This window comes from Bubalus bubalis, chromosome 12 (assembly GCF_019923935.1).
Source record: "Bubalus bubalis isolate 160015118507 breed Murrah chromosome 12, NDDB_SH_1, whole genome shotgun sequence".
Lineage (NCBI taxonomy): Eukaryota > Metazoa > Chordata > Mammalia > Artiodactyla > Bovidae > Bubalus > Bubalus bubalis.
This window is the reverse complement of record NC_059168.1, coordinates 66,104,011-66,392,368: the sequence shown is the minus strand read 5'-3', so window position 1 is coordinate 66,392,368 and position 288,358 is coordinate 66,104,011. Positions and strand designations below refer to the sequence as shown.

General features: G+C 40.0%; 4 protein-coding genes and 1 long non-coding RNA gene across 13 annotated transcripts; 2 read left to right on the top strand and 3 right to left on the bottom strand.

Annotated features, from left to right (window-relative positions):
• Positions 1-11,582: 11,582 nt before the first annotated feature.
• PLEK (pleckstrin) lies at positions 11,583-38,853 on the bottom strand. Of its 2 annotated transcripts, XM_006077646.4 has the most exons (9): positions 38,697-38,853; positions 27,435-27,590; positions 27,012-27,193; positions 25,096-25,187; positions 22,958-23,142; positions 21,198-21,302; positions 15,565-15,648; positions 14,668-14,737; positions 11,583-13,335 (listed from the first exon to the last, which is right to left on the bottom strand). In XM_006077646.4, exons 1-9 carry the CDS (start codon positions 38,736-38,738, stop codon positions 13,199-13,201), a joined length of 1,053 nt encoding a protein of 350 aa, XP_006077708.2. In that variant the 5' UTR covers positions 38,739-38,853; the 3' UTR covers positions 11,583-13,198. The 2 variants fall into 2 exon arrangements, with proteins under 2 accessions (XP_006077708.2, XP_025117044.2); XM_025261259.3 differs by lacking the exon at positions 27,435-27,590 and having other exon boundaries at positions 38,697-38,814.
• A 55,826-nt stretch (positions 38,854-94,679) lies between these two features.
• PPP3R1 (protein phosphatase 3 regulatory subunit B, alpha) lies at positions 94,680-218,327 on the top strand. 5 transcript variants are annotated; one of them, XM_044926072.2, is made up of 7 exons: positions 94,680-95,254; positions 97,326-97,476; positions 192,729-192,768; positions 209,061-209,237; positions 210,298-210,357; positions 211,706-211,890; positions 217,283-218,327. In XM_044926072.2, the coding sequence occupies exons 1-7, from the start codon at positions 95,076-95,078 to the stop codon at positions 217,310-217,312; spliced, it is 822 nt and encodes a 273-aa protein (XP_044782007.1). In that variant the 5' UTR covers positions 94,680-95,075; the 3' UTR covers positions 217,313-218,327. The 5 variants fall into 5 exon arrangements, with proteins under 5 accessions (XP_044782007.1, XP_044782006.1, XP_006077707.1 ...); XM_044926071.2 differs by having other exon boundaries at positions 94,686-95,254; positions 216,584-218,327; XM_044926073.2 differs by lacking the exon at positions 94,680-95,254 and adding an exon at positions 95,319-95,681 and having other exon boundaries at positions 216,584-218,327.
• On the bottom strand, positions 118,742-155,746 carry LOC102407521. 4 transcript variants are annotated; one of them, XR_006543454.1, is made up of 4 exons: positions 139,600-139,742; positions 130,074-130,272; positions 119,702-119,796; positions 118,742-118,890 (listed from the first exon to the last, which is right to left on the bottom strand). It is a non-coding gene; the product is annotated as an uncharacterized LOC102407521 (long non-coding RNA). The 4 variants fall into 4 exon arrangements; XR_006543455.1 differs by having other exon boundaries at positions 118,742-118,882; XR_329236.3 differs by lacking the exons at positions 118,742-118,890; positions 139,600-139,742 and adding exons at positions 119,311-119,483; positions 155,615-155,746.
• Positions 218,328-223,786: 5,459 nt separating the features above from the next.
• PNO1 (partner of NOB1 homolog) lies at positions 223,787-233,288 on the bottom strand. The gene is made up of 7 exons (XM_006077642.3): positions 232,974-233,288; positions 232,597-232,746; positions 230,329-230,412; positions 230,078-230,138; positions 229,721-229,838; positions 225,229-225,299; positions 223,787-224,338 (listed from the first exon to the last, which is right to left on the bottom strand). The coding sequence occupies exons 1-7, from the start codon at positions 233,178-233,180 to the stop codon at positions 224,271-224,273; spliced, it is 759 nt and encodes a 252-aa protein (XP_006077704.2). The 5' UTR covers positions 233,181-233,288; the 3' UTR covers positions 223,787-224,270.
• A 300-nt stretch (positions 233,289-233,588) lies between these two features.
• DNAAF10 (dynein axonemal assembly factor 10) lies at positions 233,589-262,486 on the top strand. Its single transcript, XM_006077641.3, has 8 exons — positions 233,589-233,886; positions 246,915-247,015; positions 249,360-249,490; positions 252,011-252,112; positions 254,238-254,353; positions 255,058-255,192; positions 258,342-258,439; positions 261,543-262,486. The coding sequence occupies exons 1-8, from the start codon at positions 233,704-233,706 to the stop codon at positions 261,748-261,750; spliced, it is 1,074 nt and encodes a 357-aa protein (XP_006077703.1). The 5' UTR covers positions 233,589-233,703; the 3' UTR covers positions 261,751-262,486.
• The last annotated feature ends 25,872 nt before the right edge of the window (positions 262,487-288,358 follow it).

Sequence of the window (288,358 nt, the reverse complement as noted above, 5' to 3'; positions counted from 1 at the left end):
AGCAGAAGTCTTCTGTGCCCATGTGCAAAACAGAAGAATCAGAAAATGCATAGATGTAAATGAATTAATTACAATCATTAATAAAGGTTATTGAAATCTCTGCACGTTTAACAATATTAACAACTATGTGTACAATCAATTAAAATTTTTAAGTTATATTCTCTCACTGGCAAAAAAATTTTTTCAAGTGTAGGTTATATTCAACTTTTCAACTCCATAAAGTCTATCTCATCCTTAAAGAGTGTTCTCTTGGTTTTCTATCCCATCCCTAATTATCAGCATTTATCTATTTCTCTACACTATCAAGAATCTTGAAAGAAGAGTCTAAACTCTTGTTTGTCATTAAAACACTGACCCAGATTGATCTCACAGTTCTTCAGTTACCACACAGTGGGCACACAGTAAATGTTGAATATATGAGTGAATGAATACATGGACTCATGTTCTCCCTTATTACTACAGCTTCAAATGCCCACAGACAAGTTCATGACTCCAAAACCTCAAACTCCATTTTGACCCTTCTTCTTTGCTCCAGTCCTGTAGATTCCTAACTCCTACTGAGCAGTCACTCCTAGATTCCTAACTAGGACTTTAAATTCAATATTTTTCCATCTAAATGCAATATCCTTTCCAGGAACTAGGCTGCAGATTTTTGTATTTCTTACACTCATCAACAAAATGGTCATCAGAATTCCAGGTTGCTATGTCAGAAACTGGAAATCATATTAGATTTCTTAATGAAAAGATTGATACTTTCTCCTAAAAGGATCTGTCAAATCTGTCTCCTACACTCTTTGCCTTAGTAAATCTTATCCATCTTTCAAGGTTTCACTCAGTTATCACCACCTCCAGGAATTCTACCCTAAACAGCCCATTTTCCCTTCTTAATCTGCCCATCAGAACACTCAGCAGTCACAGGGTATTGAAATCATCAGTTTATGAGCTCTTTGAGGGCAGAGAGTAAGGTGTAGGTACTTCTCTTTCTAGCACAGATCCAGACATAAGATGCACCTTCCATAGATATTTCTTCAACTGTTGACTGAAATGGACTCTCACCTGCCTCACCCTGATGGCTGTGAGTCTGTTACCTTTCACCTGGATTATAGTAACGAGCTTCACTGCCACTATTCTCCCAAAGATGCTCAGTCAGCTCCAGATACTCACACTGTGGTCAGAATGACCTTATAAAATGCTAATGCAAACCATTCACAGAGAGGCCTAGAGAACCAGAGGAACAGGAAGGAAGGCATAACAGAAAGAGCAACTGTTTATCCAACTGGATCACTCACTGTGGCAGGAAGCAAGTGACCAAACTGGGTCACTTGTCTTCCATTTTTATGTTGACTCATTTACTAACCCAAAGACAACTGGAAAGTCATCTTCCCGTGTGTCAAGATACTGCCAAAAAAGGAAAATCCACAGTGATGTTGGATCTGCTATTCTCCTTTTGAATGACTACTAGAACAAAACATAATGCAGTTTGCTGTACAGCAGAAATTAACACAACACTGTAAATCAACTATTCTTCAATAAAATAAATTTTAAAAAACATAAAGCAAGTTGTACGTACATTTAAAATTTTCTCATAGTCATATTTTAAATAGTAAAAAGAAACAGATGAGATTAAGAATGTTTTCATTCAACCCACTGCATTCAAAATAGTATCTTTTCAACAAGTAATAAATGTAAGAATTATTAGTGAGATATTTACAAGGATTGGGGAGTACTAAGTCCTTGAAATCTGATGTGTCTTTTACACTAACACCTCAGTTTAGCCTGGCCACTTTTGAGTGCTCATGGGCTCCATGTGACTACACAGTGGCTACAGGGTGGATCTGGACACTGATAAGAGAAAAGAGAACCCTTAAAAGGCTTATACCACATTGAAATGCTTAACCCAGAACCTGCCACATGACAACACGCAACTCTGAGGGACTGAGAAGTACAGTCCTTCCAGGTTTCCGGAAGAGAGAGAGTTGAACCGATAGAGTGAGCAGCCTTCAGGACTGCCACATATGCCTTCCAGGAATAACGTCTTCCTGTCATAACCATAGCTACTGTAACCATTATGTTGGAAAGCTGGTCTCCTAGGAGGCAATCATGATAAGCCCCAGTCCCATAACCCATTTAAATCAGTTCTCTGGGACTACATCTTTCTCCACTCTTGATGGACTATCAGGCAGATTCCATCATATTTTCAGTCTCCAGGGTAATGAAAAATCCTCCAGATACTTCAAGTCACAAAACCATCTCAACTGGGTAATTAAAATGCAGGGTTCCATACAGTACTCCAAAACTCATCTCGAGGTAAGGAGGCTGCCTTCACAGATCAGTCCTGGGGGGTTGAGAACTCTGCAGGAGAAAGGGTGATGGTGGGTGAAGTCCTCTCCCTTTCCTTGCCCTGTACCCCTGCCCCTGCTTCCTCCAGCTCCTCCAGAAGTAAAAAGGGTTGGGGGAGGTAGGAAGCAAGGGAAGGAAAGGTTTCGCATTCTAGTTACCAATCTTATCTTGTGTTACTCTCCTCTCAGCTTGTACAAGTTCAAAGCTGCCTCTTCAGGGAGGTTTTGGTGGGTTCCCAAAGACACTGCCCTCATAGACACCCCCAGTAACATTAAGATGAACTTTTCATGAGGCCTGCCACGTGTGTTCCCATGGCTATCTGCCTATATTTCTCCTTTTGCCCATGAGAATCCGATGGCCTATTCCAATTGTTGAGGTCATGTTCTTTCCATTCAGGCAGTCCTCTCTGGCAGAATTTTATAAAGCTCCACATGGCCTTCTCCTACCTGTGGCCCACACTGGGACAGTTCAGTTCAGTTCAGTTCAGTCGCTCAGTCGTGTAAAACTCTTTGCTACCCCATGAATCCCAGCACGCCAGGCCTCCCTGTCCATCACCAACTCCCGGAGTTCACTCAGACTCACGTCCATCGAGTCAGTGATGCCATCCTGCCATCTCATCCTCTGTCGTCCCCTTCTCCTCCTGCCCCCAATCCCTCCCAGCATCAGAGTCTTTTCCAATGAGTCAATTCTTCTCATGAGGTGGCCAAAGTACTGGAGTTTCAGCTTTAGCATCATTCCTTCCAAAGAAATCCCAGGGCTGATCTCCTTCAGAATGGACTGGTTGGATCTCCTTGCACACTGGGACACACTCATTCAAATAGCCAGTGCCCCAGCAATCCAGGAGCAGAGCCCAATTCCAGTGTAACCTTTGCTCCTTGCTCCTGCCACCAGGACACACCAGTCATAGCTTCTGGCCTTAGGCTATTTCCAGGTGTGATCTGCCATCAACTTCTGGGCTACACAGATTCCACCAGCTTCAGGTCAAGGTGAGAGTCTTCTTAAAGCCTTTCACGGTCTACTTGGGGTGAAGGGAAGTACCCTCATGGAGTGAAAAAGAAAAGTTCCATTGCATTGCAAGTGCTTTCCCCAAAGAAACAGTCTCCCTGATTTCCAAATGATATTTTAAAATTCTTCCTATTTAGATCTCTTAGATGGGAGAAGGACAAAGAGTCCTATATCTGGCTTTTGTCAACCTTTTGCAAGTCTAGCGTTGTTCTGACATGGGAGTACAATACCAGGACATTTTAAGGGCATCACCCAAATAGAAAAAAAAGGATCCTATTTTAACATGTTGCTAAACTACTATATATTGACCATCCATGCCCACATAAGTCATTTCACTTCCATGATCTTATTTAATTGTCATGTGAATGGTGCAATGCCAGTGTCAACCTCTCCACATTACAGATGTATATGCAAGGCTCAGAGAGGTTAGCATTTCGTGAAGGAAGTCTGGCATTTGATCTGCCTACTGACTATGGGTAAAATCCCTTTTTGTAGTAGGGGTAGAAAAATTCACAATTATTTAAAATTATTCAACTTCAGTGGGTTGATCTATTAGACGTGTGCTGTTGGGAGGAACTTCAGGCTTCCTTGTCTGATCATGAAGCCAAACACACTTCAATTTTAATGTGTGCTTACCAGCTAACTCAACTTTTCTCTGTCATTCTGGCCTTTCTTGGAAGTGTGTTCAGCTTCAAGATTTGTGTACATCAGACAATCTATTTCCTCTGAACTGCCATTCAAAGGGAACTTGATTATTGAAATTACAGGAAACATTTGACTGAACAAAACCCAACTGACCAGAACTTCAAAATAACAGGAACTCTCTTCTATATTCCAATCTAAAATAAAGCAGCAAGCCACAAGACAGCAGGTCAATGTGAGAGATTGGGTGCAGAGCAGGGGCATGGGGTACTTAAGAGAGTTTCCTAGTAGTTGCAGGGTGCGGGCTTTTCATTGCCGTGGCTCCTACTGTAGCAGAGTACAGGCTGTAAGTGCACAGGCTTCAGCAGTTGTAGCACGCAAGCTCAGAAGGAGTAGCTCATGGGCCCTAAAGTGTGTGGGCTTCAGTAGTTGCATCACAAGGGCTCAGTAGTTGTGGCTCATGGGCTTAGTTGCTCCACAGCATGTGGAATCTTCCCAGACGAGGGCTTGAGCCTGTGTCCCCTGCATTGGTAGGTGAGTTCCTAACCACTGGACCACCAGAGGAGTCCAGTAGGTACACTTTTTTGTCTGGCTTTTTTCACTCACCACAATTTATTTTGACATTCACCCCATGTTGAATGTCATGGCTTCCCTCATAGCTCAGTCAATAAAGAATCTGCCTGCAATGCAGGATACCTGGGTTCAATTCCTGGGTCAGGAAGAATCCCCTGGAGAAGGAAATGGAAACCCACTCCAGTATTCTTGCCTGGAGAATCCCATGGACAGAGGAGTCTGGCAGGCTACAGTCCTTGGGGTCACAAGAGTCAGACACACTTAGCAACTAAATCAACACCACCATGTTGAATATTCATTTCTTTTTATTGCTGAGTAATATTCCCTGGTATGCTGCTGCTGCTGCTGCTAAGTCGCTTCAGTCGTGTCTGACTCTGTGCAACCCCATGGACTGCAGCCTACCAGGCTTCTCCTTCCATGGGATTCTCCAGGCAAGAACACTGGAGTGGGTTGCCATTTCCTTCTCCAATGCATGAAAGTGGAAAGTGAAAGTGAAGTCGCTCAGTTGTGTCTGACTCTTAGCGACCCCATGGACTGCAGCCTACCAGGCTCCTCCATCCATGGGATTTTCCAGGAAAGAGTTCTGGAGTGGGGTGCCATTGCCTTCTCCCATTCCCTGGTATAAGTATACATAATTTGTCTCTCTATGAACCTTTTATTGTGTATTTGGGTTGTTTCCAGTTTTCGATTATTACAAGTAAAGCTGTTATGAACATTCATATATAAATTTTATATAGACATATGCGTTCATTTCTCTTAAAATATATCCAGGAGTGGAATGGCTGGTGCATGTTCAAGTTTTTTTAGGAGCTCTCAAACTGTTCTCCAAAGTGGTTGTAATAATTTTACTATCCCACCAGCAGCATATGAGAGTTTCAGTTCCTCTGCACTTTGCACACACTTGGAGTGATCAGTCTTTGTAATTCTGGACTTTCTACTAGAAATGCCTTGGCATCTCATTGCAGTTTTAATTTGCATTTCCCTAATAATGGTAAGCATCTTTTCATGTGCTTATTTGCCAACCATACATCTTCAGCACAATGTCCCCCCTTTTATTATATTTTGAAACTGAAAGTCACTCAGTCGTGTCCAACTCTTTCCGACCCCATGGACTATACAGTCCCTGGAATTCTCTGGGCCAGAATACTGGAGTGGGTAGCCCTTCCCTTCTCCAGGGGATCTTCCCAACCCAGGGATAGAACACAGGGCTCCCATATTGCAGGCAGATTCCTTACTCGCTGAGCCACAAGGGAAACCCAAGAACTGGAGTGACTAGCCTATCCCTTCTTCAGTGGATCTTCCGGACCCAGGAATCAAACTGGGGTCTCCTGCACTGTAGGCAGATTCTTTATCAACTGAGTTATGTTTTAGTTTCTTATTATTGGCAAAACATGGCTTTTGACCACATAGCAATTTTTCATGTGCATCCACCCAGTGATATCAGTAGTTAGGTTTAAAAACTTTAAATAGGCGCATAAGCATACAAATAAATATATATACTGCATATGTGTCCATATATAGGCACATACACAGTAATCAACTAGGGAAATGTTTTGCCACATGTAACATTAAGAATACAGTCCTCAAAAGCCTCAAAACCAGTATCAGGAGGGCAGAGCTATTTGCATAGCTGTAGCTAACTGTAGAGGTTTTCCTTAAGAAAAGCCTAGAAGGTAGCCGTGGCCTGACAGGAAACGTGGGCTGCAGCTGATAGGGCAGGCGGGTGGGTGGAGTAAGCCAGGTGTTCCCTTGACAACAAGATAAAGAGCCGAAAGGCAGTGAGAGCGAGATCTATCCACTACAGAACAGAGCACTTAAGCACGGGGATTCAGAAGCCAGGCTGATCTGTGTTTGAATCTCCTTGGGCGACCAGCTTGGGGCCCTTCCCCAGTATGACTAAACTCATTTCCTTCATTTGCAAACTGGGGACGAACCCAATAAATACCTAACCCATTTCCAATCATCCCTGCACTCTGTGCCACAGGGAACACTTCTAGACCATGCAACTTCTCTCTTCTTTTCGAAGTAATGTCTTCCCTTACTTGTAGATTGAGTATAAAGAAGCTCATTTTTTTTGAGAGCTTATCAGAGCAGTTTGAAAAAGATGATGCAAAATAGCATTCACTTAGAAAAAGGCAGACAGGGAGTCACAACATGCTTGGGTTAATTCAAAGTGTGGCCATTCTACCATAAACTGCTATTAACTACAGTGAAATGATGCAAGTTAAAATCAAAACCTGGACTCAGATATATCTCCGAATTTTAGAAAAAATAAATTGTACAAATAAAGTGGAAAACTCGTGTGGTATGTAACCAAGTTCCTAGCATTCATAGCACTAATTAAACTCCAGCTCTTATGAAGGGGAAATTAAAAGTAGGGGTTAAAAGCATGAACTCTGGGGTCAGCCCAACCTGGCTAGAATTTCAACTTGGACAATTCCTAGCTGTGTGTCCTTGGACAATCTCGTCACCATTCCAGGCACAATTTTCTCATCCATAAAATGGGAATAATATGAGATAAACCTCCTAGATTTATTATGAATATCAGCTGAGTTCATGTCTGCAAAGTGCTTAGAAAGGCAGTAGCAAACAGGAAACATTGGCTGTTACAGCTGCAGTGATCTCTCTAAGCTCAAGACGGTGTATCTGGAGCCTCCTGATTGTGACTAGTAACTCATTCATTCACATTACTTAACTAACAGCTATTTATAGTGCACCTTCTACACAAGTGTTAGGAAGGATTGAAAGAGTTGTAAGACACAGATACTTTCTCTGACCCCAAAGAACGCAAACCCTAAAACAGGAAGCAGAGTTGGTAACTTCAGCCAGCACAGTATGCAACCGTTCATAAATGCCTGATGCAAGCAGATAATGGAGAAGTTCAGAGGTGTAAGGTCAACCACAGCTGTGGGGAGAGGAATATGAGAGAAGGGTGAGGCGCTAAGGAATCCAGTTGGACCCTGAAGGATGAAGAAGAATGAGAGGGCCAAAGAGATAGGGAGCAAAGAGTGTTCTGGGCCTCAAGGGTCCCATGGTGGTGCTGGTCTCTCAGAATCAGAGAGAGGGCAGGTGTCCGGAGTTGGGGGCAAAGGAGCAATTACTTAGGAAAGGTACAGGGGGCCAGCTCTTGAAAAGTCTTGAAAAGTCTTTAGTCTAAAAAGTCTTTAAAGCTAGCTACACTAGAAGCAGCGGGGATTCAAGCACTTTATTGCTAGTTTTTAACTTTAATGTTTATTAAAATTACCAGTCTTGTTTTTGTTAAAAAGCAGAAATGCAAACCTATAGATCCCACTGCACACTTAAGAAATCAGAATTCCTGACACAGAGGCTCAGGGAAAGAATTCCGCAGGCTATTTTGATATAAACCAGAAGTTGAAATCCATTGCTACAAAGCCTTAAAAACTTGGATTATCATGACAACTTCTCTGGCAGAGCGGTCAGGAGGAAGAAAACTAGGATTTGCTGAGAGCCCACACGTGCCAGGGGACTGACAGGCATTTTTCCATTGAGTCCTAACAACAGTCCAGTGGGGAGGTACTTTCTGATTCTCATGTTAGGGATAAAGAAGTCAATACTCAGATGTGTAAGTTACAGAAGTGAAGTGAAAGTCGCTCAGTCGTGTCTGACTCTTTGCTAACCCATGAACTATACAGTCCATGGAGTTCTCCAGGCCAGAAAACTGGAGTGGGTAGCCATTCCCTTCTCCAGGGGATCTTCCCAACCCAGAGGTGGAACCCAGGTCTCCCACATTGCAGGCAGATTTTTTACCAGCTGAGCCACAAGGGAAACCTGTAAGTCACAATGAGGGTTTTCAAAGTCAAGTCCCAGGAGTCAGAATGACTATACTTTGTACCATATCACCTTATTGCCCCAGAAACACCCGTACATCTTTCCCCTGTATCTTAGTGCAGTTCAAAGTCCAGTAGCAAAAGTGGCATCATAATCACTCACCCCCATCCCCATTTCTCTCCTCCAGTGAAATCTGAGTTTACCTTCCCTTTGCCCTGAAGCTGAGCCAAAATCACTGAGGGCCAGCATTTCAAGTGGAGTTTATTCTTATAGAAGAGAGAGAAGTCACTCAGTTGTGTCCAACTCTTTGTGACCCCATAGACTGTAGCCCACCAGGCTCTGTGGTCCATGGGATTTTCCAGGCGTGAATACTGGAGTGGGTTGCCATTTCTATAATCAAGCTTATTCCAACTTTCTTTTTCTTCCACCCTCTTCTCTGTGACACCTCCTAATCTATTCTATGCAGTTCTGTTTTGTAAAGTTTCTGGTGTACAGCGTTATAGTTCAACATCTATATACACTACAGAATAACCACCATGAATCTAGTTAACCATCCATTACCATCCAGCTGACCCTCTTCACCCATTTTATGCAACCCATGACCCACTTCCCCTGTGGTGACCACTAATCTGACCTCTGTATGTAAGAGATTTTGTTGTATTTTTCTTTTTTTATTTTAGATTCCATATAGGAGTAAAATCAGACTGTATTTGTCTTTCTCTGACTTATTTCAATCAGTGTAATACCCTTAATGTCTATCCATGTTATTGCAAATGACAAGATTTCACTCCTTTTTATGACAGAGTAGCATTTCATTGTACATATACATCATATCCTCTTTATCTATTCATCAATCAGTGGACACTGAGGTTGCTTCCAGATCTTGGTTTTTGTAAATAATACTGCAGTGTACATGGGAAAGCACCCTATGCAGTCATGAAACTTCTTATTCAGAGCAAGACACAAATGGAACATGAAATCTTAAATAATTCTTTTCGTGGTTTTCTTTTTACCCCAAGGGTAACATGGGTGGTAGCTGGGGATCGGAGGGGGTTTGTCCAGAGGGGACTTCACCTGAAATCCACAGGAAATGATATGGATGTGCTGTTTAGCTCTCTCACATGTCTACCAGCAAGCACTGGGAAACTGGTTGTTATTTTAATCTAAGCCTGTTCCTCATTCTGCTTTTGAAAGACATCTCCCGTTGGTAGGATTTTAGCCACTCTGTGTGTGCCTATGTGTCTGCAAGAGACACTTAACATCCCTCCTTAAATTAGTCTTGGGTTTTCCACCTGCATATAAGATTCTCAGCTCACAAACTAAAAGTCTCTCAGTTGCGTCAGACTCTTTGTGACCCCACGGACTGTAGCCTGCCAGGCTCCTCTGTCTGTGGAATTCTCCAGGCAAGAATACTGGAGTGGGTAAGCTGTTCCCTTCTCCAGGGGACCTTCCCAACCCAGGGACTGAACCCAGGTCTCCTGAATTGCTGGAAGATTCTTTACCAGCTGAGCCACCAGGGAAGCCCAAGAATACAGGAGTGGGTAGCCTATCCTTTCTCCAGGGGATCTTCTGACCCAGCAATCAAACTGGGGTGTCCTGCATTGCAGGCAAATTCTTTACCAGCTGAGCCACCAGGGAAGCCCTCACCTTACAAGTTCTCCTTCTATTTTTGTTTCCCAGAAGGGTGTTAGATTTAACAGACTTAATGTTTTATTTTTCTGACTTGCTGTCAGTTACATGATGTAAGAATCCATTTTCCCCCTTTATATATATTCTCCTAATTCTCTTATAAATTATTCTTTTCTGATTTTTTTTTCTCCCCACTCTAAATTGGAATCCTTGGTAAATGCTGAGCAGCTCTTTCCCAGCTTCTAATGTCCTTCAAATGGAATGACAGGTAGTACACTCCTTCACCCACATCACTGAGGGCAATATTCATCACTGGGGCTCTGCCCTGTGTTGCTTGCTTATTTCTGCACTGAAAGGCCGATTGTTCACTAGTAGTGAAGAATATGTCTGCCAATGCAAGAGATGCAAGAGACTCAGGTTGGATCCCTGGGTCTCTACTCCAGGGATCAGGAAGATCCCCTGGAGTAGGAAATGGCAACTCTCTCCAGTATTCTTGTCTGGAAAGTTCCATGGACAGAGGAGCCTGGCAGGCTACAGTTCATGGGATTACAAAGAGTCAGACACAACTGAGCCACTAAGCATGCTCACATAGATGATTTCTAAGCCAAAGCAATTCAGACATAATATCTATGCATGCTCAGTCACTCAGTTGTGTCTGACTCTTTGCAACCCCATGGGCTGTCGCCCACCAGGCTCCTCTGTCCATGGGATTTCCCAGTCAAGGATACTGGAGTGGATTGCCATTTCCTACTCTGGGATAATATCTATACCTATACTCTAAATATCTACTTTGGCAAGTGATACCTTCATTCCAGTTGCCCCCATTAGGAAGCCATAATGATGCTTTGAATTCTTTGCAGACCACAATATTCAAACATGTAATGCAAATTGTGTAATGCAGATCCCAAGGGATGACAATCGCCTGGACTACAGAGTGAACAAGGCCCCCTGAAGTTGAGCAGTGCACATCCTGCTCAACCATACTGAGCAGCCTTTCAGTGAGAAACTTCTTTTCCCCTAATGTAAGCAGTTTTCAGCATTCTTAATAGGTAATGGCCATGTATGGACTCTTTTGCTTGCCTAAACATTATAAGTTCTCATAAGTTAAAAATTACTGGGACTTTGCTAGTGGTCCTGTGGTTAAGAATCTGCCTTGCCATGCAGGGGACATTTGTTCAATCCCTGGTTGGGGAACTAAAATCCTACATGCTGAGCAGCAACTAAGGCCACAGCTAGAGTCTGAGTGCTACAATGAAAGATCCTGTGTGATGCAACGAAGATCCCACATGGCCACAACTAAGACCCGATGCAGCCAAATAAAGAAAAAAAGAAAAGAAAAAAGCGTATAATGCAAGTAACTCATTTTTTTAATCACCGATAAAGGTTTAGGGAACAGAAAGTCATGCTGTCCATATATCTTTCTATTTCTAAGCCTTATCTTTATTTTCCCTATAATCTTGCTCCTTAGAATACACTGACTTTGTTTTTAAAACAATTTTAAAACCCTTGGTTGACAGATGGTGTGGAAATCAGTAAGGGAATGCAGGTGGTAGAAAAGGAGAGTCACTAGCGACAGGCAAAAGGTCAGAGTCATCACACCAAGATGACACACAACATGGTAACATTTATTTCAAAACTTAAAAGTCACTCCACGTTAATAAATACTTCCAACACTGAATGTAGAAAAAGTACTGTGCATGTTCTAATACAGTTTACTAAAGAATCACAGAAAAGTAGTCTTTCACCTCTCGGCCAATGAGAAAACAATCTGGGGGTAAGAGTAGCCTCAAGGATATTGTGCGGAATTTGGGGAGGGGAAAGGAGCTGCTAAAATCAAGAAGAACTTTCTACTCTTCTTTTCTCACTAGGGCCTTAAAATTAAAAATCGAAAGTTGGAAAATACACCTTCGCAAACATATTTAATTTCTTTCTCAATTTTGGTTTAGAATCATTAGTTGGCAGACAGGATAAAAAAAAAAAAAAAACTGGAAACAGGTACACAATCTGGATCTAGATCAGACCCCTCTGAATGATGATGGGCCCATGAGGCCCCTTGTTGGCCAAGCAGGAGATCGGACAGCTTGTGCTTAGAGCACATGGTTTAAGGTGTGACGACAATCTCAACAACTCGAGCACTGAAGGCATGGTGTGATGTGACCACACATTTGCAAGCTACATCCATTTGCAAGCTAAACGTTAATCCTTTCAAAGCTGTCTTTGTATAAACTTATCATCCCATCAGCTGGCCTGTGATCTAAGTCCTCCACTCTCTGGAGCTGGGGTGGGGGGTGGGGGAGGGGACATTTGAATCAGGCAGCTGTCCAGCCCCCTCACCCAAGCAGAGACCCCAGAGAGAAAACCCCTCTGGCCACTTTTCTCTGTAAACACTCAAATGAAACAGAATCTCACAAATTTGGAGTTCCTGCTCCTAATTAGAAATGCTCTCTGGAAAGAGGCAAAGATAGCTTCTTAAAAAAAAAAAAAAAAAAGATAGCTTCTTGTCTGACCAGCCCCCAGTAGAGTGCAACACGCCTGCTCTGGGAGGCCTCGGGGAGAGGAGAGGACCCTCAGCTACCCCTGGCTTCCTCGGGTCTTTTTCTCAGAAGACAAAACTTTTCAGACTGAAGTCACAAGGCTTCAAGCTAAAAACCACGACTGCAGTATACTAGCTGTCAGGAAGTTTCTGGGGAGGGCAAAGAAGGAAGAAGAGGGTTCTCCTTGGTGTTGATACATGAACTTGTGCCAAGAGCAGGGGAAGGCAGCAAAGGGGAACAAAAGAGGTTTGTGCTAGCGCTCTTAGTACAGATGGGCAATGGCTTTAACGGGAAAAGTTGTCTCAGGTTCTGAAGGCCAAGACCTGGTCATGGAGGGACTCCAGCTGCCCTGCCATGGGTATTGGATTGGCAGGCTTTTGAAGCTAGGGAGGACAGGCCTCCCCTAGTTCAACTCCTTCATTTTCCAGAAGAGGAACCTGAGGCCTGAGAGGGTAAGCAACCTCCCCAGGCCACACAGCTTGGCATATCTGCCCAGGGGACACAGAGAGTGGCAGAGAGGCTTCAGCAACTGATGTGGTCAGTGTGGGCGAACATCACGCAGCATGCGGTTAGTTACATTCAGGACCCCCGAGGATGACAATATCCCACCCCTGGGCCTTCTGTTGCAGAAGTGGCCAGGCCCTGGACTGAGTTTATCCATGTGGTTCCCTCAGAAGGGAGTGTCTTCACTTCCCCGTCCGGGAGGCCACCTGGATGGCTTTGATCCACTCAATGCGCTCCTTGGGGGTGGCTGCTTGCAGGAAATAGTGAACTTCATCAGCCGTGATGATCTCAAAGAGGTTCTCTTCTTCAGTCTTCTTGCCTGGTGAGAGAGAAATTGATGACAGTGAGCATGGGCACCAGAAAGGCCACCTAGCTTGCCCTCCTTCTGCAAGCAATTTGTTCTAAGGAAATTAAATGCGATTTTCAAACTTATCATTATTGTATGCTTATACATTTATATATGTATGATTAATATGTGTATATATATATATATAGTACTTATACAGACAGGTATGCAGTATGATTGTGTTTGTGTGTTTAAGAAGTAAGTAAAACACTCAAGGAAAAACATTTTCTTTTATAAGCAAACTAAATTTCTCATTTTTGCACACAGTGTATAATGAGTAATCTGTAATAGTGTCCAGTGAGCGAAAGGTACTCCACTCACAATATAAATCAAAAGCTGGCCTCAATATTAGTTTTCTTAAAAAAGAAATTAGAAAAAAAAGGATGTGCCCCCGGTACCATCAGTGCAGTCTAAACTAGTTTTTATCAAGCGCTAAGTGAGCGTCTCCACTGAAAGATCAGAAGGCAGAAAACTGGCCAATACAGTGACAAGGCGCAAAACACATCCATCACGGATCAAAAAGAAGCACACTGCCCACCCTGACAGTGAAGGATGACTCTAAGGGGAGAGGGGAGGGAGCAGATCCAGGAATAGTTAAAATCTAGGCACTTGAAGCTGCAGCATTTCCAGTCCACCTCTATAGCATCACTAGCCCAAAACGACAAGAGAAACCAGGGTCTGGGGGTCTGACCCGCATCTTCCTGCTGACACTACTCACTCATTCCTACACCTGAGAAGACGGTCATTTCATCACCGAATCATAGACTTGTGATCAGGACCCAAGGGTCAGCTGGTAGGACTCCATCATTCTCAGAGAAGGAACCAAAACCCAGGTTAGGCAACTCACTCAAAGTTGTGCCCCTAACTAAGTAACCTAGACCTAACATAACCCCACAGCACTTCCTGTTCCCCACACTGCCTCCCGGCACAAATGTTCCTCTTGTTGTGGGACATTTCCTATTTTGTAAAGGTGCACTTTGAGGAATGTTGGGCTCCATCACAGGCATCAGGAGGTAAAAAGTCTCCCCACCCATGCCAGTTCTGAGGTGACGGGTTTTTCTCAGCATTGTGCTAGGATGTATTCAAGGCAACCACAAAACCACTACAGCTCCCCAAGACCCAGAGAGCCAGGACAGCAGTTGAGAGAGAACAGCTTTGGGTCTCTCTGAAGTTTTCAGACAGTGAACTCATTCATGCCTGAGTAAGGGAGTAAGTGAGGGAGTGGTTGCTGTTGGCTCAGGGTGCACAGGTGTGGGAAGGGAGCCCAGGGAGACACACCTCTCTCCCCCCAAAATTCATTCTTACCATCTGGGTGGCTCTCCACTGAGGTCACCACACAGCCTCTCAAGCGAACCGCTCCCAAGGGATCTTCCCCCTAAAGGAGAAAGGAGTCCTTCATTATGTTTCCAAAGTAAAATATAGGCGTACACTTGATGCTCTTGGTGCAGAAGCCACACAGACTCACTGTGGTTTAGAGAAGAGCGGAAGGAGATTAAAGGGAACCCGTTCTGGATCCTCCACCCCTCTTCCCACTTCACACAGCGGGGAAGCGGGGAGCTGGACGAGGAGACGCAAGTCAACCTGAGCTTTACATCTTGAGGAAAGTGACAACTGGGAGAGGTAGGGAGGCCGAATCATCTCCCCGCGGGAGAATGGCCAGGTGTTTCCAGAGTCCTTTGGCCTCAAGCAACAGACAAAGTAGTAGAACCCTCATAGGAAGGAATCAAGAGAGCCCTGTAGAAGCTGAGGACCCAACCCAGATAGACATAACTTATTAAGGAAAAAGCCCTCTTCTGAATAGCCAACAGCCTAAACGGTTGGGCTCAAAAGATGCTCTCATTGAAATAGGCCTAGAAGAGGGATTATCACTTTTTTGCACTTTAAACCAAGAGCACAGTGCTAGGTTGGTTGAGTTCCTCTGAAAATATCAGCTTGGGATAAATAATAAAAAGTTGTGTTGTGTTGATCAAATAAATGACCATATAATGATATTTTCTCCCATCCCCTGAGATTCTGCTGGCCTCAAAGCCTAAGGTCTCAGATCTTTGCAATAAGAAGGGGTTGGAAAAGGTAGAGGAGGGTGAGGAAAAAGAAGAGGGAGGGTGAAGATGAAGGGAGCAGAGCAGGAAGGACCCGGGCAGCCCCGTGATTAGGAGCAGCGCAAGCTTCTACTGGGAGGGTTTATGGAGCACAGTTTCTCACCCCAGCAGGGTCGTAGTAGTGCAAATAGGCAGGGTCTTCTCTCAGAATGAACTTCCTCACTTTCCAGTTCTTCCGCCTATGGCCCTATATCCAGGATGAACATAGAAAAAGGAAGGATGAGTTTTTAGTCTCACTCAGTACACATAGTCCCTACAGGATAAGTCTTGTTGAACTGAAAGAAGAAAAAAATAAAGATGATATTCTAGCTCCAGGAGAATCCAGGCCACAACCCAGGCCTTGTCAGAGATAGCACTAGAACCAATGAAAAATTTAGATGTTATTAAATTGTGGGTTAAATTATTTCTAAGATCATCTTCCAACTTTAGCATCATATAAGACAGCACTTTGTATAACATACTATGTTAGGTAATGTGGGGCTATCAAGAGATTTAAGACATGGCCCTGCTCTTCAAAGAGTTTATAATCTATGTGGAAATATAAAATAGCAAATGTCCAAATCAAATAATCTCTATAGATAAGAGTTTTTCAAAGGATTTTTCATTTTATTTTACATATGGTAGTGTAAATTTCCATAGTACCCTCTCCATACATCTCACCCTCTCTTCCCCTCTCCCCATGTCCATAAGTCTATTTTCTATGTCTGTTTCTCCACTGCTGCCCTGCAAATAAACTCTTCAGTACCATTTTTCTAGATTCCATATATACAGATTCAAAGGATTTTTTTTAGTTTACTATTTATTATTTGGAAACTTCATTTGAGGTTTTTTTTTCATTGAAATATAGTTGATTTACAGTGTTGTGTTAGTTTCCAGTATACAGCAAAGTGATTCAGTTATACACACACACATGTATATTATTCTTTTTTAGATACTTTTCCATTATAGGTTATTACAAGATATTGAGTATAGTTCCCTATGTATTGAGTATAGTTCCCTGTGCTATTCAGTAGGTCCTAGTTTCAAAGGATTGGCATGTCAAAGAGAGCCTCATAAAAACCTTCACTTATCCATGTGGGACACACAGGAGTTAGACGGGTGAGAAAGAGGTGGGTGGGAAGACCATTGACAACAAAAAAACCGTGGTATATTCATATTCAGACCCTGATGAATAAGACCATCAGGCTAGAAGGCAGGTATAGCAGAGGCAAGTTTGGAAAAGTGGAAGGAGACAGTAAAAATAAGACCCAGGGGTTGTTATCACTGACAGCTTTTGAGTTGGAAGCAAAAAGATTACTGTAACACTTTAGGAAGATTAATATGGTGACAACATACAGGATGGATCAGCTAGGGATTAAAGATAAAGCCAGGGGAAATATAATAAGGTAGAAAGAAGACCATCAAGAAATGATTACAACAATCCCAGCATAAAATTAGTAGGGACTACCAACAGGGAGCCAGAGAAGGCAATGGCAACCCACTCCAGTACTCTTGCCTGGAAAATCCCATGGACGGAGGAGCCTGGTGGGCTGCCGTCTATGGGGTCGCACAGAGTCGGACACGACTGAAGTGACAGCAGCAGCAGAAGCAACAACAGGGAGCAGCAATGGAAACTGGAAGCAGTAGTGGTGTGACAGACACGATGAGGGAGAACAGGACTTGGCCCTTCCCTAGAGAACCATTGACTCTTCCAATGTCACACACTGCCATTGTCTAGACTGTGGGTTTTGAGGTAGGATTTGTGTCTGTTTCTCTTTGTTCCTCCCAAGCCCAGCACTGCGCCTGGCATGTGGGAGCCACTTCGCATGTTTGTAATTGCCTTGAATTGCCCAGTTATTTCAATTAGCTGATAGTAGTTGTTTAAAATGTTGTGCTAAACCTGATTCTATGACTTCCTACAGTAAATTCAAGTGACTTTTAACTCCAGAAGTTAAAAAACTTAGATTAGAAAATATATAGTTTCCATGTCGCCAACATGAAGAATATTATGTGTTATTTCTGAAGCAGCATGTATTAAGAGGCACATACAGAAAGCTTCCAAAGTTTTTCTCTGTGTTTGTATAGAAAGCAATGGAACATCTGCGATTTTAGCAAACGATGTCTCCTTCATAATGCCAGGTCAGAGCACTTTCAAGAATGGGTTTAAGTTATTTGGCAGAGCATTTGGTCAAGGAGCTCATCTCCAAAGAACGCTTTACTTGCCTGAAGGATGGAGCCAAGAACACTGCAGAGTCATATTGGAGAAAACAGAATATTTCTATCTGCAATATTATATGACTTTTGTAAAGCATCAACTTCTAAAATTCTTGTCATGAGTCCCTGTTCTTTGCCTTAATTGACGTTACCCATAGGCTAACAGGACTTCCCTGGTGGCTCAGACGGTAAATTGTCTATCTACAATGCGAGAGACCTGGGTTCGATCCCTGGGTTGGGAAGGTTCCCTGCAGAAGGAAACGGCAACCCACTCCAGTACTCTTGCCTTGAAAATCCCACGGATGGAGGAGCCTGGTGCAGGCTACTGTCCATGGGGTCGCAAAGGGCGCTGCCCCACACCATTTTCTCCAGATCTACAGGCACACAAATCATGTTCTCGTACACAATCAGTGGGTGAGTATCAAGTACTCAGGAGTCAGTGGAAGAGGAAGGCACAGGAGGCTGTGAAATCAGCCAGCCCTGGCCAACTACCACATTGTCTTGAGGTCCTCACTGGCACACGATGTGAGGCGCTAAAGAGTTGTCTTTCATTGAATGAGTGTTTCCTGAGGCACTTTAAGGAATGCACGCACAGCTGGGGTTTCCAAGAATTGTTGCTGCTCTGTCAACATCTATGTGCTACATCATTTTATATAAGGGATTTGAGCATCCATAGATTTTGGTATCCATAGCAGGTCCTAGAACCACTCCTCTGTGGGTACTGAGGAATGGGTGTACCTACATTCAACTTAATTCACTCTAAAAATGTTTATCGTCTATTACAGACTAAGAAGGATGCTGGACTCTGCAGCAGATACAAGAAAAATACGTATAACACATTGTCCTTTCTCATCAAAGAATCTACATGTGGTTGAGAAATGAGGTATTTTATTCATCATAGTCACGGAGAAGGCAATGGCACCCCACTCCAGTACTCTTGCCTGGAAAATCCCATGGACGGAGGAGCCTGGTAGGCTACAGTCCATGGGGTCGCTAAGAGGCAGACACGACTGAGCGACTTCACTTTCACTTTCCACTTTCATGCATTGGAGAAGGAAATGGCAACCCACTCCAGTGTTCTTGCCTGGAGCATCCCAGGGACGGGGGAGCCTGGTGGGCTGCCGTCTACGGAATCGCACAGAGTCAGACACGACTGATGTGACCAGGCAGCAGCAGCAGCAGGAGTCACAGAATGAATTGTATAAAAAGGATTATGCTGAATATAATCCAGTATCATTCATCCTCAAACTGGCTATGTCCCCCAAACAGAATTAATGCCTCTGGAACCAGTGAATGGGGTAGAATGAGGGTAGGGACTGACCCCCAAGTGGATCCATCTACTTCCCACCTATAAAGTGTGGAGCACAGGTACCCTTTTTTGAGATAAGGCTTCTGCCAGGTAACCCGGGCTAACTCACAACAGAAGACATAGGGTTGATTAGTTTTTTTGGTACTTAAAAAGATTTTCAAAAATCTCTCAGATGATCCTGCTATGAGCTAGGATTATACACCACTGAGATAAGGGACGGGAAACATTAAAGGGGGACTATCAATTCAAGTAGAAGAGGTTTTTCTTCCCTCTCCCTCCCCTAAAAATTAGAGATGGGGGGAATATTAAAAAAGAACAAAATTCCTGAATGAAAAAAAATTGTTTTCTTCATGTTAAAAGGAGGTTTATGACTATTTAAACAGTGATATTTTGATAATAGGATAAACTAACTTTTAAGAAAATGGTTAGCTCTGTAATTCTTTACATTGGCCACATACCAGAATCTCTTGGGGACCTGTAACATACAGAGACTCTGATTTAACTGGCCTGGGGTGCAATTTTAACAGATCCCTGGAGGGTTCAAATGTACACCACCTGAGCTATTTAAGGCTGACCTGTACCTATCAAAGGCCACGTAAAGAAGATGAAGAAAAATGGAAGGGGAAGCCTACATCTAGGCCCACTACTTTCAACACACACTCACACCACAACCCTCAGCCAACTTTTGAACATCCAGCATCTCCATTGCATCCTTTGCCCAGACCTCACTCCAGTCCAGCCTGGACTTCATCTATCCCTATTCAACCTTCATGTTCAGTTTTCTCAGGGCTCCACTCTAAATTAAGGCTTGTCAGATCAACTCACTCAAGAAAAGTCATTCATGGCTGATAGTAACATAGAATTATAGAAGATATCATAAGGAAATAATGAAACTCCTTTCCAAGTGACTCCTGCCTTAACAGCCTATGATCAGAGCCATATACATACAAACATTTGCCAGAACCAAAGAGGAAGCAGGTGATGAGCAAACTCTGCCTGTGGGCAACCTCCAGAACCTACCCTGTGTAAGGCTGAGCCTGCTCCTTTGCTCATTCTTTAATCTAGTCAGTGGGCGTACAAGTTATTAGAATAGTCTGGAATTCTTTCTAAACTACGCCTTTTTTATTTCTTAGGACCCTGTTCTCTCAAAATATAATGGGAAGGTAAGTTTTCCGCATTAATGCTCTACTTCTAATGAAACTAAAAAATGTCTATCTATACTTAGTCAACCCAAAGTTCTCCTTTTTAAATGTAAATATATGCTCAACTTTGGTTCTTCCCTCTTTACCCAGAAGTTCATGCTTCTATCATGAGATAAGTCAAATCTCTCAGTCCCATGAAATCTATATACAATGCACAGAAATCTTGCAGCAGCCAGATCCTCTCTTTTCTTAACAGGTACAGAGCAGTGCTTTTGAGACAGCTCATGATACAATCACAAGGGGCAAGACCTTGGCCTCATAAAGCAGCTTAGGCTTCTATATCAACATATACTAGCATCAGTTGTTTCACTCTGAATATTCCTGTTTTCCAATTGCTTATTCTCTACCAGGTGCTGACCCTGGCCTCCTCACTCAGCTCCAGCCATTGGGTTCTCTTACCTCTTGGTGTCCCATGCCTTTGTACTTGGTAACTGACCAGAGCTCTTCAGCTCACCCCAGCCCGTCTCCCAGACTGACAGTGGCTGGTACCTGATGATACCTGATAATGACTGAGTCTATGCCCTCTGACCGGATTTGACCTTCATCTGTTGCTGCTCCTGCAGAGCTGGCCTGGGTATGGTCTCATTGTGACCTACCCACAGTCTGCAATGGTACTTCCTTGCTCTCAATGGTTTATGATGCTCCTCTTCTGGGTGCAGCTTGTTTCTATTTCCTGGGTACTTTGTAGGGAGGAAGGATAGGCCAATGGAAGAACTTTCATTGTGAAACATCTCTGTCTTTTGGATGGCATCTCTTTGCCAACTGATATCCTCCAACTAATGAAAAGTTCAGCATTTTCCTGAAACACTGATAGAAATTTCCCTATTTTTAGGTGCTTCTGCCCTGCCTGCCTCAGTCCTCCTGACCTAATGCCACTTTGATCATCTACTTAACTATTTGTCTCTCTTTCACTAGGTCAGTTTCATTCTCTAGTTGACGATTCACCAAACAAACAAAACACCGTTTGATTGTATAGAATACAAAGGGCCTGGTTAGGGAGAAAGCCTAGGGTAGAATATAGTGACCACTCACCTGCTTCAGTAAACATCCTTGCTTGATAATGACTCCTCTGAATTCTTCTTTTAAAATCACATCATCATCACTGGAATTCTCTTCACAGAAGAACCCACTGTCTGGCTGTTAGGGAACCAAAGAACCAGTTTATTTTTCCAGTCTTAGGCACAGTGCTAATTATACCACCTTCCTCTCCCCTCTTCCCTCTAGCCACTCCTTCTCCCTGTGATTCGCATCCCAGCCTGAACGTTGAAGGTTATCCTTGGTTAGCTTGTTTCCCCTCCCCACTTTTATTGTTTCTAGATGCTTATTTCTTCTTCTTTTTTTGTTTTGTTTTGGCTGCACCATGCAGCATGTGGGATCTTAGTTTCCCGACAAGGGATCAAACCAGAACCCCCTGCAGTGGAAGCATAGAGTCTTGACCACTGGACCACCAGGGAAGTCCCATCTAGATGTTTATTGCTTGTTGCTAGATGCTCCCTTGTCTCCATGCAATTATGATCTTGTCCATATACTTCATTTTCCTGGGTTCCCCAAGCTGTATTGGATGTCTAGCTCAGCACATCTCTCCCTTCAAAGCCTTCCTTCTCTAGGGACCTCATGGCCACATTGCTGAAAGCGAGCTGGCTGGTTTATAAGACACTGTCCATACAACATAACCTCCATATGCCCCCTGCCACTCGGCTCCCCCACTTTAAGAAACCAAGAGCCCAGGTCCAGCCACATCCTTTGAGTTCAGGCAGGAACTGGGCCTTGCTCAGCTAAACGAGACTAGTGAATCACACAAGCCACTGTGCTCGGTATTTTTAGACCTACATTTTTTTTTAGAGTCCTACATTTAAATAGCTATAAACAACCAGGTTGAAATTCTGAAAAGAAAAAAATATTCTGATAGAGGAATTTCCCCAAAGTGAAATGAAACTCTCTTAGGTACATTCACTTCATTTTTATAAGTAGCTTCCTTACTTTTGTGTTCTGACCCCAAATAGAAACAAAATTGCCAGAATCCCCCTAGAAATACACTGTTGCCAGATGTTCATGTGACCCAAGATTTAAGTCCATGTTGTACCATACAGTGTTTCCCAGCCTGTGGGAAGCATGCCACTGGAGGTACCCATGATGACAGGGGGAAGGGATAAGGATGAACATACTTTGTATTGAGTCACATATTTCAATGTATATTTGGACTCCCGGGGGCCATAATTTTGCCGGTTATTTTTCCTTCCACTACTGGATCTACTTTGACTAAATGGGTGCCTGGCATGTGCTCAGTCCCTAAGTCACATCCAACTCTTCGTGACCCCATGGACTGTAGCTTGCCAGGCTCCTCTGTCCTTGGGATTTCCCAGGCAAGAATACTGGAGTGGGTTGCCATTTCCTTCTCCAGGGGATCTTCTCAACCCAGGGATGAACCCTCATCTCCTGCATTGGCAGGCAGATTCTTTACCACTGAGCCACCAGGGAAGCCCCACCTGGCATGTACTGGGGCCTAATAAGCTTTTACAAAAGAAATTCTTGCTTAAAATAGAAATAAATATAGCAAATTTTTAAACAAAAATAAAGAAAACTATTCAAGTAAACAGTATCTTCCTTTAGACTAACTTACTGGATGTGATAGGCATTATGGAGAGGGACAGCTGTCAAGTCAAGGACATGGACCAAAGTCGTAGGGATAGGTGCTTTCTTTCACATCAGCAGATATTAACTGAAATCAACCTAGAATGCACCCAGGTCAACCCCCATGCTCGGAGGAGTAGATGGGTAGCTCCCTTACTCACAAAGTAATAGAAGGCATCAGGGTTGTCCAAGAAAGGGTTTTCAGCAGTTCCATCCACCGCGTTCTTGGAGAGGTCTCCAGCGGGCTGCAGGTACCCTTCGTTGAGCAAGGAGGAGGCGATCACGAGGCCTTCCTGGCGGTTCCGAACAGACTTATTGGAAACAAGCCAGTCAATGACACAGTTACCTGGATGGGACCATCAGAAAGAAGGTTAATTCTCTTTTTCAAAGAACAAGGCACAGACAGTTGCCCCTAGAGAGCTGCAGAGCACCCAGCTTTCTTACTTGTTTCATCTTCCCTGTTACTCCAAGAAGGAAAAATGAAATTATTGAGATAGATACCTGGAAACAAAAGGAACCATGTAAATGGTTTTAAAAAACATCTACATGCTCCTTAAGCAGCAATGCATGAGTCTTCCATTAATGACCCAGAACTTCTGCTGAGAACTTCAGTAATGGCTATTAGGGAGGCCCCCCGGGGGGAGTCTAAAAGGAAGATCTGGGTAATGAGTAAGTGTTGTAACAAGTGCCTTGCTGTGGGGTCAGCACAGTGGAGCTGCTGGGTCAAATCTGCAGGAAGGCGTGGAGGGGTGGCTGGGGCAATGGGTACTGTTTCACAGAGGAAGTGACAATGTTTATCAAGCATTTGCCTAGGCAGAGGCCGAGGGAGAAGCAGGAGCCGAGGGAGCAGCAGTGTGAACAGACTCAAACAGGCATGAGGGATCCCTTCTGGGTGCTGATGGGAGAGGGGCCGGTGAAAAGAAGACAAAAGAAGACAAGAGAGAGAGGAAGACATGGGGTGGGTGGGGAGAGCTTTGATGGTACATTAAGAATTTGGCAATGAGGAGCTGTTGCAAGTTTTTAAGCAGAAAACAACATGTGCTAGTATGTGTATGTCCTAATTTAGAATTTTATGCCATCCCTTACATCGAATGTCACACCTTTGCAGGGTCTAGCAGGGACCTTGAGAAGTCATTCAATCAGCCTTCTGAATCAAGGGAAATTTGTGAGGAGAATAAAATGAAATTGACCCACCAACTGGGTTATTAGCAGGCTACAATGAAGCTCTGTATTAAAAATATTTTGTACAACCAACAAGGACCTATTGTATAGCACAGGGGACTATACTCAGTATTTTGTAAAAATGTATAAGGGAAAAGAATCTGAAAAAGAATATATATATGTATGTGTGTGTATGTATAACTGAATCACTGCGCTATACACCTAAAATTAACACAATATTGTAAATCAACCATACTTCAATAAAAGTAAATAAAACAAATTTCTTTCAAACATTTATATATATGTATAAATTTATGTTATTAAATATACTTATACATTATTACAAAATACTGAGTATAGTTCCCTGTGCTCTACAATATATACTATACAAATATAGCCAACCAAAGAGCCAACTTAACAGGCCCCAGGTCATCAAAGCAGTAAGGTATACCATCTTTGAAACAAGAGTGAAGGCAGTTAGTTGATAAGAGCACCTTTCATGAATTTCATATACAAAAGGCTTTGCCCAGTTTTCTTTCTCTGGAAGGAAAAACTAATTAATACTGCATTTCTGCTTTTAATCCTTGCAGTGATCCTGTAAAAGAGGTAGGGAGGTAAGTACAGACCTCTTTTAAGAATGACTAAATGGACATGAATTTGAGTGAACTCTGGGAGATAGTGAAGGACAGGGGAGACTGGCAAGGACAGGGGACCTCATGTGACCATGGGGTCACAGAGAGTCAGACACAACTTAGTAACTGAACAACAACAAAACACTATGCAGCCTCAGACACCCCTAATTTGTCACTTAAGTCTAACATTAGGTGTCTTGATTCTTATTTATCATCTTGCTCAACTCTGTGTCTATTTCAACATTCTGCCATTTTCTGGCAAAAAAATGACCCTTTATTGATATAGCTACAACTTCTAAGATTTTACCTTGAACCACAAAGTATGGGCCTACCTTTCTTTCTCTTTCCATGCTGGGGAAGTCCAACGATCATGTCCATCGGTCTGTGTTCCATGACACCAAACCCCCCCACCTCGCTCCACATCCCCCTACACACACTCAAGGCTGAGCGAGACCTCCATAATGCCTGCCCCAGGAGCCCCACATCAGACCCACAAGGCCTTTTACCTGTGAAGCAGTGATTGAAAATCTTCTTGTCCTTCTCTAGGTTCAGTTCTTTTACTCCTTTCTCAGTGTCTTTCATGGACAAATACAAGGCACTGCACAGATGAAAACACATGGATGAGCAGGAGCGGTTCAGTATAGCCCGTCCTCTCTGGAACTTGCCAGCTTGGAGGGGCTGGCCCTGAGCACAAGCTTCCCCCTCCCCAGGTGAAACCTGAGCCTAATCTCTCCACTGGATCATAAGTAGGTCATTAGAAGGCAGAGCTCATACTTGAACTCTGCGGCCTGCACAGCATTCAGCAAAATGTACTGGGAAGGTATTTAATAGCTCTTAAATTCACTAAATTTTGTTGATTTAACTTTTAGTATCTGAGATGGAGAGTTATCCCCAGTTAGGTGTCAAAAGATTAAAGGTTCTCAGGCCTCAATACTCATGTCCCAGTTCTTTGTGCCCTTTAAGAGACCATCTGGTGTAGACATTTGACTCCAAGAAAGTGAATGTGTTTTGGTGGGGTGGGCTGCCGTCTATGGGGTCGCACAGAGTCGGACACAACTGAAGCGACTTAGCAGCAGCAGCAGCAGCAGGGGGGAGTTGCAAGGGGTTAGAGTTTTTTGGTTTGTTTTTTTTAATGTGGACCATTTTTAAAGTCTTTATTGAATTTCTTACAATATTGCTTCTTTTTTTAACATTTTGGTTTTTTGGCTGCAAGGCATGTGGCATCTTAGCTCCACAACCAGGGATCAAACTCGCACCCCTGATATTGGAAGGTGAAGTCTTAACCACCAGGCCATCACAGAAGTCCCAAGAAAGTGAATGTTTTGACTAAATTTATCCTTTATCCTAAAATTTATAAGAGATAAAACAAAATAGTGAGATATTCTCATTTTTACCCTTGAATAATAAAGATAGCCTTATCAGAAAAATTGCAAGCAGCAATTTTGTGTGTCTTGTGGCTCCGTGTAGCACAAACATCATTCCCACTTAGCTCTGACAGTTGTGGCCAGAAATGCAGTCACTGGACCACCCACCCAGCAGCTACAGCTGGACTAGACAACTCCTCTTGGGTCTTTACCAGAAAGCTTTCTTAACGAGAAAAAGCGCTCATTCTCTGTAAGCTCAATGTGCAAACTTCATCAAACTCCTATGACCTGCCAAATCCTGCATTAGGTGTGCATGGGGCTTTTTCTATTCTCTTCCTAGGGACTTCCTGCATTTGGTAAACAGAATCCTGGATAGATGCTGTAAGTAGTCAACATGAAATTCTTACTGGTAGAGCTCCTGTTACAGGGTATGTGCCACATAAAAGCAAAAACCAGTAAAAAATAAAGACACTCCTAAAGAAAGGGACTTAAGTGATATCAATCTTTAGGCAACAACTGTCACCTGTCAACTATCACCAGTCAACATTAGAGGTCACTAAGCTAGGTCGGGGCACAAATTGTTTCTGCCTAGGAGAGATATTCACTCTTGCTGAATATGTGAACTTGAACTTGAAAACCCTTACCTGCATGATAGTTCCTATCTTTTCCTACCTATGTATAGATCCCAAAGCTTTCTATTAAGAGTAATTTACTATAGCTACTTTATAAATGCAATGATGTATTATCTCTTTCTCTCTTCCCTGCTTTTTCTCTATATCTCCTTCTCCCTGTCCATCCCTCTGCAAAGATTACGCAGACATGAGGGAACTCCCATGCCTCCTCTCCTCAGCTGTTAGGCTTTGGAGATGCCATGATCACTCCTTCAGAGCCAGGTAAACATCTTAGTACATCAAGTGAAAGTACTAAGGACTGGTAAGGGTGTGTACAGCCTTCAGAGGTGCCCAAAGCAGGCCTTGGAGTCGGGTCTGCTGTGGGATTGCCTCAAGGAGTGGGGTGGAAGGAAGGAAGAGTGAAGGAAAGTAGACATAGAAAGTCACCTTAAGTCAATCGTTTCCGGCAGTCGAATGGACCTCCTGGTGGATTTTCTTGCAAACTTCTGGCCTCCTTCAATGCATTTAGTGGCCTTCTTGATGTCCCGAACCCAGGCATCTCTCTCCTCCAGGAAGGCTGCCTGGAAGAAGTGGTCCTGCTGTTTGGTTGTAGTGATCTTAAACACAAACTGAAATCAAAACACATCCCATTAGGAATGACTCCTTTCAAGGGGGTGAGGGCTTTTATGAAGCACAGGAGTTGAGTCAACCTTGTTCTGGAAATGCTTAGCCAAGAAAGACCCAAATGCCCAGGGTTCAGGATGAGTGGTGGGCAGAGGGACTGGCCCAGGGAGCTCCATTCACATTAGTAGGCTATGCAAAGGTCAGCACCTGACAAGGTCTTCATCGCAGTTAATGACATCAACTCACCATCCTTTTTCCAAAGTCCTGACAAGGGCTAGTCAGAGTGCTTCCTTTCAAGGGAATCATTCCTTTCGGGCTGTTGTCACTCTTCTTCTTATAGAATTCAATTCCGTCTTCTAACAATACAACCCACATGGGTTTCCAAGAGTTGAACATGCTCCCCTGTGATGCCAACAGAAAGATCCGGGTAAGGATGTTTTCTAAAGCTCTTCTGTAGATGCCACAGGGCTCGGTAAACAGCCTAACTTTGGCCAGTGTGGATGCAGGCGACCCACATTTGTGTGACCAGGGGAGAAGGGGAATGCCATTCTTCTGGAACTTCTTTAAAAATTTTAATATAAAATGTATACACATCTATCATTAGCCCATAAGCCTCTCCTGGGCCATTACCAAGGGAATATGGTATGGATCTCAACTCTCCTTCTTTTGCATTTCAGACTGACTTTCTGCAGCATATTTTCTGCTCCTAACCCTGCCCATTGTTTTCAGTTCAACTTAAGGATGGCAAAAGAATCTACCTCAAGTGCCAACTCAGACTGCATAGTAGCTGGTGCTTGAAGCTGGACTCACTGGAAAAATGCCATTAATGGCAGCATGGAAGCTCCACTTACTTCCATCCTTTGGTCTAATCAGATTTTATCTGGGTATGAATGTCAAGAAGAGACTCAGAGCACAGCCTTGTGTATAGGCATGGCTAGGAGGGATGAAAATCACTTTCAGAATGGTCTCTGATGCCAGCATGGTGCTATCATGTCAATTCTTACTTTAAAAGTTTTCAGTTTGGGTTGATGCCAACTGCGCCTTTAGTGACAGATAACCATTCTGACTAGGAAGTCTCTCTTTCTTGTCTGTACTTTATGAGGACTTTGGAAAAAGAAGAGAATAGGGTTCTTTGCCTCTCATCTTTGAACTCCTGATTGTCACCCTGTCATGACTACCACAAAAATGGAATTATCAACCAGTTCCTAGAAGATCCTTCTGCTTATCTTAAAATACCAAGAGCCTCTATATAAAGGTCCAGTTGCCCAAAAGGAAGACTATTTATGCAATGAAGATAAATACTCATGGAACTATCATTTTGCTGGTCCAAGTGCTTCCTTTGTTTTAGTTACTGAAAAAAAAAGTTTCTAATTAAAACACACTATCTCTTTTCTGTACAGGCAGAATAACCATTCATGCTAACACTGGATTATTTCCCTTTTTTAAAAAAAATGGGCAAGGTCGGACACTATGCCAACACATGAAATAATTTCAATCAAATGTCTTTCTGTTTTACATCTACTCAGAATATAAAACACTCCTGCAAATCAATAAGAAAAAATACAAATTATCTATTTTTTTAACGGGCAAAAAACTGGAAGAGGCGTTTCATTAGAGATGGTATCCAAAAAGACTCTGAAAATATGTTCAATATCACAATCCATCAGGGAAACTCAGATTAAAACCACAATGAAATACCTCTGCACACACACTAGAGCAGCTAAAATTCTGAAAGATTGAGAAAAGCAAGACTTCACAAAGATGGTAACTGGAACTCCCATACATGGCTGGCAGGAGAGCAATATGGTACATTCAATTAGGAAAACTGTGGAGAATGTTCTAATTCTTAGAATATATATATGTTGATACACTTAGACACAAGGGAGCAAGATGTCTGAAACTTATTGTCAAATATCTCAGCAAAAAAATATGTGTATATATTTATATAGGAATATGGAGTGATAAGGCAAATGTAGCCATGCATTAACAATTAATAAATCTAGGGAAAGAGTATATAGCTAATTGCACTATTTTTTCCAGTTCTCTATGAGTTTGAAATTTTTCTAAATAATTGGGGAAAAGTAATAAATAAATTAACAATATGACACTAATTAAAACACACTATCTCTTTTCTGTACAGGCAGAATAACTATTCATGCTAACACTGGATTATTTCCCTTTTTTAAAAAAAATGAGCAAGGTCAGACACTACATATTAAAATTTGGGATGTACTTTTAGGAAATATACAGACAAGTCTAAAAAAATCAAGTATCTGAAACTAGTAAAAGATCTACTCACAGAGCTAGGAGTAGAAGCTGGACCAGATGACTGCTGAAATGCCTGTCAAGGCTCAAATTTTAGATTCTACTTCATGCCTATCAAAGATTTATAAATGCCAGAGTCACTCAGGGCTTTTGACCTTCAAACTGGCATAAAATGAGAAGTCAGCCAACACTGCATTCCGTCTGTAGACAGTTTAAATAAAACTACTATGCGGCCAACTGTTCAAAATGAGCTTGTGCTCTCCTAATTCAAGTGTAGCCTCAGGGTCTGTCTGCTCACTCAGAGGAGGGTGTCATTTGGGATTCGGGACCTTTGTGTTCATTGAGGAGGCTGATATTGGTAAAAGCAAGAGAAATCCCGAGAGCTTATAAAGTGGGGACTTTCTTCCAGGCTTGGTGGTGGTTAGTTAGGTTGCTGCTGCTGCTGCTGCTAAGTCGCTTCAGTCGTGTCCGACTCTGTGCAACCCCTGAGACGGCAGCCCACCAGGCTCCCCCGTCCCTGGGATTCTCCAGGCAAGAACACTGTTAGTTAGGTTAGGATGATGGAATTCTGGGTCATCACTCTGGGCATCTGCCAGCTTCTCCCTGGAGTAACCTGACAGCACCTCCCCTCCACGATCCCTGTATTTACCCTTCTCTGTCCTTAACTCTCTTGGTGCTCACACAAGAGCAAACCCTGAAGTGTGATCACAGAGTGTCCATGCCAGAAAGACATTTAGTATCATCTACCATCACCCTCATCACACAAGTAAGAAAGTTAAAGCTCGTTTAAGTAACTGGGCCTAGTATACTCGACCAGTTAATGTGAAACCAAAATTAGAACCCAGGTCTACTGATACCCAACTTTATGTTCTTTCTACTTCCTCTTAGATGCCATCTCCATTCTGGGTCTCACATAAATTTCAGTCATATTGGAATCTAAATCAATTTTTAGGTCACTTAGCCAGCTATATATATATGTGTGTATGTGTATAAAATCTTGTGTGTGTGTGTACTTAGTTATGTCTGACTCTTTATGACTCCATCAATCATAAAACATATCTAAATCATAAATCACGTCATAGCATGATCATATATAAAAGGTATGTTCTATGATACTGTACACATATAAGGTTTATACATATAAATAAATATATATGTGGCACATGTCTGCTTTCTTCCATTATAGGCCAAAATCTATACAATTACGTGTCAGAACCAGCAAGTTTTAGGTGCTAAATCAAATTTAAAGTTTCCAAGTGAGTCACTATATATCACCATGGAAACAGCTAGTTTTGTGCATAGAAGTCTGACACTGAATGACACGAAAAGAAGACAACTTAAAGGTCAAGATACTCCACCATATAAAAAAATTGAATTTCTGTACAGTAAGAAAGCAAATGAACAAACAGCAACAATAACAACAAAAACGCTGAACAACTGAAAAACAAATTAAAAGGTGTGGATATTTATAACAAATTATCATATAATTAAAGATTAATATCCTTAATATATTTTTAACCCTTTAGAATCAATAAGATATATACAAACCCTATCAATATTTTTAGATGGGCAACCGATATAAGCAGGCAATTTTCAAGAGAAGAAACATCTGGGTCCAATAAATGTAAAAATGCACTGCTTCAACAGCATTCAAACAAATGCAAATTAAATAAAATATAGTCTTGTTCTTTAATATGTTTTTTTAAAAGATTTATAAAATATATGAAGATTTGGGGAAATTGGCATGTGGAGGACAAAAAGGAAGCTCTATGAGTCAGCACTTTGATATGGGATGTCAAAATGAGTGAAGTCATTTGTGGGCTATATAAATAGAAGCATAGGAAAGTAAGAAAGGTTCTAACTTTAAATGGAGCCTAACCAGTAGTGATCATGGAGATAGGTGGCCCAAACTCAAATCCCAGCTCTGCCAAATTCTAGGAATGTGACCTTGAGGAATGTTTAAACCTCATTTGCTACATCTGGCAAATGCAAATAATGCTACTACATATTTCTTAGGATGATTGGGAGATTAACTAAAATAATCCATGTAAATTGCTAAGGGCAATATCCAGAACATAATAAGCACCCAATAAAACCTACCTAGTCTCTGTAATTCTGTGTTTATAGATATACCAATAAAACCTACCTAGTCTCTGTAATTCTGTGTTTTTAGATATACTTCAGGGCTTTCCTGATGGCTCAGTGGGTAAAGAATTCACCTGCAGTGCAGGAGACATTAGAGACACTAGTTCGAACCCTGGGTTGGGAAGATCCCCTGGAGAAGGAAATAGCAACTCACTCTAGTATTCTTGCTTAGGAAATCCTATGGACAGAGGAGCCTGGAGAGCTACAGTCCATGGGGTCACAAAAGAGTCGGACACGACTGATTGACTGACCATATAGATATAACTGGAGAATGAAACTGAGTTCAGGAAGCCTCGAAGTTGCAGATGAAGTGAAGCCTGTTCTATACTCCAATGAAAATTTTTTTTAAAAGAGAGAAAAAATGGCATCTCTCTTGGGAAATTATTGGAACTCACAAGTTTGGGCTCAAAAGGGGACAGACAGAGTAGATGAGGGCTGTCTTCAGAGGTGTGAAACAATGAATTGTTTTGAAGTCCCAGCAGGTGAAAGTTTCAGGAAAAAAAAAAACAGTTTGTTGCATAACTTACGGGAGAAAGTCAAGTTAGTGAGTTCCCTGGCACAAGAGGTCTTCTAGCATGTTTGTGAACAGATTAGTAAAAGAAATGCAGGCCACAGATGAGAAGTTCAATTAAATACTTATCAAAATACTTCACATTCCTTTCAATCCTCAGATTCTACACATCTGTTCCAAAAACATGTTGTCCCTATTGTGCCTTTAGTCTTCTAATTCCTTATCCTCATCTGAACACTTGGCCCTCATCTGCAAGAAAAACAATAAAAAAACAACCCCCACAAAACCCACAAAAACCTGCTTAACATGAATGTCTAAAAATGACTTCATTAGAAATTTTTTAAGTTACTATAATATGAACTCCTGACATTTTGGTTTCTCTACAGTTTAGTTCAGTTCAGTCACTCAGTCATGCCCTGTTCTTTGTGACCCCATGGACTTCAGCACACCAGCCTTCCCTGTCCATCCCCAACTCCCAGATGGACATGTCCATTGGGTTGGTGATGCCATCCAACCATCTCATCCTCTGTCGTCCCCTTCTCCTGCCTTCAATCTTTCCCAGCATCAGGCTCTTTTGAAAATGAGTCAGTTCTTCTCATCAGCTGGCCAAAGTATCAGAGTTTCAGCTTCAGCCATCAGTCCTTCCAATGAATACTCAGGATTGATTTCCTTTAAGATGGACGGGTTGGATGTCCTTGCTGTCCAAGGAATTCCCAAGAGTCTTTTCCAACACCGCAGTTCAAAACATCAATTCTTCAGGGCTCAGCTTTCTTTATAGTCCAACTCTCACATCCATACATGACTACTGGAAAAATCATAGCTTTAACTAGACTGACCTTTGTTGGCAAAGTAATGTCTCTGCTTTTTCACATGCTGTCTAGGTTGGTCATAACTTTTCTTCCAAGAAGCAAGCGTTTTTCAATTTCATGGCTGCAGGCACCATCTGCAATGATTTTGGCGGCCAAAAAAATAAAGTCTGCCATTGTTTCCATTGTTTCCCCATCTATTTGCCATGAAGTGATGGGACCAGATGCCATGATCTTCGTTTTCTGAATGTTGAATTTTAAGCCAGCTTTTCAATCTCCTCTTTCACTTTCATCAAGAGGCTCTTTAGTTCTTCTTTGCTTTCTGCCCCAATTCCTAGTCCCAACTATTTTTCTCCAGATGTTGGCGGGTGTTGACAATCTGATTTCTGGTTCCTCTGCCTTTTCTAAATCCAGCTTGAACTTCTGGAAGTTTATGGTTCACGTCCTGTTGAAGCCTAACTTAGAGAATTTTGAGCATTACTTTGCTAGCATGTGAGATGAGTGCAATTGTGCAGTAGTTTGAGCATTGTTTGGCATTGCCTTTCTTAAGGATTGGAATGAAAACTGACCTTTTCCAGTCCTGTGGCCACTGCTGAGTTTTCCAAATTTGCTGACATATTGAGTGCAACACTTTCACAGCATCATCTTTTAGGATTTGAAATAGCTCAACTGGAATTCCATCACCTCCACTAGCTTTGCTCGTAGTGATGTTTCCTAGGGCCCACTTGACTTCACATTCCAAGATGTCTGGTTCTAGGTGAGTGATCACACCATCGTAATTATCTGGGTCATGAAGATCTTTTTTATATAGTTCTTCTGTGTATTCTTGCCACATCTTCTTAATATCTTCTGCTTCTGTTAGGTTCATACAATTTCTGCCCTTTATTGAGGCTATCTTTGCATGAAATGTTCCCTTGGTATCTCTAATTTTCTTGAAGCGATCTCTAGTCTTCCCATTCTATTGTTTCCTCTATTTCTTTGCATTGATCACTGAGGAAGGCTTTCTTATCTCTCCTTGCTATTCTTTGGAACTCTGCATTCAAATGGGTTTATCTTTCCTTTTCTCCTTTGCCTTTCCCTTCTCTTCTATTCAATTTGAGCTGGTGGCTCAGAGGTTAAAGCATCTGCCTGCAATCCGGGAGACCTGGGTTCAATCCCTAGGTTGGGAAGATCCCCTGGAGAAGGAAATGGCAACCCATTCCAGTATTCTTGCCTGGAGAATCCCATGGATAGAGGAGTCTGGTGGACTACAGTCCATGGGGTCTCAAAGAGTCGGACACGACTGAGCAACTTCACTTTCACTTTCTCTTCTATTCACAGCTATTTGTAAGGCCTCCTCAGACAACCATTTTGCCTTTTGCATTTCTTTTTCTTGGGCGTGGTCTTGATCCCTGCCTCCTATACAATGTCATGAACCTCTATCCATAGTTCTTCAGGCACTTTGTCTATCAGATCTAGTCCCTTGAATCTATTTGTTACTTCCACTATATAATCATAAGGGATTTGATTTAGGTCATACCTGAATGGTCTAGAGGTTTTCCCTACTTTCTTCACTTTAAGTCTGAATTTGGCAAGAAGGAGTTCATGATCTGAGCCACAGTCAGCTCCCAGTCTTGTTTTTGCTACTGTATAGAGCTTCTCCATCTTTGGCTGCAAAGAATATAATCAATCTGATTTCGGTATTGACCATCTGGTGATGTCCATGTGTAGCATCTTTTCTTGTGTTGTTGGAAGAGGGTGTTTACTATGACCAGTGTATTCTCTTGGCAAAACTCTATTAGCCTTTGCCCTGCTAATTGGTTTCTCTACAAATGATGATAAAGCAGCCTGCACATTTCAGACATTTGCTTTTGTACTGCGGTAAAAAAATAAACAAAATGCTATCTTTACTCTCAAAATGCTCATAGTCTAACCGGGGAGAGAGTGACCTTGACCTGCAACTCCAGGTCAGTGTGATAATGCACAAACTGAGAGAGGCCTTCCTACATATGGGCAGTTTTACAGAAAGAAGTCATGACTCATTGCTGAAGGTGGAGAAGCTTGATTTTGTGTGGAACCCCCTCCCAGACACCTCCCTTCACTTCTCCTTTTCCTCAAACTTCTCTTTTCCCATGTTGACATACAGCTAGAATTCAAAGGAAAACTATTTGATGGTCAAAACTATGTATTGAACTAAAGCAGAACTGTGAGTCGGTATCATCTACTCTCCCATGCTCGTGGGAAATGTTATTTTAAGTTTGGTGTTACAGTCAATGAAGTCCTTATTTCTGCTACATCATAGATTGCATCATTTAGTCATCCAGTCTGATCCATGACATCACGGGTATAACATCCCAGATCAATGGTCATTTTGTTCCTGTGTGAATACTTTGAAGGCAAGGAAACTAATTTGTTCAGCAGTGTATTTTTTTATATAAATATAAACTTTTCCAGGTTGGACAATTTCTCAATGAAAACATATTATGTTAGCAATAGAGAGATGACACAAATGTTTAACAGCATGGTTTCTGGGGTCTTAGGGATTTAGGTTCAAATTTCAAGTTTGTCTCTTCCGGGTTACATGACCATAGGCAAGTTACTTCATTTTTTCCAAACCTTAGTCTCCTCACTTGTAAAATGAAAATAATATAGTACCAATTTCCCATTACTACAAAGATTAAATGAGATAATACACTTAAAGGGCTGATAACTTACATCTAGCTTATAGTAGATGCTCAAAAAATGGTAACCATATGGGCAGATAAGATAGCACAGTTTTGTAGGCAATACTTTGAAGTCATTCTGGCCTAAGGTTCTCCTGGGTACCACCCATCACAACAACAGCACTTTGGAAAAGAAAAATCACTGCAGTCTGAGCCCATGAGGGCCACATAAAACATGGTTAGGCATGGCTTTCTGTGACACTGGGATCACACTGCTGGGTTCCAGTCCAGCTCTGCCACTTAATAGTTGTGTGACCTTAGGCAAGGCCCTTTACCTCTCTGTACCTTACTTTCTGGTGGCTCAGTGGTAATGAATCTGCCTGTTTATGCAGAAGATGTGGGTTCAATTCCTGGATCAGGAAGATCCCCTGGAGAAGGAAATGGCAACCCACTCCGGTATTCTTGCCTGGGAAATCTCATGAACAGAGGAGCGTGGCGGGCTACAATCCATGAAAGTCAGATCTTACTTTCCTCTTCCATAAAGTAAAGGTAATAGTTGTACCCATTATATGTACATAAAGTGCATTAAATGGTTAGATCTTTTCCTGCTACAAGGTAAGGGCCACATATGCTGGCTACTCTGACAATGATAATTCAATGGGTGCATATCATAGGCGATTATTTCATGGCATCTGGAAGACAAGGTTTGGAAGAATTGTTGGGCAGAGACCACTGAGTCCTGCTCTCTGTTTTGCCCCAGGCTTTTCTACTTCTGCTTCCGTCTTTTGCAGCCATTTTCTTTCCTTAAAAATCCCTTGTCCTCTCTCTCACCACTCCTATTCCTGTGCTTTCCCCAGCCTCACAGGCCACCTAAATTCCTAATACACTCTTTAGATCAGTCCTGCCATTCAACATGATGGCAGAATGGTTGTCATAGAAACAACAGTTGATTCCATAAATTGTGTAGAAATGAGGTTAGTTTGGGAGGTGACTTGGTGGAGTCTAAGTTATTGGTTGCATATAACCTGCTCCTCTCTCTTCTTTTAAGCTATTATTACAAACATATTCAAATCAGTGGTATGCTTTCAAGGACCTCCAAAATATGTTTATGCTTATTGTCTGAAGTAACCCCCTAATCAGAGACAAAGAGAGGTTGAGGTCACTGCACACACTCTTGCCCACAGTCCAGTTTGTCCAGACCCCACTCTGGCTCTGCGAAGTTCATCTCACCTTCCTTTAGCTGGCTGGGGAAACCTGCCTTTCAGAAGGCTGCCTGGGATCAACGAGATGGTGGTAGGCTTTGCAGTTAGGCAAGCCTGGGTTTTAATCCCAGGTTGTCCTCTTATCAGTTGTTGGATATGGGCAAGTCACTTATTCTCTCTGAGAAACTAATTTATAGAGCTAAAAATACAAGTATACAATATAAGAGCAATTTTAATTACAAGATGTTTAAATTGTTTTTAAAACAAACAGAAAACCTTTGCAGAAAATGTTTCCATTCACCTGCTCTTGCAGGATACTAGCCTAAGCAAGCAGGAAAGAAATAGCAACATTAATTATTACTGGTTCTCAAAGAGATTATTAGGGCCTACTGCAAAGTATCTACATACACCTCTGTGTGTATATGTGCATCTTTTCCAAAGGATGTTTCAAAATATGGCTAATGAAACAGAAGACCCGCTGAGGGCTCATTTGTTCTCTGGCACCTACTTGTAACTCTCACAACCACAGACACATTGCTGCTGCTGCTGCTAAGTCGCTTTAGTCGTGGCCGACTCTGTGCGACCCCACAGACGGCAGCCCACCAGGCTCCCCGTCCCTGGGATTCTCCAGGCAAGAACACTGGAGTGGGTTGCCATTTCCTTCTCCAATGCATGAAAGTGAAAAGTCAAAGTGAAGTCGCTCAGTCGTGTCCGACTCTTAGCGACCCCATGGACTGCAGCCTACCAGGCTCCTCCGTCCATGGGATTTTCCAGGCAAGAGTACTGGAGTGGGGTGCCATTACACATTACAAACCCTAATTTAGGGTTTACTCTGAAAATCCCAGTGTACTGGAGACAGGCAGTGCCAGGAGACAGGGAGTAAGTTTCTGATCCCAACACTGTCGCAGCCATGTGACTTTGAGCAGTCACCAGCTTCTGGGTCTCAGCTTACTCTTGTGGAAATGAGGGAATGAGGTCAGATGGTCTAAGGTCCCTTCTAGATTTAAATCAAAACAGAATCAGGCAGCAACGTGAGCAGTTTGACCCCCTCTTAGTAGAACACTTCAGGCTAAAATTCAGGTTAAACCATGAATGGCCTAAACAAAGTCCCACTATGCACTCCATCAATTAAAAAACTGGGCCTCTAAAGGAATGTACTGAATCCAGTTCACTTCTAACACCCTGAGCTCACTTTGGTCAGTGTGAGTTACTTGCTCATAAAAGTGTTGTCCACAGGATGCTAACAAGCCTATGTGAGAACTCACCCTCCTGGGAAGATTCACAGTGGTGCGGCACACACCCACCATCAGAAGATAAACCAGCAGCGCTAATGAAATTCAGTTTCCTGATGCCTAACCAGTGAAACTGAGCTTTTTTGAGTAAACTCCTGTCTCTATTTTCTAACCTTTAAAATGGTGTATCTACCTACCATCTTAACAGTATGTTATACAAATTCACTAAGAACTACAAATAAAGACATTTCAGTCCAATAAAAAAAGATAAATAAGCTACCATTACCATATCACTATATCAGCTCATCTTTAATCATTTGCTTCTTCTTCCTTTCCAAAAAAGTAAACGGGGAGGAAGAATTTAACTAACAAATGAGTAGTTTCTCCTAATAACCTCTATAACAGGAGTGTGAGTCTTCTGGCATAACACACATGCATACTCTGGAAAAGGATGCTCTAAATCATGAAGGATTTCTAGACCCTGCATTCTGGAATTCTCAGTCCCACATAACCAAGCTATACTGACACCTGGGGTGGAACCTTCCACCTTTAAGAACCAGAAGGCAGTGGAATGCATACTGGCTTCTCCCCACAACCTTCCACAGCCTGCAGTACTCTATTTCAGCGGTAGAGAGTGCAAAGCTGGACCCCAATCCTCCCCCACCCTATGCCCAGGGTCACCGACGCAGGTGACTCTTTGCTTACCTTCTTCACTAGATAGCCCTCCCTGATCCGTTTTGGTTCCATGTCGGATGGACAGACAGCCGGGTGCCCTCACAGATGAGTCGTCTCAGAAGCTCACCCTCCTCTGAGAGCTGGGGCAGTTGTGGGCTGCTTTTCTAGAGTGAGGTCTCTTTCACAATTTCCCCTCTGCGGGCAATCTCGTGATCACATCCTCTTCTCCTCACTGGGGTGGAAGATCAGAATAAGGAACTGCAACTTGAAACAACCCATTCTTTGCTAATGTTGGAGACTTACCATAAGTACAGTTGGCTTGAATATTTACCTGAGGGTCAATTTTTATTACCAAAAACAAAAGCGTTCTCCTAAAGGGAGAAAAATAGGGAAAGGAAGGCGAAAGTGAAAAAGAAAACCCTACTTATGGAAATTGTCCTGGATTAGGAATTATTCCTGAGAGCCTCAAAATGCTTAATAAAAATGCCAAGAAATTCAAAACTGGTGAACATAAAGGCAACCACTACTAAGTGAAGGTCTGTCCCAGGTATTCTCCTAGGTGTGTTTCTGCCGGCCTCATTTAATGTAGCTGTTACAAGAAACCCATAGGGGACAGTATACTGTTCCTTCTGTAAAACTCAAGACGTAAGGACACTTGTGCTCAGAGAAGAAAAGTGTTGTCTTGAGGATACACAGCAGGTAAGGGCCAGAAGAGTAGGGAGCGTCCTTACCAAGTGCTGGGTCGTCTATCTGGCGCGAGATGCATGTGTCACGCAGAACGTTAATCCCACAGTAAAAAGAAGCCAGTATTCAAACATGTCTGTGAAGCTGTACAAATTAAAGACCCCCCCCGATACACACACACCCGCAAGTACTACAGCCAAGAATCCTACTGTCATGGAATTTAAAATGTGTTTTTCAAATTCTTTTTTTTTTTTCTTTTGACCACAAAATTCTTTTTTGAGCAATTTCTATCAACATTCTTGTTATAAGTTGAATTGAAAAAAAAACCTCAAAAACATATTTAACATGAATATCTAAAAATGACCCTCAACCGCAAAAAAAAAAGTCCTAACCCCCAGTACTTTAGAATGCGACCTTATTTGGCAATAGTGTTATTGAAGATGTAATTGGTTAGGATGAGGTCATACTGGAGTAGGTTGGCCCTTAATCCAATATGACTGGTTCCCTTGAATGAGAAGAGTAAGGGGACTTCCCAGGTCACCCAGTGATTAAGACTTCACCCTCCAATGCAGTGGGTGCAGTTTTGATCTCTGGTCAGGAAGCTAAGTTCCCACATGCCTTGTGGCCAAAAAACCAAAACATAAAACAGAATATTGTTACAAATTCAATAAAGACTCTTAAAATAGCCACATCAAAAAAAAAAAAAAATAAAGAAAGAGGAGTGAGACACACAGAAAGAAAGCAGTTACGTGAGAGCAAAGGCAGAATTGGAGTGATATCTCTACATGCCAAAGAATGTCAAGGAGTGTCAGCAAATACCAGAAGCTGGAAGAGGCAGGCAAGTTTCTCTTCTACAGCAGTCATAGAGAACATGGCCCTGCCAGTTGATTTCAGACTTCTAACCTCCAGGATTGTGAAATGATCAATCTCTGATGTTTTATGTCTGCTGCAGCCAGCAGAGCAGGTAGGGATCAAAAGTGGTTGACGCACAGTTTGGGAAAAAGAAACTAGAGACAGAATTAAAGCTTTAAAGATGGGACCGGGAGACTCAAGACCTCTTGAGTCAAGAGCCCCGTTCCTCAGAGCCACATCATTTTTACCGAGTGTCTTGGCAAGCAGAAAGTATCTGTTGTGCTACAATGAAGTCATCAGCCTCCTGTGTCCCCGGTCACGTCTCCGATTTTATTGATTACTTTAAACCATCTTTGTTATTTTCTTGTACATAGACCTGCATATGCCTTGGGAAAACATCTTAGGGTGTGCACAAGCAGTGTTCTGAACTTATGCTGACCTGGCATTCTGAGGTCCTCACTATGTTTTTCCTTAGCTTAACAGGGCATGACAACCCCAACTGATGAACCCAATGTACTTTTATTTGGGTTATGTTGTATTGCTATATTTTGCTTTTATTCTTTTCCCATGGTGATTTTCTCATGGCTTGGCCAGAACAACAGGTGGCTTGACTATTAACCCCTGCATATACCCTTTTTTGTTTTTGTAGCGGAAGATATGTTGCTCTTGCAATTTTTTTCTTCATTAGTTCTCAGAGGGATTTTTGCATGTATCTGAGGACTAAACAGAAGATTATGGCTAAAACAACAAACAGCAAAACATAGCTAGTGTTTCAGTGAGACCACCTCCAATGCCTTTGATCCATTGAGAGGACTCAATGAATTAAGGCTCTCTGCTATTCCTTGAAGTTTACCTATACCTGTTAATAGTCTAAGAGAACCAATATCTAGAGGAAGGTTGTCATCTGTATGGCCCTGCAAGTGCCATCTAATTTTTTCCCAGGAGTGTTCAGATTGGTTATATTCCTGGGGGGTTACACAAAAAGTAGTAATGTTCCAATCACACTTTAAATGTATTTATAATTTATGACATCGTACTTCATCTTCTAAGAGTAGCATTGCATTTTTTTAAATCCACCAACCTGTGGTTAATCTCATCTATCTGAGTTTGGGCTCCCCAGTATACTCTGAGATTTTTGTATATGTCTGGAGACAGTCTTTTTTACCTTGATGAGGCTGTTCAGAACTCATGTGTATTCAATTTCTGGAGGGATGAGGCAGAGAGAAAAGAAAAATGTTTTAATTTTACCCACAGGTTTAAATCACTAAATTGTTTTAAACCATCAGCGACTTGAGGAGAAAAGATTTTTATATCTGAAAACAAAGATTAGAAGCCAGTAGTGCGTCAGACAAAAAGTCATGAAAATTGTATTCATATTTAGCAGTCTGTTTAATCTCATGTAACCAGTTCCTTTGTTCTGTGGTCCTTGCCTGACAACAAAGGACATCAGTGAAAGTGATAGTCTCCAAGAAGCTCATGAAATTTTTGCCAGTGTCGTATGACCTGACCAGCAAAGTGGGTGCTCTGATCACTGGAGATTGCAGAAAATGTATTTTAACCATTTTTTTTTTCATTGTGAGATTATTAACCCCACACCCAGGAAAGGCTTCATCCTATCAAATAAAAGTAAGGTTGTTCAGGGAGCAGGGAAAAGCCAAGCAGCCATCTTGGATTTCCCATAGCCCTGACTGTTCGGTTTATAGCCATTGTTTATCCGTTTTAAATTTCCTGATGAGGGGTTAATTTTGTAGAAGCAGAATGAGCTTTGTCTATGCGTGTCACAGTCTTCATAGATCATTGTGAAATAACACTCATTCACTTTATCAAAGTAACAAAAGATTTTAAAAGCAAATATGAATCACTTAAAGACAAATTTACATAGTCTGTTATCAAAAGCCATATTCCAAGAAGACTTTGTTTTTTTTAACAAGAAAAGAAAATCAAATTCCAGATTGGTACCAGCTTAAATTCATTGTGAAACAATAGTTATTCATTTAGTCAAAGTAACAGTAAAAGATTTCAAAGGCAGTTTAATGTCTTAAGAAACTTGTATCATGCACAAAACTCTCTTTCACACACCTTTTTTACACTTCTATATTCATCACTCTATTTGCCCATTCAGAAAACAGCCACCTGCAAGTTCAGATGTACTTCCTTTTTCGTTAATAGAATGTAATTTCATTCCTTATACCTTTTTATTAAAAACACAGCTTACTTTCCTTTAGCAACCATGAACTGTACCTTATATCATCATTCTGTAGATTGGTAAATGTAAACCACTCAAAGCTATGTCATTTGCAAAAGTATCCTCACAGAGTCAATAAATAAACATTAATACCAGGTATCAAATCAATAGTGAATATTTCCCAGTTTACACAAGTCTGAAATTCATTTTAGTTTAATTTTTTTGAATTTACAATTGATTCATAAGCACTTATTTCTCTTTAGGCCAATTAAATAGAGCTCATTGACCAATCAGCCTTTAGCAATTTTGTCCAAGGACAAAGACACACACTGAGACACATAAATTTTGATAGCCATATAGACAGAGATCTCATAGTTTTCTTCTTGATATTTAAAATGTCTCTTTTTCCTATTTGATATTTAAAATGTCTCTTTGCCCCTTCTCTTTTTCTTGGTTTGAGTTCTACCAATTTGTTCATGGCTGGAGTCCCAGATAGAGTGGGCTGTGCATCCCAAGCACATGATAAGACTTAACTCTAAGTTTTTGCCTAGGCCTGTTTTTGTTTCTCAGGTAGAATTTGAGCTCCAAAAAAGTATTTTAACAAGCCAACATTTTTATTTTAATTACATGTGCAAGAAGAACCAGTTTTGCAATTTCAAAAAGACTTTATTTTAACCCGTTTTCTCTGGAGTCTAAAGAATATCATGGCCATTCAGTATCAAAAATGTCATCTTTCTTTTTGTAGTCATAGTTTCATAGTTAAAAATTACACCAGAGAATGTTCAAATTGGCTCTGATGACAGGACTGGACAGACTAATATGAAGTTGTCCCAGCAGAGATTGTCTCTCTGGGCAGATGAGGTTTTCTCTTAAAGTAAAGAAAGTCTGTCCTTTAACCTCTATTTTCTCCCAGGCTCTTATGCAGTATCACCTCACCTGTTCTATAGCCTGATGTTCCAAAAGCACTTGATCTTGAGTTTCCCCCCAATTTCCACTGCCTATCAATCGATCTAAAGTGATGGGGATTAGCAAGAAAACAAACTTTAAATGATACAATGGACCAATCAGACCTAATTGATATCTAAAGGACATTTCACCCCAAAACAATGAATTTCACCTTTTTCTCAAGTGCACACAGAACATTCTCCAGGATAGATCACATCCTGTGCCATAAATCTAGCTTTGGTAAAGTCAAAAACATTGAAATCATTTCAAGCATCTTTTCTGATCACACTGCAGTAAGATTATATGTCAACTACAGGGAAAGAAACTATCAAAAATACAAACATATGGAGGCTAAGCAACACGCCTCTGAATAACCAACAAATCACAGAAGAAATAAAAAAAAGAAATCAAAATATGTATAGAAACAAATTAAAATGAAAACAAGACAACCCAAAACCTATGGGATTCAGTAAAAGTAGTACTAAGGGGAAGATTCCTGGCAATACAAGCTTACCTCAAGAAACAAGAGAAAAATCAAATAAATAATCTAACTTTACACCTAAAGCAACTAGAAAAAGAAGAAATGAAGAACCCCAGGGTTAGTAGAAGGAAAGAAATCATAAAAATTAGGGCAGAAATAAATGAAAAAGAAACAAAGGAGACTATAGCAAAAATCAACAAAACTAAAAGCTGGTTCTTTGAGAAGATAAATAAAATAGACAAACCATTAGCCAGACTCATCAAATAAAAAAGGGAGAAGAATCAAATCAACAAAATTAGAAATGAAAACAGAAAAATCACAACAGACAACACAGAAATACAAAGAATCATAAGAGACTATTATCAACAACTATATGACAATAAAATGGACAACTTGAAAGAAATGGACGAATTCTTAGAAATGTATAACCTTCCAAAACTGAGCCAGGAAGAAACAGAAAATCTTAACAGACTCATCACAAGCACAGAAATTGAAACTGTAATCAAAAATCTTCCAACAAACAAAAGCCCAGGACCAGGTGGCTTCACAGCTGAATTCTACTGAAAATTTAGAGAAGAGCTAACGGAAGCAACAGTTAGAACTGGACATGGAACAACAGACTGGTTCCAAATAGGAAAAGGAGTCCGTCAAGGCTGTATATTGTCACCCTGCTTATTTAACTTCTATGCAGAGTACATCATGAGAAACACTGGGCTGGAAGAAGCACGATCTGGAATCAAGACTGCCGGGAGAAATATCAATAACCTCAGATATGCAGATGACACCATACTAAAGTGAAGAGGAACTGAAGAGCCTCTTGACGAAAGTGAAAGAGGAGAGTGAGAGAGTTGGCTTAAAGCTCAACATTCAGAAAACGAAGATTATGGCATCTGGTCCCATCACTTCATGTTGAAACAGTGTCAGACTTTTTTTGGCCTCCAAAATCACTGCAGATGGTGATTGCAGCCATGAAATTTAAAGACACTTACTCCTTGGAAGGAAAGTTATGACCAACCTAGACAGCATATTCAAAAGCAGGGACATGACTTTGCCAACAAAGGTCCGTCTAGTCAAGGCTATGGTTTTTCCAGTGGTCATGTATGGATGTGAGAGTTGGACTGTGAAGAAAGCTGAGCGCAGAAGAATTGATGCTTTTGAATTGTGGTGTTGGAGAAGACTCTTGAGAGTCCCTTGGACTGCAAGGAGATCCAACCAGTCCATTCTAAAGGAGATCAGTCCAGGTGTTCTTTGGAAGGAATGATGCTAAAGCTGAAACTCCAGTACTTTGGCCACCTCATGCAAAGAGTTGACTCATTGGAAAAGACTCTGATGCTGAGAGGGATTGAGGGCAGGAGGAGAAGGGAACGACAGAGGATGAGATGGCTGGATGGCATCACTGACTCGATGGACGTGAGTCTGAGTGAACTCCGGGAGTTGGTGATGGACAGGGAGGCCTGGCGTGCTGCAATTCATAGGGTCGCAAAGAGTCGGACATGACTGAGTGACTGAACTGAACTGAACTGAATGCACATCCTACTCAAACTCTTCCAGAAAATTGCAGAGGAAGGTAAACTGCCAAACTCATTTTATGAGGCCACCATCACCCTAATACCAAAACCAGACAAAGATGCCACAAAAAAAGAAAGCTACAGACCAATATCACTGATGAACATAGATGCAAAAATCCTCAACAAAATTCTAGCAAACAGAATTCAACAACATATTAAAAAGATCATACATCATGATCAAGTGGGCTTTATCCCAGGGATGCAAGGATTCTTCAATATTTGTAAATCAATGTGATATACCACATTAACAAATTTAAAGATAAAAACCATATGATTATCTCAATAGATGCAGAGAAAGCCTTTGACAAAATTCAACATCCATTTATAATAAAAACCCTCCAGAAAGCAGGAATAGAAGGAACATACCTCAACATAATAAAAGCCACATATGATAAACCCACAGCAACATTATCCTCAATGGTGAAAAACTGAAAACACTTCCCCTAAAGTCAGGAACAAGGGTGCTCACTCTCACCACTACTATTCAACATAGTTTTGGAAGTTTTAGCCACAGCAATCAGAGAAGAACAAGAAATAAAAGGAATCCAGATTGGAAAAGAAGAAGTAAAACTCTCACTGTTTGCAGATGACATGATCCTCTATACAGAAAACCCTAAAGACTCCACCAGAAAATTACTAGAGCTAATCAATGAATATAGCAAAGTTGCAGGATATAAAATTAACACACAGAAATCCCTTGCAGTCCTATACACTGAGAAAACAGAAAGGGAAATTAAGGAAACAATTCCATTCACCACTGCAATGAAAAGAATAAAATACTTAGGAATAAATCTACCTAAAGAAACAAAAGACCTATATATAGAAAACTATAAAACACTGATGAAAGAAATCAAAGAGGACACAAATAGATGGAGAAATATACCATGTTCATGGATTGGAAGAATCAGTATAGTGAAAATAAGTATACTACCCAAAGCAATCTATAGATTCAATGCAATCCCTATCAAGCTACCAACGGTCTTTTTCACAGAACTAGAACAAATAATTTCACAATTTGTATAGAAATACAAAAAACCTCGACTAGCCAAAGCAATCTTGAGAAAGAAGAATGGAATTGGAGGACTCGATCTGCCTAGCTTCAGACTATACTACAAAGCTACAGTCATCAAAACAGTATGGTACTGGCACAAAGACAGAAATATAGATCAATGGAACAAAATAGCCCAGAGATAAATCCATGCACCTACGGACACCTTATTTTTGACAAAGGGGGCAAGAATATGCAATGGAGAAAAGACAATCTCTTTAACAAGTGGTGCTGGGAAAACTGGTCAACCACTTGTAAAAGAATGAAACTAGAACACTTTCTAACACCATACATAAAAATAAACTTGAAATGGATTAAAGATCTAAATGTAAGACCAGAAACTATAAAACTCCTAGAGGAAAACACAGGCAAAACACTCTCTGACATAAATCACAGCAGGATCCCCTATGACCCATCTCCCAGAATAATGGAAATAAAAGCAAAAATAAACAAATAGGACCTAATTAAACTTAAAAGCTTTTGCACAATGAAGGAAACTATAAGCAAGGTGAAAAGACAGCCTTCAGAATGGGAGAAAATAATAGCGAATGAAGCAACTTACAGAGAATTAATCTCAAAAATATACAAGCAGATCATACAGCTCAATACTAGAAAAATAAATGACCCAATCAAAAAATGGGCCAAAGAACTAAACAGACATTTCTCCAAAGAAGACGTACAGATGGCTAACAAACACATGAAAAGATATTCAACATCACTCATTATTAGAGAAATGCAAATCAAAACCACAATGAAGTACCATCTCATGCCAGTCAATGGCTGCTATCAAAAAGTCTACAAACAATAAATGCTAGAGAGGGTGCAGAGAAAAGGGAACCCTTTTACACTGTTGGTTGGAATGCAAACTAATTCAGCTACTATAGAGAACAGTGTGGAGATTCCTTTAAAAACTGGAAATAGAACTGCCATATGTCCCAGCAATCCCACTGCTGGGCATACACACCAAGGAAACCAGAATTGAAAGAGACACGTGTACCCCAATATTCATCACAGCACTGTTTTCAACAGCTAGGACATGGAAGCAACCTAGATGTCCATTGGCAGACAAATGGATTAGAAAGTTGTGGTACATATACACAATGGAATTTAGTTCAGTTCAGTCGCTCAGTAGTGTCTGACTCTGAGACCCCATGAACAGCAGCATGCCAAGCCTCCCTATCCATCACCAACTGCCGTAGTCTACCCAAACCCATGTCCATTGAGTCGGTGATGCCATCCAACCATCTCATCCTCTGTCGTCCCCTTCTCCTCTTGCCCTCAATCTTTCCCAGCATCAGGGTCTTTTACTCAGCTATTAAAAAGAACGCATTTGAATCAGTTCTAAAGAGGTGGGTAAAACTGGAGCCTATTATAGAGTGAAGTAAGTCAGAAAGAAAAACACCAATAAAGTATATTAATGCATATACATGGAATTTAGAAAGATGGTAACAATGACCCTATATGCGAGACAGCAAAAGAGACACAGAGATAAAGAACAGATTTTTGGACTCTGTGGGAGAAGGCGAGGGTGGGATGATATGAGAGAATAGCATTGAAACATGTATATTACCATATGTGAAGTAGATCACCAGTACATGTTCAGTCATGAGACAGGGAGCTCAGGGCCAGTGCACTGGGACGACACTGAAGGATGGGATCGGGAAGGAGGTGGGAGGGGGGTTCAGGATAGGGGACACGTGTACACCCGTGGCTGATTCATGTCGATGTAAGGCAAAAGCCACTACAACATTATAAAGTAATTAGCCTCCAATTAAAATAAATTAATTTTTTAAAAACCAAAAAAAAATTAAAAGAGATGGGAATCTGTCTGGCTTGGTCATGAGCCACCATAATCAAATGGGAACCCTCAGCTAGTCCCTGCACTATTTCCAAGGTAAAAGGAAAATTTACTCCATAATTTTGAACAGCTTTCTTAAGTTCCTTTAGTATTTTGAAGGGAATCTGTTTATGTACAGCCTAATACACTCCATTAGGATTATTAGGATCTTTCTCAGGAGCTATCTGTTCATGTATTGTCACTAGAAATGCCATAGACATAGCGGCCAAGTCACCCTCACGTCGAGCCCACCAAATACCTTTCTGGAGGGGTGACAGAAAGAAGGGTCTGTGGCAAGGAAGGAAAAGTGTGAGTCACTCCAGAAGTTAAGACAGGAAGGGGAGGAAGAAGAAGTAAAGGAAATTCATCCTCCCCGAACAAATGTGCAGAAGGAACTGTAGCCTTAAGAGCCTCCTGCGTTTTTTCTTCTATCCCCTCGGCCTTCGCATTTTCAGATTCTCCCTTTGATGGGTTTTCACCATCATCCTCCCTTCCTTCTGAGCTTTCTGGGGTCTGAAGAGGTTCTAAAATAGATTTTATCAGTGTCCAAATTGACCAGCTAGATACAGGCAAGGGCACTCCCTTGTAAAGAAGTTTCTCTAATTCGTTATCTACCTTCTCCCACGTTCCTAAATCTAAAGTAAGGAGAGAAGGGAACCATGAGCAATGTTTCTCAATGGTTTGTAAAAGCTCCAATAGCCGGCGCTCACTTATTTTTGTTCACCCTGCTTTCACTGCCTTAAGAGGCTTATTGAACTGAACTGAACTGAAGTGAAGAGGCATATATATGGTCAGGGTTGTTCCCAGCTCTCTGAATTTCCCATATTTAACTTCACTTTCACTTTTCACTTTCATGCATTGGAGAAGGAAATGGCAACCCACTCCAGTGTTCTTGTCTGGAGAATCCCAGGGACGGGGGAGCCTGGTGGGCTGCCGTCTATGGGGTGGCACAGAGTCGGACACAACTGAAGCGACTTAGCAGCAGCAGCAACTCCGGTTTCAGTGCTGAGAGAGGGTTATTTACCGCAAAGGAGGATTTCCAGAGGCCTCACCCCACTCTTCCTCAGGGTCATGCACGGATATTTCAACTTCAGTTTTGTTCTCCTTCACTTTCGAGCCCCACGTTGGGTGCCACGTGCTGCGGCCAGCACAGCAGGTAGGGATCGAATGTGGTCAATGCACAGTTTGGGAAAAAGAAACTAGAGACAGAATTAAAGTTTTAAAGATGGGACCGGGGCACTCAAGACCTCTTGGATCAAGAGCCCTGTTCCTCAGAACCACATCACTTTTATTTAGTGTCTTGGCAAGCAGAAAGGATCTGTTGTATTACGATGAAGTCAGCCTCCTGTGTCCCCAGTCTCCCATTTTATTGATTACTTTAAACTATATTTGTTATTTTCTTGTACAAGGGCTAGCACCTAGCTGGAGGTCATAGACCCGCATATGCCTTGGGAAAGCATCTCAGTGTGTGCATAAGCAGTGCGCTTGTGCGGACTGGGCGTTCCAAGGTCTACCCCTGTGTTTTTCCTTAGCTTAGCAGGGCATGACTCAACTGACCGACCCAGTGTACTTTTATTTGGGTTATGCTGTATTGCTACATTTTGCATTTATTCTTTTCCCATGGTGATTTTCTCATGGCTTAGCTAGAGCGACAGGCGGCTGACTGTTAACCCCTGCATATGTCTCCTTGTTTCTGGTGTTTTGTTTCAGTGCCCTAGGAAACTAATACACTCTGGAAAACTAATATTCTATAAAACAAACTTTGAGAATGTTAATCTGGCTATGTGAAAATGACCACATTGGATTAATCACCTATGCCTCAGTTTTGTCATGTGTAAGATGGGAATAATAACATTTATTCAATGGGACCATTCTTATGTAAGCATTCTTTTTTTAATCTAAGTATTCTTAAATAAGAATACTTGTAAATGATTAGAAAAGTGTCTGAAACATAATAGGTGCCCATAAATGTTAGCAATGCCTCATTTTCAAGGAGTCTCCATTTCTTTACGGCTAGTCCTTTTCAATGATAAATTCAGCTGAGATTATAGAAGTAACACAGGACTACATTTTTGACTTGTTCACTTTCCCTATTATATCAGTTAGCATTTTTTGGCTGCAGTCACACAGAAACCAACTCTGGCTTATACAGGCAAATAGGAACTTTCTAGAAGAGTGTGGAGTGGCTCATGGACTTGAAGAAATAAAGACTCCAGTCTTTGAAAGGACAGAAAACTGGACAGCTGTGAGATTCTAAGAAGCAAGAGGTAATGGGACAGTCTCTTTGAACCACAAAACTGAAAGAACTTGTGGTTTCAGGCTCTGCAAGAATTTCCAGGGCCCCTCACCCTTGGTTGGCCTAGCTTGACTTGGTGCTGACCCTTCAGTCATCTGAGCAGCTCCATCAGGACAGTGCCTTGGGAGAGGGACTCATCCCCAGGGTAAAATCAATATTAACCTACTATTAACAGTAGAAGAGTGAAGGGCCCCTAGGCAGGCAAATCTGATAAATGTCCACAGAAGGCGTGTGAGGAGCCAGCAAAGTGAAGGGCAGGAAGAAGATCTGTTCTTGGGGTTTCCTAAGGGCTTCCTGATTCCCTCTTCTCCTCACCAGCAGTCATTGTTCCTCTAACTTTTCACTTTTCATTTTATCCTAATCAGTTCCCTAAAATTATAGGTGACTTGCCATCAGTTTCTCACTGCACCAAAATTAGTTTAAAAAAAACATTAGTAGAAAGGTTTTATGGGGAGATAGGAGAGGAAGAGTTGGCATTTGATGACATCTAAGCAAAACAGAAACAAATAAAAGGATGACTTGCCACATCTGCATTGAAACAAGTATTTTGCTGCTTAGGTGTTTATACAGGCAACACATCATAGATTTATCAAGTCGAATTTCATGGCTAAATATATCTATTTTTGCTTAATTAACCCACTGATATCTAATTTATAATGTTTTCTCTCTTTGTCCTAATATCACCAGAGGTCTTAAAGAATCCTTTCTCCAAAATCTGTCTCTTGAATGCCTACAGTGTAAAAACATCCCCTGCACTCCAAGTAATTCCTTTAAAGGACTATGTATTGAATGCTTACCATGTGTGCCAGGCCCTGAACTAGGTAAAACTGTCTTGCCACCAAGGAGCATCCCAAGCTTGTTCATCAGCTGAACATTACCAGGCTGTATTAGATACCACCACCCTGGCTTCTCCTCCTCCTGCCAGGGGTCCTTATGCTTGCTTAGCTACCCCTAGTGGTCAATAGGGTGAACTGTCTGGATCAATGACATCCTAGGACTTCTCTTGCCAGAATATTTAGCAAATCTTCTATTCTGGTAATTCTTGCCTAGAGAATCCCATGGACAGAGGAGCCCGGCGGGCTACAGTCCATGGGGTCACAAAGAGTCAGACACGACTGAAGTGACTTAGCACGCACATGCCGGCTACTCTGTAGATGCCATTCCCAGATCACACGATTAGAACCTTTTCTATTAATATATTTTTTATGTGTATGTGTCTAGACTTACTTTTAAGTCTCTTCCTGTATTCTTTTTGGACTTCCCCTGTGGCAAAGTGGTAAAAAAAAAAAAACCTGCCTGCAATGCAGGAGATATGGGTTCAATCCCAGGGTTGGGAAGTTCCCCTTGAAGAGGGTATAGCAACCCACCCCAGTATTCTTGTCTGGAGAATCCCAAGGACAGAGGAGCCTGGCAGGCTACAGTCCATAGGATCACACAGAGTCAGACATGAGTGAACCATATTCCTTTTAATTCTCCCACAGTGGATCAGTACCTTGGAAACAATTCTTCTAGTATATTTTATTGGTGTAAAGAAATTTTAAGACTTTGGAATAAACAAAAAAGATTATTGTGTGTCTCCACTGGAAAACTAGGCATCATTTACGGCACAACTTTGCAGAATTCTCTAATTCTAATGAAGTTTGTACTTTTCCTTGTATTTGAATTATTTCACAGCCCTATAAATTGTGGATAACTGATAGCAATGCAAACAATTCTTGTCTATGAACATGCAAATGAATTGTGATGGAGTTTCAACCCCACTCCACTCCCCAGGGAAAAAGCCAACTTTCTGTCCATTTGTAAATTGACTTTCCCTCCTTTCCTCAGTATGAATTTGTCTCTGACTTCTTCTTTGAGCCAGTTGTGATATCTGGCTGGTTCCCACTTTAATTCATGAGCTAAATAAAGTTTTCACTTTATTACATGTGAGTCATGATTTCACCTTGATATTTTATTTTTTTTAATTTAAATTTCTAATAACTTATTCTTCAGCATGGGTAACTCCAAAAAAGCCTTACATGTGGCTGAGAAGTATCAGAATACTGCTAGTACTCAACCTAAATGGAGGTGTCAAAACCAGGGAAGAGTCTGAGGTTTACCTACGTGCGAGTTTACAAGTTTGTCTCCACAGTTTGGTGGAAGCTGACATCAGATACCAGACTTTCAGACCTTAGGATGGAACAAAGGATGTTATTACTCACAGCACAGCAGGAAGGATAAGCTTCGTGTCTGTGTTGTTCTTCTTACCCCTGTGAGGACTGTGAGGGGTGAGGCAAGGACTGTGAGGCAAGGTGGAGTGGCCCAAATGGATGCTGCACATGCAGGAGGTTTGCATCACAGCTGAGAACTCAAGCTTAGAGAACCCGAATCTTTGATCACGGGCTGCAAGCAAACCTGCCCAAACATTGCCTCAGAGGGAGACATTGTCTTTATTATTGCTATTGTTGTTGTTCAGTTGCTAAGTCGGGGCTGACTCTTTGCAATCCCATGAACTGCAGCACGCCAGGCTTCCCTGTCCTTCACTATCAACTGGAGTTTGCTCAAATTCAAGTCCATTGAGTCAGTGATGCCATCCGATGATCTCAACCTCTGTCACCCCCTTCTCCCCCTGCCTTCGATCTTTCCCAGCTTCAGGGTCTTTTCCATGAGTAGGCTCTTTACATCAGGTGGTCAGACTATTGGCGCTTCAGCTTCAGCATCAGTCCTCCCAATGAATAGTCAGGGTCAATTTCCTTTAGGATTGATTGGTTTGATCTCCTTTATGTCCAAGGGACCCTCAAGAGTCTTCTCCAACACCACAGTTCGAAAGCATCAATTCTTCAGTGCTCAGTCTTCTTTATGGGCCGACTCTCACATCCATACCTGACTACTTGAAAAACAATTTTGACTAGACAGACCTTTGTTGGAAAAGTGATGTCTCTGCTTTTTAAATACACTGTCTAGGTTTGTCATAGCCTTTCTTCGAAGGAGCAGCATCTTTTAATTTCATTTCTGTAGTCACCATCCACAGTGATTTTGGAGCCCAAGAAAATAAAACCTGTCACTGTTTCCATTCCCACCCCCCCATCTACTTGCTATGAAGTGATGGGACCAGATGCCATGATCTTTGTTTTTTGAATGTTGAGTTTTAAGCCATCTTTCTCACTCTCTTCTTTCACCCTCCTCAAGAGGTTCTTTAGTCCCTCTTTGCTTTCTGCCATTAGAATGGTATCATCTGCATATCTGGGGTTGTTAATATTTCTCCTACCAATCTTAATTCCAGCTTGTGCTTCATCCAACATGGCGTTTCACATGAGGTACTCTGTATATAAGCTAAATAAGCAGAATGATAATATACAGCCTTGACTTAATCTTTTCCCAATTTTGAACCAGTCTGTTGTTCCAAGTCTGGTTCTAACTGTTGCTCCTTGGCCTGCAGACAATTTTCTCAGGAGGCAAATTTTCTCAGGAGACAAAGTGGTCTGGTGTTCTCATCTCTTTAAGAATTTTCCACAGTTTTTGTGATCCACACAGTCAAAGGCTTTAGTGTTGTCAATGAAGCAGAAGTAGAGGTTTTTCTGGAATTCCTTCACTTTTTCTATGCTCCAGTAGATGTTGGCAATTTGATCTCTGATTCCTCTGTGTTTTCTAAATCCAGCTTGTACATCTGGAAGTTCTTGGTTCACATACTGTTGAAGCCTAGCTTGAAGGACACTGAACATTACCTTGCTAGCATGTGAAATGATATTGGACAGTAAAACAAATCTGCCCTTGCTCTGGAGAGACACCCTCTCTCTACCTTCCAAGGTTGTTTTTCACTATACAAACATCCATGAAAAGACAGTGCCTCTGCTTGCAAATTGTAGAGAAACACAAGAGATCCATGGAGAAGTATCTCCCAACAAAAGGAAAGCTTTAAATTATTAATTTATTTAAACCCATTAGAGAATATCTAGTCTCTGCCCAGTGGGCCTCCAGTGCAAAATATGTAACCAAGCACCCTTCAGTTCAGTTCAGTTGCTCAGTCATGTCTTACTCTTTGTGATCCCATGGACTGCAGCACACCAGGCTTCCTTTTCCATCACCAACTCCTGGAGCTTGCTCAAACTCATGCCCATCAAGTTGGTGATGCCATCCAACCATCTTATCCTCTGTCATCCCTTTCTCCTCCTGCCTTCAATCTTCCCCAGAATCAGGGTGTTTTCCAATGAGTCAGTTCCAATGAACCACGTATGTGTATTAAACAGCAATTCCTCCCAACAGGAGTTGGTGATGGACAGGGAAGCCTGGTGTGCTGCAGTCCATGGGGTCGCAAAGAGTTGGACATGACTGAGCAACTGAACTGAACTGAACCTCCCAACAGACACAGAGACACAAAATTCATGTGGAAATGATCAAGGAAATATAAAAGTTATCTATGCATATACCCATTTCCTTCAATGAAAGCATTTCCACACATATATCTTCTAGCTTTGTTAGCTGAGGGCCCAGAAGCAACAACACCCTGGTAGCAACAGCCACAATACTATGGACTTTATGTTTATGTCCCTCCAAAATTCATATGTCAAAATTCTAACCCCCAATGTGATGGTATTAGAAGATGGAGCCTTTGGAAGGTAATTAGGCCATGAGGGTGGAGCCCACATGAATGGGATTAGTGCCCTAATACAAAGACACAAGATAGCTTGCTTTCTCTCTCTCTGCTTTTTTGCTACATGGGGAAACCACAGGAAGACAGCAGTCTGCAGTGGAGAAGAAAGCCCTTACCAGAACCCAAATATACTGGCACCCTGATCTTGGATATCTAGGTTCCAGGACTGTAAAAAATAAATTTTTGTTGTTTATCAGACAGTCTATGGTAGTTTGTCATAGCAGCCTTCCCAGGGCTTCTCTGGTGGCTCAGACAGTAAAGAATCAGCCTGTAATGCAGGAGACCCAGGCTTGAACCCTGGTGTCAGGAAGATCCCCTGGAGAAGGGAATGGTTACCCACTCCAGTATTCTTGCCTGGAGAATTCCATGGACAGAGGAGCCTGGCGGGCTACAGTCTATGGGGTTGCAAAGAGTAGGACACAACTGAGTAACTAACACACACACACACTGTGGTAGTTTGTCACAGCAGCCTAAACTGACTAAGACACACACGCCACTACTGCCCAGATCTTGATGCACTATCTCCAATAAAAGAAATGAGGGCTCCATGGAGAAATAGATGATTCTAGGACTACGACACGAAACACACAAGATGAGCCTGGAGCATCTTGTAGTGTCAGAAAGTAAGGAAGTGCTAAAAATTGTTAAAATAAGTAAAACTGCAATGATGGGTTATGTCAAAGGGACACAGGAGCCAACTGAAAGAAATCCCAATGGCCAGAGCTGGAACAATTTGAACTACAAAATACATAAAGCAGTACTGGACTATAGTCCAAAGAATAAGATAGATAAACAAATTATTGAATTAAATAATTAAACAAATGAGAGGACAGGCAAATCTATTCCAAGAATTCCAACTAATTTGAGTAAATACTCCACCCTCAAAAACATGGAGCAGAAATCCCACTCCTTAGTCGTGTGTTGTTTGTAGTAACTTTCTTTCAAAGAGTATAGTATAGGAAGGAAAAAAGAATATGCCTATGGTGGAGAAAACAGACAAATCTTAGCCTGGTGATCAAGGTCAATACCAACAGTGAGAGCTCAGGTTAAAAGTATGTACTCTTCATGCCTAATCATGAGAAAAATGTTAGACAAGTCTCAACTGAAGAACATTCTCCCAAATACTTGACTGGTACTCAAAGTCATCAAAAACAAAGAAGTTCCAAGAAACCACCACAGCTAAGAGGAGCCTAAGGAGATGTGATGACTGTAACATGGGATGGGATCCAGGATAAAGGACATTAAGGGAAATCTAAGTAAATCTAAAGAAGGTATCAACTTTAGTTAATAATAATGTATCGATATCGGTGAACTAATAATGGCAAATAGGTCATACTAATGTAAAAATCTGTACACAGGTCAATAAGCAACAGTTAGAACTGGACATGGAACAACAGACTGGTTCCACATTGGGAAAGGAGTACGTCAAGGCTGCATGTTGTCACCCTGCTTATTTAACTTCTATGCAGAGTACATCATGCGAAATGCCAGGCTGGATGAAGCACAAACTGGAATCAAGATTGCCGGGAGAAATATCAATAAACTCAGATACACAGATGACACCATCCTTATGGCAGAAAGTGAAGAGGAACTGAGGAGCCTCTTGACGAAAGTGAAAGAGGAGAGTGAAAAAGCTGGCTTAAAACTCAATATTCAAAAAATTAAAATCATGGCATCCAGTCCCATCACTTCATGGCAAATAGATGGGGAAACAATGGAAACAGTGACAAACTTTATTTTCTTGGGCACCAAAATCATTGCAGATGGTGACTGTAGCCATGAAATTAAAAGACGCTTGCTCCTTGGAAAAAAGCTATGACCAACCTAGACAGCATATTAAAAAGCAGAGACATTACTTTGCCAACAAATGTCCATCTAGTCAGAGCTATCGTTTTTCCAGTAGTCATGTATGGATGTGAGAATTGGACTACAAAGAAAGCTGAGCACTGAAAAGTTGATGGTTTTGAACTGTGATGTTGGAGAAGACTCTTGAGAGTCCCGTGGACTGCAATGAGAGAGATCCAACCTGTCACTCCTAAAGGAAATCAGTCCTGAATTTTCATTGGAAGGACTGATGCTGAAGCTGAAACTCCAATACTTTGGCCACCTGATGGGAAGAACTGACTCATTGGAAAAGATCATGATGCTGGAAAAGATTGAGGGCAGGAGGAAAAGGGAACAACAGAAGATGAGGTGGTTAGATGGCATCACCAACTCGATGGACATGAGTTTGAGTAAGCTCCAGGTGTTGGTAATGGACAGGGAAGCCAGGCGTGCTGCAGTCCATGGGATCGCAAAGAGTCGGACACGACTGAGTGGGTGAACTGGACTGAATGTAAAAATAGAGGAAACTGGGTAGAGGGCATATAGTACCTCTCCCTACTATATAATTTTTTTTTTGTAAATCTAAAACTATTCTAAAATATAGTCAATATTTAGTAAAAAAAAAAAAAAAAGCATTTCCAATTCATCTTCTTAACTTCTGTGCAGATGGAGATTCTGATGTAACCATTTCCATATTGTTATGTTCACATCCTATTTGTTCAGAAAGGCTTTAAATTGAACCAGGACTCTTTTGCAATGGAAAATTTATTTCATCAGTTCTTCCTCTCCCTCTAAACATTTTGAAGGTAAAGAACACCGCTTTTTAAAAGAGTGCACCTTTGTTAAGTTCAAGATTTTAATGCAGTCACAAGTCTCGTTGTCTAAAGATGTGTTTAGTTGCTAAGTCGTGTCTGACTCTTTGTTACCCCTACGGACTACAGCATGCCTCAGTCCTCCACTGTCTCCTGGAGTTGGCTCAAACTCATGTCCACTGAGTCAGAGAAATTTCAGATTTTTAAAGATGCTATTTTTTAAAAAGGCCTTACACCATCACCACCAACAAGCAAAAACTAAGAGGATGGATAACCAGAGGAATCCCACTAATATGGACAAACTGAAAGGACGAACTTTCGGAAGTATGGTCTGCTGAAGTTTGATGCCAATCAAATCCTAGTCTTGTTAGAACATTTGGAGAAGTGCAGGAAACCAAGAACCGTGGAATAGTGCTGCTCGGCACTTACTGTCAGCCCACTCTTGGTGCAGTGAGTGGATCTGAAGGAAAAGTGCAGTGCTCCTATAGACCATGGGGACTGTTGGATGAAAGGGTGGGGCTAGCGGGAGCTTCAGGCTCACAGAACACATGCGCAGTTTGCCATGGCCGCAATGAGAGGCTGAGATCCAAGCTGTGTCTGACAAGACCCCCAGTATTGCTGCTCTGGGGAAGGGGCACTTTTTTTTTGTATGCAACAGTACCCTCCTCCAGTTAAGCACTGTGGTCATGAGGTTGTTTTGCCCAGGTAGGTGCCTTTGGCCGTGAAAAGACCTTCACAGGCTGGCTGCAGCCCTGGGGAATTTCCCAAACAACTGCCAAGCTGCAACTCAAACAGAACCTTGGAGAAGCTCCTCACTTCCATATTCTGGCCACCATCCCAATCAATTAGGCTTCTGGTTTTTTAAAAACAAAACAATAGTTACTCTAAAATTTTCTCTACTTCCTTCAGTAGAGAAGTTCTATCCTCGCTTGAAATAGAACTCATCTCAACTCTGACACTGAAATATATAGATCCTTCTCCTAAAGGACAACAAGCAAACCCAAAAATCAGCAAATATGAAAAGATTTGATAGTGCCAACTGTACCGTGTTCCCGAGGGAGCTGGACCCAGTAAGGTACAATCACAAAGCACCTATTCTTTTCCTTGGTGTTCCTCCCTCTGACAAACAGTTCCTTCTCAGTACGTTGGATAAGATCTTGGACAGTTTCCACATATTTCCTAAGAACTCTTAGCTTTAAAAACAAACAATCCAAATCAGTCGAACAATCATATTAACTATAGTCCTGGATAATAGTAAACACTACAGACATTTTTGTTTAATTTATAGCATTTCCTCATCCTCAGTTTGAAACCTGGAGTGAAGAGTGAAGTTTCTTATCAGCTTCTTTACACTGTCCTAGCTCCCTTTCCTGACCTGCCTCTTGAGAAACTTGTATGCAGGTCAGGAAGCAACAGCTAGAACTGGACACGGAATAACAGACTGGTTCCAAATAGGAAAAGGAGTACGTCAAGGCTGTATATCGTCACCCTACTTATTTAACTTATATGCAGAGTACATCATGAGAAACGCTGGGCTGAATGAAACACAAGCTGGAATCAAGATTGCCGGGAGAAATATCAATAACCTCAGATATGCAGATGACACCACCCTTATGGCAGAAAGCGAAGAAGAACTAAAGAGCCTCTTGATGAAAGCGAAAGAGGAGAGTGAAAAAGTTGGCTTAAAGCTCAATATTCAGAAAACTAAGATCATGGCATATGGTCCCATCACTTCATGGCAGATAGATGGGGAAACAGTGGAAACAATGGCTGACTTTATTTCTGGGGGGTCAAAAATCACTGCAGATGGTGATTGCAGCCCTGAAATTAGAAGATGCTTACTCCTTGGAAGGAAAGTTATGAGCAACCTAGAGAGCATATTAAAAAGCAGAGACATTACTTTGCCAACAAAGGTCTGTCTAGTCAAGGCTATGGTTTTTCCAGTAGTCATGTATGGATGTGAGAGTTGGACTGTGAAGAAAGCTGAGCACCGAAGAATTGATGCGTTTGAACTGTGGTGTTGGAGAAGACTCTTGCGAGTCCCTTGGACTGCAAGGCGATCCAACCAGTCCGTCCTAAAGGAGATCAGTCCTGGGTGTTCATTGGAAGGACTGATGTTGAAGCTGAAACTCCAATACTTTGGCCACCTGATGTGAAGAGCTGACTCATTGGAAAAGACCCTGATGCTGGGAAAGACTGAGGGTGGGAGGAGAAAGGGACAACAGAAGATGAGATGGTTGGGTGACATCATTGACTTGATGGACATGGGTTTGGATAGACTCTGGGAGTTGGTGATGGACAGGGAGGCCTGGCGTGCTGCGGTTCATGGGGTCTCAAAGAGTTGGACACAACTGAGTGACTGAACTGAACTGAACTGGACTGCAGCACACCAGGCCTCCCTGTCCATCACCAACTCCCAGAGTCTATCCAAACCCATGTCCATCAAGTCAATGATGTCACCCAACCATCTCATCTTCTGTTGTCCCTTTCTCCTCCCACCCTCAGTCTTTCCCAGCATCAGGGTCTTTTCCAATGAGTCAGCTCTTCATATCAGGTGGCCAAAGTATTGGAGTTTCAGCTTCAACATCAGTCCTTCCAATGAACACCCAGGACTGATCTCCTTTAGGACGGACTGGTTGGATCGCCTTGCAGTCCAAGGGACTCGCAAGAGTCTTCTCCAACACCACAGTTCAAACGCATCAATTCTTCGGTGCTCAGCTTTCTTCACAGTCCAACTCTCACATCCATACATGACTACTGGAAAAACCATAGCCTTGACTAGACAGACCTTTGTTGGCAAAGTAATGTCTCTGCTTTTTAATATGCTCTCTAGGTTGCTCATAACTTTCCTTCCAAGGAGTAAGCATCTTCTAATTTCAGGGCTGCAATCACCATCTGCAGTGATTTTTGACCCCCCAGAAATAAAGTCAGCCATTGTTTCCACTGTTTCCCCATCTATCTGCCATGAAGTGATGGGACCATATGCCATGATCTTAGTTTTCTGAATATTGAGCTTTAAGCCAACTTTTTCACTCTCCTCTTTCGCTTTCATCAAGAGGCTCTTTAGTTCTTCTTCGCTTTCTGCCATAAGGGTGGTGTCATCTGCATATCTGAGGTTATTGATATTTCTCCCGGCAATCTTGATTCCAGCTTGTGTTTCATTCAGCCCAGCGTTTCTCATGATGTACTCTGCATATAAGTTAAATAAGTAGGGTGATGATATATAGCCTTGACGTACTCCTTTTCCTATTTGGAACCAGTCTGTTGTTCCATGTTCATTTCTAACTGCTGCTTCCTGATCTGCATACAGATTTCTCAAGAAGCAGGTCATATATTTGTATGTATTTCACCTGTTAGTAGACATTTAGTTATTTCTAATTTGTTATTTTTACAAATAATGATCCTATGAATGCTAGAAATTTATCTTCTCAATATCTATGTGCACTTGTTTATATTGGGAATATATCAAAGACTGTAGCTACTAGAGCATATTTTCCACAATAACACCAAATTGTTTAGCAAAGACCAAATTAGCAAAATTGACAAATTCATTCTCTCATGAGTAGAATTTTGGTTTTTCCATGTTTTTGTCAACAATCAATAGTATCAGACTTTAAAATTTTTGCCAATCTGGTGGATATAAAACAGTATCTTGTGGTTTTATTTGTATTTTATCAACATAATTGAGTGTATTTTTATATGCTCATTAGCAATCTTAGCATAAAGGTAGCTACTTACAAAATAAAACAGAGGCTTCAACAAGATACATTTATTCCTCTCTCATACGGTGAACTGAATCTAAACAACCCAGTACCACAATACTCTGAAGTGTCAGGATCCGGACCGCTCTGATCTGGTTGTTCTATCTCCTTGACATATGATTTCCATCCCACATCCTAACATGTCTACCCTGGCTTCCACCACAAGGTGAATGTTCTTGAAGGCTGCTGAAAATACAGACTCTGAAATCTCCTTTCACACAGATGGTATATTCAAGCACCACCACCCCCACTCATGTCAATTTCTGTTTCCAAGGACAAGAGTGGGTAGGAGGCAGGATGTGGTCCAGAACAAGGAGAAAGGGATATTGGGAGATACAAGTGTCCTACAGACTCAAGGATCCCATTAGAGACCGACCAGCACATTAATGCCATATCCCACTATGTTGTACCAGCAAATTTAAGATGGAGGAAGGGAGTTTTCTAAACAAGCACAGTCTGAAAACTAGGCGGGGCTTAAAGGAGCAGGCAGGGCAGTGGCCTTAATACAAAGCTCTGTGACTAGCAAGGTCTTCCCAGCCCTTCTGAGCTCAGGCAACCCTTCTGAGAGCTCCCCCTTTTGAGAGAATTCTTCAAAACGGGAGATGCTGGGAAACTGTAGATGAGAAAAAACATGGACTTTGGAGACAAATTCACATTCAAAGCCTAGCTCTCTCTCTCACCTTGGGCAAATGCCTTGACCTCTCTTGACCTGGCTGAGCCTCCATTTTCTCATCTGTAAGATGCAGATAGCTACAGTACCCACCTCTAGGACTGTTGTAAAGATGACAGGAGATATTGAGTGATGCCTGCAAAGAAGATTATGTGAAAGAGAGGTGAAGATCATGGCACCAGACCAAGCTGCCTGGGTTCTAATCCTAGCTGCACTATCCTAGCCATGTGACCTTAGACCACTTACTTGGCTTCCCTCTGACTCTGTTTCTTTGTTTGTAACACTAGGGTAATAATAGTCCCCACCTCAGCATATGCAAACTATTATATATACAGTGGATAAACAGCAAGGCCCTATTGTATAGCACAGCAAACCATATTCAGTATCCTGTGATAAACAACAGTGGAAAAGAATATGAAAAAGAATGTATTTGTATGGATAAATGGATCACTTTACTGCACAGCAGAAATGAACATGACATTGTAAATCAACTATATTTCAATAAAATAAATTTAAAATAAATAAATGATAGTCCACACCTCATAAACTTGCTATGGGACGTAAATGAAGTAATGTATGCACAGCTCTTAGGTGAGTATCTGCTATGTATAATCGTAAGTGCTTAGTAAATTTTTTTAAGTTAAAGCATAAATAACAGCCTGGCAAAATATTTGAAATAAGTATGAAATATAGTGGTGCTTGTGGTAAAGAATTCCGCCTGCCAATAAAGCAGACTCAAGAGATGCAGGTTCGATCCCTGGGTCAGAAAGATCCTCTGGAGAAGGAAATGGCAACTTACTCCGGTATTCTTGTCTGAAAAATTACATGGACAGAGGAGCCTGGTGGACTACACTACAATCCGTGGGGTCGCAAAGAGTCAGACGCAACACAAGCACAAAAGTTATTCTTCATAATATAAAAAGGTCTCCCACCAGTTGGGTAGGAAAAAAGTCCAAGAGGAAAAAATGGGCAAAAGATATTTAAAAAGCATTTCACAAAATAAATAAAAATGACCAATAAGAATGAAAAACTAATCACCTCAGTAGTAATTTGTAAAATGCAACTTAAGAAACAACAAAGTTTTGCTATATAGCACAGGGAACTATATTCAATATCTTAAAACTATACTTGAAAAAAATCAGAAAAATAAAAAAGAATATAGATACATATATACATATAACCAAATCACTTTGCTGAACACCTCAGGGTAACACAATATTGTAAATCAACTATGCTAAGTGCTAAGTCGCTTCAGTCGTGTCCGACTCTTTGCAACGCCCTGGACTGTAGCCCGCTAGGCTCTGCTGTCCATGGGATTTTCTAGGCAAGAATACTGGAGTGGATTGCCATTTCCTCCTCCAGATCTTCCCCACCCAGGGATCGAATGTGTGTCTCCTGCATTAACAGGCGGGCTCTTTACCACTAGCACCATCTGGGAAGCCCCCAAATCAACTATACTTCAATTAAAATACAAAACGCAACTTAAAACAATTAGAATGTGCCATTTTTTGCCCATCAGACTTAAATATTTTTCATATTGGTGAAATCATGAGTGCACTTTCATATACTGTTAAGTGAAAATATAAATTAGTAGAAATTTCCTTGAAGAACAATGTGCTTGGTATCTCTCAAAATTTAAACACATGCTGTGAGGGTAACTAACTGTTTACCCCAACTTGTGTATCCCATAAAGGACCATTGCTCCTTCTAAGAAAAGCGTCCTCTACTTGCCAAGATTTCACTTGTGGTCTGCACTGAAGATTCTCTGATTTCTTTCTAAAATCACTTGTATTTAATTTTTCTTAATATCTATACATTTTATTCTTCGACTGAATCCTTCCTTTTTAAATTGAAATACTGTTTGTCATTCATCTCTAAATTAATAAACAGCTTTGTTCTCTTCAGTTCAGTTCAGTTCAGTTCAGTCACTCAGTCGTGTCCAACTCTTTGCGACCCCATGAACGGCAGCATGCCAGGCCTCCCTGTCTATCACCAACTCCCGGAGTCCACCCAAACCCATGTCTATTGAGTTGGTGATGCCATCAAACCATCTCATCTTCTGTCGTCCCTTTCTCCTCCCACCCTCAATCTTTCCCAGCATCAGGGTCTTTTCCAATGAGTCAGCTCTTCGCATCAGGTGGCCAAAGTATTGGAGGTTCAGCTTCAACATCAGTCCTTCCAATGAACACCCAGGACTGATCTCCTTTAGGACGGACTGGTTGGATCTCCTTGCAGTCCAAGGGACTCGCAAGAGTCTTCTCCAACACCACAGTTCAAACGCATCAATTCTTCTGCGCTCAGCTTTCTTTATAGTCCAACTCTCACATCCATACATGACTACTGGAAAAACCATAGCCTTGACTAGACAGACCTTTGTTGGCAAAGTAATGTCTCTGCTTTTTAATATGCTCTCTAGGTTGCTCATAACTTTCCTTCCAAGGAGTAAGCATCTTCTAATTTCAGGGCTGCAATCACCATCTGCAGTGATTTTTGGGCCCAGAAAAATAAAGTCAGCCACAGTTTCCACTGTTTCCCCATCTATCTGCCATGAAGTGATGGGACCGGATGCCATGATCTTAGTTTTCTGAATGTTGAGCTTTAAGCCAACCCTTTCACTCTCCTCTTTCACTTTCATCAAGAGGCTCTTTAGTTCTTCTTCGCTTTCTGCCACAAGGGTGGTGTCATCTGCATATCTCTCCCGGCAATCTTGATTTCAGCTTGTGTTTCGTTCAGCCCAGCGTTTCTCATGATGTACTCTTGCATATAAGTTAAATAAGCAGGGTGACAATATACAGCCTTGACGTTCTCTTAGTAGTGAAATTTCATTGATTTTCACATTTGAAAATGTAAATCAGGGCTTGATACACTTTTTCTGTAGAAGGCCAGAGAGTAAATATTGGATTCACCAAAAATTTCATTCAAATTTTTCCGTAAGATTTTATTAAAAAAAAAAAAACCAGAATGAATTTTTTGGGCAGCCCAGTATTTCAGGTGATAAGAGCCATATGGTCTCTGTTACAACTACTCAACTCTCCTTCGTAGTACAAAAGCCACCACTGACAATACATGAATGAATGTGTGTAGCTGTGTGCCAATAAAATTTTCTTTTAAAAAAAATTTTATTTGTTTATTTATTTTTGGCTGTTCTGGGTCTTCCTTGCTGTGAGGGCTTTCTCTAGTTGCAGTGAGTGGGGTCTACTCTCTAGTCGCAGTGCAAGGGCTACAACTACTGAGCCCATGCCATAACTACTGAAGCCCATGTGCCCTAGAGCCTGTGCTCCACAAGAGAAGCCACGACAATGAGAAGCCCTCGCACCGCACCGCAACTCCCTGGATCTAGAGCACAGGCTCATTAATGGTGGCCCAGGGGCTTAGTTGATCTGCAGCATGTAGGATCTTTCCAGATCAGGGATCAAACCCATGTTTCCTGCATTGGCAGGTGGATTCTTAACCACTGAGTCACCAGGGAAGTCCTGTGCCAATACAATTTTCTATGTGAACTCTGAAATTGTATTTCACATCTTGTTCTTGTCTCACTAAATATTACCAGCGTGCTAAGTTGCTTCAGTCATGTCCGACTCTTTGCAACCCCATATACTGTAGCCTGCCAGGCTCCTCTGACCATAGGATTCTCCAAGCAAGAATACTGGAGTGGGTTGACATGCCCTCCTCCAGGGGATCGTCCTGACCCAGGGATCCAACCCATGTCTCAGGTATCTCCTGCATTGACAGGCAGGTTGTTTTACCACCAGAGCCACCAGAGAAGCCCATCATTAAATATTAATCTTTTTTATTTTACTATAAAAAAATGTAAAAGACATTATTAGCTCACAGTCCATTTAAAACCAGGTGACAATTTAGATCATGTGCCATTTGTCCACCCCTAATCTTAGGGATGGAACTCCTTTTTCCAGATTAGAGAAACAAGCTACAATATGGTCTTTTGTCCTTAACTCTAGATAGTAACAGAAAAATTCTCAACTAAATTTCTAACAGTTTTCTCAGCACTCTGTAATATGCATACATTACAAAAATATAATAAATTTCTTTTTTATAGTTTTGGGTGACATCCCTTAACAGTCATGCTGTTTCTAACATATGTGTGAATAAACTCAGGGATTGATTGCATTATCAAATAGTACAAACCAGGGACTTCACTGGTGGTCCAGTGGTTAAGAATCCACTTTGCAATGCGTGGGACATGGGTTCAGTCCTTGGTGGGGGAACTAAGATCCCACATGCCTTAGAGAAAACAAGCCCATGAGCCGCAACTAGGAAGCCTGAGCAGTGCATGGAAGACACTGAATGCTGCTACTAAGACCTGATCTGCTGTATGCTTAGTTGCTCAGTTGTGTCCAACTTTTTGTGAGCCATAGACTGTAGCCTGCCAGGCTACTCTGTCTTTGGGAATCTCCAGGCAAGAATACTAGAGTGGATTGCCATTTCCTTCTCCAGGGGATCTTTCTGACCCAGGGATTGAACCCAGGTCTCCTGCATTGCAGTCAAACTCTTTATCAACTGAGCTACAAGGGAAGCCCTAAATAAATAATTTTTAAAAAATTATACAAACCAGTAGACACTTCAGACAGTACAGAAAGGAATGAGATAAATATAGAATGAAAGAGGGTGAATTAATGTTTTAAGTGTTTTCCATTAAAAGCAGGGATTTTATATTAATATTTCAACAGAGTTGTTTTCATCACATCAGAGAAGGTAGATGCTAAAATCTCAGAACTGTCTTCTTGCAGGTGCACTGGTCAGGAAAGCAGAAGGAAACACACAAAACTGTTAAAACATTGGGAATTGTTTGGTGGGCCAGTGGTTAGTACTCCTCACTTTCACAGCGAAGAGCCTGGTTAACATAATCCAAAGTGTTTTAGGAAATCAGGGAAATTACACTTTAATCACTGCTTTATCATTTGAACTTGTTATGAAGTGCATATATTCCTGCTTATGCATTAATCCAATAAACATTTATTTTAATGATCTTTAAGGTGTTGTCAAGAGCATGGTAGGAGTGTAAATCAGTCCCACCACTGGAGAGGGAAACTAGATCATGTGTTGCAGAAGCCTGAAAAAAACAAACTCCTTTGACTCAGGGCTTCCCAGGTGGCACTAGTGGTAAAGAATCTGCCTGCCAGTGCACGAGATGTAAGAGATGCAGGTTTGATCCCTGGGTCAGGAAGATGCCCTGGAGGAGGGTATGGCAACCCATGCACAGAAGAGCCTGGCAGGCTACAATCCATAGGGTCGCAAAGAATCAGACATGACTGAAGCAACTTAGCATGCATTAGCACATGGGGGGAAATATAACTATGAGGATGTTCTTTGCAGCATGGTTTATAATATGGCCCTCTATATCCACAGAGTCCAAATTTAAGGATTCAATCAACTGCAGATAAAAAAAATACTCAGAAAAAAAATTCCAGAAAGTTCTAAAAAGTAAAAGTTGAATTTGCTAAGCACTGGCAACTATTTACATAGCATTTACAATGTATTAGGTATTATAAGTAATCAGTTCAGTTCAGTTCAGTCACTCAGTTGTGTCCGACTCTTTGCGACCCCATGAATCGCAGCACGCCAGGCCTCCCTGTCCATCACCAACTCCCGGAGTTCACCAAGACTCACGTCCATCGAGTCAGTGATGCCATCCAGCCATCTCATCCTCTGTCATCCCCTTCTCCTCCTGCCCCCAATCCCTCCCAGCATCAGAGTCTTTTCCAATGAGTCAACTCTTCGCATGAGGTGGCCAAAGTTCTGGAGTTTCAGCTTTAGTATCATTCCTTCCAAAAAAATCCCAGGGCTGATCTCCTTCAGAATGGACTGGTTGGATCTCCTTGCAGTCCAAGGGACTCTCAGGAGTCTTCTCTAACACCACAGTTCAGAGATGATTAAAGCAATGGCACCCCACTCCAGTACTCTTGCCTGGAAAATCCCATGGACGGAGGGGCCTGGTGGGCTGCAGTCCATGGGGTCGCGAAGAGTCGGACACGACTGAGCGACTTCACTTTCACATTTCACTTTCATGCATTGGAGAAGGAAATGGCAACCCACTCCAGTGTTCTTGCCTGGAGAATCCCAGGGACGGGGGAACCTGGTGGGATGCCGTCCATTGGGTCGCACAGAGTCGGACACAACTGAAGCGACTTAGCAGCAGCAGCAGCAGAGATGATTAAAGTATTCAGGAAGATATGCATAGGCTGTATGCAAATAATGCTGCTGCTAAGTTGCTTCAGTCGTGTCCGACTCTGTGCGACCCCACAGACGGCAGCCCACCAGGCTCCCCCGTCCCTGGGATTCTCCAGGCAAGAACACTGGAGTGGGTTGCCATTTCCCCCTCCAATGCAGGAAAGTGAAAAGTGAAAGTGGAGTCACTCAGTCGTGTCCGACCCTCAGCGACCCCATGGATTGCAGCCCTCCAGGCTCCTCCATCCATGGGATTTTCCAGGCAAGAGTACTGGAGTGGGGTGCCATTGCCTTCTCCGATGCAAATACTATGCCATTTTATATAAGGAACTTGAGCTTCTGCCAATTTTGGTATCTGAAGTGTGGTCCTGGAAGCAATCCCCATGGATACCAGGGGACGACTGGAATGAAAAATTAGGGCAAAATCTAAATTTGCAAGAATAAAAGGTTGGTTGAATGAATTATGAAGCCCGGACAGACTGAATAAAGGTATTCAACAGAAATAAGTGGAAAAAACAGGATATAAACCAGTTCAAAACTTTATGTGATAATTTTTCACAACAAACTTGGAACTTTAATTAGGCTGAAAAGTGTTGAGTTCTGTGATGATCTAGGTGCTATGGAATCAACTGTTTCATTTTTAATAAAAGCACATTTAATAATGGTCCATAAGAATTTCATTAGTAACAGGTACAGAGTGCTGGAGATTTGGGGGTATAGCTTTGGTGTCCAATTAACAGATGAATAGGATTAACAAATGTCAGAATGCCCTCTGCTTTGGGGTTGCTTCAGCTACACCAAAGGCTCCAGAAGACCAAGCACAGCTTTTAAGGGACTGGCAGCAGCAGCCTCTGCAAGTGGGGAACACGCTCTCAGTGCAGATGTCAGCATCCTTGGCATTACACATCCCTGGCCTGGATGGATGCAACAGACCTAGGCAGGCATCACCTGCTGCAGTGGCAGCATGAACTGCAGGAGACAATGGTAAGAAGGGCCAACAGGGGAAACCCATGGTAACTGATAGGGCTGTCCATGAGTCCATGTGAGTCAACTGCACAATTTCCAAAATACACAGGGGACCCAGGGAAGGGAGCCAGAGCTCGCATCACTGAAAGTATGTGCAGAGCTCGAGAAATACTACGTACAACTGTTGTTGGGTAGCTTCATTTTCCCCAGGCTTGCAGGGCTGGAGCTATACAAGTTCTATATCTGCATCACAGTCACTGGATACCAAGGGTATCTTCCATCTTCAACTTGTTCAGACAAGTTCTTTCCTAAAACGGGCTTCTGAAGACACAGCTGCTTGGAATTGCAGCTGTCACCCATCCTTCTTACATTTCTTGCCTGTGTCCAGATGAGCTAAGAGGCACTAAGTGTAGCTGAGGTCACTGAAAAGATTTTTAAATAAGCTATTTTAAAAGTTACTGACATCATCAGCTCAGAGCTGTTATTTCTGGGTCAGCAAAATGTCTTCTCTGCAGCAATGCTGATCACTGCCTGATTGCACAGGACCACAGTAGGTACCAGATCTCAGTGGGTGCCAAGAACACAGTGAGATCACAGGCCTTCTAGAAGCTAACCTTCCATAAAAGATAGAGGAAACTATTTCCCAACAGAATTTAAACCAAGTGTTATATCAGATTATGGCTTGGTCCTGAAAATATTTGACACTTTAGAAATAGTAAGTATATATTTCATTCTGATTCAAACTGACTTCTCATTTCTTTAAAAGATGCCTTAGTCTCATAGGGAAAAAAGTTAAAATTGAGGTTTATTTAAATATTTAGTGAATAACTCTGGGAAGGAAAACTGGACCAGATAACATCCAAATTGTTTTTTGACACCTAGATTCTGTAATGATTCACCCACATTTGCTTTGTTTAACTTTTTCAAGTCCCCATTTTCTGATGTTAAGGCTGATAGCAAAAGAGAAATAATTCATCTCTTCCTGGGAAGGACAGAGGTCAACGCATCTAAGACTTGTATTAACCTTCCAAATGCTATAAACCATTTTTTAAATGGCAAACTTCTAAACATTTGATCAACTTGAATCAATAACAATAATAATAAGCTAAGTTTTATAGAATGCTTACTATGTTTTGGCATTGTGCTAAAGCCTTCATTTATTTTAATCTCGTCTAATCCTCCCAATCTAACAAGGCAAATGTGATTATTATTCCCCCGCTTACAGATGAGGCAGCCAGCACAGAGATGTTAAATGACTTGCCCAAGGACCTACAGATTGTCATATTAAGTGAAGTAAATCAGACAAAGACAAATATAATATGACATTACTTATATGTAGAATCTTATCTGGAGTAGGAAACGGCAATCTACTCCAGTATTCTTGCCATGGACAGAGGAGCCCTATCACTTCATGGCAAATAGATGGGGAAACAGTGGAAATAGTGTCAGACTTTATTTTGGGGGGCTCCAAAATCACTGCAGATGGTGATTGCAGCCATGAAATTAAAAGACGCTTACTCCTTGGAAGGAAAGTTATGACCAACCTAGGCAGCATATTAAAAAGCAGAGACATTACTTTGCCAACAAAGGTCCGTTTAGTCAAGGCTATGGTTTCTCCAGTGGTCATGTATGGATGTGAGAGTTGAACTATAAAGAAATCTGAGCGCCAAAGAATTGATGCTTTTGAACTGTGGTGTTGGAGAAGACTCTTGAGAGTCCCTTGGACTGCAAGGAGATCCAACCAGTCCATCCTAAAGGAGATCAGTCCTGGGTGTTCATTGGAAGGACTGATGTTGAAGCTGAAACTCCAATACTTTGGCCACCTGATGTGAAGAGCGGACTCATTGGAAAAGACCCTGATGCTGGGAAAGATTGAGGGTGGGAGAAGGGGACAACAGAGGATGAGATGGTTGGATGGCATCACCAACTCAATGGACATGGGTTTGGGTAGACGCCGGGAGTTGGTGATGGACAGGGAGTCCTGGCATGCTGCCATTCATGGGGTCGCAAAGAATCAGACACGACTGAGCAACCGAACTGAAATGAACTGAATGGGCTATAGTCCATGGGGTCGAAAAGAGTCAGACACAACTGAGTGACTAACACACATACTAACACATATATATAATATAAAAAAAGATACAAATGACTATTTACAAAACAGGAATAGACATACAGACACAGAAAACAACTTACAGTTACCAAAGGGGAAAGAAGGGAGAGGGATAAATTAGAAATTCAGGATTAACAGATACATACAATTATATGTAAAATACATAAGCAACAAGGTCCGACTGTAGACTATAGGGAACTATATTCAATATCTAGTATTAGCCTATAATGAAAAAAATGCATATATAACTGAATCACTTTGCTGTACACCTGAAGCATTGTAAGTCAAATATACATCAATAAAAATACTTAAAGGACAAACATTATTCATAAAAATAAATGAGAAAATACATACATACATACATACACAAATACATGGCTTGCCCAAGGCAGCTCAGCTCATAAGAATGATGGGCTGAGATTTGATCCAGGTCTACCTCTTTCTAGGGCCTAAAGCTCCATACAACACCTGGCATACAGTCACCTTAAGCTCTGGTGCTTGGCAGCCAAGAGAAATCAAGCATTAAATTCACATCAGCCTCCAAAAAGAGCCACCATTTCCATAGAAGGAAAAAAACTTAATTGATTCTTTATTTTTAAAAAATGCTTACTGTGTATTTTTCTATCAGTTCAGTTCAGTCACTCACATAAGTCCAACTCTTTGTGACCCCATGGACTGCAGCACGCCAGGCCTCCCTGTCCATCACCAACTCCCGGAGTCTACTCAAACACATGTCCATAGAGTCACTGATGCCATCCAACCATCTCATCCTCTGTCATCCCCTTCTCCTTCTGCCTTCCATCTTTCCCAGCATCAGGGTCTTTTCCCATGAGTCAGTTCTTCGCATCAGGTGGCCAAAGTATTGGAGTTTCAGCTTCAGCATCAGTCCTTCTGATGAATATTCAGGACTGTTTTCCTTTAGGATGGACTGGTTGGATCTCCTTGCTGTCCAAGGGACTCTCAAGAGAATTGGAGAACCAGTACCACAGTTCAAAAGCATCAATTCTTCGGCACTCACCTTTCTTTATATAGAAGTCCCTGAATAAAATATCCCTACAATAAATGCAATCTTATGTTCTGGATAGCAATTTCTTAAAATTTCTCAACAAATATGAGGTACAGAAATACTCACCTTCAAAAAGGTGTTAAAACAGTAGGAGTTATATATAAAGCTCTCTGCCATAATCCAGAAATAACACTTGAAAACACACACATGCACACACACACATATAAAATCTGAAAGGAATATCTTCTAAGCAATTGTGCATGTAAATCATCTTTCATTAAAGTGCTTAAGATAAAAATTTGAGATTTTAGTCTTTGGCAAAGTACTTAGTGTATATATTCTAGTTGGTCAATTAGGAGCAGATGTATAAGCAGAAATAAGTCATTATTCAATAAATTAAAGTGGTGATAGCCATATAGAAAAAAACAGATACATTTATATTCTACATTTCACACCTTATATCCCAATGACTTCCAGATGGATCAAAAATATAAATATTAAAAATGATATCAAGAAAGTCTGATCAGAAAGCACAAGATAAAATTATTTTTATCATCCTAGAGTGGTGATGCCATAAGAGATTGATGGATTTAATTACATAAAAGTTTTTAAAAACTATGTGTGAGAAAAGCATCACATACAAAGCAAAAAGATGTGTCAAGTCAAAAAACATTGTACTAAACATCCCAGACAAAAGACTTATTTCCTTCACACAAAGAAATAAAATATAGAGACCACAGAAAATGGGCAGAGAACATAAAGAGGAAAGGGAGTTCAAATGATTTCCTAAACTTATGAAAAATGTGTGAACCCATAAAAGGAATCAACAAAAAGAGATGAGATGTTATTCTTTACCTATCAGATGGCTCAGAGTCAAAACTTAGATAGCACCTTGTGTTGACGAAGGTGTGGGGAAATAGGCACATGGCTGGTAGGAGTGTAAAGGAGAGCAAACTCCACAGAAGGAAATTCAGCTATATTTATGAAAATTCCCCAAAGCATATACTCTTTGACCCAGCAAATCTGTTTCTGAGCAAAAATCCTATGGATATATTTCAGTTCAGTTCAGTCGCTCAGTTATATCCGACTCTTTGCGACCCCATGAACCGTAGCACACCAGGCCTCCCTGTCCATCACCAACTCCCGGAGTTCACCCAAATCCATGTGCATTGAGTCGGTGATGCCTCCAGTCGTCTCATCCTCTGTCGTCCCCTTCTCCTCCTGCCCCCAATCCCTCCCAGCATCGGGGTCTTTTCCAATGAGTCAACTCTTCACATGAGGTGGCCAAAGTATTGGAGTTTCAACCTCAGCATCAGTCCTTCCAATGAACACCCAGGACTGATCTCCTTTAGGATGGACTGTTTGGATCTCCTTGAAGTCCAAGGGACTCGCAAGAGTCTTCTCCAGCGCCATGGTTCAAAAGCATCAATTCTTCGGTGCTCAGCTTTCTTCACAGTCCAACTCTCACATCCATACATGACCACCAGAAAAACCATAGCGTTGACCAGACGGACCTTTGTTGGCAAAGTAATGTCTCTGCTTTTGAATATGCTATCTAGGTTGGTCATAACTTTCCTTCCAAGGAGTAAGTGTCTTTTAATTTCATGGCTGCAATTACCATCTGCAGTGATTCTGGAGCCCCCAGAAATAAAAGTCTGACAGTATTTCCACTGTTTCCCCATCTATTTGCCATGAAGTGATGGGACCAGATGCCATGATCTTAGTTTTCTGAATGTTGAGCTTTAAGCCAACTTTTTCACTCTCCTCTTTCACTTTCATCAAGAGGCTCTTTAGTTCTTTTTTGCTTTCTGCCATAAGGGTGGTGTCATCTGCATATCTGAGGTTATTGATATTTCTCCCAGAAATCTTGATTCTGGCTTGTGCTTCCTCCAGCCCAGCATTTCTCATTATGTACTCTGCATAGAAGTTAAATAAGCAGGGTGACAATATACAGCCTTGACGTACTCCTTTTCCTATCTGGAACCAGTCTGTTGTTCCATGTCCAGTTCTAACTGTTGCTTCCTGATCTGCATATAGGTTTCTTAAGAGGCAGGTCAGGTGGTCTGGTATTCCCATCTCTTTCAGAATTTTCCACAGTTTATTGTGATCCACACGGTCAAAGGCTTTGGCATAGTCAATAAAGCAGAAAGAGATGTTTTTCTGGAACTCTCTTGCCTGTATGCAAATAAGAAGTATGCAAGGACTCTGCTCATTGAAGTATAAAGTAGCACCTTGCATCATTCTCTTTCTTTCTCCTTCTTGGTCATCATAACACTTAGTAATACTGTTCTTACAATAATCTGTTTTGTGTGTCTCCCCCTCAAGTGTGTGCATGTGAAGAAAGGGTGACCAGCAGGCTTGCTTGAGGAAGTGATTCTGGGTTTGCTTTCTCATAGTGCTACTTCCTTTCATAAACGTGGACTATTACATACTACGTTTTTGTTTTCTGTCTTGTTTACTGAGAGAGAAGCAGGCACTCAAGCCTTGGACTGACATATCCAGAATCATATAGAGAGACAGGAGGGGAACTAGAGCATAAAAATTTCTGTTTCAGGATGAATCACAGATCTCCTGACGTTGTTCATGGAAACTGTTTGCACTCCCTGTTGGATTACTGATGAACCCGAAGATGCTTTTCATGTTGCTTTCCATGACCTGTCTCTATGGACAGAGTAAGCTTAACACTGGACTCAGTCCCATTGAGTCTAGCCAGTTGGATTGCCAGTCTGAACCTGGAGCTTCTCCTGGTAGAAGGACAAAGCACCAAAAAGCAGGCTGTGAGCCCAGCATCTAGAACAGCACCTGGCACATATTAAAGTTCTATAAATAGTACTTATAGAATAAATGAATAGATGGATGGATATACTGGTAAGTGAAAAAGGGCAGGGTACACAATGGTGACACTGCATGCTGTCCTTTGTACAAAAAAATTATATTGCTCCCATCTGCACAGGCTGCTGCTGCTGCTGCTGCGTCACTTCAGTCGTGTCCGACTCTGTGCGATCCCAGAGATGGCAGCTCACCAGGCTCCCCGCTCCCTGGGATTCTCCAGGCAAGAACACTGGAGTGGGTTGCCACTTCCTTCTCCAACGCATGAAAGTGAGAAGTGAAAGTGAAGTCGCTCAGTCGTGTCCGACTCTTAGTGACACCATGGACTGCAGCCCACCAGGCTCCTCCGTCCATGGGATTTTCCAGGCAAGAGTACTGGAGTGGAATGCTATTGCCTTCTCTGTCTGCACAGGCTAGCTTCTGCATTTGGTGGTTGCAGAATATTTTAATGTCAGGACAGAGATTCTTCTTGGAAAACAGTTGTCAGTCTATTCTTCCAAATATACAAATATGTAAATGACTAATCAAAGTTGTGTATCAGAAGCAATAATGATTTTTAACTAGAAAAGTCTCAAAGCGGATATTACTAGGATAGCTCTGTGATTTGCTTTCAGGAGTATAGTGTTCTAGTTCTCTGAGGGCATGAACATGCCACAGAAAGAAAAATTTTAAAGGGCTCTGAACAAAGCTGGGAGTGGGATGCAGTAGATAGGCAGATATGTAACAACATAAAGTCACAGTGATCCCACCAAGACAGCAGGTTGGAAAGTAATATACCAAAAGTGACTAATTATATTGGTCTTCTCTAAGAAATTGTTGAATGTCAATCAATAAGTTTTGAGGGAAGGGACGCTGACAAAAAGTAATTGCTTTTAAGGAGCTTGTATTAAGCTTTCTGATCATAGAGAACAAAAATCACTGCTATTTCTTAACAACTAAAAGTATATCTATTGAAGCAGGGAAATATTTTTTTTCTATTTCCTACATAACAAATGGGATAGATGAGGAGAAACTTACAGATGATCCAAGAGTTGTGAGAAAATCATTGAGAAATAAACTTAAAAGATAGAGTTAGAGCATTGCCTATCTTTTTATCACTCAGAAAGATCATGTGACTTGATAGGTTCCTGCTGCTAAGTTGCTTCAGTCGTGTCCAACTCTGTGCGACTCCATAGACGGCAGCCCACCAGGCTCCCCCATCCCTGGGATTCTCCAGGCAAGAACACTGGAGTGGGTTGCCATTTCCTTCTCCAATGCATGAAAGTGAAAAGTGAAAGCGAAGTTGCTCAGTCGTGTCCGACTCTTAGCAACCCCATGGACTGCAGTCTACCAGGCTCCTCGGTCCATGGGATTTTCCAGGCAAGAGTACTGGAGTGGGGTGCCATTGCCTTCTCCGATAGGTTCCTACTAACTGGTTATCATAGGATGAGTTCTTTAATCAGGCTCTAAATCAGACAATGCTTGTCTATACAAGTTTTCTATAGACTTTGGCCCATTAACTGCTTGCTTCCACAAAATCAAAGGTAAAGTCCAACAAAAAAAAAGCAGCAAATATTACAAGGTTCTTTTAATCTGGCTGGTAGCAGTGCAAACCACTCCCGCACCCCCGCACCCCCGCACCCCTACCCCCACCACCACCCTTGACCTCCAGGAATTATTCAGCCTTCTGCTTTCTGGTGGTTCTGTCCTAGTCTCATGGGATTTCACTCCACACAGATCAGTCATCAGCCAAAGATTCTCGAGGACTGCCCTGCAGATATCCAGAGTATTCTCTCTCACTCTCTCCCCAAACCTCTCCTCACTGATATTCTGTACTGTAAATTCTAGCCAGTTTTCACTAATTCTGATCTCTGCTCCTCAGTCCCACTGGAGGCCACTAAGCACTCTTTCCATTCTCCTTCCAGCTCCATGGCCTGGAAGTGGCTGTAGACAGCAAGCTGGGACAGCCGTTGAGCTTACCCTGTGTGTATTTCACAGTCCTATGCTACCTGCAATCCACCGTCTGGAAACAGTGTCATATATTTTGTTTAATTTTCTACCTTTTTTTCATTACAGGAGCAAAATTCTTGTTTCAGTTAAATCTCCTTGAGAGGAAGTACAAGTCAACTTTATTCTTCATAAAGTAGAAAGATACTCCAAGAGTATCTACTAGATCAATTTACATGATATAATGATATTGTGGTTATGTTTTATACACATAGACACACCATTTCTTATCTTTTAGGGCTTCTGACTAAGTGATATAATTTCTAGGATTCATTTCAAAAATATGGGTGAAAGTGAAATTGCAATGGGGTGAACACTGACTATGAATGGATAATTATTGAAGTTGGGTGAAAAGTATGTAGTGTCTACTTTTTAATGCTTAAAATTTTCCATAATAAAAAGTTTTCTGAGATCAATTATAAGAACCTCTATGCTTAAGGCCCACTTCACGACTTCTACTATGTCAGCTGAGTAAGAACAAAGGAGCTGAGAGCAGGCCTTTATGGTAGAAAAGGGCAGAACACAAAGGAATGTGGGGTGAAAAAAAAAGAAACCGAAGGATAAAGAAACAAGCTAATGGCGATCTTCAACTGCTGTATCTTATCAGCTCAGAAGAAACCCCTCCTGAAAGGGTATAAATGAACTTATCTACAGAAAAGAAGTAGAGTTACAGATGTAGAGAAGAAATTTATGGTAACCAGGGGATAACGGAGTAGGGAGGGATAAATTGAGAACTGGCATATACACACTACTATATATAAAATGTGGGCTTCCCTTGTGGCTCAGATGGTAAAGCGCCTGCCTACAATGCGGGAGACCCAGGTTCGATCCCTGGGTCGGGAAGTTCCCCTGGACAAGGAAATGGCTACCCACTCCAGTATTCTTGCCTGGAAAATCCCATGGACAGAGGAGTCCGGTAGGCTACAGTCCATGAGGTCGCAAAGAGTCAGACACAACTGAGCGACTTCACTTCATATATAAAATGGGCTTCCCTGGGAGCTCAGCTGGTAAAGAATCCACCTGCAATGTAGGAGATCTTGGTTCAATTCCTGGGTCAGGAAGATCTCCTGGAGAAGAGATAGGCTGCCCACTCCAGTATTCTTGGGCTTCCCTGGTGACTTAGCTGGCAAAGAATCTGCCTGTAATGCGGAAGATCAGGGCTCGATCCCTGGGTTGGGAAGATCCCCTGGAGGAGGGGACAGCTACCCACTCCAGTATTCTTGCCTGGAAAGGAGCTTGGCAGGCTACATATATCTACACATATCTATATATGTATATATCTATACATGCTGCTGCTGATGCTAAGTCACTTCAGTTGTGTCTGACTCTGTGCGACCCCATAGGCAGCCCACCAGGCTCCTCTGTCCACGGGATTCTCTAAGCTAGGGAGTGGGTTGCCATTTCCTTCTCCATATATCTATACATATCTATATATAAATTATATATATATATATATAAAAGATAATTAGTAAGAACCTACTAATACTCTGTAATGGCCTATAAGGGAAAAAAAATATCTAAAGAAGAGTGAACATTTGTATAACTAAATCACTTTGCTTTGTAGCAGAAACTACCACAACATTGTAAATCAACTGTACTCCAATAAAAACTTAAAAAACAAACAGAAGACAGCCCCTCCTGATCAACCCAGACATCCAGGACCTGGCACTAAGCCAGGCTGACAATAGCTTCCCCACTTTATGTGTGACTGGGAGGTCGCAGAAGCTCTACCCCACACCTTGTTGTTACTGCTGCCGCCACTGCCTGGTCCTTAATTTAGAGAGTGAGATTTCACAAATCACAAAACCAATCTGTCCTGTTACAAACTCTGGCTAAATAGAACCTGGATCACCATGGTAACAGCAAAAGCAGGCGAGGGGGTGGAGAAGGGACATTACTTCATTACAGAGACAAAAAGGCTGGTGAAAAGCAAAAGTCAGAGAGAGCATCCCATCCATGCCTGAGGATCCATCCCAGAATTCTGCCCCCCTTTCAACCCTCCATGGCCTCCCTTATATAACTAGGTTTATAAAGAGCCTAGTCCATGTACCCGGGAAGCTATCATTATCTCCATTTTGCAGAAAGGAAAACTGAGGCTCAGTAAGACCAAGAAATTCTCTAAAGGCTATTAGGCGCCAAAGTTAGGACTGAAGCCCAGATCTATCTAGTGCCAGGACTTATGTTATCCCATCCTGACCCTGTAGCATTTAGCACTTGAGACTGTCCATTTTGAAATTATCCATATAAACCTATAAGTCACCCCTTATTAAAAAAATACACAATGGAAAACAAAAAAAAAGGCAAAAAGTAGACATAAAAATAATTCTTAAGCATTTAAAGGTCCAGAGTGTTTTCAGAACTCGTATTTCATTTCCTTGCTCTCCCAAATTTCAACCATATAAGAACGAAATATTAGAGTATAATAATAAGAGGAAAGTCTCTTTCCATCATAGAAACCTGAGAAGAGACACAGAAACAAAGGGCTGAATTAAGGGTTGGCCAAACAAGAAATATTCTAAGACATTGAACTGTATTTAAAAATCATTGGGATAAATAAAAATTATACTGTTCAGTTCAGGTCTTCTCATATAACTCCTCAAACAAAGAGCACAATGTAAGTTAGTCTTATTCTTATTCAGGGTCTATAATAAATCCTTTATTTAAACATTTGAAAAAGTGGTAGAGAAAAGAATATTTATCACCACAAACTGGTTTCTACAGAAGGTATTTGTATTTGTTGTTGATGTTATTTTGGGAAATTGTTTGCTTGTGGATTTTTATGTTTTGTTGAGCACAAATACAATTTTTATCTTCAGTATAGTTGCCTTGTCATACATGAAGAGAGAAATCTAGGTGTTCCAGGAGGAATTCCATGGCCAAGAGGCTGCTAATATAGAACATCCAACACCAACCACTTGTACAGCTGATGAATTCTCATCATGTTTTAGTCTTTGCATCATCCATTCTAGATTTAAATCTAGAAAAGTTTTATTTTTTTGTTTATTTTACTGCAGTGTAGTTGCTTCACAATGTTGTGTTAATTTCTGTACAGCAAAATGATTCAGTTATACATATATATATATATTCTTTTTCATATTCTTTTCCATTATGGCTTCTCACAGGATATTGAATATAGTTCCCTGTACTATACAGTAGGGCCTTGTCCTTCCATCCTATATGTAATAGTGTGCATCTGATAACCCCAAACTCCCACTCCATCCCTTCCCCATCCCCGCTCCCTTGGCAACCACAAGTCTGTGGTCTCTATGTCTGTGACTCTGTTTGTTTCCTAGATAAGTTCATTTGTGTCATATTTTAGATTCCACATATAAGTGATACCATTTGGTTAAATCTTGAAAAAAATTAAGACCTATCCCTCACACTTTTCATAAAAAGTAACTGAAAATAGATAACAGCTCTAAACGTGAAGCCTATGGACAGGAAAGCCTGGCATGCTGCAGTCCATGGAGTCACAGTCAGACACGACTGAGCGACTGAACTGAACTGAACTGAAAACTAAAAAACTTGCAGAAGAAAAATAGGAAAAAACATTTTGAGACCTTAGATTAGGCAAAGATTTCTTAAATATGGCAGCAAATCATGATCCGTAAGAAAAACAGATTGGAATTCTTCTAAATTAGCAACTCTCCTCCTCAAAAAACACCGTTAAGAAAATGAAAAGACAAAGCTCATAACAGAAGAAAATATTTGCAGAGCACATTTCTGTATTAAGTCTAAAACATACGAAGAACTCTCAAAACTTAATAACAAATGCAAAATTTGTCCCAAAAAATTTAATCACTTTGCAGTAGGCTAAACAATGGCTTCCCAAAGATGCCCACATTCTAATCCCTAGAGTTTGTGAATATGATACTGTTATCTTGCATGGCAAAAGACACCCTGCAAGAATATTTAAATTAAGGATTTTGAGATGGGAGATTATCCTGGATTATTCAGCTGGGCCCAATGTAACTACAGGAGTCCTTGTAAAAGGGAGGCAAGAAAAAGCGATGTGACAACAAAAGCAGACATTGGAAGATGCTAGGCTGCTGGTTGGGAAGATAGATATTGTGTCCACGAGCCAAGAGTGCAGGCAGCCTCTAGAAGGTGGAAAAGGCAGGGAAATGGATCACTCAGAGCCATCAGAAGAAACACAATCCTGCCAACACCTTATTTCAGACTTTTGACCTCTAAAGTGAAAGGCCATAAATTTATATTGTTTAAAGCCACTAACTTGCTGTAATTGGCTACAGCAGGAAAAGGCAGTAAACACATATGTATACATATATATACGTACACGCATATACATGTATACACACATTCATTTCATAATTTTTCTTTAAACTGTTTATATGTATTATTCACCATTCTTTGTGGTAATATACACATATGTATGTATATATGTATACACACATTTTAAAGAAAAACATTAAAACGTTTGTATATGTATGAGTAAAATATATAAACAGTTTAGAGAAAAGTTACAAAGTGAATATGTATGTAATCATCACTCACGTCTAGAAAAAGAAGATCGCCAGCAGCCTAGAAATTGCATACACTCCTCCCTATGGTACACTTCTCCTCCTCCCAGAGATTATCATTATCTTGACTGCTTGATAATAATTGTGTTTTCCTTTGTATTTCCTTATATGCGCATATAAATTCACATAGAACTGCATCTCTAACTAGTACAGTAATTTTGCTTGTCTTGTAAAATTTTTTAAAATATAGGTAAAATACACTGTTACATTGTAAAATACACATAACATAAAATGTTCCATCTTAACCGTTTCTAAGTGTACATCACTGTACAACAGAGCTCCTGAATGTTTCATCTTGCTAAATGGAAACTTTATACCTGTTAAACAAGGACTCTCATTCTCCCTTCCCCCTAATCTTGGTAAACCACTGTACTTTGTTTCTGTGATTTTGACCACTTTAAATACTTCATATAAGTGAAATGATACAGTATTTGTTTTTTTGTGGCTAGCTTATTTCACAAATCGTAACACCCTCAAGGTTCATCCATGTTCAATATGTCAGAATTTTCTACCTTTATAAGTCCAAACAATATTCCATTGTATGTCTACACCACATTTTGTTTATCTGATTATCTGTCAACAGGGCATTTGAGTTGCTTTCACCTTATGGTTATCATGAATAATGTTACTATGAACATGGTTGTACAATTATCCCTTCAATACCCTGCTTTTAGTTCCTTTGGATACATACCTGTATTGTGGGGCTACATGGTAATTCCAATTTTTTGAGAAACACCATATAAGATGTATGATTTACAAATATTTTCTCCCATTCTATGGGTTGCCTTTTCACTTTATTGTCCTTTGACACAGGGAAGTTTTTAATTTTGATGTAGTCAAATTAATCTATTTTTACTTTAATTGTCCATGCTTTTGGTATTATAGTCAAGAAATCATTGTCAAATCCAGTGTCATAGAAATTTTCCCTTATGCTTTGTTCTACCAGTTCTATAGTTTTAAGCCTTACACTTAAATCTTTGACCCATTTTTGGTTAATTTTTTATGGCTTTAGTTAAGAGCCCAGCTTCTTTCTTTTGGATGTAGAAAGCCAGTTTTCCCAACACCATTTGTTGAAAAGACTATTCTTTGCCCCACTGAAAATCATTTGAGCATGTATGCAAAGGTTTATTTCTGGGCTCACTATTCTATTCCATCTGTCTGTATGTTTGTCTTTATGCCAGTACCACATGGTTTTGATTACTGTAGTTTAATTTGGCTTGTTTTAGAACTATATGGAATCTTATTATTTGTATTCTTGAGGAGCTTGTTTCTTTGATTTGGCATTGAGAGATGGATTTGTATTACTGCTACAGTTCTAGTTTTTATTGAAGTATGGTATTCTATTCTCTGAAATGTATCCATTCTATTGCTGGTGAGTGATTCTTTTCCCAATTTTTTTTTTTTTTTTTTTTTTTTTGGCAATGGATTGCTGCTGCTTGGTCTCAGTGAGTTTTAAATTCTTTTTCATTGCCACTTGAGTCTATTTTGTAGCAGTCTCTTTTGACCTACCACATCAATGTCATTTTATCTTTTTGTTTCTTTAAGCATTTCATCCATAGCTATTTTATAGTTCCTGTCTGGTGTTCTAAAATCTGCAGTTCTTGGTGGTCTAAACTTGTTTATTGTTTGTGTGGAATCTCGTTCTTTTTTCATTTTTCTATGTGATTTTGGTGATGTTTGATTGTAAGCTGACATTTGGTTGATACTTATCTGCTTGAAATCTGTGGCTCAAGTTGAGGATGCTTCCTCCAGATATGGTTTTTATTCATGTCTTCCAGGAGGCTGGGACTGCTGCACACCTGCAAGCATTTCTAACCCGTATTTAGAGCATCAGGAGTCGTAGACATCCCTGCCTTTCCATCCCTCCTCCATCGTGTCGCTGAGCCAGCAGCTTGGTTTCTAGATTGTAGGACAGATCCTGTCCTTTCATTTGCCTTCTCAGAGGCATGAGATTCATTGAGCTGTTGTTTTTTCCTTTGGAAAGTTCTCTATTTGCTGTGACACAAGCAATATAACAAAACTGTGTTTTCTGTAAATTCTAGGTGTTTTGTAAGAGATTATCTGGTCCACTGCCACGTCAAAAGCAGAAGACTTCCAGGTCTCATTTCTTGATTGGTAAGGCACTAGGGTTGTGCTTGAGAACAATAAATGGAAATCATTAGACTAACCAAACTAGGCTAATTTTTTTTTTAATAAAATAGACAAGAGCTGGCTTGTTCTCAGCTGAGGAAAAAAGCTAAACCTGGAAAACAGAGAGGATTTATAGTAATTTGGGGAAGAAAAGAAGAAAAAGGGGTAACTGGAAAGAGAAACAAACAAATCAGATGAGTCTGATTTAAGCTTTTGCTGTTTGGTAAGAGATGTGACTCATAAACCAACTGCAAATACGTCTATGTTTTACAATAATGTGAATTCGTATCAACTTTGGAAAAAGCAATGAAATTCTGAATTTGGCTCTGAGGTAGGTGAGAGTGAGAGTCACGGTCTATTACCTACGTTTGATCATATCTGGAGAATGAAACTTACCTTGATCTTCTTATTTTGGTCTCTTGCAGAAATGTCTTCACTATATTAAGATGTAATATAAGTCTCATAGTTTTTACAGCAGACTAATATAAAAGTTCATTTGAAGAATATTCTGTCTTTTACAAAAACACATTTTAAGATATCTATTAAATTACTCAGTGTACCTTAAACAGGAACCCACACATACAAAATTTTGCCTCAAATTCAGTGCCAGGAAAAACTTTGCCTTGTTAGAAAAATAAGTTTGCTTCTTCTTATCAGACTAAATAACCCATATGTTTCCTGTCTCAATTCATTTTCCTTAACTCCCAAAAAAGTCAGATCTAAACTAAGCTCACTTGGGTGCCTGGCCCATCTCTGTCTCTGATCCTGCTTGTGTTAAAAGTAGCTTGATTCATATTAAATCATAAGAGTAACACATATTCATTGTTCACTGTAGAGAATATAGACACAAAATGAAAAACAAAAAACAATTGCTACTTTTGAAACCTCACTGTAGATTCTCTGGTTATACCATCCCTGCCCCCACCATCCCTGCCCCCATCCCAACTTTATTATTATTATTTGATGGCCAGAAGGAAAAACTGACTTGGACTTATGCAGGGGAAGGAATTTTTCTTTTTCTTCTACCCACTTAGGTTCACTGGCTGGGACCCTGCAAATTAGACTGACAAAAGATAAGTTAACAAGGGAAAACAAACAACGGCATATTAACAAGTACATCACAGACTTGGGAGAACCCGGTGAGATTATAAAATATCTTAGCAAAGAACAATAATTTTGTAGAGAAGTGACAAGATCAAACGACTTTTAGTTTCTGGGGGCAACAGATTACAGGAAGGCAAACAGATGGGGAAATGAATGGTGGATAAGAGTTCATTTCAGCCAGGTTCAGTATAGAGGTACCTCTGGTGCCTTCTCTGGGCTGATAAGGGTCTACAATGGCCGCGGTGATTAACTTCTGACCTTCCTCATAGAGAGGAGTGGGGGTACATATTTACAAATTTACATCCTGCATTTAGGCAAATAGGGGAGGACAGAGAGCTTTTCTTATATCTGCTCTTTTCAGATGCCTTCAGCTCAAGTTAATCTTTATGCCAAAGTAGCATATTTGGGGGTGGCAAATCCTGCTACCATTCAATTATTTAAACAATAAAAGGTATTTATTAGAAAGATCTGGTAAGCACCCAGAGTTCAAGTGGAACACTCAGGCCTCAGAATGTACAGGAACCATGGTAGTCTTCAGAAAATGGAAATCACAGACAATCTCCCTGGGACTCATCTCCAGACTGCCTGTCAGCCAGCACGGAGCACTGTGTTTGCAATCCCACCAAGACTGTAGGGAATCAGGCAGGGACTAAGAGCCCGTGCAAATGAGTGTGGGGTGCTTCTGCTACCACCAAAGTGAACTGGATAAAAAGGAGTGCTTTTGAACCACCTGTTTTTCCTCCTTTCTGTGGGGTCACAGCCAAGTGTTCATGAATTTATGTTGCCCCACACCTACCACCACTCCTTGTGAGAAAGAAACCCTGGGCTCTCTCTCATTCTGGTGGGTTTCTGAACGGATATCAGTGACTGAGGACTGTGGTTTTCTGCTGCCTCCAGGCTCCTCCTACCCTTTATCCTGCCAAAGACACCTGGGTGATGAGAGGAGTGAGAAGAGAAAGTCCACACTGGACTGGAGGGTGTAGTCCCTGTAAGTACATTACACATATGCATGCTAAGTCGCTTCAGTTGTGTCCAACTCTTTATGACCTCATGGACTGTAGCCTACCTGGTCCTCTGTCTGTGGGATTCTCCAGGCAAGAATTCTGGAGTGGGTTTCCATGCCCTCCTCCAGGGGATCTTTCCGACCCCGGGATCAAACCCACGTCTGTTATGTCTCCTGCATTGGCAGGCAGGTTCTTTACCACTAGCGCCACCTGGGAAGCCCATATTACACATAATTAAAGCAAAATAAAAGTTGATTCTATTTATTTTAAAAATTATTAGGTGATCGGAGTCTATTCTACACTCTCAACAAATGAGAAATGAAAGGCAATATCCTCAGATGTGCATCTAAAGCAGTACTTTGCAATAGTTATGGGCACATTCATTTATAGAATGCTAGTACACTTGGTGATATTAATATTAATTTTGAGGAAAGAGTTTTGGCAGTCAACTACATTTGGGAAACATTGCATACTATGTTATATTTTTGGATATGCAAAGTGCCCTGTATCAAACTAAAAGCTCTAGGAAATTCTAGAATTTCTTTGCTGTCTCTCTAATATATAAATATATACACTAAAATTATACAGTGATTATATTCCACAGGGTAAGTAAAACTGTAGACATTTTTCTTTGTTTTGCTTTTCCTTTTATTCTGATTTTGATATTATATTCCAATTTTGATATTACATTCTGATTTTTATGTAACACATATATTTTAAAAGTTAACAATTTATATAAAATATATGACGATTTAAAGATTATTTTAAAACTAAAGATTAAATAGCTGTTAAATACAACAAATAAGGAGAATTTATTCTCATCAAACACCAAAAGTGTTTGATAATGTCTCCCATTATCTATTAAAATATAGCACACTGTCCATTAAATATTTGAATTGGATATGTGCTGAATGAGCATAGCAATATCATAATGTCTATAAGATTAATGTACTATCCCTATATCGTTACACAAATACTCATCCATAAGATATACTGCATTATCAATTTAAAAGGTCTTCATATTCTTTTACCATTATGAGTAACAAGGACATTATTTTAAATATCCTTTGAAACCAGCAATTGGCAAATTTTTTATATAAAGAGTCATATGGTAAATCTTTTAGGATTTGCAGGCTAGAGAGTTGGACTGTAAAGAAGGCTGAGCGCCGAAGAATTGATGCTTTTGAACTGTGGTGTTGGAGAAGACTCTTGAGAATCCCTTGGACTGCAAGGAGATTCAACCAGTCCATTCTAAAGGAGATCAGCCCTAGGTATTCTTTGGAAGGAATGATGCTAAAGCTGAAACTCCAGTACTTTGGCCACCTCATGCAAAGAGTTGACTCATTGGAAAAGACTCTGATGCTGGGAGGGATTGGAGGCAGGAGGAGAAGGGGACGACAGAGGATGAGATGGCTGGATGGCATCGATGACTCGATGGATGTGAGTCTCAGTGAACTCCGGGAGTTGGTGCTGGACAGGGAGGCCTGGCATGCTGTGATTCATGGGGTCGCAAAGAGTCGGACACGACTGAGCAACTGATCTGATCTGATCTGAACTGATAGTCTCAGTTGCAGGGCTTCCCAGGTGGTTCAGTGGTTAAGAATCTGTCTGCTAAAGTAGGAGACACAGGAGATGTGAGTTCCCATTCCTGGGTCAGGAAGATCCCCTGGAGCAGGAAATGGCAACCCACTCCAGTATTCTTGCCTGGGAAATCCCATGGACAGAGGAGCCTGGTGAGCTACAGCTCATGGGGTCACAGAGAGTCGGACACGACTGAGCATGCATGCTCTACCACAATCTCAGTTGCAATTACTCAACTCTGCTGTCTCAGTTAAGTGCAGTCACAGACAATACCTAAACAAGTGTGTACAGGTGTGTTCCAGGAAAGCATATTGATGGACACTAAAATTTGAATCATTTTCTTTTCATATGTTATTAAGTATAATGACATTTTAATTTTTTCCCAATCATTTGAAAATGTAAAACCATTCTTACTTCATGGGCCATGTGTAGTCCCCTCCCATATCACAGTAGCATATGGGAGAAGTGATGCTACATAATGTCTAAGATGTGGTTATAAGGACCATACATTTCTGTCTTGGATGCATGCTCTCTCTCAGGTCTCTGCCATGTCGTGTGGTGAGGCCCACAAGGCAAGGAGCCAAAGCCACTACCCAATGTTCAGAGATGAACCGAGGCCTCCTGACAACACACATGAGAGTAAGTTTGGAGGCAGATCTTCCTCTTCCAGTCGAGCCTTTAGATGACTGCAGCCTTGGCTAACAGCTTGCACACAACCCCATGGGAGATTCTTCAATAAAATCACCCCACTAACTCTCCTAGAATTCTAACATCACAGAAACTGTAAAACTGTGTATTGGGCTTCCCTGGTGGCTCAGTGGTAAAGAATCCACCTGCCAAAGCAGGAGACACGGGTTTGATCTCTGGTCTGGGAAGACCCCACCTGCCACAGAGCAACTAAGCCCGTGCACCACAACTACTAAGCCTGTGCTCCAGAGCCCGGAAGCCCTGACCACTGGAGCCCATGCACTCCAGAGCCTGTGGTCTGCAACAAGAGGAGCCACCGTAACGAGAAGCCCCAGTGCCACAACATGAGTAGCCCCTGCTTGCCGCAGCTAGAGAGAAGCCCGCACAGCAATGAAGATCCCGCACAGCCGAAGAAACATACAAACAAACAAAAAGTGTGTATTCTTTGTAGCTGCTAAGCTTGGGGGTAATTTTTTATGATTCATAAATTAATACAGCACCTATATTCGACCAAGGTCTGTTGGGCTCCTAACACTAACCCTTCACATATCGCTGCTGTCAAGAACACTCTGCTCTGACTCAAACCCAACAGCTGTGTGGGTGCCCGGTCTATGAACCTTGCTGTACTAAGACACTCCCTGAAACCAAGCCTTAACTCCAGCCTTCGGAATGTCTGTGTGTTACATGTGGAAGTAGAAAAAGAAGAGGGGGGAAATGTTCCTACACATTATTTTCCGTAAAACACTGGTCAGATTTTCTGAATCTTGTGGTTTAAAGTATCCTTCCCTCTCAAGAAAAAAACAAGAAATTTAGTCACTGCTTCTTAACCTGCTATATAAATCTCCAGCTCTCCTCAATCACCCTTTTCAGTATCTTTGCACACAATAAATTTTGTCTTTGAGAATTGTGCTTTATTTTTTGATCAGTCACCTGATTTTCCTTTATAATGCACAATCGATTCCACTGTTTATTGCTTCTTACTTGTCAGTATTAAAGGTCCTGTGATTGTTCAAGATGACATTTTGTAAAACATAAGGCAGGAAAAGCAAGAAAATAATACTCACTCTGCCAAGTCAATCACATGATCCTGACAGAAGCTTGGAGCCAGGCCCGTCGTCATTAGCAGGAAATCATCCTATTGTATTTTGTGGTTTCAGTGCAGTGGAATGTTCATAAACCCCTTCTATACATTTAGAAAGTGATTGGGATTGTGCATTCTGTTTCATTGTGAAGGGGTTTGTTAGTCCTGAGCATGTGGGCACGTGTATGCAGGAGGCAACAAGAGACAAAGAGTAGGAAGTGGGAAATACCCAGTTGTTCTAACTTCCCTTGTTCAACGTGTTTCTTAATTAATCAGAGAACTCTAAATTCAGAACAAACATCAAGAGGTCTTTAAGAGGGCTTCCCTGGAGGTTCAATGGTTAAGAATCTACCTGCCAATGCAGGGGACATGGTTTGATCCCTGGTCTGGGAAGATCTCGCATCTCAGGGGGTGGGGGATGGCTGAGGCAACTAAGCCCATGCAAGGCAACTAGTGAGCCCTCACACCCTAGAGCCTGTGCTCCGCAACAGAAGGCACTACAATGATAAGTCTGTGCAGTACCTTCACTGGTCCTTCTTTGGGAAACAGCACCCTTTATTGGGGGAAATGATTCTCTCTCCAAGCATTCAGTTTTAAAAATTCTAGTTCCAATGATTCCTGAGGTTCAGCTGAGCCTCTCCCTTTGCTACATATGGCTTCATTCACTCTTCATTTTGTTACATAATATACCCAGCTTTCCCTAAACTGGTTAGAATAGAGTTACTTTACTTGCAACCACTTACTAATGAATCCCAACTAATTCAGGTGTTGTGTTGTGATATAAATAAAAGAATAAGAAACACAAGGCATATTAAAAAGAAAAAAGTAGCGAATTGTGTAAGAGAGTGTATAAATATAATTACCTGCTGGTGCATCATGTGGTTTTCAGCTAAAGTGAATTTGAAAAAACAGTATTATATTTGTGACAAAAATTATTAAAATTGCCATAACACCTGCATGCTAAAAGACATCTATTAGTAAGTAAAATATGCCCAGCACTAAACCTCTTACCAATCAGATACAACCTATAATTCTGTGTTACAGCCAGATATTTTGCTATTGTTCTGTGCATTCACAGAGTAAGAAAGTTTGAACTGGGGATGATGAAAACATTCTGGAGATGGATGTGGGTGATGGTTGCACGAACAATGAATGTGTTTAATGCCACAGAACTATATATGTTATTGTTAGTTTAGTTATTGTTGTTGTTTAGTTGCTAAGTAGTGTTCGATTCTTTGCGACCCCATGGACCATAGCCCAACAGGCTCCTGTTTATCAGTTTCCAAAAAAAATGGTAATAATGGTTGCCTTGTTGATTAACAACATTTAAGGTCATCAGTTCGCGGTAATAATACCAGACAACTTAAAACTATAGTTTTGTTTCAAACAACAACAAAAAAATAGCTACAATGTATTGAGTTTCTATACATGACTGATACTCTTGTGGGTTTTATATATTCTCACTTGATTCTATCATTGAACAAATGATTTTTAAAAATAAGGGGGTTCTGATAGGCTAAATACCTTAGTTTGTTCAAGGTCAGCCAGCTTGTAATCAGCAGAACTGAGATACAAACACATCCATTAAACTCCATTCCCACCTTCTTTGCAAATTTATATCAATGACAAGAAATTTTCCTATTACTTTGACATTTATTAATTCTATCTTAAGAAGTTGCATTTTATTGTTCCACAAATGTTATTCCTAATGCAAGTTGCCCAGCATTTGTAAAACCTCATATTTGGAAAGTAATTTATTTTTTCAAATGCTTTCCCTTTTCTCATTTAATTTTTATGACATTGGGAAGGAAGTGTTTTAATTCCCATCTTGCAAAAAATGAAAAATGAAATGCAAAGATTGAAGTGCCTTGTGTAAAAGAAACCAATTAGTGACTGAGCCAGGATTCAAACTGAACTACTCTTACTCCATGTTCAACACCGTCTTCAATATCTAGATGGAAACTGGCTAGAGACTGTGGGGCTGTTGAACAAAAAATTAAGAAAAAAAGTGAAATTTTAAAAAGACTTTCAAACAATTCCAAAAAGTTATCATCTTCTTCCCAGCCCCATCCACCAAAGTAACTAACATTAAGTTTGCTGTATACCCTCTAATTCTTTAATATGCTAATAAAAGCATATATAAATTTATTTGTGGTTTTATTAGTGTTTTTAAATACTATCATACTATAGATGTTATTTGAAATTATATATTTTTTCTCTTTATTATTCTACATAAATCATATGTATATAACTACTTTTCAAGATATGGAAAAAATATATAAGGACATGTTTAAAATAAGACAGAAATTCAATTCAACAAATACTTACAGAGTACCTACAATGAGCCAGGCACTGTTCTGTGCATTCTGGGGATACAACAAAGAACTTAGCTTAGTCACTCAGTTGTGTCCAACTCTTTGCAAGCCCATGGACTGTAGCCCACCAGGCTCCTCTGTCCATGGAATTTTCCAGGCAAGAATACTGGAATGGGTTGCCATTTCCTTCTCCAGGGGATCTTCCTGACCCAGGGATCGAACCTACATCTCCTCGGTCTCCGGTGTCTTCTGCATTGCAGGAGGATTCTTTACCACTAGTGCCACCTGGGAAGCCCCAGATAAAAATGCATGCCCACAGGCTTCCACAGTTTGCCACTGTGTAGCTGCCCCATCTTTATCATTAATAGTTTAAAACATATGTTTGCCAATACAACAAGCAATTTATTATTTTAACAGTGGCATAAATTCTATAGTATGGATATATGAGAAGCTTTTTCAGCCATTTATTCATTGGTTAACATTCAATTTATGCTTGGTTTTGATTTTCACAATCAGAACTGCAATAAGCACCCATAACACAACAACAACAACAACTACATATATCCAATTATATACAATGATGCCTTTATTTCTTCTGAAGGATAGGTTTTTTAAAGTAGGATTTCTAACTCTATATATACATATATATATAGTTTAATAAAGTTAGAATAAATTAATCAGATTACTACTAGGAGGCCTGATTTCCCCACATCTTTACCAACACTGAATTTAAAAGCCTTTTAAAATTTTTCCTACTGATAGGCCAAATAGTTTGATATTACTGATTCAATCTGCGTTTTTCTGACTCTTCTACTAGAGATGGTGAGCATCCTTGGGTGTGTGTTAGTTCCTCAGTCATGTCTGACTCTTTGCGACCCCAAGGACTGTAGCCCACCAGGCTCATCTGTCCATGGAGTTCTCCAAGCAAGAATACTGGAGTGGTTTGCCATACCCTTCTTCAGGGGACCTTCCCGAACCAGGGATTGAACCAGGATCTCCAGCACTGCAGACAGATTCTTTACTGTTTGAGCTACCCAGGAAGCCCAAATAGTGCCTATTTGCATTTCCACCTAATAATAGTTGTTAATATTAGATTCAGCACTGGAATGTGCATTATCTCATTTGATCCTTACAACACCCATATCAAAGAGATAGCATCTACTTCCGCCTCCCTCATTTTACAGATGAGAAAACCATTTCCAAGAGGTAGTGAAACTTACACAAGTTTACACAACTAGCAAAGTGGTTGAGGGTGGATTTTATGAAGTCTGATTGTAGTCATTCTGGGCTTAATCACTGCACCAACTGCTTCTGCTGCCAGGAACATTTTCAAGCCATTTCCTCCAGCATTACTCACTCCCTTCTAGTGAAGTCTGAACAAGTTGGTTAAATTAGCAAAAACTTGAAGAGTCCTTTTGCCAAAGACAGTATGGTAGACGCTATTGGGAAATCTGAAGAGGCAAAGATCCTGTGCCAAAATCTTCTTAGGGAACCAAAATACACTACATATAAGAAGCATATGGGTTCCCTGGTTCCTCAGACGGTAAAGAATCTGCCTGCAATGCAGCAGATCTGGTTCAATCCCTGGGAGGGGAAGATCCCCTAGAGAAGGGAATGGCTACTCACTCCAGTATTCTTGCCTTCTAGGCTCCTCTGGGCATGGGGTCACAGTCAGAGACGACTGAGGGACTAACACTTTCATTTTCACTTTTTTAAACAAATTAATATATATATGGATATATATCAGTATTTTTAGAAGGAAAATAACAGTAATGTTAGTAACTGTGGTGTGGTGGGCAAATCTATCCAATGTCAGGGAAACAAATGGCCATACCCAATTCTGCAGCTCTACAGAATTTAATACCCTTCAAAGAGTAGTGTGGGGAATATTGCAGACCATCCTGAAATGAGAATTAAAGCTGATTTATTTTTTTTAGATGACCAGGTTTTGATCCTTTTAAAAAACAAAACAAAAAAGCTGATTTATATTTGTAGAATGTAGGAAACAAATCACCTTCGAGATGGAGCTATTTCTAAAGAAAATATTACTACCGTGTGTGAGCAAAAACCACCGAACGGACTCATCCCGCCCCTTCGCCTCACTAACCTGCTTCTCCATTACCCAGGTGTGCTCCGCGGCCCTGGTACTATCCACGAAGTGGTGCTGAAGCAGGTGATCATTCCTGGCTATCTGAAGCCATTCCCAGTGGAGCCATAACACCCTTGGTCTCCCCTTGGCTCCAAAATCTCGAGCTGTCAACCGACTTATGCATGCTTAATATGCAAACCTGACCTCTGCGGGTGTCGCACCAGATGCCCTGCCAACAATTTTTTTACTGATCCCTCCTCTTGGCCACTGTCACCATGCCTTAGACCCATGCCAATTCCTTTGACAGGGTTATAATAGCTCATCCTACAAGATCAGTGAAAATGTATGTGATTCATTATACGGTTTCATTCTTGAGACAAGGATATGCATAATGGAAATACACACCCAAGAGAAGATGTAGCTCCTTGAATATGTATTGGTTATTTTCTTTTTCTTTCTTTTTTTTTTTCTTTTGCGCGCATTACTAATCCAGGATGGTTTGCAATCCACATTAGATGGAATTGCGCGTATCCTCAGCCTTGTCCCCTAAGCTTTGGAAAAACATGTTTCCTGAGATTAAAATCACTAGCTAACGGTTTCCTGCCCCGCTTTGGCCCCTCAGCCTCCTCCTGCCTGGCTGGGGCCAGATCCGCGAGCAACGGTGTCCACAGCTCTTCGCTGTGCGAGGGGATATCCAGATCCCGAAGTCTTGCGGCTGCCTCTTAAACCCAGGATCTACCCCGTCCCTCCCCATCCTCCCCTCCGCCCGCCCCGCGCTGCCCTAGGAGGAGCCTAAATGTCCGCTTCCCCCGCTGAAGGGGATTGTAATGCGTAAACAGGATTAACTCTCTCTCCTCCAGCTGCGCGGATCGGCCCGCGGCCTGCGGGCCGGAGTGAGCCCCCTGGGTGCGCGGAGCGCGCGGCTCGGGGAGTGGGGGATGTGGAAGCACCGGACCTCGGAGCTGTCCCTGGGGCCCGCTTCTTCGCCGAGGGGGGCTGGGGACCACAGCCTGCGGAGCTGCTCCTGGGAAGCCGGGGCTGACGGCCGCGACGGCTCGGGCTCCTAGCGGCAGCCTCCGCTCCGCCACCTCCCTCTCTCTCCCCGCGCTTCCTCTCCGCCCACCGCGCTCCAGCCGCCCGGTCGCCGCCGGCTCAGTCCTCCGCCCCCCTGGAGCCGCCGCGCCCGCCCGCCCCAGCCATGGGAGACCTGCCGGGCCTCGTGCGCCTCTCCATCGCCCTGCGCATCCAGCCGAACGACGGCCCGGTTTTCTACAAAGTGGACGGGCAGCGCTTCGGCCAGAACCGCACCATCAAGCTGCTCACGGGCTCCTCCTACAAGGTGGAGGTGAAGATTAAGCCCACCACGCTGCAGGTCGAGTGAGTGCGGGTGCGCGCCGCGGCTAACCGGCCCGGCTCGGGATACGCTGGGTGGAACGAGGCCCCCGGGACAGCCAGAGCCTCTCCCGGGCACCTCTTGCCTCTCACCTCGCCCGGAGGGCCCAGGAGGTTTTGTTGGGGGGAGGTATGAGGTCAGCTGTCTGCTCCCTAGGTCATCTCCTTCGCTATTCTCGCTTCCCTCCACGCCTGAAGGGTGAGGTGTTTAAAACTGCAACTGGAAGCCAGGGGATTGGGGGTTTTTTCTTGTAAATTTCTCATCCCTTCTGTCCAGCCATTGATGCGGACCCTCAGGCGGCCGGGGTGGGGCGGAGGGGAGAAGCTTGCCCTGGGCTTCACCTACCGCAATTCCGGTTCATCTCCGCCGAGTTCTGCGAGACTGAAGGAGGGAGAGAGGCTGAGTTAAGAGGTATAAAATTGGGGGTGGCTGATTACTGGGGCTTCTTAAGGATGCTCGCCACTCATCCATCAGCCATTATGAGCCTGGAATCCCGGGGCTGGAAGAGCAAGACGGAGGGCAGCCTTCCCCACTTAGGCCTAGTTTTCTTTGCCTGGTTTATTTCTTCTCCTGAATTGTCTGTTTCAGCCTGATGATGGGATTAGCAGCATCCTTACAACAAAAGGATGGTGGGGTGTGTGTGTGTGTGTGTGTGTGTGTGTGTGTGTGTGTGTGTGGCAGAAACTATCTCGTCTCTGCTATAAGAGGTTGATGTATCCAGTAAACCTTGGGCTAGAAAGTCAGTGTAGAAGAGTGCAGGAACGGGGAAGTATCCTTTACCATAAGAGGTGGAGTCCTTTACCTCTCAGCTTCTGCCTAAGCATGGTGGAAAGAGGAAAGAAACCACCCCGTATTGTATCTACTACCATTTGCTGAGCTCAGAAGGTGGGGTGGAGAGAGAGGGCTGATAGGTTAAGTCTCCCCCAGTACACCTTAATTCAACAAAGTTGTATCGGCCAGTAGACTTTAATTCAACAAAGTTGTATCCACCTTCTAGGTGCCAGGCTCCAGTTGAAAGACCTAGAATCAAACCTGGGTTGATTCTGATGCTCTTGGTCTATTTACTTGTCAGCATCCCCAGCAGCTCCAAGCATCCATTATCCTCACATTTCCCAGTGTTCTGTGCATCTAGATATGATCTAGACTTTTCCTTTCCCTTTTTTCCTGGCAAACTCTTCTACCAAGTTACCTGGTCTAGTTCCCTCAGGATAGTTCTCTATTTTTCAAGTTAATCTAAAAACAAATTTGTGTTAATGATAAAACTTTTTTTTCCTGTTATACTTTAATTTTTTTCAAAGTGCTTCAATGCCCTAACTAGTGGTTCTCAAACCTGAGTGTACATGAGAATCACCTGGAGGGCTCTTTAAAACACAGATGACTGAACCTCACCTTAAGTAGATGTAGTAAACTCTAGCACTACAGTGGAGCTTAAGAATTTGCTTTCTAATAGGTTGGCAGGTGATACTGACATTGCTGGTCCAGGGATGACACTTCAAGAACCATTACCCTAACATGAGGAAATGATGCAGTGAGAATTTTTGGTATATGCCTGGCTTGAGGAAGTGTACCCCCAAAATCATGGACCCCTAATGTTCTATTGTTGCAACAGAAAAAAAATTATTAGAGAACTTGTTCAGTGGTTCTGAATTCTACCTGTGCATTAGAATCACCTCTGCAATGTTAAAATAAATTTACAAATGCCCAAACCACACCCCAAGCCAAGTGTTTGAAATAGGCTGGGTATAGCTAGATTTTTAAAAGTTCCACGGATGAGAAACTAAAGAGGAAGACCATTGACAGAATCTGACTTAGCCTTGTACAAGTATTCTGGATGAGAATACTCATGTCAATCCAGAGAGATTAAGCAGTTGATCTAGGTTCACATGACTGGTTAGTTGGGAAAGACAAGCTCCCTAAAGTTTCAGAACTTTCTATCACACCACAGTGTCTCTGTTAGCCAATCCTGTATGGTTTCTGCCCAGGGTTATGGTCCAGACCAGGACAGGGTGCCTGAGCTAATTTCTACCATATATGATCAACTCAAGTCCATTGCAGGAACATTTCCATTGGTGGTGTGGTTGTCCCACTGGAACTGAAGTCTAAAGAGCCCGATGGGGACAGAATCGTATATACAGGAACATATGACACAGAAGGTGTGGCCCCAACCAAGAGTGGAGAACGGCAGCCCATCCAGATCACCATGCCGGTAAGGTCTACTTGGGAGTGTTGGGGTATGATGCCAAAGCAAATGGAAACCATGTAAAGGAAAATAATCACTATTTTCCCTTAAGAAAGGATATAAAATCAAATATTATGAAATGTTATATCAGCTCATAGTTTCATATATTTGTTCATAATGTACCAGTTGTTGTTCTAGTCTCTAAGTCATGTCCAATTTTTTGTGACCCCATGGACTCTAGTCTGCCAGGTTCCTCTGTCTATGGGATTTCCCAGACAAGAATACTTCCCAACCCAAGGATCAAACCCACATCTCCTGCATTGGCAGGCAGATTCTTTACCACTGAGCCACCTGGGAAGCCCAGTGTCTCAGTACAGTTAATTAAATAATCCATGCTTCTCCAATGATCAGTTTTATAGTAATTTCTTTGTGGCAAAAAATTAATTCTCTCGCTACATTTTTGTTATCTGTTCCATTGATCTGCCTATACTTATGCCACTGCTGCATTGTTTTTACAGTACATGTTTGTGTATTTTATAATTGGCCACCTTACTGAACTTGCTTACTAAAATTCTTCATTCAGTGATCTTGGATTTTTCAGGTAGACAGTCACAATCTATTAATTCATATCATAGTGTCATTTTCTGGTTTTTTTATTCCTGCCCTTATTGCATTGGCTAGTGTTTCTAGAATAATGTTTTCTACTAATAGTGGTAATCCTTATCTCCAACATTTCACTATTAGATATACTCTTGGTTTCAAATATTTATATTGTTAAAGCATCCTTTTCTGGTTCATTAAGAGATAATTGGGAGATGTGTTGAATTTCATTTCATTCCTTTACCCATCTATGGAAATAATTTAGAATACTAAACTTCTCATTTCTTCAAAGAAACCCTACTTAATGTCACTTATCATTTTTAATATGTTGTTACATTGAAAATGCTAATATTTAAGGGTTTTAATTTTATTATTTTTTTTGTTTGGCTGATTTATCAGCAAATATGTAAAGACTTCCTCTATATATCAGGCATTGGGAGAAGAGTGGTGAACAGAATAGATTTCCCTGGCTTCATAGGGCTTCTAATCTAGAGGAGGAAAACATACTTTATACAAGATTATCAGTAATAAAGTAAATAATTATTATTGTACAAAATGTACTAAAAAAGTGGTGGTACCCTTGGGACATATACCAGGGGTCTTAGTCTAGCCCAAGATTTAAGGGATGGCTTTGTTAAGAGCTGACAGAAGAGGGAACACTTGAGGAAAAAGGAGCTACAAAGATCAACAGCTGGAGGACAGCAAAATGTGTTTCAAGGAATGAGTAGCCCAGCAGACAGTGAGGTAGAGACTGACTTAAGATTAAGATGGATTTAACCCAACATTGTCGGAGAAGGCGATGGCAACCCACTCCAGTACTCTTGTCTGGCAAATCCCATGGACGGAGGAGCCTGGTAGGCTGCAGTCCATGGGGTCGCTAGGAGTTGGACACAACTTAGCGACTTCACTTTCACGTTTCCCTTTCATGCATTGGAGAAGGAAATGGCAACCCACTCCAGTGTTCTTGCCTGGAGAATCCCAGGGACGGGGGAGCCTGGTGGGCTTCCGTCTCTGGGGTCGCACAGAGTCAGACACGATTGAAGGGACTTAGCAGCAGCAGCAACCCAACATTGTAAATCAACTATATTCCAATAAAAATTTTTTTAAAAAAATATTAAACTGGAGAGGTAAATAGAGCTTAGATGTTACAGGGCCTGCTTATTGAATTTATCTTCATGCCTCTGGGAATCCATTGAAAGTTTATAAGTCAACTTTGGTATGCAATTTACATACAAATTGTATGTAAATATATTCACCAGGCTAGATTACTGGAGTGGGTAGCCTTTGCCTTCTCCAGGGGATCTTCCCAACCCAGGGATCAAACCCAGGTCTCCCGCATTGCAGGCAGATTCTTTACCAGCTGAGCCACAAGGGAAGCGTAAATATATTAATACACCAATTTAAACTGTACAGTAACATAGATTTTGACTAGTGTATAATCACCACCCCAATAAAAATATAGAACATTTCTGGTCATCCTGAAAATTTCCTCCATGCCTATCTGTAGTCAGTGCCCCCAGTCTTAGCCACTCTGAGCTTTTTGTCTCAATAACAGTTCTAATGGTTCTAGAATTTCATGTAAATAGAATCATGGCATTGTGGCTGATTTCTTTCACTTAGCATTATGTTGTAGTATAATGTTTTTGTTTAAATAGTTGGTTCCTTTTGTTATGAGTAGTATTTCATGGTAAGGATATATAAGAGTTTATTTATCCCTTTACCAATAAATGAACAGCTGGGTTGTTTGCAGCCTTTGGAGTTATAAATAAAATTGCTATGAATATTTGAGTATGAGTCTTAAAGTGAACATGTTTTCATTTCTCTTGAGTAAACACCTAAGAGGAGATTTAACAAATCACATGGTAAGTATACATTTAACCATATAAGAAATATCCTGATTGTTGTACCATTTCATATTTTTACCAGCAATGTATAAGAATTCTAGTTACTTTACATAGTTAATTATATCAGTCTTTTAAGTTTGGAAATGCAAAAGACCTACAAGAGCTAAAACATTTTATTTCATGATCTATATTTTAGTCTTTAAATTGGATAGCCTAAATCTTTCAGCTTTGTTTATTCAAAGTCATTTTGACTATTCTAGGCCCTTGGCATTGTTATATAGATTTTAGCATGAACTTACCAGTTCATTCTCCAATTCTCCAAGAACTGGAATATTAATTGGGTTTGCAAATTGGGCAGTTTGGGAAGATTTGACACTTAAATATTGAGTCTTCGGATACATGAATATATCTGTTTATTTAGGTCTTCTTTAATTTCTCTCTATAATGCATTACAGTGTTTCCTGTACAGATTTTATATATATGTTGTTAAATTTTTCATTAAGTATTTCATATTTAAACACTATTATATATGGTGATTTACTATTTATAGAAATAAAATTGATTTTTTTCTATATTCATCTTGAATTCTGAGGCCTTGCGAATCTCACTTATTAATCCTAAAGTTGTTCGGGATTTTTTTTTTTGTAGAACATTTAAGCTTTTCCATGTTTGATATAATGTCTTCTGCAAAGAAAAAGTTTTTCTTCTTCTTTTTCAATTCATATTCCTTTTATTTCTGTCTTGATGGCAATGCCTAGGACCTCCAGTTTGATGCTAAGCAGAACTGATGAGAGTGGACATCTTTGTTCCTTAATCTCAGGAAGAAAGCATTCAGTTTTTCAACACTAAGTACGATGTTAGCTGTAGGGTTTTTTATTAAATGCCTGTTATCAGGTTAATGAAGTTCCCTTCTATCACTAATTTACTGAAATTTTACTGAGAGGTTTAAAAAATATGAATGTGTAATGTTTTCAAATATTCTTTCTTTACCTACTGGGATGATCATATAATGTTTCTTTATTCTCTAGTAGATTTTATTGTTTATTCAATGTTGAAACAACTTTGAGTTATTGAATACTAGGATAAATACCAGTTGGTCAATGGTATGTTCCCTGTATATTTGACTGGATTTGATTCATTAACATTTTATTGAGGATTTTACATCTGTGTTCCTGAGAAATATTGGTCTGTGGTTTTCTTTTTTTGTATTGTCATTGTCTAGTTTTGGTATCAGAATAATAATAAAATTATTTGAAAGTTGTTCACTCTTCTGTTTTCTGGAAGAGTTTATATTATTATTATTAAAATATGATTTTTATTTAATGTTGGATAGAATTCACCAATGAAGGCACACATTTCATTTTGTTTAAAGGCTTTTAGTTACAAATTCAACTTCCTTCTTTGATAACGGGCTATTCAGGTTTTATTTCTTGAGTTAATTTGTATAATTTGTCATTGATATCATTGATTTATTTCAACTAAATTGTCAAATTTGTTGGCACAAAGGTGTTGGTAATAATCCTCCACCATCCTTTGATGTGTTAGGATCTCTAATAATGTCCACTCATTCTTTATGTTTATAATTTGCCATTCCTCCCTTATCCCCAACCAGTCTAGCTAGAGATTTACCAATTTTATTGGCTTTTTCAAAAACCTAGTTTTGTTTTCATATGCTTCACTGACCCATTTTTCTGTTTCATTGATTTCCAATCCTATCTGAATTATCTCTTTCTTTTGCTTGCATTAAAATATTTTAATTTAGGTTCTACACACAGAGATAGAATTTGAGTCTATAATGTTTTTACCAAATTTGAGTTATTTTAAATTTTTATTTTGCCTCAAATTCTTTCCAACTTTATTCTCTCCTTTTCTTGTAGTGCTTCAATTACACATTGGACAGTTTGGTATTATCCTGTAGGTCTTTAAGATCTTGTCCAATTGCTTTTATGGACCTCCAAATTAGATACTTTCTATGGAGAAGGTAATGGCACCCCACTTCAGTACTCTTGCGTGGAAGATCCCATGGACGGAGGAGCCTGGTGGACTGCCATCTATGGGGTCCCGAAGAGTTGGACGACTGAGCGCCTTCACTTTCACTTTTCACTCTCACGCACTGGAGAAGGAAATGGCAACCCACTCCAGTGTTCTTGCCTGGAGAATCCCAGGGACGGGGGAGCCTGGTGGGCTGCCGTCTATGGGGTCGTACAGAGTTGGACACGACTGAAGCGACTTAGCAGTAGCAGTATTGATATATACGCAAGTTCACTGTTTTTTTCATCTGCCCCAATTTACTCATGCTTGTTTTCTGATTTTTTTTCTATCATTATATTTTTCAGCTCTAGAATTTTTATCTGTATTTTCTATAGTTTCCATTTCTCAAGGTTCCTGATCTGTTTGACCATTTTGACCATATACCCCTTTACCTCTTTGAGCATATTTATAATTGCTGGTCTGAAATATTTATTTGGTAAATCTAGTATCTAGTCCCATTTAGAGCAGGAATGACTTTTTTCCTGAATATGGGTCATGCTTTCCTCTTTTGTTACTTGTTTGATAATATTTGATTAGAAACTAAACATTATAGATGGTATATTATTGATTTTAGTTTATTTTATTCTTCTGAGGATTATTCTCTTTTTGAGTTACATTCCTGGACTAAAGCTGCAAATTCTGTCTTTCCAGTAGGATAGCAGCTGAAATCTCTGCTTACTTTTTTTCAACTTCCAGTTGCTGCTCTAGCCTAGTCCCCTTTGTCCCAGTGGAGTTTAGCAGTCAGCTAAGGAATTGGACAGTTTATACTAAGATTTTGGTATCCATCCACCCTCAGGTTCCTCTAAATTTCCAGTTTCTCTGCCAGTCCTGAGCCCTTGCTTTGGTACTTTCAAGCCATTAAGGCTTCAACTTCTCAGGTTTGGGAATGCATTCAATAAAAAAAAAAAGGGGGGGGGGCAGCAAACTTCCAAATCTTATTCAGCATAACTTTCTCTTTCAAGAAGAGACGCTTCACTTAGATGAAATCAACCCTGCTAACACCCTGATCTGGGGACATCTGAGGAGCCTGACGTCCTATAGTCCATGGGGTCGCAGAAGAGTCAGAAACGACTTAGCGACTAAACCACCACCAATCTCTTGAACTATGAAACAATAAACTTCTGTTGTTTGGTGGGGGGAAATAGACTCTTTACTGGTTTGTCTGCTTTTTCAAGCAGGAAAAACCCCCTCCCAGCAGCCTATACGTGCGATTAGCCTGTAGAATTATGGCGTAGTCAAAGTCAAGATTTTGGGTCTCACCTCTTCTGTAGCTCTCTTGCTTCCAGGATTTTCTCCCTAAATTTCCAGCTGCTCTTCCAGCCCAGGACACTCTTCTCCCTTTTCCAGTAGATAAAACTGCTGTTTCCTTCTGCCTGAACTGTCTGGGATTGGGGGGCACCCTCAGGCAAAAAACCACAGGGACAGTTCTTAATTGTTAGAATTGAGATCCTTCAAGAGTAACTGATTTGTGTCTTGCTTTCAGTTGCTTTTTAAAGGCATCAAATAACTTTTGTTTGCATTTTGTCAGTTTCTTACAAACTTATATCTTTGTAAGTTTCATCTAACAGTTCCACTCCACTATTATCATCATTTTAAAAAAACATTTCAATGTAGGACTTCCATTTCCTGGTAACGGTGAAAAGATTTGCCAGTTGTTAAAAATCAGTCTAGTAGCAATGTGTCGATTAGAAAGGGAAATGGGCAAAGGACAGAAGGTCTTCACAGTTTAAGATGGGGTGTTAGAGTTAATTGCTTTATAAAATGAATTGGGCACATTTTCATAGTTTGTGCTCTGAAACGGTTTACATGGTGTATGATTTAGCTGTTATTTGAAAGTCTGACAGAATTTCCCCACGAATGTCAGGATCCAAAGTAAAGATATTTGGAAAGAATATCCATAACTTTCAACTTAGTCCATTAAGTCTGCCTTTGGAGAGGCTTTGAAGATTTTATTGAGTCCATTTTAGTTGGTTTTCTGAGAAAACTATCCATTTCTACAGAAACACATTTTAAAAGGTATTTTTAGACTTCTAAAAAAATATTTGAAGATCACATATCCAGTAAAGGGCTGGTGGATCAAAATAAATTTCTTTTGTATCAAACAAGTATGCTTCTATTCTAGTGTATCAAGAATAGCATATGTATCAATAATTAGAGTTAAAGGAATGATTAACTGGAAGCAGAATTGCAAATGCTTATCAGAATTTTATTTTTATTTTTTTTTAATTTTATTGAAGTTTAGTATATTTACAGTGTTGTGTTAATTTCTTCTGTACAGCTAAGTTACTCGGTCATATATGTTTATATTTTCCAGAAAATCCTGGAAGACTATATATATATATATATATATATAGTTTTTCATAGTCTTTTCCATTATGGTTTGTCATAAAATATTGAACATAGTTCCCTGTGCTATACAGTATGACCTTGCTGTTTTTCTATCTTATATATAATAGTTTGCCTCTGCTAATCCCAAACTTCCTTTCTTCCCTCCCCTACCCTCTCTCCCCCTTGGCAACCACAAGTGTGTTGTCTATCTCTGTGACTCTGTTTTTGTTTCATAGATATGTTGATTTGTATAGTATTTTAGATTCCACATGTAAGTGCTATCATATGGTATTTGTCTTTTTCTTTCTGACTTACTTTGCTTAGTATGATAATCTCTACGTCTATCCAAGTTGCTGCAAATGGCATTATTTCATTCTTTTTGATAGCTGAGTAATATTCATTGTATGTGTGCACCACATCTTCTTTATCCATTCATCTGTCAAAGGACATTTAGGTTGTTTCCATGTCTTGGCTAAATGGTGCTGCTTGAACATAGTGATGCATGTATCTTTTAAAACTTTATTTTTGTCTGGGCATATGCCCAGGAGTGGGATTGCTGAATCATATGGCAACTCTCTTTTCAGTTTTTTTGGGGAAACTCCATACTGTTTTCCATAGTGTCTGCACCAATTTACATTCCCACCAATGGTGTAGAGATCTCCGCCCCCCGTCCAGCATTTGTTATTTGTAGACCTTTTAATGATAGCCATTCTGACTGGTGTGAGGTGGTACCTCATTGCAGTTTTGATTTGCATTTCTCTAATAGTGATGTTGAGCATCTTTTCATGTGCCTGTTGGCCATCTATCAGAATTCTAATGAGAGCTCAAAAGGCCAGTGAGCTGACTTTAAGTTGTTCATTCTTTCACTAAACTGGTACTGAGCCCTGGGTCAGGTACAGAGGCAGTCACAGTAGATGAGACTGTATCCCGTTCCAGGTGGTCACAGGACAGGAGAGGAGACCTCCCCTCCCCACCTTTTCCCTGGAGCCAGTATGGACAGAGCTATAACTTCCTGGGGTTTTAAAAGGGTGTGGAGTCACACTTCTTTTGCTGCAAGTGTAAAAACAACACTAGGGAGAACAATTAACAAACAATTTAGAACTTGGTTAAAAACTTAATTGGATTTGTAAACTAAGAACATCTACATTATTTTGAATGAGACTGAAACACAGTATTTTTTTTAATGTGAGTATAATTTAAACACATCCATAAAAAGAAAGATTTTATTATTCACAGTAAGTCTGGATTGCCTGTCCAGGTACCTGCTAAAAGGCTGGAGAGCTTTTAAGTTACTCAGTGCCTTTGGGGTGTGTTGTGGGGCAAAGAATCTCTACGCTGTAACTCAAGAATCCTGAGTTCCATCTGTAAAGCCTAGATTCTTCCATATAATTTCCACTCTAGAAGAAGCAGGTGATTGATAGTTGAATGTTGCAGCAGTGATCACATAGTGTTAGGTTTGAGCGTTGGCCATGCATTTGTGTTTTATTTGTAGTAGGCTGATTCTCAGGAAAACAATGGAAATTAGAGGTTTTCTGTATGTCAGCATCTCTGGTATTGAATTCAAATGTTCATTCTAGTGGTGAAGCTTTCAGCTAGTTTCATCATTATCCTGTGACATTTTTAAGTTACCATTATTAGGACTCAAATTTTAAAAAGTGTAGACATACCATATTCTCACAGGCAACACCAAAACCTGGAACTATCCAGGTAAATACAGTCAGTTAAGCAGCAAGTTCCTGGATTATTAAAATTACATACCTTATCAAGGGAAACATCAGTGGTGTGGGTGCCTGAGGAAACCTCTAGAATGTCAGAATTAAAACTGGAAGTTATGAAGGTATTAGGAGGCCATCTTCTTCTATAATTAACTGTGTGTTAGTCTCTCAATTGTGTCCGACTCTTTGAAACACCATGGACTGTAGTCTGCCAGGCTCCTCTGTCCATGGGATTCTCCAGGCAAGAATACTGGAGTGGGTTGCCATTCCCTTCTCCAGGAGATCTTCCTGACCCAGGTCTTCTGCATTACAGATGATTCTCGATCATCTGAGCCATGGGGGAAGCCCCATAATTAACTGTGATTCCAGGCAGTGGGATCCCAGGCTTAACTCAGTGGGCCTGTTTCTTTAATACAAATAGGTGGATTCTACTCTTTGATCACTAAGACCACTGTCAGCCCTAACATGGTATAAAAATTATAAACTTACCCATAGGGCATGATACTAGTTATTTGCTGAAGAAGTCAGATTCTCAAATACTGCCATTTAGGATGACACCAACTAGGACTGAAATCCAACAAATCCATATAGGATTCCTTCCTGGTTGGGTAGAGCATGCCGAGAAGTGTGGCAATGCAGCCCAGCATCTCAGGGGATTTGCATGTTTCTTTAAAAAACTGTGAAATATCAAGACAAGATTCAGAAATGTGAGCAAACTTGTAAAGCACCAGTAATCCCTACATTTTTATTTGGTTCATTTTCAGATTAACTTCCACATAAATACATTCTATAATTGCAATCATTTTTAATATATATTGTCCAACTTTCTACATATTTTTAAAATTTTAATGGTAATATAAGAATCTATCACAATGTATCATGATTAGACTTACTCAGATATTAGATATATTGATTGTCCCATCAAAAAAAGTGCTATAGTGTAAAATGTTATATATGTATATATATATATATATATATATATATATATATGTATCTACCTCAATCTGAGTAAAAATATTTGGTCAAAAGAACTGAATCTTTAAGGCTATTCTCCAATATGGCATTTTGGTGTGTTTTTTTTTTTTTAAGTTGTACATACTATTTTACAATGTTGCTAGCAATGAAGAAGCCTACTGACTTTGTTATAATTATGACATCACCGAGAATCACTTCAAATGTAATAGATTTTCCAGTTTACTTTTCACTATCACAAGAATGAACATTTCTACATGTCAATTTAATTTTGTTTCTTCTATAGATTGTTCTTTCATGTTTTGTCAATGCTTCTGTTGAAAATTATTTTTTTAAATCACAGACTCCTAATAAAGAAAAAAATCTATCATACCTATCCTATTTCTCTTACTTTTGCTCTGTTTTATTTTCCATTGTGTAGAAATACAATTACAGTAAAATTTTTCATTTTTTATTATGATTTCTTCTTTTAAAATGAAGATGGTTATTTTTTCATAGTCAACAGTCTATTTTGGCTTTCCCATAATTTTAGATTTTATGTGATTTAACTTTCCTCTAATTCAAACTTGATTTATGTTTATATTGTACATCATTTCCAAAAGATTTAAAATGTTATTTCACATTTCATGAGTCCAAGCAGTAAAGCCTAGGTCCTTAAATATAATTTCTGCTCTAGAAGAAGCAGGTGATTGATTGTTCCAATAATGATCATACAGCTTTTGGTTTGTGCATTGGCCATGCATCTGTATTTTATCAGTGATAGGCTGATTCAATTACAGTGGAAATTAGAATTATTAACTGAAATTAGAAGTTTTCCTGATCAAGTAAGCAGCTGAAATGTTAAGTGAAAATTTCATTTTAGTGATGAAAGCCTTGCATATGCTTTAACACTATCCTATGACAAAACTTTTGTCAAGCTTAAATATTACACATTGCTGACACAACCAATTACACAAGTAATAATGAAGTCTTGAGGTGTCCAGGTAAAGTCAATTAATCAAGTAGGTGAAGCTACCAAGGAAAGCTGAATTAAAGGGACACCAAAACAACTTCTTATAAGTCTAAGGTTACCTCAAAATAGTTTCTCAGATTTTTAAACGTTGGATAAATGATGCTAGGATAAATTGGCTATTTGGGAGGCTCTGTTCTTCTTTCCTGATGCCTTTCCTTCTTTCCTGATCAAAAAATATTTCAGATGGATTATGAGATTATCTCTAAAGCATCAACTTTGTAAAAAAAATCAAAATGAAAAGAATGTATCTAAACCTAGAAGAAATGGAAGAAATTCAAAGGTAAAAATGGAAGAAATCCAAAGATTAAAAATGGAAAACTCTGATTACATAAATGTCAATTTCCTGTTAAACGTTGTAAACAAAGTTAAATTAAATTTTCCTTAAAAGGCAATTTAAACTAAAAGGCAAATGATCCTTGGTGACACGTGAAAAGCTTATTTATAACATGGATGGTTAAGCAGTGTTGCCTCGATTTACCACTGCCTGTGCAGACAATGCTGCAGCCCTGAAGCTGAACTCAGGATGTTATCAAATGCCATCTGACTTAGATTAGTGGCAGTGATCTCTTTATTCACATAATTCCAGAGGCCCTGGTACAGGGAATTAATGAATGATACCCAACTCTAAGTGCTTCGCTGACAGCTCAGTGGTAAAGAACCTGCCTGCCAGTACAGGAGACAGAGGGGATGTGGGTTCCATCCCTGGGTGGGGAAGATCCCCTAGAGAAGGAAATGGCAACCCACTCCAGTATTATTGCCTGGGAAATCCCACAGACAGAGGAGCCTGGTGGAGGGCTACAGTCCATGGAGTCACAAAAGAGCTGGGCACGGCTTAGTGACGAAACAACAACACCCAACTCTAAAAGCTCTCCACCCCCATTTCAAAGAGTATTGCTGACTTGTATTTTAATGGGACTAATTCTCCACTTAGTCCCTTCAAGGAGAGAGCTTGGAGATTCTGTCTGCGTTATGATAGTCATCACATTATTCCCCTTTTGTCTGGCCCTCTTAGACAGGAGACTGGGGGGAGTTTGGAGGAATGAGGCAAGCAGTACATGAGCCTGTTGTGAACCTGTGTTGTGCTGCTTACACATACGTTCCCAAACGTAAAATGTGTTCCTCATGTCAACTCTTTCTAATATTTTGGCACAATCTGTTACTTCATATATAAAGAATTCTTAGAAACCAGTAAGGAAGAGAATCTTACTGGACATAGGAAATTGAAAGAGAAGGACATGGGAAATTGAAAAATAAGCAAAAAATAAAGAGGCTAAAGGAATGCAAATCATCAATAAATATTAAAAAATGACAATTTCACTATTGATAAATATATATATGTATATAACACAAGGCCAATTTTCACCCACAAAATTTGCCAAATAGTAAAAATAATACTACTAATTCAGTGCTAGTGTATTTCTTTATGAAATATGATTTACTCTAAATTGATTTGGGGTCCTGCAAACTTGCTGAATTTGCTTGTTAATTGCTTCATAGTTTTTGCACACATATTTTTATTGTGAATTGAAAGTTTTGTTTCCCTTTTTCCCCCTCTTGCCTTAAGATACTGACTTAGGGCCACTAATACAATGCTGAACAGGAATAGAAGCAACTGCTTTCCTTGCCTTATTTCCATCTTATAGGGAAAGGACTCAGTTCACTTAACGTTGAAGGTGATGTTAGCTATTGTTTTTTTATTGATGGCCCTTAATCAGACTGAAGAACTTTTCTTCTATTCCTAGTTTGGTGAGAGTTTTTATTATATATAGGATAATAAAGTATAAGGATGGTAAAAGGTATAAATAAGGATGGTATAAGTATAAATAAGGTATAAGGCAGTTGAATTACCACATGTTTTTTCTGCATTTATTGATATGATTACATAGTGTTTCTCCTTTATTTTGTTAATATGGCAAATTACATAGATTTTCAAATATTGAACCATCCTTGAGTTCTGAAGATAAACCTCCAATGTAATATCCTTTATTATGTATTGGTGGATTTGATTTACTAATATTTCAAGCAAATAAAATTATATGTAAGTTTTATGCATAAATCCATGAGGAATTTTTGTCTGCAACTTTCCTTTACCCGTAATATCCTGGTCAGGTTTTGGTATCAGGGTAACACTGGCTTCACAAAATGTATTGAGACATATTCCTTCCTCTGTTACGTAGAATCAGTATTTTCCCCTTAAGTGTATGAATTTATCAATGAAGCCACTGAGCCTGAAATTGTCTTCCTGGGAAGAATTTTAATTACAAATTCAATTTCTTTAGTAGTTAGAGATTTAGTGATAGTTTGTGTCTTTCAAAGAATTTGTACATTTGTACACCAAATGTATTGGTATATGTTGTTGTTTAGTCTCTAGGTTGTGGCCAACACTTTTGCAACCCAATGGACTGCACCCTGCCAGATTCCTCGGTCCTTGAGATTTCCTAAGCAAGGATACTGGAGTGGGTTACCATTGCCTCTCCCAGGGATCTTCCCAATGTAGGGATTGAACCCAGGTCTCCTGCATCGGCAGGCAGATTTTTTTACCACTGAGCCACCAGGGAAGCCCATTATTGGTATAACGTTGTTCCTAATCTAAGGATCCCATGTTGTTACCAATATAGGATCAATAGTGATAGCATCTTTCATTCCTAATATTGGTAATTTGCTTTCTTTTTCCTGCTCAGTTTTGCCTGGATTTATCCATTTTAAAGAGTTTTTAAAGAAGATTTTAGTTTCATCAGTTTTTCTTTACTGTTTTTCCTTTTTCTGTTTCATTGGTTTCTGCTCTTTATTGCTTTTCTTCTTCTTACTACTATACAGTTAAAATGAAAAGAACTGGCAGTGTCAGCTTTTGGAGAGAATGTATCAATAGAACAACTGAAATTCATATTGCTGGTGGGAAAGTAAAATGGCACCATCACTTTGGGAAAGTTTAGCAATTTCTTATGAAGTTAAGCATACTTATAAGACTTAGAACTTTTAACCCTATCTGTTCAGCTAAGAGAAATGGAAAATAAGGATTTACTAATAAAACTTCAAACGGTACAGGAATAGAGATGTTCAGAATCCAGTAGGAATTGGTAGGTCATACCACAGTAAAAGTCATAGATGCTTATTACACTGAATTTGTTTACTAATGAAGTAACATCATGTCTCTATCAATACAGTAAGTTCATTCTGTGCTCCTAAGTCAATGAATTTCAGAGTCACTTTATTCTTGATCAATTTCACAAGTCACTGGTGAAATTGAGTAGAATGGTGAATGGAGAGAAGTACTCTGGGGATTCTAGGTCATATGGTTGTAAGACCACCACAGAAATTGTTTAAAACAAATTCTTCAGGACTTCTTGGTGGTACAGTGATTAAATATCTGCCTTCCAATTTAGGAGACATGAGTTCAATCCACAATTCGGGAAGATTCTATATGCCATGGGGCAACTAAGCCCATGTGCTACAATTACTAAACCCACACTCTAGAGCCCATGAGCCACAACTACTGAACCCGCACAGCGACTACTGAGCCCAAGTGCTGCAACCCAGAGCCTTTGTGCCTAGAGCCTTTTCTCTTCAACAGGAGAAGCCACCACAGTGAGAAGCCCATGTACCGCAACTAAAGAGTAGCCCCTGCTCTCCTTAGGGAAAGCCTGCACAGAGTAACAAAGACCCGGCACAACAGAAAAAAAAATTAATAAAATATTTACTGTTTATTAACAAGTCAAGATTCCTCACTTATTACTGAGGACAACAAATGATTCTCCTCTCCTTAGAATCTGATGGGTTCCCCTTCACATTGGTTGTGAAATTAAAGTGTACCAAGGCTTGTAACTTGTAAGAACACTAAAGTAAATGTCCAGGTATATAGTAGAGTGTCAGTTTCAGAATACGATAGACTGGGTGGCTTAAACACCAGATATTTATTTCTCACAGTTCTGGAGGCCGGAAGTCCAAGATCAAGGTGCCAGCAGACCTGGTGTGTAATTAGAACACTGTTCTGATTCATAGACAGCTTCTTTCTTACCATGGGAGAAACAGATAAGGAACAGAGAAACAGATCATCCCTCTCATGTCTATTTTTATAAGGGCACTAATCCTATTCATGAGGGCTCCATCTTCCCGCCATAATTACTTCTGGAGGATCCCACTTCCAAATACCATCACTGGGGATTTAGGCTTCACCATATGAATTTTGGGGAGATACAGTCAGTCTGTAGTGGCATCCTAAAACATTCTACACATAACAATTTATAGATGTTCTTCTCATTCAGGGAGGAAAAAGAAACGCTGTTCAGTAGCTTGTAGCTCATTTGCTTGTACACTGGTTATCATTTTCTAGATGAAAATGAGGAAACCTAGATTCTTGACTTGCTCCTACCACTATCTGGCTGCAGAGTACTAGAGCAACTCAGTTAACCTCTCTGAATTAGTTCTTTCATCCACAAAATGGAGATGTTAAAACCAGTCACAAGACTGAATGAGATTAAATGATAGTAATTGTGTATTTTAAAAAAGAGAGCTATTAAATGCACAGAATTATACTGTGTCTAATTGCATCACTGGGGAACTTGCCTGGGTAGCTTTTCCTTGGAAGGCACAGATGGGTTGGGAGCGGGTAGAGAGCTGTGTAGTTGTTTCTGTTCTTCAAAAACAATGTCAGCTTTGAAGACCCCATCTGTTCTTAGCCAGAGCAGAAGAAATCATGAGTTAGGTAGAGATGGCCAGGAAACAGAGCTCCAGAAGGAAGAATACAAAGAGCGCTTATGAGAAGTTAAAACAATTAAGATGTGGGAGAGAGGAAAATATATGCCTAGTCACCAGCAGTTAAGTTTACTATAACATGACCTTGAATCCAACATTAATAAAAGAGAAACAGAGTAGAATTTTTAGCTGTGACTTGCTGTCAACATATTTCTGTTTTGGTGTACTGTGTTACTGAGAATTCTTGGATGGAGACTTTCTTAGTTGTAAGGTTACTCAGATGTAAGTGTTGTGCCTTAAGGGCTTTCATTTTTGTTTATTGCCTGTGGTCATAATCATCTTTATTTGTTTTTGTGACTAACTTTTATTTATATCTAGTTCCAAAAAGGCCGCAGTATTGTTTCTCCCACTTACCTAACCTTGTTTCAAGCTGCTCCTGTGAAAGTTTAGTTGGTGTTTATAAAATATTTTTATAACTTAATTCAGTTGCACTTAAAATGTACAGTATCCTACATTGGTCAAAAATAATAGTAAGTCATCTCAGTGATTTGTAAAATGAGATATCAGTTTATTATTACCACTTAAGGGTGGTATTATAAACAAAGTTGTAATGTTTTCATTAGGATATATGTATCCTTAATAGATTTTATTAAATCCCTAGGGTTTGAGGGATATTCATGTTAATTTTTCAGGGGTGATAGATCCATTTCAGCATTTAAAATATTCTTTCTGCTTATAAGAGTAACATATTTCTTGCAGAAAATCTAAGTAGAAAGATAGAAAGAGTTTACTTTGGGAACTATTGTTAATATTTTTCCTTTTTCTTTTCTCTATACATCCTAGTGTATTTGAGCTCATTTTCAGCCATCTTTTTTCTGTTAACATTGTTTTCATCATCTTCTGTCATCATTAAAACTAAATTCCTGGGCTTCCCTGGTGGCTCAGTGGTAAAGAACCCATCTACCAATGCAGAAGACACAGTTTCAATCCCTGATGCAGAAGGATCCGACATGCCCCTGGGCAACTAAGCCCGTGTGCCACAGCCACTGCGCCTGCTCTCTAGAGCCCGCCGACCACAGCTACTGCGCCTGCTCTCTAGAGCCCGCCGACCACAGCCACTGCGCCTGCTCTCTAGAGCCCGCCGACCACAGCCACTGCGCCTGCTCTCTAGAGCCCGCCGACCACAGCCACTGCGCCTGCTCTCTAGAGCCCGCCGACCGCAGCCACTGCGCCTGCTCTCTAGAGCCCGCCGACCGCAGCCACTGCGCCTGCTCTCTAGAGCCCGCCGACCACAGCCACTGCGCCTGCTCTCTAGAGCCCGCCGACCACAACTGCTGAGCCCATGCGCTGCAACAACTGAAGCCTGCATGCCTCAGAGCACATGCGCCCCAACAAGGAGCCACCGCAGTAAGAAGTTCGGGCACCACAACCAAGACATAGCCCCCACTCGCCACAACTAGAGAAAAGCCCGCACAACAGCGAAGACCCAGCAGAGGCAAAACTAAATAAATAATACATTAAAAAAAAAACACCTAAATTTCTGTTTAGAGGTTATACATATTCAAGGTACAGATATACCACCATTTCTCATAATACTTTCCTAAAGTTTTAGGCTTAAATTGCTTCTGGTATTTGAAAATGTTCGCTAAGTTGATAGGTGAACAAGTTACAAAACTCTGAAAGTTTATATTTCTTTAATTACTAATAATACTACATTTGAATATTTTTCAGACTTAGCCAGTCCTTTTAATGAACTGTCAGTTTTATCCAAATGTTCTTAGTAGTTCTTAACATATTTTATGTTAAGGATATTACTATTTGGTAAAACTTGTAAATACAATTTGGCTTAACATTTTTTCTGATTATAAAAGTAAAATTTGATCATTAAATCTTTAAAGTACCAATAAGTACATAGAAGAAAATGAAACTTATTCCATCAGCAGTAACATGTATAATTCTTTTAATTTAATTTATTTATTGGCTGCACTGGGTCTTCGTTACTGCACGCAGGCTTTCTCTAGTTGCGGAGAGTGGGGGCTCCTCTCTAGTTGTCGTGCACGGGCTTCTCATTGCTGTGACTTCTCTTGTTGCAGAGCCTAGGTTCTAGGTGCATGGGCTTCAGTAGTTGTGGCCCCTGGCTCAGTAGTCGCTTCTCACAGGCTCTAGAGCACAGGCTCATTAGTTGTGGCATGTGGACTTAGTTGCTGCACGGCATGTGGGATCCAAGGACCGATCTCATGTCTCTACACTGGCAGGCAGATTCTTAACCACTGGACCACCAGGAAAGTCCATAACATGTATAATTTTAATGAAATTAATGCTAGACAGTCTTGTTGGTACTCTGCTTAGTTCAGGTAACAATACAGAATAATAGAAATTTTTTATTTAAATATTTACATTTAGAATTGTTACATAGTATCCCACTATATAGATATGCCATAATTAATTAAGGATGGAAATTTAGTATTCAGTTTTTCACTATTCTGAACACTGTGATGTCAAGATAAATTATAAGTGAAATTGCTATACCCAAGTATGTTCACAGCTTTACTTGATACAAATTACCCTTCCAAAAGGCTGTGTAATTCAGTTCCCACTGGCAGGGTTAAGAATACCTGTCTCCTTGTTACTCATTAAAAATCAATATTTTTAATTTTTAATCAACTTTGTTGTATAGTTTACATTTAATAAATATGCCCATTTTAAGTATACTGATCAATGAGTTTTAACAAACACATACCAATCAAGATGTAAAATGTTTCTGTCACCTACAAAAAGTTGCCTCTGGCACATTTTCATCAATCATCTATCCCCTCCTCCTACCTCAGGTAACCTAGGTAACCACAGATATTTCCTCTCAGCATAGATTATATTCTGGGGCTTCCCTGATGGCTCAGCAGGTAAAGAAGCCACCTGCAGTGCAGGACACACAAGAGATGCAGTTTCAATCCCTGAGTCAGGGAGATCTCCTGGAGTAGGAACTAGCAACCCACTCCAGTATTCTTTCCTGGAAAACTCCATGGACAGAGGAGCCTGGCATTCTATCACTATAAACTATATAAATATACATATATATGTACAAACATATATGGAATCATATAGTACATATATTCTTTGGGGTCTGGATTCTTTTGCTCAGCATGACTTTGAAATCCAACCTTATTGCTGCCTGAATCAGTATGTTCTATTTTATTGTTAAGTAAAAAGCCTTTTTATATTAATAGATATACCAAAATGTGTCTATCAGCAGGTAAATGATAGAACATTTGGGTTGATTCCAATCTAGGGCTTTTCTGAATAAAGCTGCATATTTGTGCACAGGTCTTTAAGTCATGCCTTTCTAAAAAGAGAGACTTCATTTTCTTAGCTGAGAGATTTGTGGACTCGAGGTACATCATCCACTGTTACAAGTCAAGCAAATTTTCCAAAGGCAAGTCAAACCTTGTTTTGGGATCAGATTAACAAGATGAGGCAATGCTGCAGGATATAATTTTGAAAGCATCTTGGAAAGCTATCTGGGAAGCACCTGATCACCCTCCCCCTGTGGCAGCCGCAAGCAGAAGGCTCCTATTGCTCACTGCCCTCCCCCCTCCACGTCTTCTGGCTCCTGACAAGTCTAAGAACCCCACTAAGTCAGTGCCTGTCTCCTCCCATGACAAGGGAGGGTCAGAGGAGAAAATAACAGCAGGCATCATGCTATTTAATGCCAGGTCCCCTAAATAGCTCCAGGAGATGGTGGCAGGGTCAGGCTACCCCGCAGGCCACTTGAGCCCCTGCCCAGTGGCCTCTAGGGTATTCTGTACCCTCTTCTCAGCTACATGAGAATTGTGTGCTCATGACTCTGGAGGATTCTGTGCAGTGTTTTCAGGGCCTGTCTTCTGGAAGAAGAAGGCAAATTTCTTGGGAACAAGGAGCATCCCTTATACAAATTTTTCTATGTGCAAGGCACACAGTAGGTACTCAACTGTGGCTTTGGATAATGTATAATCAAAACCTGAGGCATGGGCATGGCTTATAAACACTCAATAGTACTTGAAAGTTAGCGTCTTTAACAAGCAAATGCTTTCAATAAAATAGGTTTTCCTGGAGTTGAAATTAATGATGGGAGGGCAGTTGTATCTTATGTTTAGTCATGTTGTACACACGTTATTTTGTACAACTGTTTTTTGAAACAGAAACCAAAAACAATCATTAAACACCATTCCCTCTCTTCTCTTCCCAATCTCCCTTCTGTGGCAAGCTCTGAAATTCTGAGATTCTAAGAGTCATTTCCAGATCTTAAATTTGGGAAACATATACATTTGGGGAGTTATTTTTATTAAAGGCAATATCATAGCAAATGCAATAAGTGTAATGGGAATATGATTTTATAGAGAAATAAATGACTTACAGATAGCTTTTCAGGAAAATCTCTCTTGTAACGAAGGAAGATCCTTCGTTAGAGTAAAAGGCCTAAGCTTTTATCACAGGAGCCTGGAGTAATTATACTGGTTACTAAAACGTGAGGGGGCAGAGTGTAGGGAGGAGAGTTAGTCATTGCAAACCTCTTGGTGCAGGCATCCTTTGTTCTTGCAGCAGTCCACATCGGTCAGGTCACAATGTTACCGTAAACCTCCAACAAGATGAATGTTATTCTCTGTTATGCAACATTTTACCTCCATATGAGTAGAAAAGTGTACTCTTAAAAGTCAGAACCTTGAAAATGGGCTATCCTGTGTATTTCAGGTAACATTCTTACCTTGAAGCAAAAACAATAGAATGTGAAGGTTAAAGTAAAAGAAACAGCTGTAAAATGGAGTCAGATTTGTTCTTCCCTATTACGCCTCTTCCACGAACATCAGCTGTCCATTACTAGTGGCAGAATGAGTTTTTGATGGGGTGTGTTTCTCTTCCCTCAGTTCACTGACATTGGGACCTTTGAGACGATGTGGCAGGTCAAGTTCTACAATTACCACAAGCGAGATCACTGCCAGTGGGGAAGTCCCTTCTCTGTCATTGAGTACGAGTGCAAGCCCAACGAGACCCGCAGTCTCATGTGGGTGAATAAGGAGTCCTTCCTCTGAAGACAGCACTTTCTGATGCTGCTGGACAGTCTCTTCAGAGATCCACTTTTAGATAACCCAGCACAAGCCTTCACCAAGGCACACCACACCATTGCTGTGTCCTGTCGGGTGCCAAGGACCCATTAGCCCCGATTATTTTTGAAAGTGTAATTCCCCTCTGATTCAGTATCCCTGACACAAAAGATTGTGATGTTCCCTCCCCAAGGGGCTCTCTTTCTGTATTCTGTATTGATATCCCTGCCTCCAATTGTTCTTGGTCACCCTGGTGACCTCTTGGAGGAGCTTCCTGGAATCTTCAGGCCCTGTCCTGCACTTAACTTCTCCACGGATGACTGTGCTGTTTTGTTTCCAAGTTGAGTGCTTCCCTCTTTTTTGTTAAATGTTAAATAAAAAATAACAATGTGCGTGGGTTCCATCCCAAGTGTGCTATGGTAACATGTAACTTGCAATGTTTTCCAACTCTCAAAGCAGGCTTTGTGAAAATGTGATGCAAACAGCAGTCAATGGGACTCAAGTGTTGTGCTTTCTACAAGCAGCTTGGCTTTTTCAGGGAAGGATAATGACAGAAGAAAAGGACAAATGTTTAAGGATTTATAACTTAGTAAAACTCAAGTAATGTATTGTGCTGTGGCCTAGTGAAAGTGGGAGAGAGCCTTGTGTGGACCACTGTTAAGATGACCAAAAGTGACAAGGTTACCTTTTTGGTAAGTGATTGTGGTGTCCAAACAGGCATCCTGATGGCCTCCCTACATTGCCCTCCACTTGAACTTTGTAAAACTGTGTATGGAAATGTAATCAACTTTTGATATTTCTTAATAAAGATATTGAAAATCATCCTTGACTTCCCTTCTTAGTTTGGGCAATGTTCAGCAGGTAGACCTCTGCTTCAGGTCAGCTCTACTAAGACTGTTCCCGAGTCCAAACTGGTACTGCTAACTGCGTGACAGATCAATAAATCAAGAGACGACGTGTCAGGTCAAAGAATAGAACTTCATTTGGAAAGCCAGCAACCCAAGAAGATGGTGGACTGGTGTCCCAAAGAACCATCTTACCTGAGTTGAATTCAGGCATCCTTCAGAATACTAAAAAGGGAGGAAACGTGGCTGATTGTTGCAAACTTTTAATGTCAGTGTCGTTTTTCTTGCAGCTGTCTGCATAGGTCAGGTCATGGTGTTCCTGTAAACCTCCAACAAAACAAATGTTATTCTCTATGTTCTGCAACCTTTTAATCTCTCTATGATTAGAAAACTGGTACACTTTTAAAGGTCAGAGCCTTGAGAATGGGCTTTCCTGTGTATTTCAGATGGTAGGCCACATTCTTTTACAAAAGGTACAGAGCCAGCATGACAAAGCACAGGCAACAGAACACAAAGATTAGAGCTAAAGGAATAGATCCAATATGAAGTCAAGTTTATTTTTCTCTGTTACAAGATCTCCACCTATGTTGCAAGGCCAGGGGGATATACCTGGAGTAGAATTAGCACACTTACTCATTGATCAATTCTGACCCTCACACAGGGAATACTCCACCTGGCTCCAACAAAGCAAATGCAGGCTTGAGTTCTTGGTGAACAATCAAAAAATGTCCCTCCCCTTCTCTCCATTCCTTCTTCCAGGGTGACCAGTCCCCCATCAGCCAGCCATGTAGCTGAGCTGTTTGAGGATGTGGCTCTGTAACTGTGCGTGTCCATCAAGGTAGAGGCCTCCTTGCCTGCTCCCAAACACTGTAAGACACCTGGCACAAAGCCAATATTCCATGCAGGTTGAGGATAAATCTCTAAAAGGCAAAGAACCATTCTCTTGAAAAGTGACTTAATGGAACTTCCCTGACTGTCCAGTGGTTAAGACTCTGTGCTTCTAATGTAGGAGGGCTTGGGTTTGATCCCAGGTTGGGGAACTAGGATCCCACATGCCATGCAGTGTGGCCAAAAATTTTTTTTTAATATATATAAATATATTTGCATATAGATGAGGGAGAAAAGAAAAGTAACTTACCACTTGGTAACAATATGTAATGTTCACTTGGGAAGCACAAATCCTACTGGGTTGGAAAAAGTTAGTTGGGGATTTGTTTCTTGCTGCCTGTGAACCTGTAAGAATGAAAAGTGAAAGTGAAATTCACTCAGTCGTGTCCGACTCCATGCAGTCCATGGAATCCTCCAGGCCAGAATACTGGAGTGGGGAGCCTTTCCTGTCTCCAGGGGATCTTCCCAACCCAGTGACTGAACCCAGGTCTCTTACATTGCAGGCAGATTCTTTACCAGCTGAGCCACAAGGGAAGCCCAAGAATACTGGAATGGGTAGCCTATGCCTTCTCCAGGGGATCTTCCCAACCCAGGAATTGAACCGGGGTCTCCTGCATTGCAGGTAGATTCTTTACCAACTGAGCTATCAGGGAAGCCTGGGACTGTTGTAGAAATGAATTTGGAAGACTGGCCGCAGAACCTCTGCACCTGTATGTTACTTACCTGCAATGAGGCTGGACTGCCAGCAGGGCCCAGTAATGCCTTGAACTTGGGCTAATCGTGAGTGGTATTAAGAGAAGAGTATGCTTCTCAATTCTCTTGTTTTTCAAAAATGGCAGTGTCTATTACAACTGCTGCTACATGTTAGCATTAATCCATTCCTAATTACTGTGTTTTAAAAGTTAACACTTGACTTCAAACATTGAGATATTTAAAGTAATAGATTTACTACAGGCAGAGGCTTAAGTTTTCTTCCAGAATATCCAGGGGAAATGCAGAGTTACTAGAAGGTGGAGTAAATGTGAAAACCACATATCTTAGCCTGTTGAAACATTTGCTGAGTCAGTATTCTCATTTGGGAAACAAGCTAGTGACCCATTCATCAGAGCCTTAGTATTTGTTTTGAGAGGTAGAAGCAGTATCGTGACTTTGGTCATTTTCCATGTTTTTTTTTTTTTTTTTTTTTAACTAGAGGCTTCCAGTTTTGAGTTTGGAATGACTTAAGGTAGGGCTGGGGGAAATATGGCCCATATCACTGAACACACCCTCCCACCAAAGAGAAAGAAGATGAACTCCGACCCAGAAGCTGTGGGGTCCGAGTCCTAGAGACATGTTGGGTGGGTTTCAGTGTTCACCTTTATTCTGCTTGTGACTAAAATGAGCTGGCTAGTGGAATTCTAACACACATTAAAATTCATGGTTTATACCATTACTTTGTACCCCTTATTTTGTTTAAGTGTGTGTGTGTGCGTGTGTGTGTGTGTGTGTGTGTGTGTGTTTCCCTTGAGGCTAGGAGGTAAGGTTGAATCAAGGGAGGTGAGGAGGGGATGAAGATGAAGTAAACAGGAAATCTTAACAGCTAATCTGCCACGTTAAGTGATCTCTCTTGGCATCTCCTGTTCTACTTATGATTGGACTCAAGCCCAGTCTCTCTGGCTACTTCTCGGCATAGCTCGCCTCCTACTCCTAAATTCAAGTGCTCAGCTATATCAAGCTGCTGAGTTGTAACTTTGTCCCTCGACTATCTGGAAGGGCTATTTTTATACAAGTTGTAGCCATGTCTCTCTACTTCTAAGCATCGGATGGCTACCCAGAAGCTTGAGGAACTAGGCCATCCTTCCAATTACCATGATGACTGAAACACTTTGGAACAGGTGGAAGAGTAGAAATGCCTTGAATTTCTATTTTGTGACACCTTGCTTATTGAGAAGTCACTTATCCAGCCATCTAAACCATCCAGAATCCCAGTTGAGAACAGAAAACATGCCCCAAAGTGAAGATCTCTATCACAGATGTCACAAAGTCCAATCACTAAAGGCTTAGGTCTTCTCTCAAGACCTTATGACTCATATTTTAAAGACAGTTCTAACTTATAGGTTGACCTGGTCTCTGGCTCTTAGAAAATTGGGAGCAGAATAACTAGAGGAAAGATGGCAATTTGTAGGTTTATATACTGAAAATAATTTTTTAACAGAGGACAAAGAGAAAAAATATTGAAAGAAGGTAAGTCAAAAAGCATAATAGATAGGGACATAATTCTGAATTAAACAACAGTTTCTGTGGATATCAATAAAAATTGATATATATAATCATAACTCTGATTTATTTAAGAAGGTGATCCATTATCTTCAGAAATGTTACATTATGACCCAGTGTTTTAAGAGTTCAATCTGGAGCCAAGATGCCTCAATTCATAACCTGACTCAGCCTCTTATTAACTGTATGATCTTAGGCAAGTCACTTACTATCTCTTTGCTTCCATTTTCTCAGTTGGAAAATGGAGATAATAACAGTATTTACCTTAAAGAAAGAGTTGTTGTGAAGATTAAGCAAGTTAATGCATATAAAATTAACTGTGACGGACACATAACATTATTACTTGGTGTGTTTGAGCCCAGTCATGTTCAACTCTTTGCGACCCATGGACTGTAGCCTGCGAGACTCCTCTGTCCATGAGATGTTATTTTAAAAGACAGGGGAAAAAATACATTTTCAACTAAAACCATTACAATGCAAAGAAAAAACTGAAGGGTTTAAAAAGATACTCCATGCATGGGTAATGGTCAAAGTTTGTGCTTTGATTTTATATAAAACATGAAGAAGAAGGAGAGAAAGAAGAAGGAGAAGAAGAGGAAGAAAGAGAAGGGGAAGAGGAAGAAGAGGAGGAAGAAGAAGGAGAAGAGGAAGGTGAGGGAAAGGAGCAGAGGAGGAAAAGGAGAAGTAGAAGAAGGAAAAGGAGAAGAATGCATGTAAAGACAATATTTTTAATTATTTAAAAACAAATAGTTTGAATCAGTATATTTTCAGATATATTAGGGAAAGACTTTCTCCACCAACAGGCTTCATAGAATCTCTTTTACAAAGAGCCAGTTCTTAATATTATGTAAACATCAGGACTGAATCAGAAAACTTAACACCAGAGAAAGGTCAAGATTGATGTCAAAAGTTTTGTTTGTTATTTCTTTCAATCCTCCCAACAGCTCTGTGAGGTAGGCAGCACATGTCAAATCTCTGTTTTATAGGGAAAAAATAATGTCTCAGATGTTGAAAAATAATGCTCAAGCTTAAACAGATGATTTTATAAGAAACTATTTGTTCCTCAGTTTCTCATTTGTGAAATGGTGATATTACTATCCACTTTCCGAAGTGTGTTAGGATTAAATAATATGTCCCATGCAAAACACCTTCCTCCTGACACATTGTATTTAAAATGACTTCATCATGTGCCCACATTCCTGCAGTGTTTACTTTTTTTAACTGGTGGTTTTGCCTTCCTTTATTTGCAGTCTACTAGGTCAATGCCTTTCCCTCAAAAAAGTACTGTGGATTGATGAACTCTAGATAGCATATTCAAAAGCAGAGACATTACTTTTCCAACAAAGGTCCGTCTAGTCAAAGCTATGGTTTTTCCTGTGGTCATGTATGGATGTGAGAGTTGGACTGTGAAGACGGCTGAGCGCTGAAGAATTGGTGCTTTTAAACTGTGGTGTTGGAGAAGACTCTTGAGAGTCCCTTGGACTGCAAGGAGATCCAACCAGTCCATTCTGAAGGAGATCAGCCCTGGGATTTCTTTGGAAGGAATGATGCTAAAGCTGAAACTCCAGTACTTTGGCCACCTCATGCGAAGAGTTGACTCATTGGAAAAGACTCTGATGCTGGGAGGGATTGGGGGCAAGAGGAGAAGGGGACGACAGAGGATGAGATGGCTGGATGGCATCACTGACTCGATGGACGTGAGTCTGAGTGAACTCTGGGAGTTGGTGATGGACAGGGAGGCCTGGCGTGCTGCGATTCATGGGATCGCAAAGAGTTGGACACGACTGAGTGACTGATCTGATCTGATATAGATGACTCTAAATTATTGTCAATAAATAGAAGTATTCCATTCCTAGAAACTCTGTATTTAGTTAGAAACCTACAGTTCTCTAGAAACAGATTACTTGGAGAGAAACTTTACTCTTGGAAGTCACAGGAACTACTGTTAGAGCATTAAGTTCAGTTCAGTTCAGTTCAGTCGCTCAGTCATGTCCGACTCTTTGCGACCCCATGAATCACAGCACGCCAGGCTTCATTGTCCATCATCAACTCCCGGAGTTCACTCAGACTCACGTCCATCGAGTCAGTGATGCCATCCAGCCATCTCATCCTCTATCGTCCCCTTCTCCTCTTGCCCCCAATCCCTCCCAGCATCAGAGTCTTTTCCAATGAGTCAACTCTTCACATGAGGTGGCCAAAGTACTGGAGTTTCAGCTTTAGCATCAGCCCTTCCAAAGAACACCCAGAACTGATCTCCTTTAGAATGGACTGGTTGGATTTCCTTGCAGTCCAAGGGACTCTCAAGAGTCTTCTTCAACACCACAGTTCAAATATTTTCTTAGCAAATATGGTATTTATTTGGTATTAATACCAAATAAAAGTATGGTATTTTATTTACTGACAAGTGAAAAATATGACAATATTTTTTACCCCAGTCTCGTGCTAGAACAGTAATCCTGACAAGCACTGCAGCCTCTGGCCATGTAGATCTTTGATTCTCCTTCAGATAGTCAGAGCTGGTTCAGTTTCCTTGGCACCACACAGCCTGTACCCTCTGCTTGGAATGCCCTGCTCCATTTTCTACCTAGCAGATGCCTTCGAGTGCCAACTTAAATGTCATCTCAGCAATCAAGTCTTTCCTGACTCCTCTAAAATGTTGAGTCCAGAATTTTTCTGAAATCATCTTTATTCAAATGCTTTCTTTGATGACCCCATTTCTGAAAACTGTCACCAGCTCCCATCTAACTCCTGCTTTTCTGAAGTTCCCTGGATGACTTCCATGTATTCTGACTAACTCGGTGAAAATGAGCTGACTCAATAAAAAAGCAATGAGATTCTAGAAAGAGCTAGCTGGCTGGCTGACTGGCTGAGAAAAAAAAAAAAAAAAAAAGGCAAGAAGTTTGGGATTTACTAGCCTTTAACAGATTAGTTCTGCTCCCTTTAAAGGAGACTGAAAGTAGGCAAGTGGATGAGAAAGGAAAAGCATCTGAGTTTTCTGTCCCACATTTCTTAAAGTGAATATGTCTTTTCATGTTAGTATCATTAATGATGACAGGATTAAGGTGCGTGGTTCTTGGAAAGAGTCTATTTATGTCAGGGTCGTCATTTTGTGCTGCCCACCACGTGTTTATAGCTCTTTGCTCTCTAGGCATGTGACAGGATTGCACTCTCATGACGGGGGTAGGGGCATGTGAGAGGAGCTCAGGTCAATGAGCAGAAATGACATGAGTCACCTCCAGGCTGAAATAGCCAACTGTCTGCACAATATCCAGCAGAGCTCTCTTTCCTTCGCCATGGCAACTGGCCACTTTCAAGATGGTCCATCATCCTGCATCCTGATGTGAGAAGACACAGAGCAGAGCCCTAGCCAACCTTTATTGGACATGGAGCATAAATGAGAAATAAACTGTTCTCCCTAAACTTTTATTGTGAAAAAGTTGAAACAGAAAATGGAAAGACCTGGACAACAAAGACAGCAAAAATCCACATACCCATCACCTGGACTTTGTAATTAACATTTTGCTATGATTACTTTATCACTTATCTATCTATCCATTCTATCTATCTATCCATGCATCTTTCTATGCTGTATCAATCTCTCTTTTTGGAGGGGGAAGAATGAGAAACTATTGCAAAACACTACTGAGATTAACTGCTTGTTTATTATCACAACATAGTCCAGGCTTTCCTTGGCTACAACATCTGCAGAGCCCTGGCCAGCTACTCTCTCTTTCTGTTGAAGATGCTGTTAGTGGCAACCTCACTCCTTGCTTGAAGAAGAATTTAAAATGTTAAAATTACTTGACAAGAATATTGTTGAATGTTCAGAAAAATTGCAAAGAAGCATTGTGAATTTCTCAAAGCTGAAATAGCTGGGTTTTTTCCTTTGGCTTTATCAGTCACTTTCTCTTACCAAAAGACATATATATATATACATACACAGAGAGAGAGAGAGAGATTCTATAATACCAAAATTTTTTTCTTAAGCTCAAAGCCTGGTTGGAATCTTGATTTTCTGACAGTTTGTTCTTTATGCTTGTATTTTGTCATGGAGTAAGAGTGTATCGGTATATAAGTGTGCTGGATATCCCCCCAAATCTAGAGGATTACACCTTGAAATTGAATAAATATGATAACACTGACAGTTCATTTTCAGAAGTCTCATGACTCTAGCCTAATGATTTCAGAGTCATGTGAGTTATACTCAGAAGAACAGGTATGATGGGTGTAACTTTAAATCATCAAGTTCCCATTACAAGAATGTTTTTCCTGAGCTAAGTAGCTCTTGCTCGTCTGAGTAGGAGGGAATAACTGAGCCAACTTGCCTCGGAAGACAGCCTAAGAACCCACTTAGAACTTGAGATCATGAGAATTTGTCCTCATCCTATAGAAGTAATCTAACCTTGGATGAAGGGATGACAATTCCCTTCAAATATTGCACACAGGTTATCTTCTTTAGCTTTTCTATGGAGCTTATTAACCACTTCCTGGTTTGTTTTTTTTTTTTTTTTTTTAATGTGATTAAGGCTTTAAAATAAACCTTGGATATTCAAAGGGAGTTTCTTGGGTGACGGAATTGTTCTGTAGCTTGTTAGCGGTGATACTTGCATGAGTCTATAAAGGTGTTAAAACTCATAGAACTGTATGCAAGACACATGCACACACACATAAACAGATTAGTTCTACTAAAACACATTAGTTTTACTGTATGTTTACTTTTTAAAAACCTGAACACACTGATACAAAAAGGCCCAGGAGATTAGAAATCAAGCTGTCACGGTCAAACCGTCTCTACAAAGCATCGGAATAAAATTCCAGAGGGCAGTGCACTGAACAGACTTCCAATGGGTGGCTATCAGGGCAGTCCTCTCCTCTTTGCTTCATTTATATAAATCCTTACGGAAAACTGACAGTGAAATGTTTCTCATAAACCATCAGAGAAGAGTTCAATGTTTTTCACAGATGAGCTACTGATCCTCTGTGTGTCTTCATCGAGGCTGGCATCCTGAGACTAAAGATCAGGCAAGCCAAGGAGGCTATCCCTGAGAAGGCAGAATCTAGCAAATATGGGTCAGAGAAGTACCTAAATCAGAAACTGGGTTAGTTCAACTGGGTTAGCTTCAGTGAATCTGAGGAAATCAGTCTGTAGAGCTGAGAAGACTTTCACCAGAAGGAAAGTCACAGGAATGAGAAGTCAAGGTTAGTCTAGGCAAATCCACACAGCTGAGGTTGCAGGAACGGACTCTGGGAGACCTGGAGCTCTGCCCCCACTGAACATCTGCTGCTGAAAGACCCGCCTCCACACAGGTGCCTAATTCGTGTCCACTTCTTGTCTCTGCAAGGGGTTTGCAGTCTTGGCTTTTTGCTTTGGCCAAGGTGGTCCTTGGCAGTTCCACATTGTCTAGAACCTGGGACTCTTTTCAGAGCTCATTTATCTCAGGAGGGAAATTGCCTGAGCAGACTTGAAGGCAGGGGTGGGAGCCACCTGCTGAACACACCAGGGAGCATTTGGCAGGGTGGGTGGGGAAAGGAGATAGAACAGAGGGAGGGGGCTGGGAGCTCTCCCACTCTCTCCCTCCCGCCTGCATCTGGTGCCCCAGGAGTTGCTCTTGAGCAATGCCTCTCCAATGAGTTGGCGTGAACTTGTACTTGTTCCTCCCTGAGGGAATAAGGGAAGACAGGCTGAAAGCCGCTAAAATGCTTGGAGAACATCCAAAGGGAAGCTTTTCACAAATGCAACATATTAATGAAAACAGCTTGGGTCTGGCTAAATAGTGACTCTTGGAACAAAACAAACAGATGGGAGTTGACGACAATTGTTCTGAAAGAGAAACAGTCCAGCCCTTGTGCATAGAGCCTGATGCTTCTTGAGAGTCTTCAGGGAATTCACTGCACTGTGGCTTTCTCCAGCTTATACTGATATCCATTTATTCTCAGGAGTACCAACAACCACTGCATCAAGGGAACTCCTATGGGCATAAGCACATTCTCCAATGTATGCCATCTCCAGGAACAAAGATTCTTTGCTGTTTCTTTTTTTCAGATTATTTGCTTTGCATTCTGGGGGTTGGCCTCTCATAGGTCGTTGGAATGATCTCAGATGCTTGTTAAAACGTAGATTCCTGAAGTCTACCTTTTCACACCTGCCAAATTAGGTGGACTCTCTGGGAGGAGATCCAAAGTATCTGCATGGTGTTTACCAAGAAGGAGGGGGTTGGGGCAGGATGGAGTGGGAGGTTGAGGTTAGCAGATGTAAGCTTTTGTATATAGAATGGATAAACAACAAGGTCCTACCACATAGTACAGAGGATTATATTCAGTATCCTATGATAAACTATAGTGGAAAAGAATATTTTAAAAAGAATGCATATATATATATATATATATATAATAAATGAATCACCTTGCTGTATAGCAAAGTGTACAGAAATTAAACAGCATTGTAAGTCAACTATACTTCAGCTTTAAAAAAGCACCTTTGTGATCCTTATCTGAAAGTTTAGAAACCATTGCCCTAAGGTCTTTTGATGGTAGCCCTTCTCTTTAATGTACAATTCTTCTTTCAACAAACATTCATGTGCCAGCTACTCTGTAGGACAGAAAATGAAAAGAGTACTACAATAGATGTTCGAGTTGCTCATTGCCAGGTAATTACAATTAAAAATGCTATGCTAGAAAGTGATATAAAACACACAAGGAGAGAGGAGGAGCCTGCAAGAGTCGGAAGGCAGCTTCGTAGATGGTATTTGAGCTGCATCTTGACCAATGAGAAGAAGCCCTTCAGGAGGATGAGAGAAAGCACATTTGAGGCATAGAGAAGGTATGACAGGGTATGGGCAGGTGAAGGCATATGATCCACTCTGTAAGAAGGGATTCTGGGCAGCTGGAACACAGGGGATAGTGGAGGAGGAAAGAGACCTAGATCTGACCATGAGGAGCTTTGCATAGACGCTGAGCAGCTTTGGCTTTCCTCTAAAGAAATGGGAGCCGGGGGGATATTTGAAGCATAAAGTAACAGGATGGTATGTGTGGTATAGAGTGAGCTCCCTGTTTGGTGCAGGGAGAGGAGTAGAGAAGCATCCACATTGGGAGAGATGAGGAGGCCAAACTGAGACAATAGCATGTAGGGGCAGAGAGGTCTCTGAAGGAGGAGTTAAGGGTCAGTGAGAATACAGAGAGAGCTTAGACCACACGGTGGAGAGGCAGAGGGGCTGTAGCTCTACCTTTAAGGAAATGAGGTCCATATAGATTCGGCAGAAGAGATGTGAAAATGGCCAGCTGGAGTCTAGAACCTCATCCGAGGGAAGGCAGTTTCAATGCCCACATAACTCTTTCAGCCAGCCTCACACTGGAGCTTGTGAGCAAATTGTCATGTCTGGGCCGTTTGGTGACAGTCTGCTGTGCTATGGAATAAGTTTAAAGGTATCTGTTAAGTCAAACAACAAGGTTCTACCATATAGCACAGGAAACTACATTCAATATCCTGAGCTAAGGCCTAATGGAAAAGAATGTTTAAAAAGAATGTATGTATATGTACGACTGAATCACTTTGCTGTACAGCAGAAATTAACACAGCATGGTAAATCAACTTACTCAATAAAAAGATATCTGGTAAGTGGTAAAATCACTCCATAATATTTAGTTTGATTTCATTTCTGTTTTTAAAAATTAAGGGCAGGTAGGTAGATTGGGAGAGAGAGAGAGAAACAAGGAGAAAGAGAGAGGTCAGAGTTGGAGGAAATACATAGTAAAGGCAAGTTACTATTAATAAGGATGAGCAGTGGGGTTGGGAGAGGGAGCAGAAGAACCCTTGACAATTTATTCTGAATTCTTGCACATTTTCAATTTGTTCTTAACCATGAGGTCTGTGGACGTAGGTTTTTGTCGCTTTTTTACAGCAACTTTTAGAAAGATGCTTACACATCTTCTTGGCGGCCGCTAGGTGGTACTAGTGGCAGGACAGATTGGATGGCCTTGGAGCTTCTTGAGCTCATCCATGACACCCGTTTGTGGATCTAACTTCTAATTTCAAAGAGTGAAACAAATTAAGGCACCAACTACTAGAGCTCAGGGCTGCAAGCCCTTAGGCTTCCTTTTTATTCCTTCTTTAGGTGTGAGAAGAGGATTTTCTATTTAATTGGTATCAAAATATTTTCAAATAAAAGAATGTTCTTTCTGTATCGATCTAAGTTGTACAGTTTGGTTCACATACATTCAGTTCATTTCCAGATCACCACCTTGCAATGATACCCCCAAGTCAAATCTTAATCAGGTGCATAAAAATAATTGAACTCTTCTCTGTGATGCAACTGCATTACCTGAGGTTCCCTCATTCCAGACCCAGGCCTCTCTTTCCATCCACTTACCCTTAATTCTCGTGGACAGTCACATCTTCCATCACCTCAGTTGATGTGGGCAGGAGATAGAAACGTTACACTTATCTTCTTTCTCCATCCCTCGATAATGAAGCATGTGCCATTTCACTGCTGGGAGATTTCCCTCTTTTCAGCAGGACTTCTTTCCTATCCTGAGTGGTCTGAACTAGCTAATGTGTTGTCCTTTGTTCTAAAGCAACGAAAAGTGAAAGTGTTAGTCGCTCAATCATGTCTGATTCCTTGCGACCCCCATCAGGCTCCTCTGTCCATGGAATTCTCCAGGCAAGAATACTGGAGTGGGTAGCCATTTCCTTCTCCAAGGCATTTTCCTGACCCAGGGATGGAACTTGGATCTCCTGCATTGCAGGCAGATTCTCTACCATCTGAGCTACCAGGGAAATATTTCATTCCAAAACCACCAATCCTACTAGATGGCATAGTCTAGCAGGACACAATGAAAATACTCATGTGCTCTCTTTGGGATACCAATGAGGCCAGCCTGGCACACAGAAGCAACTCAGTCCCAAAGAGTGCAATGACAAGAGGTGTCTGCAGTGGCTCTGGCATGGCTAAGGCATGCTCCCAGTTGTAATCCCGACAGGATCTGGCATGATTCCTCATTGCCTTACCCCTAACCTCACCCCATCCCTCGAGCAGAGGCACCGTGCTGAGTTTATCTCTGGATAAAACCCAAAAAGAAGGTCACCAAGGTTACAGAGTTGTACTTGACACTCCCTGTGTGGCTGTTTGAGCCACAGATAAATACCAGAAGGGAGAGTCAGGAACATTCCATGCAAAGGACACTGGATATTAAATGAATATTAGCCACGATCCAAATAATGGGCTTCCCAGATGGCACAGTGGTAAAGAATCCACCTACAGTGCAGGTTTTATCCCTGGGTTGGGAAGATCCCCTGGAGGAGGAAATGGCAACCCACTCCAGTATTCTTGCCTGGAAAATCCCATGGACAGAGGAGCCAAGAGGGCCACAGTCCATCAGGTTGTAAAGAGTCGGTCACAGCTGAGTACACACACATGCATGGTTTTCTTCTACTTTTCTTTTGAACTCTTGCTGTTTGCCAAACCTCATGCAAAGAAAGGCAATGCCAAAGAACGTTCAAACTACCACACAACTGCATTCATCACACACACTAGCAAAGTAAACTCAAAATACTCCAAGCCAGGTTTCAACAGTATGTGAACTGTGAACTTCCAGATGTTGAAGATGGATTTAGAAAAGGCAGAGGAACCAGAGATCAAATCGCCAACATGTGTTGGATCATCGAAAAAGCAAGAGAATTCCAGAATAACATCTACTTCTGCTTTATTGACTACATCACAGCCTTTGACTGGGTAGATCACAACAAACTGTGGAAAATTCTTAAAGAGATGGGAATACCAGACCACCTGACCCACCTCCTGAGAAATCTGTATGCAGGTCAGGAAGCAACTGTTAGGACTGGACATGAAACAACAGAGTGGTTCCAAATCAGGAAAGGAGTACGTCAAGGCTATATATTGTCATCCTGCTTATTTAACTTACATGCAGAGTACATCATGTGAAATACTGGGCCAGATGAAGCACAAGCTGGAATCACAATTGCTGGCAGAAATATCGATAATCTCAGATACGCAGATGACACCACCCTTATGGCAGAAAGTGAAGAAGAACTATAAGAGCCTCTTGATCAAAGTGAAAGAGGAGAGTGAAAAATTTGGCTTAAAACTCAACATTCAGAAAACTAAGACCATGGCATCTGGTCCTATCACTTCATGGCAAATAGATGGGGAAACAATGGAAACAGAGATAGATTTTATTTTCTCGGGCTCCAAAATCACTGCAGATGGTAACTACAGCCATGAAATTAAAAGACGCTTGCTCCTTGGAAGAAAAGTTATGACCAACTTAGACAGCATATTAAAAAGCAGAGACATTACTTTGAGAATAAAGGTCTATCTAGTCAGAGCTATGGTTTTTCCAGTAGTCATGTATGGATGTGAGAGTTGGACTATAAAGAAAGCTGAGCGCCGAAGAATTGATGCTTTTGAACTGTGGTGTTGGAGAAGACTCTTGAGAGTCTCTTGGACTGCAGGGAGATCCAACCAGTCAATCCTAAAGGAAATCAGTCCTGAATATTCATTGGAAGGACTGATGCTGAAGCTGAAACTCCAAAACTTTGGCCACCTGATGTGAAGAACTGACTCATTTGAAAAGACCCTGATGCTGGGAAAGATTGAAGACAGGAGGAAGAGGGGATGACAGAGGATGAGATGGTTGGCTGGCATCACTGACTCTATGGACATGAGTTTGAGTAGGCTCCGAGAGTTGGTGATGGATAGGGAATGGACAGGGTGATGTCCTGGTGGTGATGGACAGGGATGGACAGGGATGCATCCTAGCATGCTGCAGTCCATGGGGTTGCAAAGAGTCAGACACGACTGAGCGACTGAACTGAACAGAACTGATGCTAGGTATTTCATATATCTCGTCTCATTTGATTTCCTAAACCATCCTGTAAGTCAGCATTATTGCTCCATTTTACAGATACAGAAAGTTTCAAGTAACAAGCTCGGGTTTATCTATTTTTGAAGCATGTCTTCTTAATCTTTATCCTGTTCTGAAGCTGGTGAAGGGCTCTTGTTTAGAGGTCTGTTTACACCACATTTGACAGACTACTGAGAACCCTTAGTCTTCCTCCTCCCAACTCTGTCCTCTCCAAGAGGGGAGGAAAGGTCAAGGCAGAAAGTGAATGTAAACATCCACATGCTTTGTAATGATACACACTTTTTATACTTTGTATACACTTTTTCATTACACATTTTTTAAAGATAAAGACTATGCTTTTCAGTTACTTCTTGTCTTTCCTGGGAACCTCCCAATATGCTCCACCCTCAACAATCTTTTTTTAAACACTGTGCTGCTTCAGGGACTGACTGGCCTCTTGTTCACATCTGGAGTCAGGAAGGTTAGGGATGGGATACAACCCAAGGCTTGTGATTTTCTGTAGGTCAAGATTATTTTTACCCTCTTTTTCCTCTGACCATGAATCCTTGAAAATGAAGTGTCATTTGGTTTCCAAACTGAAATATTTCATCCAATTATTTAAAGATGAGCCTAATTTTATTACTTTAACAGAAACTTATCAAATGTGACTGGTTGAAAGAAGTAAACAAGAATAAATCTACCATCACCACCGCAGTCTCTTCCTAGGAACTTAGAGATGGAGCTTGTTTTCATGATATAATTAGTCAGGGACTTCTGTGGCTTAATTTAAAAGCGTAGAGTGTAATCACCTTTCTTTCTTTTTTTTTTTTGAAAACAGTTTTCTTTGCTACCCCTGGATGAACCTGGCTCTGCTTTTCCAAATTCAATGATGTCAGGTCATCAGGGAACAAATTTGAGATGGTACAATTCCCATCAGCTATTAGCTGGAGAGCGCTTTCCATCCCCAAGGTCTAAGCTCAGTTCTAAAGGGCATGTTTTCTTTTCAGCAAATGTGGTTATCCCTATTAACAGTAATGGGTGTTATATGTGAATGTGCAGAAGACTCTGTACCCCTAAGTTTTTCCCAAACGTGAATTTCATGAGGCCAAATTAAACACAGTTTGGCTCTTTGGCTCCATCCTCCTCTGTGTTCAGATAAATGTTGATACTCAAATAAGACTCTCAGTGATGAAATGCCAACACATGTGGCTTCTGCATCTGTCATCTAGAGGATGTGCCTTTAAAAATGGATTCCTTTCTTTGTTTAATTCTTGGCCTGGTAAACCACTGTAACCCTGCGAGGGAAGCGGAGTGAGGAGATATTTCTAAACAGTCTTTTTCTGCCCCGACATCAAACAACTTGTGCCAACACCTATTCTGAAATGTTTGCACCCTAGGCTACCTCCATTGATTCAATCAGTATCAGATACTCTGACGTCATGAAGTGAAAAATTGGCATTCAAAACCAATACAAGATTGTAAAGTTAAAAAATAAAATTAAATTAAATTTAAAAAAAATCAACTGGAATGCGAACAACAAACTGTTCAAGAGGAGACAGCCAGTTCTGGAGGACTGACTCCACTCTCTTAGAAGTGTGTACCAATGCCAAATAAGCCTAAATAAGAGGCAGCCTTGTTTGTGTAGTAGTTAATAAGCCCCAGAGGGGAAAGGGACAGCTCAATGAAACAACCTTGCCTACTTTTTTTCTTAGGTTCTTTAGTCTGTTTCACCTAACTCATGATTTAGAAAGGTCTCTAAAATGTGGTGGTTGTAAGAACATCAATGGGCCAAGGCTCTTAAAATATATGTTAACAACTTTGATCTTGTGGCCTATAAAGCTATGTATGGAAGCAATGGCATTTCACATGTATTTAAACTCAGTAATTTCTGCATGAGAAGGCCTTTACAGACATTTGTAAACTCTTCGCCAGAAAAAGAGTGGGAAATAATAGGATTAATAGTGAGCATAAGACTTCTATTTCTTCTGAAATTATTTTTAAGGATGTAAACAACTCAGCCCTTTCTTTGCTGGTGTTAACCTACAAAACACAAAAAGTCAACTTGTGGTTATTTTTTCATGACTCTTGGCCTCAATTCCTGGATCAGGAGATAATACAAAGCCGTTCAACTGGTTTTGCCTTGTTTGAGAAACTAAAATTAAAATCTCAGGAGTTATTTATTTTAACCCACAAATAGGAAAGAAAGTGGTCTGTCAGAAAAAGTCATAAAGACAATTTTCCAAATGTGTGGACCTTTTTAACTTTGTACCAATCTAAAAAAAAAAATGAGTTTTTTTAGAAAATATTTTTACTGTGTGTGTGTGTTTTTTTTTAAAATGGGTCTCTCTAGTTGCAACTGGACCCTTTAGGTTTTAATTCTCATCTTTCAGCTACTGGCATGTCATAATCTAGTCTAGGGAATGACTGCCTAAATTACTACATCCATAAATATTCTAGTGGAAAACATTTGCAAGGCTTATTTTCAGAAGTACACTGAAGTACCTTGACATTGAATCCTAGCTCATAATCCCAAATTCAATTCTATTTTTCTGTATAGTCAACAATTTCTAGGTGTTATTTTAAACATAGCAACTCTAAAAGTATGACAGAAAAGAGTTAAATGGGTGCTACATAAACCAATCTTGCAGTTAATTATGGGAAAAAAAAGATACCTAGTGATGGTGACTTCCATTTTTCAATACCAACCAGTACTGATGACCAAGCAACCTCTGGTATTTACTCTTGGCTAAGATAGGTGATATTTTTGAAAACAAAATTTGGACAAATGTATGTTTTTCTGACTCGTGACACATTCCATCTCTTTCTGTTTTTTTAAAGTCATAAATCAGACTCTAGTTGTCAGAGTTTTAGCTTTTGAAGAAGAAATAGAATGAGGTGTTTATTGATCAAAGCTAACTGAGTCGAAGCCATAATGGCTAATTTTGGATCCTTCCTAGGACTCTTCTAATCACAAATTGCTTGGTTAAACCACTAAATGTGCTTTGTTAACTGAATGTCTGAATAAGCAGTTGTGTATATATTGTGTTATCAATTATAAAACCTTCTATTCTAGTCAAGCTTCCCTGGTCGCTCAGAGGATAAAGAATTTGCCTGCAATGCAGGAGACCCAGGTTCAATCCCTGGGTTGGGAAGATTTCCTGGAGTAACCCACTCCAGTATTCTTGCCTAGAGAATCCCGTGGACAAAGAAGCCCAGCAGGTTACAGTCTATAGGGCTGCAGAAGAGTCAGACATGACTGAGTGACTTGACTTCACTTCTATACTAGTCACTGGTTGATCACTGAGAGGGGTATCTGTATTTCAGTCAATAAACCTTTACTGAGTTCCCTATAAACACTCACAGAAGAAGAGATTATAAAATAATCTGCGAACTACCTTACAAATTACAATGTTGAGACAAAATAAAAGTAAAAACACAATAAACATGTAAATCCCTTATCTGCTTAAGGAGAAAAATCTTTTATCTTCCTTGTTGCTTTTGATCTTTTTTTTTTAATTAAATTCCATTTTAAAACCATCTATAGGAATAATTTGAAATTTACTAAGTAAATTTAGATCTCAGACTTGGAAGTGTTAGTACGACCAAAACATGATTTGTGATTGCAGGTCCTGGAAATCGCTAACATTTTTGAGAGTCTCAGGAGGACACCCAAACCACTCTCCCTCAACTCTATCAACCTAAATAGAAGCAGAAATGTTTGTATATATGACGAATGAGTCTCTTCTTAAGTTGTAGACACATAAGACTCTGATTCCAACCTCCTGGGTTCCCTTTTCTGGCTGGGTAACCTTCCACATATCCCCAGGGTAAGTTGCTTGGTCTCATGGAATCTTCATCTCCCTGCCTGTTAAAGGGGGAGGAAGGGTGATAATGCTTTTACCACAGGGTGTTGGTAAAAATTAATTACTATTTATAATATACTCCATTAACATCCTCAGGTAATTCATAACAGAATTTATATGGCACTTGATCACTGCTTAAAGTTTTTAAAACCGTCCTTGGTTTTTCAACTCAAGCAAAAAATGTAACAAATCTTTATACTTCAAACAGTAGGATTAAGCGTAGGAACATTTGGCTTCCCTAGGAACAATTATTTTCCTGAGGTGAAAAATATTAGCATGCTACAAAAGCTTATTTCCTCAGCTTCGGACTATGAATAGAGTAGCTTTCATTTGTAGTTGATAAAAGCCAAAGGAAGAAGGTTTGTGTTTTTTTTTTTAATAAAACCCACTTTAATAGCTGCCATCTTCGGGGATGTTTTCAACTCCTCACTATTGAAAGGGAATTGGTTCATCTATTTCACAGTGATTTAATTTTAGCACTTAAAGGAAACCCAAGGGGTCATTTCCTGGTTGCTGTCCCCTGCCTGCAATAATGGTATTGAACACCTACCCTGCACCTGACTGAGGCTTCCCTATAGCTCAGATGGTGAAGAATCCACCTGCAATGCAGGAGACCCCAGTTCAATCCCTGGGTGGGGAAGATCCTCTGGAGAAAAAAAGGGGAACCCACTCCAGTATTTTTCTCCAGAGAATTCTATGGACAGAGGAGACTGGCAGGGTACAGTCCATGGGGTCGCAAAGAGTTGGACACAACTGAGAGACTAACACTACCCCTGCAAAACCACATTCTCATATCACAGATGAGGAAACTGAGGCTTGGTAAACTTAAATAACAAAGCAGAGATTGAAATTCATACCCCTGGACAGTCCATGCTCTTTCCACAACCCCAAACAGCTGCCTCCATGAGGTTACACCTAAAGCTCCATCCCCCAACCCATTCTGCACTACGTGCCTTTCCTCTCTTTTTCTCACCTCTCTCCAAACTTAAAAATTGAATTAAGATATTCTAAAAGAACTTCAATCCCATTCCTAGAGGGCTCAAGAGCATCCTCAAATCATTTGGTAAAAGTTATTTTGAAAGACTTACTGAAAGGTAGTTTAAAATCACTTTTAAAAGACACCTTTATAAAGTTTTATGGAAGGGGGGAAAAGCTAGCTTTATCCCTTCTTGAGAATTTACTTAGTTCACTCAGTAATTTTCTTATGCCAAATCAAAATGCATGTTATATTATCAAAGCTTTTAAACTTTCTACTGAAGCATAATATACATTTAGAAGTGAAGTACATTTAATTTCTGAAATGTTTAAAATCCATCCCATCTTCACCTTGTGAAGACAAGATGCCATTTCACATCTCAGAGAAATGTACATAAGTAACAATGAACTCTAATAATGTATAAATTAGCTCATATTCCTAAGAGTGCTTTGAAAGGTTAAGCTCATTATTTAAATTATGGCATTACTGATAAAGGATTATAATTATGATGATCATTTAAATGATAATATATTTTCTGATGCCTTTAGACAGCAGGTAAGACAAGATAAAGATAACAAAAAAAATTATAGATACCCTACACACTATCACTATCTTTAATGACTAACAATAAATACAGTGTATGAATATGTATGAAATCTACCTCCGCAAAACTTGCGGATTATTGGAATGATAGGGCCGTAAAGTCCAGAAGTACCTAAGAATTTGAATAGCAATTGAATGAAGTCAATTTGAAGTAGATATTTATCTTTATCCTTTCATTTTGATTCATATTCCTAGTTAACATTCACTGATAATTAAATGGATGGAGATCCCTTATCAAACTCACATCAATCACTGTTCTAAGCTGGTAAATATCAGACTCCTGATTATGGAGGCTCAATGATGCTCCTGGGCTGGGAACATACATTCATTGAAATATTACCAATAAACAGAGGTCTTCTATAGGAGTTGATTGCACTCCTCTTATCTCTAGACAATGAATCAACTCAGCCCTACCTTTAACTTAAATAGGAGGACATAGACACCAGATATCCTGCCCTATGCCAAGCTCAACTTAAACAAAAACAAAATAGCCATTCCCTCTACACCTTGAAAGATTGGCTTGGACTTACTCCCATTCTCAGTGTCTGTTGTGGCAGGTACAACAGCTGAGCAGCCCTCTGGGTACCAGTCTCAGCTGCACAGGTCCCTTCTGGTCCTGGGGCTCTGGCACCATTAGTAGAAAACCCCCCAGGAGATCCCCTGAAGGCCTGAATTCAGCTTTTGTCTGCCTGGTGAAAAAACATAATTCTTCTCTAACAATTCCCCTAAGATTTTCCCCAGGGAGTAACATATGACACTGAATTGACTCAATTTGAAGGACAAGTTAGCTAGATGAGAAAGAAAACAATGTTCCATAAATTTAGTGACTGAAACCTCAGAGTTTAACTGGCTATCAGAAGTTGATTAATTATACTCATAGCACTAAATTCTGGCTACAGTATTTCAGGGAAAAAAATCATATTTTTAAAAAGTTTTAAATGTAAATGCAGGTATTTAAAAGAAAATAAATATGTTTATTTAAGAGCTTTGCTGAGAGTAGCTTATTTATAAAATGAATAGTCCACTATAATGACATTTAAATCATTTGATTTTCTAACTTCTCTTTAGAGTTGAAATTTTTACAGTTTCAGTTCTCCCCCAAATTTATTGAGATAGAAATAAATTTAAAGGTGTTCATTTTATAGACATTATATGGTCCCAGAACTTACAAAATAAAACAAATAACCAATTTAAAAAAGAAGTTGTAGGGCGAGGGGTAGAGAGAAATTAGAATTGATCCATTGGTCTCATAATACATTCTCCTGCTAAATCAGACAGGAATTCTAGGTCAGCAGATAAAAAGCTATTCCAATTTCCCTCATAAATGCTGGCTGTCCCTTTAACAAATCCCATGGTGAGAAAGTGCTTTCAGGTATCCAAAATCAATGATAAAGAACAAGGGGTCATTATCTACATAGAAACACTGTACTTTTGGTACAATTAACTCAAAAAATAAAATTCACAAAGTAACTAAAAACAGGTAAATAGAAAGTCTGTATGAATCCATTTCAGACATGAAGTCTCTTGACTAATTCAAAAAGTACTGGTCTTCTCTGTCCTTCCAACATTTACTCGATCTCTTTGACTTACCTAGTTACATAACTGATTCTGTGACTTGTAAACAAACAGCCGCATTGCTTGACAATTCTGGATCTGTGGGTTTGTACTGCTGTTTCCCTGTGGAGGTTGAGCGCTGCATAATGATTTATTCTTCCCCACCCCTGCCTTCTTTTCCTATTTTGCTCCCCCTCCCTTTTTTTTTGTCAAAGTAGGTTAAAAAAAAAAAAAAAAATCTATGTGAACTGAGTGTGAGAACAAACCCTGGTGCTATAAGATTGAGGCCACCAATTTAAATACCCTAGGCACAAGAAATGCAAAATGTGAGGGTCTCATACTCAGATGAGCTTCCCAGAAGGAGACTACTAATAGTCTTTTTCAGCATCTCCTGGACTCCAAACCATGTGCATTTGTATAAGGAAGCTTTGATTCCCCTAGTTTCCCACGCATGAAGCTCTCAGAGCTTCAAAGAGAGCTCTGCATGCAAGAGATACATGGGGGTGTAGTTCAGGAGGAGAATGTGGGTGAATTACCATTCGAGTCTGTTCTTTAATTCCTGTGCTATGTTCCGGTGGTGTGCCCCAGTTATAACATTGCCTGCCAGCAAAGTAGAAGCTTTCTATTTTGGTAATTAGACTTAATCAATTACCTGGAATTAAAACACACCTAATTCCACCATTAAGAAGTGAAGTTTTAGATTGGTTCTTAGGATGTGGATTCAGTTTATTTTTGATAGTGTAGATTAAGTACAGTTTAAACTACGGTATGCGTGCCAGGCACACACTGGTACTTTGTGTCACTGATGGAATCTTCAGGAAACATTTTCATTGCATAATAATTTAATGCAGATAAAATAAATACAGAATAATTGAGAATTTTGTTTTTAAAAAATCTAGAAATTTATGCAGGTTGAAGTGAAGGAAGACAACAGAGCCTTTAACTACCTTAAGTGAATACATGAAATTTTAACTAATTCTCCTTTTGTGTGTGCTATTTTCAGGAGACACAAAATATTTATTTCTAAATATTTTCAAACTGTTTTCTCTCCCATTTGTCACTTACTCTTCTAGTAATATGGGCATTGTAAATTAGTTCTATGCCAAAGATTCTCTTGGGACATTAGAGTCTAATCTACTAGTAGACTTTCTTCCTTAAAAAAGCTTCAGGAAGTATTTTATTAGTTGAATCAGGGCAGAGATAAACATCTTTTGAAACTGCAAAAGCCTTCTTTGAATGCTGTCTTTGGAGGTTTAGTCTTTTTCTATGAATGTACTTAGTGACCAATGGGATATTTGATGAGTTCTTCATTAATTTATTTTTAATTTTATACCATTTTCTAAAGGTTACCTTCCAACAGTGCTCTGTTTATAAGAAATGTACCTCTACCCCTTTTAAAAATCATTTTGTCATGGGAACTCTTTTTTTCTATCAGTATATTCTCAAGCTTTAGTTTTTAAATATATTTTCACGTGTGTATCCTGAGTAAGAATGCCTGGATTCTCTCTGACTTTAATTCATGTGATCCTGGTTGGAATGAAAGTGGCAGGTCTCAATTTTGCAGCCACTGAAATGCGATTCTGAGGAGAAATAGTTTCTGAGCCCAAGAAATGAAGAGGAGCCTCTTTGTTTCTCTCGAAGGCTGCAGTTGGAGCTTGCTGGGTTTTGTTCTGGCAGGTTCACAAGGTCTGTTAGGAACAATGGAAGCATAGACCTTTAGAACTGGAAGGAAAGATGAATAGTCCTCATCTAGTCTAAACTCTTCATGTTAGAGATGTGAAAATGCATCCTAGATAGGGATTGTGATGTTGAGAGACACGTTTTCTACTTTTCTTTTTCTGAAGCCATTTTAAAAATCCAATTCATTTGAATAATAATTATACCCTGCTAAGGTGTTCATTGGAAGGACTGATGCTGAGGCTGAAACTCCAATACTTTGGCCACCTCATGTGAAGAGTTGACTCATTGGAAAAGACCCCGATGCTGGGAGGGATTGGGGGCAGGAGGAGAAAGGGATGACAGAGGATGAGATGGCTGGATGGCATCACCGACTCGATGGACATGAGTTTGGGTAAACTCCGGGAGTTGGTGATGGACAGGGAGGCCTGGCATGCTCTGATTCATGGGGTCGCAAAGAGTCGGACACGACTGAGCGACTGAACTGAACTGAAAGCACATGGACCCCAAAATTTGTTGTGATTACTCCATCCACATGGTGGAGGAATTGGAGGGAAGGGGAATTTTGCTTTCGTGAAAAAATTAAGCAAATACCGAGCAAAATGTAGGACAAAACTTAAGGACCTGGGTCTTATGGACACCAACTTCCATATTAATCTGATTTAATAAATAGTGAATCACTCTCTGATTTACTTCACATAATCACAAACTCCGAGGATGAAATATAAAAAAATAAATCAGTACTATGGAGGACCGAAGCAAGGAAACCATGGCTGGGTCTAAAATGAAAACAAGATAGTTTAAAAATTCACTCTCTTTCTTCATATGTCTGCTTCCTGTGTATCTTAGAAACACATTTATTCACTTTATAAACAAGGTTGTAATTTTTTAAGCTTATATATGATTATCTAATAAGTAGAAACACTAATTGAGAAGACAAAGGAGGATTATATCTCTGCCATTTCTACACAATAGCCTGAAGCATTCCAAATAAGAAAAAAGTTATGAATGTTTCCAAATGTCTCCATGATTTGACTGTTTTTACAAAGTCAGAGAAATTAGATCATTGTCTTTTCCTTCATCTCAACTTCTGGGCTTGCTCTTACAGACTGATGGCTCAAGTCATTGGTAGCTTTAATATGGCCTCTGGGATCATTTTTTATGAATTGGGAATTGACTTTGTTTCAGTATGGTTCTTAGGCCTATGGTTGGGGCCCTGGAACCAATGTTATCAGAGTTCTCCAAAGCCTAGTGTGTTACATGAATATAAAGAGTCGGTGAGGCAGACTTTATGGTTGCTGGAGTTGGGGGAAGAATGGGGGAAGATATGGAGTTTGGGACGGACATATACATATTGCTATATCCAAAATGGATAACCAACAAGGTCCTACTGTATAGCACGAGGAACTCTGCTCGATATTATGTGGCAGCCTGGATGGGAGGGGAGTTTGGTGGAGGATGGAAACATGTTATATGTATGACCGGGTCCCTTTGCTGCCCACTTGAAACTACTACATTGTTAACAGCCACATGTGAAAGTTGCTCTATTGAGTCTGACTCTCTGCAACCCCATGGACCACAGCCCACTGCAGTCCATTGTAGTCCACCATGCTCCTCTGTCTGTGGAATTCTCCAGGCTAGAATGCTGGAGTGGGTTGCCATTCTCTTCTCCAGAAGATCGTCCCCACCCAAGGATCAAATCTGTCTCCCACTTTGCAAGCAGATTCTTTACTGCCTGAGCCATCAGGGAAGCCTGTTAACAGCTATACCCCAAAATACAATAAAAAGTTAAAAGAAAAGAGTTGGTGAGGGAAGTAGTTACAAAACACCATGATTCTATTTTATATTTAAATTTTATAGTAGTATAGTTGATATACAATGTGATATTTTCTACTGTACAGCAAAGCACATTATATATATCTATATCTATATCTATCTATCTATATATATATATCTCACCACTAATTTTAGATTCTTTTCCCATATAGGTCATTACAGAGTACTGAGTAGAGTTCCCTGTGCTATATAGTAGGTCCTTATTAGTTACCTATATTATATAAAGTAGTGTGTGTGTATATATATATGTCAATCCTAATCTCCCAATTTAGCATGCCCTTTCCCCCCTGGTAACCATAAGTTGGTGGCTCAAATGGTAAAGAAGCTGCCTGCAATGCAGGAAACCTGGGTTCAATCCCTGTGTTGGGAAGATCCCTTGAAGAAGGGAAATTTGTTTTCTACATCTTTAACTCTATTTCTGTTTTGTAAATAAGTTCATTTGCACCATTTTTTTTAGATTCCACATATAAGCAATATCATATGTGTTTTTCTCGAATTTCACTAGTATGACAGCTTCTAGGTCCATCAATGTTGCTGCAAACAGCATTATTTCATTCTTTTTCATGGCTGAGTAATATTCCATTCTCTCTTTTTCTTTCTCTCTCCCTCCCCCTCCCCCCACTCCATGTATGTGTATATACAGGCTTCCCTGTTATCTCAGTGGTAAAGAATCCGCTCCCAATGCAGGAGACACAGGTTTAGTTCCCATGTTGGGAAGAGTCCCTGTAAAATAGAGTTTCAACCCACTCCAGTATTCTTGCTGGAAAATGCCATGGTCAGAGGAAGCTGGTGGGCTACAGACCATGGGGTCACAAAGGGCTGGACTGAGTGATTAACACACATACACACAAATATGTATATGTGTGTATATATATATATATATATTTATATATATATATGTCACATCTTCTTTATTCATTGGTTGATGGATATTTAGGTTATTTCCATGTCTTGACTATTGTAAACAGTCCTGCAATGAACACTGCAGTGCATGTATCCTTTTGGATCATGGTTTTCTAAAGATATATGTCCAGGAGTGGGCTTGCTGTATCATATGGTAGTTCTATTTCTAGTTTTTTCAGGAACCTCCATACTGTTTTCCATAGTGATTGTACCAATTTACATTTCCACCAACATTGGAGGGTTTTCTTTTCTTGACAACACCCTTTCTAGCATTTATATCCTATTTTAAAAAGAAAATCAAATATATAAAAACGGTGCATGTGTGCATACACACACACATACACAGTCACACAGGAATAACCATGGTTATACACCAAATAGCAGTATAACACAGTGGTGAAAAGCCTGAGTTTGGAATCACAGAGATCTGAGTTCTACTTCCAGGCCCAGCACTTAACCTTTACTCTTCTTAGATGCCTGAAATAATTTTCAGTCAACTAAAAAGATTTAAAAATATATGCGTTTCAAAGTGCTTAAATTTGAATCTTTATGAATTGTTCATACCCATCCCCATACTCCTCCAGTAATACCTATGATTCTCTATGCCCTGCTAACCAGTCAAGCTCAGATCCCTCCTTGCTTCTCCAACAGCCAATACTGGAGCACTCTGTTGGGGTTCAAAGTTCTTAAACTAGTGTTTATAGTGCCTAATCCTTCCACCCACCACTGTGTAAACATCCTGCAGCCCTTGCCTATTTACTCTATCACAAGAACACATGCATTTCAACCACTGGTTGATTTGGTTCTGCTGAGCCCACTCTCTTGATCTCAACCCCCTAAGTTCTTTCTCTTAAACACACACATTTGGAGTACCAGGATCACTTTGTCTTCATCCTTCAAAGACCAGTCTTTTTCTCAAAGCATCTTCTAAAGGCAAACAATGAATTTCAACATCTCTGGTGTCCAGGATTAATGAGGTTTTCTTCCATGCTGAAAATATCCATTACTAATCAGATCTTGAACATGCACATATTTAGCTAACTTAAAGTGACTACTACTATACAAAAAGTTTTCATTTCATCCTTTATCCTATATCATTAAGAAGAGTTTCTTGTATTGCTGCAGAACTTAAAAAAGGTACAAATGAGAGATATAGTCACAGTTTAAAAGGACCATAGGGTTCCAGACTGCTGTGTTAGAAGAAAGCCTTTCTTTCACAGTGTCAAGATTGGTAGTGAATAGCAGATTAAAATATATCCTGGTAGGTTGTGCTCTTACTTTGCAGTTTATTCAACTGCATGACAGACAGAAGGAGGTTCTGTTCAGTCATAGCCAAGTATTTACCCAGCATTTAGACATTGCAATCAATTACTTTCTGTAACCTGCTTTCTGCAAATACACCATCCTTTGGCTCTTGGGTGGATACATTCTAATTGCTAATTTTAGTGTTTTATAGAATCCTATAAAAGGAAACAAGGGGCCCTAGGGACTGAGTGTGGGTTAGGCCAGAATGTAAAATGAGGATATCAAAAGCTCAGAGCTTGAGATTAGTGTAGCAGCAAGAAAAGAGGGGTGGTGATAGGAAAGAGTACAGTTAGAATGTGGATTTCTGGGTGGACCTGAGTGCAATTGTTGTGCTGGACCAGAGGCTCTACTGTTTCCTCATTGTGTCACTCTTCACTGTTCCCCATTGCTCTTTGCAGAGTCCTTTTGTTTCTAGGCAAAGTGTATGTCTAAGGTTACTGATGCTGACACTGGAAAAGGATACAAGTCCTATTAATTGTAAATGCTTTGATAGTGAATGAGAGTCTTCGCTTAGAAGTAATTAATAATTATAGTGGTGCCTCGGAACTAATATGAGCAGCTCTTTAAGAAAAACAATGGAAAAAGCTAGTTGAGACTACTAAACACAATCATCGTTGACAAAATTAGTGTCTAAGGTAGAACGGGCCCTGAAACTCTATTGCTTCTGGGCAAAGGCTGTCTGCTTGTATGCTAACATTTATCTTCCTTTTGATTTGTCACGCAGAGTGGTTAGTATTTTGTGATGACCTGAAGATGCTCTTTAGAATCACAGAAAACACAGAATTCACCGGATGAAACTTATTTACCAAACATTTCAGCCTTACTCAAAAAGTACAACTTTTAATGAAAACACTTTCTTAGAAATACAATCGACTTCCCCAATCTGACAAAATGCATAAAATGCATCTACACTGCAATTTCCTGCTGTGACCTTGAGAACTTTAGCACTGGTGCAATTTGCTAATTTTATAGAACAAATTCTATTTACAGTATTATAAATATTATGTATCTCATACATGTTTATAAATTCTTTTCAAAGGAGGAAATTACTTTTTAAAAAGCATACTTTATTTTAGTGATACAATCTTGACTATGCAGGCATGGTTCATTTACTGAATATTTTTTTAAATATTATTAATTTACAATATTATATTGTATGTTTTATTTGCACAAGTATATTTCTTTAAAATATGCCTTTTGGTTACTCTTACATATTCTGGAAGAACAGCATTATAGAGAATATGCTAGTGAAAAATTCAAATTTGGTTCCAACCAGTTTGCCCCGCAAAAACAAATTTCTATGATAATTTTAATCATTACAAGAAAAACTGGTATAACTAGTCAATTCTTTTTTTTTTTTTTTTCAAAAAAAGATACTTCTAATTTAAAATATTGCACAAGGAACTCATTCCAACAGAAAAACAGAATGAGAATTAACTACCCAGATTGGATCTTGGGCTTATGACTGTATTTAGTTATGATGTTACTTATTTGTTGAAGCAAATTGTTTTCATGTATTCATAGAATTGTAAATGTAGAGGAACTATGTTGCAGTTACCTGTATGTACAAATAAAAGGCTGGTTTAATCTTCTGCCATTTATCTTACATGGAGAGAAAGAAAAATGTGATATAAATTTTTGTAAAATGTTTTGAGTAGTGTGTACTTGATAGAGAAAAAACATAAAGCAATGTGTATCTCACATATACATTTTATAACCATATACACATACATTTTATAACCATATACATTGTATAGGCTAGGTGTGCAACTGATACATAAGACAAAATAATACAGTTGACCCTAGATCATTGACATTTTCAGAAGATATCTTCAGTTGTTTTCAGCCTCTGAAGATTTCAGTTTTTGGTTGTATATATAGTTCATTATGTGTCTTTGATGCAACATTTTCATATGCTACCTTCCTCTTCATTGAAGAATATGATTGAGAGATAAGTTAAGGTCAAATAAAATTTTGAATGAATTGAATTTGCTATCCAATAGAAAACAGAGTAAGTAGCTACTGTCAAATCAGCATTAATTAACCTATTCTCTGTAAGTAAAGAGTGGTTGGTAATTTACTAGATAGTCTACCTTCCAATCTAACCATTGAATATATACTTTATAATGTTTTGCATGAGCGAGATAGATTAACTATATGAAAAAAGTTAATTAACTAGAAGATATTTATATATTAAAGGTGTTAACTTTGAAATTATCATTCATATATTATTTCCCTCCCATATTCAGAATGGGAAAATAATCTTTAAAAATGCCACAAACCTAGTCAAAACATGATAAGGGGATTATATCCTTCATATACAAAAAGTTTTTATAAATCGCTAAAAATGACCTATTTCCCCAAGAAAAGTGGGCAATCAACAGGTAAGTCACAGGAATATATTCTCAGCAGTTGAGTTAAAAGATCAAAATTTAAGAAAAATGTTCAATATTACTAGTAAACCAAGAAATACAAATTATGATGAGGTGCCAGTTTTTTTTTTTTAATCTACATTTAAAAGAAATACCAATACACAGTTAATACTGCTGTTGAGAAATGTGCATTGCTGGTGGGAAATCTACAAAATTTCTTGAGAGTAATCAGAGTCTCTGTCTGTCTGTCTCTCTCTCTCTATATATATATATATACAATATGAAGCCTTTAAAATGTTTATACCCTGTGGTTCTAAAACTCCACTACTATGAATGTATCCTAAAACAAAAATCAGAAATGTGCACAAAGATTTTACAAAAGTGTTTAATATATAACGTAATAGGAAAAACTGAAAACAACCAAAATAAAAATTAAGTTATAGGAGATTCTTAAATAAATCATGGCATACATTAACATTACTGAACACATATACATTGAAAATCATATTCTTGAAGAATATGTACAGATGGGAGAAACATTTCCAAAATATTAAGTAGAAAATTATAAGACAGTAGGTCCCAATTATACACACATATATATTTTAATATATATTATATATATTTATAATTATATATTTTATGTTATATATACACAGAAAAAAGATTGGATACACATCCAAATATAAACAATGATTATCTCTTGCTGACATAATTACAGATCATTTTCCTGTTCTGTAATTTTCTGTATGTAAAACATTTTCCATAACCTTGTTACTGATCCAGTGGTTTTCCTCCAAGGGCCCTTTAGAATTAAGCTCTTCCATTTATGTCATTAAACGATTGCCCAGCGTCCAGAGTCAGACAAAAGAGAGAACCAGGCTCCCTCAGAAGTGAGACATTCAGAGTAGTTCCCTCTAGTGGAAACAATGGCAGTGAAGGACCGGTTACAAATGCCTAATACTGAGCTTCAGTGTTCCCCACTCTGCACACACCCATCTAGAAAATGCCAGGCTAAGCTAAGCACCAGTTTATGGCTTACCATATCATGAGGGTATGGCTTTCTCTTAACGGCACTGTAATGGCATTGCATTGCCTCTTCACTCCCCAGAGAAGTCAGGGGGACCTCTGAGATCTGCCATCTTATAAACAATTCCTAGCACCTGCAGTTATAATCTACAAAATATTGTTCCCTTTTCTTGGGGTTAGTCTGATCCTGGTGTGCATACCTTTTCATATATCAGATGGGTTAAGTCAATGAATGGATATTTTATGCCAAATCAATCTTTTTTTTTTTTTTTTTTGCTACTTTACTCATTGCCTTTCCTTTGGAAGCCAAGGTCTATCTTGAAAATTCCCTGAGAAAACCCCTGATGATTGAAAGAAGTGGATTCAGTTTGCTGCACGCTCAAACTCCTGATTCAGCACTAAGGAATGTTATTTTTAGATGGAATATAAAACTGAAACCCTGATCCCTTATTTATTAAAGATCTCTTAGGAATCTTTGTGAGATGACAGGCTTAATACTTTATCTCTTACACATTCTCTTTGCCTTTTAAAACTTCTCTATAGTATCCTGAGTGCTACGTGAAATCTATATTAATGCTGTGGGTAAAATACAGAAACCAGATTATAGTAAAAAATAAAACTCTTTAGTGAAAACAAAGTGTATTAACTATTAGTTCTATGCAGTTGCTAAAATATTTTTATAAATATTTTAGTATGTTTGTTGCAATATAGTTAGATATTGAAAAAGCTATATTAAACATTTTAATATAGAATACATGCATTTTAGTAAAAGTACTGACAATAAACTGTTTTTAATTTTTCAGTCTCTCTAATATATTCACACATGCAGGCTATTTTTTTCCCTGAGATTCATCCATTCTCGTTTGTTCCAATATACATTTTATTTTTTTTAGTGTCTATTACTTGTTTGTTCAAATGCCAAGGGCATCTAAACTAGTTTCAATTAACTTGTTGTATTTGAAATTTGCTTACCCTCATAACAAACAAACATATGTTAGTGGTTGGTGACGCACGTTCTCAGGTAAAGGCCTTGTTCAACAGAGAGCTGTTCAATAGTGCTTTTGTGGTGGTCGATATGGTAGCCACAAGGTAGGTACAGCTATCAACCACTTGAAATGTAGCTAATGAGACAGAAGAACTGAATTTTAATTTTATTCAATTTTAATTAATTTAAATGTAAACAGCCACAAGTGGCTGGAGGCTACCAAACTACACAGCACAAACTTAGGTTTAGACAACTATCCAAAATTCATAAATGGAAAACTCATAATTCATAGAAGTGGACTGTAGTCAGAGGTAGAACTAGGGTCTCACTTGAGTGTTACACACAGTCTCCCGTGAAGCACACGTGGATAATATGAGTGTGTAAGTATATATGTGAGTCAACAAGTATGACAAGCAAGTCTTCTCTAGTGTTATATCTGTTTTTCATTTAAATCATGTTTTCTGATACACTTAGTGTAAATACTGTTTAGATAAATGCTGTAAGGTAAATACTCTTGTAAACTAGTAAAATGCAAATACTATAACAGCTTTTCCTTGGTTCTCATTTTTATGTGCAAGAGACCAAAGAAATGAGAATTCTAACTCAGAAAGACTATTTTAAGACACACTCTAGGACATCTCATGCATATATATGAATGTAAACCAGCAGCCTGTGCTACTCCATCTGACTCGGTCCTCTTTGACAACACCGCTGGATCACTCCTTTCTCCTGAAACCCTGACCTTTGGCTTCCTGAGCATCTGTGCTGGATCTCCTGCCCTTCTGTCTAGTTCGTTTTTGTTTCCGTCATTACTTTGTCTTTTAGCCACTTAAATGCAGATGTTACCTTGATTCTGCCCTTGGTCTGGCCTAGTTGCTTCTATGCTGATTTCTGACCTTTCTCTCATGGTTTCAACTGTTATACTTATGCAGATAATTACTCAATTATAATGTACTTACTTAATGATAATGTACGTACCATATAGAAAAATAATCAGTTTAGAAATATAATAAAGCTCATCATGTAAAAGGTGTTAATACATTGCCTTCAAAAACACTGTGAATTTTTCCTTTAACACATGGAATTAGATGTGGATTTTAGAGGTTCAGGAGTAAATCTCAGGAAGTTCCTTCACCCCCCTTTCCTTTTTGGTCCTGTATATAATACAAAACTAATTTATATAGCTAATTTACTGAATAAGTTTTGGAAACTTTCCTAATTAAGGAATATTTCTAACCTGCATTTCATCTGAAAAGTAAATTACAGATTTTATTTTGAACAGACTCAATATTATTAATTCTCTTACATTAATTCGAAAAGTTGCATACAATTCCATAGTTTTAAAAATAGTTACGTGTAGAATTAAAAAAAAAAACATCCACCCAGCACTTGGTACACATTTCTCCCAAATTCATTAATTCATAAAGCTATATATTTTAAGAGCATTGATTTCTATCATTGTGTTTTTAATAGCAAATACAGAGTTTCAGCTACATTATAATACAAGTAGGCTTTTGTAGGAAGGCCATTGTTTACAGAATTCTTTGTAAAATTGTTTCTATGGAGAAATGAGTTTCTAAGATAGAACTTGGAATCCTTGGTTCCTACCTTTGCTGCTTAGCAAGAAGGGAACTAGCCACTTCCCTGCCAACTCAGGTGCCAAGGAATCTTCCCTCAACCACACCATGGAGCAGGGGGCTACCTGGCATCCCTGCTTTCTTCTTGGTATAAAAGGAGAATCTAGGAAGGAAAGTGATTTTTTCCCCATGCAACCTCGGTGCTCACAGCAAAGAGAATTTTATATGAAACTGGATGGCAGAAAGGTACAAAATATTCTTAAATCTTGGCTTCTTGAGCTGGGACATATATAGTTTTACTTAGGAGGGGAGGTAGATGTTTCCTCTGTGTTAACAGATGTGTACTAAAAAGCAACAGACGTTATTTACAAGTTGTTTTGATTCTTTTTCAATTGGCATTTTCTTCCCATGTATGAGTATAAAGTTAAATGAGTATAAAAGTTAAACCATTTAACTTTATGTTGACCACATTGTCATTCAACATAATCATGAATGACAGTGCGTATTCGGGGGTAATACTGCACAGGAATGTCTTAAACAACTATAGAAATGGTAATTCAGCTCTTCTACCACTCTTATATATGATATATAATGAAATGACCACAATCAGACCTTTTTTATCAGGTAGATTTCTGTATATCACAATGACCTTGATAAAATTACCTGTGACATAGCTAACTTCAGAAAGATAATTACAGAGACACTTAAGTCTAAAGCTGTTGTGCAGTCAAATATGACTGCAAACATTATTCTTTTTCTTAAAACCTCAAAAAAATTTTCTACTTAGCTTTATTATGATCTTGGGGTCCTTTCTTTTTCTTGTGACTAAATAAGGGGACAACTTGAAGGTTTCAATTTCTTTTTTTGAGATGATTCCTACAGCTCTCTCCCTTTCTACCCTGCAGTTCCAGCTTCTTTCCCCAAGGATATCTCACCAGCAACTCAGAACTAGCATTTTAAAATCCAAACTCATCTCTTTCCACTCAGCAATCAAACTTCTCCAGACATCTCTATTTCTCTCAATGGTATCACTATTTTCTGTCATCAAACTACAACTATAATGGTCATCTTTTATTTCCCTTCTTCTTATTCCCTACATTGGTTAAATTGCATAGTTAGTCCATTTTTACTCCCTGTTTTTCCTATTGATCCCTTCCTTTTCTCCACTATTGATACTTCTCATGACCTCATACTAGCTGTTACCATTCCTGTAACTGGTATCTCTGTCTTAAGTGTCTCTCCCTCTGACTTACCTCCATAATACTCCCCAACAATCATCTTTTACATGCTAAATTTTCTAGGAAATAATAATCCACTTATTAGATATGTCCTTTGCCTTGTGTGTTTTTGGCAGGACCACTAGGTACCTGTTCCCTTAGTAAAAAATTAGAGAAGACAGAGAGAGAAGACTGATTACCATACTTTCTATTTTGACCTCAGGGGAAAAACCTGGATGATAAAGGTGCATTTTGGATTTTAATGAATTCAGAATAATCTGTTTCAGAGTCAGACATGCTACCAGTTTGTATATTATGCAGTATATACAAAACTGGGAGAATATAAGTGGTGAATTCCCGTAAATTTGCAGCATGCCAAGAAACAAGTGAACTGGCCTTGTGTTTCTTGCTTTTGTTAGTCACAAAGGCTAGCCAATCTTTCATAGCTCTAAACTCTTAAATTCCTGATTTAAGTTCACAATAGATATTTGTTGAATGATTATAGTCTGCATTGGTACAAATCATGACAAAATTATGGGTCACTTTGAACCTACTTCATTCCATATAGCTCAAATTCCTTCTCAGTATTTAATCCTCACTCAAAATGATAATTTCATTTTCACTAAATGTATCCGAAGGACACACAAATGCAGTTACAGTGATGATCTCTAAGAGGTGGAGTTGAGGGGGAGGAATTTTTAAAATACTGTTCTTTTAAAAAGTGAGCTTGTCTTAATTTTATGATGAAAAACTAATTAAAAATAATATACCTAGCAAACATGACAATATACCTTAGGAATTTCCCTCTGTTTTGGAAAACATAATCTAAATAGCAACATATCTAAGTCAAGACTTAACAGATTAAACGGTGGAAGAAACAGGGTCATTTCTTGGCCTTTCCTCCATACATTCGCTATGTGATACAGCTTGTCATCAAAGTTACTTTTCCTTATTTACCCTGAAACGGAAACAAAGTAGTTTTTAAAGAAGAGGCGGGGACGAAGGGTGAGTTGCACATCTCTAGGCCACATCACTGACTTTCTATTACAAATGATGAATGTTTATCACACAGAAAAATGATTAGGGCTTAAGAAGAAAACCCACGTAAGGAGCTTTAGCAGACTGCCTTTAAAAATACTATAACTTTTAATAAAACTACTGAAAAGAATTTGTTCATTAGGAGTTTCTGACCACTCAGTAAACATCTCTCTCTCTCTCTCTCTCTCTCTCTCTCTCACACACACACACACACACACACACACACACACACGAGATTATCAAGAGGTGAAAAGGAGTAACTGGTTAAACCTGTTGCAAAATGCTTCCATCATTATCCTTAATCACACCTCTCCTGGCAGCTCTTTTTCTTTATCCCTGAACATAATTTTCCTCAGGCTTTTCTAAGCCTAAGGCTTTTACGACGTCCTTTTTAGGCTTTTACCACGTCCCACTGTAGTCCCAATTTTCTGAGAACAGTAATTACCACCAAAGTGAATACAGCCCTTCGAAAGGGACAAGTGGGCAATCGGTCTTTCAACGTTTCACCAAAACACTGCCGCGTCAAAAAGGTAGCCAGCGGGTTTCAGGAAAAGCTGGGTGCGAAGGGCTTCGCGGCAGCCTCTCTATCATCTGTTCTGTTGACTCTGCAAGCCTCCTCCTGTCTTCCCAACCCGGCTCCTGACTGCCAACCTATATAGGAATGTGGGCCTGCGGGCGCTGCACCTGGGTGACAAGTGTCTAGATGCGACATGCATTCTGTAGGGCGTCCAAGCCATCACACTGATGCAAAGATACCTGTCTTCAGGCGCAAACTGATTCCCTCTAGCCCCAGGGCTGGGGTTGGCCTCTTTTTGGTGAAGAGTCTGGGTGTTCCGACCTTAAGGCCGCTCATCTGTTCCTCCTCTCCTACGAGTTTTCACTCCCGGGCCCAAGGCCCCCTCTGCCCAGGCTCACGCACCCCTCGCACTTCCTCCCTCACAGGGAACCCTCGTATTTCCTCGTTTCCCTCTCTCGGCTCAGCCTCCCCCTCTTCAATCCTCCACCCCGCCCGCCTCCAGCCACATGACAGGAAGGGCTCCACCACGCGACGTCACTGACGTCCGCGCCCCCGCCCCCGCGCTCCCCCCGCCCTGCACGCAGGGGCGGCCGGCGCGCTCCGCGCTCCCCAACCAGAGCTCGCCAGAGCGCCGCCGCGGCCGCCGCCGAGCGGGTGCGCGGGTTCCCGGATGTGCGGCGCTCGCGGAAGCCCCGCCCCCGCCGCCGGCTCCGCGCGCGCCCCCGCCCTCCGCCCCGCGCGCCGCTGCGCTCCGCTTTCCCCTCCCTCTCCTGCCCTCCCCCTTTTTCGTGCCTTGAGGTTGCGGGTCAGTGCGAGCCACTGCAGTGAGTCCGTCACGGCTCTAGTGCGGGCGCGAGCACGAGTGCGAGGCTGCAGCCCCCGAGCCGCTTGGCCCCCTTCTCCCCCGCCTCCCTCCCTGCTCTGTCTCCACTTCTCGCCGTGTCTCCTCCCGCGCTCTCCGTCTCTGAATCTCGACCTTAATTTCTCTTCTCCCCGCCAGCTCCCGCGTGTCCAGTCACCCCGGCCGGCGCGCTCCCCGCGGCGCCGCTTGCCCTCCCCCAGCCTGCACCCCCCCTTCCCCCGCGGGCGTCCCGAGGGCCGCAGCCGCCCCAGCCGAGCGTAGCTGGGCCGCCGCCGCCGCCGCCACTGCCGCCGCCGCTGCTTCCTGCGGGAGACCGTCAGAGCGCCGACACTCTTCTCTGTGCGAGCGAGCCGCCGACCGCCAAGCAAAATGGTGAGCTCTCGGCTTCCCCACGCACCATCGCTCCCCGCCCGCCGCTTCCAGGGGCAGGGGCGGGGGCGAGCCCCGACTCCCCCGGGCGGCTTCCCCCGGTGGAAAATTCGAGAGACCCGAGAAAGCCCCAGCGGCCCGGGGGCGACGGGCGGCAGATTGACAGCCCGGCGGGGCCCCCGCGCCCGCCCCCGGGCCTCCGCGGGGCGCCCCTCCGCCCCCTCCCCCCCCGTGCCCCTGGGATTCCGCCCGGGCCTCGACCCCCAGCCACCCCGGCCGTCCGCCCGGGACTGTCCCCAGATCGGCCCGCTTTCCCTCTCTCCGGACCCTCCTCCACGTGGAGCCCCCCTCTCAGCTCCAGACTCACTCTCTCAAGTTCGGGGAGATTCCGGAATCCTACGGCAATCATAGGTGGCGAATGGCTCTTTATATAAGACCCACTTTCTCTCCAGGGCCGCTCTCTCCCACTCCCACTCTATTTTGAAGCAGCGAGTCTTGGCAGGAATCTTGCCACTTACTTCCCCCCTCTCCCGTTAGTGTTTATTTCACTGCCGTTTGCAACCTTACGAGGCTTTTTTTTTTTCCTTTCCTTCTTCGCTGCTGGTTTTTTCTCTGCAGTGGCGAACCGGAAAGGTCCAAGGTGTAGATTCATGAACATAGTGTAGCTCGGATTGTGATAAACGGGGATACTTGTTTTTAGTGCTTACTGACTGCCAAGGGTTTCTCGTTTTCTTTGTTACCTTCGTAAGTCTCTCCGGTGGTTGTTTTTGAATCATGGCGATTTAAATTTGTCTTTCCTTACCCTCACATTAATCCCTAGGTAGAACTCACTGCTGTAGTGTTTCCGACCGACGCTAGGGGTGTGTCTCCCGCCTCTGTCACTGTAGCCAAGAAATCAACGACGCCCTTTTAGCCTGTTACCCTACCGGTTCTCTAGCTCCGGCTAGCCCGTGGAGTTTTCTCTTTGGAATCAAGAATTGCATGCAGAGTAGAAAAAGTTTGCAGTGCTTTTTCATCTAGATCAGATATCCGAACAGGTGATTTGGTCGTTAGGCTATTTCTAAAAGTTTTTGAACAGTTGTCCGAAGATTATTCCGACTGATTGCTAGGCGTTGAGTAATGTCTTGCAGCTTTTAATTGTATTGTATTTCACCTTGTATGTAGAATTTAAGTATTTCAAAATAGCGTGGTGGGTGAGTGAAGAGAGAAATTCTGTGGACTGCATGCAACTCGAGATCAGTTTAGTGTGATTGTGGGGGAAGAAAGTGACAGTAGTCAAGTAAGTCAGTTTTTATTTAAAAAATAGGACAAATGATTAAATGCACCTATTGTGTATGTGCTCAGTCGTGTCGGACTCTGAGACCTCATGGATTGTAGCCCACCAGGCTCCTCTGTTCATGGGATTTTCAGGACAAGGATACTGGAGTGGGGTTGCCATTCCCTTCTCCAGGAGAATCTTCCCAACCCAGGGATCGAACCCTCGTCTTCTGCATTGGCAGGCGGATTTTTTTTTTTTTTTTTTAAACCACTGAGCCATCTGGGAAGCCCCAAGTGCACCTATTAGTGTCCTTAAAATTCAGATTAGGAGCAGACTTAAGAAATGATTAGTGATTTTGATATGTGGAGGAGGTTTTTCCTTGCCAACTTGGGAGGCAGCTTCGAGATGATTTTGGCTTTCAAAAGTCAAAACTTAGGTTTTTCCAGAGTGCTACAAAAATAAGTTATATCAGAGCCATTCATAGTACAGTCTCTCTCTCTCTTTTTTTTTGGCATAATCTTTTGGAGTTATGAATTGTGCTTTAGTGCTTTAATACAGCTTCCTTATAGACGTATTTTACCCGAGGGTCCAGATCTTGAAGATCTTTGTCCAGTGTTTTTTTTTTAACCTGTATTTATAAAGGATACGTTTTGAGGAACAAAGACCTAGTCTTGTTTATGTAGTGTATAGGAGAATGATCTGACTTCCAAATAGTTCTTTTCGCCCCTGTGGTGCATCCTCTCCCGCGCCCCCCTTTTTTATCTTGAACTACAGTCAGAATTTGGGAAATCCTCTTTTAGCTTTTAAATTTATCTTCTTGAAAGTTAGTGTTTCTTTATCTTTCAAAAACATTTTCAACTTCCCATAGGATATTTTTTTCTTCCAGGTCATTATTTCCCTCTTCTTTCCAGTTTCCTTTTTAGTATTTATTTTCTGGTTCACTCTTGGCTCTTTTTTCTGCCGTCCTCTCAATACCATTTCAGGGCATCATTTGTCATGACAGTGGCGCCTCGACTTGTAGGATTGTGTTGGCCCGCCGAGTATAGCACTGGTTGGCAAGTGTCAAGCCTGTACCTCAGTTGAGCCTTATGGAGTATTGATTAACAAATAAATAGGACTTTGGAGTGATCTGGTTCATTTTCTTGTTAATTGATCATGTAATTCTGAAAACTTTCACTGTCTTTGGAAAATCTTTGTAACTCCTCCTGCGTATCATGGACATACTTAGAATTTTGTTAATAGATTTTAATTTGTGAGTTAGTGATTAATTCAAGTAAGGAGAAAGCACAGAGCCTTAGAGATTGAATTGAACCGATCAAGACTCGTTTGACAGCTATTAATTTTAGTTGCTACCTTAAAAGTAGCCAACTTCTTTTTTGCCTGTTGTATCTTTCCCTCTGTTCATCATCTTTGAGTCTTAAAATGTTGAGCAAGTGGGCTGAAAATTATGCATGTCTCCCGTATAAAATAGTGAGTACTGAGCTCCTAAGAATTTTTCTTGAATCATTAATGATCAGTTTTCTGTGATTACATAAATGATGTTTATTTATTGAAATAACTGAATGTCATCACAATTTTTTCTTTAGGTAGGTATGTATAGTTTTAGATAGAGTACTTCAGTGTTACTGACATGCTGAGGTAGATAGAATAAGAATAAAATAATGAAGTAGAATGCTTGTTTGAGTGAGTGAAAGTCGCTCAGTCGCGTCCGACTCTGCTTGTTTAGATGGGTGTAATTGAAAACAGTCTCTGAGTAAGTTTTGAAGGAGTAAACTTTGTAAGGGCATTTTTAGAAACTAGTTAACTTTTCATTTATCAGAGGTGGTTTTTACTATGTTCTTAGTGTAATTCAGAAATATGACCACGTTTTTGGTTGGGATAGGTAATACAGATTTTGTTTTGGATACGTATATGAACATACTGTATAAATAATTAGCTATTCTTTTCAATTTTGTTTCTTAGGGCAACCTTATATTTCATAAGTGACCTTTTTATATTTTTGTGTTTTCTAAACTTTTTATTAAAATTATCTCCACTATCTGTGATGAGAGCCTGAAGCATATTTATTGCTGTCTGCAATAACTGCAGTTGGGGTTGTACACAGGATATTTTAGTTTGGCTTCTCTGACCAAGAAAGGCTACTTTAAAAAAAAAAAGGCAAGCAACCTGCCTTATGACCAGCAGAATTAAAATTGAAAACAATCATAAAGAGAAAATTTCTCCACTTACTGTGTCCCATAGTTGTTTAAAAAAATAAAAAGGTTCAGAGTACAAGGTAAAGAAGCTGACTAAGGGTCAGTCAGCAATAAGAGGGACAGATAAGTGTGGGAGGATCCGGCGTCTGTCATAGGTAGCCAGGCAAGCAAAAAGTACAGAGCCGTGTAAGAAGTCAGCTTGGGCCAGGAGGATTAAGCGACTCAGACTGTGGGCTCAGAGTCTGGGCAGCCAGCAGGGATTCATTCACATCAACAAATGCTTGTAGATCTCATCTGCTCTTCACTGGTTACTGTGCTAGGTTGTAGAGAATATTAAAATGATTAAGACAGGTTTCCTTCCTTCGTTTAAATGGAGAATGGAAGACAACTGCCAATAGGTATGGGGGAAAAATTAGCATTCATTACCATATGAATAATATACGTAAGGCTGGATACAAATAAAGGAAAGAGCAAGATCAGTTTCTGTGGGATTAGGGAACATTTTATGAAGGAGATGACAGTTGAGCTGGGTCTAAAAAGATTATTCAGGTTGCAGTAGGCAGAGATGGATGCAGCTGGGGAAAGACTTTAAATTCTGGAGTGAGGAAGAGACTGCATATATTTGGAGCACTGACACTCAAGATGTGATTCCTGTATTAGCTGTGTCAGCAGCATCTGGAAAGTTGTTAGGTCCCACGCTGAACCAGCTGAATCTTGAACTCCGGGCTGGGGCCAAGCAGTCTAGATTTATATTGCCTTCTGGGTAATTCTGATCTATGCTAAATTTTGAGAGCCACCATTTAGAGAATGGTTCAGTGGTAAAGAATCTGCCTGCCAATGCAGGAGATAAGGGTTCAGTCCCTGGGTTGAGAAGATCCCCTGGAGAAGGAATTGGCAACCCACTCCAGTATTCTTGCCTGGGAAATCTCATGGACAGAGGAGCCTGGTGGGCTGTAGTCCATGGGGTCACAGAAGAGTTGAACACGACTTAACAACAACAGTTTAGAGAGCAATGTTGTTGTTCAGTCAGTCAGTTGTGTCTGACTCTTTGCCACCCCATGGACTGCAGCATGCCAGGCCTCTTTGTCCCTCACCGTCTCCAGGAGTTCACCCAAGTTCATGCCCATTGAATCAGTGATGCCATACAATCATCTCATCCTCCGTCATGCCCTGCTCCTGCCTTCAGCCTTTCCCAGCATCAGGGTCTTATCCGGTGAGTCGGCTCTTGGCATAAAGTAGCCAAAGTATTGGAGCTTCAGCTTCAGCATCAGTCCTTCCAATGAAGGACTGGAGCTTGAAGTCAAGTGGGCCTTATGAAGCACTACTACCAGTAATGCTAGTGGAAGTGATGGAATTCCAGCTGAGCTATTTAAAATATTAAAGATGATGGTGTTAAAAGTGCTGCACTCTATATCTCAGCAAATTTGGAAAACCCGCCAGTGGCCACAGGACTGGAAAAAGTCAGTTTTCATCCCAGTTCTAAAGAAGAGCAGTGCTAAAGAATGTTCAGATACCAGACAATTGCGCTCACTTCCCATGCTGGTAAGGTTATGTTCAAAATCCTTCAAGTTAGGCCTCAGCAGTACTTGAATCAAGAACTTCCAGATGTGCAAGCTGGGTTTAGAAAAGGCAGAGGAATCAGAGAACAACTTGGAATGTATTTATTTGACTTTTAGCTGAGTATCTGTTAATATTCCTAACATTGACTATATAAACAGAAGACATAATTGTAGTTTCGGGAACTTAATCAACTGGGTGAACAAGACAAGACTAAACACGGGAAGAGCTATAATCCAAACTATTGGGGATTGAATGGAGAGATAAATGTCATTCAGAGAAAGCTTCCTAAAAGAGATGGTGCCTGAGCTGCATCTTAAGAATGAACATTTAGCCAGTGGAAAAGGCACTCTAGGTAGAAAGCTTTACAGTTAAAGACACTGAGGTATGAATATCCAGGCCTGAAGTTCAGCATGGCTGGAAGGTAAGGGGTTGGTTAGGGTGGCATGGAGAGAGAGGGTGGTCAGGTAGCTGGAGGCAGGATTATAGAAGGGTTTGCTTAACACATGCAGGAGTTAAGGGTTTTTTTTTTTTTTCTTAAAGCCTGTGGAAGCTATTGTTTTTAAGTAGGAGAATAACATTGTCTCATTCGCGTTTTTAGAAAGATGAATCTGATGGTCTGGGGGTAAAATAGGAAAGATGAAAGTAGACATAGTGACCAGTTAAAAAGTTACTGCAGTCACGTGAGAAATAAGGACCTCAAAGAATGTAGTAACAGTGCAGATGGAGAGATGAGACCAGGTGTGAGACACATTTAGAGGGTAGAAGGTATGACTTGGTGTCTTAGTTTCTGGGGAAGGACGGGTGAATCCTGCTGGGGCTTCTGGCTTGGGTGACTAGATAGATAATAGTGCCAGTCACTCTGTGGTGTTTATCAAGCCTCTGTGTACTTGATTAAGATTTGTTTCTAAGGATATACTAGAATGCTATCGCATACTAAAGAAACTTCCAATTTGCTATAATGACCATTGTTTCATCTCTAGTCTTCTCTTATCGTTTGGTAAATAATGCTTAGAATGCTGTGTTGCAGGATTCTAAGTTCAGTAGAATAGAGTGCTGTGAAATATTAACAGTGCCTGCTGCATAGATACCATGGCCTAGGAGATAGCAGAATGAACTTGACAGCCTGGAGGCAGAAAGAGGTAGCATATGTGTGAGCAGTGATTCTCAAAATAAGGATCCTGAACTAGCAGCATGGGCATCAACTGGGACCTTGTTAGAAATGTGCATTCTCTGTCTAGGAGAAACAGGAGAAGGAGATTGGGAGGAGTGATGATGATTTCTACTTTGGACACAGTGAATTTAAAGTAGTCATGGGTCACCTAGGTGGATATGGCTAACAGATAATTGGTTATATTGGGATGTAGAAGAGAATTGGGCTTTTATTAAAGATTTGAGTGTTGTTTGTATTTGTTTTAGGTAGCAGTTGAAGTCATGAAACTGAATGATAGCCTATAGATCTTTGTGTTTGTTTAGTCGCTAAGTTGTGTCTGACTCTTTATGACCCCCATGGACTGCAGCCCACCAGACTCCTCTGTCCATGGGATTTCCCATGCAAGAATACTGGAGTGGATTCCCATTTTCTTCTCCAGGGGCTCTTCCCGACCCAGGGATTGAACCTGGATTTCCCACATTGGCAGGCAGATTTTTCACCACTGAGCCACCAGGGCAGCCTAATCCTACAGAGAAAGAATATAATAAATGATGAGGACAGACCCTCAAGAACCCTGCATTTAATAGCAGGTGAACCTGTGAATGTTGTCTGAGAATAAATAAGCCAGAGAGATAGTTGGAAAATGAGAGTATTGATGTCACATTTGAAGGAGTCAGCAGTGTGTAGATTTTGCAGAGATCAGGAAAGAGAAGAACTGAGAAGGGTCTTTTGGAGGGAGCCGGCAAGTTCTGGTGACTTTGGCAATAGTACTAGAGAAGAACAACATTTTGTACTGGTGGCAGGGAAAACTAGGATGCTGTGAGTTGAGGAATAAATGGGTAGCCAGAGATTGAGAATAGATTATTATTTAATGCTTGATTTATGGAGAAACAATGAAAGTTAGAAAATTTAGGTTTGAGGAAGAATTTATTTTTAGGGTTAAGGGAATGAGCCAGGAAAGAAGGAGCAGTTAAAGATTCAAAGGGAAAAGTTGGAATTCTTAATATTTTGAGGGCCCCAGGGAGGTAGGAGGGAATATGAGTCTCCTTAGACAGTAAGAGAGATTTTTCTCATCCATTAACATGGGAGAGAGGGAGCTAAAAATGAAAACTGTTATAGAAGTTATAATCTTTAAGACAGTAACTTCTGTTAAGCCCAGGTAATGAAAATAAGATTGCAAAGGAATGTAAACTGAGAATGCAGAGGCCTTGTCTTTGTCTTTTCATTGTTAATAGTCCAAATGCTTGATATATGATAGAGATTAAGTAGTGTTTGAACAAGGAATATGTGGATGAATAAGTGGAATAAAGGAGTAAATCCTGATGACAGAGTTGAGGCAGTGAGTGTCAGTTCACTTTTTGAGCCATTAATGGAAAATGGACAAAGAAAGATTACCTTGAGTGGTTTAGAGTTGGAGTTATACTTGATAGTTCCTTCGAGTTAAAAGAAAGCCAGGAGAGGGAACTGTGAGAAAAAGGATGATTAATGGAATGAGAGCCAACCAGTCCACCCTAAAGGAGATCAGTCCTGGGTGTTCATTGGAAGGACTGATGTTGAAGCTGAAACTCCAATACTTTGGCCACCTGATGCGAAGAGCTGACTCATTGGAAAAGACCCTGATGCTGGGAAAGATTGAGGGCAGGAGGAGAAGGGGACGACAGAGGATGAGATGGTTGGATGGCATCACCGACTCAATGGACATGAGTTTGGGTGAACTCCAGGAGTTGGTGATGGACAGGGAGGCCTGGCGTGCTGCGGTTCATAGGGTCGCAAAGAGCTGGACACGACTTAGTGACTGAACTGAACTGAATGGAATGAGCCCAAGAAGTGGTAGCAAAAAAAGATGGATAAAAGGAAAAGAGGGACATGGAAAGAGAGGGAAAGAAAAGAATATGAGGCGAGTGTGTCATGACGACAGGTATGTTTTAATAATGGAGTTCAAACCAGGTGACTCCCAAATCATCTCACCAACTGGAGATAGTTTGAGGCAAGATATTCTGCTGAAGTTGAGACTGATGCTGAGGTGAATTGGGTGGGTTGAGGATGAGGAGTAAGGACACAATTATAATTTTGATTTTGAAAGATTTGATAGGTAGTTAACAGGGTATTAGGTAAATATTAAATAATAGATGGATCCAAGATCTAGAAAGTTCATGTAGGAAACAGGGGCTTTATTGTCAGTTTTTGTGTTAGTAACTTCTAATCAAATTACCTAGTTCTAAGAGGAACTATTTTCTGATTTTAGATTTTGTGATAAGGGGAACATCTAGTTGTAGATTATAGTCTTAAGACATTTTTAAAGTTCTAAACACACTATTAATACATTTACTTAAAACATAAAACCATACTGAAAGTTATGAAGTGGAAAATAAGTCTTTCCTGGTCATTCCTTCTTGTGTTGATCATTGTTAAGTTTCTTGTATATTCTTAGAAGGTGTTTGTGTGTGTATGTCCCTTTCTTAAAGCTATGCCAGTGTGTGGATTTATTAAATTTTTTTTGTTATTTAGCTCTTATTAAGGTAAGACTTAAAGAGATTTTTAATGATGCCATGCTCTAGTTTACTCATTATAATCAGTTTTATTCCAAGGTTTTTAGTGATATTTGAGATGTAAACATTGAGCCAAAAACAATTCAGCATACTTTAAGTTAGGTAGCAATTTCATAATGGTTGAGATTGGTACTTCAGCATGAACTATGACAGTATGCTTATAAAAATTACTCTTAGGGAAAATAATATTTCACTAGAACATTTTTTGTATTTATTTTTCCCACTTAGCATCTTATTAAGTGTTAACAACATCGATAGCCATTTTCTAAATTAAAAAGAGAAAATGATCTTCAAAGTGTAGTGGAGAAAGCTTTCATTTTATATCCGGCTTGCCAAGTTAAATGTCTTCCTCTTTTACCCTTCCAAATAAACTGTTTATTCAGCAGTCCATCTTCACTCTCTCCCTTTCTGAGTTTTCTCCTTAGAGTCCCAAACCTCCTTTGTGGTCTTGGGTTGACAGTAATTATAGCTAATGTATGGGCTTCCCTGGTGACTCAGATGGTAAAGAATCCACCTGTGGTGTGGGAGACCTGGATTCAGTCCCTTGGTTGGGAAGATCCCCTGGAGGAGGGCATGGTAACCCACTCCAGTATTCTTGCCTGGAGAATCCACACGAACTGAGGAGCCTGGTGGTCTGCAGTCCATGTGATGGCAAAGAGTTGGACATGACCCAGCGACTAAACACACAGCACAGAGTTAATGTATAGATGTGGTGCAGGAATAAAAATTTGAAACGCAATGTGACTAATGTTTCTGGATTTGTCTTTGGTTTTTATAGTCATGTACTATAAAAAATGTTTAAAACTTAAGATGATTTCTATAGGAAATCCTTTAAAATTTAGCACAGGTACAACAAGTCATAGGTTCTTACCGGTTACTTTCTCAGAGTTCTGTTCTGTTAGTTAAAGCTCTTTCTTACCAGTATCGACAGCAAGGTCATGTGGTAGCCCCACTGCCATCCTAGAAGCATTTCTGTAAATAAGATAGCACTTTGACTTGTATTCCAGGAGCGTTATTAAGCTCATCTGTGCACTAGCCAGGTCACTTGACTTTTCTGAACAATTACAGAGAATTGTTTTTTCACTTGTGTGTTTTTACTTGTATGTTAGAATTAGGTATGCAGTTTTAAACCTAGGGATGAGAATGTGAAGCAAAACTACCTACAAAAAGAGTCCAACTGTTACCATCGGCATTATTAGAGCTGTCTGTTAGCACTTCTGTGAACTTTTCCTTACTGTCTATAGTTTTCAGGGTGAGTTTTCGTTCATATCCTCCTGCGTGCAGTGCCGCATGCATCCTGTGTTACAGGCAGGCAGTATGCTGCAGCCTGCAGTGTTACTTGCTTGTAACGCAATTTTTAATAAAAACTAGAATGTCAGGTAAAACCAATGCTAATAGGTAATAAGGGAAACCTGTGGTTTAATGTGTGCTTATGTTGCATCTATTTTCCTAACAAATAGAATTTCATGAATTATAAGCTAGCTTGTAATAATCTTTCTCAAATAGTGAATTTATGAATGTACAGGTATACTTCAGGTCTGCCTTCAGTATCTAGCTGTCACTCTTGACCATCCTTCTTTTGACTTACTCTATTTGCTCCTTTTCTTGTTTTTTCAGTCTACTGCAGTCTAGATCTGTGATGTCCAGTTCAGTAGCTGCTAGCTACATGTGGCTATTTAAAAAATGTTTAATGAAATAAAATTGTAAATTCATTTCTTTTGTCATAATGTCTGTAAGTGCCCAGTGGCTGCTTGTAGCTTGTGGTTACAGTGTTGGTGCAGATGTAGAAGATTTTCATCATTGCATAAATGCCTATTCGATGGTGCTGGTCTAGAATGATTATGCATCACATGTCACTGAAAATTACTATGTTGCCAGTAATCTTCTAATTATCAACATGAGATTGGGGGTTGAAAAGATTTGACTTTAGACTCTGGTTCTGCCATTTTCTAGCTAAGTTGTTGTTAAGTTGCTCAGTCGTGTCCGACTCTTTGCGACCCCATGGACTGCAGCGTGGCTTCTGTGTCCTTCACCATCTCCTGGAGCTTGCTCAGACTGATGTCTGTTGAGTTGGTGATGCCATCCAACCATCTTGTCCTCTGTTGCCCTCTTCTGCCTTCAGTCTTTCACAGCATCCGGGTCTTTTCCAGTGAGTTGGATCTTGATAGCAGGTGGCCAAAGTATTGCATCAGGTGGCCACATTCTAGTTGAGTGACCTTGAACAAATGCCATAAACTCTGTAGGCCTTGTTTAGTATGTGTGTAAAGTGGGAATAAACACCTGAGAGACAGGTGACCCTAGAGAGTCTGGAAATCACTGCCAGCCTAGGCTCCTACATACTATAGGAATTCAGTAAATACTTGTTGAGTGAGTAAATTGAGTGAGTTCATGAATTCTTTATTTATTCTCAGAGTTTCACCATCTTCTATGTACTGATGATTCATATTTTTGGCCCACATTATTCTCTTCTTCTCTAGTCCATAATTGCTTACTGGATATATACTAAATGAGGATGTCTGGAAAACACTTTAAACTCAACGTAACTAAAACCCCATTCATTATATTATCTTCATATTTATGCTTCGTTATTCCTTAATTTTTCTTAATGGAAACAGTATCTGTCCATTTGCTCCTTTCTGGAAACCTGGTATACCTTTTATTCAGCTGGTAAAGAATCTGCCTGCAATGCAGGAGACCCTGGTTCAATTCCTGGGTCTGGAAAAGCCCCTGGAAAAGGGATAGGCTACCCATTCCCATGTTCTTGGGCTTCCCTGGTGGCTCATATGGTAAAGAATCCATCTTTGATACAGGAGGCCTGGGTTCAATCTCTAGGTTGAGAAGATCCCCACCCACTCCAGTATTATGGCCTGGAGAATTCCATGTACAGAGGAGCCTTGCAGGTTGTACAGTCTGTGGGGTTGCAGAGAGTAGGACACGACTGAGTGACTTTCATTTTCACTTTTCACTGCTACCTAAGTCTTAAGCAGTCATCTGTTACGGTCTGTACTAAGAAAGCATGACACAGGAACATCACCTGATGTGGTTTGGGGGTGGGAAACTCAGTCACTCGCTCGAGGGACTTCTGAGGCATTCCAGACTGGCTCACGTACTATCCATAAAGAGGAAAATGGACTGTTCTCCCAGCATGTTAATGCTTCCTGCCATCAGTAGTGGCCCCTGAATCTAAAATACAGTAACATAGCTGAAAGCAGCACTGTGCTAAGCAAAGAGTTCTGTATACTCTGTCCATATACTGCATTCTTCCTCTGGACTGATACTTGCAGTTTATCTGTGTTGGAAGATTTTATTGCACATTTCCTTTCCCTCAGGTTTTTTTTTTTTTTTTTTTTTTAAGTTCTACCAATTTTTTGCTATCAACCTAACTCCCTCCACCCACATGCACACGCTGCTCAGTCATGTAACCCCCATGGACCGCCAGCCTGGCAGACTCCTCTGTCTATGGACTTTGCCAGGCAGGAATACTGGAGTGGGGTTGCTGTTTTCTTCTCCATGCCCCAGTTTTTTGTGCATTGTTTTTTCTTTGTTTCTGTAATTTAGCTTCAGATACCTTTTACACTTTTTTCTATTACAGTTGACCCTTGAACAACATGGATTTGAACTTGGTATGTCTATTTACACGCAAATTTTTTTCAATAAATACCAGTACTGCAAGAGCGGGGGTTGGTTGAATCTGTAGGTGTGAATTGCATCTGCAGAGGGCTGAACTCCGAACTTGAGCATCTGCAGGTTTTGGTGTCTGGCAGGTTCTGGAAGCACTCCTGTACTTTGAGCCTACTTTTAGTGCCATGTTTGTTAGTTATTTAGCACATCTTTAACTGTGTTAATTTTTTTATTAGGATTCTTGTTGGTTTTGTTAGTAGTCTGGTTCGAGTTGCCCCGATTTTGAGTGTCTTGCTTCCAGCTGTTTTCCTTAAGCCATGTTATTTTTAAACTGTGATTGATTGTATCTTTGTTTTAAGGTGTAGTTTTTAGACCATGAAGATTTTTCAGGAATATAAGTATCATGTTATAGTAAATGTATCCTGTCATTTAGATCCCAAAATATCTCCTGAATCAACCTTATCCCTATGCTTCTGGCATCATTGCAGTTCCATTTATTTCTTACCTGAACTATTTCTGTAGCCTGTTTGATGCTTTCTTTGCTCTTTTTGCGTCTAGGTTCTTCATTCTGTCTTCCATACTACCACTGGAATTTGTCTTCTGAAAAAGAAATCTAGTGTTACTACCTTATTTAAAAGTCGATGCCACGTCTTCCAGAATTCAACATTTAAACTCTTTTGCATGGCACTTACGTTCTGATCCTTGTTTCTAGCCAGGCTTATGCTATAACCAAGTCAAACTTCTTGGTTCTTAAATGCCTCATTTTTCACCTGTTGGTGCCTTTGTATATACGTTTATTCCATCTGCGGTGTCCTTTCATTTGCTTTCGCTGTCGGGCAAACTTCAGGATCCTATTCCAGTTGTATTTCCCAACTCCTCAAGGTAATTAATGGCCGTTTGTAAGTAACTTTCATTATAGTACATCCCATATTTCATTGTGTTTCATTGCCTCACTCTTAAGTGCTGTGAAATCTCTAGGGCGGGGGATGCAATTTTATTCATCTCTGTTTAGCCAGTTGCCTATGTGGTATGCTCATGGAATATAAATGCTAATGCTGGGTAGGCAGGTAGGTACTTGGGAAGCCAGCAGAGGTGCAGCTGAATGAGTTGCATCTGTCTTGGGCCATGGGGGGGTCTTGGAAAGTCCTGTGAATAAACAGTTAGAAAACACAAGGGGTTAGGCGCAGTTGGAAAGCTACCAAAGTGGAAACTGCTGTTGATTCTAAAAGTTACAGGATTATTTTATTCTTTAAGGTTCTTTTGACATATCTGAGTAAAGTGTCAGTTACATGTCATTTGTTAAACAGTAAGAAAATTTTTTCACAAATAAGTAACATTCAAAATTTATAAATAATGTTTAGTTTTGTTTACTTAAACTGATTTACCTTAACATTTTCTAGAACAACTGGTAAAGAGGAACTGTGACTCTTTAGGTCTTTAATTTCTTAATTTAGCAAACATCTATCTTCACCTACTCTATATGTTGAAATGTCAAGTATAGTGGTAGGTGCAGAGATGACAGGAAAAAAATATATAGCCCCAAAGATTTCACAGCATAAATTGACCCAGGCGTGTAGAGGGAATATTTTAATACAGTGTAAGTACTTCAGTAGAGCCATTAGAAAGTGCTGGACTTCTCTAGTTGCTCTGCTTGCCCAGTTTAAACAACATATAGCAGCTCTTTGGACATTCTAAAAATTCATTTTAGTCACATTACTCATCTAATAGAGTTGTATAATGTCAAGTAATTATTTAAGTGCTGAAAGAATACTGTAATCATTTTGTTGTTGACTGTATTGCTTTCTTTTTTGGTATGTATAGTTGATTTACAGTGTTGTACCCCTCTGTGCCGTGTAGCACAGGGACTCAGTTATACTCACAGACATTCTTTACTTTGTCCATTATGGTTTATCAGTTATGTTGTTTTTAGTGTATTTTAGTTGATACTGTGAGACATACTATGATGTGGTATGTGGGTTATAGAATTGGAAGACCTATACTGGAGAAATATATATCTGTAAAGTGGCCTCAGGATTGCTTGATTTAGAGTTCTGGTGGGTATTGGGTAAGGAAGTCACCTAGGATGCTTGATATAGTGCAAAGTACTGTTCACAGTTTTAAAAATCAAACTTCTGAAAACTAGTATGTAACGTTCTAGGGAGGTCTAGATTTCATAATTCAGTTCAGTTGCTCAGTCGTATCCGACTTTGCGACCCCATGAACCGCAGCACGCCAGGCCTCCCTGTCCATCACCAGCTCCCAGAGTCCACTCAAACCCGTGTCCATTGAGTCGGTGATGCCATCCAACCATCTCATCCTCTGTCGTCCCCTTCTCCTCCTGCCCTCAATCTTTCCCAGCATCAGGATCTTTTCAAATGAGTCAGCTCTTCGCATCAGGTGGCCAAAGTATTGGAGTTTCAGCTTCAACATCGGTCCTACCAATGAACACCCAGGACTGATCTCCTTTAAGATGGACTGGTTGGATCTCCTTACAGTCCAAGGGACTCTCAAGAGTCTTCTCCAACACCACAGTTCAAAAGCATCAATTCTTCAGCACTCAGCTTTCTTTATAGTCCAACTCTCACATCCATACATGACCACTGGAAAAACCATAGCCTTGACTAGATGGACCTTTGTTGACAAAGTAATGTCTCTGCTTTTTAATATGCTGTTTAGGTTGCTCATAACTTTCCTTCCAAGGAGTAAGTGTCTTTTAATTTCATGGCTACAGTCACCATCTGCAGTGATTTTGGAGCCCCCCAAAATAAAGTCTGACACTGTTTCCACTGTTTCCCCATCTATTTGCCATGAAGTGATGAGACCAGATGCCATGATCTTAGTTTTCTGAATGTTGAGATTTAAGCCGACTTTTTCACTCTCCTCTTTCACTTTCATCAAGAGGCTCTTTAGTTCTTCTTCACTTTCTGCCATCAGGGTGGTGTCATCTGCATATCTGAGGTTATTGATATTTCTCCTGGCAATCTTGATTCCAGCTTGTGCTTCCTCCAGCCCAGCATTTCTCATGATGTACTCTGCATAGAAGTTAAATAAGCAGGGTGACAATATATAGCCTTGACGTACTCCTTTTCCTATTTGGGACCAATCTATTGTTCCATGTCCAGTTCTAACTGTTGGTTCCTGACCTGCATATAGGTTTCTCAAGAGGCAGGTCAGGTGCTCTGGTATTCCCATCTCTTTCAGAATTTTCCACAGTTTATTGTGATCCACACAAAGGCTTTGGCATAGTCAGTAAAGCAGAAATAGATGTTTTTCTGGAACTCTCTTGCTTTTTCAATGATCCATGCAAAGAAATAGAGGAAAACAACAGAATGGGAAATACTAGAGATCTCTTCAAGAATATCAGAGATACCAAGGGAACATTTCATGCAAAGATGGGCTCAATAAAGGACAGAAATGGTAGGGACCCAACAGAAGCAGAAGATATTAAGAAGAGGTGGCAAGAATACACAGAAGAACTGTACAAAAAAGATCTTCACGTCCCAGATAATCACGATGGTGTGATCACTCACCTAGAGCCAGACATCCTGGAATGTGAAGTCAGGTGGGCCTTACAAAGCATCACTACGAACACAGCTAGTGGAGGTGATGGAATTCCAGTTGAGCTATCTCAAATCCTGGAAGATGATGCTGTGTAAGTGTTACACTCAATATGCCAGCAAACTAGGAAATTAGCAGTGGCCACAGGACTGGAAAAGGTCAGTTTTCATCCCAATCCCAAAGAAAGGCAATGCCAAAGAATGCTCAAACTACCACACAGTTGCATTCATCTCACACACTAGTAAAGTAATGCTCCAAAGTCTCCAAGCCAGGCTTCAGCAATATGTGAACTGTGAACTTCCAGATGTTCAAGCTGGTTTTAGAAAAGGCAGAGGAACCAGAGATTTCATAATTACTTCATCCTTATTTTTGTAATAGCTCTGTCCAGTAATTTGCTTATTGACAAAGTAGAAAATGTATCAGAATGTTTTGAAATACAAATAACAAGACCCTCCCAACTAATAAGGAATGTTTTATTTCACAGAATAAGAAGCCCAGAGTCAGAGTTACAGAGTAGTTCAGCAGTCTTCATCAGTTTCACCAGAGACAGGTCCAGTGTACTTTAAAGCTCTGCATGTCAGGAGAGGGCTGTCATAATTTTAGATACTGCTATCTGACTGAAGAAGAGCAGGTAACACTTCAAGTGTCTTTCTATTAGGGAGGAAAAACTTTCTTGCAGGTCTCATAGCAGGGTTCTTTCTTAGGTCTCCTTGTGTTTTTCATGTTTCTTACATACCAGAAAAAGACCAGATTCCTTACTCAGGCAGCTGAGTTTTTACTAGCTGGCTAGATTACTTTACATGACCAGGGGATAGGCCTTATAGTCTTAAAAACAACCTGATCAATATTTTATTTGCTACTCTGAACAGAAGTCACAGATTTTTGATGGGAATTTTGGTAGTGAGAATTATACCTGGCTTCTGATAGTATACTGTATCTTTTCCCTCACCGATATATAACTGTCACCCAGTATTGTCAGCCTCTTAACATAAATATTTTCTGTACCTAGTTTTCCATAACCAAAACCATAGACCCCATATTTCTACCCAGAACTTATAACAAGTTCTTAAAACTAAACAATAAAAAGACAGCCTAACTAAAAAGTGGGCAAAGGATCTGAATTGACATTTCTCCAGAGAATATAAACAGATGTCCCATAAGCACATGAAAAGATGTGCAACATCATTAGTCATTCAGTTCAGTTGCTCAGTCATGTCCGACTCTTTGCGACCCCATGAATCGCAGCACGCCAGGCCTCCCTGTCCATCACCAACTCCCGGAGTTCACTCAGACTCACGTCCATCGAGTCAGTGATGCCATCCAGCCATCTCACCCTCTGTCATCCCCTTCTCCTCCTGCCCCCAATCCCTCCCAGCATCAGAGTCTTTTCCAATGAGTCAACTCTTCGCATGAGGTGGCCAAAGTACTGGAGTTTCAGCTTTAGCATCATTCCTTCCAAAGAAATCCCAGGGCTGATCTTCAGAATGTACTAGTTGGATCTCCGTGCAGTCCAAGGGACTCTCAAGAGTCTTCTCCAACACCACAGTTCAAAAGCATCAATTCTTCAGCGCTCAGCTTTCTTCACAGTCAAATTCTCACATCCATACATGACCCCTGGAAAAACCATAGCCTTGACTAGACGAACCTTTGTTAGCAAAGTAATGTCTCTGCTTTTCAGTGTGCTGTCTAGGTTGGTCATAACTTTTCTTCCAAGGAGTAAGCGTCTTTTAATTAGGGCAATGCAAATCAAAACCACAGAGAGATACCACTTAACACCCCACTAGCATGGCTGTAATAAAAAAGACCAGGTGTGTGTTGAGGATGTGGAGAAATTGGAACCCTCATAACATTGCTGGTGGGGATATAAATGTTGTACCTGCCCTAGAAAATAGTTCCTCAGAGTGTTTAACATAGGGTTACGTGTGTGTGTGTGCGCGCGCGTGCGCGCATGCGCGCACATGAGTGTCAATGTGAGTAGCTCAGTTATGTCTGATTCTTTGCAACTCCATGGACTGTAGCTCACCAGACTGTTCTGTGCATAGAAGTCTCCAAACAAGAACACTGGAGTGGGTAGCCATTCCTTTCTCCGGAGAGCAACTGTAAGACTTGGTAATTCCATTCCTAAGTATATACTCGTAAGACATAAAATAAAAAACATTTACTAAAGTTTGTAACAGCCTTATTTATAGTAACCCCCCAAATGGGAATAATCTGCATGTCCATTAACTGAAGAATGGATAAATAAATAAAATGTGGTATATACATACAACAAAGCATTATTTGTCAGTAAAAAGAAATTTTTTCTTAACCATGAATGAATCTAGAAAATATCTGCTAAGTGGGAAAAAAAAACAATTACAAAGGAATACTTATTCTATGATTCTACTGATACGTATTCTGGATACAGAATAGGCAAGTATGTAGAAACAGAAAGTTATACGTTAGTGGTTGTTTATGGCTGGGGTGAAGCTGGGAGATGGGAGGACTACCAGTGGATATAGATTTTCTTTTTAGGGTGATGAAAATGCTCCAAAGTTGGATATTAACTCAAGATACATAATTTGAAAATATTTTCTTGGTAATGTCTACACTGGTAATGTCTACACTGCTCTGTCAATGTGCTAAAAACCACTGAATTAATTGTATGCTTTAGTCGAATTATGTGATTTGTTAATTTTATCTCAATAAAGCTATTGTTAAAAAGAAATCCTTGGGACTTCCTCAGTTGCCCAGTGGTTAAGACTTTGTGCTCCCAACACAGAGGTCACAGGTTCAGTTCCTGGTCAGGAAACTGAGATTCTACATGCCACAAGGTGCGACCAAATAAACCCCAAATATCCAACCAGCCAAACAAAAAACCTTCACAAAACTATAGTAATCAAAACAATGTGATGATGGCATAAAGCCAGACACAGATCAGTGGAACATAATAGAGAGCCCAGAAATAAACCTGTGCATCTGTGATCAGTTAACTTATGATAGAAAAGCCAAGAATATAAAACTGGGGAAAGGATAGACTCTTCAATGGTGATGGGAAAACTGAACCACTGTTTGACACCATACACAAAAATTGACTCAGTTGTTTAAAGACTTGAACATAAGGCCTGAAACCATAACACTTCTAGAAGAAAACACAGGCAATAAGCTCCTTGACATGCATCTTGGCTTTGATTTTTTTGGATATGACACTGGAAGCAAAGGCAACAAAAATAAACAAGTTGGGACTGCTAAAAAGCTTCTGCATAGCAAAGGAAACCATCAGCAAAATGAAAAAGATGTACCAAACAGAAGAAAATATTTTCAAATTATGTATCTTGAGTTAATATCCAAAATATATAAAGAACTCATATAGCTCAATTGAATAAAAACAGTCTGACTGAAAATTTGGCAGAGAATCTAAACAAACATTTCTCCAAAGGAGACATACACATGGCCAGCAGGTACATGGAAAGATGTTCATCATTGATCATCAGGGAAACACATATCAAAGTGACAAGATATGGTTCTCACACCTGTTAGAATGACTAATATATGTGTATATATACATATATATATATAAATATAAACGAGACAGCAGATGTTGACAGAGATACAGAGAAAAAGGAACACTTGTACCCTGTTTGGAGGAATGTAAATTGGTATAGCCACTTTGGAAAAAAGTATGGCGGTTCCTTAAAAAATTAAAAATAAAACTAACTCTATGATCCAGCAATCCCACTTTGGGTTATTTATTCAAAAGAAATGAAAAAAGCTTTCTCAGAAAGATACATACATCCCCATCCATTGCAGCATTTACAGTACTTAAGTCATGCAGCAGCCTAAAGTGTCCATGGATGGATGGATGGTTAAGAGAAATTGTGGTATATATATTTGCATATATGATGTAATAGTAGCCATAAAAAAGAAGAATGTCTTGCCATTTGCAGCAGTATGGGCAGACTTTGAGGGCATTTTGCTAATTGAAATAAGTCAGAGCAAAACAAATTTCCTATGATCTCACTTACATGTAGAAGCCTAGAAACAGAAACAAAACCCCAAAGCCAAGCTTATACATAACAGATTAACAGTTAGTGTTTGCCAGAGGCAAGGGGTGGTAGGTGGGGGAAATAGGTAAAGGTGTCAAAAGCTATTAACTTCCAGTTATAAAAGAAATTAGTCATGGAAATGTACAGTGTGGTGACTGTAGTTAATACTGTGTTGTGTATTTGAAAGTTGTTGGAGTAGCTCTTAAAAATTCCCATTACGGCATTTTTCACAGACCTAGAACAAAAAATTTCACAATTTTTATGGAAATTCAAAAGACCCTGAATAGTCAAAGCAGTCTTGAGAAAGAAGAATGGAACTGGAGGAATCAATTTTCCTGACTTCAGACTATACTAAAATGTCATCAAGACAGTATGGTAGTGGCACAAAAACAGAAATATAAACCAATGGAACAAGATAGAAAGCCCAGAGCTAAACCCATACACCCATGGGTACCTTCTCTTTGACAAAAGTGGCAAGAATATACAATGGGGAAAAGATAGTCTCTTCAGTAAGTGGTTCTGGGAAAACTGGACAGCTACATGTAAAAGAATGAAATCACAACACTCCTTAACACCATACACAAAGATAAAATGGATTAAAGACCTAAATATAAGACCAGAAACTATAAAACTCTTGGAGGAAAACATAGGCAGAACACTGCATGACATGAATCACACAAGATCCTCTTTGACCCACCTCTTAGAGTAATGGAAATAACGACCAAAGTAAACAAGTAGGACCTAATTAAAAGCTTTTGCACAGCAAAGGAAACTATAAACGAGGTGAAAAGACAATGCTCAGAATGGGAAAAAATAATAGCAAATAAAACAACTGTCAAAGGATTAATATCCAAAATTCACAAGCAGCTCATGCAACTCAATACCAGAAAAACAAAGAACCCAATCAGAAAATGGGCAGAAGACCTATACAAACATCTCTCCAAAGATACAGATGACTAATACACACATGGAAAGATGCTCAACATCACTCACTATTAGAGAAATGCAAATCACAACTACAATGAGATATCCCCTCACACACATCAAAAAATCCACAAGCATTAGATGCTGGGGAGGGTGTGTGGAGAAAAGAGAGCCCTTGTGCACTGTTGGTGGAAATGTAAATTGGTACCAGTTGCTATGGAAGACAGTATGGAGAGAGATTCCTTAAAAAAGTAGGAGTAAATCTCATATGACCCAGCAATCCCACTACTAGGTATATACCCTGAAAGAAAGAAAAGTGAAAGTGAAGTTGCTCAGTTATGTCTGACTTTTTGCAACCCCATGGACTGTAGCCTACGAGGTTCCTCTGTCCATGGGATTTTCCAGGCAAGAGTACAGGAATGGGTTGCCATTTTCTTCTCCAGGGTATCTTCCCAACCAAGGTCTCCTCATTGCAGGCAGATGCTTTACCATCTGAGCTACCAAGGAAACCCTATTCCCTGAAGGAAACCATAATTGAAAAAGACACATGTACTCCAATTTTCATTGCAGCACTATTTACAGTAGCTAGGACATGGAAGCAACTTAGATATCCATTGAAAGATGAATGGACAAAGAAGCCATGGTACATACATACAATGGAATATTTCTCAGTCATAAAAAGGAACACATTTGAGTCAGTTTTAATGAGGTAGAGGAACCTAGAGCCTATTATACAGAGTGAAGTAAATCAGAAAGAGCAAAATATATATTAACATATGTATATGGAATCTAGAAAGATGGTACTGATGAACCTATTTGCTGGGGAGCAGTGGAGATGCAAACATAGAAAACAGACTGGGACTTGGAGAGGTGAGGAAGGAGTGGAAGGAATGGAGGTAGTAGCATGTCAACATGCACCATATATAAAATAGATAGCCAGTGAGAATTTGCTACATGACTTAGCTCAAACCAGTGCTCTATGAAAACTTACAGGGAGGTGGGAGGGAGGTTGAAGAGGTAGGGGACATATGTATTCCTATGGTGATCCATGTGGATGTATGGCAGAAACCAACACAATATTGTAGAATAATTATCCTTCAATTAAAAGTAAGTAAGTTCCCATTATAAGAAAAAGAATTGTTAATTTAAGGTGTTGAATGTTGACTTATTGTGGTAATTATTTTGCAGTATATACAAATATTGAATCATTGTGTTATACATCTGAAACTAATCCAATGTTGTGTGTAAATTGTATCTGAATTTAAAAAAATACCTGAGGTAGTAGACTTGATCTGTCTGCTTTACAGATTATTACTTCTGATTTCTCCTGCAAAATCATTTCCTTCTATCTGACTGAACCTTCCTTTATTTCTTCTCGTTATCATCTAACATTTTTCTGGATAAAACACTTTTCATTCAGAATTTAAGTACCTGTGTCCTGTTGCCTCTCTAGGTTCCACTGTTGTGTTTTCTTCATTTTCACCCTTGCTTTAGCGTTCCTTGGCCTTCTCCATAATCACCATACATTCTCTCTACTAGAGCTATATCTTGTAGCCACTATATCCTGTTGTCTCTTATCATAGTCCATAACTCTTCCACTACTGGGACTTTATTTCCTCTGTTTAGAGATTATTTTCTCAATTATAATTATTGACCATGCTGTGACTTTAGAATTTTCTGTTTTGTTTTGGGATTGTGTATGTTTTTAAAGTAAAATATAGTACCAAATTAGTACTGTTCCCTGCAAGAATTTGTTGGACGATTTGCATTTATTTTATACTTTCCATTCCTTTACTCCTCCTCTCAGCTGTCTCCACCTATCTCACACCTTCTCATTGTCCTGTTTCTGCGATTGTTGCCATTGTGTTAGATATAGGAGCAACATATTTTAAATTGCTTTGTTAGTATGAGTTGTTAGCGACAAGCCTCTTTGAACTTAAGTGTTCTAAGATGTGATGAAAATGGTTTCCTGACTTCTTTCTCTTGTTTAATGCAGAAAGGGTGTGGCTTTATGATATATTGGTAAGAATACTATAGAAATTATATTAGGTTGGGTTCAAATTTGATCTCCACTACCACCAGCTGTGTGACCTTGTGCAAACTGGTTAACCTTGACACTTCATCTACCCAGAAGTTTGTTTGGAAGATAAATGAGATAAGGTACGTGAAGTTGCTAATGGAGTACACAGCACATAGTATTTCTTCTTATTTTTTTGTATTCCACAAAGTTAACTTCTTTTTCCATCCCTGTTTATATTCACAAAGCTAACTTTTAAAGATTATGTTCTAGATCCATCAATTTTTGCCTTAAAAAAAGTCCATTAGAACTTGACAAAGTAACATTTATTGTACTGCAGTCTTTTCTTTTCCCCATGGAAAGGCATTTTATTTTAAATATAGCAGTGTGTACATGTCAATCCCTATTGCATGTTTAGTTTGAAATAAAGTAATTACTGAAATTTAGATGGGTACATTTAAAGTATCCGAAGGATTTTAGAACTTTTATATATATTGTCTTAATTTGAAGAAAAATCTTAATTTTATTGTTAGAATAAAACTAGATGAAAATGCCACCCATTAAGATAATTTTAGAGAGAGTTTTTTAGGGATAGTGTTAGTAATTACTCTTTGTGTAGCAGTCTGCATAACTTAAAACTTATTATTGATCAAATTAAAGTTATATCTTATTTTTAATAGTATGAGTTTTGAAGTCTGAACTTACCCTTGCCATGGAAATAATTGTTATTTGTCCCCTTTGTGACTCTTAACTCCCTCTTACTTAAAATTTTTCCTTGTACAATTTTTAGAACCATATTAGAATATGATCCATAATAGAATGAAAATACTATATATGTTCTATTATGGTCTAAGAAAACATCATGGAATAATATAGATTATGATAAAGCCATGATGGAATATTAAATTATTTGAATAGGACTATATTCTACTGACTCTTTCCCTGTTTTTAATAATTTCTGTTCTTAGTGAATTTCTCATCTAATTATTTAAGTGTTAATATTTTGCTATTTTTTATTTTGTTTTCCTTTTTTAAAGAACTCCCCTGTGAGTGGTGAAGGTTACTATCTGTATGCTGATAATGTCCAAGATCATATCTCTGGTTATGATCTTTCCTCTGAGTGCAGGTTCTGTACTTGGTGGATATATCTACCTTCATGTCCATAGCCCCCCTGCAGTTTCAAATTGTGTGTTTAGGGGACTTGAGAACCTGCAGTGTTTATGCTTTGATCATGCCTCGCATATTGTATTGCACAGGGATGGGCATTTTTCCCTCTCCTCACTCATGGCTCTGTTAAAGGGTATAAATAGGAGGCTCTTTACATGCGGAAAAATACTTCAGAATGTTAATAAAGCAATATAAACAGTTACAAATTCATATAGCAAAGTTATACTTAGACAGCTCAGTGAAAAAGTAATCGAGTGTGTTATGAATTAGTCATAGTGTAAAATGAGATGAATAAGCTAGGATGCTTTAAAATTAAGAACTTTTCTTCATGAAGTGTTACCATTAACCATTCTCCACTAAAAGGATCTTGGGCTCCTTGGAGAGCTGATTTCAGGACTGGGGCAGGCAAGGTGCAGTGTATGCTTGCAGCGTCTTGTGCCCGAAGGTAAGGAAGGCTCATAAAATGATGGGAATGTATTAAAAGAACACAGGAACTAGCCTAAAGGGGAAGGTTCCCACTGGTCACATGTGGGACAATTTAAACATCGAGTTAGATATGATGACAGAAGATTATAACCCATTGAAATAAACCCATTAAGTCCATGCTGAAATATGTAAGTATATGTGGACATGGAGGAAAAAGAAATCTTTCCTACAGGAGGAAGCCAAATAAGAAATGTTGAAGGATTGATGAAATTAGAAAAATACCATATGGCAATTGTATCAGTTACCTATTACTTCAGAACAAATTACCCAACAGTGTAGTAGTCTAAAATAACATATTATTTCACAGTTTCTCTGGATTTAGCTGTGTTTTCTACTTGATGGAAACTCGAAAGACTGACATGAAGGTGTTAGTCTGTGGGTTGTGGTCTCATCTGAATTGGGGAAGAATCTAACTTCCACAATGTTGTTGGCAACATTTAGTTCTTTGTGGGCTGTTGACTAGAGGTCACCTTGCTATGTGAGCTTCATTAAAGCGTGCAAAATGAGGTTATAGAAGGAGACTTGTTGGCAAGGTGGAAGTCACAGTCTTTTGTAACCTAATCACAAAAGTGGTATCCCCTTAATATTGTCATACTTGGTTGGTTAAAGGCAAGTCACGCAAGGCAAGGGGATTATATAAGTCACACAAGGCAAGGGAATATCAGGAGGTGGAAATCATCTTGGAGGCTGGCTAACTCAGCAGCCATCATGATATAATTGACTCAGACTAGAATCATCAGTTGATGTTAAAATGAGTGGATGAAAAATTGAGGAGTAACTTGGATATTTACATAGACCAAAAAATATCTTCCCACAAGATGCTTATTAAGTGCAAAGGGAAAAATGTAACTTTATGAAGGCGAAATCTGTCAAAGTGATCAATCAAAGTGAAAGTTGCTCAGTCATGTCCAACTCTCTGCTACCCCATGGACTATACAGTCCATGGAATTCTCCAGGCCAGAATACTGCAGTGGGTGGCCTATCCCTTCTCTGGAGGATCTTCCTGACCCAGGAATCAAACCGGGGTTTCTTGCATTGCAGGCATTTCTTCATCAACTGAGCTATCAGGAAAGCCCCTAAGTGATCAGAGTTACCAGTAATGAGAAAAACCAACATTATCTTTTCCCCACTATCTGGCAAGAACATGTTACCACCTCTTTGGTATTTTACTCAAATCAAATCATGAGGAAGCATTAGGTAAACTCTTTGAAGGAGAGTCTACAGAATAACTTATAAAGAATACAGAGTATTCTTTATAAATATCAAAGTTACGAAATACATAAACAGACTGAAGAATTGTTCCAGTTTAAAGTACTCTTAATTAAGAGCGACATGGCTATTAACCACAATACATGATCCAAGATTTTTTTTTTTTCCCCATAAAGAATGCTATTGGGACACATTTATGTATTGTAGAATAATATAGACTATTATTGTGAAACCATAATAGAATATTAGAAAAAGTAGAACAGATGCATCGTCTACTGGTTTTGTTGCTATGTTAGATTTTCTTTTTCGCTGGTGAATTTCTCTTCAAATGCTGCTTTTCTCAATTGGCAAAATTTAAATAAGATCTTTGGATCATCAGTTTTTTAGAGTGGTTCATGATAACTGGGAAATCTCCAAGACCCTTTCAGGGGGTCCACGAGCAAAAGCTGTTTTCATTATCACACAGAAATAATATTTGTTTTATTCACTCTGTTTGCATTTGCACTAATGGTGCAAAAGCAACGACGGTAAAACTGCTGACGCCTTAGCATGAATGAAACCGTCATTACATTCACTGCCATGCAGTTGCAGTTTAAAAAAACACCAGTTTCTCTCGGTATCATTGGTAAAGCAGTAAAAAGTATTAATTTTATTAAATCTAACCAAGAAGAAGCAAATGGCAGTTTTAGAACTGAGATATAATTGATACAGTAATATAGTGGGTAATATCAACAGAAGAGAACAGAGGAGTCAATAAACTTGCAGAGGAAAAGAAATTACCTACTCTGAACAACAGAAAGAAAACATAATGATGAAAATAATCCACAGTTTCAGGAAACTGGGACTATAAAAAAGATTTAACACTTGCATCATTGGATTCCTAGGAGAGGAAGAAAAAAGGCTCCCTCCTCAAGAATCGAAGAAAGAGAAAAATCTATTTCCTTACTAAAGGAAGGAAATAAAAACAGAAATCAGGGTAATTGAAAACAGGGACAGTAAAGGAAATCAGTGAAAGAAAGAGCTGGTTCTTCAAAAAGATTACTAAACAAACTTCTAGCCACACTGAGAGAAATTAAAGAAGAAGCAAAGTATCAGTATCAGGAATAAAACATAATAGTATTATCATAGACCCCGAATATGTGAACAAGATAATAAATACTATGAACAGCTCTGCACACCTAAATTTGACAACTTTGACGTGTGGACCAGTTTCTTGAAAAATGCAAACCACCACACCTCACCCAGTATGAAATAGATAGTTTAAATAGTCCTATTGCCTTGATACCAAAAAAAGAAGGTACAAAGAAGAAAACTATAGGTCAGTATTCCCATATCAGTGTAGGTACAAAAATCCTTAGCAAAATGTAAGCAAATACAATTAAACATTAGATAAAAAAATTTTTTTAATGTCATAACTGTGTATGGCTCATTGCATGAATGCAGCAGGCCTGCTTCACTATTTGAAAATCAACTAACATTAAATAGTGTCAGTCACTCAGTCGTGTCTGACTCTTTGTGACCCCGTGGACTGTAGCCAACCAGGCTCCTCTGTCCATGGATTCTCCAGGCAAGAATACTGGAGTGGGTTGCCATTTCCTTCTCCAGAGGATCTTCCTGACCCAGGGATCAAACCAGGGTCTCCTTCATTGCAGGCAGATTCTTTACCATCTATAGGGAAGTCCCCCAGTTAGGTAGTATAGTAATATCAAATCTTGTTTAATAATGTAAATGTCTGTTTTATTTATCCCATTCTAAATAACCATCCAGAGAGTTATTCATTTGAGGTTGCTGTTCTTCAGTTGCTCAGTTGTGTCTGACTCTTTGCAACCCTGTGGAGTGCAGCATGCCAGGCTTCCCTGTCCTTCACTATCTCCTGGAGTTTGTGCAAACTCATGTCCATGAGTCTGTGATGCCGTCCAATCATCTCATCCTGTCATCCCCTTCTCCTGCCTTCAGTCTTTCTCAGCATCAGGGTCTTTTCTAATGAATCGACTCTTCACATCAGGTGGCCAAAGTATTGGAGCTTTGGCTTCAGCATCAGTGCTTCCAATGAATATTCAGGGTTGATTTCCTTTAGGAGTGACTGGTTTTATCTCCTTGCTGTCCAAGGGACTCTCAAGAGTCTTCTCCAGTACCACAGTTCGAAGGCATCAGTTCTTCAGGACTCAGCCTTTTTCATTGTCCAGCTCTCACATCTGTTCATGACTACTGGAAAAACCTTAGCTTTAACTATACAGACATTTGTAGGCAAAGTAATGTCTCTGCTTTTTAATATACTGTCTAGGTGTGTCATTGCTTTTCTTCCAGCGAGCAAACGTTTTTAATATCCTGGCTGCAGTCACCATCCACAGAGATTTTGAAGCCCAAGAAAATAGTCTGTCACTATTTCCATTGTTTTCCCATCTATTTGCCATGAATTGATGGGACTGGATGCCATGATCTTCATTTTTTTCAGCCAGCTTTTTCATTCTCTTCTTCACTCCCTTTGAAAAGAAAAAAAAATTTTTTAATATTAATATAATCTACCATATTAACATTCTGAAGAACAAAAATCACATGATCATATCAGTTGATGAAGAAAATGCATTTGATAAAGTTCAAGACCCATTCATAATTTTTTAAAAAGTATTTATTTAATTAATTTATTTGGCTGCCTCAGGTCTTAAACTTGAGACTCTTGGGATGTTTGTTGCGTCATGCAGAATCTTTTGTTGCTGGCCATGGACTCTCCAGTTGTGTCACGTGGGCTCTCTAGTTGTGTCACACGGGCTCAGTAGTTGCATTGTGTGGGCTCAGTTGCCCTGTGGCACGTGGGATCTTAGTTCCCCGACCAGGGATCAAACCCACGTCACCTGCATTTGCAAGGTGGTTTGTTAACCCATTAGGGAAGTCCCACTCATTCATAATTTGAAGGAAAAAAGCAAAACTTCAGAAAAATATACTTTGGGGAAACAACTCAGTTGGATAAGGAACATTTATGAAGACCTACTTTGTCCTTTTCAAAAAAAGGGAACATTTCATGCAAAGATGAGCTTGATAAAGGACAGAAATGGTATGGACCTAACAGAAGCAGAAGATACTAAGAGGAGGTGGCAAGAATACACAGAAGAACTGTACAAAAAAGATCTTCACGACCCAGTTAATCATGATGGTGTGATCACTCACCTAGAGCCAGACGTCCTGGAATGTGAAGTCAGGTGGGCCTTAGAAAGCATCACTACGAACACAGCTAGTGGAGGTGATGGAATTCCAGTTGAGCTATTTCAAATCCTGAAAGATGATGCTGTGAAAGTGCTGCACTCAATATGCCAGCAAATTTGGAAAACTCTGCAGTGGCCACAGGACTGGAAAAGGTCAGTTTTCATTCCAATCCCAAAGAAAGGCAATGCCAAAGAATGCTCAAACTACTACACAATTGTACTCATCTTACACGCTAGTAAAGTAATGCTCAAAATTCTCCAAGCAGAGGAACCAGAGATCAAACTGCCAACATCCGCTGGATCATGGAAAAAGCAAGAGAGTTCCAGAAAAACATCTATTTCTGCTTTATTGACTATGCCAAAGCCTTTGACTGTGTGGATCACAATAAGCTGTGGAAAATTCTGAAAGAGATGGGAATACCAGAGCACCTGACCTGCCTCTTGAGAAACCTGTATGCAGGTCAGGAAGCAACAGTTAGAACTGGACATGGAACAACAGACTGGTTCCAGATAGGAAAAGGAGTACATCAAAGCTGTATATTGTCACCCTGCTTATTTAACTTCTATACAGAGTACATCATGAGAAACACTGGGCTGGAAGAAGCACAAGCTGGAGTCAAGATTGCCGGGAGAAATATCAGTAACCTCAGATGTGCAGATGACACCACCTTTAAGGCAGAAAGTGAAGAACTAAAGAGCCTCTTGATGAAAGTGAAAGAGGAGAGTGAAAAAGTTGGCATAAAGCTCAACATTCAGAAAACGAAGATCATGGCATCTGGTCCCATCACTTCATGGGAAATAGATGGGGAAACAGTGGAAAGTGTCAGACTTTATTTTTTTGGGCTCCAAAATCACTGCAGATGGTGATTACAGCCATGAAATTAAAAGATGCTTACTCCTTGGAAGGAAAGTTATGACCAACCTAGATAGTATATTCAAAAGCAGAGACATTACTTTGCCAACAAAGGTCCATCTAGTCAAGGCTATGGTTTTTCCAGTAGTCATGTATGGATGTGAGAGATGGACTGTGAGGAAAGCTGAGCGCTGAAGAATTGATGCTTTTGAACTGTGGTGTTGGAGAAGACTCTTGCGAGTCCCTTGGACTGCAAGGAGATCCAGTCAGTCCATTCTGAAGGAGATCAGCCCTGGGATTTCTTTGGAAGGAACGATGCTAAAGCTGAAACTCCAGTACTTTGGCCACCTTATGCGAAGAGTTGACTCATTGGAAAAGACTCTGATGCTGGGAGGGATTGGGGACAGGAGGAGAAGGGGACGACAGAGGATGAGATGGCTGAATGGTATCACCGACTCGATGGACGTGAGTTTGGGTGAACTCCGGGAGTTGGTGCTGGACAGGGAGGCCTGGCGTGCTGCGATTCATGGGGTCGCAAAGAGTCGGACACGACTGAGCGACTGAACTGAACTGAATTTTATCCTTAATTCAATATTGGGAGAATCAAATTCTTAAAAGTTGAGTTAATAAAAAAGTTTAGAGTTCTACTTTCCTTGATGCATATTTTTCATACTGGCTATCTTTTAAGCATTTATATGTTCTTCAGATAAACAAGCATGTACTCTTAATACTGAAATAATATTTATAGTTCACAAGGAGAGCCTGTAACCAAATAAGACAATGTTGTCATGACCTAGAGTCTACTAGATAAAGATGAATGTCTAAATATTCTGACAGCATGCCCTTTGAAAATATTCTAAACTTTATAGGATGTATCTATAAAATGTATTTTTGTTCTCTCACATCTTGGCACTTTAAGATCAAAGTAACTCTAAACAAAATGAGATAAAAGAGATCCAAAAATATTTGCATTTCTTTGCCAGAAAATTTCTTTAGAAAATATTCTAGTGTTCTTACTGATTTTTATGTATACCAAAATTATAATCATAATAATTTTTTTTTTAATGCTGAGTAGCATGGACTTAAGGGGAAAGTTAGAATCAGTCCAAGTGTCTAGATCTGTTGAAAAACAAATTTGTCAACTTCTCACAAATCAGTTTTTTTCTAGGATAAAGTCAGACCATTTTAATAACTTCTAAAACATACTCCTCATTCTCAGAAGTATGACAGGTATTAAACCTTTTTTATAATCCCTCAGTTTATAATTCCCCAAGGCTCTGTGGACTATTTTTTTCAGTTAGTTTTCTTTCTGTTGTTCAGACTGGATAATTTCTTTTCCTCTATCTACCAGTTTACTGATTCTTGTCTCTGTCTGCTCTATTCTGTTGAGTTTACTCACTATTACTGTATCAGTTATTGTTTTTCAGTTCTAAAGTTGCTATTTGGTGGTTCTTTATATCTTTTATTTCTTTATTGCGGTTTTCTCTTTTTCATGTTTCATGTATCAGTTGCTTTCCTTGAAGCGACAGGCTCACTGTTCAACACACTGATGCTTAAAAGTCCACTTAAACCAAATTCCTTAAGCTATGTAGATTTTTATATGTACCTATAAAACTCTTCCTTCAATAAAGTTAGGATAATGTTAAACCTGGCAAGGGATATAAAAACATAGTAATTGTTGTCTTCATGGATTTTAAATCTGAAAGTGAAGTGAAAGTGAAAGTTGCTCAGTCATTTCTGACTCTTTGTGACCCCGTGGACTGCAGCATGCTGGGCTTCCCTGTTCTTCACCAACTCCTGGAGCTTGCTCAAACTCATGTCCATTGACTTGGTGATGCCATCCAACCATCTTGTCCTCTGTTGCCCCTTTCTCCTTTTGCCGTCAATCTTTCCCAGCATCAGGGTTTTTTCCAGAGTCAGTTCTTCGCATCAGGTGGCCAAAGTATTGGAGTTTCAGCTTTAGCATCAGTCCTTCCAATGAATATTCAGGACTGATTTCCTTGAGAATTGACTGGTTTGATCTTTTGGCAGTCCATGGGACTCTCAAGAGTCTTCTCCAGCACCACAGTTCAAATATTGTTAAGGAGTTTTGTATCCATGGACATGAAATACTGGAGAATAGTTTTTTTTTTTTTGTAATGTAGTTGTATGCTTTTCCTATCAAGGCAGTGCTGGCCCCATAAAATGAGTTAGGAACTATTTCTTCTGCTTTCTAAATGAATTTGTATGTTTTTGGACTTTGAACGTATGATAGAATTGACCAGTGAAGGCATCAGGTCTTTAGTTTTTTTGTTAAAGGTATTTTTTTTCCCCTCAAATTCAATTTAATAGCAATAGATCTGTTCAACTTACCTCTTTTTTTCTCTTGAGTCAGTTTTGGTAGATTCAGTTTTTCAAGAAACTTGTCCATTTCAGCTGAGTTAAACATTTTATTTTCATACTTTTTTTTAATATACACTTATTTTTCTTTTAATGTCTATAGGATCTGTAGTGATTTGCTTGGGGTGTTATTTATTGACCTTTTCCAAAAAATAAAGTTTTGATTTTACTGATTTTTGTCTCTGTTTGTCTGCTTCCTAGTTCATTAATTTCTGTTTTTAGTTTTCTCTTTCTCCCCTTGCCTTGGGTTTAATTTATTCTTTTTCTGGCTTTTAAAGGTGGGAAGAAATTTTGCATTTTAGACTTCTCTTCTAGTAGTACTTTCCTCAAAAGATTACTTAACCTGTAGCCTTTAAATTCTGATCGGTTCAGCTTTCACTCTCTTCAAAATATTTTTATTTCTCTCATCATTTCTTCTGTGACTTTTGGGTTATTTAGAATTTTGTTGTTTATTTTCAGATATTTGAATGTTTCCAAATACCTTTGTTTAATTCCATTGTAACGAGAAAATATATTCTGTATGATTTCAGTCCTCTATTAAGACTTTTTTTTTTTTTTTTTTTGAGGCTCAGAATAATGTCTATGTTCATGTGCACTAGAATAGAGTATTTTGTTGTTTTAGGACATCTTGGTTGATACTGTGTTATGCTGATCTTCCATAATTGTGTTTACTTTATCCTTTGGTCTGCTTGTGTTCTGTCAGTTACAGTGAGAGAAATGTTAAAATCTGCAAATATGATTGTCTGTTTCCTTTCGGTTCTCTGTGTTTCACACATTTAATTTTGAAGCTGTTATTAAGCATACAGTTGGCTCTTAAACGTGTTTGAACTGTGTGAGTCTACTAATACAGGGATTTTTTTTTTCCCAACAAATATTGTAGTACTCCATGATCAAAGTGAATCCATGGATTAGGGTATCTATGCGGGTCCTGGAACCAATACCCTGTGATTACTGTGGGATAGGTATATAGGAAAGGGTTCTGGGACCCAGTTACAATGAGTTTTTCCCTACACAAGCACAAAATTCTTGGATACCAGGTGTCCTACAATTCAACTCAATTCATCTAGAGATAGCATGAGATTCCATAGGTTAAGGGCTCAGACCTACAAGATTGCCTCCACTCCTCCCCCACCCTCCCGTTAGATGGGAATTCCAAGTCCAGGTTGTTCCTTGAGGTTCTCACCAACCAGTTATAGATTGGAGGTTCCAACAACCCCTGCCTTGAGTTTGGTTAGTTTACTAGTGCATCTCAGAACTCAAACATTTTACTTACTAGACCACTGGCTAATTATAAAAGGGTGTAACTCAGGAACAGCCAGATGGAAGAGGTACATGGGAAGGCGTGTGGAGCTTCCATGCTGTTCCAGTTGCTTCCAAACCCAGAAGGGGTCTCCAGCCCCTATTTTTGTTATTTTTTTCTGGAAGCTTCATTATATAGAAGCCTTATATAGAAGCATTATTTGGCATGATTGTTAAACCACTCACCAGTGGTGGTTGAGTTCAGTCTCCAGCCCAGATTAAATCATCAGCCATTGGTGAGTGGGTTTTTTTTTTAGTCAGTAATTTTGGCTGTGCTGGGTCTTCACTGCTTTGTGCGAGTTTTCTCTAGTTAGGGCGAGCAGGGGCTACTCTTTGCTGTGGTGTGCCAGCTTCCCATCGGGGTGGTTTCTCTTATTTCAGAGCATGGGTTCTAGGATGTGCGGGCTTCAGTAGTTGTGGTACATGGGCTCAGTTGCCCTGCGGCATATGGAATCTTCCCAGACCAGGGATCGAACCCATGTCCCCTGCGTTGGCAGGCAGATTCTTACCCACTGCACCACCAGGGAAGTCCCTGGTGAGTGGTTTAAGCCCCAGCCCATTTCTATTCCCCAGAGGCTGGAGGGTGGGGCTGAAAGGTCCAGTCTCTAATCACATGATTGGTTCCCCTGGCCACCAGCCCCTATCCTTGGTCCTTTCCCATAGTCATGTCATTAATATAGCAAAAGAAATCTCGATAGCTCTCCTCACTTAAAACATTCTAAGGAGTTCTTAAGCTAGAAATGAATGAGGACCAAGGATATTTCTCATTACATATCACAGTATATTTAAGATTGTTACATCTTTCTAAATGAATTGACTTTTTTAAGGTTATGAAATAATTCTCTTTATCGCTGGTAATATTTCTTGTTCTGAACTCTACATTGTCCATTATTGCTAGCCACTGTATCTTTCTTTTGATTATTGCTTTTATGGTATATCTCTTTCTTTCAACCTATCTATAAAGTAGGCTTCTTGTAGATAGCATATAGTTGTATATTCTTTAAATTGGAGTTATTAGGCCATTTATATCAAACATAATATAATTCTCAGAATGCTTGGATTTAAATCTAAATTGCTAGTTACTGTTTTTTTCTCATTTGATTTTTGATCCTTGCTTCCTGTTTATCTACCTTTTTTTGGATTGTTTTTATGATCCCATTTTATTTTTTTTATTATAAAGTATTGCTCTAAGGTTTACAGTATGCATCTTCAGCATCATGCTCTACCTTCAAATAATGTAATGTTTCCCTTGTAGTATAAGATCTTGACAAATATATTAATTTTTTACATTTTTATTGGTTACACGTCTTATTTCTACACGTTATATACTCTATAGTACATTGTTATGTTTGTGTTAAATAGTGAAAGTTACATTTGAAAGACATTTAAAAATGAGGAAAATGTATATTTTTCTTAATTTTTGGGTATCTTGGAAAGACATTTTACCTTAATATTAAATATTTAGGGAGGGTGGGATGATTTGGGAGAATGGCATTGAAACATGTATAATATCATATATGAAATGAGTCGCCAGTCCAGGTTCGATGCACGATACTGGATGCTTGGGGCTGTTGCACTGGGATGACCTAGAGGGATGGTATGGGGAGGGAGGAGGGTTCAGGATGGGGAACACATGTATACCTGTGGTGGATTCATTTTGATATATGGCAAAACCAATACAATATTGTAAAGTTAAAAAATAAAATAAAAAAAAATCTTAAAAAAATATTTGGAAGATACCTTTCTGGGTATAAAATTAGACAGGTTAAGGTTGAAATAAGTTTAGGAGAGAGGTGAAGCATTCATTGTTGATGGAAAAGCCCTGAGTAACCCAGCCAGATTGATCCTTGGGTCTTGTGATTTCTTAGAAGGAAGTGATACAGGCAGAGAGGATGGATGGTACCATTTATAAAGAAGTGATAACACTGTGAAGGTCAGTGGGCTGGAGAAACAAGGACCTGGTTTCTAAGTCCTCCCTGAGACTACTATATAACCCTTTTGCCTTCACTTATGAAACAATTACATTTTAACATTTAAACAACATTTTAAAAAGTTACATCATTTTAAAAACACCTCACAATGGCAGTGTAAGGATCACTATACTTTTTTGGCACCCCACTCCAGTACTCTTGCCTGGAAAATCCCATGGAAGGAGGAGCCTCGTAGGCTGCAGTCCATGGGGTCGCTAAGAGTCAGACACGACTGAGCGACTTCACTTTCACTTTTCACTTTCATGCATTGGAGAAGGAAATGGCAACCCACTCCAGTGTTCTTGCCTGGAGAATCCCAGGGACGGTGGAGCCTCGTGGGTTGCTGTCTATGGGGTCGCACAGAGTCAGACATGACTGAAGCGACTTAGCAGCAGCAGCATACTTTTTTGAGAGCCTCATAAGAAACATACTTAATTGTAAGGTAGAGTGGAATTTTTAAATATGTGAGACAGTAAGAGATAAGAATCATGGTAAGAATCTTAAGGTTAATTGAATAAGATGCAAAATAAATAGAACTCTTATCTCTGCTCATTAATAATGTCATTTTTTTAATCAATGTTTGCTACTTCTGTCTCTGTTTTAATATATATTTGATGTTTAAATTGACCTAAAATTAGACTAACCAGTTAAATTAGCTGCTGTAATTTTCAAGGAAAAGATTGTTGGCAAGATAAGAATTACAGATGCTAATTTACTGATAAACTTTGCTTAGATCTTATGTTTACTCAGAATACTTTCAGACCTTACGTTTACTCAGAATACTTTTAAGAGTTTAAAAGCTAGTTTGCAAGATTAAAATGATATTTCTCATTTCAGACTGTATTCAGTAACTTCTTGGAATACTTTGGTATATTCAAATATTTAAGTGTTAATCCTGTTGTACACTGCCTGCTAGACAGGGTCACAATTAGATAGCTGGGATATAGGATGCAAGGTGTACTCAGTTTTATTGCTGAACTTTAAAAATTCAATTTGTATTACTTTTAAGTTCTATTGACTTTTTCAATCATTTTTACTTCACGTGAGCCTGTCACACTTGGAATTTTTACCGTTTTAGATTCAGAGCTATTCCAGGTGGCGCTAGTGATAAAGAACCTGCCTGCCAGTGCAGGGGGCATAAGAGATACAGGTTCGATACCTGGGTCAGGAAGATCCCCTGGAGTAGCAAATGGCAACCCACTCCAGTGCTCTTGCCTGGGGAATCCCATGGACAAGAGGACCCAGGAGGGCTACAGTCCACAGGGTCACAAAGAGTTGGACACGACTGAAGCAACTTAGCACTCGTGCACACACATACCTGGTTCTATTGTTAATCAAATGGCCTGATTTTCACCAACTTACTTGACCTCCGTGTACCAAGTCATCAAGAATTGTTAAATGTAGGCCTTGGATCAGGTCTGTAGTTTTTCTTCAGCACTTTTTTCCTTAAATAAAATTTTAAGTTAGGAATCCAGGTAAATTGTATTAACTTAGAGTTTATCCATGAGATAAGACTTCTCCTGAAAAAAAAACTGGAGCTCAAGTGGCTGGCTGTCTTACACTGGACCTACCTTCCTATTATTTTTCTTGTTTTAGTTGCATAGCATATAGAAAATTCAGTTTCAATGCAGGTATAAAAGGTAACAGATTTTTCTTAGCAACTTTGAAGTCTCAGTAAACTCTTCAATTAAAGAGAGATGGCAGAAGAAGCTTTATTCTGAACTCTACCCAAAAATGAGTTCATCCAGCAAGACAAGTTAGAGCATTGACAGTCTGTAAAAATTTGATATACAGTATGTTTAGGGTGTTAAAAATATGTAAAATAAATTTTAACCAAATGTTTTTATGTCTTAAGTGACAGAGTTACAGCTCAGGCCTGTTTGATGCAAGAGCTCTTTCATCATATTGTATAATTTTTTAAAATAAAAAAAATATTTATAGTCTAGCCACATTTGTTTATGGCTATTGCTCAATGTTTCATGACTCAAAATACTCAAGTTCAATCTTCTAAAGACATTTGTGCCAATTTTGTGACTAACTATTATTATTTCTTTTCTCCAGGGAAATGAGGCAAGTTATCCTTTGGAAATGTGCTCACACTGTAAGTGAAATATTCTTATCAAGAATTTCTTTTATTTTCACATCTTTGTATATGTACGTATATAAATTGTAAACCTCTGTGTCTTTGTATGGCAAAGTTAGTTCTTAGCCATTTTAAATGGTTAATGAATTTGACTTAGTCTTTCTGAGTTACCAGAATAGTGAAAGATATTTTCTTTATAGATCTCTTTACTATTAGTGTCTGCACTGTTGTAGTTACAAATTGACCCTCAAATTTCAGTGGCTTAACCCAATGGAAGTTTTCAGATTAACAAAGCTTCAAGTAAACAATTTATTTAGCCTGTGGCTATGTAAAATCAATGCTTATTGGAGGCACAACTCTGGTAGACTAAGCAGCTATTGCATAAGACCTTTCTGGGGAGAATGAGGAGTATAAGAAGTGTGAGTGGGCTGGTTATTTCTGACTATACTGGAGAATATAAAGAACATGGTGGTCTTACAAATTCTTGATTCAAGGATCAGAGGACCAGGGAGCTTAAATAAAAATCACAAGGTCTCTTGCGTGGAAGTACTATGGTTAGGGAAGAAGGGAGATCATGGGAATTGGAATGGGGACCCTTGGTAAATTTAGAAACAATCCTGAGGTTCCAGAATTCCCAAACTCTTCTGAACCTTCCTTGCCTTTTCTGCCATCCCTGTGTGATGAAGTTGGTCATGCCTTGTTTGGAGACAACTTACTTTGCAGTGAGGTTTGTCTTATTAAAACTATTTTTCCATTGTTCATCATTTCTTCAGTCTCCTTTCTTTTCTCAGAACAGTTGTCAGTCCATGGGGTTGCAAAGACTTGGACACGACTGAGCGACTGACACTTCTTTTCACTTTTCCTTATCATCAGCACCTTTGCTTTCTTTTGCTTTCTGGTTAAATGCTCTTACATCAGCTCTTTTCTTGACTGACTTCATTGTCTTTCAGATCTCAGCATAAATGTCCCCTCTTTGGAGATGTTTTCTCTTTCTCTCCTCTCTTCAGTCTCTCTAACAAGGATAGTACCCTGTTTATTTTCTTTATAGCAGTTACCATAAGCTTAAATTACTTGTTTATTAATACATTGTACTCCATTTTATTTTCTATTTTGTAACTTCTACAATTAAAAAAAAAATTTTGTGGTGACCCTCTGACCTTACCCATAATTTGGCCATCTCTACTGCTGTTTACATTTTATTTCACTGTTTGCTCCCCAGCTTTCCCTTATCAAGTTCTTACATAACTTTGATCATACATAGCTGTATATTTCTCTTTTAAACATGAAGGTAAAATGTTGTATCCAGTGTATTGTTAGAATAGACCAAAACCACAACTAATCATGACTGTCTAGACCAGAGGTTGGTAAACTACTACTTACCAACAGTTCTGTTGATAAAGTTTTGTTGGAACACTGCCATGCCTATTCGTTCACATATTGTCTATGGCTATTTTTGTCTGACCTGTGAAATGTGGTCAAGGTAGAGTAAGTTAACAGACTAGTGCTCCAGGTGTTACCTCGATCTATAATTCTTGTCCATGCCATAGTTAATATGTCAGTTATATAGTTTCTTTAGAAATCTGCTCAAAATTGTACCTTGCCACTTCCTGTTCAGCTTGAGCCTGTGGTATAGTCATTCCTCCTGTTGCTAGTGGGCTAAGAATGGGTTACAGAAGCCTGTAATTAACTAGGATTCAGGCTGCAAATAGAGTTGGGGGTGGCTGTGGGGAGTACGACTCTGAAAGGTATGAGGGAGGTTAGTTTTTGTTTCTTGATCAGGGAGCAGAGGTTGTCCTAAGGGGACAGGACATCCCAGGTTCTAACCTTCTGCTCTCCCTGTAAATCTGGGACTGAGGGTCATTTACCTGATTGCGGAGAAAAACATACCAGGGCGAAACGCAAGATGGTGTTCCCTTCAGTGTATCCAAGATGTTGAAAGCCAAGTTTTTTTTAAAATAGTAAGTATTTGAAATAGATTTCATACACTGTTAAAGTTGTTTCTTTCAGTTTTGTCCTCCGAACTAAGTCTTCTTTCTTCTGACTCCATCTGTGTTTTGAGGAGGCTGGAACCTTGTCACTGAAGATCTGTACTTGTCACTGATTGTTCAGCTAGATGAGTCTGTCTGGATTCTTCTGTCATCCAGTAAAAATGTAGTCTTCCTCGAACTTCCTAGTTGGTTCACTAGAATATAATATATTTTATACATGATTTGGATGAATTTGAATTTATCCACATTAAAACCACAACTTTTCCCCCACCCACACATTGTAGTAAGTCTTTTTTTGCTCATCTTCAAAACTTTATTAATGAGAGAGCTTAGTGTTATTTGTAAACAGCTCTTTACCATGTATAGTGTTAACACCAATCCTTGAGACACTTGACTTTACACTCTTCCCTGTTCAGCTTATGCCTTTTTTTCCCTTTTAAGACCTAGCTCAGGTCTGTGTTCTCTGGGAGACCTTCCGTAGTCCTCTCACGTCATCAGTAGTTACTGTCTCTTTTGCTCTTTTAGTATTTAAATTGTACTGCAAAAGGTAGTAAGATTCTAAATTACATACTGTAAAGTACTGTTTATAATCTTGTGTGTGACACAAGATAAGTACCCACAGAGTGCTTACAGTCTAGCTACTAGGAGAAAGAGAAATGCATTTTTTTCCCCAGTGGAAATAAACCATTATGAGCAATAAAAGCAAAGGCTCCAAGAGGGGAAATTACCATTGATTAAGAAAACTAAGAAAAGCTTCATGGAAAGGGTAATGTTTGAAATTGTTTTTTGAAATATGCATAAGATTTGAATGCTGATTAATTCTTATATCTGTCTGGTCATTTGCCTCTTTCAGTCTGTAAATTCCATCCAGATCTTTGACATTTTATCTAACCCCATGCATTATTCTTTCTAGCACCCTACTTTTAATCCGTGACTTAATGCTAATGCGTTAAGAAATGCTTAAGAAAACTTGAGGCCATTTCAAAGTGTTAACCTCATTACCTCCTCACTCCATCACCCCACTGCCTGCCACACACAGAAACTTTCCCATTCTCTTAGTCAGACTTAATAGCTCTTTGCTTTCAGTGTCAAAGTTTGGGTTATCTCCCTTATTCAAGATCAGCCTCTGCACTTGTGCTTTTGGTCTCATTCCCCTCACCTCTCGGACCTTATTTTTTTAGTTTTCTTTCCATTTTTACCTATGTCTGCAGCTTCTTCATTTTTCATCAGTTTACATAGTCAGCTCCCCTTTGATCCTGTTCCTGCATGTATCTCCCAGTTTTTCTCCCTTCTCTGTCATATTTGAGCTTTGCAAGAGTATATATAGTGATATCCATTTCCTTATTTCTGTTAATTCCTTTGCCTGCTCAAATCTGGCTTTCATCTCCTACTTTTATTGAAACTGTTACTATTAAGGTCACCTTCATTTTATTGACACAGTGCCCAATTGCTAAATCCGATGGAGTAAAAAAACCTGTAAAATCATTTGTGGTATTTGGGGAAATTTGAACACTGATTATTTACTATCAAGGAATTAATTTGTAATAATTACTGTTTTAGTTAGAAGAATATTTTAGAGATAGATGGTAAATACTGAACAGACATGGACATGGTACTACTATGTCTGGGATTTGCTCTAAAATACTTGAAGTGGATTATAAATAAGATTTTTAATGTGTTAATGATTGAAACTGGGTGATGGGTATGTGGGATTGATTATGAGTCTCTCAATCTTTATATTTGTCTAAAGTTTCCTTTTATATGTATTTTTTTAATAAGTGAAAAAAAGTGGAAAATAACTGAGTAATATCAAGGAGAAATTATTATTTAAGTATAGATAAGTATGGCCTGCAACACAACTAGCTTTAATAATAATAAGAGGTGGTTAAGCTCATTTTCACCACTGAAAGAACTGAGGTGTTAACAATAGAAGTGGAAGTGTGATGCCTGGCAAAGAGCAGATGCTGAATAAGTATCTGTTGACTGAATAAGCTAGTACGAGCTCAGTGCTGGATTATATAGACAGCTAGTTGGATAATTTTAAAGGCTGTATCTTTAGAAAAACCCAGTAGTTACCAGTCACTCCATTTGTTTTCATAAATAATGACAAATACTTATATGGCATTTAACACATACCGGGCACTGATCTAAGCACATCACATAGATTTACTTTGTAACCTTCACAATAGTCTCATGAAAGAAGTGTTGTTACTTTTCTCATTGTATAGATGAAAAAACAGAGACATCGGTAATTGACCTAAGATCACGCAGCAGCAGGTAAAGTAACAAAGCTGTGATTTATATCAAGCAGTCATGTTCCAGAGTTGTATCTTTAATCAATACTGTACAGCCTCTCTTATAGTAACTCTTATCAGATTAATGTTGTTTGTCTACATGAATGATCTTATGGAAAAATCGGATTTGTCTAAGATATATTTAGGTATTCTGATTTTGTGTGTCTCTTAATGTCTCTTAATTCAGTATTTGGTTTTTGTTGAATTAAATTATTCTTGGCCATTGTGACTTTGTTCTTTCTGTTGGCTAACCTGTCTGGAGAAGGAAATGTATACTCTGGTGGGGGTGATTTGGTCGAAGACTGTGGTTGTAACTTGGCATGATAACTTGGAAAAATGGCTGAGTACAAGATACTAGATTAGATAGTTTAGCAGAGGGCTAGATTGGAGCACAGGTAGAAGTGAGTGGAAAGTCAGATTCAACTAATTTTTTTTACTGTTGATAAAACCAGTATAACTCTGAATAATTTTAATAAAATTGGTAAATGTAAGGCCTGTTTTGTAGATTGAATGCAGTTGAAAGACTAGAAAAGTCTTTTATCTGAAGAGATTTCTCAGTTTTCTTTTGTTAGAAGGTGACCCAAGAGGAGCTTGGCAGGCTCTGAAGGAACATTTCCCTTTGCATAATGAACTATCTGTAGAAACCTTGAAGACACCTTTAGCCACTAGGACACTGCTCTCATTTTAAGTCAACAGTCTCATATTTAAGTGGTTTTGTTTCTGGTTTGAATATTTCTGCTAACAGTCAGATTGTCTCAGGGAGGTTTACATGTTCATATTCTTTACTTAGACTCGGATGTTTCTTTGTTTTGAAAACAAAACTTTTTCACAGAAAAAGTTAATCTAAAGTTAATTTGATTTCCTCTTTCACTTCTGCATTCCTTTATGTTTCCTTTCTTATATGGACTAGTCTAACTCACTATAATTTTTCAGTGTTGTGTATTCTATATCTTTTTTTTTTGTATTTTTTTTCTTTTTATTGTTTTTTTCTCTTTTTTTTAATTTTTTTGTTTTTTTTTCTTATTTTATTTAGTGTTGTGTATTCTAAAGAGTAATATCTGGTTTACTCCCAAATCATTCATCAAGACTCCATCAGCCATGATTATCAGTTGCTTAGCGATCCTGAACTCTACTATATTTCACTTAGTCCACTGAGAATTGCTTACATTCTCTTTCAGTAAAGTTTTATTGCTGAGTAATAAAGTATAGTGCACGAACTTGAACACCTAGGCTTGAATTTGCTACCTTGTTTTGTAGTTACAGTACCTTAAAAAGAAGATCCCTGGATGATCTGCTATATTCTAAATATTTCGGATTTTTATGTGAATAGTCTTAAGAAGAATGAAGTGCTACCTCTGTCTTCTTTATCTGTACTGTCAGATTTTGGCATCGTGGTAGCACTTGCACATTTTTAGTTTTTGCAGGGAAAGTCCATGGCATGTAGTAATTTGAGAGTCTACCACAAATTTGAATCGTTTTGTAGCTGGTATGTAGAAGACAGTTGCATCAGCTGGTGAGAAAACCTATCTAGGCATTTAGCAAAACTGTAAATTCTTGGATCTTTCTCAGAATATTAGAGCAAAAGATATGGAAAAATATGCAAGGAACTTGGGGAACAATACAGAATGTAATAGCATCTGCCTAAAAGACATCTCGAAAGATGTAGTAGATAAAACAGAAGCAAAAATAACCAGTGCATTAGTAGGAGAAATTTTTCTTCATCTGGAAAATCATATCTTCTGATTGGAAAAGCATTCTGATAGTTGGGAAGTTTAGATTAAAAGAGGTCTATATTTAGTGTTAACCTCTTTTGTAATTTTAGAAGTCCAAAAGCAAAAAAGAAAACCCTAGAAGCTGCTTGACAGGGAAAAGTTTGGCCTTAAAAAAATGAGAGTCTGCTGGCATTGGAATTCTTAGCAGCAGCAATAGGTATTAGAAAACAATAGGGCAGTTAATTCAAAGTTCTGAGTTCCTGAATCCAGAATTTGATATCAATCAAATGATTACTCAGGTGAGAGATCAAATTAAAGACATTTCCAGAAATTTAAGGACTTGGCAAAATTTACCTTTCATGAGTTCTTATATATGCACCCAGAAAAGTGAAATAGAAGTTAGAGAAAAAAGGAAGAAACAAGATCCAAGAAACTAAATCTCTAAGACACCAGTGAAAATCCCCGGATAACAGCTCTGCCAGGGGGCCTGGAAAGCAGGTGGTTCAAATTAGAGCAAGAAGCCAGAACTGTCTGTGGAAGACATCATCAAGAAAAAAGTAGAAGCCATTACATAAATTGTATGCTGGAATTTCTTAGTGTTAAGATAAAAAGCAAGTCAATAAGAAAAAAAAAAGCAGAGACTGGGGTTGCAGTATGCAGTATTACATTTTTGGTGATAAACCAGATTGAGCTCTGGAGCAGCCACAAATAAGTCTTTTGACTGGTCCTGAAAGTAAAAGAAGACTCTTGAATATGCTTGATTTTGTGAAAATACTGTATTTTGGGGGGAGTTGGTGGTGGGGAGTGATACAGTGCTAAAGAAAAGGACAACTAGCATATTCAAGCACAACATATCATAGAAATAGATAAAAGGAAAGCTTGGAGAATGTGGTGTAATGAATTAGGGTTGGATTTGATTTACAAAACAGTGGAAATCATTGAGAGCCACATCTTTTGAATAAGGTATGTTACACAGTATACTTAGGTTAAAAGAAAAAAAGAATATGACTTAAAAAATTAATCATTTTTAATTGGAGGATAATTACCTTATAGTGTTGTGTTGGTTTCTGCCATACATCAACATGAAACAGACATAGGTATATGTATGTCTTCTTCCCTCTTGAACCTCCCTCCTAAGAGTATGACTTATAAGCCAAGTTATTGATAACTTAGAAAACTTGAAGATGTGTTATCTGACCTTATAAATATATGCTTTTTCATTAACTTATTGCATATTTTTATTTGAACCACAGTGTAAATAAACAAAAGGAGGAAAAACAATAGCAATACAAACACCTTCAGCAGGAAAACCAGTTGGAGAACATCTTAGAAATATGTTTTTTGGTTTTTATCTACCTGCAGTGTGGAAATACTGTCATTATTCCCTTTTCTCCACCCTTGGCCCAAGAGTACAGGTTGAGTTGAGGAACAGCAATATTTAGTATCTCTTAGCCCAGTATTCTGTGTTAACTCTTCTGGTGGAACTAACAAGGAAAAGAAATTATAAAGTATTTCAAGAAATCCCTTTATCCAGCTTTTACCATCAAGCTTTTCAGATTAAGCAGTTTTACTTAACTCTCTGGGTCTTTTTTTCTCATTTGGAGTTTTTCATTTCCAAGGTTTCTTTCAGCTTTTTGCATTACATGGCTTTTCTATGACAGATTTTCTTCTGAAACTCAGTAAGCTCTGAAATTTCTAAGAATGTTTTTTTGGATTAAGTGTGTAGCTTCTTTTGTGACATCTTTGGATAGTATTCATTTGCCTTGTGAATTTTGATGTGGTGGATCATTTTTGACTGTGTGGCTTATGTAAAGTAGAAGTTAAGTGTTACATAGTGTTCACATTTTGAAGGAGTGTTCTAGAAGAAAGAAAGGAAACAGTTTCCAGTATTAGTAATGAAAAGGCTGAAGTCACTTACAGTCCCTATACATGTTAAAAGAATAACAAGACAACTTTATGAACAGTCTTATTCCGGTAAGTTCTACACCTTGGATAAAACAGACAAATTCCTTGAAAAACAAATACAGGCAGACCTCTTTTTATTGTATTTCACTTTACCATGCTTGCAATATTGCATACGTTTTCATTATTATTGTTATATTTATTATGGGGATTGTGATCAGTGATCTTTGATGTTTCTGTTATGACCTGCCAAAGGCTCAGATAATAACACTTTTTAGCAATAAACTATTTGTAGGTTTTTTTTTTACATAATGCTATTGCATACTTAATAGAATACTTAATTCTATATAGAATAGAATACTTAATAGAATACTTAATTCTTAATAATAAAGAATAGAGTAAACATATTGATAACTTTTATATATGCATTGCAAAACCAAAAAATCATGTGACTTGCTCTTTTTGCAATAGTCTAGAACCAAATCTGTGATATCTTCAAGGTATACCTGTTCCTAAAACTGACCCAAAAGGGAATAGAAAATCTTAATAGCATTATATCTATTAATGAAATTGAATTTTTTCTCACAAGGAAATCTCCAGGGCCAAGATGGGTTTACTGGTAAATTCTAGCAAACATTTAATGGGCGGCGGTGGGGGGGCGAAAGTCATAATCTAGAATCCTTCAGAAAATAGAAGCTAGCATTACACCAATAGCAATACCAAAGATGAAGCACAAGCTGGAATCAAGATTGCCAGGAGAAATACCAATAACCTCAGATATGCAGATGACACCACCCTTATGGCAGCAAGTGAAGAACTAAAGAGCCTCTTGATGAAAGTGAAAGTGGAGAGTGAAAAAGTTGGCTTAAAGTTCAACATTCAGAAAACTAAGATCATGGCATCCAGTCCCATCACTTCATGACAGATAGATGGGAAAACAGTGGAAACAGTGACTGACTTTATTTTTGGGGGCTCCAGAATCACTTCAGATGGTGATTGTAGCCATGAAATTAAAAGATGCTTTACTCCTTGGAAGGAAAGTTATGACCAACCTAGATAGCATATTCAAAAGCAGAGACATTACTTTGCCAACAAAGGTCTGTCTATTCAAGGATATGGTTTTTCCATTGATCATGTATGGATGTGAGAGTTGGACTATAAAGAAAGCTGAGCGCCAAAGAATTGATGGCTTTGAACTGTGGTGTTGGAGAAGACTCTTGAGAGTCCCTTGGACTGCAAGGAGATCCAACCAGTCCATCCTAAAGGAGATCAGTCCTGGGTGTTCATTGGAAGGACTGATGCTAAAGCTGAAACTCCAGTACTTTGGCCACCTGATGTGAACAGCTGCCTCATTTGAAAAAAGACCCTGATGTTGGGAAAGATTGAAGGCAGTAGAAGAAGAGGATGACAGAAGTTGAGATGCTTAGATGACATCACCAACTCAATAGACATGAGTTTGGGTAATCTCCGGGAGTTGGTGATACACAAGGAGGCCTGGCGTGCTGCGGTTCAAGGGGTCACAAAGAGTCGGACACCACTGAGCAGCTGAAATGAATACCAAAGATGCTATAGAAAACTATAGACCTGTATTCACCATGAACATAGATGCAAAAATCCTTAAACATTTTTAAGGCACATAAATGTGTTAAAAGGACAGTAAAGCATGATCAAGTGGAGTTTATACCAGGAGTATGATTTTAACTTAAAAAAAGAAAATCAATATGATTCACTATATTGACATAATAAAAGAGGAAAAAAATCTCAGTAGGTGTAGCCGAGTATTTGTTTGAAGAGTTCAGTACCCATTAATGATAAATACTTTTGGTAAATTAAGAACAGAAAGGAATTTTCTCCACCTGATAAAGGGCACCTACAAAAAAAAACCCTACAGCTAACGTCATACTTATTTAATGATAAAAGATTGAATGCTTTCCATGTAAGACTGGGGGGGGGGGAAGCAGTTTTTCACTCTTAATTGTAGACAAACTTGTACTAGAAGTTCTAGCCAGTACATTAAGTCCAGAAGAAGAAATAAAATATGAAAGTGAAAGTCGCTCAGTCATGTTGGACTCTTTATGACCCTATGGGCTATACAGTGCATAGAATTCTCCAGGCCAGAATGCTGTAGTGGCTAGCCTTTCCTTTCTCCAGGGGATCTTCCCAACCCAAGGATCAAGCCTCGGTCTTATGCATTGCAGGCAGATTCTTTACCAGCAGAGCCACAAGGGAAACCCGAAATAAAATGTATTCAGATTGAAAAGGCAGGAATAAAATTGTCTTTATTCTTAGATGACATGGTTGTGTTTGTAGTAAATCCTGTTACCAGAAATAAGAAGTGAGTTTAGCAAGATTGTAGGCTACAAGGACAGTATACAAAAACCAGTGGAATTTCTATATAATAGCAGTGAGCAATTGAAAAAAATGAAATTAATAAGAATACTATTTATAGTAGAATAAAAACATTGGGATATTCAAGTGTAAATTTAATCAACTAGATGTTAAGATCTGTACATTGAACTATGAAACATCACTGAGAGGAAGCTTATAAAGACCTAAATAAATGGAAGGAGGTACCATATTCCTAGATTGGAAGACTTTGATACTCTCAAGGTATTGGTTTGACTTTGATTGATCTATAGAGTTAAGACAATCTCAATCAAATTTTCAGCAGGGTTTTAATAAAAACTACCATATAATTATTAATTCTATATAGAAAAATCACAGGTCTTAGAAGAGCCAGCACAGTTTTGGAAAGGGACAAGAAAATGTGAGGACAGTGTCCCCTGATTTAGAGGCTTACTATGAAACATAAAACTATGGTGTTGACATAAGATAGATAAGCAAATCTAGAGGGTATAAACCCCTGTATGTTTTTATTCACTTGATTTTTTAAAACATTTTTTAATTGGATATTTTACATGTAACATTTTGTGAATTTAAGGTACAATTTGTTGATTTGTATAGTTAATTGGTTTTTGACAAAAACATTGAAGATACCATTGTAAGGGGAGCCTTTTAAACAAATAGCTGGAATGAAAGTTTACCCTTAACTTATACACAGAAAACATTTGGTCATAAATTTAAACCATAAAAGCTACAACTATGGAACTTCCAGAAGAAAACATCAGCCAAAATCTTATTATAGGCAGAGATTTTTAGTTGATCTGTGAAATGTGAATCATTAAAGAACAAAATGGGTCTCATCAAAATTGAAAGTTTTTGCTCTTTAAAGGCAGTTTATAAGCGGGATATAAAGCTGCCTTTTTAAAAAGTAAAAGAAGATACTTGAAATACCTCTACCTGACAAAGGACTTGCACCATCAGTCTAAAAAGAGAATCACACAACTTTTAAAAGACAACCAGACAGTGAAGAATCCTCCTGCAATGCAGGAAACCCAGGTTCAGTCCCTGGGTTGGGAAGATCCCCTGGAAAAGGGAATGGCTACCCACTCCAGTATTCTTGCCTGGAGAATTCCATGGGTGGAGGCCTGGGAGGCTCATGGGGTTGCAGAGTCAGACATGACTGAGCAACTAACATTTTCCCTTTCACATTTAAAGAGATAAAGGATTTGAAGTCACGAAACAAATGAAGATATATGAGTTGTCAATAATCACATGAAAAAAGATCCTCAAGATGATTAATCCTCAGAGAAATGCAGGTTAAAACTATAATCACATACTGCTGCCATCCACCAGAATGGCTCAACTTAAAAAGACTCAAAATACTATGATCTGGCAAGGAGGTAGAGAGAGCCCTTGGAATTCTCAGGTAGTGCTGATGGGAGTGTCAAATGGCACACCCACTTTGGAAAACTTCTTAACAGTTTCTAAAAGTCAGACATGTGCTTACCCTATGATCCAGCAATTCCAGGAAAACATTTGTTTACACAAAGATTAAGTATATTCTTAGAAGCTTTATTCCTAATAGTTTCAGATAGGAAATAATAGGAATGTCTATTAAAGATGAACACTTAAACTGATTGGGAAGTATTCATACAATGGAATATATATACTACTCTGTTGTAAAAAAGAAGAAGCTACTGACATATGAACCAACCTGATTAATGTCAGAAACTTGATGAGAAAAAGAAGACGTCAAAAACTTAATGAGAAAAAGAAGAGTACATACTTCTGATTCCATTTACATGAAATTCTAGACAGAATTTACTTACAGAAAGTAAATCAGTGGTTGCCTGGAGTTGTGGTGGGGAGCTATGTGGGGTGTGTTTGTGATTGAAAGGGACCCAAGGAAACATTTGGAATGATAGACATGTGCTTTTTGTCTCGATTGCAGCGCTACTTCCATTAGGTGTATCAGTTCAGTTCAGTTCAGTCGCTCATTCGTGTCCTAATCTTTGCGACCCCATGAATTGCACCACGCCAGGCCTCCCTATCCATCACCAACTCCCGGAGTTCACCCAAACTCACGTCCATCGAGTCGGTGATGCCATCCAGCCATCTCATCCTCTGTCGTCCCCTTCTCCTCCTGCCCCCAATCCCTCCCAGCATCAGGGTCTTTTCCAATGAGTCAACTCTTCACATGAGGTGGCCAGAGTATTGGAGTTTCAGCCTCAGCATCATTCCTTCCAGTGAGCACCCAGGACTGATCTCCTTTAGGATGGACTGGTTGGATCTCCTTGCAGTCCAAGGGACTCTCAAGAGTCTTCTCCAACACCACAGTTCAAAAGCATCAATTCTTCAATGCTCAGCGTTCTTCACAGTCCAACTCTCACAATCCATACATGACCACTGGAAAAACCATAGCCTTGAGTAGACGGACCTTTGTTGGCAAAGTAATGTCACTGCTTTTGAATATGCTATCTAGGTTGGTCATAACTTTCCTTCCAAGGAGTAAGTGTCTTAATTTCATGGTTGCAATCACCATCTGCAGTGATTCCCAGAGTTGGTTTAAAATTTCTTTTCAGCATTTTATTTACAACTTGATAATCCTTTTGTTGGTGCTGATGTCTTGTTTTTGTATATTTGATAATTAATATTTTAAAGTTGGCTTTCCCTCATAGCTCAGTCGGTAAAGAATCTGCCTGCAATGCAGGAAACCCAGGTTTGAAAGTATGTAATAATTTAATCTAGAAACATCAAAAGCATATATTTCATGTTGCTTTAGAAAATTGTGATATACCCCCCTAAAATCTAAATATTTTAAAAGTGGTTGAAAATTTTTCACTTGTAAGAAAAAGACACAGTACAAATGTCCATATTTCATAATATACCTTTTTGATTCTCTTTGAGTATTAATAGGGAGTTTTCTTTGTTTTGTTTCATTGTCAAACTGTTCTGTGCAGAACATAAATATTAGACTGTTAGTCTATAGAGAAGGTCATTATAAAATTAGGTGTGTATTTTGAAGCTGCTTCAGTTCAGTTCATTACAGTTGTTCAGTTGTATCCGACTCTTTGTGACCCGGTGGACTGCAGCACACCAGGCTTCCCTGTCCATCACCAACTCCCAGAGCTTACTCAAACTCATGTCCATTGAGTCAGTGATGCCATCTAACTATCTCATCCTCTGTTGTCCCCTTCTCTTCCCGCCTTCAATCTTTCTCAGCATCAGGGTCTTTTCAAATGAGTCAGTACCTCGCATCAGGTAGCCAAAATATCGGAGTTGCAGCTTCATCATCAGTCCTTCCAATGAATTTTCAGGACTGATTTCCTTTAGGATGGACTGGTTGGATCTCCTTGCAGTCCAAGGGACTCTTCAAGAGTCTTTTCCAACACAACAGTTCGAAACATCAATTCTTCGGCGCTCAGCTTTCTTTATAGTCCATGGAGCTGCTTATGAAGGTTTTTATCTGTAATGTTCTCTTCTGCGCCCCCTGGTGGTTTTGATTTCTTATTTGGGATAACATTGGAAATACAGTTATTACTCTTGTAGACTGAATTTTACAGAAGACATTAAAACTTTTAAACTAGTCTTTATGTTGAAAACCTATCCAATAGCTTCTATTGACAATACTGAAAGGCTTTAATCATATGGTAGTCTTCACAATAATTACTTAAAAAAAAAAAGTTTTTTTTTTTTTGACAGTTAGCAACCTAGTTAATAACGAGGAACAAATTATTAAGCAATACCACAGAAATAAAATTTTACAAACAAGACCTACCTAAGATGGTGCTAAATTTAGATCAGAGTTTGAGGAGAAAATAGGATATTTGAATAGTCTCAGAGTACTCCTCCCACTATTTTTCGATGCAAAGGGAAAAATAGTAGATTTATAGTGGAGAAATCTGACAGAAACCCCTCTGGCCACCCTTGACAATGATGAAGTCAGAAGGGCACATTATTTCTACTGTATTCTTGCCCCAAATGCATTCTAATCATGAAAAAAAACCCAGCAATTCATGCTGGAGGACATTTTACAAAATACTGGATCAAAAGTTTTCAAAGTTATGAAAGACAAGATAAAAATTGAGTTGTCATAAATTGGAGGAGACTTAAGGAAAAATTACCAAGAAGTTGCAAAAATAATAGAAGTCTCAGTTATCACACACCCAGCTGCTTCTGATGTTAACATTTCACAGACTTGAAATGCAATTATTGTTATCAAAATCGAGAAATTAATCATTGTTACAACATTGTAAGCTCTATATTTTAGTGGGGAAAAAAAGGGGACTTTGAAAAATTTTTTCTTTTCCAGGATTCTGTTCAGGATACCACATCACATTTGGTTGTTTCTTTGAAAATAACTATTATTGCTCGAAGGATTTGATAGACTTGCTTTGTTTTTAAGTCATTAACAAACCAATAGGTAATAAATTATTTATAAAGTGGCTCTTACAATTTTTTGAAGGATTAGTTTTTTGTTCTTTATTACTATTAAACAAATTTTGAGAATTGGCTAAAATTTGAGGAAAGTGTGTTTTTCTACCATTCTGCTTATTTCTTTTCCTTTGCATTCTGAGAAACCTCAAAACCACCTAACAGTGAAATAGCAGCTTAGTGTGTGTGTGTGTGTGTGTGTGTGTGTGTGTTTAGTAATAACAGTGCTTGAAGGCCTACATCTCTTTGCTACTGTTGGGAATCTCTTATATTCTTCTTTCTAAATGAGAAAAAATATATATATATATAATAAATTGTTGGTATTTATCTGAGACGATGATGAATAGATAAGCAACCTTCTATGTATTAATATTATATATTCTTTAGTGTTATTATGTCCAATTAGAAATACTTAAACTTAGAGTAGCATCATGAGATCTCTTAAAGCAACTTCTTAATTATTTTATGTGTTAATACTAATAAGATTCTTGAAATAACTTCTTTAAATAAGTAACCATCTAGTTTTCACATTTATTCCTGAGTATATTCAAGGGTGCATTGATCTGGGTAAGGTCTCAATAATTTAATTTGGTTGTTTTCTGTGTTAACATTCCATAGTAGTAGCTGTATTTTAGAAACTCAAAGATCTTTTTTTAATATCTTAATTTTTAGAGGCATACATACATGTATGATTATAAGATTATCTGTTATAATACTTTGTATAGTATAGTTTAAATTGAATATGTAGGAACTTTGAACTACTAGAAAAGATAGTTCCTCCCAGAGGTATCCTTACAAAAAGTGGAAAAATAGCATGAGTCTCAACTTGGCAAAACATGAAAAACAGTATCTCTGAGTCACAAGATGAGTCAAAAGGGTGAGGTTTGTTTGTTTTTCCTTGTTCATCTGTTTTAAAGGGAGTGTGATTCCAAGTAGCTGAAAAAAATCTTCGATGAAAGATGGTGCCAAAAGTTGGAATTCTTTATATTTAGAAGTACATATCTGAAACATTCAGTGGTGTTGCCAGGATGGATTTGATCTGTGCCTAACTGTTAGGAGATTGGGAATAACTGTAAATGAAAACCTTTAAAAATATTTAACTTTTATTAAATTTTTTCTTAAAATCTAATTAAAAATTTAAAAGTGCTGGGTTTTATTTGTTCGTATTTGCAAAGAATGATCTTTAGACAAATATTCAAGAAGCTGGCAGCATTGGAGGGAGACTTTGAATATTGAACTGTATTCAAACCTTGTTCAGATTTTGAACCATGAACTGTTAGAAATAAACTAAATTAAAATTTTAAAAGAGAAATGAAAATCAGAGTGCCTGATGTACATAGCAGAGATTGATTTAGTCCGCCTGATATGAACCACCTGACTTTCATGATCAGCTTAGCATTGTCAATCCTGTAATATCTTGGTACTCAGCATACAGTTGGTTGTATGTTATGGCGGGTGCAGACAAGCAAAGAGGTAACGAAAAAAATTTCATGATATATTTTCTTTGTTATAAGAAGTCCATAGTGTGTTCAACTCTAAATTAAATTGAAAAACTATTGGATAACTGCTGAATTTTTTCTTGTAGTTATCATACAATCATTTGGTAAATCGTGCTGCTTCTCTTTGTTTGCTTTTAGTTGATGCTGATGAAATTAAAAGGCTAGGGAAGAGATTTAAGAAGCTCGATTTGGACAATTCTGGTTCTTTGAGTGTGGAAGAGTTCATGTCTCTACCTGAGTTACAACAGAATCCCTTAGTACAGCGAGTAATAGATATATTCGACACAGATGGGAATGGAGAAGTAGACTTTAAAGGTAAGAAAGTACTTTTAGTTAAACTGCAAGTTAGATAATCTATGAATAGTCTTACATTTCTATGTACAAAAATGTCTGAAAAGTTGATTTTTTCTTGAATGTCCTTGAGTACTGGTTTTCTTATAATAATAGATTGTTAAAACTTAAAAGTCTGTGATATATGAACTTTAATAAACTAATAAGACCTTGTACTTTTTGGGACATAAATGATCGAAGTGTCCTTTTAGGTAATCTAAAAAATGGGATTTAGTATTTCTTTTGTTGTTAGAAAATTTTAGAGAAACTTAAAATATTAGAAGCCCCATTTTTTAAAAACTGTTTTTTAAAAGAATGAGACTTTAACAATAAGTCAGCAATAAAAAAAAAAGCTGAAGTCAGAAGGATAGGAGTATTATCATAGAAGGGATTAATTTAGTTAATCTAGATTTTACAAAGACAGTAGTGCTTTTGCTAATGTCAGCCATTTGATTCTGCACTTTAAATAAACCTTTCATTTCATCAGGAAGTCAACAGTTTTTGTTATTTTCATTTGAAGAATTGAATTGTCCAAGTGAAGGGCTCTTAACTGGTTGTGATTTAGTGTTCAGTAGCAGTGAAGAAAAATGACCATTTGTTATGAAACTTCAAACAGTTTATGTAAATGATTATGAATTTTGGAATGAGAAACCTCCCAATTTTTTCTGCCAAACGATTTAAATATTTTTTAAGCCCTCTTGTATAGTCATATTCTAAGAATATAGAGTTAAATAGCTTAAAGAAATATGTTTTTTGAGTGTTACGCTGTGTAGCAACTAATTAATAATAATAATAAATAAATCAACTTGTTGAAGTTGATTTGATTTTAGAGAGTTCCAGGTTCAAATTATATGTAGAAACTTGTTTGTTGAAGTTTCAAATTTGTCTCTTTCAGTTGTAAATGCCACTAGTAATATTTTCTTTTGGAACAGGAAAATATTCTATTATGAGCATGTAGGGTTTGTGTCCATGAGCGTGTGTATATTGTTCTTCTTTGTAAAAAATGGAAACTTCTGATTTGTAAATGTTTTTTATTCTTATTCAGAGTTCATTGAGGGAGTCTCTCAGTTCAGTGTCAAAGGAGATAAGGAACAGAAGTTGAGGTGTAAGTATTTTTCTTCACTGAGTTCATTCTTCCTCTTAGACCATTACCCCATACTACATTATAACCTCCTTTTAAAATATTCTAAAAAGGTATCTTTTATTCTAGATCCTTAGTAGACATAACAGAAATTTTACATTCTGGAGAAAATCCTTTTTGGACATTTGCAATTTGTATTTTTTAATGATGTGTCATTGTTGCTTATAAGTTAGGTGTACAATACACAAAATTGATTCACAGTTTTTAAGGATTATATTCCATTTGTGGTTAAGTAATAGACAATATTGGCATGAAAGTGGGAAGAAATGCTTTAATATGATTAGCCTAACTTTGTTTACACTTGTATTCAGAATTATTTAGCCAGAAGTTTACTATTTTGGTTTATGTAGGCTTGCCTCTCTTTCAGGGAAAATCTGCTATCTTTTTAAAATATTCGGCTCTTAACTGGAGAGACATTATGTTCAATAACAGTTCTCTGAGGCACAGGCTATATGCTAACTTCCTTTGCAAATGAATTCTTGATATAAATGAGAATAGTATTAATAGTAGTAACAGTTGCTGTCTTTGACTGTGTATTATCTCACTCAGTACTGTAAAGCAGCAGTCCCCAACCTTTTCAGCACCGGGAACCGGTTTTGTCCAAGACAGTTCTTCCATGGACTGGGGGTAGGGAGTGGTTCTGGGATGATTCAGTTGCATTACATTTATTGGGCACTTTATTATTATTACATCAGCTCTACCTCAGATCATCAGGCATTAGATCCTGGAGGTTGGGGACCCCTGCTGTAAAGAACCTGGGAGGTTAGAACTGTTATTAGCCCCAGTTTTATATGTGCAGAAACTGAAGCTTAGGAAAGAGTAAATGACTTAAAGTCTAGGCTATATTAATTGTCCCAGGCAGTCTTAACTCCATAGCCCATATACTTGTAACCACCTGCTGCTGCTGCTTAGTCACTTCAGTTGTGTCCGACTCTGTGTGACCCCATAGACGGCAGCCCACCAGGCTCCCCTGTCCCTGGGATTCTCCAGGCAAGAACACTGGAGTGGGTTGCCATTTCCTTGTCCAATGCATGAAAGTGAAAGTGAAGTCGCTCAGTCGTGTCTGACTCTTAGTGACCCCATGGAGTGCAGCCTACCAGGCTCCTCTGTCCATGGGATTTTCCAGGCAAGAGTACTGGAGTGGGGTGCCATTGCCTTCTCCCAGTTTCACCTAAAAACAACATCTCTATGTAGGAAGGAGCTGTCCTCATAGTAGAATTCTAAATGCTGGGCAACTTACTATCTTCTCTTTCTTTGACAATGTTCGTGATTACCATGCAATTGCCATTGATTTTTCCTTACTCTTTTTTAGTTGCTTTCCGTATCTATGACATGGATAAAGACGGCTATATTTCCAATGGGGAACTCTTCCAGGTGCTAAAGATGATGGTGGGGAACAATCTGAAAGATACACAGTTACAGCAAATTGTAGACAAAACCATAATAAATGCAGATAAGGATGGGGATGGAAGAATATCCTTTGAAGAATTCTGTGCTGTAAGTACAAAAAAGCTAGTTCTTCATTAGTTACGTTTCATAAAAACATTTTTAATATCACTTAGTAGAGAATTCCTTATAGTTATATTTTGCCCTAGAAATTTGTTTGATTTTGCCCAATAGCCCCAGGTTCAAAGTTTTGAAGTGTTCTTTGTTGTAACTGTTACTAATTACTAATTATTCTCAAGAACTAATACTCTCAGTGATTGTCTGATAAAATGCCACAACAATGGTATTAGTCACTTTTACTTACTATTGGTAGCCTCCCAAGTGAACAGCTAGGTTATTTGAAAATACTTCTGTAGGAAATAAGAGTTCATGAATTTCAGCTAGGAATTCAGAGGCTTGGTCACAAGTATGATAGAAATGGAGTCCCCATCTGTCAAACTCAACAGCGAGGCAGTGTAAAGAGGGGATTTGTTTTCCCCTCTCCTGTTTTTCTAAGCTACTATGGGTAGCTTTTGTGATCTGGGGCAAGGGCTCCACAGAGGCATAGCCTGCAGTTGTGAGAAGTCCTGGAGGACTTGCTCTTGGTGGGAACTGGGGCACTGGCTCAGCTTCCTGTTTATTGCTTCTCTGCTGTGGCTGCTGCCCCTAAAACAGAGATAGTAACTTTCTGATGTGTCATAAGCAGTTTTAATGGTAAATTGAAGATGCTGGACAATCCAAACGAAATGCAAAGAAAATAAAACGTTGTGAAAATTTTCAGTCATCACTGGATGCTTCTATAGAAGGTTTTCTTCCTCTTCATTTTTTACTTAGAGGACACCAGCGAAAACAGATTAGCTTGTCATGTGTTACATAAGGACTTAAGTAGCTACTTGGGCTTTTAAGTAGAAGTTCACATTATATTTCAAGGATCTTTTTTCATCTCAAGGGAATGAGATCTTTGCATTTTGTTTCAAAAAAGTAGGGTGGTGCTCTAGTTAAAGAACAGGCTAGTTCTCCTTGGAAGAGAGTTAGAGAGGCTGAACTCCTGGGAAGGGAACCAGTGCCGGGGGTGCTGCTGCAGGTGCGTCCTCTCCCTCCGCCACGCCTCCTCCACTGTTGCCAGACGACTCCCGTGGGCAGGCATCGGCGTGTGCGTGACATGAGACTAGCCTGGTAATGGCATCATAGATAGCAGCCAGTTTTCAAAAGTAGGAAAAAAAGAAAAAAATTCCAAGACTTGAGGGAACAAAACAAAAACGAGGAACTTGGCTGGAGTGACATGAAGGGATGTGTATGAGTGAAGACTGTTTGCATTTAGTAAATATAAACTGTAACTTAAAATTACATGTAAATCACTTCACTAGTGGAAGGAAATACATCCCCTAGGTATAGAAATTATGCTCTGTATGCTGAAGGTGTAAGCTAAGCTTTGAGTTTATTTTTCAGCCTTTGTGATAAATTGCCCTTACTTGTATTTTTGGAGGGCATAGTTCAAGAATGAATGAAAATGTTTGTATATTAAGCCAAGTTTTGGGAACATTTATCAGGCTCATATCTTGGGCTTTATTGAGTTCTCTTTATTCTATTTTTTTAAGCTGTAGCAGAGAGAAGAGAGAGTTATGTCAAAAGATCACACACTACGTATCTGTTTTAACATTTTTAGAACACTTAACTGTACACAAATCTTATAAATGATCAGTGACAGGATTAACGTTGATGGATTGAACGCATGTATTTACTTTTGTTTCCTTTGAAAATTTCACTGAAATTAAATGGGTTAAAAAGAAAAGGTTATAAACCCACAAGGACCAGTGAATAGCAGAGAGGATGGTAACTCAGTTTGGTAATTTATAAAGTTGAGTGGCTAGCAGTCAGGAGTGAAAATTCTAAGCTGTCAACTAGGAAAGCGGAGAAGCAGCTTGGTTTATAATGTGGAACCCCTGAAAAGCTCACAGAGTAGAGACATGACTGAAAGTGGGTGTGGAGGTGGGGCTAACAGGAGAGTGGCTTAAGTCTGTTTAAGAAGCACGTGGAACACATCATGTCCTTCCTGACTCTGTTCAGTCTCTCCTGCATTGTAGTGGGAGATTGGCAAGAGTGAAATAGGGCTCGGTGTGTGTGTGTGTGTGTGTGTGTGCGCGCGCGCGTGTGTGTGCATGTGCGTGTGTGCGTGCAGGGGGCAGGGGGCGGAATTAAGTGAAGAACAGCATATTTGCATTTTGACACCTCCAGCCGCCTTTCTCTTACTGGATTCCCTGGCAGCTGCACTTGTACCCTCTAGGCAAGAGGTGGGAAAAGCCCTGTTTGGGAAAGCTGACCTCTAGAAATGGTGTTTACCCAGTTGTTCAAAGCGCAGCGCGCAGTCAACAGCCCTGCCCTGTGCACGGAGGCTCTGGGGCAGCACTTTCCACATGAGGAGAGAGCCTAGGATCACCAGATATTCAAGGAAAACCTCTGATACGGATTACAGAGATGAAATCAAACCTGAAAAAGAAGCATGCTGAAGCAGGCTATGCAAGGGCAATAAACACTTTAAAAGTAGAACAGAAATCTGTCATTATTACCCTCAGGGATATAATGTATTAGATCTTTGAAACAAAAATTAGACAATGTATAAAAGAACTCTAGGAAATTTAAATGTTGGGATTCATCCTAAGAGGTCTAACATCCAAATGTTAGATCCCAGAAAGAAATTGGAGGGAAGGAAATCATCAAAAATGAATCAGAAAATTATCTCAGAATCAAAAGTAATGAGTTTCCTTGACTGATAGGACTTACCAAGTACCCAGCATAGTATATAAAAATAATCTGGGCCTTGGTACATTGTCATGAAATTTTAAAACAAAGAGATGGTTTACAGGCTTCCAAAGAGCTCAGGTAGAGGTACAGGGGAAGGGCTTCATACAGAGTCCGGAACCGTGATGGTGATGCATTTCTCACCTAGCAACCTGGAAAACAGAAGACAAGACAAGGTTCTCAGTGAACGCAAACTGGATGACAGAATCAGACATGTTCAGCTTTGCAAGTCCGCCTCCCTTTTTCGTAAAGTACTAGAAAATGTGCTCCCACTATGAAAAGGTTATAAATCAAAAAAAGAAGTCAGTGTGAGATACAGGAAGCTCAGAGGGTCAGGCGGGAGAGAAAGCCATCTCTAGGAGGATCCATGGATGCCAAACCTGGATGGGAGTAAGTCCAAAAACTCTGGGAGTGATGTGAAAATAATAAAATTGATAGCTTGATACAATACATCTGAGTGCCTTTAGAGCAAAGTTTAGTGTTGAATTAATGATAAATGTATAGAACACCCAGTGAAGAAAAAGATCAGTTATTAACTGTAGCAGAGCAAATATGCAGGGAAGCAAAAGTAATCATAGTACACAGTTCTCTTCTGCTGTAAGTATTTTATGTAGTCATAAATAAAATGCTGAATTTCTGTCTAATAAAAAAAAATGCAGCTCTTTGAAGCATGGGAGAGGTGGGAAGTGTGTGGGGTAGGAGATGATGTAGGATAGGAGATGAAGGGAAGAGGTGTGTGTGTGGAAGTGAAAGCTGCATCTCCTATGATGGGAAGTTGATGGATAATGTCTAAAACTTTAAATCCAAGAAGAAGCAATGTGGGAATGTTATTTGGAGTCTTCTAGGCAAATACTGAACATCAGCTGAAAATTCTAAATGATTGCTGCTAAGTAAAAATGAAATTTGAGGACAGGATAGCAAATGGCTGTTTTCATTGACAGGAGTTGTAGAACTAGCTGGCTGTTTAAGCTTTATTTTTCAAATAAAAATTAAAAAGTTCAAAAATAGTAGCAGATGCAACTATGTACAACGTGGATGAATCTCACAAACATAATGTTGAGTGAAACAAGACAGACATGAAAGATTTCATTTGTAAAGTGTGTAAAAACAGATCAAACTAATCCATGGTATTAAGTCGTAGTGACTAGTTCTGTGTAGGTGGTGGCTTGGGAGGAGGGGAGGTAGTGGTGGGAGGGGGGTCGCAGAAGAGCCGTGGTGATGCCCTGGGTGCTGGTTACTTGGGTCATCACTCTGAAAATTCACCAAGCTGTTAACCTTTATGGTTTGCTTATTTTATGTAGGTTTTGCTTAATAAAAGTTATCCCCAAATAATGCTACAAGTAATCTCACTTCGACATTGCCATGTCACTATTCACAGAGGTGTCTGTAACAACTCTACATGTGTTTGACCCCATGGAAGAGCAGTGTGCAGAAAATTTTATTCATTACTTTTTGATACATTCTAGAATAGAGTGACAGTGAAGCCCGTATTTGATTTTCGATAGTTTTTATGGTAACACCTAGTTAACATTTGATACTAAATTACTGAAGTCTATGTCGAAATGCAAAGGAAAGAGTCCTACCGGTAGCCTATTTTTTATATTTTTGAGCTAAAAAAGTTTTTTTACACTTGAAAGTGTTGTTTTTAAAAAAAAAAAAAATGGAAGAAGGAAATTTAATAGAAACTATACATGGCCTACAAAGCTTAAAATACTTCCTGCCTAGTCCTTTACGGAGAAATTTGCCATCTCTTGTGTTAGAGCGCAAGAAAATGCTTGTTATCCTGGGAGCAAGAAGCCCTGAAAATTCTAACAAAAGGCAGTACAAGTTTTAAAAAAAGAAGAGCAGCTTCTGGAAATGGCTAAAGTAGTGTGCTTTTTTAAACTGCGGTTTTGGTAGGGTGGTTAGACTGGTGCAACGGAGTCCCTCAAACCTGGTCAAGTGTGGTCTGTTCTGTCTGTTTCAGGTTGTAGGCGGCCTAGATATCCACAAAAAGATGGTGGTAGACGTGTGACTCTTGTGTAAAGAGTACCACCCAACACTTTTGCTTTCTTCTCCATCTCTGAAGATCTGCTCAAGACGTCCAGCAATGCTCTCTGTGTATTTAAATGGAAGTATTTTTCTCTGTGAAGCCACATTTTCCAACATGAGCCTCATGAAGCCCAACTAAGTGTTATTGAACTCTTATTCTCTCAATAACTCAGTGTAGCACTTTAAAGCTGAAGGACAGCAGCATGAAAAGAGCATATCAATGTGGCGAAGAAAGGGAAGGGGTTGGCTTTTTAATTTATTTTTCTTCATCTTTTATAACAAGAAAGTATCTATATATACATATGTAAATATTTATATATAGATATATGTAGCTTTCTATATGTGTAGTAGGTTGGCTTTAATTTAATATACTTGATTCAGAAACAAAAATGATAAAGAGTACAAAAGTGCCAAGCAGAACATTCAACATCCTTACTTTTATTTCACACAGTTTTATATATAGATCGAAGATTGTACAGTTTGAGCCGGGTGTTAGGCCAGCTGTTTTCCTTTGCCTGCTCTTTCTCCTTTGAGAGATTGACAAAGCATTTGTTAACATCTTATTATTTACCTTGATTACATTTTTGTAACAAAGGAGTTTGTAACTTAATTTATACCTATGATATATTTCCAGGGACTGTGTCTCATTGCTGAGCAGCTTTGATGACGCCTCTGCTTGAGGAGAAAGTAGAGTCGAGTGCTGCTGCCGTGAGCTCGTTCTTGTGTTCATGCAGTCCCTGCACAGAGCTTGCGCCTCCTGCTGTTACTCCATCACTAGGAGCCATTGCGTCCACTAGGTGTCCCTGAGTCAGCGTCAGTCGTCGTGATTTTTATTCGTAAAGGACAGAAGCTGTGTGAGGCAGTCCTGATGTGATCTCAGACATGACTTAATGAAGAGTTCCGGAAATAATCATGTGATAGCTCAGGATATCCGTTTATGTTTCATTACATGGGTGGTAAATTGTCATTAAACTTACCTTTGAACCATAAATTTTCCCTTCTCTGTCTCAGAAGACTTGCAGCTAATCTAAAAACCGGTGATGGGTAATGCGCACGTGTGTATCTGTGCACCCACATATACTTACATATGGCTTACCCGGGAGAAACCTTACTAAACTGTTTGCCACAGAAGAGCAAAATTAATCCAAATTTATACCTCTTAAATTTCTTTACCACAAGGCATAGAGAGTGCATGATGGTGTTCTTCCTTTGCCCGAAGATGTCTCGGGTAACTTAATACTTTGTGTGATTTAAAAGTAGTGTACCACGCTCCGCCAATTGATGTTATTATCCCTTCCCTTTTCTGCAAAGGTACTATTGGCTGGAAGAAAACATTCTGGTTAGCTTTGTAGGACTGTAGTCTTTCCCTATAATAGATTTTTGTAGAAAATTGGTTTTATACTCTGAGTGGGGAAGGGCAGGTCGAATCAAGGTTGAAAGCATCTTAATTTTGGGCACGCCCGCCTGCCACCGCTGTTCCTTCAACTGAGTGCTGCACGCCATGGGCTCTGTCTGTGAGAGAAATCCCGGTGCTTGGTGTCCTTGCATGACATGGAGTTTTGCATGTAGATCAATTTAAAATGTACCTCTTGTTTACATAATTTGCATAATTTTAAAACATAATGTTGCCAAACTTTGGAAATGTTAACGTTCAAACTGAAAATCTCCACCTGTAACTTTCTCCCTCTGGATGAGTGCGTGGCTCACAACCCCAGCCAGTGGCTTGATCTGTTCCAGTGTCAACCGCCATGTGCTCTGCTTCAAGAGGGGAGCTCGTCTTTTGTGAATTTTTTGTACATAAGTATTTGTTACAGATATTTTAGCAAATGCTTTCTATTTCTCTTGCTTGTGCATATCTTGGCTGGCGTTACAGAAAAAATAGTGCAAACATTATTTCCTTACTGGGGAATGAGGGTTTTTTCTTTTTTTTTTTTTTTTTTTTTAGTGTGTGTGGGTGGGTGGGGTGGGGGGATGGTTTATGTTGAATGTTTAGTTTTTCTTCTGCATGAAACATCATGTTGTGGGATCTTTAGGAAACTTCATACTGTATGAATAAGGAAATAAAATATTTGAAACTTGATTGAGTGTATCTGCAGTGGTCTTTAGGCTTCCCCAGCCATTGTGTGTGTGCGCGTGTGCTGTTACATCTGACTTTTGCTACCCCGTGGACTGTTTGCCCACCCGGCTCCTCTGTCCATGGAATTTTCCAGGCAGGAATACTGGAGTGGGTTGCCATTTCATCCTCCAGGGGGATCTTCCTGACCCAGGGATCAAACCTGCATCTCTTGCATCTCCCGCATTGGCAGGTGGATTCTTCACCGCTAGCACCGCTGGATAGTCTTTCTTCATTCTTTTAGATTGTTTAAAAACTTTGGTAGGTTGATGTTTGATCTTTTGACTATAAACCATAAGTAAGTCTGCCATGTCACTGGGTGAAAACACAGGTCAGTATGACCTGGAGAACCCAGTCTGTCACCCTTCCTCTCCTTCCAGCCTCCCTGCTTCCTCTGTAGGCCTTTACACCCTCTTTCCTGACAAGGAATGCTTCTGAGGGGTTCGGCCATGTCGTGGTTCAACAGGAACTCTCCTGGCCACCATTTAAACACACTAATAGCATCGGATTCTCCTTTTACCCCAGTCTTCTTCCATAACATTTAATCTCCTCTTATCTAATTCATTTTGTATTTATCTTCCCTGGTTATTCAAATAACATGAATGAAAGCTCCCTAAGGGCAGGCGTTTCTGTCCCTTGTTCACTGATAGGCCTGGTTGTCTAGATTCTGCCTAGCTCTTAGTGTTTACTCAATAAATACTTGATGAAGTAGGAAACACCTTGTTTCTACAGGTTGTGATATTAAGTTTCTATTCAGTACTTTTGTTACTCTTCATAAGCATTAGTATTGGGACTTTTATTCATTCAACAATTTTGTAGGGTTCCCACGCCATGCCTGCACTATAATGAGGACTTGAGAGTCTTGCGACAGGTAAATGATGTACCTGGCCCAGATGACATACAGGCTCTTGGTGTTTTATACCCAGAACACCTATATTGTCAGGCATGCACTAGTTATGAGATACTAAACACTGGGTTCTCTGACTCTTCATGGGTTAGTTAAGCTTAAATCAATAGGTAACATTTCAGCTCTAGGTCTCCCTTTCTTTCCTTAGTTCTGATGGTGTTAAGAGTAGAAAAGATGACTTAAAGTCAAACAGCAGTCCACAGAATGGGAGAAAATACTTGTAAATCACATATCAGCTAAGAGATTGTTAGCTGGACTGTGCAAAGAGCTGCACTCAGAAACAAAGAACCTGATGAGAAGATGGGCAAATTACTTGGATACTTCTCCAGAGGAGGTAACATAAGTAGCCAGTGCCAGAAGAAAAGATGTTTAGTATCACTAGTCATTATGAAAATGCAAGTAAAACAAGATGCTACTTCATTAGAATTGCCATTAGCAAAATAAAGGTAAGGATATGGAGTAGCTGGAATGCTTGTGCATTGCTGGTGTGGATATCAAATGGTGAAGTCACTGAGGAAAATGGTATAATGGTTCAAAAAAATCAATTAACCGTGTGTGTTTAGTCACTCAGTCATGCCTGACCTTGCGACCCCATGGACTGTAGCTTGCCAGGTTCCTCGGTCCAGGCAAGAATACTGGAGTGGTTTGCCATTCCCTTCTCCAGGGGATTGTCTCAACCCAGGGATTGAACCTGGTATGACCCAGCAATACCACTTCTAGATACTTACCCAAGAAGTTCTAGGGACCTGCAGAGGTATTTGTGCACCCACATTCATAGCAGCATTAGTCACAATAGCCAAAACTTGAAAGCAACCAAAACATCAGTGACGGATTGATAAGAAAAATGTGGGATATTATTCACTTATAAAGGGAAGGAAATTTTGACACATGCTGTGTAACATGGATGAACTTTGAAGACATGCTAAGATAAAAGAGCCAGTTCCCAAAGAAAAAATACTATATTCAATTTATGCAAGTAACTGGAGTCATCAAATTCATGAAGACAGAAGGTACAAGGGTGGTTGCCAAGGGCTGGGAGGAGGTGAAAATTTTAGCGAGTTGAGTGTTGAATGGGTACAGTGTTAGATGGGGAAGATAAATGTTCTGGAAATGAAAGGTAGTTGATGGTTGGAGGAGAATGAACTTAAATGTCACTGAGCTGTACAAATGGTTAAATGGTGAATCATGTATAATTTGCCACGGTTTAAAATTGAGGGTAGACAAGATGGTAGAAAAAGAATCTCGGTTTTTCTGTCCAGGACTTAGAAAGAAATGGTGTTCAAGCTCATCATATATGTCTTGAAACAATTCTTAGTCTTCAGAGATTGCCATATGCCCAAAAATCTCTCATTACATTAGCTCACATTTTAAGCTAAGGTCCATTGCCACTTCAGCCTTTCACTAACCCTTTTGGTTTAGTCATTTAAGCTGTGTCCGAGTCTTGTGGCCCCATGAACTGTTTCCCTTTCCATGGGATTTCCCAGGCAGAATACTAGAGTGGTTGCTATTTCTTCTCCAGGGGATCTTCCTGACCCAGGGATCGAACCCACATCTGCATTGCAAGCAGATTATTTCCTCTTGAGCCACCAGGGAAGCCCTTGGGCATCATAAATCTGACAGCTAAGTGGATCAAAATAGTGAATCCTTGCTCTCCCAAACCTCAAGATTATTGGTGTCCCTGAATAATAATAGTTTCTTTCACCAAATTAAGTCACTGACATTTGTAGAATATAAGCATTTTACAAGTTATAGAATGGTTATGTTCATCATCACTGTATACTCAATATTATCTAACATTAAGCATGCTGTCCCATGGCTCTGGAATCAGGAAAGTTATGTCTCTTCCCCAGGGCTCAGTGAACATAGCTTTCTTGTGTAAATAGGATGAGAACTGGCGTCCAAATCTTCTGGGACAATAGGAGGAAACACCAAAGTCTCTTCCCTTATCAGCCACTAAGAAAATACTCCTAGCCAGTGCAGCAGTAAATATGTTAATAAACTGTTACATGATGTTATCAGAAGTTGTACTACATACTGAGAATTGAAAGATCAGAGGCTTTAGGGTGGGAGGCAGACACTAATAGCAGGATAGCATGATAGATGCCATAGAAATATGGATCAGCATGGCTAAGGTTTTCAGTATTAGTTTCCAGGCCTTAGAGAATTTAAAGAAATGAACTACCAGATCAACTGCCACTGTCGTGTAGTCAAATTGACTAAATTTCTTTACTGTTCCATTCTAAGAATGGGTAAGGTGGTGGTGGTGGTGCAGAGGTAAAAAATCCGCCTGCCAGTGCATGAGACGTGGATTGGGAAGAGGCCTTGGCAGAAAGTGAAGAACTAAAGAGCCTCTTGATGAAAGTGAAAGAGGAGAGTGAAAAAGTTGGCTTAAAGCTCAACATTCAGAAACTAAGATCATGGCATCCGGTCCTATCACTTGATGGCAAATAGATGAAGAAACAGTGTCAGACTTTATTTTTCTGGGCTCCAAAATCACTGCAGATGGTGACTGCAGCCATGAAATTAAGATGCTTACTCCCTGGAAGGAAAGTTATGACCAACCTAGACAGCATATTAAAAAGCAGAGACATTACTTTGCCAACAAAGGTCTGTCTAGTCAAGGCTATGGTTTGTCCATTGGTCATGTATGGATGTGAGAGTTGGACTATAAAGAAAGCTGAGCACCAAAGAATTGATGCTTTTGAACTGTGGTGTTGGAGAAGACTCTTGCGAGTCCCTTGGACTGCAAGGAGATCCAACCAGTCCATCCTAAAGGAGATCAGTCCTGGGTGTTTATTTCAAGGACTGATGTTGAAGCTGAAACTCCAGTACTTTGGCCACCTGATGCGAAGAGCTGACTCATTTGGGAAGACCCTGAGGCTGGAAAAGATTAAGGGCAGGAGGAGAAGGGGACAACAGAGGATGAGATGGTTGGATGGCATCACTGACTCAATGGACATGGGTTTGGGTGGGCTCTGGGAGTTGGTGATGGACAGGGAGGCCTGGCATGCCTGTGGTTCATGGGGTCGCCAAGAGTTGGACACGACTGAGCGACTGAACTTAACTGAATTTGGAGTAGAAAATAGCAACCTGCACCAGTATTCTTGCCTGGAAAATTCCATGGACAGAGGAATCTGGTGGGCTATAGTCCACAGGGTCACAGAGTCCAACACAACTTTGAGCACACACGCCTCTAACATTTTGTTTCTCTTTCAAGTCCCAAGCAGTACTAATTCCCTATTGGGCGGGGATGCTTGATCAGGGAGAGGCTCAACAGTATCCCAGATTTTAGCAATTGCCAGAGAAATACATTTGCTCTCTTACTGATAATTCTAACTATGTAAGAAACTTTCAAAAGGAAATGCAAATAATACCAAAAGATAACTTCAGTTTAGCATAGAGAACCTGTGTTTTCCCAATCAAAATTATGCTTTTTAAAAAAAATTCAACATAAAATGTTATAGTTACCAAGCAATAGTTCATTTCAGTCCAAGCACTCTGAAAACTGTGGACCCATACCTCAGAAAAGTACACCCTCAGTGGTCAGAGTTTTGTATCTGATTTCCTAGACAAGGCATGGGGAGTAGGCAAGTACCTGCTGAAGCCTGTGCAGACCAACAAAGTGCCAACAAATTCCAACTTTCCGAAGATAGGAGTAAAATGGGATCATACACATACTCTCTCCATGCTGCTGTGCTGCCAAAGGATAAAAAAAAATATTGCTGGGACATTTCCAGCCATTTCCCACTGGATTTCCACTGTAATACTAAGTATATCTAATACCAATGCAGTGTACAGGCTAGTTCGGGACAGTGGCATATGTAACACATAGAACTCTTAATACTTAATACTTGTTCTAGTTCTTACATGTACTTTCTAATTAAAGTTCAAAGTTTTGGTCAAGGGTTGTGGAGATAATATACAAGAGAATACTATCACACTCACAATTGAATGAAGTGAGTTCCTTTCATTAAAAAAATGCGTAATATGAATCAACATGTAGGCAGATGCTTCTTAAAACAATCTATTACATTTGCAGAATATAATAGTTTTCTTAGGGGTAAAAGTTCTTCTTTACATTTCACCTTACTACTTAGAAGAAATACACCCAATACTGGTAAGGTCTGACTGCTTTTATTGAACACTTATTTTTACAAACTGCAAAAACAGGTGCAAAGATTAGTCTTTCTTACTTCACAGAGTATATTCGAACTGCTGTTTATGACCTGGGTCTAAAATATTCACACACCACTCACTATTAAGGGTCATAATTCAGACAGATTTTCTGAGATAATTCTTTTAATTACAATTGACAGAGAAGAAATGTTTATAAATTTAGAAAACAAATTTATAAATAAAAAACTCAGAAAATAAAGAACTGTTGCTTAAAATAAGAGGTTCCCCCCCAAATAAGAGGATTTGAACTATGCAAACCCGCTACATGTGATTCAAAATGGAAACTGATAAATTATACTTAATGTGCTAGTAATAATAATGGTTCCCATGACTGACAAGTTCTTCACACAGTGTCGGGTGACCACGTGTAGAAGTCAAGTCTTTTTCTCTATAGAGGTCAAAGATTAAAAAGTCCTTGATGTGAAATCAGAATCGGTCTGCCGCTCTGCTAGCCACAGCTCGAATATTGCCATAAACCTTTGATGGAGGATTTCCTGCAGGAGAAAATAAAAACGCTTATCTTCACAAGTATATGTACAGATGCTACATGGACAATAGCCTGCAACGGTGCCTAGGACTTTTTCCCATTGGATCCTCCTTAAATCAACAAAACAGCCATAAAGAAAACCATATAAATACTCTCCCAAAACTTTTAAAATCCTAAGTGCCAAAGACACCAGGTTGTCAAAGTATTTCGAAAAGCAGCTGGTCCAGTCAGACCTGGGCATGTGTACTAAGTCACTTCAGTTGTGTCTGCCTCTGTGACTCCATGGACTGTAGCTCACCAGGCTCCTCTGTCCATGGGATTCTCCAGGCTAGAATATTGGAGTGGGCTACCATGCCATCCTCCAGGGGATCCCCCAGACCCAGGGACTGAACCTGCATCTCTTATATCTCTTGCACTGGAAGGCAGGTTCTTTACCACTAGCTCCACCTGGGAAGCCCCAGCCTTGGACACCACAGCGAATTCCGTGTTTTCCCAACAAGCGCTATAGCCTGCATCTCTGACCACAGGTGACAGTACTTTATGGTCCGAAGATGGGACCAAGTGGGTAATTAAAACGACTGATGCTAATCAGCAGCTCCCTTTTGGCTGAACCTAAAACACTGCCCCCTGCTACTCTGGAAGGAGTCCCAGTGCGTCTCCTCAGGGGGACACAGCCATGATGTAAGCAACGTGATCCAATAAGCCCTTTCTCTTGGGCTCACAAATGGAATCCAAGCAAAAATATTCCAGCTTCCTCTCTGGGCCAACACTTGCCAACCCCAAGAGTTTCTGCCTGCTACCTTTATCAACTGGGCCCTAAACTGAGATGCAGTGTGATCTGAGTTCCTAAATTCTCTATTCCTTTAGAGAAAAAGCAGAGGAAGAGACTGCGGTTACCCAGAATGAGGTTGCAAATGGCGGTTCTTGCCATCTTGATATTTTGAAAAGAACCAAGGATGTGAACTTTCCTGCAAGAGATAGAGTGAGACAAGTTAGCCACAAAAAGCATTTCCTTAACTAAGTCCCATGATCCAGAAATTCTGGAAAGATGACAGATGGATTCCTAAATAAAGGTGGCGGTAATGGCCCAACACTGTAAATATACTACCATCCACTCTGAAAGGAAGGATTTTATGGTAAGTGAATTAAAACCTAAGTTCTTCAAGATTCTTGGTGAATAATGGCTTCCCTCCATTCAGTACTCTGCATACGCTCGGGCTTTATATACATGTTCTCATCATTTAATCCTCACACAAGCTTTATTAGAAGTTATTCCCACATTACGGATGAGAAAGAAGTTGGGAGAAATCAAAACACCGGTCCAAGATGACACACTGGCAGAACTGAGATTAGATGCAAATTAGATGCACTAACTATACTTAGTTAAAATAATTTGGATTTCAAATGCAAATATTTCTAAAAATGATCTAAATTTCTTCATCACTGAGGATTATCCAGACCCTTTTTACCGTGCATTCCTTGCTGAATGGCTCCAATTAGACTGATATTATAGCATTTGACTTTTTTGAGCTCACCTTCCAAAATATCAGTAAACTTAGGAAACTGAAGCCAAAATCTACAGGGGAAGAACCCTTTCCCAAAGCAGAACCCTCTTCACACCACAGGCTCAGACATTTCTGAAACGAGTAAAACCTGAGGCTAAAAACAAGAGAACAAGTTAAAGTCAGTTCAAGATGATCCCTAGGTTTTCTTCCCCACTCTAGGCAACAGGCAACCATCCAACTACCCTGTCTTTTACTCCAGTAAAATTAAGGTGGTAAGCTGCTCACTGGAGAAGGTGAAAGACTTGGGGTCTCGACCAGGGGCACGAGGCACAGCAGAAGTAGGAAGACCATGACCAGAACGGAGGGGATGTCATGTGAACGTCCACACAGTGAAAGACAACTGGCTTCCAGACATGTGTCAGCAGAAGGACTGGAGGATACGTCTCAGGGGAAAGCGGCCTCAATGGGAAAGACTAAAGATACTGACATCAGGGCTTCCCAAAGGAACAGCCTGGCAATCACCCAAGTGAAGCCCAACAGTCCACCAGTCTCCCCCACCCCCACCCGCAAGCACCCCGAGCCCAGGGTTCCTAGTCTACTTTTTATGGTCCCACTTTTACACAGGACGCTCTCACTATAAGGAATCAGAACCTGAGGAAAGCATCTAATACAAAAGAGTAGGTGGCGTGACCAGCAGGCAAAGAAAGCGGTACAGAAACTTCTGCAGGGAGAAAAGCAGAACAAAACTAGTGAGATGAGAAAAGCAGTTTTCACTCACTCATGAATCAAAAACAGGATATTAAGAAAACTGAATCAAGATTAAGAAGTTACTAGAAGCAGCTCTGAATGAAAATCATTTCCAAGAGTGGAAGACATCTTCAAAACCGGGTTTCACCAATGTCCTTCCTATGCTAAGCCAGCTCCGGGACCATCTGTGCCACCAAAACAAAGCGGGACAAAGAATCCAAGAACCGAGGGGCTCAAACACCGAAGGCCACAAAGGGCAATGGTGAAAAGCCAGGATGGCAGCTGTGGGCCAGGAAGAAGGGAACAGTGCTTTGGCAACAGAAACCTCCAGCAGAGGCTTCTAAAATGTCTGATATGTCTGAGCCCACCAAGAGGAGATACAGGTATAGCTTTCTAGTCACTGCAACACTGAGGAAGCAGAGAGACACATTCAGAATTATTTCTTTATGTGACAACAAAGGTGCAAAGGACAGATAAACATAGGATACTATCTGGTTCAGCTGTTAATACTCCAGTACCAATTTCATACTCAGACCATACTGAGCGTGAACTGAACAAAGCCCACAGAGTACAGGGAAAGGCAAGCAAACTGGCCTGCTAAAAGGCTGACTGAGGGTGGAGATGGAGGTGGGGATGAAAAAGTACAAGTCTTCCTCTTTCACAGGAGAAAATCAACAGTGTATCTGAGGGAAAAAAAATGAAGCTGGTATGTAGAGATATTTGGAAATAGAGATAAATAATGTTTAAAGTTTAGCTAGAAAATCTCAGTTTGAAGACTTGAAATTTCCTCCCTCAGAGGAGGTGGAAATGGAAGTAGACAGTGGCAAGTTTAAGTATGTGTATATGTAACTTTGATAAAACTCTGTAAAAGTCAGGCACGAAAGATGAGGAAATAGAGAAGCAAAAACACATACAGGGTGAGTAGTTTAGCTACTAAAACAACCAAAGCTTCAGGGCAGTAGTTGGCATGGGATGTATGTAGGTCTTCAGACATAGGCAGCATTCTTTCCCATTCGATATACTGAATGTATCTGGAACAAATGGATGTTAGTTTTATATTGTGTTCACATTCTACTCTGCCAGGTTTTCAGCAACTCATCAAAAAGAACATTTACGGGTGCATAGCAGTCCATCTTATGGCTATGTCATAATTAACATGAGTTGCTGCACACATGGATTTCCAACTAGCCTACCTACAATAAAAACTGCAGGACGGTGTATCTCTTTGCTGGTACTTGGCACTGGAAAAAACCTACTGCTAACCACCAACAAACTGGAGAAACTTGAAACCACATGCTATCTAAAAGAAGTCATGCACTCAAGACTACATACTGTGTATTTTTACCTATATGAATTTCAAGAAAAGGCAAATCCCTAGTGACAGAAAGGAGATGAGTGACTGCCTGGGAATCGGGAGGGGCTGCAAAGATGCACAGGGAACTTTTGGGGTGACAGAGCTGAGTGTGGAGGGGTCACAGTAATATAGAGACTATATGCCAGAATCTCAGTGAGTTACATACCTAAAACAGGTGACTTTAACTGAATGAAAATCATACTGTAATACAGCTATTTAAAAAATTAATTTGACAAGGAAATTTTAACCCAAGCCTTAGAAGTAATACTTGGTGGTGGTTTAGTTTCTAAGTTGTGTCTGACTCTTGCGACCCCATGGACTAGCCTGCCAGGCTCCTGTCCATGGGATTCTCCGGGCAAGAATATTGGAGTGGGTTGCCATTTCCTTTTCCAGGGCATCTTCCCAGCCCAGGAAGCAAACCCAGATCTCCTGCCTTGCAGGCAAATTCTTTACCATCTAAGTTACGAGGGCAGCTTTTATAAATTATAAACTTAATATAATGTCCTAACAATAATTAGAATTACAGCAAATCAGTTACACTTTAAAACTTCTAAATTAAAAAACTATTAGGACTGTATATGATATTTCAAAGTATGGTACACATTTCAAAATTATTGAAATTTCTAGTTCAAGAGAGCTTTTCCCATGACTCTGGAGCCCCATCTCCAGGCTCAAGTCATGAAAGGTCAACGCTGTAACACACTTACCTTCAGGTAAACAGGGCCACCAATGCAGCGTTAACAGTTTTCCACTTAAGTATAAAAAACAGTCTAAAATTTAGATTTGAAAATAATAGTGAGCCCCTCAGCTCAGAGCAAAGATGAGATGACTTTAAATAAAATTATTTCTGGATTTAGTAGCAGGCAGATCCCTCCTCCTCACAGTCAACTGCTTCGTTTTCCCAACTTCTCGGCACTGTATAATCTCTGCGCCATCTGCCAGTAACCCCAAGCTGGTAACGGAGCGGCTTCACCCACAGGCAGAGAAGGGTAATCCCAGCTTGACTTCCTGCACCCTTATTTTAAGCCCATATCATCTTATTGATGTTCATATATAACTGCTCTGTAGTTTTCCCAACAACGTGCAATACTCATCTTCCCTTTATGAAAGGCCTTTATATATTCGTGCATGCACATGTGTATATATACGTTTGTTTTTATTTTTTTATTGAAAGATAATTGCTTTACAGAATTTTGTTTTCTTTCAAACCTCAACATCAATCAGCCATAGGTATACATATATCCCCTCCTTTTTGAACCTCCCTCTTATCGCCCTCCCCATCCCACCCCTCTAGGTTGATACAGAGTCCCTGTTAGAGTCTCCTGAACCATACAGCAAATTGGCTATCTATTTTACATATGGTAATGTAAGTTTCCATGTTACTCTTTCCATACATCTCACCTTGTCCTCCCCTCTCCCATGTCCATAAGACTATTCTCTTTTTGAAGCAAAGACTCATGATGGCATTGAACACGTGTACTTCTTGCTCTCCTCTACTGATTTAATACGCTCCCGTGATACTATTTAAATATTCCCCTGTCATATAATTTAACAGTGATTCTCAACATTTCCTTCATTGCAAATTGAGAAAAAAGCTATAAAATCTGAAGATTTTTCTCAACTGAATCTGCTCTCAGAGTAGGTAACTGTTCAGCCAAAAGCATATCCTCACAAGGATTTAGGGGTTAACGTCATGCATAAATACAATCTTAATCACTTCTTGAAATTAGCAAAAGACCAAATGTAAATTATGATAATAGTTTTCTCAAGATCACATACTTACACGTCAGCTAAAACTATCCGCGTCCGGGTCACGTTCTCAATGGTGAATTTGGTTTTTCCTCCTTTGCCAGCAATTCTGCCTATTGCCCTGGACAGGTGGTCTCCCTTTAAAGGTTTAACTAAATGAGAAAAGCAAGACCTCAGGAAGGAAGCCATTACAGCATTACCCACTTCCACAGGTGTTTAATCATTAGCCAAATTTCCCTCCTAAAAGACACAAAACATGCATTTTTTAAAAAGCTGCTAGGAATACAGCTCAACTGATGCTACCATAAAGCTGAGAATCATGCAGAATACAAAGTCAGCAGTACAAAAGTACCATCCAGGAGTTCATACAAAAAGACCACCATACACTCACCATCTGTAATTTCAAAAGACTCTAGAAAGAGGTCATCCAGTCTAATAAGGGCAAGTGCGTCCTACAATACAGAAATACATACTATGAAGTGCTTCCATTCAAGGACCTGTGTGAGTGAGTGTTACGCTAACTCATAAATTGTAAAACTAGAACACTCAAATTAAAAAAGAAAAAAAATGCCCAAATCTATCAAAACATTTATGTGGAGTGTTTTCTGAGCCCCCCATTTTGGCTATTATGAAATCACTCACCTCCACCTGAAACCCAAGAATGAAGGCTTTCACAAAATCAGCTGCTTTTGTCAGAGCGCTAACATCTTTAGTTTCTTTACAAGTCTGTTTAAAAAAAAAAAAGGTGGGGTAAGAGGCACAAATTATAGCTGGAAATGAAAACGGCAACATTCTAGCAAACTACTAGGACTGACCTTACCCATTACTGCAATTTCCTTCACCATCACCCTTCCCAATATATTCTCTGTGACCCAGTTTTTGGTGAGGTAAGTACTGTGTTTAGTTTTCAAAACAAAACTTGGCTAGCTCCAGGGCTGGGCAGTTCCCCCCAAACACTGTCAAAAGACCGACTGCACTCCATGGCTGATCTGACTCTGGAGCTACTGGCAAGATCCCTCCACTCACTCCCACTCCGAAGGACCTCCATCCTCAGTCCATTCCCATCCAAGCTGGTCCTCTTCAGTGCCATCTCCCCGGGAGTCCAGGGCTCACCTCCCGACTTCAACCACCATTCCTGTGCTGATGTTTCCTTCCCAAAGCAACAACTCTAGTACTAACTACCAAGAACGGCTTAAGCAATGATCCTGCCCTCAAAGATTTTATTCGATAATCACAGAAATAGGCGCTCTTCATGAAATGCCAACCCCTGTAAATGACATGACACTGCAAAGGTGCTTGACACACTATAGCTCTGATCTTCATGTCAACCTAAATTTAAGCAAGATAAGTACTTTTACATTAGAGGAAACTCAAGTACCAAAATGAAAACGTAAAATCTGAACATGGATCTGATTCCAAAACCATGAGTTCTGCTCTCCCACACAGACTCACAGTTGAGTTGAGGAGACTGCGTGCGTGTCTGACAACTTGGAAACCTTGCAGGGTTGTGTAACAGCACATTTAAAACTATAGATCCCAGTCCCAATTCCATATGTGACCTCAGGCAAGTCTCATGAATGCTCTAAGCCTTAAGTTTTCTTATCTGTAAAATAAATTGGAACAGAAGAGCCTGAGAGGTCCCTACTAGCACTGATGACTTTGCCCAAGATACTCCTTGGCCAGTTTCCTCACATCTATTAGATGGGGTATGTTATCTGCCTCACAGGGCTGTTCTCAAGACCAAAATGACGTAATGCCTGCCAAAGCACCACTATGTGGCACACTCTGGCACAGAGCAGTATCAACAAATGTCAGAGGAGTCCAAACTGATGGTGCTGCAAAACATAATCAAGAGATTCTGACAACTTCTTTATTAAGCCTTTTATCAATCAGCAAAACATAAGTTTAAGCCCTGAAGACTAGACTGAAAAAATGGACTGACAGTAAAGGAGAAAGAACTTGAGCTAGACTCTAAAAGATGATGAAACTGAAGTAGGAAGGAAAAGGAAGTAGGGAGAAGGCCTTCACAGAGCAAATCCATCCATTAAGGAGGGACAAGGAAAATGTTCAAAGCAATGGTAAGAGGACTTGAGAATGAGACTCCTAATTCAAAGGCAAATTCAAATACTTTTATCTTTCAGAGATACTGAAATACCAAGATATCAATAAAAGCAGTGTGGTCTGGGAAAATTAATCTGGCTCTGGCAAAAAGGATGGAGAAGCGAAATGAGATTTAAAGAGAATAAAGAAAGCAAACTTATAAGCAGACAAGAAGTTCTGGCAGAAAACCAGAAAAACCTAAATGAAACTGAGAACAAAGAGAAATTCTGTCAAGTTCTGTATTTTAAACTCTGCCAACTATTTAAAACAGTGCCTCTCTGCTTTGCTCCATTATTCTAATCCCTCAACAGAAATAAGTCTTATAACAGCCCTGATAATGAATCCTTAAAATGGAAGATATAATTAATTTTGGTCACTGATTCTGATGCAAAATTGGAACCCACAGGAAAAAAACCCCAAAGTCTATTAATTTTAATTGTCCACCTCCTAGACTGACATCATGCAATGAATAAACAAATACTTTTACATAATTTACACTTACTCTCAAAACTTGTTTTTTTCCTAAAAAGTAACACTAAAATATAGTACCTGTACTGCAGCAAGTACTTCGGCTGCTCATTTACATACTTCTGTTTAGGATAACCTCTTTGTTAACCCTTTAATCAATCAACACAGAACACTATTAAAAATGTGCTGAGACGCAGCTGGTATTTTAATATAATTTCAGGTCAAACTGGAAGAAACTCATTCAACAAGGTAAGTCCCACTAAGAATTCCTAGAAAGTCTGTTCTTTCTTCCTAGGACAGAAAAACCTCAGCATATTTTAAAGTGGTTAATAGTCTCCTTACTCTGATTTCAACATTCCTCGATTTCAAGTTAAAGCGTATCTGAAGTCCCAAATGCTCCACAATAGGAGTAAATATCTTCAGCCAGTTCTCTTTTAGTGGCGTGTATCTGTTAGCTGGGACTGGAATTTTCCTGGTTTCTTCTTTCCCACTCTATGATAAAAGAAAACACAACTCAGCAGTTGTCTAAAGGAATGAGGGTGAAGTTGTAAAACGACAACTGATCCTCAAAAAGCCTCCTTTAATTGGACAGATTAAACACCAGGAGAGTCGCCGCTCTGAGCTTCACTCCAGAAAAAGCGTCAACGTCACCCAGAGGCCACCGGCCAGACCCGTCTCTGGCCCCAGCCCCGTCCCTGTTCCTCGGTCCCAGCCAGTACCAGGAACCCGTCCCCGGAGAGGGGCGGGAAGACGGGCCTCTTAGCGGGTCGGGCTTCCTCGGTGTCCATGCAGGTCGCGTCGCCTTTCTCCTCCTGAGTGGACGGCTGCTCGGCCTGCCGTTTCTTCGCCCGCCGGCCACCTCTGCGGGTGACCTGACTGAAGCCGTCCTCGGCCAACGGGCTCTGTGCCTCCATCACGCTTTCCATTCTCCAGACCCTCCAGCCCCAACCTCAACTTCCAGCTCCAACACGTGCGAGGCTGTACCACGCAGGCGCGCCTCGCAGGCCCCAACCTCTGCCGACCAGCCCCAGGGCTCCGCCCTCTTTCCTAAGCCGTCCCATGCGGGGGACCTAAAGCGGGAGTTTGTGAGTGTTTGTTGGTGAGGGGGAAGGGCTGTCCTAAAATATGCCTGATTCTTAGGTTCGCTCTCTGCCCCCACCTCTCGCAGTCAGCACGCTTTATAACACATAATCTGTATCTGTAAGAAAGGCAATAGGTAAAGCCATAAAGAAGTTTGTGTTGTTGGGGAAGGAAACTCTTGTGTGCCTGCACTAGAGCATCCGGCATTATCTGAGAAACCTAAAACCACTTGTTAGGGTTCTAGGGGCGCCTACGGCAAGCGGGAGGGACAAACTATCCGTAACGTTTGGACTCTGGTTTCCAGGTTAGTTTCGTCAGGGTTAGGCGGCTGTGTCCCGCTTGGCTGAGGCGAAATCTCTCGGCTGGACCATGTCGGCCTTCGAGAAGCCTCAGATCATCTCCCATATCCAGAAGAGCCTCAATTACACGGTGTTTGACTGTAAGTGGATGCCCTGCAGCGCCAAATTTGTGACCATGGGCAACTTCGCACGGGGCACCGGCGTCATTCAGCTGTACGAGATCCAGCAAGGGGACCTAAAGCTGCTGCGGGAGGTGGGTGCCGGCTCGAGACCTCCCAGTTCCAAGATCTGGGACTGCTGCTGGAGGGGAGTGCGGATCTTGGGGGCGGGAGTTGTGCGTTCCTTTTTGCCAGAGCCTTTGTCCAGCGTCCCCCCAAAGCGCTGCTGAAGCTGCGCGGGAATAGCGAAACTGACCGCAGATTGAGGAATAATTCAGACGTAAAACGCCTTGGTTCGAGACCTGAATTCTCATCGGGCTAATTCATTCGTGCTTTGCTGGTCCCTTCCTCCAGCCATCTCCACCCCTCTCCCAGTCCAGTACGAGGTCCCTGGAGGTGACGTTATGACTTCACATTTAAATTCGAGGCGTTTCTGGGCAGTGCGCGTTTGTTTGTGGAGAGTCTTTTATTTATTTATTTTTTGAATTTTATTTTTAATATAAATTTATTTATTTTAATTGGAGACTAATTACTTTACAATATTGTATTGATTTTGCCATACATCAACATGAATCCGCCACGGGTGTATACGTGTTCCCCATCCTGAACCCCCCTCCCACCTCCCTCCCTGTACCATCCCTCTGGGTCATCCCAGTGCACCAGCCCCAGCATCCTGTATCATGCATCGAATCTGGACTGGTGATTCGTTTCATATCTGATATTATACATGTTTCAATGCCATTCTCCCAAATCATCCCACCCTCTCCCTCTCCCACAGAGTCCAAAAGACTGTTCTATACGTCTGTGTCTCTTTTACTGTCTCGCATACAGGGTTATCGTTACCATCTTTCTAAATTCCATATATATGCGTTAGTATACTGTATTGGTGTTTTTCTTTCTGGCTTACTTCACTCTGTGTAATAGGCTCCAGTTTCATCCACCTCATCAGAACTGATTCAAATGTATTCTTTTTAATGGCTGAGTTATACTCCATTGTGTATATGTACCACAGCTTTCTTATCCATTCGTCTGCTGGTGGACATCTAGGTTACTTCCATGTCCTGTCTATTATAAACAGTGCTGCGATGAACATTGGGGTACGCATGTCTCTTTCAATTCTGGTTTCCTTGGTGCGTATGCCCAGCAGTGGGATTGCTGGGTCACTTTCACTTTTCACTTTCATGCATTGGAGAAGGAAATGGCAACCCACTCCAGTGTTCTTGCCTGGAGAATCCCGGGGACGGGGGAGCCTGGTGGGCTGCCGTCTATGGGGTCGCACAGAGTCGGACATGACTGAAGCGACTTAGCAGCAGCAGCAGCAGCAAGGCAGTTTTATTTCCAGTTTTTTAAGGAATCTCCACACTGTTCTCCATAGTGGCTGTACTAGTTCGCATTCCCACCAACAGTGTAAGAAGGTTCCCTTTTCTCCACACCCTCTCCAGCATTTATTGCTGGTAGACTTTTGGATCGCAGCCATTCTGACTGGCATGAAATGGTACCTCATTGTGGTTTTGATTTGCATTTCTCTGATACTCAGTGATGCTGAGCATCTTTTCATATGTTTGTTAGCCATCTGTATGTCTTCTTTGGAGAAATGTCTGTTGAGTTCTTTGGCCCATTTTTTGATTGGGTCGTTTATTTTTCTGGAATTGAGCTGCAAGAGTTGCTTGTATATTTTTGAGACTAGTTCTTTGTCTGTGGAGAGTCTTTTAATAGGTACAGATAGTAAAATACTTGGTCATACAAGCAGAGCCAAAGCAGGCACTAGGATGCCTGCTGTGTAATTGGAGGAGACAATCCCAAACAATTATTCTTTCAACAAGTGTCAATTGGGTGCCTGGTATTCTCCGGCTAGTAAATGACAGACAATGTCCCTGATTATTATGGAGTTTTTTTTCTAGTGGGAGAGAGAATCAATTAAATAATCAAACTAACAATACATAAAACACAAACTGAGATGAATTCTCTAATGTAAAGGCACATGGTTCTATGAGAGTAAAAACAAAACCAGAAAACCAGATTTGCATTGAGTAAAAGCTGCTGCTGCTGCTAAGTTGCTTCAGTCGTGTCCGACTCTGTGTGACCCCGTAGATAGCAGCCTATCAGGCTCCTCCAACCTTGGGATTCTCCAGGCAAGAATGCTGGAGTAGGTTGCCATTTACTTCTCCAATGCATGAAAGTGAAAAGTGAAAGTGAAGTCACTGAGTCGTGTCGGACTCTTAGCGACCCCATGTACTGCAGCCCACCAGGCTCCTCCGTCCATGGGAGTTTCCAGGCAAGAGTACTGGAGTGGGGTGCCATTGCCTTCTCCAGAGTCAAAGCTAACTAGGTCAAATTAGGAGTTGAGGTTTACAAGAGCAAACAGCTCAGCAATGAGGGAGAGAGATTATCTCCTATTGGAACAAAACAGCAGAGAGGAGGCCTTGCAAATGCTGTAGATGATTTAAAAGATTTATGCCTGTTTTTGTAAGAAAAATGGGACATCAGTGAAGGGCTTTAAGCAGCTTGTGGCAAGGTTAGGTTTACAAGTTTTTTGAAGATTACACTAATGGAAGAATTGGAGAATAATGATATTAACATTTTTATATCTGTTTACCAGTTTTTAAATGCCTTTATTTGGGTTGCCTAGAAAAAAAAAAATCAGTTATATTCAGATGTTAGCATTGTCATAGACTACAGGGAAGTTTGTAACTCCAGGGACCAAAAACTATGGAGAGAATCTGCTTGGAGGAGTTAGAGCCTCAACTGATAGGCAAAGGATGCATACACTTTCTCTAGGAAAGCTTAGATTAGAAAGTACGTAAGGCCTCATCCCGTTTTAAATTCTATGAATGCTACTTTTCTTGTTCAGATTGTCTTTGCTAGCCAGGCACTCTGCTCCTAAACACGGAATGTTCTTTCCTATCTTTCCTTACGTTTTTCATCACTTAGTCCCCAGTCACCTGTTGCTATTCTAAGATCCAGTTCAGATTATTTGACTGTTGACATCTCATTCCTGATTCCCACATAAAGTAACTTTTCTTTATTGCTTTCCTATGGTACATAAGTACCATTATTATCTGTGCTAGAAATATATCCTTCTGTCCCATGTATCTCTAACTAGATTGTAAACTCCCAGAAAGTAAGGACAGTTCTTTCTTTAGTGTGGTATAAAAGGAGCAGCCACTCAATAAATGACTTGTTAAAAGAATGAGTGAATTTATGTCTGTAAAGGATATAACTTGGAACATTTAAATATTGATTTATTAATCACTAATTGATTGAGGCCAGGAGTTTGAACACGTAGGAAACATTGAAATTGGAGAAAGAATATGGTGAATTATTAGAAATAAATACTAGTCAAAACTCAACCAGAGTTGAGTTTTGTGACATTTTTCTAGTAGGGCTTTATGACTTGTGTACATTTCATGAATACACTTGTTCTATAAAGAGAAATCGTGTTCTTTGTCTCTTCTAGAGCTCTGGAAGATTCTAGCAGTATTTTTCTTGGAATAATTTTGCTTTTTAACTAAAGTAATGTATGTTCATGATAGAATATACCAAAAATATAGATAGGGAAAAGAAGTAAATTGATGTCACCCACTTTTTATATTTTCACCTGTATCCTTTGACTCTTCTCTTTTTCTACCATAAATTTTCCATTGAGAACCTGTCGTTTCAAGGTACTATGATAAAGAAGGACCAGAAATACTTGAAAGATGAGTCCTTCCTCCTAAACCGCCTACTGCCTAAAGTGAGGGTAAAACAAACGCACAGATTTGAGAGCTTACATTGTGTTTGGCTGTGATGATGCCGTGGAAAAGAATATAGGCTAAGAACAGTCCCAGTGATTCTCAGCTCTTACTGTGCACCAGGAGCATCTGAATGCGCATCATTACTGTTGTTTTGTGTGTACTTGGGTGTACGTGTTGTAAAATATTCATGCCTTGGTTCCACCCCTGGAAACTGATGCACTGGGACTCTTTCTTGCCTCTAGACTGGTTTGAGTCCCAGACATCAGTATGTTTTAAACTTCCAACAGATGATTCTAATGAGTAGTAGGGTTGACTATCTTCATTGTTTAGTCACTAAGTTGTGTCTTATTCTTTTGCAAATCCATGAACTGCAGCCTGCCAGGCTCCTTCTGTCCATGGGGCTTCCCAGGCAAGAATACTGGAGTGGATTGCCATTTCTTCCTCCAGGGGGTCGTCCTCACCCAGGGATCAAACCCAAGCCTACTGCATTGGCAGGCGGGTTCTTTACCACAGAGCCATGTAAGGTACCTTTGGAGCTTCCCAAATGCATTTTCCTTTCTTTTCCCTCTTTTTCCCTCTTCTAGAGCTAAGTTAGTTTCTAACTATCATTGTGCTAGTTGAATTATTGGTTAAAAAATTAGGAAACATAAAATATTAGGAAACTTGATTTTATCCTTGTAGAACTAACTCAAGCCTTGTGCTCGAGTCCGTGGGTGCAGGATAAAAAGGAAGGAAGAAAATGGGTCTTTGTTGGTGCCTCCTTATTACTAATCAGATAGATAGGGAATGAAGGCAGGGTCTTCGTATACAATTGAGTAGTTTGTTAAACTGCACACAGGTATCTGGCCAAGGGTTCAAGTGAAGGCTGAAATCCATCTTTCTCCAGCTTTTCCCCTCCTGTGCGAAACTTCCATCAGCCTGTAGAGGGCGAGTTCCACAGCCCCACCCCCCACCCCCCCACCCCCCCCACTCCCCCCCACTGCCCCAACCACCACCACTTGGCCCAAAGTACTAGGGGTGGCCCTGAAAAGCGCCACATTCGGGGATGTTTATACTTTAAAAATTAGTAATAATCTAATAAAGTTCTGCTTTCTTAGCCCCTGTGCCACTGAATTTACTGCTTGTTAACATTTGGTTGACTAAACCTTTTAATGTTAATTAAGTAGTGCCAGGATGTGGAGGAGGAAATACTGACAAGCTGTACTAGACCCACCCACAGATAGAACAAAAATAGCTCTGCTGGAATTATCGATCATGGCTTCCTTAATCACCTTAACTTAGAGCAAAGAGAACCAACAACTGGGGATCAAATATGTCTGTCATCCACGGTCATTTTCAGTATCATAGCAAAAGTTAATATATTCTAATTTACTTTGTGGAGCACATTTTGCAAAATAGATCTCCATTTTTTTTTTAAACCAGTTTTCTAGCAGGAAAACTTAAGTGTCCTCTGAATTCTTTACATCTTTTCTTTTCCAAAGGTAAAATATTTACCAGGGACAAGGAGGGGTCCCTTTTATGAACTATTAAAAAGAAAAATTAACTTTACTCCAATGTCCTTTCTTAATTTAGCTATATCATTTCCATGAATGTCTAAGGAAAGAGCAAACATTTCTGCTTTTTTAAGTCCACTTGCCAACCTAGCTCAGCCTTTCTGAGCAAAGCGCAGCCCTTCCTGCTGTGCAGATAACAAGATGTTTACACATTTGAGTTTATTTTTCAATATGGTTCTGTATTTTGAATTTAATTTGATTCTTGATCTTTAATTTGATTCTTTAAACATCATTTGCAACAGACCACTAGTTAAATCTTTTGGATAGAAGAATATATGGCTATCCTTTGATAAGAGGATACAAGAATAAAAAAATAACAGGAAGCATAAATATCATGTTTACATTTTATGAAGACATAAAATGAAGGTAAAAACCAAAGGACACAAATCTGAAAGTAGGTTTAAGTCAGGCCTTACTTACCTCACCAGTCTAGTTAAGGATTGGAGCATTTCTTTGGGACTTCTAAGGGCTCGGATTTATAGAATGGGGGCTACATAGGAAATGTTTATTTAACTGATTTACATATAGTCCTGGAGACAGCCTAGTGTCATAGAAAGAGCTTGGAATCTACCTGACTGTAGGATCCTTGGGCGAGTCTCTTCCTCTTTTGAAGCTGCTTGTCATCTGGAAAGGGGTGTCCCAAACACTTAGTTTGCAGTGGCATGTGTTAGAAAGAGAAGGGATGGACTAGCACAGAAGGACATCTAGAACAGTATCTGATACGTTGGTGTTCCATATATGGATGCTGTTTTTATTATTGCATATAAAATGACACTGAAAACTATGGTCTGTCAGGTGAAAATAAGACAGGAGAAAAAGGAACATGACCTCCAGCAGTGGTTTCCCTCTCTCCAGCACTGGGACTGAGAAGTTAATCCATGTTCATTTATACTTCCATTTAACAAATGTTGAGCACCAATTAGGTGTTGAACAAGTTGCTGAGGGCCCCATTCCTGTGGTATTCATTCTAGGAAGGGAGGAAATAGATAATTGAGTGAATAAAAGAGTTTTGTTGATAAGTGAAATAAGATTAAACAGGGCAAGTGATTGGGATTTGGGGGTTTCACTTAAGATTAAAGGGGTGGGGAGGCTCTCTTAGAGGCGTTGACATTTAAGCTGAAATCATTGGTAGAAATCATGATGACAGGAGGGAAGACCAGTCCAAGCAGTGGGAACAGCAAATGCAAATACCCCGAGGCAGCGTGGCTTGTAAAGAACAAAAATGCAGCCGCAGGTGTGGCTGGAGTGTGAAAGGAGAGAAGCAGGAAATGAGGTCAGAGAGACCTGCAAGGTCAGCCTTCGAAGGGCTTGGTACATTTATATACCACAGGCCTTGGTGCCACTCCTGTGGGTCTGTGCCTCTAAATGTAGATACATTTTTATCTCATTCCATTCACTATTTGCAATAAACCCCTCTTTTAGAATCCATGTGATGACACACATTAAATTATCTAGTATAGGCCCCACCATGTACTAATATTAGAGTAGTTATCAGGTTGTTTTCTCCTAACGTAGGGATTCTCAGATGTGTTCAGGTGTCAGTACATCTGGCCATTGTGGTGTGGTTTTTAGAACAACATGAAATATTGTAATAATCAGTTCCACCTCTGCACAAGGATACATTTTCCCAGTAGAAAAAAATACATATACTCTGAGTATATATATTGTCTATACTTTGATATTTGCATCACAAGAAGTAACCATACATAAAAATTTTAATTCTCATTTCCAGGTTTTCTTATTGGTGTTTATTAGCTGGTATTTGCTAACAAACAAAAAAATTATTGAAGAAAACTTAAACCTGAGAAAAAATATCCATTAGCTCTGTGTGTGTGTGTGTGTGTGTGTCTATTTGTGTATCTGTGAATTTATGTTGGTACTGGAAGATCAGTGGTTGCAGGTTTCTGGCTTCTCTATTCCACAGGGTCTAAAGGCAAAAGTTAGGTAAAGCCATAACAGAGGAAAACTTTGACTTCCCACTTTTTTATTAGTAGCAGTAAACACTTAGAACTGTGTGCTTCCTACAGGGACTGAAAAGTAGGGGTCAACTTTTTTCTCTTCCATGACCTAGGAGGAAGAGAGACCCCATCAGAGACTCTTGGGGAAAGCAGGAGAATTATGGGAAGCAGAATCTTTAGCTAGTGGAAGAGAAGACAATGGGTGACCAGTCTTCCCAAGGCTATTTGGGGAAGAATTTTCCCAGAGAGTTATATCAATATGTGGTGCAAGCCCTCCTGTAGTTCTTAATACCCAAGTCCCTGGAAGCATATTCCTGTCCCTCGGGGCCCACCTGTTTCTTACCTGAGAGGCCTGTTCACATCCTCTGCCTTAGACTGAGGGAATCATTAGCAGTAACCTGGAGCTGGGGAAGACCCAGGCCCTGTGTGAGACAAGTGGGAGGAAGGAGTGGGGAGCTGTTTCTTCAGTTGGTCCAAGTTGGAAGTCTGAATTAGTTTAGCTATAGAAATTGTGTTCTAATAGTGTGATTAGGTGATTAGCTACAATGATTAATTAGTTAAATGAGTGATTAGCTATATCAGTATTAACATATTGTTTCAGGTATTTTATTTGGGGGAAGGGAATGGTGGGGAAAGTTATGACCAACCTAGAGAGCATATTCAAAAGCAGAGACATTACTTTGCCAACAAAGGTCTGTCTAGTCAAGGCTATGGTTTTTCCAGTGGTTGTGTATGGATGTGAGAGTTGGACTGTGAAGAAAGCTGAGCGCAGAAGAATTGATGCTTTTGAACTGTGGTATTGGAGAAGACTCTTGAGAGGTCCCTTGGACTGCAAGGAGATCCAACCAGTCCATTCTAAAGGAGATCAGTCCTGGGTGTTCTTTGGAAGGACTGATGCTAAAGCTGAAACTCCAATACTTTGGCCACCTCATGCGAAGAGTTGACTCATTGGAAAAGACTCTGATGCTGGGAGGGATTGTGGGCAGGAGGAGAAGGGGATGACAGAGGATGAGATGACTGGATGGCATCACTGACCCAATGGACATGAGTTTGGGTGAACTCCGGGAGTTGGTGATGGACAGGGAGGCCTGGCGTGCTGCAATTCATGGGGTCGCAAAGAGTTGGACATGACTGAGTGACTGAACTGACTGACTGAACCTATGGTGGGGAGGATGTAAATGATTTGGAATTGGAAACTGCTTTATTAAATTGACAAAACTTTGATCCTCCATGGTGTTCCATTGTAAGATATGTTTTCCATAAAATTGGAAAAATAGCTGAAATAGATAAATATCAGTTTTCTGATGTCACATATAACTGATGCTATCTCAGATCACCAGTGTATTAAAAAGGAGAAAAAATTAACATTCTGTGTTCTATTCTCATCAATATAGTCTTTTACCACCATGTTACTCTAAGTGTCTGATTAAACAAAATTTAATCAAAAGGTCCTGGACAGTTCCAAAGAGTCCCAGCTTTATTTTAGGGCAGGCTACCTAGTAACCGCTAGTTCATCCAGATCCCAAGCAGAAAGCTCAGCAGGCTGGGAGTTTCTAAAGCCCCGGAGCATGATGATTTCTTTTGAATCATGAAAGAGAAGTTCAGTTATAGTTTGTGTTAAGTGAATTTTATTTTCTTCTTTGAAAATTGCTACATATATCCTATGTGGAAATACCCAACCAGACATTGAAAGTGGTAGGAAAATTGTTTTCACAAAATATATCAAACAGGCCAACCCTAGTGGTAGGGTTGAAGATTGGCCCAGCAACTCAAAGATTACAGGGGAAGTGCCCTGGAAACTGGTGAACTCTGTGGAGAGAAAAAAAATTCATCCAGATATATCTCTAAGTGAAAAAAATCAAGTCAGTGGATAATATATTGATATTATGATGCTCTCTGTATTAAACCAAATCTATATGTAGTTGTAAATAGGTAGCAAAGGGTCTAAGAGAATGGGGATTACTTCTGGGGAGTGTCAAAAGGGAAACTTACTTTTCACCCTTCAGGTCTTTGGTTTTGTTTGCATCTTTATAGGAAACATGTACTATTTTTGTTAAGAATAAAAGAAAAAAAAAGGGAACTTCCCTGGCAGTCCCATGGTTAAGACTCCACCTTCCAATGCAGCGGGTTTGTGTTTGATCCCTGGTCTGGGAACTGGGATGCCACATGCTGCAGGGAATGGCCAAAAATTAAAAATGAATAAGTAAACATAACATTGTAAATCAGCTGCAGTAAAAATTCAAAAAAGAAAAAAGTTAAAGATTGCAAGAGACTAAATAAGAGAAATAGTTTTGCCCCGTTGAGCTGACAGTAAATGGAAGGTGCTATTCTGCAGCTAGAGTGTGATGTGTGGATGTGTGTATATATGTGTGTGCACTCAGACACTCAGTCATGTCCAACTGTTAGTGACTCCATAGAACCTCAATTCCATGTCCTCTAAAGTTTCCAGGGGCCAAGGCAGCTAGACATGTAGACTCCACAATGGACTTCAGTGACATGCACAGGTGGAGTTTGCACATGGCTGTTTTACTGATATAACTGCAGTTGACCTTTGTATAGCATGGGTTTGAACTGCATGGGTCACTTATACCCGGGTATTTTTCAAGAGTTAATAGTATATTACTACATGGCCCATGGTTGGTTGAATCCACGGATGCAGAGGAATCTTGGATATAGAGAGCTGACAGTAAGTTACATGTGGATTAACTCCTGTGCTGTTCAAGGATCAACTGTTACGTATAAACTTAGAACAATAGTCTTTTATTTTTATTTACATTTATTTATTTGGCCAAGTGGCTGTGGAATTTTAGTTCCCTAAGCAGGGATTGAACCCAGGCCTTTCGCAGTGAAAGCTCAGAGTCCTGATCACTGGACTTCCATGGAATTCCCAACAGTCTTTTAAATTAAAGAAATATCAAAACATTGGCTAATCCATGCTAACAGCGGTGCCTTTGGTGCACACAGGTATACACATCTGTTTGCACTAAAACGGTCTCAGAGAGAATCAGACATAACCATTCTCAGTTTATAGAATTCTGCAGGGAAAACTATACAAGACACATAAGTTTTTTTTTTTCTTCCTGTTGTCACCTGGAAGAGTAATATCTTCATTCTATCCTTTTCTTTGAGACTCTTAAAAAAGAATACCACATTAAAAGCTGAAATCTGCATATTTGCAAACCAGTGGAGATATTAGAGGTATCAGCATTTTAATGTCTTATTAGCGAGATGAGAAGAAAGGCAAAACTCATTCATTTGACATACAAGCATACCTCCTTTTATTGTGCTTCTCTGTATTGAATTCGCAGAGACTGAATCTTTTACAAATTGAAGGATTTTGGTAACCCTGTGCTGACCAAGTCTATCAGCACTGTTTTTCCACCAGCGCTTGCTCGCTTTGTGTCTCTGTATCATGTTTTGGTAATTCTTGTAGTATGTTTGTTTTGGTGATCTCTGGTCAGTGACCTTTGATGATGATGTTGTAATTGTTTTGGGATGCCATCAACCACACCCTGACAAGACTGCAAACTTAATTGGTAAATGTTGTATGTATTCTAACTGTTTCACTTGCTGACTTTTCTCCAACCCTCTTCCTCTCCTCAGGGCTCCCTATTGAAATTAGCCCTACAGTGGCCTCTAAGGAAGAGTCACAGGTCTCTCACTTTAAATAAAAAAACCAAGAATGTTTACATTTAGTGAGGAAGGCTTGTTGAAAGCCTAGATGGGCCAAAAGTTAGGCATCTTGCATCAAATAGTAGCCAAGGTGTGAATGTTCTTGTTCTAGCCAAGGTGTGAATGTTCTAATCCAGAGCAAAGGCCCTAACTCTCTTCAGTTCTTTGAAGGCTGAGAGAGGTGAGGAAGCAGCAGATGAAAAGTTGGAAGCTAGCAGAAGTTGGTTCGTATGGTTTAAGGAAAGAAGCCGTCTCTTTAACATAAAAGTAAAGATGAAGTAGCAGGTGCTGATAGAAGATGCTGTAGCAGGTGCTGCAGAAGCTGCAGCAAGTTATGCAGACCTACTAAGATAATTCAGGAAGGAGGCTACACTACGCAACAGATTTTTGGTGTAGATGAAACAGCCTTCTATTGGAAGAAGATGCCATTTAGGACTTGCGTAGCGAGAGAGGAGAAGCCAATGCCTCGAGTCAAAGGACAGGCTGACTTTCTTGTTAGGGGCTAATACAGCTGGTGACTTTAATTTTAAACCAGTGCTCATTGACCATTCTGAAAATCCTAGTTCCTTTAAGAGTTATTCTAAGTATTCTGGCTGTGTTCTATAAATGGACAATAAAGCTTTGATAACAGCACATCTATTTTACAACAAACTGTTGAATATTTTAGGCCCACTGTTAAGAGCTACTACTCAGGAAAAAAAAGGCCTTTCAAGATATTGCTGCTCACTGACAATATACCTGCTTACCCAAGAGCTCTGATGAAGATATACCCATAAGATTCACACTGATTTCATGCTTGCTAGCACAGCATCCATTCTGCAGCCCATGGATCAAGGAGTAATGTCAACTTTCAAGTCTTGTTATTTAAGAAATACATTTCTTAAGGCTACAGCTGCCAAAGAAAGTGATTCCTCTGATGGATCTGGCCAAAGTAAATTGAAAACTTTTTGGAAAGGATTCACCATTCTAGATGCCATTAAAAATGTTGGTGATTCATGGAAGGAGATCAAAATATCAACATGAATAGGAGTTTGGAAGAAGTTGATCCAGACCTCATGGATGACCTGAGGGGTTCAGGACTTCAGTAGAGGAAGTAACTGAAGTTGTGGTGGACACAGCAAGAAAACTAGAATTAGAAGTGGAGCCTGAAGATGTGATTGAATTGCTGCAGTCTCATTAGAAAACAATAATGGATAAGGAGTTTCTTTTCATGGATGATCAAAGGAGTTAGCAATTTTTCGGCAATAATACATTTTTTAATTAAAGTGTGTACATTGTTTTTTAGACATAATGATTTCTATACTTATTAGGCTACAGGATAGTATAAACATAACTTTTACATTCACTGAGAAACAGAAATTCATCTGACTCAGTTTATTGCAAATATTTGCTTTATTTTGGTCGTCTAGAACCAAACTTCCAAAATCTCCCAAGATCTGCCTGTACTTTTCAGTTCAGTCCAGCTCTGTCACTCAGTCGTGTCCGACTGTTTGCAACCCCATGGACTGCAGCTCACCAGGCTTCCCTGTCCATCAGCAACTTCTGGAGTTTGCTCAAACTCCTGTCCATTGAGTCAGTGATGCCATCCAACCATCTCATCCTCTGTTGTCCCCTTCTCCTCCTGACTTCAATCTTTCCTAGCATCAGGATCTTTTCCAATGAGTCAGTTCTTCACATCAGGTAGCTAGAGTACTGGAGCTTCAGCTTCAGCATCAGTCCTTCCAATGAATATTCAAGACTAATTTCCTTTAGGATAGACTGGTTGGATCTCCTTGCAGTCCAAGGGACTCTCAAGAGTCTTCTCCAACATCACAGTTCAATTTGGCATTCAGCTTTCTTTATAGTCCAGTTCTCACATCCATACATGACTACTGGAAAAACAATATCTTTGACTAGACGGACCTTTGTTGGCAAAGTAAAGTCTCTGCTTTTTAATATGCTGTCTAGGTTGGTCATAGCTTTTCTTCCAAGGAGCAAGCGTCTTTTAATTTCATGGCTGCATTACAGGTGGATTCTTTATCACCAGGGAAGCCCGCCTGTACTTTTAGACTGCACAAAAATTACTGAAGGAAAAGCATGATAATTTTTTAATCAGAAAACATCTTAATTGCTTTTTAAAATTGTGTGCCTTATTTAATTCCCATAATAGAGCCATAAATAGGTGCTTACCTAAATAACGTATCCTCTCTCCCTCCCTTCTATCAAGATTGAAAAGGCCAAACCCATTAAATGTGGAACATTTGGCGCAACATCTTTACAGCAGAGATATCTGGCCACTGGAGATTTTGCTGGAAACCTTCATATATGGTAAGATTATTTCATCAGTGTGAAGACATAAGCAATTTCTTTGATAGTTGTGTTACGCTTCCACTGAAAGAATTCTAAGATGTTTTTTGTTAAATTTTAACTGTTTATAAGAATATTGCAATTACATTTTAATATATACTTTTAGATTTCATGTTTCAAATCTATTTTAAAATACTAACATTTTTCTTTAGCTTTTTCAAATAATATTAATATTTATTTCCACACATGCTGTTTAGTGCTAGCATTTAACACCTATATTTGTAATAAAGGGCTATTCCCTCATATAATGAAGGATACATTATATAACAATGCTCATGTATAACACTGAAAAATTAGATGTTTACATTTTAAGAAGATATTTGGCATTACACAATAATATATTTTTGTATGTTTTAATTTGTTTAACATAGAACTCCCAGTTCATTAAACTTTTTTCTTTTTATGCTTTAACTTATATCTGAGCACAACTTTTTAGGAACACATCTCTTGAGTAAATCAAGACAAACCTGTTTTGAATAAGCAAAATCTCAGTAGTACCAAATGCTTTTAATTTTCATGTTTTACCTAGAGTTATTTCCTCATATTTAGAATTGAATGAATCAAAATTCCTCTGTAAAAACTTTTTAAGACTATCTCTTAATCATGTAAAGTATACAATAATGTTCTAGAGGATCTGTCTTCCCTACCTTGTGATCTTTTTTGATTCTAATTTAGAATCTGCTATTTTGTAACTGAATTACTTTGGCATATTTATTTGTCTTAGAATCATAATATAGTATAGAATGAAGCTATTTTAATTCCATTTGCTTTAATTTCTTAATAATTAGCAGGCTTCCCAGGTGGAGCAGTGGTAAAGAATCTGCTTGCCAGTGTAGGAGATGCAAGAGATGCAGGTTCGATCCCTGGGTCAAGAAGATCCCCTAGAGTAGGAAATGGCAACCCCCTCCAGTTTTCTTGCCTAGAAAATTCCACAGAGGAGCCTGGCCGGCTACAGTCCACAGGGTTGCAAAGAGTCGAACACGACTGAGCGATTGAGCACACATGCAATTAAGTTGGTGTTTACTAGAATGCAGAATGCATTAATTTTTACCTGCTGTGTCATATACTTACAAAGAACTTAGAGAGAGACCAGTGTGAGTGTTATTTTTTTAAATAGATACATTTCAGCACAAAAGTGTGCAACAAATATAACAGTTGACTATCTTCCTAACAGAGCTTCCTAGTATAGGTATTACTGCTTTATTTTCATTGGTAAGTCATAATTTCATGTTAAAAGCACTGATGTTTCAAAGTCTATGAAAAGAGTAAACCAGTTCTTTTAAACAGAAGCTCAGTCTTCTTTAGTCTCTTGACGCTTTCACAATTAACGCCACAGATAAACATCACCTCTGAACCAGGTGAATGTCTCAAATTTTATTTGCAAGATTTTACTGATAAATCTAGGCCTAGTAGTAAGTTGAGGTTACATGTCATGAAGAACTAAGTTCATTAAAGAGAAAAAGTATAAGTATTGTTGAAAACTGACTTGCTGAAAAGAAATGTGGATAGAGGCTCCAATACAAAAGCAGAAGGAGGGGTGTGGAATGGAGAGAGACAAGAGAAAGGTGTATTAGCATAACCTACCTATTTGAGGCATTCAGCAGCCATAGATTCAGACACATAAAAGTAGGTGCTTTCCAGTACTCCCTTCACTTAACTAACCTAGAATTAGGGACTTCAGCTAGTTTTCCTGTAATATTTATTGTGATCAGCATGACGACAAACTGAACAATGTAACCAGATGAAAATCAGTGTGGAACTCAGAAAGTAATAAGGAAGAAATGTATACAAAGCAAATGCTACTCATGTTTTATCTCTCAAAAGATCTCAAGATCAAACTACCAAGGCCCACTTTGGAAACATTCTAAATCACTTTAAATTTACTCTGTATTTAAAGCGGTATTACCAGCCTCGGTGTACTAGAGAGTCAACAGGTTTGGGGCCCCACCTCAGAAATATTTGTTCATTATGTCTGGGGAGGAGCCTGTGAATCTGTGTTTTTTGAAGAAACATCCCTGGTGGATTCATGTGCACAGGTTCTGGATCAGTCGTCTTTGAGGATCATTGAGTAAAATGGGCTCAGGAGTTAGAATTCCAAGTTGGATGATGACAGCTTTCACAGAGGCCTTGAAAGAAGCTAAAGTGTGGAGGGAAATTTGGAAGTAAATGTATAAATTACCTTAATTGAAAAACCCTTATTTTTTAATCAAAAATCTCAATATGGCCTGCATTCTTAGATTTGAGTAGTGAACTAAACATTTGGGGTGTGTGTAAGTAAGAAGCTGTGTTCTGTTCCAAATTCCAGGAATTTGGAAGCTCCAGAGGTCCCAGTGTATTCTGTAAAGGGCCATAAAGAAATTATAAATACTATAGATGGTGTTGGTGGACTTGGAATCGGGGAAGGGGCACCTGAAATTGTGACTGGTAGCCGAGATGGTAAGTGAGAATATTCTGTGTACATTATTATTATTTTTTTTTAGTTAAGTCCCTGTGCAACAATATATGTGGAAGTCTTCCTCAATCTTTGACCCCCTAAATCTAACTCTTTTTTTTTTGATGGGCAAGTTTGATTGTATATCCCTCAATTGTTTCAGGCTTTGGGGAGATTTTGAGATAGAGGCATAGCACTTACTATTTTAGTCTTGAGCTAGTTCAGCTATTAACAACCATAGTTTCCTCTGAACCTTGAGGATTTAAAAGTCTCTAGAAATTTTTGAGGTAGCTGACGATATACTGTGGGTGGCAGCTTTTCATTTTCTTTTTTTAAAAAGCAGAATTAGTACTTGTGAAAATTGTCATATTGACAGCTGGTTGAACATTGCAGTCTGTGGTCTTTCCGCTGAGCTTTGCAGGAAGCTTCCGGAGCTCCAACTCTGCTTTTCCCCCGCAGTGACTAACAAGCAACAGGCCTTTTGGGGTCCTGAGCTGTTGTGAATATAACAGAGTCAGAATTTTTGTTGCTGCAGAAGAGGGACCTAAGTGATTGGTATCTTTATTGGTTTGGCTAGTTTTTTTTAATGCTCAAGACCATGAAGAAATTGTTTTCACAGAAAAGTGGAATGTAATTTTCTAACAGTTTCTTAAGAGCAGCTGTGTTTTAGAAATCAAATATTTTTTCCAATCATAGAAGCAGTATGGAATATAGAAGGAAAAATTGCAGTCTACCATACTAGCATAAATATCAGGTTGGTTTTCCTTTCCAGTCTAAGATACAATTTATTAATTAACACTGTTTTATTGGGGTTAATATGGTTTAGTTTTGTTCTTTCTTAGTCTGTTTGTTCTTTTGGCTTCACCAGGGCATGCGGACTAGAAATTGAACCTGTGCCTTTAGTAGTGGAAGTAGGGGGTGCTAACCACTGGACCGCCAGGGAATTCCCAGTTCCCAGGGAATTCCCAGTTTTTTCAATTTTGTGTCTTAATCTTTTTATATTTAATGTTTTGTCATATGATATTGCTGTTTTGGTGTGGTCTTCATAAGTATCATTTTGATGTTTTATAATATTCCATCCTATGAATGTATCACAGTTCCTTAGCGATGCCCCTGTTAATGAGTGTTTGATTTGCATTAAGGTTTTATTTGTTGTTTTGGGAGACTGACAATGAAATGAGTATCATCATGAATGTAACTCTTGGAATAATCATATTTTATCATTTAAGAAACTTGTCAAACTTCCCAAAGTATCTATTTACCATTATCAGCTATGGTAGATGAGGTAGATTGCCAGTCTACCCACCAGCATTGATTCCTTTCTCCCCCTAATTTTAGAGATAAAAATGCTATCCTGTCCTGACTTGCATTAACGTCTCTCTGTATTTGTTTTTTTAGTTAATTTTGCTTTGCAGATTATCTATTTATGTTCTTTGTTCATTTAACTATTACAAGCTTAATGTTACCAATTTTTATGAGTTCTGTCATGTATAACATGCATGCTCAGGCATGTCCGACTCTTTGTGATCCCTATGGATTGTGGCCCACCCAGACTCCTCAGTCCATGAGATTTTTCAGGCAAGCATGCTGGAGTGGGTTACCATTTCCTATTCCAGGGGATCTTCCCAACCCAGGTGTCTCCTGCACTGGCAGGCAGATTCTTTACCACTGAGCCACCAGGGAAGTGCATAGAGAAATTATAATAACTTACACATTTAGAGGAAATTTATTTTTCCTTGAAGTAACCTTTATAATGACCAACTTTATCCTTGGCCATAAATCTACTGAAAATATCTCCCCTTTTCCTGCATTTATTATCCTTTTCAAGGATTTTTTTTACCCTTTTTCTGTTCTCACTTGGGTACTTGCCTTTTAACCATTTTATTACATGTCTTTGTGTTTCTCAAAATCAGTGACACTAGTTTTCCCATAATTTGCATTAAAATGAGGGAGTTAAAATTAAATTGAGAAGAATTATTGGTTACTTTTATTAACTTCTTCCTTCTTTACTGTCATGAGGAAATTAAACTGAATTGTATATGAAATGGTATTCTAAAGCTTCATATAAGAAATCATAGATGTAAAAATTAGTTTATTTATATGTATAAGAAAAATGCCAATGATATATGGGTACTAAGGAGAAAACATTAAAATGACACTTGCTTTATTCTAAATAAATAGTACATTTGTTTTAGGCTTAAATCAAGAAAGTAAGGCATGGTTTAAATTACATAACATTTGTGTTTGCCTTCTCAGTCATACCTTGTTGATGACCTAAGAACAGTTGTTAGCTTTGTTGTGTATCTACTAGTTGGAAATCAAGTCAGACGGTATAACATGTGGGTTATATCTCTTATATTAAGTACAACTTGCCCAATAACAAGTCAGAAAAACGTGACTATTCTTCAGATATTGTAACATCTATAATATCTCCATGTACATAGGAAGCCATGTGAAGAGAATGCAGAAAGAAATGCCATCATTCACTATTGAATTTTGCCAACTCCTTTTTTTTTTTCTGTCAGGAACTGTAAAGGTGTGGGACCCAAGGCAGAAAGATGATCCTGTTGCTAATATGGAACCCGTGCAGGGGGAAAACAAGAGAGACTGTTGGACTGTGGCATTTGGTAAATTACCGAAGGACTCTTACACCTGAAATACCAGATTATAAAAAGCAGAGTGCTTCAGGAGACTCCTGATAGTCGGTTTAGAATCTCTTGTGTACATTATTCTGGCAGTTTATCGAGGCAAATAGACATGGTGATTGGGCCTGGGTTTGAATTCTCACTGTGCTACTTACTGGCTTTGTGACCTGGGGCAAGTTATCAGGCTTCTCTGATTTTTGCTTGCTTCATTTATAAAAAGGAAGTCATAATAGAATTTACTTAATAGTATTGTTATGAGGATTCAGAGTTAATACAGGTAAAATGCTTAGAATTGTGCTTAGATATCAAGTGTTCAAAAATATGGACTATTATTTATTTCTGTTTAACTTGGTAATATTGACCTAGTTTAGAACCAGATGCCGTTAGTGAAATTAGGTAGAGCCTTAGATGGTAACCTAACCAATCTTACATTATGCTCTACACAGTGTGTGTTTATTTTCTAAAAATAGTTATACTGTTAAAAATTATATCTTACAAATTTTATAACAATGTTCCTCTATCAATATACTTTTAAAACTAAATTACCACTGAAATTCGGAGATTTCTATGTGTATGTATTATAATTAGTATGTGTGTGTGTATAAGTAATGATATAAACCAAAAACATGCACACTTGGGAAGAAATTTCAGAATTAGTGTTGAGAATCATCATGTAAAATTTATGTAATAATTAAAAAATAATTAACTTTGGGTCCATTAAAGGCTTTTTAATCATTGTTCTAAGGGATGTAAGTGCAGTTTTAAATATAGGACATTAAATTTAAAGAAAGGACATTTATCCGAAGCAGACTCTTATTTTAACTTAAAGAACCTGGTAACTTTAATAAAAAGTGCTACAAGTATAAAAAGTGATACATTAATTGTATCACTCGTACAAGGTCAGAGGGATAAAAGGTCACAGAGGCATGGATCAATACAGAAGGAATCCCAAGGGAGCCAAAAGAACATATTGACCTCAGTCCAAGGACATGTAGGATTTGAAACACTGAAATTGGGAGATTTCAAGCACTGGAAGAAGAGTATGTAGAAGGAATGGAGGTAGGAATAGCCTTAAAGATGGTACGTGGCCACAGCCAAAGGTGTGTAGATGGTCTGGAGGTAGCGGTAAACCTTTGAAGGCTTCTGCAAAGATGAGATAGGATCAGAGCTTTAGCTTCACACTGTGGTCATGTAGGCAGGAGGAGTGGCAGAGGAAAGCTCTTTTCAGTATTCCAGGAAATATGTAGGTTTAAGCAGCAGTGAGAATGGAACAGAGGAGTAAATTCAGAAATAATGTGGCAAAATAAATACAGTTTGGCAGTTTTTTTGGAGATGAGAAACAAGGGAAAGGATTATGTCCAAAGTGACTGAATTTTGAGGTCGACTATGAAGTGAGTGATGTATATTGAAGAAGTTCCGCAGAGTATATGATAGTTTTTAAAGGAAGACGATGACATCAGTTTTAGACATCAGGAGTTTCAGCTGCTGTCATGTCATCTCGGTGAACCTTCCAGTGGAAATGCAGGGCTAGAGTTTATAAAAAAAGGGAGTAATCCAAAAATTCCTGGATCTGAGCAAGGTGAATTCAACTGCAGGTTGTAGATTTACTTCAACTGTGAGCATCTGATAACACCAGAACAACATTTTGCAAAATAAATAAGTTTAGTTTCCATTTGCATTCAAAGAAAGCATTGGAAGTGTAACTGTATTTATTCTACCAAACTCTGCTGTGCTTAAATTGTTAGTCTTTGCAAACAGAGTATAGAAAGAATATTTGTTTTCAATTTAAAATCCAGTAAACACTTTCCTATATCTCTTGAGCACAGAATCTCAATAAAGAGCTTTTTTGGTAAACAATATCAGATACTAAATTAATAATCTTGGTGTCCTGTAGGATTAGTAAAATGAGATTCTATCCAATGTGACTTCTTCACCTGATTTGGTACAAGTTACCTGTGTAGTTTTGTAAGATTATTGTTTTGTTTTGTTTTTTATCGGAGTATAGTTGATTTACAATGTTATGTTAGTTTCAGATGTCCGTAGGTTTTTTAAGCAGCCTTCAAATCAGCATTTAAAAAGATCTGAAATATCATGTCCTGATTTCCAGGCAATGCTTATAATCAAGAGGAGCGTGTCGTGTGTGCTGGCTATGACAACGGAGACATCAAGCTGTTTGATCTCAGAAATATGTCCTTACGGTGGGAGACAAATATAAAAAATGGGGTAACGTGCATTTACATTCTTTGCAGTTTCTCTGAATATCTTTTCCACGTACCTCTGAACTACAAAAGGAAAGCACCCCTAATAACTCGTCTCAGTAAAACCCCTTTATGGATGGATGGTTCTTAACTTTTAGGGTCTGTGAAGTCCTTTGAGGATCTGATTAAAAATCAGGGACGCTCTCTTCAGAAGAACACACACCCAGGTGTGGTGTGACAGTGCCTAGTGGGTCACCGCCCCTGTAGCCCATCTCTAGACGCCTGTGGGCTACGCAGTGTGATGTTAAAGTGAGCTGGTACCAGGCCCTTTTCTGGTAATATCAGGAAGCCCAAGACTGTAATTGACTCCCAGGTACTTGTAGGTTTTTGGTTCCCAGGTTGTACATCGTCAGTGAAGAATGTGGTTCCTTCCTGTTTCCTCTAGTCAGCCTTGACTTAACTTTATAAAATCATTATGTAATAATGGTAAAATGTTAAATTATGGCTTTCCAAATGTACCTCAGTGCCTTAGATGATTTTGGGACCTTAGTAACCAAGAAGAAAATTTTCTAGTTACAAGTATTTGGTATACAGATTCAAAAGATAAAATGATTTTTTTTTTAAGTGCTTTCACATGAGCTGGTAATGTTAAAGTTGTTTTACTTGGTTTGAAAGAAACTCTTGGATATAATCATTGAAGCATCACTCATAAATATTCTCTATTTTCAGGTGTGTAGCTTGGAGTTTGACAGAAAAGACATAAGTATGAATAAGTTAGTAGCTACATCTCTGGAAGGAAAGTTTCATGTTTTTGACATGAGAACACAGCATCCAACCAAAGGTTTTGCTTCTGTTTCAGAAAAGGTAAAGATGAGGGAAATAAATACCTTTCTATGAAGAGGAGTGTTCATATTAATAGCTTGCTTTAGACTAATAAATAGAATGAGTCACCAAGTTCCTTCCAGGTTTTTTGCATGAAGGGAGCTATTTTTAATATATTCTTGTAGGATCTTGAAAAGTTATTCTGTGCAAAGAATACTTTCCTAAAAGTTTGTCAGTTTCGTATTTCTTGATTATATTAATAATAAAGGCCTTCATTGGTAATGACTGTTATTTTGTAGTTTAAGAGCAATCACAAGAAAACTAGTTGGTTTAAGAAATTAGTCAACAATAAATGGGAAGGAAATCCAAGAAAGAGAGTATATATGTATATGTGTGGCTGATTCACTTTGTACAGCAAAAACTAACACAATATTGTAAAGCAACTATCAGATTTTTTTTTTTAATTAAGAAGAAAAAGAATTTGGTTAACAAAACATAGTCTTGTGTTTCCTAATAAATATACTTGTGTTAATACCCAATTATATACTTTTAGGTATACGCGAGTATCCCAACCCAGGGATCAAACCCAGTCTCTTGCATTGCAGGCAGATTGTTTACCATCTGAGCCACCATGGAAGCCCTATATATACCTTAACATAATACTAATTATATACTTTTCAAAAATGTACCCATATATATGCATGTGTGCTCAGTCATGTCCAACTCTTTGCGACCCTACAGACTGTAGCCCACCAGGCTCCTCCAGGGGATCTTCCCAACCCAGAGATCAAACCCACGTCTCCTGCATTACGGGTGGATTCTTTACCGCTGAGCCACCAGAGAAGCCCCAGAGAAGCCTCATATGTATACTTTGCCTTGTTCCAAATAGTATTTGAGGGAACTTAGAGGGAAACATTTGGTATTACAACATTAGAAAAATTGATGAAGAAAGCAGCACAAGTGGAAAGCACTGGTTTAAAAAAATGAAATTGCCATCTGGAGTAAGGGGTTGGCATAAAGTTCCTGCTGAAACATCCCGTCATTTGCCAGAGATGAGTTGGAAATGTGACTCTGAGCTTCCTCGAGTATAAAAGAAAAGAAAAATCAGTGTCAGATTTGTAGTTTCCATAATATTAAATTATGTAAGTTGCTCAGGAAATAAAAATTCACTCCCTTTCTCCTTTTCCCTCTATCATGGAGTCAGTAGTACTTCTTAGACCTTCATATTTTGTCTTAATATTATTAAACTAATTATTATTGCATACAAATTACTTTTACTGCTCAATGAACTGTAATCTTAAGGTAACTAGCTATCCACTGTAATTTTGTTTTGCCTTTGTCATTCCAGGATATATTAAGTATCTATTGCAACATAAGTGAAGTAAAAGTCACTCAGTCCTGTCTGACTCTTTGCGACCCCATGGACTATACAGTCCATGGAATTCTCTAGGCCAGAATACTGGAATGGTAGCCTTTCCCTTCTCCAGGGGATCTTCCCCACACAGGGAACAAACCCAGGTCTCCCTCACAGCAAGGTGGTTTCTTTACAAGCTGAGCCACAAGGGAAGTCCATATGCAACATAAGGCACTTACTAAATTGTTCCAAATACAATCCTTAACACATTTCTCCTTAACTGGAAATTACAATGTGTCTCCAAAAAAAATTTTTTTGTTACATTTAGTTAATCCAGTAATTGCTAAATCTGTCAAATAAAAGACTGGTGTATTTTAGTCATTTCCCCTCTTACTTTTTGCTTTTTATCAGCTTCCAGGAGAAAAATAGAAGTTTAAGCTACAAAACAAATTAAGGTTAAACAGCTTGAACCTAGTCACTTGAGGACTCTCACATACTTAAAGTGTGTATTTTGAGATATGTGTTTTTCTCTGCTGATGGTAATTCTCTTAAAAGGCTATTAAAATCATATGTCAAAACTGATCATCAACTGAAATGCACATGTCTTATATGTGGCTTAAATCAAGTTAGCTGGTCTCACTACTGCTATGAAGCACAAGTCTTTTCTCCCTCCCCCATCCTCCTGTCTCCCCCTCCCCCCTCCCTCTCTCAAGGATTGATTTACAAGCTGTTAACATTCATCCAGTTGCTATTTCTATCTTTAATATCAGTGATAAAGGACCGGGCTTGTTATAACCATAAACACCGTCTGTAAGTCCTCCTGACCCTTGTTTTGAAGACTAGACAAGTCCAGTGGTGTAAATTACAGATAAGACTGGAGCTTTACATTAAACTCTTGATACTTTCCACTCAGTTTTGTTGTAAACATAAAACTGCTCTAAAAAAGTAAAGTTGTTAAAAAGAAGTTCAGTCCAGCCTTTTTTCCCCTTAGAAAATATTTTTCTTTTTTTGTATTTTGAGGTTTTTTTCTCCATAGAGTGAGCTAGAGATATTTAAATGTATAAAATCTATTTGCATAATTTGAATGATACTGTGAAGCTAAATGTTTTAATGACTTTTAATCTGATAATTTTTTTTTTAAGTCCAGCAGAACTTTGCTTTATAAAACAAGAAAAATGATTCTTTTCCTAATTTCTGATGGGTCCTTATAAATCTCTGTAGCCATTATAAAGAGAAGTCCAGGGGACTTGGTACTTTCACTGCCCAGGGCCCAAGTTCAATCCCTGTTTGGGGAACTAAGATCCCACAAGCCATGCAGTATAGCCAAAAATTTTTTTTAATTTACAAATAAATAAGAAAGTTTAAAAAGAGAGACATGCCAGAAAATAATTACTTTTATAACAGTAATTGAAATGATCGAAGTTACTGAAATTGTCATTGATAGAGGTAAAAATTGTTTTTTTACAGGTTTCTCTTCTAGGACAGTCTTTTTGTTTTTCTAATTTATTTTATTGAAGTATAGTTGATTTACAATGTTGTATAAATTTCTGCTCTACAGCAAAGTGCTTCAGTTATATGCATATATCCATTCCTTTTCATGTTCTTTTCCAATATGGTTTGTCACAGGATATTGAATATAGTTGCCTGTGCTAGGGTAGGAGCTTGTTGTTTATCCATTCTGTATATAAGAGTTTGCATCTGCTAATCCCAAACTACCAGTCCTTCCCACCCCGACCCCTCCTCTCGCTTGGCAACAGGAAGTCTGTTCTCTATGTAGGGTAGTCTTTATTTATCCTAAAAACTTATACACCGCTTGTGTGCCTCTTGTTCTGTTCAGGCTCATAAATCTACTGTGTGGCAGGTCCGACACCTGCCACAGAACCGAGAGGTCTTCCTGACAGCGGGAGGCGCCGGCAGCCTGCACCTCTGGAAGTAGTAAGTCTCTCCCAGTGCAAGGTGCTCCGTTTTAGGTTACTTGTGGGCGTAAAGTAGGATTCGATTAAACTGTTTTCCTCCTTTGACTTAGTTCATTTTGATATGATTTTAAATTTCATGGTATTACATAAGAACTACTTTCTAAGCATTTTTTTTTTTACTAATATACTTATTTATATTTTATAAATATCAATATAAACCTTTTAACACAACAAATATTTTTTTTAGTGGTATGTTCCATACATTAGAATAGCTCATGAACACTTCATTTCATAAATTTGAAATCGTGGTTTTTGCTAGTTTGTTTTTTTTTTAGTAGGAAGACTTTGACCAAAGGTTTTTGTGAAATATTATTCGGTCATCAGAACAGTACCTCTGGAAGAAAGGAAAGGGGCTGAAATTCTTAGTTTTAGATCCTGATAATTGACTTGCCCAAGTTCAGGTGACGTCACTATGATAGGACAGAAACAGAGCTTGAAGATGCTGACCGACCTCCAGGAAGAACCTTGTCATCGTGTTTGCACGTCTGCTCTTACTATATATTTGCCTTTCCAAGTGGGCTTTCCCCTTTCCTGTAGATTCTTCTTTTCTACGTAGAGAAGACCCTTTAACATTTCTTTTAGGGTAGGTTTAGTATTGTTGAGTTCTTTTAGTTTCTGCTTGTCTAAGAAGTTGTTTTATGTCTCCTATTCTAAATGATAATCTTTCCAGGCAAAACATCCTGGGTTGCAGATTTTCCCTTTCAGCACTCTGAGTGTATTGTGCTACTCCCTTCCGGCCTGCAAAGTTTCTGCAGAAAAATGAGCTGATAGCCTTCTTGAGATTCCTTTGTATGTGACTTTCTGTTTTTCTCTTACTCCCTTTAAAATATTTGTATACTTAATGTCATCCCAGAGATCTCTTAAACTGTTTTCATTTTTTTAAATTTGTTTTTCTTTTTGCTCCTCTGGTTGGGTGACTTTCATCATCTCGTTTTCCAGGTCACTTATATATTCTTCTGTATCACTGTCTGTTATTTGTTCCTTTTAGTATTTTTTTTCCCACCTATTGAGTTCTTAATGGTCTTTATATATTTTCTAGTTCTTTGTTAAAATTTTCACTGTGTACATCTGGATTTTCCCCTAATTCAGTTAACATTTTTCTTACCAGTGCTTTAAATTCTTTATCTGGTAAATTGTTTATTTCTGTTTCATTATTCTTTTTCAGAGATTTTCTCTGGCTCTTTCAATTGAGTGCAGTTTTGTTTTGCTGAACTTTCTCTGCCTCTGTACCTATGTAAGTCTTACAGGGGGTTCTTAGGTGGGAGACTGCGTGTGCCCACTACCTTTGATGAGAGAGCGGGATCTGATGTGGACACAAGTTGCATCTCTCCTCCGGGTAGCTGGCAGCCATCACTCTGGTAGGGGGTGTGGCTGGAGATGGAGGGGCTCGAGCTGGAGCCAGGGATGTGGTGGGACCGCCCCTCTGTTCAGTGGCCATTATTGCCCTATTAGGGTAGGGTCTGATCCCAAGTTGCTGAACAGAAGCCAGGGAGGTGGGCCCAGGCTACAGCCTTCCTGTGAGTCCCAGTGGCCCTCCAAGCAGCCAAGGGGACTTGTCTCCCCAACATAGGACCTGGAGGCACCCACTCTGTAGCTCTCATCACCTACTCCCCAGGGTGGGTGTCTGCCTATGTATCTTCCCTTTTCCTCTGAGTCCCTTCCCAGGGGCCCAGGTCCTGACCTGATCACTTTTCTTTTCTTCCCTTCCCAATTCCGTGTGTTTCTCCTCACAGCCTTGGTTGTACAGAAATCCTTGTGCCAGTTTCCAGTTAGTTTTCAGTGAGAATTTTCCTGTTTTTGATGTATTTGTGGGGAGAGGTGAGCTCCACATCCTATTCTCAGCCATCTTGATCAGTTTCCACTCTAAAACTTGAATAGGTGTTAGGGGGGATTTAGGGGGAAAAAAAAAAAGATCTTTATTATCTTTTAAATACTAAACAACTGCAGCCTTTGCCAAGAGACATGGAAAATGTTCTTTAATCTGTCTATTCATCTGAATGTTGTATTCTTTTTAAAAATCAAAAGGAGGTATAGGGTCTGAGAGGAAGAAAGGATAGGCTGTTATCTGCTTATCATTTCTTTGTTTCTGTTCTGCTTCTGAGTTGCTTCATGCCTCTTTAGTCTTGGCCTTTATTACTACTTTTGAAATAAAGGTAATCATAGTTGATACCTAACAGGCTTTAAAAGACCTTTGGAGGAATACCCCTGTGTTTCACTAGGAACACATCTCCATGGGGGACAGGTGTTTCATTTTCCACTTTCTCAAATCTAGACCAAATCGTATTTATGAGTTGTTAACCTTCAGCTCTTTTTATGTTATAATTTATATTCTTAGCTGATAGAAGATCAAACGTTCTAGAACTCACTGTTTCTTTTTTGAAGCAATGATGTCCAGGTCTAAAATCTCGTCCCAGTAGTAATTTCCCTTAGAAATGGTACATAGAAGGTCCTTCAGCTTGGAGGAGCTCTGGGCTTAGAAACCAGCATCAGTTTCCCTTTCTGGAAGTGTTAAGATGAGGTTCTTCAAATGTTACTTGTAAGGCAAAAGGTTACTTGTGGCATCTAACAATCCACATCTAGAGGAGAATTACAGTAAAAGATGATGAAGAGCACCAGGTCAATTTATTAAAGGTGCTAGATCAATCTAGAACTTTTGTAGTAAAATAAAAAATACTCATGCTGAACAGAAATGATGTTTCAACGTTTTTAGTAGAAATAATTGCTTTTTATGAGATTTGTGGGGTTTGGGCCTGAGGTTGAAATACTGTCTCCTTATTGCAATACAACTCAACATTAGAAAGATGCCTTGTGTTAGTCAGACCGTCATGTCTGACTCTTTGCAACCCCATGGACAATAGACCACCAGGCTCCCCCTGTCCATGGAATTCTCCAGGCAAGAATACCGGAGTGTGTATTCACTTCCTTCTCCAAGAAAGATGGCTTAGTGTTTATCAGTTCCAGTAGTCAAGTGAGAAATAAAAATAGCTGTTGGAGCACATGTGTAAGAATAAAATGACAGATACTAAGGTTTATCTCCACATACACTTTGATCTTACTTTCAGCGAATACCCGATTCAGCGATCAAAGAAAGATTCCGAGGGTGTAGAGATGGGAGTTGCGGGCTCCGTCAGCCTTCTGCAGAATGTTACGTTGTCTACTCAGCCCGTTTCAAGTTTGGACTGGAGTCCGGATAAGAGGGGTCTCTGCATCTGTAGTTCATTTGACCAGATGGTGAGAGTACTGATCGTTACGAAACTCCACAAAATTTGATCTCTGGACTTGAACCCCTCCAAAGCAAATACTCAGAGAATGTAGAATACGTTCTGGGATCCTCTGACCCTCACTGAACAAAGTGCGATTTGACTGATGAGAAAAGGCCCCAGACGCAAACCTCGGGGCCAGCCTCTCTCTGGCTATGAAAGGTTACACAGCCTGACCAGCGTCCTGACTGGGTGGTGGTTTGCTGTTGCACATGGGGCACCAAGGTCTCCAGAGCCAATCCTGTTCCTCTCCCCTCCATTTCTAATAAAAAGTTGAAACTTTTCTATAATTAATTATTTTAAATTTGTTCTATGTCCTGAGAGTTTCATATTCTGTAATTACACTTGTATTGCATTTTAGTCTTTACAGGCTTGTAGTAGTGATTTAATTTGTTTTAAAATAGTTTACCTTGGTAAAACTATTGTGAATTAACCTTCATAAATAAATATACTTTGAGATATTTCAGTGTCAATAAATCTCCAAAAAGAACATTACTCTATAAAATACCAAAGTGACATGGTCATCAGTTTCCAGAGATTTAACTCAGAATGAAATGCTGTGATTGAGACTTTTGAAAAGACTTTTCATTTTTAAATTTTTTTAATCTTAAAAAACAAGTTGAATACTGGAGACTTTTCAGCTGCTGACTGTGATGATGTTGAGATGTATAAGACTGTGGGGCTTTTGTAGTCTTGTTTTTTGTCAAACTTTTTAATATATTTTGTGAATAAATTTTGTTTTTGAAGTCTGTAGAAGTTTTGATTCTTTTAACGGGAATAATAAAACCAATATCATCCCTTCTTTTGCTTTGTAAATGCTTATTAGTAAGTATCTCTTAAGTCACTTTGTTTCTCCAATGCCCACGCCTGCAACTAAGCTCAGAGACATTAAATTCATCACCCTTTCAGTAACCACTTCCCCTCCTTCAAGAGACAGAACCACCTAAAACATTCATAAAATTCTTGTGATTTCAGGGGTTCTTAGAAAGTCACTTGTTTGAATAATATTAAATTCAGAAAATTAAACTTAAAAATATTCCCTAAATGTTTATAGAACCAAACTACGGACATAATTATTAAAGTAAAAATTAAATTGAACTTTAAAAAAGCCTATCTTTGATGTGTTTTGTTTTTGTTTTTAATTTTCAAAGAAAAATGAAAAATTTTGAAATTTCTTAGAACACTTATGTTTGGTGGTATAATTAGATTTAAGTCAAGAATGATAAAACATATTTTTAAAAATGTTCTTTATTCACTTCTGACTATGCTGGGTCTTTGTTCCTCACGGGCTTTTCTCTAGTGGCAAGCGAGGGCTACTCGGTAGTTGCAGTGTGCGGGCTTCTCACTGTGGTGGCTTCTCTTGTTGCAGAGTATGGGCTCTAGGGCACGTGGGCTTCAGTAGTTCTGGCTCCTGGGCTCTAGAGCACAGGCTAAATAGTTGTGGCTCATGGCTTGGTTGCTCCACGCCATGTGGGATTTTCCCAGAGCAGCGATCAAACCCATGTCTCCTGCATTGGCAGATGGATTCCTTACTACTGAGCCACCAAGGATGCCCTAAGATGTCCTTGATTGTAAGATTATCTTATACCACTGAGAAAGAAAAATGTTGCCAATGAAACTGATACAATGCATTCTTATCACTTAGCGTTTCATATTCATTGAATGCTTTTTCAAACTTATTTAGATATAGTTTTTTTCATTATATGTCACTCTTGTATGTCCTTTAAAGGAAAATATATTCAAAATAAATTTGGTGTGACATTCCTCAGATTTCTTCCTATTCAGAGTCTGATCCTTTGAGGCACTTTTTGAATTGAGTCACTACTATTCTTTTTCTGCTTACAATTTTGTCCTTTGTAAGGATACCATCATGAACATCGATGATGATGCAACGCTTCTTTAAAACATGCTCTCTATTGTCTTCAAGGTTTTCCTTCAGTTAACTGACACGTGTCCTACAAGTTTTGGTGTACACATGCAGGCCTGACAACTGTTACCATTGCTGTCTGGCTTACTGCTGTGTAACAAACTACTGCTAACCTTAGTATCTTAAACAGCAACATCATTTACTGTGTTTAAGGTCTATTGTTTGGGCAGGGCTTAGCAGGGAGGTTCATCTGCGCTCCACACAGTCTGTCTGGCAGTCTTTCTCAAGGCTGGAGGACCTGCTTCCAAGGCAGTACTCAGATGGCTTGCAAGGTGGTGCTGCTGTCCCCTGGGACTTCAGCTAGGCCTGAGAACCAGGGGCCTCTCCCTATGGCATGGGCTTCCTCAGAGCATGGTGGCTGGTGTCCAAGAATGAGCATCCCCAAAGAGAAGGCCAGGTAGAAGCAATAACATTTTTAATGGCCTACCTTCATAATTCACTCAGCATCACTTTTACCTCACTATTCCCACTCCCTCCAACCATCCCACCAATGCATGGGGAGGGGACATACATTCCACTTTCTGATGGGAGCTTGGCTGGGTTCTGGAAGAACATGTGAGAGACTGAAATATCGTGTTCATTTTTGGAAATACAATCTGGCACAGTGATTAAAAGAGGCATCCCAATTTCAAAGATGGAAGACTGGAGGGTGGGGATGATGTGCTTGTTAAAAGCGATGAAACACATTACTTGTTATGTGGGTGCCCCATCCCACTCATCTGTCTACACCCCTCCTGGCCCCTGATCTATCACAGACATTGCTAATCAATCATGGTACTTGTTTTCTCTTGAGCTTCATGAGTTTTATCACACTGTATTAGTAGCCATTCCTTACTGTTGGCAGGTGACCCCAAACTTGCTTAGTATCCTGTGTCTAGAGACTGTTGCCCCATGGAGCCAGCCAGCCTCCTGGACCAGGATCATTACCTTAGTGTGGACCCCACCTTGATCCTCAGCTTTGTCAGTATCCCCACCTGAAATGATGCTCTCCTGCACTAGACAGGAGAAACTGACCATGCAGAAACCAGGATGGCACTTCCCTTAGGATACAGTGAGGGTTGAGTCTCAAGTACCACAATGCTTAAGATTGCCAGTTGGTGCACCTTCCTCTTTTTGTGTCAACTTCTTGGAGGTGCTGTGTTGTTCTGGAGGCTTCCTGTGAGTGTGGAATTAGAGACAGACATTCTTGAAAGCGTTTAGAAAGCATTCATCCAGGCCTTGTTCGGTCACTCAGTTGTGTCTGAATTTTTGTGACCCCCCTGGATTGTAACATACTAGGCTTCCCTGTCCACTATCTCCCGAAGTTAGCTCATTGAGTTGGTGATGCCATCCAACCATCTCGTCCTCTGTCATGCGCTTCTCCTCTCGCCTTCAGTCTTTCCCAATATCAGAGTCCTTTCCCAATGAGTTGGCTCTTCACATCAGGCAGATGGCCAAAGTATTGGAGCTTCAGCATCAATCCTTCGAAAGAATATTCAGAGTTGATTTCCTTTAGGATTGACTGGTTTGACCTCCTTGCAGTCCAAGGGACTCTTGAGTCTTCTCCAGCACCACAGTTCAAAAGCATAAATTCTTGGCCTCAATGAAGCCTAAAATAATCAGAGAATCACAGAGCAGCGAGTCCCTTAAATACTGGGCACATTTTTACTGCCAGTTCCTCTCTGCTTTTGTGTTAACATATGGCTCTTTGCTAGGTGTGGTGGTAAATTGTGGACTGTTTTGATAAGGGATCCAGGAATAGTTCTCATCGTGGGGCCTAGGCCCTTCCAGGCAAGGGCTGCTTCATAAAGATGTTTTCCTTTTGGTCACCAGATGGCCGCCTGAAGTAGGTGACGCCCGTAGGCTTTGCATTGTACAAAACTGGCTTGTGCAACTTGAGTAGAATATCACCATCTGCATCAGATGCTATGTCTAATTTGGAAAATAAATTGGCCATTGGCTTTTAGTTATGTTTCTGAAAAGGATCGGCTTTGCCCAGAAAGCCCCCGTCGCTGAAGGCCTTGCTACCGTCATCGTGTTGTGTAGCCACCCTCCTTACTCGATGAGATTAGGTTGCCGGGCTTTTCTTTCCACGGAACTCTTCCTTAGAGCTGGGCTCTACCCTGCAGGCCTTATAGGCTATATAATAAGTCCGTAGAAGGGCCTGACGCTGCTCCTGAGAGAACCTGCGGCATTGGGCACATGCTGCTCTCAGATCCGTTGGGACCTGCTGACAGCAGTCCTGTCCCTCGTCCATCCAGGTGAGGACTCAGGGCTGCAGAAAATGTTTCCTACCCCTCGGGTCCACACCCTGAATGCTGCCTGGAGTGGTGAGAAGTCCTTTGGCCTGTGGACTCCCCCTTATATCTTCCTTATGGGACTGGGCAGACAAGGGGTGATGTGAAAACTTGTTTTTCTAGAATCTGTGACACTGTGTAGGGATCTAGAGGGAAAGGAGCCTGCCTCTGCTCAACCTTGAACCAGAACAGTAGTGTTTGTTTTTTTTTCCTGCACCACACAGGTTTCAGGATCTTCGTTCCCTGACCAGGGATTGAACCTGGGCAACGCCAATGAAAGCGCCAAGTCCAAATCACTGGACCGCCTGGGAACTCCCACCAAAGAGTTCTTTATCAGAACAGCACAGAGGGAGCAGATAGCCTCACAATCCCATGGCCATCCACACAGTGTCCACGGGTTTTGCATGTTTTGCATCAAACTTCAGGTTTGAAGGGAAGAATAGGATTTTGACTTTGTGTTCTTGCATCACAAAGGGAAATTCAAGATAAATACAACCTCTGCTCCCAGGAGGGAAAGCATACATGTCAGAAGCAGCCATGGCTCTGAGCAAATAATGCTGCATTTATACAGTAGTGCTGGAGCAATTTTCCTGAAGGATTTTTTTAACAATTGAACTTTGCTTATGGTGTCTTGATCCAACTGTATCCTTAAGGATAATACCAGATCACCCAGCGCTGTCCTTCATACAGAGTTCAATTAAATGTTGATTGTTGATTAAAAAAATATGAAACAATGACAAAATGAGTAAAAATTCCACCTTATTACTTCTCATCTGTTTTCTCAAGATACCTCTATTGATACACAGATTCAGCTGCAGGTAACTGAGAACACAAAATATTTGTATTTTTCTTTTTTATAGCAATCCAGGGAGGTAATCCAGGCTGCTATTATGGCTGATAATAATGAGAGACCCGGCTCTCTCTGTCTTGTTTCTCCACCCTCCGCATGATCCATCTTTCTCCATGACACCCAATATGGCTACTCCAGCTCCAACCATCACATCCACATTTTAGCCATCAGGAAAGTAATGCCCTGCCACTTTAAAGAACACGACTTTTGCTTTCATTCCACTGAAAGGGGATCTTTATAGGCCATGGTTTGGTCATAACTAAAAGTAAGTCTGAGCAACATAGACTTTATTCTGTGCAGTGATATACTCAGCTGACAGCTGGCAGCTTTGGTACAAAGGATAGCAGGGAAATGAGTATCAGAAGACATTCGTGGATCTACCACATAGTCAAGCGTAAACTCCCCCTGGCTAAGTTTTCCCATGAGGTGAAAACTATGGAGTGATCAATTCATGTGCTGCTTTTGGCCAGATCTGGGACCTGGAACCAATAGGACCATTGATTTGTCTTTCAGCTGGTATAGACAAGACATAGTAGAATCACTTGGTTTCCTGGCATGTTTAATCACTTTTATAATATTTCAATACATTCAGTGGAAATCTAGTCCATTACAAAAATATCAAAGGAAAATTTTCCCTAAAACAAAACAAAAACACCTCTAATTTTCTATCCTAAATTTATTGGGAACTTATTTTTACTCAGTAATTGCAGGCAGATTCTTTACTGTCTGAGCCAGCAGGGAAGCCCTTACTCAATGATAATTTACTATAAATCCTAAGCACTATTTCCATCCAGAGCCAGTCCAAAGACATGATCAGTAGAACATGAATGAATTATTTTACTTCATGCATTTCTAGGATTTCCCTGCTGGCTCAGTGGTAAAGAAACCACCTGCAATGCAGGAGACACGTGTTCAATCCCTGGGTTGGGAAGATCCCCTTGAGGAGGAAATGGCACCCCACTCCAGTATTCTTGCCTGAAAAGTCCCCTGAACGGAAGAGCTTGGCGGGCTACAGTCCAAAGGGTCATAAAGAATCAGACACGACTGAGTGACAGCCTGAGTGAGAGAGAATGCACTTCTATAAGCTCATGAAAGAAACTTGAAGGGAAAACAGTATGTTTACGATTCAGTGTGTATTGGTACCTGCTTAAAATCACATTTGTTGATGATGTCAGTGGACAAATTTTGTATTTATATAGGAAACATTGTTTCTGTCAATGTACACAAAATGATTTCATCCTTTTTCTGCCGGAGAGCAGCTAAGAGGTTTCTGGCAAATACTTAGGGCTTTCAGTTGTGCCAAGGCACCATCAGATCTGCCTCTTCACAACTGTAAATGAATTGTCCCCCCACCCCCACCCCCGTTCCCGGGAAGGAGACAGTCTTGCCCAAGGCTGTGTATTCCCAATCGCGGGTTTTGCTGTTCACTACCCTGTGGTGCGCTGCCCCCTTGTGGTAAAATGTTAGTATTACAGACCTTTCATCACAGAAAATGGATTTCACCTTCAAAGGCAACCGACAAGCCTTCTCTACAATTGACAGTAGGCACACACATTATATTGGACCTTGCGAAAGACATTATCTTACAGAATTTTTTTTGACCTAACTTTATTTTCTTTTTTAAATTAATTTTTATCGGAGAATGATTGCTTTGTTGTTGTTTTTGTTCAGTCGCTAAGTCATGTCCCACTTTTTGTGACCTCATGAACTGCAGCACACTAGGCTTCCCTGTCTTTCACTATCTCCCAGAGTTTGCTCAAACTCATGTCCATTGAGTCAGTAATGCCATCCAACCATCTCATCCTCTGTTGCCCCTTCTCCTGCCCTCAATCTTTCCCAGCATCAGGGTCTTTTCCAATGAGTCGGCTCTTTGCATCAGGTAGCCAAAGTATTGGAGCTTCAGCTTCAGCATCAGCATCAGTCCTTCCAGTGAATATTCAGACTTGGTTTCCTTTAGGACTGACTGGTTCATCTCTTTGCTGTCCAAGGGACTCTCAAGAGTCTTCTCCAGCACCACAATTCAAAAGCATCCATTCTTCAAAGCTCAGCCTTCTTCATGATCCAGCTCTCACATCCGTACATGACTACTGGAAAAAACAAAGCTTTGACGATACAGAACTTTGTCGGCAAATGTTAGTTTCTGCTGTATAACACTTAAGGAAATTTATCCCCAAAATGTGTGTTTATTAAAATACAAAACAAAACACTTTATCTATAACACTGCAGAGCACGGCTATGTTTATTATGCTTATTAAACAGTACGTTTATTAGTCAAAAGTTGTCTAATTAGCTTTATTACATGCATCAACTTTACATTTAGCACACCATGAGTGCTGACTTCTGAGAAGAAATATCTGGCTTTTTATAAAGTGAGGGAATCATCTTGTAGAGTAAATAAATAATATGTGCTTCCTCTGCCCACCACTAGTTCATTCTGTAATTGCTGATTGTAATGCGAAGTATTTCTTAAGTAAGGACTTCTTTATGTCATTACTTAACTTCCTGCAAATATTCTAGAATTTTCCCACACCTTTCTTGCTCGGGATTTGCATGGGATAGTCATTGCTCTCACAAGCTATTTCTGCATGCACAAGCTGATGAACAAGAGGCCTCCACCCGCCCACTGTGGGCACCGTGGACCACACAGCCACACAAGCAACATCAAATCAGCAGTGCAGTCAAGAGAGACTCACGATTCTCCTTCACCAGAAGGCTGAAGACGTACTTCCTGCTCCTCATTTTAGATCTTCTTCAACTTCTCTGGTCGGTCTGTAGACTGAAAAAAAAAAAAGAATACACAGTTGAGAATTATGTTTTATTTGGTGGATTGCTGTGGATTCAAGCCCCAGGGGGCAGCCTCTGAGATAGCTCTGAGGGACTGTAATAAGTAATAAGGGAGGCACCAGAATACATAGGAGTTTTGCAACAAAAACCAGGTTGTTGAACTTCCCTGGTGATCTAGTCGTTAGGAATTCTCCTGCCAATGCATGGGATGTGGGTTCGATCCTTGGTCTGGGAAGATCCCACTTGCTGTGTAGCCACTAGGCCGGGGCACCATGACTACTGAGCCTTTGCTCTTGTGCCCTCCAGCTGCAGTTGCACCCTCCAGCGGCAACTACTGAAGCCCATGTGCTCTAGCGCCTGAGTGCTGCATTTGAGTCCACTCACCACAACTACTGTGCCCGAGTGCTGCAACTGCTGAAGCGCGCGTGCCTAAAGCCTGTGCTCTGCAACAAGAGAGGCCACTGCAATGAGAAGCTTGCACACAACCAGAGAGCAGTCCCTGCTTGCCACAACTAGGGAGAGTCTGTGGGCAACCAAGACCTAGCTCAGCCAAACATTAAAAAACAAAACAAAAAAAAACCCGGTTGTTGGAGCATCAAAAGATTGCTGTTAATTAAAGAAAACCAGATATCTTAAATTAATGAATTTAGCACTTTTTTTTTTTTTTGGTATGAGAGGATGCAGTGGTCACTAAAATCATCCCTTTGATATGCACCTTAACTATCGAGGGCCAGTATCCTGTTCTTCTCCACCCTGAACTCCCTCAGGGTGCACCCTAGGGGCAGCTGCAGGAGCTGGTGGCCACAGCACCTTGTGTTTCCTGATGTGGCAGACGACATTCTTCATCCACAGGCCCTAAGAATGCTCACTCAGGGGTCTTTCACAGCAAATCAGAATTGTCAGCTCTGGAAGAGGCGTCAGAAACGGTTGAGACCCATGGGTTCATTTGGAGACAGGCTGGGTTCTGCATCCCCTGACCCTGGCCCAGGGCTCTTCTCCGTGCACTGCCCAAGGAAGCCGCTCTACACTCCAGTCCCCCGGAACCAGGACACCTCTCAGGCCTCAAGCCAGAAGCTGAGATCAGATGCGCAAACCACACCATGCTCAGAGGCGATAAGAGAGAGCAAAGAAGTGACTGGAGGAAGAAAGGCAGAGGCTTGGTGCTTAGCACCTGCAGATAAGTGAGTGTTTGACCTGGGCTGAACACACTGCTTATCTGGTGAGAGATAACAGTCACACTCCTGTGCTGTGGTAAGAAGCTGGCCTGGTCCTCACGGCCACTGAACAGCCAGCTCGGAAGGATAGACAGGGGAGACTGTTAGCACCCACCCAGGGGGGCCCTGAACTCCTGGGAGGGCTCAGGAGGGGAGTCCTGGCAGCTAGGCTCCTTACTCATCTGTGAAGGGCCATCGGGCGTGTGCTAAACTTCCCAAATCTGCTCAGTAAATCTTCTTAGGAGAAACGTCCAAGCCTCATCCTATTTCTCACTGTTCAGGCTCCCGAAGCTGAAGAAAGCTGTGAAGAATGAACCCAGAGGGAAAAAAAAACATGAGTTTGTCTCTGGAGAGACTTGACCAAGGTAACATGAAAATAATCACATTGACAATAATCACAGCTAATATTTACTGCTTAGGAACTATGTGGCAGGCGCTGTACTGTCTCCCCTTCCGCAGTAACTTGTTCACTCTTCACCACAGAACTCTGAGATCGGCACTATTGCTGTGGACATTTGCACTTGAACAACAGGCTTCAGGAGGCTAGGAGGTTTACCCAGAGCCCCGCAGCCAGGAAGCAGGAGATCCACAAGTACAGAAACGTGGTGTGGGGTGGGGGTGGGATGAATTGGGAGACTGGGATCAACACATATACACTATTGATGCTATGTATAAAATAGATAACTAATGAGAATATACTGAAACTCAACTCAATGGTCTGTGGTGACCTAAATGGGAAGGAAATCCAAAAAGAGGGGAATTATGTATATGTATAGCTGATTCCCTGGTGGCTCAGATAGCAAAGAATCTGCCGGCAATGTGGGATACCTGGGTTCGATTCCTGGGTTGGGAAGATCCCCTGGAGAAGGGAACGGCTACCCACTCCAGTATTCCTGCCTGGAGAATTCCATGGACAGAGGAGCCTGTCAGTCCCCAGTCCATGGGATCGCAAAGAGTCGGACACGACTGAACAACTTTCACTTTCACAGCTGATTCACTTTGCTGTACAACAGAAAGTAACAGGACATTGTAAAGCAATTATACTCCAATAAAAATTAATTTAACAAATTGTGATGTAATTTACCTACTTTTAAAGAGGCTCCCTCTACACTACAATGGAAATGAATCAGAAAAAAAAAAAAGAATACAGACATATACAAATATATAATGGAATCACTTTTCTGTACAGTTGTAACTAACACAATACTGTAAATCAACTATCCTTCTACCTTAAAAAATGATTTAAAAAAGAAATAAATGTAGCTTGTCCCTCTCTGGAACCTAGACTCTGAACTTCATCTTTTTGATGTATCGGTGGAAGCTGCTGATGCATTTGGGAGGAGTTCGGTGGGGAGAGGAGTAGGCAAGGAGCATGGTAAAGGGAGGAGGGGAAAAGGAAAAGCACCGCTCACAGGTGGGCTGGGCAGCACTTTTCACCACACATAACAGTCCATACCCAGGGTTACCTCCTTCATCAGTGACAGAAGCCCAGTCTTTATCACAGCCCATAATGAAGATTACACTTGCCGGCCTCCCCTTCAGGTAGGTGTGGCCACCATAGGGTAGGGGTGGGGGACCCTGAGGAAGAGGGTAGAGCCTAGAGGATGAGGAGCCTGGGTCCTGATGAACTCAGAGCCGTGTTTCTTGTTTAAGCCAGTGACAGCTTGAGTCTCTTGTATGCATGGATACTAGTGCTAACTCCTAACTTTCACCCACTTTTTACAAAGGGGGACTCAGGCTCAGAATGACTAAGTATCTTAATCCAAAGTTGTATGAGTATTACCTGGAAGAGTTTAGATTTGCCTCTGTCCATCTGACCCTAGAGTTTCTGTCTTTCTAGCACAGTCTATACTAACAAAAGGAACAGTAACATGCATGTGTTTAGTGCTTTATAATTTGAAAACATTTTTTTTTAATATTTTGAAAACATTTAAAAAAACATTAGGCAATGTGTATGGTTTGGAATTTAGGATCTGCAAGCAACAGAAATAGATTCTCCATCAGGAGTCCCCAGTCTCTGGGGTCTGAGGTGCCTGATGACCTGAGGTGGATCTGATGTAATAATAATAGAAATAAAAGGCACAATAAATGTAATGAGTTTGAATCACCCCAAAACCACCCACCACCCACCCCACAGCCCTGCTGGCTGTGGTCTTCCGTGAAACTGGTCCTTGGTGCCAAAACAGCTGGGGACTGCTGCTCTAGATAACTTATACTAAAGAGCACTCTATTGGGAGGGTTTGGGTGGGTATCAGTTAGTGTTCAACCAGAGAAGCAGAGTGACTGCAGGCTTATTACAGGGGTTTGACATGCAATTGTGGGAACTGGTTAAGCTGGTTAAGTAGAGTCTGTAAGGCTGCGGTCCTCAGGTAGGATGCTGGAGCTTGGTGTCCACGGGGCATACGGGGACCAAAAAACCTGTCTACACCCATCTGCAGTCTTGGTTGCCCAGCTACAGGCCTGCTTCTCTGCCAACATAGCCTGACTTCAATGTGGGAACTACCGACCTTCATCTTGCTTGGATTTGTGGGCCCATGATTGGGCCTTGTTGATGAAAATAATTAATAAATCAATAAATAAGAACTCTATAATAGAAATGCGAGAGTTTTATTTGAGCTAACTGAGGACTATGTGCTTGCGCTCAGTCGTGTCCGACTCTTTGTGACCCTGTGGACTGTGGCTCAGCGGGCTCCTCTGTCCATGGGAATTTTTCAGGTAAGAATACCGCAGTGGGTTGCCATTTTCTGCTCCAGAGGATCTTCCTAACCCAGGGATTGAACCTACATCTCCTTGTCTCCTGGATTGCAGGCAGATTCTTTACCAGCTGAGCCATCAGGGAAGCCCAAGGATTGTGGCCTGGAGACAGCTCTCAGATGACTGAAGAACTCCTCCGGAGAAGCACCACGGTTCTATATCTTGTCTGAACAAAGAACATTAAATAAGTCAGGTACACATTCCATCAAGATGTCAAAAAAGCCAGAGCAGCACGTACACAGTGAGTCCCCACTATATTTTACATGGACATTCTTTACTTTGGGTCAGTGTGCCCTTTTCTCTAATGATTGAGGCAGATGTACAGTGCATGCTTCAGTTCAGTTCAGTCACTCAGTCGTGTCTGACTCTTGGCGACCCCATGGACTGCAGCACACCAGGCTTCCCTGTTCATCACCAACTCCCAGAGCTTGCTCAAACTCATGTCCATTGCATCAGTGATGCCTTCCAACCATCTAGTCCTCTGTCATCTCCTTCTCCTCCTGCCTTCAATCTTTCCCAACATCAGGGTCTTTTCCAATGAGTCAGTTCTTCACATCAGGTGGCCAAAGTACTGGAGTTTCAGCTTCAGCATCAGTCCTTCCAATGAATATTCAGGACTGATTTCTTTGAGGATTGACTGGTTGCAGTCCAAGGGACTCTCAAGAGCCTTCTCTAACATCACAGTTCAAAAGCATCAATTCTTTGGTGCTCAGCTTTCTTTATAGTCCAACTCTCACATCCATACATGACTACGGGAAAAACCATAGCCTTGACTAGACAGACCTTTGTTGGCAAAGTAATGTCTCTGCTTTTTAATATGCTGTCTAGGTTTGTGATAGCTTTTCTTCCAAGGAGCAAGTGTCTTTTAATTTCATGGCTGCAGTCACCATCTGCAGTGATTTTGGAGCTCCCCCAAAATAAAGTCTGTTTCCACTGTTTCTCCATCTATTTGCCATGAAGTGATGGAACTGAATGCCATGATCTTAGTTTTCTGAATGTTGAGTTTTAAGCCAACTTTTTCACCCTCGTCTTTTGCTTTCATCAAGAGGCTTTTTAGTTCCTCTTTGCTTTCTACCATAAGGGTGGTGTCATCTGCATATCTGAGGTTATTGATATTTCTCCCAGCAATCTTGATTCCAGCCCAGCATTTCGAATGATGTACTCTGCATATAAGTTAAATAAGCAGAGTGACAACATACAGCCTTGACGTACTCCTTTTCCTATTTGGAACCAGTCTGTTGTTCCATGTCTGATTCTAACTGTTGCTTCTTGACCTGCATATAGATTTCTCAGGAGGCAGGTCAGGTGGTCTGGTATTCCTATCTCTTGAAGAATTTTCCACACTTTGTTGCTTGAAAGGCCACAAACAGGTTGTTTTAGTTGACATGAAAGTCAAGTGAGCTCATCGATAAGCCAGAATAACTTTCTCAGACCTCAGTATGTGAACTTTTCTTTTATCAGCCTGAGTCCTAAGATGGGAGCACTCCTGCTCCCTGATCATTCTGGTTAGCTCAGGAGGGGCTGGGCCCAGCCAGGCCAGTGAGCCTTGGTCCCCAGACATCTGGCTCCATATCCCATGTTCCTTCTCCTACAAGCAGGCTAAATGACTCAGGTGACAATGAATCATTACTTAGAGCAGAGAGATCCCCTGGGTTTAACTGAGCTTTTGCCACACTTGATTCCCAATTGACAGGTTCTACAGCTCCCCATGGAGATTAAAAAGGAATTTTATTTGCTGTCTTTATTTACTAGGAAAAGTGGGATTTGGTTCAGGACTCAGCTTACTTGTCAGACACTGTATGGAACATTTGTCACCAGAAGGGCTCAAGCGCCTGCCAGGATCCCTCCAGGAAATGTGAAGAGATTCACTCCTAGTTTGATATTGAAACTCTAACTAAAAACCTTAATTTATCTAGTCAAAAAATAATTGTAATATATAGTGGAACTATATGTAACCTTGTCCTGTATTTTCCAAGTCTCCTGTAAATGTGTTATCATATTTTCATAATTTAAAAAAAGTTTAAAAAGGGAAAAAAAGAATGTCACTCCTGCTTGATCCTCACCAGGGATAGGAGAGGCTCAGCTGCCAATAAAGGTCTATCAATCTTCAGAGGGCTACAGGCACCACATTTATTCAAGAGCAAATATGGATCATTAGGCAAAGCCGACCATAAGTTAGAACAGTAGTCTCTTAATTGTGCTGTTGATATTCATCACTGTAATAAAATTTTCTAATTGAAAAAGTCCATATTGACAAACCAAAAAGAAGTGCATTGATTTAATAGTAGTTTTGAATTATTAACTCTACACATTTTTATTCCATGGAGCAGTCACATTTTTCATCAGGCAGGTCATCTCTTAAAGGGGGCCAAAGGTTTATCCTGGAAAATTCCTGAGACTGGAAGATAAGGAAGTTTGGTGGAAAACTTCCCAAGAAAAGTTGTTCTGTTTTTTGTATGCACTGGTGTGTGTGTGGGTGTGTGTGTGTGTGTGTCCACAGACTGATTTCCTTAGATGATCTGAGCCAAAGAGATGGGAATGTCAAGTTTGCTTGGTCAGTCCTGTGGACTGAGATCACTTATGGGCAAGAAAGGATGGGGAGTCAGTGTATTAATACAAGCTCACATACCTGGTGGCCCTGACCTCTGTAAGGACAGCCCAGTTTAGGGATGGGCAAGGGCATTGTGGTGATTATCCATAGCACTTGACTGGGCTCATCATAGTAAGTACTCAGTAAAGACTGGCTTATTGGTTAAGTGTTTGGAAGCAATGGTGTCACTTAGAGATTGCATTCAGTTGCACATAACAAAGACCCAGACAGTCCTGGGTTTGTTCTCAACACAATAGCGGTCAAGATGAAGGCAGCCTAGGATTGCAGGGTGGAGCTCCGTGATGCTGCCCCCTCTCTTCTCCTCAGTGCCTGTACATGGCTTCTCTTCTAATCACTTCGTGGTCCAAGGTGGCTCCTGGGATGCTAGCATCTAACCACTATGCAGGTTGGAGGGAGAAATAAAGGCAGAAGAACCAAAAGACGACTAACTTCCAGGAAGCAGGATTTCAGAACGCGCCACACAACACTTGCATTCACAATTCTGTGGCTAGAAGGTAGCCCCGTGATCACATTTAACTGAAAGTGGGGCTGTGAAATGCAGGTTTTCGTTAGGTGTACCACCACTCTGAAACTAAAAAGGGAATCCCTTACTAAGGAGTTAGAGGGAAATGGATATTGTGCTGGTGTTAGTATCAATAGTTTCTGTCACAAACACTCTTACATTAACATGGTTTTGGGGAGAGACAAATGGGTGACATCCATTAAAATGTGAAATATTCATACTCTTTAAAACCCCAAATTTATTTTGTAAATCCTTTCTATAGGTTATTGTCACATATGTACACTGATGATTTACATATGATTATTATATCACTGTACTATTTATATAAGCAAACTGGAAATAACCTAAATGTCCATTGACTACTGAATCATTAAAAAAACACTGCGATAATATTTGGAGTAGTATGCAGCTATGAAAAAAGAATGAGGCAATTGTAAGTATTGAGATGGATTATGTGCATGCTAAGTTGCTTCAGCTGTATCTGACTCTGCGCTCCTATGGACCATAGCCTGCCAGGCTTCTCTGTCAATGGAATGCTCCAGGCAAGAATACTGGAGTGGGTTGTTATGCCCTCCTCCAGGGGATCTTCCAGACCCAGGGATTAAACCTACATCTCTCATGTCTCCTGCATTGGCAGGTGAGTTCTTTACCTCTAGTGCCATCTGGGAGGCTCTCTGGGATGGACTATGATATGTTCTTAAACCAAAAAGCAAGCTGCAGGATATTATACATCTTGTAATAAGTATAATATGATTCCATTAGTAACACTGTATCATATATGTTCCTGGAAATGTATCAGAGTCTTTGTAGACAGAGAAATGAGCCTGTGTAATTTGAAAGAGCTGCCAGAAATGCTAAAAATCAATTAACGACTGTGAGCTGAACTCCTGATAAAAATAAAAGAACCAAGTCTGTGGTCAGAGAAAGTGGAACCAATCTGGTTTCCAGAAGAATTCTGCTGGGACCAAGTCTGCACCAAAATGTTGGATGGGCCAATCAGATGTGAAGACTTTGCAGCACATTTTAAGGGTGAAACTGGAATGCTGCTGGCAGAACGGTGAACAGATGCCCTGATGTGATATTCTGATGGCATTAGTGTGGGATAACAATAGGCTCTGTGAATATACTGAACTCTCACAAGAAACAAAGGGAATTCCCTGGCAGTCCAGTGGTTAGGACACTGTATTTCTACTGTAGGGGGCACAGGTTTGATCCCTAGTTGGGGAACTAAGTTCTCGAATGCCTCGAGGCAAGGTCAAAAAAATACAGAAACAGAAGGAAATTTCCAGCAATAACAAAACAATAGGACATGCAGATACATGCATAGTGAGCTAAAACTAGAATCAAGGGAGAAAAGCAAACTGCAAGGCTTGGAGGATCAATGTCAGTGTCAGCCTCAAATGCAGGGATTGGAAGCTAAGCCCTGAGCCTGCTGCCAGGGCCCATACCTCATTATGAAGTTTAAAAGCATCCCCTGTTGGTAGGATACACGACACCAGGAAAAAGTAAATGCAAATCTCCCTTTTGGAGGAGAGCTCACTCGTTCAGTTGTGTCTGACAATTTTCGACCCATGGGCTCTAGCCCACAAGGCTTCTCTGTCCACGGGATTCTCCAGGCAAGAATACTGGCGTGAGTTGCCATTTCCTTCTCCAGGGGATCTTCCTGATCCAAGGATAGAACCTGTGTCTCTTGCATCTCCCACGTCTGCAGGAAGGTTCTTTACCACTGTGCCAGGAAAGTGTCAATAATTTAGGATTTCAAGATTCCCACAGATTAAAGACAACTAAATAAAAGATAAAAAAAAAAAAAGAAATTACCAAACAGTTTCAGACATGCCACTTCTACTTACTTGCTTGTATGACCTTGGGTAAATCACTTAGCCTCTTCAAGCCTCAGTATTCCCACCTTTCAAATAGCAGCAATAAGTTCTTATCCCCTAGAGGTTTATAAAAGATATCAAACTTGTAGAGCACTTAGTAAATGCTCAATAAATGCAAGAAGTAATTATTATTATTACTTTTATTCCTGGATATCCCTTCCTTCTGTCACTGTGCAATCAAGTCCACTGATTAGCATGTGTCTAATTAGCATTAGCATGTCACTTTCATCTCTAGGTCCCCAGTGCATCTCAACTTTGATGTCAGCACCCCGACCCTCTCCCTTCCACGCCCCTCTCACAAATATAAGCATGAACCATATCCACATGTGGTGTGGTGTGACCAAATATTTTTTTTAAAATAAATAATAACACATATATGGAGGCTAAGAAGGGAATCCTAAATATAAAGGGCCAGAATCTTTGTGTTGGGGTCCAACAGATGTGGCTTATGCTTCAGAATGTTTTTGGATAGTTCTTTCTGACTTTTGGGGACTTCCCAAGTGGCTCAGTGGTAAAGAATTCTCCTGCCAATACAGGAGATTTGGGTTCCATCACTGGGTCGGGAAGATCCTCTGGAGAAGCAAGTGGTAACCTACTCCAGTATTCTTGCCTGGGAAATCCCAAGGACAGGGGAGACTCGTGGGCTATAGTTCATGGGGTCACAAAGAGTCAGACACAGCTTAGCAACACAACAACGACCCCCGGCCCCACCGCCACACACATCTGGGCATCTCATGGCTCTTATAGAGGGTCACCCTCCTCAGTCACAATCTTGGGTGATTTAAAACTGCTTCAACATGGTCCCAGAACCCTTTTCCTTTTATTAAAAACCTGGCCCATTGACCCTGTCTATGGGCCTATGCTTTAGCCAGCAAGCACATATGAGTATCTTTCAGGGTAAGGACCGCTTCGGCTTCCATATGTTAATGTTTAGTTGTTGGTTTACAATGAGTCTAGAGCTGAAAACAACATAGACGGTGTCTTGGGTAAAATTTCCTGGAAGCAGAGCTTGACACAGGGATCTGAGTGCATATGAGTCACTGACGGAGTGCTCATCAGAAAATAAATAAAAAAATAAAAAGGAGACAAGAAAGTCAGATAGGGAAGCAAGACAGACCTTTGTGTGATCCCTAGGGGTAGACTCTGGAGCAGTGCTGTCCAGCAGAAGTTTTTGCAGAGGAGAATGTTCTATGTAACTGGCAAAATACAGCACAGTTACTACTATCTACATAAGGCCATTGAGCATTTGAAATATGACTTGTGTAACTGGCATATAATTGTGAATTAAATTACATGTGTACTTTAAATAAATCACATAATTTTAAATAAATTACATAATTTTAAATAAATTATATAATTAAGTATGACTGATGGCTACTATTGGACAATTCAGTTCTGGAGTATGAACCTCAAGTCAGAATTGAGAAGAGGGAGTGAGCTTCTTGTGGTCTCATTGATCTCGGGCTGCCCTGGCTTTGGTGGGAGGGTAGGTGGGGCACGATTTTCCAAGCAAAGCTGTTAGCCGTGCTTTTCTCTCTACCTTTCTCCTCTTAATCAACAGATGCTCTTCTGTGTCTGTGAATCTATTTATGTTTTTATAAATAAGTTACAGAAAACAAACTTATGGTTACCAAGAGGGAAGAGGAGGAGGGATATATTTGTAGTCTGCGATTAAAACATGCACATTACTGTATATAAGATAGGTAACTGACAAGGACCTACGGTATAGCATAGGGAACTATACTCAATATCATGTAATAATCTACAATGGAAGAGAATGTTAAAAAACATATATATATATATATATATATATATGCATGTAAATACTTTGGCTACCTGATGTGAAGTGCTGACTCATTGAAAAAGACCCTGATGCTAGGAAAAATTGAGGGCAGGAGGAGAGGGTGACAGAGAATGAGATGGTTGGATTGCATCACTAAATCAATGTACACGAGTTTGAGCAAACTCCAGGAAATAGTGAAGGACAGGGAAGCCTGACATGCAGTCCATGGGGTGGCAAAGAGTCGGACTTGACTTAGCAACTGAATAACACCACCAATAATGGAATCGCTTTGCTGTACATGTGAAACTAATACAACATTGTGAATCAACTATATTTGTATAAAAATTAAAAAAAAAACTCTTAGCAGTGGACATTCAGACAGTTGGGGGCTTCCCTGGTGGCTTCTGCCTGCAATGCGGGAGACCCAGCTTTGATCCCTGGGTCGGGAAGATCCCCTGGAGAAGGAAATGGCAACCCATTCCAGTATTCTTGCCTGAAAAATTCCATGGACAGAGAAGCCTGGTAGGCTACAGTCCATGGGGTCACAAAGAGTCGGACATGACTGAGTGACTTCACTTTATTCAGATGGTTGAGAGGGTGTGTGAGTGTGCGTACTGGTCAAGTAGGGAGGATTAGACATTATCACACCCCCTACAGATCACAGAATGATCAGCTGGGTCACCCTGACACCCTATTTTCTTCCCATCTCACAGATTCTTTGATAACTGAATTATAGCCATAGAATAACCTGACGACAACACCTGGCCTCTGGCTTCATGGAGCAAAACAAGTTTCCTGGTCCCCAGAGCTGCTGGTTCCTCTCCCACCTCATTCTCAGATTGCCCCTGGCAATTCTACTGGTTTGCTGGTCCCGAGAGGAGTGTCATGATGTATTGCACAAGTACACAGAGGGAATTTTTCTGTGGGTTTCTGATTATTAGCTGTTTCAGCCATAGAGAGGAAATACATTTAATTTTACACTGTCTACTGCAACCTTTGAGATGGCTAGCCCAACAGCTCTAAAAAAAGAAAAAAATAATAACTCTGCCCTTTCTACACTGAAGTATCATAGATATGAAGTTATAAATGAGGAAACCTAGGTTCATGTTTTATTTATACCTATTACCTTTGATTTATGGTGTTGAAAAACACATTCAACCTAATTTATGCAGGAATTAACTTTGGTAGAGATTAATTTTGGATCTATGGCCCCTTCCTAAAATATATCATCTCTATTCATAATCTTGGCTTGCAGACAGAGATGGTAGTGAGGAAAAGAAAAAAAAAAAAAACCTTCCAGAAGGGAAATACTTTTAAGTCCTTAAATGAGGATAACAGAATGTTTTTAAAATTAAGATCCCTTGCAGTTCAGAGCCAGAATTTAGAATTAACCAAGCAGTGTTTTCCACTGAGTTTGGACATTTGGTAGGGCATTTTAGATGAAAATACATAAAATAGAAGAAAATAAAAAACAGGACCATGGTATACATTAATGCTTAATAATAAGTCATTAATAACTCTGAAATATTTAACCAGTATTACTCTTATGTTATCTGTGTCATATCTTATAGACTACTGAGCACATGTGAGTCTGAGTGTGTGTCTTGGAAGAGGAAAAGGATAGGAAGGAGAGGAAAAAACAATCAAAGGGAAAAATTTAAAAAAATCAAAGAGAAGTACAAAATATAGCTCCGAGCCCCAGGACAGTCAAGGGGAAAAGGCTACAATGAATGTCATGCCTAATACAAGAAAGCATGTTAGTTTGCCAAGAGGACTTAATTTTCAGAAAGTCGCCTTTGTTTTAAAAAAACAAACAGCATGGTGGATAGTGTCTCTTTTGCTTTGCTTTTCTTAGACCCCAGCTCTCTTTGCCGTTTCACACCTCACTGGCTGAGGTGAGTCACTCGCTGACATTACCTGCCTGACCCCAGTCTGCACTTGTGTTTGTGACCCCTGGTCCTGAGGCTGCTGTTCAAAGCTCATCGTGCCTCTTCCTGTGGAAGCCTCGGGCCAGTCAAAGAGCCGCCAGGTGAGTAGAGGAGGAGACAAAGGGAGTCGTCCCCCACCCTTCCTGCGTCAGGGGACACCCTGTCTCCACAGCTGTTGGTGCTCCTCTCCTGAGTCCCCTGCGCTGTCGTCGTCCCCGCCTCCAGCCAGCACCCCCATATCCAGGCCCTCGCTGGTTACGGGATGGTGTACCACAGGAGAGTGTCTGGGGAGAGGCCCCCAGAGAGCCTCCCTCATCGGTGGGGTTGTGTCTATTAGTTTTCACTTGTACAGGAATGCAGGGGCATTCCCCTTGGATATGTGTTTTACTGGACCAAAACAGAGAGTATATAATATTAAGTCACTGTCCTGGAGATTATCTGACCAAGGGAGTGATTCCGGTTGGCTTTAAGACTGTGTCCTTGGCGGTGGGATGCTTTAGTTCTGAAAGGGAAAACAAATCTCTCTCCTCTACCAGCCTGCCACAAAAAGCATTGTGCAAAGCTTAGTCAAGTGCGCAAATCTCTACTGTGAACTTTCCTGCCGTATCTGGGGGAATTACCGGGCCTTGAAAGCTCCCACCAACAGATAAGAAGCAAGGTTATAACAAGATTTGACACGCAGTTTTGAAGGCCCCACTCAGAAAAGTGGAGAGGGCGGCTTTCAAAGCACCATTTCAGGAGATTAAGATTCGAAATTGTGTTGCTTTATCTTACTGTTTTCTTTCACAGGCTTTTCCTTAGGTCTTGCTGGGGAGTCTTTTTTTTTTCCTTCATTTTTTCTTTCCCTGGTGTACATATGAATGTTTGTAACGCTTCACGCTTGAAGACTAAAGGAAAACTGAGTAAATTCAGTATGACCGACTTCAGAGTCACTGGCTTCACATGCATTTACTTGCTGTGAAGAGAAAACCATGTGAGGAAAATATATTGCCACTGCAGGAATGGATCTGTCCCACGTGTAATAGCTCATTTTTATCCACCCCTCATGTCTTACCAGAATAGGTTACTAAAGAGGCTGGCCCTGCAGCACGGAGGCCTCTCAGCCTCAGTACTGTGGGATGGGCCTCATTCCCAGGCCTCCCTGCCTCCCCTGGGCAGACCCCACCTCCCTGACATTCTGGAGCTTCTTTCAGATCTTTTTTTGTTTTTGGTTGGGCAGGGCCTTAGGTGCGGCACTCAGCATCTTTGTTGCAGCACTCGTGATCTAGTTGTGACCAGGAATCCAATCCAGCCCCCCTGCATTGGGACTGCAGAGTCTTAGCCACTGGGGCATCAGGGAAGTCCCTTCTCACAGGTCTTGAGCCCCCGTGCTGTTGGCAGCTGAAACAAAAGCTGAAAGAAACCCACTCAGATCTGCAATCTGTGTTCTATAGCCCCATCCACAGCAAGGGGCCAAATCCTTCCATTTTTCATCCTGCAGAGGCTGGAGCTGCTGGGCTCAGATCCCCAGGTTAATGGGCTTGGAGAAGTGGAAACCAAACTCTAGGTCCAGAAGGAAAGAGAAGATTCAGCCCCAACACAAAGCTGCCTCTATTTCCTGAGAAGCAAGAGGAAGCAACCACTCACCTCAGAGTTTCTGGAGCAACCATGTCTTGAGCAGCCTTATTTTGTGATCAATAAAAGTGCTTCTGTCGATGAGAGCACATGTTCTAACTGTGGCAGAGGTGAGGGGTGGAGAGGTTGGGAAAAATATACGTCTAGGAGCAAACAGAAATTGATGTTGGAAAACTTTGTTCATAGTGTAGGGATTCCCTGCAAATATTAACATACTGTGTTACTAAGAAGGGCCATGGACCAGCAAGGCAGGAGGCTGGTTTATCTCTTTGGCCCATTCTCAGTTTCATCCTAAGTAGAAACTGGGGCTCTGATGAATGGTGGGGACAGAAGAAGAATGGCAGAGTATGGAGCTGGAAACACAAGTGAGGGCCTGAAGCCCCTAGCTATGTACCATTTGATGTCCTGTACAGGTAGAGACATCCAGATGGCCCTGGAGACCCTGGTTGGGGGGATGGGGAGACTCAACAAAATGAAGGACTGGGAAAAGCTTTGCCTGTTCCCTTGTTTCACTTAAGCCAACGTTAATTCCTGGAGGTTGTGGTCGAAAAATGCCACTTGCATATCAGTAAACAAAGGATGATGTAGCCCTCAAGCCATCAGCCACTGCAGCTGCCCCTGACTGTGAACCTTGAGGGGATTCAGGATGGAGAAGAAGGGATACTGGCCCCACATAGTTGAGGAGCATATCAAAGGAATGATTTTACTGAGCCCAGACTCTTGCATAGAAAACACTAAGTTCATTACCTTGAAACAGCTGCTTTTTCCTTTAACAGCTATCTGTTGATGTTTTGACTAGCTGGCTTTTTTCAGATCAAATCAGTCGCTCAGTCGTGTCCGACTTTGCGACCCCATGAGTCGCAGCATGCCAGGTCTCCCTGTCCATCAGCAACTCCTGGAGTTCACCCAAACTTATGTCCTTTGAGTCAGTGATGCCATCCAGCCATCTCATCCTCTGTTGTCCCCTTCTCCTCCTGCCCCCAATCCCTCCCAGCATCAGGGTCTTTTCCAATGAATCAACTCTTCGCATGAGGTGGCCAAAGTACTGGAGTTTCAGCTTTAGCATCATTCCTTCCAAAGAAATCCCAGGGCTGATCTCCTTCAGCATGGACTGGTTGAACCTCCTTGCGAGTCCAAGGACTCGCAAGAGTCTTCTCCAACACCACAGTTCAAAAGCATCAATTCTTTGGCGCTCAGCCTTCTTCACAGTCCAACTCTCACATCCATACATGACCACAGGAAAAACCATAGCCTTGACTAGACGAACCTTTCTTGGCAAAGTAATGACTCTGCTTTTGAATATGCTGTCTAGGTTGGTCATAAGTTTCCTTCCAAGGAGTAAGCGTCTTTTAATTTCATGGCTGCAGTCACCATCTGTAGTGATTTTGGAGCCCAGAAAAATAAAGTCTGACACTGTTTCCACTGTTTCCCCATCTATTTGCCATGAAGTGATGGGACCGGATGCCATGATCTTCGTTTTCTGAATGTTGAGCTTTAAGCCAACTTTTTCACTCTCCTCTTTCACTTTCATCAAGAGGCTTTTGAGTTCCTCTTCACTTTCTGCCATAAGGGTGGTGTCATCTGCATATCTGAGGTTATTGATATTTCTCCCGGCCATCTTGATTCCAGCTTGTGTTTCTTCCAGTCCAGCGTTTCTCATGATATACTCTGCATATAAGTTAAATAAGCAGGGTGACAATTTACAGCCTTGACGTACTCCTTTTCCTATTTGGAACCAGTCTGTTGTTCCATGTCCAGTTCTAACTGTTGCTTCCTGACCTGCATACAAATTTCTCAAGAGGCAGGTCAGGTGGTCTTGTATTCCCATCTCTTGAAGAATTTTCCACAGTTTATTGTGATGCACACAGTCAAAGGCTTTGGCATAGTCAATAAAGCAGAAATAGATGTTTTTCTGGAACTCTCTTGCTTTTTCGATGATCCAGCGGATGTTGGCAATTTGATTTCTGGTTCCTCTGCCTTTTCTAAAACCAGCTTGAACATCAGGAAGTTCACGATTCACATATTGCTGAAGCCTAGCTGGCTTTTTTAAACCTTCCTATATATGCTGGCTCCTCTCTCCTCTTTAGAACAGCCTCTCAGAGCTATCTACGAGTCTGTATCCCAAGTTTAAGTCCCTGACAAGTTTGCTGAATAAAATAAAATTCTCAACTTTTAGGTTGTGCATTTTTTTTTCAGCTGACTGATTGAACATCTGAATAATGAATTAAAATTTTTGCCATAGTGACCTATGATAGTAGTATCATTGCTGGGGCTATTGATCACTTCTAGCAGTCTTGCTGGCATGTGTGTTAGCAGAGGAAGCGACACCAGTCTGGTGTGACCCTAGGATTTTGATCATCCAGCTCCAGTTTCTCTTTCCCAGTTCATCTTTTCCACCTTCCCAGCAGTTCCTTGCTTTTGTCTTTCTGAACTCTTCCCCATTGCCAGGCACAACCTGCACTTACACGGCTGTGCTGAGAGGATTCTGTCTGGTAGAACTCCTTCCCTTTCTGTTCTCTGGAAAAGTCTTATCAACTGTTCTTCATGTTCCCGGTCAAGTTGCTTCTATAATGGTTTTTCTAGCTCCTCAGATGAAATTAATCCTATTCACTGAAATTTTTTTTGATGTGGACCATTTTTAAAAGTCTTTATTGAATTTGTTACAATATTGCTTCTATCTTATGGTTTTTTTTTTTTTTTTTTTTTTTTTTTTTTGTCATTGAGTCATGTGGAATCAGCTCCCAACCAGGGATCGAACCCGCAGCCTGCATTGCAAGATGAAGTCTCAACCACTGGCCTGCCAGAGAAATCCCTGAACTTTCACTTTATGGTACTATAGAATATGTGAATTATAATTATTCCTTCATTGGTGTTGCTCTGCTAGATCATGTATGCTTTCTGGGGAGACCAAAGTTAAGCTGAATTGCCTTGTCCTGTATTAAACTAAATGAAAAGTCTGAAATAAGCAAGTATGTGGTGAAGTGAAAGTCGCTCAGTCATGTCCAGATGTTTGCAAATCTATGAACTATACACTCCATGGAATTCTCCAGGCCAGAATACTGGAGGGGGTAACCTTTCCCTTCTCCAGGGGATCTTCCCAACCCAGGGATTGAACCCAGGTCTCCTGCATTGCAGGCAGATTCTTTACCAGCTGAGTTACAAAGTAACTGGTAACTTTGTATCCAAGTATCTGGTAGGGGTTCATAAAAGGGGGAAGGGAATGGAAGTGGAGAAACTCAGTTTCTCTTATCACTGTTGGATGCTGGAATGCACACACACAATGTGTATATATTAACATACACACATATAGATGTATTGAGCTATTTGCTGCTGCTGCTGCTGCTGCTAAGTCGCTTCAGTCATATCCGACTCTGTGCGACCCCATAGACGGCAGCCCACCAGGCTCCCCAGTCCCTGGGATTCTCCAGGCAAGAACACTGGAGTGGGTTTCCATTTCCTTCTCCAGTGCATGAAAGGGAAAAGTGAAAGTGAAGTTGCTCAGTCGTGTCTGACTCTGAGCGACCCCATGGACTGCAGCCCAGCAGGCTCCTCCATCCATGGGATTCTCCAGGCAAGAGTACTGGAGTGGGGTGCCAGTGCCTTCTCCATTGAGCTATTTACTATGTACCATATACTGTACTAGGCGATTTTACATGGACATTTTAATTCAATCCTCACAAGGACTTGTTTCGGAAGCAAGGAAAGAGACATGATTAAGGGTTTAAGTCATATGCCCAAGGTCCCATAGCTAGTAATAGAGCATAAATTCAAATTCAGTTTTAGTCTGACTCCAAAGCCCAAGGCTTCATTTATTATTAACGACCTCCCTTCGTCACAGCTCTAATGGACAGCTGTCATTCCCTTGGCTTCCTGCCTCCACTTTAGAAGCTGAAAAGCCCAGACATTGTCCCAGCCTCCCTTGCAGCTAAAACACAGGCAGATGGCCTGGCATTGACTAAATGGATGCCTCTGCTACAGACTTTGAATTGAGAGCTGGTGACATAAAGAGGCAGAGACAGCAGAGAGTCCAGAGGCACTGGGGGAGTGGTACAGGAGCAGCACTGTCTACAGTTCGGGTGTCTGTGGTTGCCGGGCAAACCGTGGCATCCATTTTTCAGAGACGGGTCAGTGTAGTGGCTCCCACTAGGTGGATTAGGTGATGTGTTTTATTTTATTTTATTTATTTATTTTTTATTTTTTAACTTTACAATATTGTATTTGTTTTGCCATATATCAACATGAATCTGCCACAGGTATACATGTGTTCCCCATCCTGAACCCTCCTCCCTCCTCCCTCCCCATACCATCCCTCTGGGTCATCCCAGTGCACCAGCCCCAAGCATCCAGTATCGTGCATCGAACCTGGACTGGCGACTCATTTCATATATAATATTATACATGTTTCAATGCCATTCTCCCAAATCATCCCACCTTCTCCCTCTCCCACAGAGTCCAAAAGACTGTTCAGGTGAAGTGTTTTGTCTGGAGTCTACCT

Coding starts and splice junctions, on each gene's coding strand:
- PPP3R1 (XM_044926071.2), top strand. CDS start 95,076: ATGGGAGACCTGCCGGGCCTCGTGCGCCTCTCCATCGCCCTGCGCATC. Junction 95,255..97,325: donor CCCACCACGCTGCAGGTCGA/GTGAGTGCGGGT, acceptor AGTCCATTGCAG/GAACATTTCCATTGGTGGTG. Junction 192,769..209,060: donor TTTGGAAATGTGCTCACACT/GTAAGTGAAATA, acceptor GTTTGCTTTTAG/TTGATGCTGATGAAATTAAA.
- PNO1 (XM_006077642.3), bottom strand. CDS start 233,180: ATGGAAAGCGTGATGGAGGCACAGAGCCCGTTGGCCGAGGACGGCTTC. Junction 229,839..230,077: donor GTCTTTTGAAATTACAGATG/GTGAGTGTATGG, acceptor TTTCTCATTTAG/TTAAACCTTTAAAGGGAGAC. Junction 225,300..229,720: donor CGGATAGTTTTAGCTGACGT/GTAAGTATGTGA, acceptor TATCTCTTGCAG/GAAAGTTCACATCCTTGGTT.
- PLEK (XM_006077646.4), bottom strand. CDS start 38,738: ATGGAACCAAAACGGATCAGGGAGGGCTATCTAGTGAAGAAG. Junction 21,303..22,957: donor CTGATGCCTTCTATTACTTT/GTGAGTAAGGGA, acceptor GTTCCCTAACAG/CCAGACAGTGGGTTCTTCTG. Junction 14,738..15,564: donor ACTACTACGACCCTGCTGGG/GTGAGAAACTGT, acceptor TTTCTCCTTTAG/GGGGAAGATCCCTTGGGAGC.
- DNAAF10 (XM_006077641.3), top strand. CDS start 233,704: ATGTCGGCCTTCGAGAAGCCTCAGATCATCTCCCATATCCAGAAGAGC. Junction 233,887..246,914: donor ACCTAAAGCTGCTGCGGGAG/GTGGGTGCCGGC, acceptor CCTTCTATCAAG/ATTGAAAAGGCCAAACCCAT. Junction 247,016..249,359: donor GCTGGAAACCTTCATATATG/GTAAGATTATTT, acceptor TCCAAATTCCAG/GAATTTGGAAGCTCCAGAGG.